This window comes from Doryrhamphus excisus, linkage group LG3, assembly GCF_037039965.1.
Source record: "Doryrhamphus excisus strain RoL-2023G ecotype Guam linkage group LG3, RoL_Dexc_Guam_v1.1, whole genome shotgun sequence".
NCBI classification, from domain to species: domain Eukaryota; kingdom Metazoa; phylum Chordata; class Actinopteri; order Syngnathiformes; family Syngnathidae; genus Doryrhamphus; species Doryrhamphus excisus.
In genome coordinates this window covers 16,538,733-16,822,277 of record NC_136359.1, presented here as the reverse complement: position 1 = coordinate 16,822,277, position 283,545 = coordinate 16,538,733, and the positions used below count along the sequence as shown (strand labels likewise).

The following is a 283,545-nucleotide window of genomic DNA, read 5'->3' as shown; positions in this document are numbered from 1 at the left end:
CACTGAGGGTGCGTGATTCCTCATGAGATCTGTACTATTTTATCTGTCCCTTTGTGCTTTGTGTGCCATTTGGAGCCTTGAGAATATTTTCAGCTTTTTTTTTGTTTTTTTTTTTCAAACTGATGCGTTCTATTTTTGCCTTTTCTCTATTGCCTAATTGAACTTTGATGCTTTGTGACTACAGCCACAATGAAGACGCTGCTATTTTCCTTTCGGGTGTGTCAGTTACTAATGATAATGGAGAAGAATCCTGTCAATCACTCCATTACAAAGCTGTGACTTAATGCTTCTGTGCTGCGGTCAAAGAGGAGGATTACATTATTTTTAGAGCCTTTAACTTACCTCTTTCAGTGTAAAAGGTCACCATCGAGCTTAATGGACCATTGAGTATTATCAGGATTACAAAGAACTCTTTTGCTGCCATCCTGGGCTTAAATTTTAAGCCTCATAGGCCAAGTTTAATTTGTCTGTCTGTGATTGGTTTGTCCGGCTTCTACAATGCCAAGTGGACTTGCATTTGGATTTGCCCTCAGGCTTTGGACAGCTGCAACTGGTGTTTAAGACTGGAATTAGAGCTGGACCCCAACGGAGTGTATAACATTTATGCAGAGCTTTTGTGGGTCCAAAACTTGTAAAATAAAACAATATTCTGATGAGAACCGTTCATCTGTTGTGTACTATAAAGCTGGCAGAGAACAATGAGTCATCCCAGCCAAGGGGCCAAAATCAACTGAAAAATGCAAACATTGTTCCATTGTACAAATGGATGAAATGAAATAACCTGCTCAGGGTCATGAAGCCTGGCTACAACGTGGATGGATCACTAGTTAGGCAGAGAGAACACCTGTGGAGAATTTCCGGTCTCCAATTAATATACCATACATATTTTTGAATCGGAGTTACCACAGAGAAACCATTGAAGCATAAGGAAAACATGCAAACGCCACACAGAAAACACTGACCCGACTTTCAAATCCTGTACCTTTTTGCAGTAAAATTGAAATGCCAGCCACATGAAGCTCTCATCGACTGTTCACTGCACGGATCCTGTGTTAGATATCTAATTAATAAAGATGGACAATAATAGAGAAAAGGCTGCACGCTGTTTGAGTGGTTAACTTGCAGGCCACACAACTAGGAAAACTTGGTTCGATACGCCGCTGGGGCATCTCGTTATGGAGTTTGCATGTTCTCCCTGTGCGTGCGCGTACTGGGTACTCCGGTTTCCTCCCACATTCCAAAAACATGCTAAGTTAATTGGCGACAAATTGTCCATAGGTATGAATGTGAGTGTGAATGGTTGTTTGTCTGTATGTGCCCTGTGATTGGCTGGCGACCAGTCCAGGGTGTTTGAAGACAGCTGGGATAGGCTCCAGCATACGTGCGACCATAGTGAAGATAAGCGGTATAGAAAATGAATGAATAATAGAGAAAAATACACACATACAGTACTTCCTGACCAAGGGTCAAACCAACTGATTGGCTGATGTTAATCTCACTATAAAGATCTATTTTCATTACTCTGGAAGCCTTCATCTAATTAAAAAATTGCAGTGAGACATCTGGGACACGTAGAAAGAGACATTTTCTTCAAAAGCTGTTTTCCTCCATAGCTTTAGAAGACCCAATCATATCATATGAAGTGACCCACTAAATATGCAGCATCTACTAAAAAAAAACAATCCAAGTTTCAGTTTGCTTGTTTAACTTGTTGTTATAGGCTCATTGTGAGCACACCTCTTTTAAGTGGCCTCTGTAGGTTTGGCTCCACAGCTGCTTGGAGGAGTTAATAGAATGTTTTTTTAGCAGTTTTGATGTGATATGATGATGCAGAAAATGTGTCAGAAACTCTTGGGACTCTATAGATCTACATTTTGTGATGTAGACATTCCGCTCCACTTTTGAGTCCTTGTGGAAAATATGTAAATATGTGCTATTTTACTGTCGAACTGGGCTATTTTCTTTTCACTTCTTTCTAGAGCAGAAATGGCAGATTCTGACAGTTCAAATAAAGTGTCACAATCACAAATTTCCATGGGATTTGTATTGTATGCACACACACAGACACACTACAGTGCAGCACGGTGGGTCAAACTGCAGTTTAGACCGATCCTTGTGGCGTTTGCATGTTGTCCCAGGGCTTGTGTATGTTTTCTCTGGGTACCGCTGTTATGTGCCACAATCCAACAACATGCATGTTAGTTTACTCTGTGGAGACTCTCTTTGGTTGTGAATAGACACTACACTAGACAACACATTTCATAAACAGAGAAGTGCTAAGGTTACGCATTTTGCATCAGTGTGATAGTTATTATAAGTTTAAGTGCTTTGGTCTTTGTTGTACAATTTTCACATAATCATGTTTCCATTGGGCAGTTTGTTTATAAATAAACGTGCTGACGTCAGAACGTATCTTGTGCCTCAGTGCTATCACCAGTAATAATGAGCTCAAAAAAAGTTATGTCTTGCCGGGAGTACAGAAATAGAAAAGTGCAATTAAATGTGTTTTTTTTAATCACAATTAACACAATAAACTTCTGGTCGTAGTTGTTTGTCTTACTCAAAGTCAGCTGGGAAAGATTCCAACTCACTCTCGACCCTGATCAGGAGTGGTGGGAAATGAATGAATGAATGAATACCTTGGACGTATGCATGCAGTACTGTGTACACTGAGCATTTGCAATACAGTGCAGGGCACAGTATTTATATCATATCATTTTTCCTCAACCAGGCATGTTGTATAAACAAACTGATGATCTACAGTATAAATATTAAAAGCAAATCCGACCACTTAAAATATTACCCATTTATCTCTCAGCAATAAATTAATTAGTGGTACTTTGATAAAGAGGTAAACTATGAATGTGTTTGCGAGACAAGATGATGGCAATAGCCTACTGATGAATAACATGCAACTAATCATGACAGACTTTGAAGCGGAGGTGATTGGGACAAACGTTTCATTAATCTTTGCTTTGGGATTTAGATTAAATAAATAAATGGAAACCTGTCAAAGCTCCTGTCACATTATAGAAAATCTTGCAAAAATCACTGACTGATGTGTTTCCTTTTGAGTGGCAACCAGTAATTAAGCGTATCAGGCTTCAAGCCAAACACTAACGCAGGCACATACTGAGATCAACCATTTGTTTAATTAAAATGGCTGGCATGAAACCGGGAAGCCAAACTGTAGCACAAACTGTACCTTTGTGATGTTTGCCAAAAAGAATTAAGTACTTTGGCATTGTGATTCTGTTGTTGTGGGAGGCAGCCATGTTCCCACTCGCCGTTTCAGGGGTCATGGAGTCGGAAGAGCAGCCATCTGCGCTCAGTGAGCCACTTGAGTCTGTTGTGCACACGCTCAGTATCCAGCTGTTTGCTTGCCTTTCATTTTGACATATTCTTTTTGTTGCTTGTTGGACCGCTAATAGCAAACAGTTAAGATTTACTTTGCTTTGTGTGGACAGTAAATTTGCCCCATTTTTGGGGCTGAATTGCTTAAAAAAAAGTCATATCCAAATTAAAGTTAAAACTGTTGTTTGTGTCACAGGATCTTACAAGACTAAAACGTTAAAAGATTAAAAGACTCAGGGTTTACCCAAGGATTTTCTGAAGCTGTGGTGGTGGGCTGCACAAGACTGCCGCCGCTGCGTCGTACCACTGCTGCATCTGCAATTTAGTTATTTTTTATTATGACAAATAATTTTTGACCGGAGGTACAGTGGACGAGTGGTTTGCATGTTGGCCACAGAGTCAGGAGATCAGGAAGATCTGGGTTCGAATCTCCGCTTGGCATCTCTGTGTGGAGTTTGCATGTTCCGTGCTTGCGTGGGTTTTTTCCGGGTACTCCGGTTTCCTCCCACATTCCAAAAACATGCTAGGTTAATTGGCAACTCCAAATTGTCCATAGGTATGAATGTGAGTGTGAATGGTTGTTTGTCTATATGTGCGCTGCGATTGGCTGACGACCAGCCCGAAGTCAGCCGGGATAGGCTCCAGCATACCCCCACGACTTGCTGTTATGACCAAAGCCCACCCCTTAACTTGCATATTGGTGTTTCCACAGTTAGTAATTGTAAGACTGGATGGCAATGGCCTAACCCTGAAAACTCTGCCATCTGAGTGTTAAGCCCATGACTGTAAACAAGAACATGACCCTCCCTGCATAGATTGTCTGCAGTGGAGGAATGTGATCTTCGGTTTGATTTGATTTGATAAATCGTGCTAATGCGCACTGGCAGGACAAACACAGCAGGAGAACGGAAATACAGTCCCCAGGGTGAGGTGAGGGTCAGGGCTGCTGGAGCTGCACTGTTAACTCTTCGGCTGCTCCGCGTGGCTTTTTAAGATATCCTACATGACAGGAACATTATTAAACTATATACTACAGATATATACTATACTCATGTTGGCATCTGCACAGCTGATGACTCTCATTTGAAGAGATTGCCATCATACCAGTGATGTACCACTCATGAATTCAACAGAGTAGCACAGTAAATAAACAGCAGTAACGGAGGATATAATAGAAAAAATAGATATTTAAGAAGAAAAGGGGAATCCTTGTGACAATTGTCTCTATTATGCTAATTTTTCCTCCCTTTGTAGTGAGTTGTGGACTCCTATAGAGCAGCTCCACACGATACCCAACTCACAAAGCTTTATAGTTCTTCCAGAATCTGCACCTATTCAGCTGTATTTCTTTGGATTTTGTGGTTCCCGTGAAAACGGTCTCTTTTAATGTATTCCACCTACGGCACGCCTCCAGGCACGCCCACTTCACTGTGGTTGGTCACACTAGCGAGGACTTAAAATGAGTTCCTGTTTGTGCCGCTAGCTCCTAGTATAGGAGGATTTATCTTTTTAAAATGTCGGCTTTTAACACAGCCATATGTGTTGGATCCCGAATCTGATCCAGAAGGAGAGACTGGACAATCAGTTTCTCAAGAAAATAATTTACTTTATCTCTCTATGGTAACTAATTTTAGCATTAGGTTTTCTACCGCATCGGTAACCGAATCTGGCCACTAATTGTGGTGTGAAACAGCTATTAGCAACCTCGCTCCCTGTATGCAAGCTCTTTAGCTTCATGACTTACACAAAATAAACAGTTAGGTTCAGCAGCAGTTTGTCGGATAGTCCAGCTACATACTGGCCCATGTTCATGAAACAGTCGAGTATGAAATGGCGATTACAGATTAAAATTCATTTCGTTTGCTGGTAGGGAATCAGGAAGTCCAACCACTTGTGCCTGATGGTGGCGTCTTTAGGAATTGTAAACAAATGTGGCTTTGCTAGCAATTAAACAGAGGAGCAGTGCTTGGGAGAAGGCGGAGGAAGCAGAGCTTGGGGGAGGGCAGAACACTTTTCTGCATACTGACACGCCCATATAAGGAAGTCTGTCCCTCTGTGACATCACAAAGGGGCAGTGTTATGTCACATTTTGAAACTGAGCGTTTTGAGCCATCCCAAGCTTCTTTCAGGGCTCACTTCCAAATGCACAAACCTCATTATCTGAAACTTTGCCATTGTTTAACACGAGAATACAACATTCTAACTACATTTATAGGTCAGAAAAGTGGAAAAGCATAAGAGGTCTCCTTTGATTTACACTGTGTGGAATAAGCTTTTACACAGGTGCCGTGCAGACTTTATTATGGCCCTGTTACTACCTCTGGAACTGAAAGATTTGCTGGTTGACTTCGTCCTACTATTCCTCGTCAGTGCTGATCACACAGAACAGCATCACAGCACAATGCTGGCTTAGGCCGACCAGTCAGTGTGTCGTTTCAGTATGTCTAGCTCCACAACAGCAGGGTGGTAAAAAATGACATGATGGTGATCATTTACTTTGACCAGCTTTTGAAAATGGGCATGAAAACCAAAGCAAATTTAACCAAGCTCTTTGTTTCTTGATGGAAAGATTATTGTTACTGTACTCCAATTAATGTATAACTTTTACAAGCTCTACTGATTGGGTCCTTGAAAAGGTGCAATAATAAATTTCTATGTTATCTTTATGGTTTATATTAGTGGATATTACACATTGAGAGGCACAAATGGACTCCTGCTGAACTCTATTTACTATAAAGATATGCCACAGCAGTTTCTTGATACTCACACTGCAAGCCCTGTTTTAAAATGGGGAGGTATTTATTTAATCTGGAGTGCACCGGGGATTTTAAGGTCTTGCCTCATCCACAACTATTCTTTTTTGGCAGTGAAGATTTGGGGAGTAGGAAATTGACTACATCTGTAGAACAAGCATGTAACTATCAGATAGATCAAAAAGTGACACACAATTAATCTTATCAAGGGACAATACAGCTGAAATTAAACCTCCATATAATTTTGATTAGTCAATATAGCTTGGAAAGCAGTTTTGTTTTCTGCTGTCTTCTGAAAATTTGTCAACACATTGTCTAAAGAGGTAGCAACACAAGCGAGCATGGACTTCACCCAGAGCTGCTCAGGTGGTCATTGATATCCTTTTCCACTACTCCTTGATTTCGCTTGAAGATGCCCCACTGGTGCTTAATTTGGTTCAGGTCTGAAGACACACTTGGCCACTCCATCACCTTCAGCTTCCTCAACAGGGCATCTGTCATTTTAGAGGTGTGTTTGGGCTCATTATCATGTTGGAAAACTGCCATGTGGCCTAGATACCAATGGATGGGGTCATTCTCTACTTCACAATGTGAACGTATAGTGACCATATTTCCACTACCGATGTTGTGCCAATATTGTCTGCACTTTGTAAACGCCGGCTTCTGAGCTCCATGGCACCAGCAGTACCTCTGACCAAGTGTGGGCGACAATGAGTGCTCCTCCTCGGACAGGCGAGTTGGAGGCAGTGCCCTCACATCCGGCTTCTCCACAGCTTCTCCAGCGGTGCCTACGTTATCTCTCTGAGTTCATACATGGTATTTCAGGGGGTTCCAAACAGTAGTTCTTAACCACTTTTCAAGTAGCTCTCCAAAGGGTTAATTTGTTAATTATCAACTCCTATACTGACTAAATTAGACTATATTTTATTTTATTTTATTTTATTTTATTTTATTTTATTTTATTTTATTTTATTTTTGGCAGACCATTTTAGAAATCTAAGGAAATTCAGCTGGAATAGGTGCAGATTCTTGAAGATCTAGAACGCTTTCTGTGTGAGTTGGATGTGTCGGAGAAGATTAATAAAAAAAAATACAGTGAATGTATTGTTAAACAGTAGAAGTTCAACTAAAATCACTGTTTTGCTTCCGTTGTCGTCTTTTTTTTAGTGCTAGGGGGTTTGCGACCCAAATGGTTCAGGCAGTAGGAAGAACCATTTTGTTGCGGTTTTTGGACTCTCCTTTCACTGCAGTTCATGTTGAGCAAGAAAAAACATTTATTTTAGTATGAACCTTATGTATGTATGTGTTAAGTACAGAAATAGACCCCGTAATTGAGACTGCGCTGTATAATCCGGTGTGCCTTATGGTGCGGAAAATATGGTATGCTTGTCCTTAATAATATGTTGTTTTTTGTGTTGAAAGAAATACATTTTGAAAATACATGTTCCCAACGTAACATAATAGCAATGGTAAATTTAATTACCTCGCAGATGAAAAAGGGTTGGGCACCCCTGCTTTAGATAGATAGCTATGTAGATTATCCGGTGGTGGAAATAAGGCAATATATGCACCTGATAAATATTTCACTTTTCCATTTAAACTGTGGTGACGGCTAAATGAAATGTTCACCTTGGGCTATTGTCTCTGCAAAGCACTTCCCCTTATTCCACGTATTTATTTTGTTTCATCATTACTTTGTCTTAGATGAGATTGTACTTTATTTATCCCACAAGAAGGACGTTTTAGATGTCTATTGCGTCGCTCTGTTAAATCCTCAGGAGTCAAAATCTTAGATTCCCATCACTTTTTCTTTGAGATGCTCTCAGTCACAAGTGATATTGTGTTCCTGTGAACACCCCAGGAGGTGTTGATCTACAGATCTGTCTTGCTCAAGTCTACTCCTGGTCAATGAGTCCCAAGACGGATAGGAATAATATTTATGGTTTGACTTGTGGAGCCTTTTGCCTGCAGCACAGGCCGAGCGAGCTGTCATCCCGCTCACCATCGATGAACTTTGATGTTAGCTCTCCTAAATCCTTTCTGATTAAATATTTGCTGGCTCATTTATTATGAATGTGACTAAATGGTCAGTCAGTCCGTGGGTTCATGTCCGCTCTGCTGCAGCAATTGATATGATTTGGAAAAAAGACCTCTATGGAACGTCATGTCTGTTTAAATTTCTTCTCTCTGTGAGTTGTTGTTGTCAGAAGTCCCGTCTAAATTTTATTTGCTGATTTTCTCGATTATGTGTAAACGTGTGACATGCTCATATATGCATCTAATAGCATATACAGTACACTTGAAATGTACCTCTATGTACAGCTGTTAAAAATAGAGGCGTACATGCACAAGCAGCTAATTCCATGATTGATCATGTCCTTGATGGTCCACCACTTTCGCCGTCATTGACAAAGTCTAGAAATTAGTAGGATACATCAAAGTGTGTCACACTATTCCTGGAGGATACAGTCGTTTTACTTTAAGGAGCACCAGCAGCAGTTCACATTTTACCTTTGCAATTCAGATCACATATAAGCATGTTCCAGTGTTGTCTAATTAGGAAATAATCGCGAGGTATTAGTTAAATTGTGTTGTCCCGAGCTAACATGCCACCTGCACATACAGTACACAATGTAAACACATACACTTATTTAGCAACATCCAGTACTGTGTATAAATCTGAGGTCAATTGTTTTAATGAACATTTTCATTTTCACAGTTGGCCGAACTTCGAAAAAGTATTTTGTAGATGTATGGCAAATGGACCAAAGAATATGCTACATTTTAGTGAGGATCTCAAAATCAGATCCATTGATTAATTGAAAAGATAATCCACCGATTAACTCATTGACTGACAGCCATTTTCAGACAAGAGCGCTCCATACTGCCTGAGTTTTGGGGCATTTTTGGTGAACTTTCCAGACCCACAAAATATTGAGTTTTAGGACTACATAAACATTGATTATGTAAAGACGCTTATTTCATCAGAAAAAAGTTTGGTTTTAGCTTTATAAACAGTAATCAGCAAAAAAGGAAAAAGAAAATCAGCTTTTTTTTGCAGAGAAGCAAATTCAAGCAGAACATTTTTGTTTAAGTGAACAGTTAAGTTAACTGAACAGTTGTTTACTTTTATGAAACAACAAAAGCAACACAAGAAAAAGTAATTTGATCTAATCTGTGACTAAAATAAATTTAGTCACAGATTTAGAGCATAACACAAAATAAACATCTATTTAAAGATGTTTGCTGTGTTTGAAGTATTTCCAGATGTGTACATATGTGTAAACTATAGACGTGCGTGTGTGCGCACAACAACGGCGTCACCTACGTCACCCAGTATCCTTTGCGATCGCGACAGAGCCACGGCCAGACAAACTGTGTGCCAGTGTAAGCTGTCTTGTCTTGTCTTTGCTGCATTTGTCGCCATTTCCCTCTGTCAGAACGCGATTCACCAACATCTGTCTTCCAAGCTGCTGCTTGGAGGAAAATAGAACTGTTGACTGTTGCCCCCCACTGGGACAGAAATACATTGCCTACAAGTCTGAAATTAAAACACAAGATGCATCAGATTTTGATCTGTCGATGTCAATAGATGTCTTTGGCAGTCAATTAGTTAATTAGTTATTAAAATAATCATTAACTTCCCCCTCACCACTATGTAAGTGATATTTCCATAGAGGTGCAGAATGTGACAATGATTTACCACATGAAGAAATGCAGACAAGTGTTACCATTTTCAATACAAAACATATTGCTCCCAACCTCCGCACTACATAGTCATGATGGCAACCATTGAGGTTGTCTCTTTAGTGTGAATATGCAAGCATTAACAATATGAATTGAGACAAAAGCATCAGTCTCATCTCATCTAAAGTCTCTCAACATTTTTCATAGTTCATTTGGTTTTGTGGCCTTGAAGAGCAAAGTGAGTCTCCAGTTCTGATTCTTTAGTCCGGAGCTTCCTTTTTTAGTGATGAGCTCCTACAACATCGTGGAACATAAGAAAGTTCTGGACCAGTTGGATGCTATATATTTTCAGGTACTATTTCCGGCTCCGTTATGAAGAAGTGTACTTTTCTATTTCCACCTGCTAACTGTAGGGCATCACATTCGGCTATGATTACATTTTTCTATGACAAATAAATTATCCCGTTTCAAACAATGGCTCACTGTTTCGCTAGTTGGTCTTGTACTATGAATCATCTTGAAATATGAATCATTTGCACTCAGTGGGCAAAATAATGTTAGCGGGCTGAAGAACTGCCATGGTTACAAAAAGAGTGTAGGAGTAGTAGCAGTTTGCAAGCTGTGTATACAGCTGTGTACAATCAGAATTCATCTGATCATTGTATTTAAATTTTTTTTTGGGGGGGGTCACTAGCTCTAAAGCTGTCTATGTAGGAAAGGATTCATAATCAAAGGAGGCTATACTCTATTTATTCATTTAATGGCTCAGCAAGATCAGATCAATACTCCTCATGTCTGCTAAATAAACTATATTTCAAGCCAGCTGCAAGAAAAAAGTTTGCTGCAATCGCTTTTAGTACACTACAATGTGTTTCTCTTTAGGATTAAACAATACAGCACAATGATTAATGAGAGGTGGAGGACAGCGCTCACCATGTTTTCAGTCCTTGTAAGCTATGCTGGATAGAAACTGGATAAAACTAGTTTTATTATATTGCATGAAAGAGAAAATAGATGACATTTATTCTTTTGCTTTAAAATGTGGTTGGCTATTTCAGTGATATAGCAGTTTGTGAAAATGTTGCTATTTTGTGGAAATGGTGTGGCATCCCACATTATTCAGTGTTGCAGTGGGCAAGCAAATTCATGTTTTTTGGGTCATATTCTAGGTTAGTCTTTTTTAAGACCAGGGTAAGGGTTAGGATATAGTGTGTGCTAGTCCAGTGTGATGATTAGGGTACATTTACAAACTACACTAATGGTCAAGATAAATCTGACCTAATATCCATTTTGTGCGGTTACTATCCCAAGGAAAGAGGCAACATAAACACTTTGACCTTGTCATAAAAATGAGTACACATCTCAGATTTCAGCAACCATTTTTAGAACAGTACAGTCAGTTAGTTACAAACACAAATGTGGTAAGTGAATTTCCATGAAGTAGGTTTCTCTATTTTCATTTATTCATTTTATACCGCTTATTCTCACTAGGGTTGCAGGCATGCTGGAGCCTATCCCAGCTGTTTTCAGGTGAGAAGCGGGGTACACCCTGGACTGGTCGCCAGCCAATCACAGGGCACATATAGACAAACAACCATTTACACTCACATTCATACCTATGGACAATTTGGAGTCACCAATTAACCTAGCATGTTTTTGGAATGTGGGAGGTTTCCGGAGTACCCGGAGAAGAACATGCAAACTCCACACAGAGATGCCCAAGGGTGGAATCTAACACAATTCCCTGTGAAGTGTTTGAACAAAAATGAAAACAATAAACCCACATGGTAATGGGATTAGGTACAATCTGAGCTTGTTCAAATAAGGGTTAGGGGCTAATACTCCATTCAAACCATAGAAAGTAATCGTATATTCTAGCCTAGTCCAGTATGTGTCCCGGGACATTTAACAGCCTCAGGCACACAGACCTTAATCAGGCACTGACAGTACATTTTTTTGCTATTTCATTTGTTTCATGTGAACAAATGAGACTCTAATGGACATTTTATATCGTGCTGCCCTGACCTCACTAAAGTGATTTAGCGATGTATTGACCCGCAACACCCATCATTTTTTAAGTTCAACATTTAGTGTTTGGCATTTTGGAAATTAATTTGACCTAGGAAAAGAGATTTGGTAAAAGTGAGCCCAATTAACATGCAGACATCAGTAATGAAATCCCTTTTAGGTGTGTCAAAGTCATTCTTAAGGACACACATGGAAAGTTTACACATCGTTTAGGAGTCAAACAGGGTGAGGGGTGTCTTTGTGCAGAATGTGATCTGTTTCTCCTTGAGGGATTCAGACTGTGGACCAGCAGAGGGTAGCTGTACATGGGGGGGTGGTGGTCTGATTTCAATAAGGTCTCAGGTGACAAGCATTCTGCAGTTTTGTCCTGGTGGCAGACAAGAGTCACAAAGTTGCATGTCCCCTTGAATAGTTTGGAAAATTCTCAGAGGGGCGTCTTGTTTGCACCTGCCAATTATTACCACACAGATTTGTCCCGAAATAAAGGACTTCTTTGTAGGAGACTACAAGATTTAACCCCAAATGCATGAAACCCTGAGAAGTAGGTATACAGTGGCGCCAATATGAAATTGATAATTTAAAATTGAATGTCACGTTTACCTTTACTCAAGACTCTTGTTGCCAACGACTGATGAGTAGCAGCAGGGGGGAGCCACGGGGATGCTACCGCAGTATTTTTGCTACGCCTTCTTTTTAAAATTTTCTCACCTTATTCTTCAAAGTGCTGGCAGTCGTGTTATTCAAAATGCACAGACATTAACAGTGTGCTCACGTAACTTTGTTTACATATACTGAAGCATTCACACACATGCACAAGACACTTTATGACACATGACACATGATGCAACCACACGTCAGTATGCTACAATTTGCAGCTTCCTTTGTTTTCATGGGGGTTATTTTGCAGTAAAAACAGAACGTGTCTGAAAGCCTATTTACTTAACACTACGCAGTGCATTTGACCGCCTCATCACATGAACAGTCACATTAACAGCGCAGGGAGCACAGTGCTTGATAGCTCCTGCCTAGACAGGGAGAAAGGGGAACATACCTGTCAACACTCCCGTTTTTCCTCTATTCTGTATTCTGCACGGCACCATTGCAGATGACATTGGAGATTTTTGGGACGTTGGTGACATTGGGGCGTGGCTTATGACAATGCCCAGCGAGCCACATGTTTCTGTTAATAGCTTGACGAATTACCCTACCTGTACCTGTACTTTTTTTTGGGGGGGGGGTTAACACTTTTTTAACTGTTTTTTTTTTTAATTTTCCCAGGAAATTCCTCATATTTTCAAATGCAAATATGAACAGAGAAGGAGAAGGAAACAAAGTTACACACATACTGTAAGATTAAGATTAAGATATGCCTTTATTCGTCCCTCAGTGGGGAAATTTGTATTGCACAGCAGCAAGAGTACAGAGTCAGTTAAGCAGTACGAAATACACAGTATAGAAAACTAAACAATATAAACAACCGAAATATTAACAATTTCCCCAGAGTTATATACAATACAGTATTTAGATAATATGAAACGAGATGAGATATATGACCAGTCTATACACTGAGATCTTGTTAGAGAGTTAATATGAGGCATTATGGAAATACACATAGAACTTAGTATATTGAAATACTTCACATAGAACTTAGTATATCTATAGCGTTCGCAATAGCGAACCACTATTCATTCTTCACAGATACTGCGTCCAATGAGTAGATCCTTTTTTTGGGCACTTGATTCCACGGAATAATATATGGGCAAAGTAAATAGTTTGTTTGGCATCAAAAAACATTATTTTGAGCTATACTTATGGCAATAAATGATAAAACAATGTGCCAAGGAACAGGTCTGTGTCTGTGACCTTAATCAGAGTTTATAAGCACTTATCAAAAAGCATATAAGAAATCTCAATATATAATTCATGCTATTTATAAATAATTAAAGATGAAAAGGATGAAAGTGAAATAAATGTCTCATGCTAGCATTTGTAAAGTACATAGTAAATATAACATAGTATGCCACAATAATTTGACACATTTTATTGATAATATTGTTATACAGTAAATGTGACACATGGCACATTATGCATACTATTAATTTTACATGAGTATCTATCTTATGCACAGTGGGGTCCTTATACACTGTAAATCATGATTGGAATGAAGGATGACCTATAGCATTTTAATGTTGTAATAAAATGCAGAATAGGAACGATACGGGTGACAACAACGTATTAATTAGGGTTCTATTCCATTTAGGTTTTCAGGAGACAACTTCCTACCACATTAAATGGCGCAGTTTGTTGTTAACACATTGTATGACTTTATTTTATTTGTTTTTAATTTTGTGTATTGTTTCAATATTGTTAATTTTGTCATACAAAATTGTAGGAATTGTTCTAAGGTAAATTCATCTACATACTGTCCAAGAATATCCAAGTATGCAACAAAAGTGCAGTATAAGGATATATTCAATACATGTTTTTTAGGATTTTCTTCCTTTTTTGTGTGTTCTCTCATGTGTCCTGTAATAAAGGGACTGGATAGTTATATATGGAAGTGTCTACATTTAGAACATTTAATATTACTGTAACCAATACAAAAACATTTGTAATTCCGCTTTACTACAGACCACTCATTGTGTGCACTGAAATCCTACTGTGTCCCACAAAAAATACTGCATAGTCTTTCCACATTTCATATGACCATGAGTTCTTAAAGGCTAAACGACCTGCATTTAAATCGCTTCTCTCGCCCCCTCAAGGTGCTCTAAGCTCTTTTACAATGCCGTCACATTCACAACATGATATTGGTGCATGTTGCCATACAAAGAACGTCAGCAGTTTATTTACACAAGGCCAAATAGGGGCTTTGTACTTTACTTAAGTGTATGTAGACATAACGAGAGAGGAACTGCCACCTCGGCTGGTGATTTATAATTTTTTTTATGTCTCAGATTTTGTGTTGGCTGCATGGTGGACGGGTGGTTAGCACGCAGGCCACACAGCTAGGAGACCTAGCTGGTCTTAGGGTTCGATTCCCCACTCAGGCATCCCTGTAGTGAGTTTGCATGGTCTCCCTGTGCATGCGTGGGTTTTTTCCTCCCACATTCCAAATTGTCCATAGGTATGAATGTGAGTGTGAATGGTTGTCTATATGTGCTCTGTGATTGGCTGGCCACCAGTCCAGGGTATACCCCGCTCTCTCCCGAAGACAGATGGGATAGGCTCCAGCATACCCGTGACCCTCATGGGGATGGATGGATAGATTTTGTGCTCATTTGTTTTCTCCCATTAATCATCTTAAACACAGTTTTCCTTTTGCTAAAGTTGTGCATAAAGTATGTATCTTTCATAACCTGTACACAACAACAATTTATGTTCGCACATACTCTAAAGGGCTTATAATATTACTGAACTAAATTATGGCAGTTCTGTGTTCTTACAAGACTTCACTCATGAAGCAGTGATTTTACTTTTGCTGATGTTTTGTTGCTCTGAATACTTTTCAGCCTCTGAACATTATCATCGCCTCATCATCTTGACTGAGAATGTTTGTAATTTCTGTGCATTCCTCCTCCCAAAAGACATTAGTGAAAGTGCCAAAGGGTAGAGTTTTGTTTTTGTTTTTTCCCTTCCGGCTTAACCCAGTTTATTAAAGACAAAGTAACTTGTACAAGTTGAGCTCCTTGAAGTGAAGCTTTCCGCCTTTTTGGAAAATAACACAGCTCTCACAGCGTTTTAATTGTTTTCATTCCTATTTTTATTGTGTTATATGACATTGTTTTTAACTGCTTGGCAGATGTCAATTGGTGAAAGAGCAAGGAACAACATGTCCACTCATTTCTCCATTTTTGTGTTCTTTCTGCAGATGGTTAGTCATGCCATAACTCTCTTGGATCCCCATAAAGAGCTGACCACTCAAAAGGTGAAAGGATTTCAGCTTGGCCACTAAATAAAACCCTCTTCCTGCTGCACAGCGTGGGAGAAAGTGCCACGGCGGTGCTATGGCATCTCTGTAGGCTGATAACCGGCGTGAAAGCAGTTTTAAGTGATCATCTTTCACTCCTTTCATACTGGCTGCACAGAACAAGCACGCTTGGCTTGTGCTGTCAACAGGAAAGGAGCAGACACTAGCATGGACACTCACAGGTGGATGTAAGGCTTTTTCCTCAGGAGACACACAGGAGAAGTCATGCAATTGTCTGGATGACCTTCATACCAGATTAACACATCAAGACTGTCTTTATTTTAATGAGAGCTTTTTGTCAGTAGGAAGCAGAAAGAGCTGCTGCTGATTTGTCTGCTGCATGAGTGTTCATCACTGGGCCCCTGTGCTCCAGTGAGCCAGCATGGCTAAACCTCTGCTGAAGATACAGCGTTATTTCCGCAGGAAACCTATCCGCTTCTTTACCCTCATCCTGCTCTACCTGACTGCTGGAAGCCTGGTCCTCCTGCACTCTGGCTTTGTTGGAGACAGCGGCCCCGGAGGGCGAGGAGGGCATGACACTGTGGTCGCCTCAGACATGGGCAGCCAGACTGTGTCATCAGATAGTCGAGGGCTTGGCATCATGCGTGTATTTAAGGAGGCTCACAGGTCTGGACGAGGCTATGCTCCCCTGTGGAAAAAAAAGACCAGTATGTCCATAGAGGGCAAAGATGGAGACTACTCCAACAACTGGAACCGTGCACTGAAAGCACGCAATGCAAAGGACATGGACGACGAAAGAGGTGGGCTATACGTAAACGTACTGTCATGTTGTCATACACTTTTTAGTTTGCCGTTTTTTTCCACATCTCACACTCCAACTTTATGTGAAGAAATCACACCTACGTACGCGGCGAGTTTTACACCAGAGGACATAAATCATATTTGTTCACTCACTAGCCGAATTTTAATTGAGGCAATCATTGCAACGTGCTAATTATTACGTGGAAATTGTTGTAATAATTGAATCATTTCAATAACAACCCCTTGTTGTTTTTATAAGTTACTAATTAAAATTCTCTAGTAATGATTCAGCATTTTTTTTAATTTTGATTTATATAGGGCTGCACGGCGGTCGAGTGGTTAGCGCACAGGCCTCACAGCTAGGAGACCAGGGTTCAATTCCACCCTCGGCCATCTCTGTGTGGAGTTTGCATGTTCTCCCCGTGCATGCGTGGGTTTTCTCCGGGTACTCCGGTTTCCTCCCACATTCCAAAAACATGCTAGGTTAATTGGCCACTCCAAATTGTCCATAAGTATGAATGTGAGTGTGAATGGTTGTTTGTCTATATGTGCCCTGTGATTGGCTGGTGACCAGTCCAGGGTGCACCCCGCCTCTCGCCCGAAGACAGCTGGGATAGGCTCCAGCACCCCCGCGACCCTCGTGAGGAAAAAGGGGTAGAGAATGAATGAATGAATGATTTATATAGAAAGGGACAATACATATGAATCAACATTTGATCTGTAAATATGTGAGATTGTAGCCTGTGGCTAATTTACATCTTCGGTCCTGGGGTAGGCTGATATTAAAATGAAAAAGAAACCCATAAAAAAACAGTACATAAAATACCGATATTAAAATGTTCATGCCAAAGGTGCTGTTGTGGATTCCACGCTGCCTCAAGTTCATTTTATACACCACACGGATACATACAACCATTAATAACATCCATATTCCACCCTTTTACACCAATGCCTATAAATTATGGTTACAGTTTTGACCGTCCAGCAGCCATTTTTCAGGGCCTCATTAAATGATGCTTGTGTTACAAGTTTTTTGTTATATTCACAAGACTCGTGTTCCTGGTTTAACTTGCTTGATAGGAAAAAGGGTTACCCAGTCACACTTTTACTGAATGGTACCAAACTAGAGCCAGGCAGGGGTGTCCAAACATTTTCCACCGAGGTCTGTATACTAAAAATCAAAGAATATGGGGGGCAAAGCTTTGTTTTATTATTAGTTATTATTATCAACATTTCCTGTGATTGGCTGGCGACCAGTCCAGGGTGTACCCCGCCTCTCGCCCGAAGACAGATGGGATAGGCTCCAGCACCCCCCGCGACCCTCGTGAGGAAAAAGCGGTAGAAAATGAATGAATGAATTATCAACATTTCAGGTTCTTCGCTTTATATTTTGCCTTTTTTTGCTATATTTTGAGAGGAGATGTTGCTTGGTTATTAAGGATGTTGTAATCAAGAAATGAATCAGCTATTCAATTTATTACATTTTCCGAATTGATTAGAATATATTTTGGTAACATTCTGCAATGGTTTTTATGGATGTTTTTTTATATTCCTTAAACAATTCCAGTTGCAACCACCTGGAGCTTTGCCACTTACCAAGACTCAGTAATATGATATTGATCAAAGTCACCTCTAATTGCGTACTGCTCAATGATAATGATTGACAATTTGTAAAGATATCGGATGATGATTAAGTCCTTGTCTGAGAAAGAACCTCTTGAGAGTTCTGCGCCGTCGCGTGTCAGATGTGCTGCACGTTGCCACACTGAAAGCTGAAGAATCACAACATCTAAATAACTAAATAGCAAGATTCACTGCCTCTTCATAAACTCTGTAACAACAAATTCCCCTAACAATTGTTGTTGGTTTTTATATTGTGCATTAAACACCTGCATTATCTTGCAGCATTCACAGCCTTATAAAGTCTCATATTAGGACAGTAAGTGTCTGTCCAGGGTCAATAACTGCCATTTAATAATGTCAATATACTGCCAAAACCTGTTAGTATGTAATTTAAATTAACGATAGTGTAAATTAGCTCTGGCAGTACGGTGGCGCATGTGATTCGGATGTCTGCCTCACAGCCTGGGGTCGAAATTTGGCTCAGACCTGTCTATGTGGAATTTGCATGATCCCCATGCTTATATGTGTCCTTTGACTGACTGGGGACAGGATTATTTGTAGAAAAGAATGAGTTAATTAACTAATTGTATGGTTTAATTTATGTCTTTTTCCATCCCTCATGTCATGTCGCTGTAAAAAAATTAGTAAAGGATAAAAAACCAGATCAGTACAAAGATTTAATATAATCAAAATTTGCTCTATGATCACGCAACCAATTCTTATTAACTGCACAAGCCGCATCTTGTGTAATAATAATACATAAATGTTTGTATTATTGACCTGCATTTAACGGGCACACCACACAGCTAGGAGACCCGCGTTCGATTCCCCTTACGGACATCTCTGTGTGGAGTTTGCATGTTCTCCCCGTGCATTTTCTCCGGGTACTCCGGTTTCCTCACACATTCCAAAAACATACATGCAATTGTTTGTCTATAGGTGTATCCCGCGTCTCGCCTAAAGACAGACAGAATAGGCTACAGCATGCCTTGTTAGGTTTGAAGGTTTGAAGCATGATAGTTTTAAAGGGAATACACTTGACCCTTGCCATTTTGCAGTCCAAATTTTGTGGCTTCACTCTATCACAGCTTTTTTTAAAAATGACCCATTATATTATTGTTGTTTCATCATGGTTGACTACGGCCTACAAAAAATATGAAATGTAATTAAATTGAAAATATTGAAGATATTATATTGAACAAATTAAGCATTTTCATTCATGAAATAGTAATTGCATGAACATACAAGTATCAGACATTCTTAAGAATCGTTCAAAGTTGTGATATGTAGTATTGTACACTGGTCACTAGTTGTCAGTAATGTTACATTGATGAAGTACCCTGTCCAGAAAAAACAACATGGAACTCTCCCAATGCCAACGTGTAAGTCTATGTTACATCTTATTAATGCCTAAATGTCTAATATGCCTTGTGTTATTATGTCAACTATATTGGCAATACGGGTGTATAAATAATAAAGGTGACTATGGGGTGTCACTTCATGTTTAGAGGGATCTAATGATGTTAAAAACCATATTTAGAAGCTCATAAGCAGGTTTCTGTGATTGGCTGGCGACAAGTCCAGGGTGTACCCCGCCTCTTGCCCAAAGACAGATGGGATAGGCTCCAGCATGCCCGCGACCCTCGTGAGGTTTTCTACAAAAATATTCAATTTATTAAGAAGGAATCCTACTTGTCAAATTAATGGTCGGGTCTGCAACCAATTAAACGTGATAAGCGAGGGATCACTCTACAATGGAACAAAATATAAAAATTCCCCATGAGGTGCAGTGGTGTTGACACAAAGTAGCATCAAAGCAGACTGTTAGATTACAAATATGGATCATTTGCATGCTAAAATGCTGCACGAGAGAAGCAATCTGAGCTCATTTATTTTGTTTTGTTACTGTGCAAATGTACTAAAATTGCACATGAGAGGTGACAACATTTTTAATAGAGCACCTCAATTCCCTTCCATCACTGCTGTCAAAGAGTGGAAGACACACCAAAGCACTGCGGTGTCGCCATTAGCATTCAGCAATGTGACTAACCTTTCTAGCTGAAAGTCATTTTCTGTAGGACAATAAGAAAATGGCTGTATTTTCTATTGTATAATGTGCACGCTCATTTTATCACTTAAAGTCACTCCAGGCTCCCCTTAACTTGCACTGAGAGGAAGATAACACACACTCCACACACACTCTTTGTGTTTCCATTTATTCATTCATGGCATCCTAAAATAGATCTCAAAAAGCATGTATTTCCCCCCTGCTCCATTGTGACTGTGTGGGATTCAGGTTTGCACCCATTAACAGTGCTGGCAGCAATAGCGTTATTATGATTGAATAACATGGCAGGATTCAAATAGATATATGATAGTGTTCTAAATGTGGGGGCTGCTTTGCTGAGGAGAGAGTTGCATGAGACCTTTTGTGAGGCTGGAGAAGGATCAGTCTGCTGGAGGACATAAAAATGTTATTTCACTACAAAAGCTGTGTTCAATTTTGTAAGCAACCACTCGGACTATATATCATTATTTAATATGTCAGCAGGGAAGGTGTTTTTCTCCCCAGGATGGCCTTGGAAACCAACATGTTTACACGATACATTCGAGCTTCGGGTTATCTGATCACACCAAGGTCTTTTCGATCTGCCTCCCCCCTGTCCTTTTCCCCCCCAAATTTCAAACCTCATAAGAGTGCTGCAGAATGTGATGATTGACTACTTAGCAACTTGAATGCGTTGGCTTGCTCTCATCGTTTTACATCCGCACCCTCTCATTACTCCGTAACCATCTTCACAATCCTGTTATGCAGGAGTTAAGAGACTTTTAGCCTCCTCTCACTCTGACTGCACTCATTCTCGCTGGCTCGGAATCTCATTTGGAGCGAATATTGCAGCTCTTCTTGTCGCCGCAGCACACATGAACACATTTGCACTGCACGGTGCAATCGCACAGGATGTAGTGCGGAAACGGTAGGATGACAGTGGGAGAAGGAAGAACGAATAGCTGTGGCGTGGATCTGCTAGAGTCACGTCATTGTGGAGCACTATTCACTAGCATGGAGCGCTCGCATTTTAAAACCATAATAACACAGCATACTCAACCGAGATCATTTGTTTTTTTATCCATTGTTTAATCTGCATTGACTTATTTTTTCCCATCTGAACAGTAGTTACTAGGAAGATTAGAGCCCAGTCAAATGCGGACCTTTAAACCACAACAATTAAAGTAATGCAGGGAGAAAGACGATGGCCGTCCCATTTAGCTCTTAGCACAGGCTCAGAGAGGTAATGACACAGCACAGATGGCATTAGGATTGTTTGGTAAAGGTTCAGCTGAGCTCTGTTGCTCAGACTAACTGTATGTCATTAAAGAGGAAGCTAGCGCTTCACTGAAGCCCAACATGCCCCCGCTTCCACGTACACAAAAATGCAAAGCTGAAGGCCACTACAGTTGCCGGCCACTAGAAGGGGATATGCGTCTTCATAAATAAATAAAGATTCTGCCCCAGTTTGAACTCCTCATGCACTCTCTTACAATGCATGAAGTCGGACCAAAGTGACTTTTTTGTTTAACTTTAGTCATTTAGTGTAATGCCAGGAATACCATGTATAATGAATGCATATATACTGCTTTGGTTTTTACTGCACCTTTAACTAACTCATTCTCATTTCTTTTTCATTTTCAACAGCAAAATATATCGGCTGCTACGTTGATGACACACACAAGAGGGCCCTAAAAGGAGTTTCGTTTTTGGACTACAAAAAAATGACTGTATTTCGTTGCCAAGACAATTGTGCAGAGAGGTATGAGTAACAACAAACACTTATCTATTCTTGGCCCTCATGTCAGGCTGATTAAAAAGGTTCTCCCTCATTACTGGAGGTGTTGGATTCGGAACACCTCCCAATGAAAAAACATACGGACATTGATGTACCTTTGCCTCGTGCCATTATGCTGCTTTGAACTGCTGAAGCTCATGGAGCAGGCTGGCACTTTATTGTTCTGTAAAGCCAAAATGGCACACATTCTATTAGAATAAACAGGCAACAAGGTGGAAGTGTGGAAAGCATGTCTGCCTCTGTATGAGGAGCTTGCATGTTTGGTTGGGTTTTTCAGAGTTTGGCCACCGGTTTAGGGTATACACAACCGGGATAGACTTCAGCTGACCTGTAGAACAAATTAATATTTCTCAGTAGCCAAAATTGTAGCTACACATGTACATCAATCTAATGCAAGGCAGCCTTTATAAAGGTCTGCCTTGCCTTTGATTCCCTGCTTGGGCATCTCTGTGTGTATGTTCTAAGGAGTACTCCGGCTTCCTCCCACATTCCAAAAACATGCATATTAGGTTCATTGACGACTCTATATGTTTGTCTCTATGTGCCCTGTGATTGGCTGGCGACCAGTCCAGGGTGTACCCTGCCTCTCGCCCAAAAAGCTGGGATAGGCTTCAGCATGCCAACGATCCTTGTGAGGATAAGGGGTATAGAAAATTGATTAAAAGGGATAGATGATTCCTCTTTTATGAATGGAAGAGTTTCTTAGTTAGATCATAGAAAACCGTCTAAATATGTTTTTTAACATTGCTCTCTTTGTCATGAAGTAACATCTTTAGTAGTCACCTTTGTACTACATATAGTAGACATTCATTCATTCATTTTCTACCACTTTTCCTCACGAGGGTCGCTGGCTGTGCTGGAGCCTATCCCAGTTGTCTTTGGGCGAGAGGTGGGGTACACCCTGGACTGGTCGCCAGCCAATCACAGACACAGGCACATAGAGACAAACATATAGAGTCGTCAATGAACCTAATATGCATGTTTTTGGAATGTGGGAGGAAGCCAGAGACAAACAACCATTCACACTCACATTCATACCTATGGACAATTTGGAGTCGCCAATTAACCTAGCATGTTTTTGGAATGTGGGAGGAAACCGGAGTATCCGGAGAAAACCCACGCATGCAACGCCACACAGAGATGGCCGAGGGTGGGATTGAACCCTGGTCTCCTAGCTGTGAGGTCTGCGCACTAACCACTCGACCGCCATGCAGCCTATAGTAGACATAATAAGAGTAAATAAGCCATATGAGACATAAATAAGACACATGCTTCAGTGCCTTTAATTTGAAAGCCAGAAGTGAGCTGTGTGTGTTGAGAATGTGTCTTGGGGCACGAATAAATGTGCCTCTTGTCTTTTTAACACATTGTTAGCAAGTATTGTTTAACTAAAAATGAAAGCAGTAATACACAACACGATGTAAACACTCATTCAGCCAGAGTTGCACACACACAGCCACACTAGTATGCTCTGCTAAACTAAGATAATCCCGCCAGCTTCCATTTGCGCTCCGGAAGAGAGGACTTTCCACATTTTTTTCACCACCGTTTTGACATGTTTAGTTCGGGAGAGGGCGGGTTAGTGTTTGTGAGGAGATTCTGACACAACCAATGCTTCTCGTTTTGATGATATAATTTCATTCACATTATTTAACTTTCCACAATATTCAATGTTTAACAGTAAATGCTGTGATTCCATTAACGCGTAGCCACACTTTAAAGCAGTTAATTTCTAGAAAAACCACTGTAGGAACACAGGTGTGGATTAACCTAGTAAAGTGGACCATAAGTGTTTAAGCACTTGCTTTCAAACCTTCCATCCTTCTCTCTTACTTGTGCTGCAGCGGGTTTTTGTTTATGAGAGACCCGGGAGCAAATGTGCACAAAGCTCCATGAAGAAATGGTTTTCTGACTTTTGGTGTAGATGAAATTGACTAGCCAAGCCAGAACCTCACCCTCCATCACCTTTGTGATGATTTAGTCGGCCGTCTGTGGGCTAGAACTTAACACATCTCTCTGAACTGGAAAAATACCTGCGGCCAGGTTTCATAAAGGTGTGGAAAGCTATTGCAGAAGAGCAGAGACTATTAAATGTTGGCCAATGGGCCATATTTACCTTGGTATAGTGTATTTGTGTTACACTTTACAGCCAAGTCATAAATTGTCTTTCATATTGCAGTAGATGTTATGATTCACTTGTATAATCTGCATAAACGTCCACTATTAGAGGAGCCTGCCTTTTCCCTCCAGTCGTTCCAATCAGTTTAATCAGTGCTCATTGTTTCCCTTTGAGCTCTGCTCCTCTCCTCCATTCCTCCCCTCACTTCCCGTCTTCTTTTCTCCCCCACCGTCTTTCTCTCGCGCCTTTTCCTCCCGGAGGAATAGCAGGGACGGCTCTATCGAATGCACTGAATTACACCCATCACTGATTCGCCGAGTGGAGAATAGGTGCAGAGAGATGCTTGTTTTCAGCTCCTTTCTCCTCACGCTTGCTTCCTGCAGCCGGTCGGCCCACCTGCTATTGCCAGAGCGGTGGCTTAATAACAGAAGACAAACAAATGAGGGCAGTGGCATATAGCATCCTACAGAGGTTTAGGTTTGATTGGCAGCCCTAGGGGGGTGTCGGGGGGTGGGGCTTGTCCTGTGTGAGGGGTTTCTAATTGCATCCGAAAGGCCTCTTGGGAGTCAAGTCCTTCATAAGGCAACAGAGGGAGGTCCACAGGAGGAAAGCTTTTTAAAGACTACTGCAATCATTTATAATTGGCAGCGCCTCAAAACCTCTTAGCATGTATAACGTCTTTCATCTTTGGGATGAGAGAGTGATGTGGTTCCAAAGTAATGTGTGGATGAGTTCTTATTTGTACTTCAACACCCTCTGTGCATCATTTATTTGTTTTTTATTGACTACAGTTGCTCTCAATATGAGTCTACATTAGCCTGGGAAGGATTAAGACATAATGAATGCTCAGGTCATTAACTCTTGCCTCTTATACTTTCCTAATGATGTTAATCCTTCTTCCCTCTCTTTGTGCAGAGGTTACATGTACGCAGGTTTGGAGTTCGGAGCCGAATGCTACTGCGGTCACAAGATACAGGCGGCCAATACTTCAGAGAGTGAATGCAACATGGAGTGTAAAGGAGAGAAGAGCAACATGTGCGGGGGAGCCAACCGGCTATCCATCTATAGGCTGGAGCTGAGCCAGGAGTCGGCACGGCGCTGTGAGAAAATCGCCTTTACTTCATTGGAACCACATGCTCGTAGGGCTATAGCAACTATCAAGACAGACAGAAATTATTATTTTCAATACTTTTTTTCATAATTATCCGGCAACATGCATCTGCTTCACCGGATCCACCTGGGATGCAATAAAATTCTGGCCATAAAAAATAAGATTTTTCCACAATTCTAGCCTAAATAACTGAAACAATATTACTCAAGCCCCAAGAAAGACCTAACAGTAATTCACAGTAACCACCAGGATGTAATTTAGCCCACATTTGACTGTTTGAAGGGGAAATATTTGTTTTATTGGATGCTAATGTCACATTGGGGAGCTGGCTGCCCTGTCGTGTTTACTCCTTTCCTGGGAGAGATGTGCAACCTGCCTCCCCCAGCACACCGTGGTCTGCATCCCAAACACTTGCTGCCTGCTGTTTTACAAACGAGGTGACGGCAGGAAAGGCTGATTATCGGAAATAGGAATGGAATCTTGAAAGTGTGGGAGGTGGTTGGCTTTATAATTTTTAAAAACTGTAGTTTCATTGTTGGATTCTATAATTCGGGAGATTTCACGTAGTTAGAGCTGCAGGAGGAGGTCAGAGGAGACTAAAAATCACTGACGTGCGGTCAGGAGAGGCAGGTGAGGGAGAGCCTGGTGAAAAATGTAAAAATGAATAATGATAGCAGAATAAGTATACATATATGTCTATATAACTGTATTATAAATGACAAATTATTAATATTATAAATTAATTCATAATTTTTTTATACCGCTTATCCTCACATGGGTTGCGGGCATGCTGGAGCCTATCCCAGCTGTCTTTCGGGCGAGAGGCGGGGTACACCCTGGACTGGTCGCCAGCCAATCACAGGGCACATATAGACAAACAACCATTCACACTCACATTCATACCTATGGACAATTTGGAGTCGCCAATTAACCTAGCATGTTTTTTGGAATATGGGAGAAAGCCGGAATACCCGGAGAAAACCCACACATGCACATGTTGAACATGCAAACTCCACACAGAGATAGCTGGGAATCGAACCGAATCCTAGCTGTGTGGCCTGCGCGCTAACCACTCGGGTGCCCTGCAGGCATATAACTCATATACAAATAACAGATTAGACCACAAATGTTTCCATTTTCCAACAAAAACTAATAAAAGGGGCTGAGAAGTATTTTTAAAACAAAAGTGAATTATCCTCTTCTTTTTCTTGTTATCCACTTAATGAGCAACCTGGATTAACATTTTTAAAAACTCCAAGGGAATCAGTGCCTAACCAACCATGAACCTCATCGCACATCGCTGCTTATAATGCCAAATGTAATGCAGTATGATGTTAAATAATACTTTCTCTGTGACATGTTCCTGCTGTTTCCATACAATCCATTATACATAGTGATGACGACTACTTGGCTCACACATGTAAGGCTGTTTGTTTACTGTTTTCAATTCTGCTTTTTCTTGCTGCTTTGTCAGCTACATGTTGACACGTCTGACCCGTCATGTGAGACACAGTTGGGGGAAAAAAATCAAGAGGAAATAATAATATGTCGAGGAGGCTGCTTAGCAAAACATTATACTGACATGATTTTTGTATTTCCATAGTAAAAGTTGATAAATTGTGCTCATTCCATACAGCACATGCAGCCTATATTTTCTTAGATTTCTTTCGCTTTGTTCAGACAATCTGTTCACAAGGCAGCGCTATGACAATTCGTCATCCACGTATTTACATTATTGGTCTATTATTCATCCCCCAAGACCGTGTTTATGTGACATCTTTGCATGGAGCGCATATATGCACATTGTGCAAATCAACAGTGCACGGAAAATCCATTTTGGTAGGATTTCAAAAGTGTATAAAGACTGTAATGGGTGACAGAAAGGAGATATACTATAGGGGTGAAAAGCAGAAACATGGACATGGCATTAAAAATGTAGCTTCAGTGAAATAAAAAGGTTAAAGATAAATAAAACATTAGATGGAGTCACATGGCTGTAGCTCAAAAATATGAATTTAAATCCTTATAAGACTGATTACTGAAGACAGTGTCTTTAGTTTATTCCTGCTGTGGTGCAGAAAGCGTCTGCCCTTCACTGTCAAAGCTTACAATTATTTGGTCTTCTAACTTGAATATTAATGTTGAAAAATCTATTTCAATTATATGAGATGATATGAACAGCCTGCATGTCAGCAAAAGTGTTCAGCTTTCAACTTTGGATCATTTTCTCATGCTTCCGTTTTTTGTTTTTTTTTAATACTTAAGAGGCACTACAGGACATGTCTGCGGTAGCTGAAAGTAAGTGAAGTAGCAACATCCAGCAAATGAGATTAAATTTACAGTAGAAAAAGAGAAGCAGCTTGGCTCCGCTGTTGTTGATTTCAGGTCTAACTATCAGAACAGAATGATGTTGTGGGGTTAAGGGCCATCAACACACTATGGGAATGGGAGTAGTAATGGAGAGAAACGGGTCAGGGCCTCAATAGACTGCAGGCAGCATCCCTGTGGGCTCTGTTCATCAGGGGTCAGTGGATGGAGGTCACAAGTGGAGGCTGCGCTCAGGCAGCGTAAAACTGAAAGATATATTGTTTTCCGCCTATTGGTGAACACCATTCTGCGTTTTCTGTCGTTTTCAGATGGCAGCGCCATTTTCAAGGGGTGTTTCCACAGGCCAGACAATGTCACTTTGGCTCTCCCTTTTAGCGTCTCCATCCAAAACATGTCTGTTGACAAATGTGTCGACATGTGCACGGAGAAGGTGAGGTGGATTTGTTGCTATCTGTTGTGCATGACAGCCCGCCTTCAGTGTTTAATGGCCGCCATATTTCAGGAGAAATCGCTGGCCGTCCTGGCTCGAGATCGATGCCACTGCGGCTTCCCGACCCCCTACTTCTCCCTTCATGAGCCGGAGGACGAGGGCATGTGTCTCTACCGCTGCCTCGGAGAGGAGTTTGAAAGCTGCGGCAATGACGATTACTTTGTGGTGTATCAAACCCAGGTTCAAGGTAAATTGTGTAGAAAGTGAGACAGCCGTTTCCTGTGTTTTCACTAAATAACAGACATGCAAGTGAGCAGTGGTGCATTAAGGGTGAACAAGTCAAACTGCTGAGTGAACTACTCCACTTAATGCATGCATCCTCATGTACGAGAAGCTGGCTAGTGCTATAAGCACAAGCGTGTTGCTGTACTGCCATTTTTAAAAATTATTATTAAGTCTCAAAAGCATTTTTTGTTTCCTGTTGTTTAGAGATAAACAGAGTTTAGAGTCACACAAAACTAAAACTATGCAGATTTTTTCAGTGAAGATCATCATGTAGATTCAAGGACTCTTTATTACTTAGTGAAAAATGCATGACTCTTAATGGCAAAATTCAGGCAAATGTAGGAGGTGGATGAACAATTTGGCACCGATCCAAATTTGTAATGTCTGTACTCCGCTCTTGAGTGCCTCGTTTGTGATGTTTTCATATCTAAATGTGAAGGAGATTCATTTCGTGTTATTCCCACACAGCAGTTGGCCTCAAGTGTCAGCCTGTATTCACCGTTGTGGGCGATGTTTCCTCAGGGCAAAAGCCAGCAGTGGCTTGGCTCAGCAAAAATAAATGGCCTGGAAAAAAAACACACACACACACAGAGTCACACACAGTACAATTAAGCTGCAGTGTGTTGACAACTTCATATTCAGTTTCACAGAATGTTTTGTGTACTTAAGTGTCAATTGTGTATTTGCATGTCAGGATTTTCCACTGGCTTAAAAAAAGGAGAAGCTGCCAAGTTGCCTACCACAACAATACAAAACGTGTTTTGACCTTTCCTCTTCCTCTTTCTGTAATCATTTCAGTGCCACAACATTCCGACATTGTGTTATTTCTTCAAATCTTTTTCTTCCAATGGTAGAATGGAAAATAACAAAGCTGCATCTACTGTGAAACATACTGAATGGCAACTATATCCCATATAAGACTTGCTTTTGTTTTTACAAAGACAATAATGCTCAGTTTTGTTGACCGATATTGTTTTGACAATATTTTTATTATAGCGATTGCCGTTTGCCGTGGTGTTGAACTGCACTCCATCATACTGAGAGAAGTTTCCAATATTTCAGCTACACGAGAAGTGCAAAATCCTCTTAGTATGATGCAGTACATTTTTCCACCACATTAATGAACATATAAACAATCTTATCATATTGTACAGTTCATAGCAGAGGCACAATCAATATCAGTCTGTCAGCGTGTCGTTCAAAACCTACAGTGGTGTGAAAAAGTGTTTGATTTTTGCATGTTTGTCACACTCAAATGTTTCAGATCATGAAAACAAATTTGAAAATTAGTCAATGACAATGCATTGGAACACAAAATGCAATTTTTCAATGAAACAAAGAAAAAAAAGTACAAACTTATATGGCCCTGTGTGAGAAAGAGATTGCCCCCAAACCAAATAACTGGTCAGGCCATTATTAGTAGCAACAACTTCAATCAAGTATTTGCGATAACTTGCAATGAGTCACATTCAGCGCAGTGGAAGAATTTTGGCCCACTCATCTTTGCAGAATTGTTGTAATTCAGCCACACTGGAGAGTTTTCCAGCATTAATCACCTTTTTAAGGTCATGCCACAGCATCACAATAGGATTCCGCTCAGGACTTTGACTAGGACTGAGACATTTTTAGTTTTTCTTCAGTCAAGGTGGACTTGCTGGTGTGTTTTGGATGAATGCCCTGCTGCAGAACCCAACTTAATTTCAGCTTGAGGTCACAAACAGGCCGCATGGTGGACGAGTGGTTAGCATTTTTGATTGTCCGCTTGGCATCTCTGTGTGGAGTTTGCATGTTCTCCCCGTGCATGCATTGGTTTTCTCCAGGTACTCCGGATTCCTCCCACATTCCAAAAACATGCTAGGTTAATTGGCGACTCCAAATTGTCCATAGGTATGAATGTGAGTGTGAATGGTTGTTTGTCTATATGTGCCCTGTGATTGGCTGGCGACCATCCAGGGTGTACGCCGCTTCTCGCCTGAAGACAGCTGAGATAGGCTCCAGCATACCCCTGCGACCTTAGTGAGGATAAGCGGTATAGAAAATGTATGGATGGATGGACATTCTCCTTCAGGTTTTTTTGGTAGACATGCAGAATTCATAGTTTAATTTATCACAGCAAGTATTCCAGGTCCGAAACAGAAAAACAGCCCCAGACCAGCACACTGTCACCACCATATTTTACTGTTGGTGAAAATTGTTCACAATATTTTACTAAAATTCATCATTACTTTCTCTTGTGGTGAATTTGGTTGACCGGCCACACCTGCGAAGCTTCACCAGTGTTCCACGTTTTTGCCATTTGTGGATAATGGCTCCCAAAGCTTTATAACCTTTTCCAGACTGATAGAGCTCAATTAATCTCAGTTATGTTTTAATGGAGGGACAATCCGTTTTTACAAAGGGCAGATTTGTTTTTGTTCTCGCCTAATAATAAAAAGTTTAATTTAAAAAAATGCATTTTGCTTTCAGTTGTGTTGTCATTGACGAATATTTAAATTAGTTTGATGATCAGAAGCATTTAAGTTTGACAAACATGCAAAACACAAAAGGGGGCAACCACTTTTTCATATCAATGTATATAATAATGTTGAATAAGAAATAAATAATAACAGAATCTCTGTCTTATTGCATTCAGACAACCGCTGCATGGACAGACACTTCCTCCCTGCTCGTGCCAGTCAGCTGGTCGCCCTCGCCAGTTTCCCCGGAGCCGGTAACACCTGGGCTCGTCACCTCATAGAGCTCGCCACCGGTTTCTATACCGGCAGCTATTACTTTGACGGCTCACTCTACAATAAAGGTAGGTTGCCTTTATATGACAATATAAATCGCATTTTTACTTGCCTCGGTGGCCCTGTGGAAAAAATGTATTCCCTGTGTGCCCTCGTGTTTTGCCAGGATTTAAAGGAGAGCGAGACCACTGGCGGAGCGGGAGGACCATCTGCATCAAGACACATGAGAGCGGCAAGAAGGAGATCGAAGCTTTTGACTCCAGCATCCTCATGATCCGAAACCCCTACAAGGCTCTTATGGCGGAATTTAATCGCAAATATGGTGGCCACATTGGATTTGCCTCCCAGGCCCACTGGAAAGGAAAAGGTGAGTCTCAGAAGATGGTGCTAATGTATTTCACATGTTAAGAGCTGCCATGTTGTTGAAATATTCAAGAAAAGAGAAATACTTTGAGGTGGAAAGGCACAAAGTAGAGAGGCTGGAATGGGTAAATGACAACCTCAAATAGAACAACTTACAACTGCAAGAAAAAAGTCATAAAAAAATTACCATTTTAAACATGAACAACATGGACTGGAGCATCAGATCTCTTGGATCCAGAAGGAAATCTCATTTTGATTAAACATGTGCAGCCTTTGAGCTGTGGGAATCATACATAAGCACAACAAATGACACAATGAGATTTGACAGATATCACAGCAAACGTAGGATTTTTCCAATGTAAGACTTTTTTATAGCAAAGAACAATATTTGCTATAGTTCAGTGGTTCCCAAACTTTCACACATTTGACCTCCTGCTACAGGGCTGGGCCATATTTTGATATTTTTTTAAATATTCATACAGTATTTGCTTTAAGCACGATATCAAAATCAACCCTATTGTTGATATCGATACAGACTGGATTTGAGGTGTAAAAAGGAGGAAGGAGGGGTGGAGCGGAAGCCTGGAGGCTTCGTTGAAGCTAACAGGCTAGCGTGTCTATAGTGGAAGAAGTCGGCAAGCAATAAGCAGTAACTCAGTAATATGGAGGTACTTCAAATCCAGACCATTAAAAAAATCATTTTCACCACCTGAAAAACTTGGCGCAAACTCCAATATGAGGAATGTGTGCATCGTCTTGCCTTCCTCATGAAAGGAAAAGCGACCTCATCACATTGCTAATATATGGTCCTCATTGCAACACTGAAAAAAACTGCTTAAAATGCCTCCTGAAAACGATGGACTCGCCATGTCCAGCCAGGTTTTGAAGTCACAATTATTTTGCATAAGCTCTTCCACAAATGTACAAGGAAGTTACAGACAGGCAGCTGATAAGCCTGATGCAGAAGACTGCTTGTGTCTTCTAAAATGTTTACTTAAAAATACTACTGTTTAGTATATTTGAGTTGCTGACATTTTAAAATGTCCTCTTAAACCGGGCGCTCCTTCATTATTATTTTCCTATTGGCCCAGGAGCATAAATGTTTGTTTTAAAATATATATTTGACCATTTCTATATATATTTAGAAAACAATGGCCCACTTTATTGAAGTAGCTATTTTTGGTACGATTATTTTTTTTTATTTGCATCTTGTATGAAGCATTTAAAAAAAAAAAAAAAGAAATCCTCATGTTAAGTATTTATTTTAACAAAACAACTTAACACACAACATTGGCTTTTATTTTGTCGAAACTCATTTTGTGGAAAAAAAAAATCTAGCGACATATATCATATATCAATATTCAACTTAAATATATCAAGATATGAGTTTTTGGTCCCTACCGCCCAGCTCTAACTTCTGCACACTTAAAAAACATAATCCTCATTAGGTTAATTAACTTGAAATATTGAACATATTTAATTTGAATGGACTTTTGACATTTGAGCTTCACTTTTTTGTCCACTCAGGATGGCAGGATGGGTTTAGGTATTGCATTTTCATTTCATGAATCATTATGCCCCCAATATTTGGCTTTTGGGTGAAATTTCAGGATGAACCTTAAATGTACTACAGCATAACTTTTTACAGGTCATTATCATTCATGGGAAAAAAATAATAATAATAATAATTTATGGTCAGTCAGGAACATGACCGACAACTAAATGCTCATCTGAATCAATAGCAAGTACCTTCTTATACTTTATGAGTTGGGGTTATTTTCCACTTTCATGATTGGCCTTTGTCCTGCACACTTCATGGCCACCATGCAAATATTTTAGTTGCTACAAGCAATGAAATTATTGAAGAGGAGCATTTGACTGAAATAAAGTGTGCCAGAGAGGTTTGTGCATCCCTCACAGTATGCTTGTACATTGAGGTCATGCATCCATAAATAGGGATGGAACCTCCTCCTGCATCTGACAGGTAGCAATGTATTGTTGACTGGAAGAGGTAGTCCATTATATTGTATTTTTGCATTTGCATGGGCAATTGTTCAGTGACATGGAACAATGAGGAAATTGAGGAAGCGACTGCTGAAGTGAGGATTGATGCACTTGTGACCTTTTTAACCCGATGTGGCAATGTTTTTAAATATCAGGGTGAATTATTAATGCGGAGCTGGCTGCAGTGACGACATCTGTTTTGAGAAATGGGAAATGAAACAGGGCCTTCGTCACACTGCTTGATGGCATGATGAGTCGTGTCACCGATTACAACCAGCTCCTTCCTCAGGCGTCAGTGCCAAACTCGATTAGAGAATGCGTGTGCATCGGTCTAAACTTGCACACAATCATGATAATTAGATGTGTTTGTCAACCGCTGTGAGCTGTTTTTTTTTTTTTTTTGGGCCTGTCAAAAATAGTGCGTTAACAGCGGTACTTGATTTATTTAAATATTTTTGCATAATTAACCATTACACAGACGGAGGCACACACAGAGTCTGACGCTATTTTATAACTTGATTCTGACAATTCTCCAATTCCAACACCATATAAGTGTTTCCAACTCATCAACACGTCACTTGTCAGATCATCCTGGGAACAACACTTCCTCATTGTCACCAGATGACAGCGAGATGCATTCACGGACACTCCAAACATCATAACAATGTCATTATTATGCGTGTATGTGTGATCTAAATAAAGAGAAATACAAACACAAACAATAAGTGGATATTCTTATCACTCACTTTGTAACTCTTAATGCAGAAGTGAAATTTGCTACATTTAGGCATGCTTGAAAATCCCAGAAAATCAAAACTTGTTACTTCAGCTTAAATGACATCTCAAAGACACCAGCTCATTTAAGATGAATTAATGTTTAAAGTGTATTTTATGGGAATTGCCATTATACTGAAACAAAAATAGCATATTTTTCATTAGAATTTTTCCTTCTGTAAAACACTTGTATTTGGCTTTTCTGTGCGTTCTAAAGAGAGAAAAACTAAGCTAACCTGTGAGAGCTACCAATGCACATAATGGGGCACACTTATTTCGACTATCCAGAAATCTCCAAAAATGTTCTATTTACATAACTGACCTTTATATAAACCAAGCTACAGTGAAGAACTATTTTTCTGGGGTAGTGACATAGCACCTCATAAGGTAACCGGCCCATGCGATAGAAAACCAATCTATACTGATGGGAAACACAATCCAATATAATACAATACAATAAAATGCAATACAATCTGTATTTGAGTTCATTAATTTCAGGAGTAGGGTACGTATGGCTCGCGAGCCAGATGTGGCTCTTAGCATTTGTTAACACGTTTTTTTTCACGCTGACATTTTAAAGTTCTCATGCATTTTAATCCATCCATCCATTTTCCAGCAGGGTGCGGGTGGCCAGAGCAAATGCCATCTGTCCTTCCGATATTTTCCTTGTAAGACACCCAACTCGATTATTACTGGATAATGTGGTAGCCTACCCAGGTCATTAAGAGGTCAAAGAAGCATACTTTCTTCCTTTAATCAAATAGTCAACTAGCTAATTCCTGCTGAGCAAACCCTTGATGAAAAGAAGAAAGGATGAGGAGTACGCATGGTGCATTAATGGTAAGAAGTAGATTCATTCATTCATTCATTCATTTTCTACCGCTTACCCTCACAAAGGTCGCGGCCATGCTGGAGCCTATCACAGCGGACTTTGGGCGAGAGGCGGGGTACACCCTGGACTGGTCACCAGCCAATCACAGGGACAAACAAACAACCAGACAGACAAACAACCATTCACACTCACATCCATACCTATGGACAATTTGGAGTCAGCAATTAACCTAGCATGTTTTTGGAATGTGGGAGGAAACTGGAAAACCCACACATGCACGGTGAACATGCAAACTCCTAGTACAACATTATTACAAAAAATATTCTGAGACTTATACTTATGTTGCTTTCATGGCTCTCTTAGCCAAAAAGGTTCCCGACCCCTGATTTAGTTACATAGTTCATATTGCCATTTTACTATGTTTCTTTTGAACCACGATGTAGCGAGGGATGACTGTAGTCCTTTACGAAAGGAAAAAAGAGTAGCTTCCAAGAAGCAAACTGGTTCCAGTCAAAAAAGTACAAATAAAGCACAAGGCAGGCTAGGGAAATCAGACTACTGCTTACTGGAATAAAGACGGAATGTAAAATGCAGTCAGGTAGTAGCTACAAAACGCCCAGCAAATGTGAAAACATGAAATGACAATGATTGGCAACTAGCAGGAGGACACAGAACGTAATAACATGAATAATGCACCAAACTCAGGTGTAGTCTGGACACAAAGTAAAAGTGACACATACAGAGTAAAATAAGACATGGAAGTACTAAATAAGTGACCCAAAGAGGAAGTCATAGCAAAGACAAAGATGAACCAGCAAGACCTAATACTTAATATGAATATCAGTTCATTTATCAGAGTTCATTTGAATCTTTTTTTATGTTTTTTATTGCCTCAATTGGCTTTATATTAGAATATATTTCTCTATGTAAACTGGGTATTTGGTTTCTCATTCATTAGTTGGTGGAACCTTTTAATTGAATCAATTCTCTTTTTAATTACGTTAACTTGATGACTAAATATAGCTTGAGTATCAAGTCTTTGTTTCTTTTGTATGATAGAAGACTTATGGACTCCGTAACCCCTTGAGGCCAGATGATGTTCCCCTCACAGTCCTTTATATATTTCATGCATATTCCCATTCCCCCAGTACATCAATTTAGGTATGTCTTTGTAACTATGGCAACTGGTTTTGTCTGGTCCGCGAATCTTCTCTCTGAAAAAATCGATTTTCCAGGGGCTGGTGAGTTGCCTACCCAGCAGTTATATCTCTTTGTGAAAACATCAGCACATTTGGTCTGCCATTTCCGATGAACATTCCCCCCTTGTGTTGGTGGGGAAATGATGCGATGACATCAGTAAGTGAAAGGCCTTTCGACAGCTGCCACTTTGGATACGGGGGAGAAGCTGCAAGCTCGAGACTTAGCATGACAGCGTGCACGGGGAGTTGCATGTATCATTTGATGCACTCACCTCTCCGGATGATGCTGCTGACACAGATGCCTTCTACTGGGGTCACTTGGAGTCAGTTTGGGGGCAAGCGTCATTTCTCTGAAATGTCACTGTAACTTCATAAAGCACTGTCAGTTATTTTACACATGAATGCTTTGCACAGTTGCTGTATATGGCATTAGAGGTCAAACGTCCACAAATAATAGAAACACTTCAGATCCTGACTTGAAATGCATCCACAAGTGTGAGCACAGCAGAATGCATTTCTTTTGGTTTTATCTTATCTTACACTTTTTTTCTTTAAGGCTGTGGAGAAATGTAAACTGTGTGGCAGAGATGCACTTCCTCTATTTTTTTTTTTCATACGCTACAATTGATGGTACGATAAGGTCTCCTGTGATATTAATGGTGTCTGTCACCACACATTCAACAGGCTTTCTAAAGCCACTTTGAATATTTTTTTCAGTGTGTATTTGCAGCAGTGAGGAACTTATGAACTTCTTATTTACATATTATTTATTACTGTAATGTAATGTAAATGTTACTTATTTACATACGTGAGAGGCTTATACAACACAATACATAAAACATAGGACAAGTGACAGAGGACAGGGAGGTTTGTCACTATAGTGATGAATAATAGTATGTTTATTTCTACATCATATGAGCTTCCAAACCCGCAAAAAATCTGAATATTTTAAAGAAATCACCATTTATCTTTGAGTTTGCGCAGAAAAAAGGATCACATCGAAACAATCAAAATACAGTACTTTCAAAACGATATGCCAATCTTCAATACCTGGGTGGGAACCCCTTTTGCCTTAATCATTGCCTCCATGTGCCGTGGGATTGAGGCAATCAGCCTGTGGAATTGGCTGGGAGTCATGGAAGCCCTGATTTCCTTGATGCTTGCCACCAGCTCTTCTTTGTTTTGGGGGTCTGGTACTTCTCATACCCCATAAATTCTCAATGGGGTTTAGATCCGGCGAGTTGGCTCGGCAGTCAAGAACTGTGATGGCACAAGCGTCAAACCAGGTTTTGGTGCGTCTGGTGGTATGGGCAAGGGCCAGGTCCTGCATCTCCATGCAGATTCTCAGCAGAAGGAATCATGAAGCTCTTTCAAACATTCTGGTAGACTGTTACACTGATTTAAGAAAGGAGAATTGTCCATAGGTATGAATGTGAGTGTGAATGGTTGTTTGTCTATATGTGCCCTGTGATTGGCTGGCAACCAGTCCAGGGTGTACCCCGCCTCTTGCCTGACGACAGCTGGGATAGGCTCCAGCATACCCTAGCAAACCCTAGTGAGGATATGCAATAAGAATAACAAAAACAAAAATGATAACCAAACGACCCCAAATCTTGTATCTCATGTTATGGAGGCATTTTGGTATATAATCTATAAATGGGGTCGATATTTCTGTGAAGGTTGATATAGACTTATGTTTGTGAGGTATTATTTTTGATCTATTTTTAAATGGATCCAGTGGGTGATATATGCATATATAATATGCATGCTTTTTCATTTTTCCAATTTTGAAAAAAAAAAATGTTTAGCAAAAGTTATAAAGAGATTAAGAGGTTGATTATGATATTTGTGAGTAAGCTCTACTTGTGTGGTATCGCCTAGAAAACACAGTGATGGATTTAATGGGATCCCACAGCCCAAGATGATTGATAGGTTATCAATTACCGAGAACCAAACGGAATGTACCAGTTTGCAGACCTGTGTGGCATGCAAATAATTATCTGTGCTACCCAAAGTACATTGTGAACAGACAGGTGTCTGTGTCTGATAACTCCCTTTTGTGCAATCCACTTTGTTAGATGAAATCTGAGTTTTATTTTGTATTGGTTTTAAATTTGTATTTATTGTCATGGAATAAATATCTCTGCATATGTCTGTCCAGACAGAAGTATGGGTTGGGAGATATACGTGGATCGTTTTCCCATTTAGTGAATGGTATCTGATGTTTTGATGTTGTAATTGTTTGGAGGTTAAAAGAATGTTAAGGGCAAGACCATCAGTACAGAGGGTCCCATTATAACATTCTCCAGCAGCTGATGCCTTCCCTCAATTTAAACATGGTGTTGATTATTCATTTTAAAAGATTAAAAAGAAAACCTGCAGAGGTTCTAGAAGGTCCAACTCAAACTGAAACGTAACCAAATACATAAGAAAAAAAACACATTTTTGGGGGTTTTATCTTTTTTTTCAAACTTTTTCCAACACATCATTGTATGCTTCAACATTTGTGGGTCCAGTATGGGGTAAGACCCCTTGTGGGGTAGGTTCTCTTTTGCACCAGCATGTGTCTTGGTGCACAAAGCCAGGTCCCTTGAGGCACGTTTGGATGAATCAGGTGTGGATGACTCAACCCCATCAAACCTTCAACGTTCACCTTTGGGGTGAACCAGAACAGAGATTGTGAGCCAGCCATCGCAAATGCTCTGCAGGGTGAATGGCCCAAAATGTCACGGATACAAACCAAAATCTTGTACAAAGTTTTCCCAGCTGTTATACCCACAAAGAAAGGAAAGACCAACGTCATATATCATTGTTTATATTTGACTTTTATCGTATAACCTGTACCACATGAGGTTTCTTGGGACCACCAGGAACAGACAGACTTTGTGAAGCCCGTTTTTTTGAACAACTAATTGTTTATTGGTTGCTAATTTATTTGTATCCTTTAGTCAAAGTCATAGTTTAGTTTATTTTGAACATGCCTATACAATAAGGCAGTGGTTCCCAAACTTTTTACATACCATTCAGACATTTGACCTGAAGTCATGTACCCATGTACGCCTTAAAAAACATAAACCTTTTCATGTTAATACATTTGAAATAGGTATGAATGTGAGTGTGAATGGTTGTTGGTCTATATGTGCCCTGTGATTGGCTGGCAACCAGTCCAGGGTGTACCCCGCCTCTCGCCTGAAGACAGCTGGGATAGGCTCCAGCACCCCCCACGACTCTTGTGAGGATAAGCGGTAGTAAATGAATGAGTGAATGAATGAATGTGAGTGTGAATGGTTGTTTGTCTATATGTGCCCTGTGATTGGCTGGCGACCAGTCCAGGGTGTACCCCGCCTCTCGTGAGGATAAGCGGTATAGAAAATGGGTGAATGAATATTGAACATAGTTCATTGGTTCATTCATTTTGTAGTAATTTCAGGTGAAAAATGTGCATGGTGATGTTGGGATAAAGTTGACATGAGCACTGATAAATAGATAAATTATCATCCCACATACGTACGTATCCTGTATTCCACTCTGATATTGGCATTCTTCCCATTCAAACTTGGAACAACTTTCTCCACAGCTCTTTCTCCTTCATGCTGCAGGCGCCTCTCACTGTAAGGCGTTCAGGCGCACTAGTAATTTTGAGTGTTGGGCACTAATTGCTTTTCCTTTTTATTCACCCCTATGACAATTGACGTAAGCGTACCCGCTTTGGGAACCACTGTAATAAGAAATATAACATGATTCCACATTTTTACTGCTAAATGTCAGGTTTTAGTGGTTTGATGCACTTCAACAATACACTTCAAAAATAGGAAAACAGGAAACGAAATGTTAATTTAGGCTTGTGTGATCTTAAAGAGATCAGACAAGAGGCTTAAAAGTGGACCATTAGAAGCACGTTTCCTTACTTCAAAAGCGCATTTTATTTTTCCATCCCTTGATGAGAGAATTAAATACGAATAAGATGCATTTTATTTGCATTCACTTTCCATACATAATCATAGTCTGAGATGTGATTTCCCTGACGTACCTCAAGAACAAGTGGCACACTTTCTTTCCTGATGCATGTTAATTATTTATCAGATAAAAGAATGAATTTTGAACAAAGAAGGTATTTGGAGAATTGAACATTTGGCAGCTTACCATCAGATGTTAGATTGGTGGAGGTCATCGACATTGTCTTAAACATGATTCTTATTTATAGACAATGTCTGTCTGCTTCCTTTTCCTGCAGAGTGGCCCGAGTTTGTGAAGAACTATGCTCCGTGGTGGGCATCCCACACTTTGGATTGGCTCCATTACGGGAAGAACGTCCATGTGGTCCACTTTGAGGTTCTGAAGAGAGACTTGTTCTCCCAGCTGAAGTGCATGGTCCAGTTCTTGGGATTGAAGGTTTCCGAGGAGCGTCTGCTCTGCGTGGAAGGCCAGAAGGACGGCAACTTCAAGAGGTCAGGGCTTCGCAAACTGGAATATGACCCATACACTCCTGAAATGCGAGCAAACATCAATGAACTCATCAGAACAGTTGACGCTGCCTTGAAGAAAAGGAACATGTCTGGCGTTCCAGATGAATACATGCCAAGATGATATATGTCATATTTTCTGCAGCACATTTGGCAAGATTCCTCCTTAGACGTATTTTATTAGTTTTTCTTTTTCATGAAGACACTTTTTCTTCAATTGATGTGTTGGACAAGAAAATAATAGCACTTGTCCTCTTCTGTGCACATGTGCTGTGTCGGCATGTGCACACGCCTTAACATGAAGAGGCTCCGATAGCAAGCTGTGAGCGCAGTGAAAACAATTTAATACGCTTTGGTATGTTGAGCTTATTTTGTACAACAAGAAGAAGAAATAAGATGAAAACATTTTTTGCTGCTCCTTTAGTTTTGAAACATTTGTAGGTGAAGTTCTCAAAAGAAAGCCCCTTATCAGAGGGATTCATGCAATATGCAGGCTATAACTACCTGATAATGATACTGTGTTTTTCCTTTTTTGGGGTAACTTACTTTTTGCAGCAGGAATTCTCTTTTTGATGATAAAGTTCTCAGTTCCTCGGGCACTGAGTCAAAGAGAGATGATGATTTATCTTGAGAGCATTTATTTATCTCTGGTGTGCAGCACACACACGTGGCCCGGGCCAGTCTGCTTGTGAATAATGTTCTCTTGACACTGGATTCAAACCCAAAAAGCACTTGACAGTGCAACACTTGGCCCAAAGATTTCTGAAGAATCCCTCTCTGTGGGCTTTAGGTCAGATTAGTTCTTTTATCTTCAGTTTTCTTAGCACTCAATCTTTTTTTTATTGCTTTGTTGTGATAAGGGCAATTAAATAGTTAAAGAAGTGATATAATAATTGAAAAAAAAACACAGACTGCAAAAATTCTACTCATAACATCAGTACGTCTCTCTGCCACATGCTTCCAACAAAACAAGCATGTACAGAAAAACAATAACTAGCTAAACAAATAACAATGCAGAGAGCCAAGAGACAATAACTGACTTCCATTTTCAGGATATTTGCTTTATATCTATATTTTTATAATGTGTGTTGGCACATCCAAATATTTGTAATACAAGAAACAAATGGTAGACACTGTTTCTATTTTTGACAGATGCTTTAAACTTTATTGGCTCTTGTTGTCATTGACAAACAGGCACAAAGGTGTCGTATTTGAATGTATTGCCATGGAACGAATGTACTGTGATGAAGCCCAATAAATTAGTACATTGGATAATGTATTCGTTGTCTCCATGATTAATAATCAGGCAAATGTCAACACCGTGATGAGCGGTTTTGAAAGGCAACTTTTTCACCTATTGAGCAAGGGAACAAGCTTTGTTGTCATTGAAAAGTTACTGCGTGATGTCACAGAGGTTATGTCGTTCCTGCAGACGCTTTAGTGTCTGGGGTGTGTTTACTGCAACAAGCGATTAAAAGTAGAGGTCATGCTCCCTTTTTTCTTCTTTTCTTTCTGTCTCGTTTTCAGACAAATCCCTTGAATATTTCAGTTCAGTGTTATTCAACAGTACATCAAACTGACGTGTTTTGAAGTGCTGCTGACAAGAACAATAAAATAGTTTGATGATCAAATGGATTATGTAAATCAGCAGCATTAAAAGAGGATGGAAGTGGATGCGCTGCTGCTTGATAGAAATAAATAAAAGAGCATTTTTAAACCTACATTTCACAATTTGGGCAGGTTAGATTTAATAATGTTTCATAATACAGTCAAATCTTGGTTTGCATCATTAAGTCGTTACATTTTCTCCTTAAGAAATAATATAAATCAACTGGTCTGTTCCAGAAAGCCAAACATGTTAAAACAACCTATAATGTAACCACCTTCCTGTTTTGCCATGAGTTATCTCTTGAATTCAATAGTGTTTCTTACCTCAATAACCTAAAATGGGTACCTAAATAACCTAAAATAGTTAGAAGTTTCAGCATTTTGACATCTTCTTTATTAAAATGCTGGAACTTCTACCTATTGTGTTTGGTTTGTGTTTTTTTTTTAATACAAAAAAATTACCTTGCCTTTTGTAATTTCAATTTTCTTGAAATTGCCAACATTTTTCTCACCTGAAAAGTACAAGCTGCTGCACACACTCTTTAAGGAGACATTTTATTAGCGATATCAAATAACTACTACATTTTGTACAGCATTATCAATATGAATGTATTGCTAATGAGTCACTTTGACCAATATCATAAATGTACGTTTCAGTTTGTAAGTGCACTTTAAGGGGGGGTTACATCCCAACGTATGTGCTGGCACGAGAAAAGCACGTGGCCTGCATGCATTTTCAAACCCGCAGACAGCACTGACACAAAGCCTGTAGTAAGAAAATTGAGACGCTAATAATTTTCTGCATGCACGCAGCCAGGTTGCAACAGCAAGCCAGTGGAGGAGCGTGTGTGTGTCTCAGGTTTAAAAGTACATTGTGTACATTGGCCGTCCGACCACAGCAGTGTGGCTCCTCCTGCAGTGGGCAATATAATCCACCAGCTGTACACTGTGGGTTTTTTCCCACCTCCATGGAAGCACGGCGCCATATTAATGCGTTACATTAATGTGCCTTGCCATGGCGAGCGGCTTCTCCCGCTGTTCACTCAGGTTCTCCCGGTCACGATAGCCGTAGGTGCCGTAGGAAGCCAGTTTGAGCACACCAGCCATGGTGATGAGCAGCTGCTGCGGCAAAGTAAGAGGAATGACAGTTGGCAAGTTGGCAACCGGAATTGTTACAACCGTGACCCCTGTATTGAATGGTTTGAAAAAAACACACATATTGTTGTACTCCTAGTATCTACTATATATGTTTTTCTCCCATTATAATGAAAAGTTTCATTTAAACTGCTTTTGATTGGTGTTGGTGTTGATTTGTGCTGGTAGTGACTGATATTTACATTTGTTTGATGATCTGAAACATTTTAGTGTGACAAAAATGTAGAAAAATAAAACATCAGGAAGGAGACAAACACTTTTTCATACCACTGTATAGCCACAGCCCCCCCTCCCCCTCCCTTTTCAATCAGCAGTCAGGACACATTCACAGCCTCAGAGACTATAGGAAAGTAGACATTTCAAGCAGGAATGAACAGACACAGATATACAAACGCAGATATTTTCAAATATGCACATTTCCCCCACGTCGATGTAAAACAAAAATGTATCGGTTGTCTTATTTGGCCCGCAACCTAAAGTCGGCTTTGAGTTTTGGCGCCCTGTGCGATTGAATTTGACACGCCTGCTTTAAAGGATAACACAATGATCAATAACACTTTCATGAACTGTAAACACAAATGCATTCTCCTTTTCATTCTCCAATGTCAAATATCGGCCCTGTCAGCTTGTCAGATAGTGAGATTTTCTGTCACCCTGGTGTGTGTCCACCGCAGAGGGCACGTCTGTGTTTCCAGGTAATTCAAATATAAATCCATTTGCATTTAAATGAGTCTCGCTCAGCTTCAGATGTCATAGACAGAGAAGGCCCATGCAGGTGGATGGGTCAAGTAAGAACTTGATTTGTGTTCAATCCTTGTTTGCATCAGCAAGGAAACAAGACTGTCTTTCTAAAGCTGCTTTCTAAAGCCAGTTTATGATGTTAAACTATTGAGATTTGGAGAACCGTGGTCTTCTTAAGTTAAGAAGGAAACACGTACTGTATATGTAAAAGCACATGTGAGAGATAAGAGCACATTTTTGGAGCATAATTTATGATATGTTAGGCTTTACTTTTGGAATAGATTTACAGACTGTTCTATAGCATACATATGGACGCCCTGGCTGGGACACGATCAGATGTCAGTACGATTAAGTATGACCTTCTATCATATTATGTCAGCATTTGTCTGCCAGTGTTCCCACTTGACTTTGCAAAGAGTGACATTCACCAACTGGTCACTAACACCGACATTGGCCCTGTAGCGTAAAGGTTAAAATGATATATACTGTGTAGATGTACATAGAAAGAGAGCGAGAGATGAGCTTGACCGAGGAAGTTCAATCCAAGCCAGGAACAGGAAGTAAGGATGAGATAAAAGGTGACACATAGGTGAGATGAAAGAAAGAAGAGGACAGCAGGTGAACAGAAGGAGGATGCAGGAGGAATAAAGGATTTGTTTTTAAAAGTTTAGTAGGCTAGTGGATGGATGGATGGATGGATGGCCAGTGTGTATAGCACATGAAGGTGGGAAGAACTTCTTCGTCTATCTTAGACCTTAGTGCTTGTAATCCTTCAATATTGTAAAAGGTTAGTGCTAATACTCCTCCAAAATATCCTGCAAATCAAACCTTCTTCCAACCCAAAACCAGTCGACCCACTGACCTTTTTCGACAGCCATTTTATCCCAATCCCTCATTTTCCCTTCCCCACACTCCACCACAAACACACACACACACACATCCACACAAGTAAACACACAGAGTCAGACAGTTGACCTGAACTCATCTTAATGTTACCATAACCTAATAAGAAAACACTTTGTCTAAAAGAACACAACGTGAGTTAACCTGCTGAGTGAAATGAAAGGTATTCATCTATGGGGATTTTTCTATGTGGACCGAAAGTAAATGAACTATTTGTTTACTCACGATACATAATTCAACGAGCATTGATGTGACATTGCCCTACTTTAATTGGTGTTCGGAGCCTGATTGAATAAACAAACATCACCAGACTTATTAAACCACAGTGCTGTTTCTGATTTCTTGGAAAAGATGTTTGACCTTTGGTAATTATTTATAATGTTGTGTTGTTTGTATTTCTTCTCTAACAGCCAAGGTGTGCATGAGCGACACACACAGAAAAATAAGAAAGCTGTAAAATAATAAAGCATGTAACAATGCCCCCTTTTGTTATTGGTGAGTGGAGTACACACTGTTGTAAACAGGAAGAAGGTTCAGTGTCATGGAAACGGTAGTACTGAACGCAAAAAAAAAATCAATTTCTTTCTAACTTTCAGAATTTTTCTAACAATCTCCAAGCTGCAAACAAGTAGGCGAGTGTACTTTAAGCAAAACCTTTTTGACTTTGATTGAAGATTGAATTTTTGTTGGATTGGATTTTTTTGCAGCACCCATACACTGTTAGTGAAAAAGACTACATTAGCATCCATCTATTTTCTATCCCAGCTGTCTTCAGGCCAGAGGCGTTGTACACCTTGGACTGGTCGCCAGCCAATCACAGGGCACTGTGAGGGAGCGGCCAATCCTCCCTGACTGATCAGGTGTATGCCCCACCTACACACTGTCATGTTTCTATTGGTGTATATAGCTAGCTTTTGTTATTTACATATATTCTGGTTAGTACTTTGATTATATTTGGTTGCCATTTAAGTTGTTTGTTTAATTGCCACTTTAGTTAATTAGTTTTTTCATTTAGAAGTCATTGGCTTTGTTCCTAATTTCTCATCAGTTTCTCCTTTCTTTGAGGTGATTGGTCGGGGCACAAACATGGAGGCGCGCCCATGTGAGTGCAGGCCAGAGGCTGATCACCTTAATTGGCCTCTCCCAAGTGTCACCTGGAGGAGGGGGGGGGGGGATTAACTGGGTGGTAGTTCAGTAATCTAAGTTGTTATGTGCAATTGAGTGTTTAAATGTATACAGGAAGTGACACTTCAGTGTGGGACTCTTGAAGGACTTTTGTAATATAAAAGAAGGGTGTTATAAATGTAAATAGGGTACCTTTTAGATGTATTGCCTCAACCTCTCATTGGGAACTATGGTTGGCCCTTCACGGGTGAAAGGGGCTGGGGTGAATTGTTTGGGAGAGGCCTGTTGCGTGTGCTGGGGGAAATGCTGTTGCACGGTCTTGCGAAATAAACTTGAAGAGCTCTCAAGCCCATGTCTGGTGTACATTTCAGCTGCTATGGCTATCCCGGGCTAGTAGTAAGAGGCCATTTTTTTCCAACTGAAAATCTTACAGGCACATATAGACAAACAACCATTCATACTCACATTCATACCTATGGACAATTTGGAGTCACCAATTAACTTGTGGGAATGTGCGAGGAAACCCGGAGAAAACCCACACATGCACGGGGAGAACATGCAAACTCCATACCGAGATGCGATGTTACATAATGTTAAAGGTAAAATACTTACTTACTTACTTACTTACTTAAGAACTTTATTTATCCGTTAGGAACTTCACTTGTGCAGAGCATCAAAGCATGTGCAGTTCATGTACCAAACAATACGACATAAAACACATACAGTCAACAGATACAAACAATCAACCATCTATTTGCAGAAGAAATGCTGCCAGCACGATACCACACAAAACCAGTGATAAAGAAACAATGCTGAAAAATATGCATAAATAAATAATACTCAATAAACTTTAAAAAGTGAGTGTAAAAATGAGGGCGACATTAGAATTGTCCACTCATGTCACCGAAAACATCGAATTACGGACAATCTGACAATGTTGTGAATAGTCCTGATAGATAACCTGCCTGTTGCAATGAGTTGTTGTTTGTTGTTGGAATGAGATAATTATGCATCCATCAATCTTACTCCGCTTATGCAGATCCGGGTTGCAGGGGCAACAGTCACAGTAAGGAAGCCCAGACTTTCCCGTCCCCGGTTCCAGTTCGCCAATAGGCGTTCCCTGGTCAGCTGTGAGACATAAACCCTCCAGCGTGTCCTAGGTCTGATAACTAGATTGGTGTGAATGGTTGTCTATATGTGCCCTGTGATTGGCTGGCGACCAGTCCAGGGTGTACCCCGCCTCTCGCCTGAAGACAGTTGGGATAGGCTCCGCAACTCTCGTGAGGATAAGCATTAGAAAATGAATGAATGAATGAATGAATGAATAATAAATGTTCCCAACCATAGAGTAAGGTTCATACATTATTACAGTATTATATACCCTACCTGTATACAGTATAGCCTATGAAAAAAAGGTAGGTTTTGGACTTGAACTGCAAAGAACGACTACCCCCATGTCATTTTCTGGCAGAATCACTTCACACCACTTGTGCTCTACTTGTCAGGATATTGTAAGAGATGATTGTAGCCTCTATTCTGGCTCCGTGATGTAACCGTGCAATGCAGACCTTCTCTATTACGACATCAAAAAAAAACAGGTTCTCTTGCTCTTTTCATATAATTGTCCAAAATTGTCCCTGCTTGCGGGAAATAGGTAACTACAAAACTCATTCCCTAGGTCAAAAGAGCAAAGTAGTCTCATTCATCTTGTCTGCAACGGCGGTGTATTCTTTTGACCCCAAAACATGCTGCCTCCATTAAAAAATATGAGCAATCGCAACTCAAATTGGTAGTAGCCGAGGTGACTACAAAGTCCTCGGCAGTGTATTTGGACAAAATACAGGTCACAATGAAATAATAATGACATTTAATGTCACCTGTGCTTTTCATTTCACGCAGCAAATATTTACTGATAAGACTTAATTGCTTCATCTATCTTTGTGACTGAACCACTTATGGTACCTTAATTTTGAGAAATAGGAACACACACGAGCTGTTTTCCTTAGTTACATTTTTATTTTTGAAAATGGAGATTTAAAAAGGCAAAAATTAAATAGAATAATAAAATGCATGAATGATAGTGTACAGCTTTAATTTGTGAAAATGACAAAGGCATGTGTCCATTCAACAAGCTGCTTGCTGACTGGTTAGAACAGCTGGACGTGTTGTATTTCAACTACAGCGTGATGGATGAACGGTATTGTTCAAAGGGATCTATTCATCATATAATAATCTCCTGTCCAAAAGCAATTATAGCGTGTAGAGCAGTGGACTGAATGAAGATGTTCATTTCCCATTGTCATTAAGCGAGGCCTTCATGTGACAACTAAGTGTACCCTGTCTCAGAAAATACATCCACCCATTTATCCATCACATTTAACCACTAACCAGTAAATAAACACTGCCAAACAAACACAATTACAGATTGATGTTAGGGCGGCTGGAGGTTCAGTTTTGATTTGAAAATGGAAAAAATAATCAGAATCCTTTTTTTTGTATCTCTTCCCTTAAGCAAAGACTTGCTATTATGCTGGAATTATCTCAAATTGCATAGTAATGTGTTTATCTCTGTGGGTCAGTGGTTACAAATGAATGTGATAAATGAGTGCATGTACACATAAAGGAGATACGTATATTGTTAAAAATAGGGGTTAAATGTTTGCAATCAAAAATATATACAAAATCCCTTTTATATACATTGTCTCTTGTGTTGTTTAGATGCTGGCCATCATGTGATGAACTCACACACTTGTTGTTTTTTTTTTACATTTTCACACTGAACATGAACGTGACATATGTTTTGGGGTTTTCAGGAATGATGAATTTTTTATTGGCTCACGCAACTATGCGGAATATGTGCTCATGACTGCCATTGCCGCCAGTGTGAATTGTTTTGGATGTGAAATATGCGAGTAATTTGCATTTTCATTATTTATTTGTCACACGCCTGAAGTGTGGAGGCCTTTGCTGAGGTCATCCCCCGATGAAATACAGCATGAAGTTTACATCAGGTTCCAGGCTTGCACACACGTTTAAGCTGAAATTGCCTGCAGCTTACTTTCCATATAGTGATGCTGTGCAAATTACCTTCATGTCAGTTCAAAAAAACTGGGGTGAGAGAGAGATTTTTAGATGTGTGTTGATGCCCTGCCTACGTCTACAGAGCTGGACCTGGACAAATACCGACTGGTGGTGCGACCTTCATCTCCCATGGCGTTCTCCATCTTTGAAAGCAAGGAGGTCTTAAACCTCTGCTGGAAGTCATTGCCCATGAACACATAGAGCACCGGGTTGAGGAAACTGTTGGCCGCTGCCAGGCATGTTCCCACTTGTAGTCCAGTAGTTAAGATGCTATGGTTGTAGCTTTGGTGGTTTAGCTCCAGGAGGATAAAGACATGGTAGGGCAGCCAGCAGATGAAGAAAGTGGCAATGAGCGCTGTCATGACTTTGAAGGGTTTGGAGGATTTGGTCATTCTGTTTGTGCGGAGTTTGAAAATGATCACCAAGTAGCAGATACTGATGACGACAAAAGGCACTACAAAGCCAACCAGGAAGCGGCTCCCTACGATAATCCTGTGACTGTGTTGATGTAATGTGTAGTTGTTGTAGCAAACGCTTCGACCCATTAGATTTTGAACGTCACGGAAGACCGCAGAGGGAAGGCTCAGCGCTATGGCGAGAATCCATGCCAGGATCACAACAACAGATGCCTTTCGTACCGTGCGGTGATTCTGAGCCCAGACAGGAAATACAACAGACACACAGCGGTCGGCACTGATGATGACCAGGAGGAATATGCTGCTGAACATGTTGAGAAACAACACGGATGAAGCAAACTTGCACAGGAAGAGTCCAAAGATCCACCTCTCCATTGCCATGTTGGTGATGATGAAGGGCAGAAAGGTACAGAAGACAAAGTCGGAGATGGCCAGGCTCAGGTACCATGTTGTGTTGACTGTCTTTTTCATCTTGAAGCCAGAGATCCAGATGACCACAGCATTTCCGCAAAAGCCCAGCACAAAAATAAGCCCAGTGATCACCAGCAGAGACACGCAAAGGACGTCGCCAGTACATGTGGACTTGTGCTGAAAAACAGCCTCCTCATGGGGGACGAGGCTTTCCTCGTAGCTGTAGTTGCCATAATATTCATAAACCAAATCATCCATTTTGTCACAACAGTTCAAATTGGTTCTGTGGGAAAAGCAGGAAAAACATGAGAAATCAGTGCGGCATTTGATCCAATTTGACAGATAATGCAATATCAGTACAAACCTCCCACTGCTGTTGACTTGGTGGTGCTCAGAGACAAGAGTCAGCAGAGTTGAGCTGGTTCCTCCACTTTTTAAAATAATCAGCAATCAGCTGACCGGATGGTTTCTCAACACCACACCATCGTCAGTACTGCTTATTTGAGACGGGTGATATGAACTCGCAGAATACAGAAGTCCATTAAGAGAAGAAAGAAACACGGCTAGACCAAATCATGTGTCAAGAAAAGAGAAAACAGCGTTAAACTGCTGTGTTCTTTTTCTGTCTTGTGAACATGAAACACATAAAATATTCACATGTGCCAGTGTCAGAGTTTTGGGAGACGGCTCTGATGTTTAGGGAATTGGATGCTTCTCTGTTGTCTGCCAGAGGCCTCCTGTCAGCCACATGTGTTTGTTCAAAGCTGACAGAGGAAGACTGCACATGGGAGCGCAGTGTTCATAAAGCCATAAACCATCGGCTGGCCTGGAAATAGACTCGGCTTTTCATTTTACCGTTTATGTTCATATGGTTATTAGTCAAAGCTTTTCATATAAACCATAGCAAGCCCTTGGATTTAATAAGCAAGCTGTTTCACATGCATGTGACATCTTGGTTCCTTTAGGTGACATGAAAACCACAGAGGAACAAGCGAGTGAACAATTGTCTTTATCATCACCCTGTCATTATGTTGATTGGCAGGGCGTATTGAATAATCTGTGAGCAGTAAGGATGCTACTAATGTAAGCAGGCTCATCCTAAAGAAGCTAAAGAAGCTATTCTCTTTATTACAACTCTCACTTGCTGTGATTCAGATGCTTTTATTTCAGGGGGAAAGTGTTACTTGTTTCTTCAAGCCTTTTACTCACCCCCCCCCCCCCCCCCCCTTCTCCCGTTCATTTCTTGTGTCAGAATCATCACCTTGTAGATGCAATACTATATCACACTATGTCACATTAATGTATGTCTTTTGGGGTTTTGGGGAAAAAAAATCCTTTTAACTTAAACAGTTTTATTTCATGAGGGTCATGATGGAGCTGGAGCCTGTCCTAGCTGACTTTGGGAGACATGGTACAGGGTATGAAAGTCTTAAAGTGCTTGTGACACCAAAAAATTGTGAAAATGAAAAAATAACAAAATGAAAGTATCTCTCTCAGGTCTGGCTACATTTCTGGTAGCCTGGCTAATTTTCTTTTTGTCTGTGAACTTGCAGCCTTTTTACTTTTACAGCACTTTGAAGGAGGCCGATTATATTGTTTCCACTTTTCTGACCTATAAATGTTGTTAGAATGTTGTATTATAGTGTTAAACGATGACAAAGTTTCAGATAATGAGGCTTGCCCTGAAAGAAGTTTGGGATGGCTCAAAATGCTCGTTTTTTTTAATCACCGGCTCAGTTGCGCCTGGGTACAAGCAGTACAAGCTGAGTGGGACCAATCACAGTGGAGTGGGCATGCCCAGATGCAGGCTGTGGATGGAATAAATTAAAAAAGACTGTTTTGTAAATCCAAGGAAATACGTCCAGCTGGAATTGGTGCAGATTCTGGAAGATCTAGAAAGCTTTCAAGTGTAGCAGCTCTACAGGAGTCCACTCAATACAAAAGGACAAAAATGAGCATAATCCCCTTTAAATGTTTGTATTTTCCAGTTACATTGTGTTTGTGTGGCCGCACGGTGACTGAGTGGTTATTGTGTTGTGCACACAGTCAGTACGTAGATCGGGAAGATCTGGGTTCTCCCTGTGTGTGCGTGGATTTCCCCGGGGACTCTGATTTCCTCCCACATTCCAAAAACATGCTAGGTTAATTGGCGACTCCAAATTGTCCATAGGTATGAATGTGAGTGTGAATGGTTGTTTGTCTATATGTGCCCTGTGATTGGCTGGCGACCAGTCCAGGGTGTACCCCGCCTCTCACCCAAAGACAGCTGGGATAGGCTCCAGCATGCCAGCAACTCATGAGGACAAACGGTATAGAAAACGGATGGTTGGAAGATGGTGTTTGTGTGTTTTCCGTCTTCCTTGCTGCTAATCTTCGACAATGCATTCATAGGAAAGGACAAACGCAGTTTTCTAGTAGAAGAATTAAGTAAAGCAATTGCATAAGGTGTGAAAATACCTTTTCTATGCAAAAGAAAGTCTTCATAAAATGTTTATCACATTTGGACTGAGGATAAATTATGAATTTGAAAGCGCACACACAGAAACACACAAACACAGCAATAAAACTACACTTTGTGGAGGGTATGACTGTCAGCAATAAGACAAATAGTATCTATTAGCGTAGCTTTTTTGTCATTTATCTACATTAGAGCTTGTATTTTCAGACTGGTAATTTAAATTATTAAGCAGATGGGAGCTTGGGGTTTATGCGCAGGACTGAATGCATTTGGAAATTCTGTTTTCCCATCGATCATGTTATCCTGAAATGAAAGTCTTTGGCTGTTGATACGTCTCTTTCATTCATTCAAGCATCATGCGGGAGCAGCGGGCTCAGGGAAGGACTTGGGAACCAACTGTCACAACTCATTGCTATCCTCTTTGCTCGTCATATAACCTTTTCAAAATGGCAAAACTTTGTCATCGTTTTCATGCAGATGTCCTTAGTGCTACATCCTCATGTTTGGGAGAAGCCATGCATGTTGTGGATGGCTGAATCTGTCGCAACAATTATGACTCAGTACAACCACAGAGCCTCTGTGATTCAAGCAGAAATAAAATAATGTTAACCACCAGGCCACAACAGAAACAGTCTCCTACAGATCATGCTGGAACTTCAAGTACACACGATGGTGTGGAGTACATTTATTGGAAGGAAAAACAAAGCTGTTTTTCAGCTGTCACTTTCAAATGCTGGAGGAGTTGTCGTCATCAATTCATCAATGCCATGTGATGCTTTATCGGTCTCCTCGGAGACCAGGGTCTAATTTTGTAGGAACCACAAATGACTTCAATGCGATGTGACAGATTGTGACACAGCTTTTTACCACCAAATCATCTCATTATGATGAAATCAAAGGTCACTCTTCAACCCTCAGGGGTGTTGTGAAGGAGGGTTTATTCGCCAGAAAAAGGTGGTGCAGTGTTTGCCACCATACTGAGCAGTTTTCAGAAGAAACAGTACCTCTGCAACATACTGAGTAGGCAGAAAAAGCACTACATAAAAGCGAAGGACATAGTCATTATCGAAGCTGCCAATTTGCATTGAAGCACAAGTGGGATGTCAAACTTTTTTTCTTTCAAACTTCCAGAAAAAAATGCTCCTTTTTAGAGCATCCATTTTGGGGGTGCCTATTTCATCTGACTTTGGACGAGAGGCGGGGTACGCCAAAGTCAAATCAGTGCCATGTCTTCTTTATCTCCTGACTGTGTGGCCAACATGCTAACTAGGGATGTGCGAGTACAACATTATCTGTATCTGTTCACCCATCCAAATTATCTTTACAGTGGGTGGGGCATAACCAACGCAACACAAGCCGTGTTTAATGAATTGCACCGTGTATGTGAATGAGGCACTCGGATACTCGTTTATACTCGAGTATCAGGCTCACCCCTAATGCTAACCACTCTTCCACTGTGGCCCTCTTTTTAGAGCAGCTTGTCAAAATTGCTCAATTTTTTTGTTGATTGCAAGCATGAACTACATAATCAAAGGCCACATCATTAGGTACATCCACACCATCCAATGTGATTCAATACAATAACTGGATTACAGGGATGTGACAAAAATGGTGAGATGCAAGGGCCCGAATTGACAAACTGTGTTACAGATGTCAAATTGGTAATGTGCAACTGACATTTAACACCCTCATCGCCCAATTGTGATTATAAACATTGCACATTATGGCGGAAGTTGGGTGACCATATTTTGATGACCAAAAACCAAGACAGTTGGCCCTCAGGACACACGGAGATACTCAAAAACGCCTTATAATTTGAATACGTTTAATACAACAGATAGGCTTCTCAGAGGCTACTCAACATGTTTTATTATGCCTAAAATAATATCACTTTAATAAGTTTCAATGGTGCAAAAATAACTAGTGGAATGAATTAATGATAGAAATAACGTCTCGTCTGCATGGCAAAAAAATCATCCTGTAGGAAAATAATTGTTCTTTTTTCAAGTCTTACTGGGCAAATATGTAACTACTACTACTACTACTGGACAAAATATGGCATATTTTTCTCATTGCTATATCAACAAATCCAGCAGCCTTCTCAGGGTTTATGTCACATGCAGAGTGCCTCAAGGCTGGTCAATGAAACACAAATTTTCCTCACTTTCTAAAAAAAAAAAAAAATACAGTGGAACCTTGGTTAGTGTCATTACTTAATTCCAGGTCTGATTCTAACCAAAACGGATGCTAACTGAATAATTTTTGTCTTCTCACTCAAATACTTTAATGCACACACATCGTGGCAAAATTGTTGTGTAATTTTTGGATGTTAACCAAAAAACACGCTAACTGAGGTTATACAGAGAACCAGGACAGGGCATGAAAACAGGACATGTCCTGGAAAACAGGACATTTGGTCACCCTATGCTATACTGTATGTCCTGCAGAACTGCAGTCATGGTGGCTACATTTTGGATTTGTCAAGAAAGGAGACAATTTGGACTAGACTCTTATGAATATGGTGTTCTGCTAAAAGTACAGCGGCAGTATAACCAGCGTAACTTATTGTATGGCGTGTTTTTCATTTTGGATCATTTCTGTTTGGGGCGTTTGAATGTTCATTCATTCATTCATTTTCTACCGCTTTTTCCTCACGAGGGTTGCGGGGGTGCTGGAGCCTATCCCAGCTGTCTTTGGGCGAGAGGCGGGGTACACCCTGGACTGGTGGCCAGCCAATCACAGGGCGCATATAGACAAACAACCATTCACACTCACATTCATACCTATTAACCTAGCAATTAACCTAGCATGTTTTTGGAATGTGGGAGGAAACCGGAGTACCCGGAGAAAACCCACGCATGCACAGGGAGAACATGCAAACTGTACACAGAGATGGCCGAGGGTGGAATTGAACCCTGGTCTCCTAGCTATGAGGTCTGCGCGCTAACCACTCCACCGCTGTGCTGCCCCGTTTGAATGTTAGTCACTGTAATTTTTAAAAACTCATTAATTTAGACATGAAAATTGTTGACTTGTACAATGAAAATATATTGAAAGAACCTTTGGTTTTGAGTAGACTATACTGATAGAAGTATTGTGAACTGAATGTAGCTATAAAAGCATCCACTCTTGTAAATTATGTAAGAGTTTGTCATGGGAATTGTATTCCATGCGTCCTGAAAAACATTTATAAGGTCAGAGGTCACTGATGTTGGATGTGAGTAAAAGAACTGTTGGCTCATCATCTCTGTTCTAGTTCATCCCAAAGGTGTTTGTTTGAGGTCAGGGCTCAAGTCAAAACATGGCCGTGTTGCAATTAACTCATTTCAAAACCCCTTATCCTGTTCCGGGTCCCAGAGAAGCTCAAGAGTCAATTTGATTTGATTTTTGGGTGAGAGGCAGAGTACACCCTGGGCTGGTCAGCAGTCAATCACAGAGCACATAAAGACAAACAACCATTCACACTCATTCACACCTATGAGAAATTTATAGAGTCCAGGGAACATACTGACTGAGAAAGAAAGCTATAATACCCGGAGAACCCTCACATAAGCACATGAGTGAGCCACAATTCAAACAAAGCCCAACAATAATTGTCCTGCTGCTGTGAGGCAATGGTGCAAACTAATGTTTTACTATGCCCACACTTTGAAATAAATAGGGGTGTGATCTCACAAGATTAAAATCTAGACCATATGTGTCAATGGAGGACCGAAGTACTGCAGGTTTTCTCTCCAACCAGTTTCTCCAGCAGGTGATTTAGTTGATGAGCTCCTTCCCTCAAATTGAAGGTGGTGTTGATCATTAAAATCATCTACACCTGCAGTGTCTCGGCCCTCCATGGCATGAGTATGACACCCTAGTCTAGACTGTGAGCTATGGCATTGCTATTGTGACTTGTAATGCACATAATAATAATGTGGAATATGGAAGTGGCAATGTGAGAGGTGGGATTGGAAACACAAATTAATTGCTTTACACACACTATAAACCTTGCAACCCAAGCTGCATCCAGTGCTCCCTGTGTCACTCGTTCAGCTTCCAGTGTTAACTCAAAGACCAGTGACAGCAACAGCGATTCGCCCTCACAAGTGACACCAACAACCAGGAGCAATCAAGCACAGCGAGTGCACGCTAAGAAAGTGACATATTCACAGCAATAATAACATTCACTTGTGTTGTGTTGTGAGGAGCATGACATGTTTTACTGGCAGTCATAGCCACTGACAGCTATCAGCCACCTCCATGCACAATGCCCAGAGCTGAAAGTGTGACAGCGATTGTTGTTTCGCAAGCAATTTTGGTAAAAAAAAAAACAAAACAAAACATATTATTATTCTAAAATTCATATTGATGCTGCAATCCAATATGACTTTTTGGATTTATTGTTGCAAGATACAATAGATTGCACATTGGATAGTGTGTTATAACCAAGCCAAAGTCACAAAACCTGTCTTCAAATACTTGTCCTTGTCGGTTTATAACTTGGAAGTATGTGGTTACTGCTTCATCCAAAGCTTCAAATGCAGAAGCATTGTCGTCCAACACTGACAGTGTTGAATGTGCAGCCTTGTGCTGCGTAAATGCACCAAAAATCTTTGCTTTAAATGCATTTACTTCACTTATCATGTGAGCCACAGCCTTACCTTTACCGCATGGCTCACAATTCAAATGGTTCAGTTTCACAGTCGTATTGGTTAAAAACGCGAGGTCAAGTATCCAGTTTGCATTGAAGCTTTTGTGACAACTTTTGAAGCGTCTCTCCACATTGTGCCGCTTTGGTATTGCAACAGCCGCAAAGATGCATACGTTTTTTAAAGACATAAAGAAGAACTCTTTCTCTCAAAGTCAACTCTTAAATTCCAATGTCTGCCACTCAGCTCCCCTAAAGGCATTTACACAACATACTGTATATTATAACAATTTATGTCTTGAATGGCTTACTTAGTGTTATTATGTCTACTATATTGGGTAATGCAAGTCTAAAGGTGACTATAGGGGTGTTAGATTATGTATGTATGCTCTAATAATGTTACAAACCTTATTTATAACATTGTAAGCAGGTTTTCTAAGCTCTAACTATGAAAATATTATTTTATAAATAAATAAAAAAAATTCACTTGTCACAGTCGGGTTCTGGAAACAATTAACCATGATAAATGAGGGATTACTGTATAAAATTTCACGCCAGGTATGAATCTGCCTAATTATTATGCACATTTGAATCACATTAGCCCTCACCATTCCACCCTAAAAAAGTTGCCTGAGAATGATCCAATGCAATAAGCCTTCAATGTTATGTTGTTTGGAGTTGGAAGGGCATAGAATAATCACGATAATCATGCATGCAATAAGCTCCTAATATACCCTATAAAATAGCAATATTATTGAACATTTGGGATATGTATGTATGTTTGTGCATGAAGTGATGTGCGAGTGAGTAATTTTGTTTTATTTTATTTTTAGTGTAACGTGGTTTACCTCTTATTACACTTTCATGTATCACACTTTGGTTCCCACCAGGAAATCAGTGTGAAAGTATGAACAAATCAGAGCTTGAACAACATTGTGTCCAATCATTACGGTTCCAATATCATCAAAATGAGAACATTATTTCCAGAGATATTGGACATTTGTCCTAATAACTTTCAAAAAGCATGGCTGAGATCGGTCTAATGGATGAGGTGGACCTGGGCCAAATCGTTTAAATAGACACTGCAGGGACAACATGCGCATCTGCTCTAAAAAAATAATAATAATAGAGCGAGCGAGAAGCAATAAATATCAAATGTAGTGAAATGACGCCAACCAATCTGATGTTAAATGTCACTACGGTGTGTAGGAAACAAATGCAGCCCTGCTAAATGCCAGAAAATGATCCAGGAGTGTCTGAGAATGCAGACAGGGTTTGTGTGATGAGAGCATCTGGTGGAGTGGTTTGGTTGTGGCAAGGTTTTTGCGGCTGACTGGACCGCAGATCAATGTACAATAACAAAGTTATGTAAATATAAAACCACATGTCCAGGGGGATGCCGTGATTAAAAAAAAATAAAAAAATCGGTTACCACAGCATACTATAGTAGAATGTAAATTCTATTTGCACAGCTCGTTTGAGGCATGACCTTGTGCAAAGAAAAGCATACTTTTGATCTGTCAGTTTTGTGAGTAGGTGGAGTGGGCTGGAGGACGACCAGCGAAAGTGCAGATAGGAAGGGATATGAGCAGGAACAACTTATAACCTCCACCAAGGAGGAAATAGTTGACTTGTTTGTGGGTACTTTAGCAGGATTATGAAAGAATGTGATTGATTTTTGGCTATCGGTCTAGGAGGAAACAATTACATGTCGGCACAGGTTTACGTATGTAGGTTATGGTCTGTTATGTGTTTTGAATTTGTTAGCCAACCGTGAAATGGGAAAAGAATGAAAAGTCAATGGTTTTAATCATTTCATTATTTAGGTATTGTGATGAATAAATTGATCTTAGATAACATTTGGTCTTTTCCTGATGTAATGCTGGATATTTTGAGGGAAAAAAACGGACATAGAGAACATGTTGTTTTTTGGGAGGGTTGCTCTATCAACTGTATTTGCAGCCTTTAAAATGACTTGAGTGGGAGTCATTATTGATGTGCTGTTTGCATAATGCACACACAATTTTAGCTTCACTGACAACTTGTTGATGTTACTGACAATAAACAGAATTGTGGAAAAAGTGTTTGCCCCCTAAACCGGCAATGAGTCTCTCTCAGCACGATGGAGGAATTATGGCTCACTCATCTTTGTAAAATTGTTGTAATTCGGCAACATTATGCAAATTTTTAGACCCTTTGTATTGAGTTGTGGACTCCTGTAGAGCAGCTATACACAATAACAGAAAACTTTCTAGATCTTCCAGAATCTACACCTATTCCGCCTGTGTTTCCTTGGATTTGTGCTTCCCGCCAGAATGGTCTGTTTTAATTTATTCTGTACACGCCCACTCCGCTGTGATTGGTCACGCTCCCAAATCCTCCAAAGTACTTCCTGACTACTGCGTACCCCATGTTCTAATTTTGTGGGTAAAGCCTTTGGACAGCGAATTGACCAGTGTTTAGGAGCTAATGGCAGCCCGTCCATTTCACTGTTGACTATGACATATTATTAGTCGAAAAACATTGAAAGACAAACGTATATGTAGTATTCTGGCTGCTAGGCATCCGTAATGTTCCATTATTGAGACATGCAATTAAATTACTGTGACACTGCATGAATACATCCATAGCCTGCTTGGCATGATTCCCATTCCATGTGGAAGTGGTAAATTTGGGGCTTCTTTGTCCTTCTTCCCCACTGTGTTATAAATGCTTTCTCAAGTGTAGAATACAGTCAATAAATTGGAAGCTAACTGGTTAGCTCTCTAGCTTGCTGATGATTGTGTCTTGTGTCCTGCGGTGATACTGTATCCTGCGCATTACAGTTGAGCATGTTTTTTCTTCAGGTACGCCGGTTTTCTCTCACATTCCAAAAAAATGCTAGGTTAATTGGTGACACCAAATTGTCCATAGGTATGCATGTGAGTGTGAATGGTTGTTTGTCTATATCGGCCCTGTAATTGGCTGGCGACCTGTTTAGGGTGTACCCCGCCTCTTGCCCAAAGACAGCTGGGGTAGGCTCCAGCATACCCGCAACCCTATTGAGAGTAAGCAGCATACAAAATGGATGGATTTTTTCTTGTGGAGGTGACTGTTGTAAAAAAAAGTTTTGAGTGCACCTCAACTGTAAATGTTTGACTCCCCTGTCAGGTTTTTATTTAGCAGGATCGTACATTTGAAAGCATGACTGAACCAAAAGGCTGCAGGTTTTAACTTTTTTCGAGTTGGTTTTCAAAGGTTGCTTAAAAGGTATGTTTTTTTTTAACGCAACAACATAAAATGAGAAACCCACAGAGCTCAAAACATACCGAGTGTCGAGTAAACAGGAAATATGTTACCCTCATGCGCGCTTGTCTCGATTAGCATGATGAAGAGGCAATTTCAGAATACCTCGGTGCATGTAAATCCTGAGCCATGTGCAGCTCTGTGGCAAATGAGGAAATATTTACTTGTATTCGACGTGCCTACTTGACCCACTTAGATACATTTCAACAAATTCACTTTCACTGCGGAGACCTGCTGGTGCCCTGCAGATTAGATTTCCTAATGAAGATTGAGGTTATAAATAACCAACATAACCGGGCCTTTCTCTGGGAAATGCTGTGCAGTCCCTCAGAGGAAATGTCGATTCCTTTATGTTTGAGAAGATGCTCCACAGTGCCACGAAGAACTCTGTGCTGCTTCCTGTTTTTCTTGAAAACACATACAAATGAAGGCTTTAGTGAGTAAGGCATTTGTGTGTGTGGTTGCTGTTTAGAGATTCTCATTGATCCTTGATCCTTCCTTCCTCTTCACTTTCATGAAGAGCTTTAAGTCCAGTGTGTCCCCGCTGAATGTGTTTTCCTCACCAGACAAAATCTGTTCAATTATCTTCCAAGCCCTGCTGAAGTGCCCTTGAGACAGGCCGTGGTTTGAAGTCGAACAATTGGATTTGTAAAGAACTTTACATGTTGAAAATGCTCTTACAATTTTCCACCTGCTAGTATCTGCTGAGTGGGATGCGGCAGGATGACGATGAGTTGTTTGAAGTTTAATTCGCTTTCCTCCGGCACGGAAAACAATCTGTGAAGCTAGATTAATTTCAGCAGAAAGAAAATGCAACAAGCTGAATTTGCAATTTGTTTTCAGCTGGAAATGTCTGATCAGTAAGACTTTGGTCATTTATCTGAAGTTTTTTTCCTCCGATGAAGCAGCTTTGATCTACAGAGACAAATGCTTCTCGGCTTTTTCAATTTTTGATAGTTTGATGAATATACATATAAATTATTTAAGCTGCACAGTGTGGATGTGGTTAGCACGCAGGCCATACAGCTAGGAGACCTGGGTTCGATTCCCCTCGCGGGCATCTCTGTGCTGAGTTTGCATGTTCTCCTGTGCGTGTGTGGGTTTTCTCCGGGTACTCCAGTTTTCTCCCAGCATGTTGGGTTAATTAGATTAATTTATTCCAAATTGTCCATAGGTATGAATGTGAGTGTGAATGGTTGTTTGTCTATATGTGCCCTGTGATTGGCTGGCAACTGGCCCATAGGCTCCAGCATGCCCGCGACCATCATGAGGATAAGCGGTAGAAAACGAATGAAGTAACAAGCAAATTAAGTATAACATGACAACTACTGTGTGTACTTTAACAAAGTTTCATTTGATCTGTTTTGTGAAAAATGAAGCTTAAACACTATCTATTCTCTTTTAGAGGCATTAAGCCAATAAAACGTCCCTTCCACTGAACAGTGATTCTCTTGTTCACCGAATCTTTAAACGGAACATTTGATGTGGAAACAAATTGACAATGTTTTGTCTGGGCGGTCGGCCACTCTAAAACTTGCTCTTCCATCCCGCTCCCATAGAAGTGACAGTCTGCTTGACCCGCCAATCCTTCACACATTGTGCTCATTTACAGGCTGTGACACCGTTAAACTGTCCATGTCGATTATATGGGCATCTGAGAGTGATGTTGCCGTAAAACATTGGCTTTGTCCTCTGAGAAGACCTTTCGATGCTGAGTGTCTGCTTCAGACGTTTTCAGGAAATGAAAGTAGGTATTTTTTTGTACTTCCATGGCACATTTTCAGGAAATGAAAGTAAGTACTTTTTTTTTTTTTTTACTTCCACGGCACAGTGACTGTGTGAATGTTGGTTCTGTGGCAACTCTGTGGTCATGCTATACAGTCACAATATTACTAATCCAGTTACTCAGCTCCATTGGGTGTGCATCGCTCACAAATAGCACAAATCATCCATGTGCTGACTTTACACTTCAAACAAAGTCTCCTCCAGCTTCCAGTCAGCGCACCGAATAACTGCATAACTGATTTCAAAATGTGTCCTCATTTCCGAAACTTCCCCCCAAGGAAAAAGCATCTCCAGGCCAATCAGCGAGTGTGTTTTTCAAGCTTTTAAAGCTGCCATCAACTGGCGGCTAGTAACACGTATGATTACGACTGCAATCAGGAGGACTCCAAAGTCCTACGCCGTATTGGCGTATTCCACTCCTGTCAGCTGGTGTGCCGCTTGAATCACATTTTTTAAGCAACTTGATCATCATCACTGTATTTATGTCATCTGCTTGAAACCCATTTTATAGATTATAGTGTTGCAGAGAGGTGCCAGTCAACAGAAATAATCTGCTTACCGAAAATCCACCTCGACAATACTGATTAAAATGGACCGAGGTTTTAAAATGGCACGCTCAACTGCGGAACAAAGTAGCAGCAAGCCATCAGGATGTGCTGTGACGTCTTGTCTCTTTACTCCTCAATCTCACTAACGAACCACAAAGTATTGTTTTGAAAAGTCATACGGGTGATTGACAGCCGAGTTAACAATTATCCACCTTCTTGAAAGACCAGACAAATACCAAAATGTATTTGCATGCGCATGTCGTGGTGCTCATGTCTGACTGTCTAATTAGAGCCTTTCATCAACAAGCAAGTAGAAAAGTCGATGCTTGATCCCTTCTGACTGCGCAAATATTGATTTCCTCTGAGTGTGACGTGAGTGAAATCCTGCTAATTTGCCATAGAACTATTAGCCAGACAAGGATTATTGGCATCAAACTGTTGGTCACGTGTCTGTAACCGAATTGATTAGGAGATGATTTCCTTGATTTTAATGTGCAAAATTGGTTTGCCTCATGTAATTGCTCTGATGTGTTTTAGAAACATTTCTCCTGGGCATCTCAATGTACAGTGAAGACTATATTTCTGTTTGTAAAACCCAGGTTACATTTTTTGCTGAAAAATTGTTGAGTGTCATTCAATGCCAACATTTTTTAATAGAAAATGTAGTTGCATGTGGTGACTCCAAATTGTCCATAGGTATGAATGTGAGTGTGAATGTGAATATGTGCCCTGTGATTGGCTGGCGACCAGTCAGGGTGTACCCCGCCTCTCGCCCAAAGACATACATGTGACCCCTGTGAGGATAAGCGGTAGAAAATGAATGAATAAATGTAGTTTCAGAAAATTTTGTTTGACTTTTTATCACAGTAATAAAGGGCTGACTCTGATGTTGCTTTTCTAACTTCACCTACATCTGTGGAAAAACTGCAAAGCAACAAAAACATATAACATACACCAGCAACTTTGGCCGAAAAAGGGTTTGGAGAGGGTTAGGAGTGGGGAAAAAGGACAAAGTCATAAGCCAAAAACTTACCACTTCCACACGGAATGGAGTGGTTAGCATGTTGGCCGCACATTCAGGAGATCGGGAGTTTGAGTCTCCGCTTGGGCATCTCTGTGTGGAGTTTGCATGTTCTCCCCGTGCATGCATGGGTTTTCTCCTCCCACATTCCAAAAACATGCTAGGTTAATTGGCGACTCCAAATTGTCCATAGGTATGAATGTGAGTGTGAATGGTTGTTTGTCTATATGTGCCCTGTGATTGGCTGGCGACCAGTCCAGAGTGTACCCCGCCTCTTGCCCGAAATCAAAACCTGTGACCCTAATGCAGTATAGAAAATGGATGGGTGGATGCTGAATACGTACATGCAGTCTTAAAGGAAAACTGCAGTTTTTGGGGAAATGCTTCACCACAAACTCTCTGCCTCAAGCCACCACCAAAAGGTAACGCTACATATTGGAGCTGCCGCTACTGCTGCTGTGTTTTTGAGTTTGGAAAAGTTAACGCTATATGTATAGGCATTCTTTTCTATGTTGCTATATGAAGTCATTGTGCCCAGGAAGATAGCTCCTGAAAAAGATGACTCAAAATGACCAAAATACTGTCATCATTATCATAAATGAACTTGTTGAATGAGCCCCATAAAACTTTGTTGGAGGTGTTTGGATGTGTTTTGACACCTAAATCCAACATTCTGATCATAAACCAAAGCCAAACCTGACAAAACAACAGAAAATGAAACCCAGAGAAAAAGGTACCATCAACCATGTTTGTTATCGGTATAAGTGGCTTCCTGGCCCAAAAACAAAAAGCCAATCCACTGGAAATGTTGCATTTTAGGCCATTTGTGTGTCCATCCACGCCCCCTAATGTGGTTGAAAAAGGACAGCGACAGCACCCTAAAAAAACACAATTTTGTGATAACTGTGGAATATCTCCATCCTGTTTTTTTTTTTACTGTTAAGAATACATTAGCTAAATATATTCTTCTAAAAGGAATTTTGTATTACCCAGTATAGCTCAGCCCCCATGATAATAAGGTGTCTAAGATCAAAAAGGAGAAAATAATAATTATCATAACATTGAAGTAGAAGACAAACAAGCTACAATCTTGTTTGTTTGTCCTTCCATGACATATTGGGATGAATACTGATACAAAAGACACACTCTCAGGAGATTAGTACTGGCTGCCTGCCAGCATTAATATGCTATCATGGACTAACGTGACTCCATTTGAAACTTGGAGTATTCGCAGACATAAATTCATCCAAGAAGATGTGGAAGGTGGTTGACAGACACGGATCAGCTTCTAAGACTGCTGCTTTAGGTTGGAATTGTCTCTTCACACAATGGCAACCTCCACGATTAGGGGTACAATATATAGATGCTCATGGAGACAAATGGGATATTTCTGAATTTGGAGGAGCTCATGGAGGTCAATATGACATGAACCATACTGCTTGTAGAGATCATCTGAAGCAGGAGAAAGAAAGAAAAGAAAGAAGACATTTGAGAAAAGATTAGACCTTGAAAAGCTGCTTGTTGCCTTCAGTAAGCTGACCCTTCTAACCCTTTTTAAAAGGAGAACTTAAAAGCAGCGCTGAGGCCACATGGGGCCACTCTGTACTGCTGGGTACACTGCAAACACACAATACTGCAGTTTTGGGAGGAGGGGGGGGGGGGTAATTTTTTTACATCAGAAATTGTAAAGCATTTTTTCTCATATTACTTTTCAAGAAGAAACATCCATTATGATTCCATCATTTTGCTTGCTTCATCTGGAATGACATAATGAGATTCAATTCAAGGACTATACATCAATATTGTGCGTTTGTGGGAAGGGGAGGGGTGTCATGAATGTAATGTTTGAGAAGAAAATAGCTGGTTACCTAGACAGTACAAGTGAATATTAGTTTTCATGCACAAGAATCAGGTTGTGGATAACAATGAACAAATACATAAATATACAAAAATATAAATAAAATAAAAACACGTTTTTGTTTCTTCACTTTATTTGCCTTTTATTTAACCTACAAAAGTGTCAGATCATTTTGCCTGACGCTGTACAATAGTAAATTATATAATAGCATAATACAGTTAAATATGTCAAAAACATTACGTAAAGTGGACCTAGGCCTGCACTCCCCTCAACTCTGTTTCGTTCTGTTTACGGTGTTAGCAATAGCTCCCATTTATTCGGGTCTAACGAGAAACAGGCAGAAGTGGTTGGAGTTGCTTGATTCCCGGCCAGCAAGGGAAAAATATTTTCATATTCTATCAACAGCATTTCACACGGAAATGTTTTGTGAACATGGGTCAATATGAAGCTGGACTCTTCACCAAACTGTTGCTGAAGCCTGAAGCCTTTCCAACATTACTTGGTCACATCAAATGAACAATTAACCTGAAACTTTTGTTTTCATTTTCAATACAGAATAATAAATAATAATAACAATAATAACCGCATTTTATCCATGTAAAATGAATACTGGCAGGACTAGTGAAAAAGTGACTTTGATATGGCGTCAGTACAATGTCAACATCAGTCAGCATAAAAACCATAATCATTCATTCATTTTCTACCGCTTTTCCTCACGAGGGTCGCGGGGAATGCTGGAGCCTATCCCAGCTGTCTTCGTGCGACACACTGGACTGGTCGCCAGCCAATCAAAGGTCACATATAGACAAACAACCATTCACACTCACATTCATACCTATGGACAATTTAGAGTCGCCAATTAACCTAGCATGTTTTTGGAATGTGGGAGGAAACCAGAGTAAACCATAATCAGTTTGCTGATTAATAATTTTGCTGAGTTTTGGCACTCTGTGGGTACACAGTGAATAGCTCAATGTGAGGGTTTGTGGCGCATGATTCTGGATCCCAATATGCAGGGGCGAAACGAGTGAGAGAAGAACAGTATTTATTGCTTCCTTTTAGGTCCAAAATCAAAAAACGATGATGTACCGGAAAACAAATAGCATCGCGAAGAAACTTCAGTATAGAGTTGTGGTCAGAGGTTTACAAACACTGATCATGGGCCCTGTTCATGTATTTGAACCGTTGTTTTTCCAGGACTATTATTTATTAAGTACTTGGGGTCAACAGTCCAGAACAATGGAGTGAAGAAGCGTGTGCAGGCAGGATGGAATGGAAGGAAAAAAGTATCAGGCGTGATGTGTGATAGAAGAGTTTCAGCTAAAATGGAAGGAAAGGTATACAAAAATGTGGTGAGACCAGCCATGTTGTTTGGTCTGGAGACAGTGCCACTGAGGAAAAGACAGGAAGCAGAACTGGAGGTAGCAGAAATGAGGATGCTGAGGTTCTCATTGGGAGTGACCAGGATGGATAGGATCAGGAACGAGTACATCAGAGGGACATTACATGTTAGAGGCCTTGGAGATAAAGTACTTTATCGGCCAGACTGAGATGGTTGGGACATGTCCAGAGGAGAGATAGTGAATATATTGGTAGAAGGATGCTGTCTTTAGAGCTGCCAGGTAGGAGGCGTAGAGGAAGACCAAAGAGGAGGTTTATGGATGTAGTGAAGGAGGACATGAGGGTAGTTGGTGTTAGAGCGACAGATGCAGAAGACAGGGTTGGATGGAGGAGATTGATTTGCTGTGGCGACACCTGAAGGGAGAAGCCCAAAGAGAAAGAAGACGAGGAAGTTTTTCCAGGACTATCCTGAAAATCCTACCCATACCTGTGCAAAATGCTGACACATCCAAATACAATGGTACCTTGGTTTTCGTTACTGATTCATTCAGAAAGGTCAGATGCAAACTGAAATATGCAAAAAATGAAGGCTTATTTCCTATAGGAAATAATGTATATCTATTTCATCCATTCCAGACACCTAAATATAAACAAAAAACTTTTTTTTATTAAAACCACAAGATTCAACAATCCAAATAAAAGTTTATGTGCAATTTTGTGCAATAACTGAGCCAGTGTACGAGAACTTGGGCAAAACTCTTGGTGTTTCTTTTTCCAGCAATCAGGAAACAGGCAAAGAGACACACAGGATGGATTTGTTCAAATTCCAACATGAACTGCAGATTGGTCAACACATACTGCAATTCATCAAGTTCATCAGTTCATTAACTTAATAATGAAATATTTTTCTGCAGTGTTTTGGTCAGTAGGTTTACAGCCTTAAGCTGTGTGATTGCCGTAATTCAATGAGGTACAATCTAAGCTCTGTGCAGATTCAGTGAATCCGCGGAGAGGACTTGTAACAAGTGCAAGTTTCTGCGTTTGCAGTCTGTGACAGGTGACGTCACCAACATATTGGGTGTGGCAAAAAGAGAGAACGAAAAAGATGCTTTATTCAAGTGCTGCATGTAATCTTTACCCTCCTGGTACTTACCAGAAGAGACGATCATACTTTCCAAGAGGTTTCCATAACACATGGCCATATTAACATCTGCCTGTAAAGGAGTGCAGGTCTGTGGAAAACATTAATGAAGCTCTAGCACATACAGTTTATCATGGCGCAGAATGGCACAACTTGCAATTACAACCCTGATGGGAAAGAAAGCTGCCACAGGCTATTTGTTTTTGTTTTTATAGGTTGAAGTGAAGCCTCCAGATGGAACCCTGGCATAATTACCATATGGGCCCACAATATTTGATCAGATGTTGTTGGCAGTTGATGCCTCTGAAGCACAAAGTAGCAAAGCAGCGGCCGTGTTAGGAATCATGTCAGGGCCACACGTCGGAGCTCGTCAACTGTGACGCTGTGATTAGAATCTCATGCCAGAAACTCCTCGTCCTGATGTTCGAAACTTGGCTGGCGCTCGTGTTGCCGATGAGAATTAGGATGAAGCGTGGAGGTGTGCGAGTAGTCAGATTAACTCATGCATGGATTGATCTTGAAGCGGAAAGAGGACAGAAAGGAAAGCACAGCGAGACAGGCACCACGTTCCATTTACTGTGTATGCATTTCCAAATACAATAATGACTGTCACTGTTAAGCAGAATACAAGCTGTACTTGCCTTGTTTTTAACCCTGCCTCAAGGTGCTGGACTTTGATTTTGGTACATCCTCTGCTTCTTACCAAGCAAAGCAAACAAACAGTCATCTCTTGGTAGGTGAGGAAACTAATGAGACACGAGTGTTGCTGTATCATTGCTGTGTTGGAATTGCTTCATTTGACAGAGCTGGCTTGCCTTGCACGCCTACTCCACTGGAAGACAGCAAGATAATAAGTGAAACAGCAAGTAGTGTCTGAGGGAGGATTCTGTTAATGGCGAGGCCCCTCTGTGGAGACCTAATTATCTCTGTCTACTTTTTTCTTCCAGATCATTTGCTCACCTGTTGGCCATGCTGAGGCCCTCGGGCAGGTAACCATTCGGCAGCACCTGACAGAGCACATGAAACCCACCCAGAGGGAGCATCCCTTTAATGTGAGTTATGCTACAGCTGACAAACAAGCAAACACATCAAGAAAAGAGCAGCAACAACTTCTGCCTCTTTTTGGTTGTGTCGCATATTAAATATTTCCTTGAGACGAGCGTGCACAAATCCTTTTCTTTGTTCAAACATTCACAATGGGTGAAATGACTCCCTTTGGGGGGGCTGCCATGATGAGAGCGAGGCGGCGGACAGAAAGCAGCATAAAGTGAATTAATCATGTGCAGTTTTCTCCAGACCGTAGGCGAGAAGTCATGAGGGAAAAAAAAAGCCTCCATACAATCTCCCTCCCAGCACAACCTTCCAGTAAAATTAATTATCCATAATCCTCTTTTGTTTCTGTATTGCTGCCTTTTACTGACTTAGAGGGAGATGAATGTTGAGAAGGACAACTGAGGTGTGCCTCTTAGCGCCAATGAAGCTCCGAGGCAAGTCACATGACCAAGAAAATACTTGTATTAAATAGGGTGACTAAACTGTTTTCCATAGGTCATGTCCTGTTTTCTCATCCACATAATGTAAATATCATGAAAAGAACTTTTTCATGGTTTAACATACTAGAGATAGAAATGTTTTTTGTTTGTAAAGGAATTTGGGCGCGCGTGCTGGAGCCTATCCCAGCTCTCTTTGGGCGAGAGGCGGGGTACACCCTGGCCTGGTCGCCAGCCCATCACAGAACACATATAAACAAAGAACCATTCACACTCACATTCATACCTATGGACAGTTTGGAGTCGCCAATTAACCTAGCATGTTTTTGGAATGTGGGAGGAAACCGGAGTAAACCCACGCATGCACGGGGAGAACATGCAAACTCCACACAGAGAATCAAACCCAGGTTTCCGATCTCCTGACTGTGTAGCCTACATACTAACCACTCGGTTAGCATGCACATTTTCTGTGCATTGTAGCAAGAGAAAATTACTTAAAGCAAACTGATGTAATACTTGCAGTATCTCGCTGTATTCTGATGATTTGATTTCACATTATTTCACGCCCAGGAGCTTACACTACTTCCATCAACAATGGCAGCACAGATACAGCAACAAAACTTATACACGCTTTTTGGGATGGGATTTGCGCTCCTGTCCTCAGGTAAAAAATGCTGACAAAAAATAATGTTTTTGTTGAAATATTTAATATTCCTACCTCATATCATTTCAGATATCTACAAATCAGAAATTATGCTAAACGCATATCACCACAAATTCCTTCGCAAAGCTCCATTAACAGTGAACATGGCGTCACTAGACCCAACAGGGAACAAGGACAATTTCCACACTCTTGGCTGGATATCCAATGTACCCCCCCCCCTCTCTCTCTCTCTTTGTACAATTGTTTTTTGTTTACACTACATTGCTCAACTGTAATCCGGAAGCTACAGTTTTAAAAATGAGTTAACAACTAGTTAGCCTCCAATTTAAGTGAGGAAGAAGGAAAGAGAAGCCAAAAATGTACCACTTCCACATGGAATGTGAGGAGAACTTATTTTCATTCTATCATGTCAGACATGCCATGGCTGCCTCCATGCAGTGTGACATAATCCAATGCCAAGTCTCAATATTGGTACATTACTGACACCGAGTGGCCAGAATACTTTTTCAGTTCAAGAACCGTTATATTAAGATGTGCAGCGAAGCTTCTTTTTGTACAAAGCTGTCCTCCGTGAAGTGGTGGTCATCCACAATCATCAATAGATGGTATCGTGTCCATGTGGGGGAGGTTTTCATTCATGACATCATAAAAACCCTGGAATTCCAAAGCCGGTTCTCTCAAGGGTGGAGCAAGGAAGAAAAGGAGATAATGGATTTTTCTCATATTTGGTGGTCATTAAAAGTCAGTTTAGCCTTGACCTTTACAAGCTGTGTTTTGCAGTGCTGACGTCACATTCCCTGTAATTTAACCTGTTCCCTGTAATCAATCTCCTGTGATATGGAAATTGTGTCATACAACGAGGTCTCCACATCCATTCGTTTACGCCCTGTCACCTCCCCAGGCTGTGGCAGCAGCTCAACCAGCTTGACTCTGGGAATATGCAAGCATTAAAATTTAAAAAATAAATGCCAATTTGCTTACAGAGCACAGATATGGTGCCCTTGGGCAAAGTGATGAAGCCGCCATCATTTTGACTTTTTTGGTCTTGTTGCCTTTTGGATTCCATTACTTGTGTACACATGTTTTAAAATAATGAAATAGAGATATTGATATGGTAATAGTTAAACGTGCATACAAGTTTGAAGTACATCTTGTCTTTACAGTTTTACAATTCAACTTGTCCAAAAAGGACTAGGAAGAATACAATACTACCCCTTCTCCTTGTCACATCCATTACTAATAATTTATTCACTCTCTGTCTGTCTCAAATAATAACGAGAGAAGTCATAGAAGTCATTGAAACATTCTTCTGTGATAGGTAAAGAAGAATGTATAATGATACCTTAAGGATGAAAGAACGAAAAGTAAATTTCGTCATCCCACAGCAATTTGTGGTTTGAATTTCAGTGTTTTTCAGAAATATATGAATAAATTATGCTGTTTTGTGTTTGAATACGGCCTACTACTTAAAACTAGGGCTGTCAAAGTTAACGCCTTGTGACGCGGAAGTTTCCTTTAACGGCGGCAATTTTTTTGACTCGCAATTAATGTGCACTCCTCCTGTTTGACCCTCGGCCCACACCGTAGTTTGACTGAAGCACGGTAACTTTGTAGCCACAAGCTGGAACAAAAACAGCATATATACGTATATGTATATAAAAACTTATTTCTATCTGCGATTAAATGTGATTAATTGTGAGTTAACCCTGTCCAATGCAATTAATCGTGATCAAATATTTTAATCAATTGACAGCCCTAGTTAAAACATATGGTGGTGAAGCACATTTGACGTATATTTTGCCTACTAAGCTAAAATACTTATAAAGTATAAGGCATACAGAAGATGCATTCAAAGAGGCTGTGAATGATATGTGGTATTCTACAATGGTCACTAGGTGTCAGTAATGTTGCTGTAATGTTTGGTGAGACAAACAAAAAGACTTGATCTCCAGAACAACAGGCTTTTATTGCAGGTTTGACTTAACCCACGCCAATATTTAATTTATAAATACAGAATCTTATTTGGGGGAAATTCACTTATCACAGTCAGGTCTGGAACCAATTGACCATGATAAACAAGGGATTATTGTCGTAAGAACAGGTGTACATTGTACATTATAATTCATGTATTTGGAATAAATAGGTATAATGAAGAGATAAATATGTCATAGATGCTCGGTAATGTCTCTTTAAGTAGTACGATTCAGGACAATGCAAGGAGAGACAGTAGCTAGATAGAGCGATAGATCGATGGTATGGGTTAAGAGTGTAGATTTAATTTGCTGCTCTTCCTCTGCTTCAAGACAGATGTGGCTGGTGGTTAAGCGAGGAACAAAGAAGGCGAAAGATAAGAGTGGGACCTGTAAAATTGTGCTGTAATCTATAGGTGATCTTGTATAAACAGGGGGCGTCCCTGGACAGGCGGCGGGGGGTAAATCACACCCTCATCTGCACTGCTACCACCCAAGACAAAATAAGATGTCTTGACCTCCCAAATGGTGTGGTAAGAGCTGCTGTCAGTCTGCCAACGACTGTGTATCTTGACATTTTGGAGCAAATCCTCCCTTTAAGATAGATATTTGGGCTGCTGACTGTCAGGGACATTTGTTGCTCCCAAAGGAGAGCTCCTTCACTCAATGTTGTTACAGCCTCCTCATCGGTGCCATCCACACCAGGGTGGAAAGAGAGGCTGCATCCTCTCTCCTCTCTGACTGCCTAACTAGATCCTCTATCTCTGACACCCTGCTCTGTCACCCAGAACAAAGCCCCCACACCTACACCCCCCCTTTTTGACAGAGAGGCAGGCAGACGGATGCCCCGTAGAGACTGCAAGGAGCGAGGAGAGCAAGATGGTTGGAGAGGAGGTGAGGCGTTTGAGCCAGAGGGATTTATTCTCTGTCCTGGCAGGTCGCTTTTTTTTTTTTCAGGTGGGCTGATGGATTTTCTACCTCTCCAAGCAATGTAGCAGCCAGATGAGGTGTTGTATTAATAGTCAGTGACAGGTCATCTCTGGGGCGTGCTTCAAGTTAACATGTCAGTTTCTGTGAAGTTCATACTGAAGCCTGTTCATTTATTTAAAAAATCTACAAAAGATGAAGTAAAAGTGTAGCGTGCACCAACATCATTTGTCAACACTGATGCTGGAGATATAAAGTGTAGTGGAGAAAAGCATGAAGGATAAGAGGAGTGTGGATTTTCCATTCGGATAATAATAATCCCTAAGTGACATGAGGCGTTTAATTGCATCAGTACAGCGAGAAAACGGCATTAGCACTCATCAATGATTTCAAATGCAGACATGCGCTTTTATTTGTTTCCACAGCTGAGGGGTACACGACAACATATGCTAGCTGGGCAAAGAACAAGTCAACAACATGACCCAAGGGGATGCTCATTTTTACGCCATCGTTTCTTCAGCGTGATTTGCTCATTCTGCCACATTTATCCATGCTTTGCCACTAAACACAAAGGAGTCTACATCCTGATATGACGATATGGATATCTAAGAAGTCGCTTCTTCTGCAGCAGAATGCAAAGAGCTGAGTAAATTTGCTGTCTTTAGCCTCCACTTATTATATTAAACATCAGTTTAAGGAAACATTATCTTAATTAATTTCCTCCCCGCTGCTGTTTTGGGAAAGGCAAAGCGGCAGGAAAGAGCACATAAAAGGCTGACTTTGAAGTAAAGAAGAACCCACATCATAGAGATGACTTCTTCCAAAACCTTCAGGGGGCAAGCCAGTTAACTCTTTCAAAGCATCATGAATCAAATAGAGCTGGTGAGTGGACATCGGTAGAACTTGGCAACTCTTGCGGCAAACCTCCAGCAACTGTTTTGTAAAATGATAATACGCTTGTCTTTCGGAGAGATCACTGGAACATGACAAGTGACTTAACAAAATCGACACTTCCTGAGCCGCCGCAGATTGGCGTTGATACAGAGCTGCCATGTGGGGGATGCCTTGTAATCGTGGCCAACACACAAAGACGCAGGCGAGCACAAAACCTGCAGCTTTGAGCTTTGGAAAGACAAATATGCACATCAGAATCATCTGACAAAAGAGAGAGAGGTTCTATTTTGGTGGAAGTGTACTTGTACTCCTTTTTGTCTGCAGCCGACTTTTAAATTTAGTTAGCAAGGCAAAAATGGTTTGAGATAGGAGATATTTTTGGCCAGTTTGTACCTTGTTAACACATTTTCTGCATAATCTTAGTGTGATCTAAAAGAGCAACACTTCATCAAAATGGAGCAAGATGCCTCCATGGATTCCCTGGATACCAGACCTAGATCCTTTTCTGTGAGTTTGATGTGGCTGAAGACTTCATACTTCAGCAATGGCTGCTTCCTGCGTGGAATGGAGAAATGGTTCTTTTTCATTACTTTTCTCAATGTTTTTTTTTCTTTTTAGAAAACTAGCAACATCTGATATCTATTTTCCAAGTGTTAATAGATGTATGTAGTCTTTCTCTTCTTCAAGGTTTCAGGATCACACGGCATCTTTGCAAGCACGGTGCAAAAATCCTGAACTATGTCTACATTTCAAATAGTTTGCTCTCTACTAATAAGATGAATAACATTCAATTCTCTTAATAAAATGCTTTGTGACATGCTTCAGTATATGTATCACCCTCTCTAAGAGCCCTGTTAAGAGCAGACAGTTTTAGAGTCTTTTTAGAGTCTTTTCCAATGCACATGAGCCTCTGTTTAGGACTACTGAGTATGCTGTATATATGGTTATTTATTTCCTGAGGAAATAGAGTAATGAATCCATCGGGATGTTACTGAAAGGTTAGTTCTGATATTTGTACAGTGGTATGAAAAAGTTTGGGCAAATGATCAAGGTTTTCCTTTATAAATCACTGCTTGTTGGGATCAGCACTTTCAGTTAAATATATCATATAGCAGACAAACACAGTGATGGATGAGAAGTGAAGTTAAGTTTATAGGATTTACAGAAAGTGTGCAATTATGATTTAAACACAAGTAGGAATGGATGAATTGAAGTAGGCAAGTGCATACATTTGGGCACCCTTGTTTTATTTATCTGAATACCTCTAACACCAAATTTGTTTGGTAAGCTCATTGACCTTTGACCTGCATACACAAGTGAAGCCAATCAGGAGAAAGGGTATTTAAAGGTGGCCAATTCCAAGTTGCATCTTCTCCGAAAGGTAGCACCTCAGTAGCCTCAAAACAACTGACAACTGCCAAATGACCTGAGAGCAAAGATTGTTCAACATCATGGTTTAGGGGAAGGATACAAAAAGCTAGCTCAGAGATTTCAGCTGTCAGGTTCCGCTGTGAGGAACATAGTTAGGCAATGGAAGACCACAGGCACAGTCCTAGTTAAGGCCCAGAGTGGCATGCCAAGAAAGGGCAAAGGTTGGTGAGAACAGTCAAACTCAACCTACAGATGAGCTCCTAAGATCTACAACATAATCTTGGTGCAAATCTTGACAATGATCAGGGGTGCCCAAACTTTTTCAGACCACTGTATGTTGGTACCATACCTATCAACATTTGCAGTTGAAAGAGGGATATTTTAATAATAATGTTCCTGTGAAAACACCTGACTGCCCACTGCCACTGCTTCACCTTTGTGTGGATACTGTCACCATTGTCATCTACAGTACCAAAGAGGAGTTTCTTTTTTTTTTTTAATGAAAGGGGGAAATCGGGATGCCAAATCAGGGGTATTCCTCAGGGAAAACAGAGGAGTTGACAGGTATGGTTGGCATGTAGGTAAAGTTCATACTTTTTTGTGTTTATCCACTGATTATCAGAAGTTTATCATTTCAAAAATGAACTCTGATGTCTTCTATGGCATGAAGTGACAATGTGTATCCAACAACACTGCAGCTCTGGCTTTCATATGATAGTTGGTGCCTGTAGTTTGGTTATCTCGTGCAAGAAAATGGCAAATCTTTGTCCAGGTAGCCACCAGGTAATGAGTTGGTGAGGTGGTATTATTTAAATTAGGGAAAAAATGAACGGTTTGCATAATTACCCATCAAAATATCAAAAATTTGATTGTGTAATTTCACACTTGATGATTAAGTACTCCATATCAATAGCTGTATATCAATTTCCACTCCCCTTTAACAAACTTGAACATGAAAAAAAATGACTGTACAGTAACACAATACTCTGCCATTGTCTGAATGCACATGAACATAGTAAATAATACAGAGCAGAGCTAACACGCTCACGCAACAGGTTATTCTCCAGAGTGAAGCCGCAGTGCAGCGGGACTCTCAGGTGTGAGAGACAGACAGAGAGAGAGACATTCATCAACATTCATATGTTTCTTACACATTGGGGGCCACAGTTTGCTCCTGCAGAGTGTCAAGCTGTGTGTGTGATAGTATCAGCTATTTAGAGCTGATAACTCACGATGGCCATCTGCTGAAGATATGTCAATGCTGGCGTTAAGCCAGGAATCAATCTACACTACATTACCACAGGGGCTTTACAGCTGCTGGCCATTGCAAGTAGGCTATTTATCTTTATTTAGACATCACATATTAAAGTATCAAATCCCTTAATAAAAGTCATAAAATCTCATAAAACTGAGTGCAGAGGATATGAAGGATAGCTGGAAATAGAATTAGCATGAGACCATCTTGATATTGAATCACACCAGCTCCATATCCCTCACCAGCCGAGACAATATTACAATAATAAGTACTTTTACCATAATGTAATAGTGATTACTCCATATTTCTGTAGGGATTCAGTACTGATGTGATACAATAATAAATACTGAGTATGACAGTATGACACTGTAAGACAGGTATACGATCAATTGGTTATTGTTGTACCTACCAGTTGCTCATGCAAGAGCTGTTTCTGATACTTTGTTTTCATAAAGCAAGATCTATCTTTTTGTGCCTGTGAGGTCAATATAAGTACATTACTATATTATTGTATGAGTACCCTGGATTTATTACAGCATAATCAGATGAGGACCCAGGAGTAATTACTGCATTATATGTGGGTACTCCGAGTGGTTATTGCATTATGTCTAAGGAGTGAGGACTCATTATCACATTAAGTGTTCTTCTGTATATCCCTACTCCATAACTTCATAGCATTTTTGTAAAGCTATCATCACTTTATGCATGTTTGTTGAGGAAACTTATGTCCCTTGCATGCAGACCCACAGTTTGACAACAAACTGCCACAGTCGGTGAATCAATCACGTTTAGACATTTATACAACATGTAATTTAGTGGAATTGGCAACAACAAAAGCGGTAGAAAATGAATAAATGAATGAATGAACCTTGTATTGAAAGTGAAACATTAAGTAAAGCGAGACACTGCTGCCCTCTTGTGGTAATCAGTAAACTCAGTAGACGCCATTAGGCTTGATTTTTGATTTAGTGAGAACGAAATATCTATTGAAATGTGTAGTTATTGTAATATATTGTAAGATGTTTTTAATGAAAACAAATTGAAGGGAAAATTGTGGTTTATATTGACCGATTTATGAAAATTTACATGTGTTGTGGGATGACGTACTGATTTAAAATGGAACACAGGAAATGTCGTCATAGCTCATCATCCAATCAGAAACGATTACGAACTTCCTTTGTATTGCTGCAATTTCAGCCAATCACCGTGGTTGTTCTATATGAGACTGACGAATGATTTTCCTTCATGTTCACGGGTCCAGGCGAAGAAAGCCGATGATGTGTATGTTTTGAAGCTCAGCGACAACTGTTTATCCAAGTTGTATTGTTTTTTGTCATAGGTGGATATGCTAAAAAAAAAAATAATAGCAAGTTAACTTAGGAAATGTATGGTGTTGTTCAGTCGCTTGTGACGACAACTTGACCAGTTCACGATGTTCTCCTCTCAGTCAGCCGCTTCCCTGATGTCCTTGCTGGGGTACAGGTAGACGGGGTGTCGTGGATATAGAATGGCGGAATTAACCCCCTATGGTCATGGCGGCTGTGACGGCGTGGCGATACACTAGCGACCGTCTCCTTGGAGGATGGGGCCCGCTGCTGTGTGTCTTCCTGGGATCCCTGGTGGCCCTGCTGACGCCAATGGTTGGAGTGGAAGAGCATTGCGTGGGCTCCTTGAATGTCATCGCACAGCTCCACTGCCAGCTGTGGGGAAGATCCAATGAGCCCCCAGATGCGCAGTCCACCAGCCTCACTGTCCCCTTCACGGACCTCGGCTTGCTACCTCTCAGGCCTAAGCCCAGCAAAGGTACTGACGATTCAATAATAGTAATTATTTAGTCTGTACTTGTCATAGGAGTCTTTTTTAATCATTACCTAAAGTTTGCCAATTTTGTCACATATTTACAAAACTAAGGCAAGGTTATTCAACTGAATTATTCTAGGGAGCACAAGGGGACACTTTACCCTCATGTCAATTCAAGGCTTTACCACACCATCACCTTTTAACCCAACCTAATAGTGAATGTGGGCATCAAGTACTCCAGTCAAACAGACTTGTCAAAGATCCTCAATATTTAGTTTTTAAGGGTGTACTGCAAAAAAACACAAGGCTGAAATCCTTACCATTCTTTTTATGACGGCAGCCCCTTAAAAAAAAAGATGGACTGTAAAAATGTTGCTTCCTCAAGTTTTGAACTGGTGTAAGGGGTTGGCCTGTGGGCTGCCAGTTGAATAGTCCTGCTCTAAGGGGTTCACTGGTCACTTTATTAGGTACACTTCACAATCTTTCTTAATTAAACAGTCTGCTCTTCTAAATATGATCATGCTCAGCTGTTCATCGAGTTGTTTTCTCTTTTTTTGCCTTCTTTCCCATGTAATACCTATTTGTGTCATGTTTGGATGCAGAGATGGTTCTTGAGGCCAGAGCAGCGCTGCAGCAGGCTCAGGAGATGAAGAAACAGGGCAAGAGGGAGAAAGCCCACAAGCTGCTGGTGCATGCACTTAGTCTGAATCCAGAATTCGTGGATGCCCTGACGGAGCTGGGGACTATTTTGGAGGAGAAGGATGTGGTGCAGGCAGACCACTTGTACACCAAAGCTTTGGCCATCTCACCTTGCAATGAAAGGGCACTGATAAGCCGTGACCGCACCCTCCCTTTGGTGGAGGAAATAGACCAGCGTCACTTCGGCATCATTGACAGTAAGGTGCGCAGACTCATGTCCATTCCTAAAGGAAACTCTGCACTACGTAGAGTGATGGAGGAAACGTATTACCACCACATTTACCACACAGTGGCCATTGAAGGTAGCACGCTCACTTTATCGGAGATCCGTCACATCATTGAAACACGCTATGCTGTCCCCGGCAAGAGCCTGCAGGAGCAGAATGAGGCAATCGGTGTGGATGCAGCAATGAAGTACATCAACACCACATTGTTGTCCAGAACAGGCGCCATCAGTGTCAGTGATATCCTGGAGATCCACCGCCGAGTGCTGGGCTACGTGGACCCTGTGGAAGGAGGACGGCTGCGTACTAACCAAGTTTTTGTAGGCCATCACATCCCGCCGCACCCCCAGGACCTACAGCGTCACATGCAGGAGCTGGTTCTGTGGCTCAACTCAGACGAGGCCTTGCAGCTGCACCCTGTTGAGTACGCTGCTCTGGCTCATTACAAGTTGGTATACGTGCACCCATTTGTGGACGGCAACGGACGCACATCACGCCTCTTGATGAACCTCGTCCTCATGCAGGCGCGATATCCGCCCATTACCATTCGCAAAGAGCAAAGGGCCGAGTACTACGCTGCTCTAGACACGGCAAACGAGGGAGATGTGCGTCCTTTCATTCGCTTCATTGCCAAATGCACAGAGATGACACTGGACACTTTGTTGATCTCCACTACTGAGCACGCTGTGGGTTTGCCGGGGGCTGGGCAGGAATATGCATGCCCAGACTGCAAACAAACCATCCCAGTTCACAACTGAATTAGTGATGGGAGGGCAAGTGGAAGACTGCGTTTTTTTTTATAGATCATGTCCAGCCATTATCTGTAACCTGCTGAACATTTTATTATATTAAGTCTGAATTTGCACACGGGGGTGTTTAATTTCACAAGTGGGAAGCTCTGGAGTAAATGTCTCATCAAGCTTCCATGATCTGGTAGTTTCAGATCTTTTGAGATGACTGTGATTTTCATATTGCTGTAAAGCACTGTCATCATATTTATTTTAATAAAAGTGTTATATTAACATTCAGTATGTCTCAAGATAATATATGAACTCACAAATAATTAATACCACACTGGTTAATTAGATGTTTTTATTACTTGATAACTTTAGCATAGAACTAAAGGATCCTGATGATTTTCATCCGTCACAGCACAATATGGAACTGTAAGGTGACAACAAAGCATTTTTTGATTCTTTATGAACTTCAACCGGAACGACAAAAATGTTTATGCACATTACATTATTAAATGTATCGCTTGGTTTTCATTTTAATTAGGCCACTGCGGTGAGAACAATTTATATAGCTTGTATTCCATGTGTTTCAAACTATGGGGGTCATATGATGTTGACCATGTTGACTTCAACTGAGCAACATGAATCATGGGGGGAAAATGCATAGTTTCCACGTAAACTACATATGTATATAGTGACTTTTAATTTCACTTAGTAATATAGAGTGCTGGTTTTGCTTTAACTATATGGAGTGATATACTGTACATTTTGTGTGAAATTATATTGGTAAACAAACATCTGATACAAAATAGTACATTTTGGGTTACCGAATTAACATGACTCTATCATCAAATTATTAGTGAGATATGAAGGAAAATTTTAATAGAGTGAAACCTCCAAAGTATAACCAACATTTTCTGTAAAATACCTTGACAGCCCTAAAACCATCATGTCAACTCACTAAAACACGAAAGTGTGATGACCACAGAACAGGAAAGGGAGATCAGTATAATAAAGCAATATAATGAAGTTTCATACACATTGTTGAACAGCATAACTATACTGAACATCCTGCCACCATGAGGATTCCAGCAGCACTTACACAATGCTACTAATTAAAAGTGTACTGCTTCCACTTGTTAGGAATGTTCAAATATGACAAATAGTGTCCATACACAAAGTTTATAGTGGCGATAGTGTATGTTATTTTCTATGGGGAAACACTGATTTGAAATTAGACCTGGGAAGTTTGTTCAACTTTGGAGGTTCTAATGACCATGGAAACGTAGTAAAATACAGTACTTTACTTAAAATCCATGTAGTCTTAAAAAAACATTTTATCATTTAATAGCATCCTGTTAACAGCCAGCTGATTATTATAGAGGAATAAAAACTCTCACCATACAGCTAAATGTGAACTTTAACACAATACAGTAATTAGAAACACAACAGACCCAATCATTGAATTCATGACATATGCACATTTCCTTCTCAAATCAATGAAGTTTGGAGTTAACCAATGTGACTTTTTGATTTGAATATAGCATGTTTTGATGTGGCAGTGCGGTGAGCTGTGTTGTTGGATACTGTGAGATACATGACAAATTGAGTCCCCTCAAACCTATATAGTTACACAAAAACAATGTTAAGGACATTAGCAATGTTGATCTTGATGATCGTGTTTAGCAGAATTCTACAAAAAAAATAAAAATCCTTATTTTTCTGTCAAATCCACATCACATAGAAATAAAAATTCTGAAGTTTGTCAGATGGCGCCTATAATTTTCCAAGCAATATTTACACATATGTATTATACACTTTGTTTTAATAAAACAGCCTGCCAGAAACATTTAAACACAGCCAGAGACATAAAAAGTAAAAATGACAAGGACCAAAGATGATCTTGTTTGAAAGGGATGACCATCTTTCTACTTATTCAAGAGCATCCTGGCAAAGTCTGAATTCGATAAAGAATTTGATAGAGCATCTCCAGCACCTCGCTGGGATGTAGTCCCGTTCTCAACTTTGCTTGTTGGACCACTTTGGCGATGCAGGGATCGAGGGAGCAATGACAATTGCGTGCGTCCTCTGCCTCTCCTGGGAAAAGAATTCAAAAGGTTTCAGGAAGTCCTGAGCAAGAGGCCAATCAGTGAACTTACCCTCCATGGACCTGGCGAGGCATCAGGTTCGCTGCGGGCTGACTGGGACCAGGCTTGTTTGTGTATCTGCGTGGAGGGTTGCTTATAGCAACTGAGATTTTGTTACCATCCACACACAAGCCATCCATTTTTAAGACTGCCTGTGAAGCCTGGGCTTCATCAGCAAACTCAACATATGCCAAACCCTGCAGAAGCACAGAAAGAAAGAGATGGTGGATCCATTTTAGCTGTGTCATCATTTCTATGGTCACCACTTTGTACTTCATGTCCCACCTTGGGTTTTCCTGAGCGATACGTGACCAGACGAACATCTTTAATGGTGCCGTGGCTCCTGCTTATTTCTTCCAGTTGCTCCTTGGTGCAGGAAAATGGTAGCCCAGAGATAAAGATTTTGTGTTTCTCCATAGATGTGTTGTACTTGAACACCTACAGAGAGGTTAACATAGGTTAGTTAAGACAGATCACTAGTATTGCACACTATGAATCCATCATATGTACCTTAAAGTCTGGGTTCTTGTTCTTGTCTACACATGGTGACACAAACATAGGCCTGCCGTCCACCTCACTTCTGTCCAATTTGAGGGCTTCCGGGACGGACACGGGACTTTCAAACTGTACATAACCATAGCCCTTGAAGCTCCCTTTGTTGCTAGACACAAGGCGAACCTGTTTAATGGGTCCACAGGGCTCAAAGAGTGTCCTAAGTTTGGCCTCGGGCTCCTCCAAGGTATATGTCAGGTTGCTGATGAACACACTGTTGTTGTCATCCCGGAGCTCAGACTTATCATCGCTTTGCTTCTGTGCACTGGCCTGCTGGGATTTGTTGCTTCCAGGTGCAGAACCTTTATAGCCAGGAGGCACATTCTTCCCAAAGAGTCCAGTTTCAGTCTCCATGTACTCCTCTGTGCTGCGCTCACCATTTCCTCTGTGTCGCTTCGGCGCTTGTTCTATCAATGACACAGATTAAGATGCGATGTATTTCCTTACAAGTACAGTAAACTTACAATGACAGGTGTTCTTTCTAATATAAAACAGCAATATAGTACAGCATCATAACCTTCCTAAAATAATGGCCCATGAGAGGTCCTATAGTTGGACAGGACCCCTATAGTATAATTACCTAATGTCAACAGTATGACCTAAGCAGATGGGAAAGTATGGTTTGCCATTTGCTGAAAAACCTTAAAATATGGAGAGTGACAACACTGTGTGGAGAGACATTTCCATGTATATCCCAAAATCCCCTTTCAGCATGACGAGCATTCTTCCAAAATAAGAAGAGACCATAAGAAAGTAGTGTTTCCTAGCCCAGAACTTGCACATAAATGCAATTAAAAATCTGTGGAGTGACCCGAAGAGGCTGTGCAGAAGAGATGCCCGCCCATCTGACATACTTGCAAGGAAGAGTGAGCACATATGCCGTGTCATTATCATAAGACTACACCATCCCAAAAGAGTGAATGCCATCATTAAAGCAGAAGTTGCTTCTACGTATTAGTTTTAAGCTATAGGCAACTTCAGTTCATCTATATTTTAGCTCTTGAAAGAAAAGTGCACTTTTTTGGAATTTTGCCCATCATCCACAATCCTTATGAGACATAAGATAAGAGACAGCTCATTACTGCATGTAATGTGACACATGTGTGCCACCTACAAAGCTATTAAAACACCTACACAAATCTCAACAATGTTTTATATACGTGCTGGAACCATGTAGTAACATGATAACATGTAAGACATAGTATTTTGCCGTACGTTGGTCCTTTTAAGTATTACCGGAACGTCCTTCCTGGCCAGACTTGCTTTCACATAGCTACATAGAAATGAACTCGCCACCGACTTGTGGTGTGGCAAGGTGTCAATACGGCAATGACGTAGTTTGATCGCCATAACAATGTTAATAATGTCGGGCAAAATTCCCAAAAATATTTCAGATTTATTTATTGTTTAATCAAAGGTAAAGGTAAAGGTTTGGGTCGCATCATTTTTGGGGGAAGTTGTCATATTGTTTAGGACTTCATCAGAGATGTGTTCACTTTGTATATGCATTGTATGTTGCATATATTTAGCTATGCATACTGAATTTACCTGTGTGATCATTCCATTCATTTTGCTCAACATCTGCTTTCCTCTTCTCCCCAAACCGACCCCCCTTTTGAACTTTCTTCTGAGCCTTTTTGTCTGTCTTGGCCTTCCGCCTCTGCTCAGCTCGGTCTTCCTCTTGTTGAGCGTGGATGGCTTCTTTTTCTGCCACCTGACGGATGGTCATGACAGTGAAAAGCAGCAATAAGATAAAAACGCTCCAACATATGATATTTTGTGATCCAAACCTTTGCTCGTTGCTCATTAAGCCTGTTGAGTCGAGTCTCTGTTTTCTGAACTGCCACATCCCAGTCATCCAAAGAACCTGAATATGCAAATGCAGAAAAGTCATTGTGATCTGCTCAACTGTCTAACCAGTCTAAACCATACAGTATGGGGAGGAGCTCACCTTCCACTCTCTCAAAAGTGAGCAGGACTTCACACACGTGTTCTGGGTAGTCTGAGGTGCATTGAACCGCTCTGTGAAGAGCTTTTCGACAGTGGACAGAATCACCATAAGCTCTGAAGAGAAAGTAAAGTCATCAGGCACTAAGGTTTGTTGTGTTTGACTTGATTGGTGAAAAGCGCCTGACGGACCTTTCAAGGTTATAGTACTCCAGCCACATGTTGGCATATTTGGCATTCCCTTTTGTCATGATGGTGTCCCACAGCTCTCTGGCTTTCTGTATGTTCTTACAATGCAAGGCCTGGAGGAAAACAGGGACTTTATTTGTACAAACCAGACTGACACACAGCTACAACAACCCACACTAACACACAATACAACAAATAATGAATGCAAAAAAGCTAATTTAAAGAATATGGTTCAACACAACAGGGGTTCATCTCTTAAACATAGTTGCCAAAGTGACACTTACCTCAATCCTTGCCCAAATCTGCATAAGGTTACAGGAAGGGTCTCCACTTTCTCCAAATCCTGCAGAGTCATGACACCATGAGTTAGACTGGGATTTAATTTGAATTAACCAATACAACATTCTAGGGCTGCCACGAGACACCCAACTCATTAGACGAGACACAAGATTGGGTCCACTAGTTTGAGACGAGACAAGATTGACAGAGCGACCGAGTGGTTGGCATTCTAACAAAACAGCTTTTCTCCAAACAAGTGTCATTTTAATCTCTCAAGCTCTCATGACACCCCTACAACATTATGCATGAGAATCCACCTACTTTCTTCAACATCTTGTTTCATGTAGTCCAGACAGCGAGTAAAGGCTCCTCGTAGCTCCTCCAACTCTTTACTTGACTCTGTGACATCAGCAGAGAAACAATGGCTGAATTCAATGGTTTCCAAACGCAAAGACAAATGCTGGATTCATCTGGTGCAGCTCTCACCTTGGCTGAAATCCACACGTCTCCTCAGGTAGTCGAGGTAAGCCTGCCAGATCTCCACATAATCCGTAGCTTGAATGAAACCAGCATTCAGCGCCTTTTCAAACACATCTGTGGGAAAGAGGGTCTCATTCAGCAACTTGACAGACTGGTAAAATGAGCTGAAGCTAGTCAAAGAGTTTACCTGAGACAGTTTGATGGGTGCCCCCGTGCCTTTCTACAGCCAGTAGGTAGCTCTTCCACAGACCCATAGTCCACGGGCAGTTTCTGACGGCACGATCATGAGTGGACAGAACCAAGTCTTTGATTTTCAGCTGACGGTCCTGGAGAGGCCAAAGAAAAATATGTGTATGTCTTTACAGAGACAGTAAAACAAACATTTGTCAGCGTGTTCATTTTTCTGATGAGTAATAATAGCCAATTAATCAACAGGGTTACATTTTTAACCCTGGCCAATACTTACAAGATACGTGGTGAATTTTGTCCACATGTCTGGTACCAGACAGTTCTCTGCCAGCGCTCGCTCAAAGGTTATCTGAATCCGGGCTGGGTCACCCGCCTTCATTTCAAAGTCAATGTAGGTCTGATACTCGGCCAGTTTAGGTGTCTCTGCCACCAGCTGCAACAAGACAACATTAGAAACACTAAGGACAGCATTCAAATGATCCAAAAGGTATTGTGTCAGTCAATCAAGGGTAAATTCTCATTGAAGATTTCTTACCAGTGACTCTTCAAAAGGCTTGCACTTCTCCTTCTGCTGCAAAGCATTTTTGTATTGGCTCAACACTGTCTCAGGTGGCCCGTGGTCAGCCCATTCCTCGTACTCAGCATATGTTGCCTCCATATCTAGAGAAAAGACCATTATTAATACAGTGAAGAAAATAAGTATTTGAACACCCTGCTATTTTGCTATTTCTCCCACTTAGAAATCATGGAGGGGTCTGAAATTTTCATCGTAGGTGCATGTCCACTGTGAGAGAGATAAACTAAAAAGAAAAATCCAGAAATCACAATGCATGATTTTTTAACAATTTATTTGTGTGATACAGCTGCAAATAAGTATTTGAACACCTGAGAAAATGAATGTTAATATTTGGTACAGTAGCCTTTGTTTGCTATTACAGAGGTCAAACGTTTCCTGTAGTTTTTCACCAGGTTTGCACACACTGCAGGAGGGATCTTGGCCCACTCCTCCACACAGATCTTCTCTAGATCAGTCAGGTTTCTGGGCTGTCGCTGAGAAACACGGAGTTTGAGCTCCCTCCAAAGATTTTCGATTGGGTTCAGGTCTGGAGACTGGCTGGGCCATGCTAGAACCTTGATATGCTTCTTACGGAGCCACTCCTTGGTTTTCCTGGCTGTGTGCTTCGGGTCGTTGTCGTGTTGGAAGACCCAGCCACGACCCATCTTCAATGCTCTGACAGAGGGAAGGAGGTTGTTCCCCAAAATCTCACAATACACGGCCCCAGTCATCCTCTCTTTAATGCAGTGCACTCGTCCTGTCCCATGTGCAGAAAAACAGAAAAACCCCCAAAGCATGATGCTACCACCCCCATGCTTCACAGTAGGGATGGTGTTCTTCGGATTGTACTCTTCATTCTTCTTCCTCCAAACACGCTTATTGGAATTATGACCAAAAAGTTCTATTTTGGTCTCATCTGACCATAAAACTTTCTCCCATGACTCCTCTGTATCATCCAAATGGTCATATGCAAACTTAAGACGGGCCTTGACATGTGCTGGTTTAAGCAGGGGAACCTTTCGTGCCATGCATGATTTCACATCATGACGTCTTAGTGTATTACCTACAGTAACCTTGGAAACGGTGGTCCCAGCTCTTTTCAGGTCATTGACCAAGTCCTGTCGTGTAGTTCTGGGCTGATTCCTCACCTTTCTTAGAATCATTGAGACCCCACGAGGTGATATCTTGCATGGGGCTCCACTCCGATTGAGATTGACCGTCATGTTTAGCTTCTTCCATTTTCTAATGATAGCTCCAACAGTGGACCTTTTTTCACCAAGCTGCTTGGTAATTGCTCCGTAGCCCTTTCCAGCCTTGTGGAGGTGTACAATTTTGTCTCTGGTGTCTTTGGACAGCTCTTTGGTCTTCGCCATGTTACAAGTTAAAGTCTTACTGATTGTATGGGGTGGACAGGTGTCTTTATGCAGCTAACGACCTCAAACAGGTGCATCTGATTCAGGATGATACATGGAGTGCAGGTGGACTTCTAATGGGCAGACTAACAGGTCTTTCAGGGTCAGAATTCTAGATGATACACAGGTGTTCAAATACTTATTTGCAGCTGTATCACACAAATAAATTGTTTAAAAATCATGCATTGTGATTTCTGGATTTTTCTTTTTAGTTTATCTCTCTCACAGTGGACATGCACCTACGATGAAAATTTCAGACCCCTCCATGATTTCTAAGTGGGAGAAATAGCAAAATAGCAGGGTGTTCAAATACTTATTTTCTTCACTGTATAACGGTACCTATAGAAGACATTTATAATATTAAAATGATCAAATAGAGATAAATTCCAAATTACGTCACTGTTATAATTTCAAAAAGTTTCCAATATTGTTTTAAAATCTAATCAACACAATATGTGTGACAAGCAAACCCATTTCTTATGAGCAGTTGCAGAGAACACAAAACGGAATGCTGCTCATTGTACACCAAACCATCTGGAGTGAAAAGAGGGTATCCTTACCCATTAAAGGGATGGCCAGCTGGCGGCGGAACAGTGTATGGATGCGCTGGAGCTGCTTGTTCAGCAGCTCTTGCTCATCATGGTTGGGAATCCTGCCAGGAGGGGGCTGAAGGAAAAAACAATAGGGAGATGAAATAAAGTCATCCAAATGAAAGTGAGTGAAGTGCTAACGCAAACATATCTAGAAAGACCAGTGTAGCTGGAAACTCAAACAGCATACTATAAGTGACTACTCTATCATGCAAATGAAGCAAATATGAATATTATTTGGGGGAATTGCAGCTGTTAACATGGTGTCCAATGAAGAGATTACAGACCTGTACTGTGGCCAGAATAGCATTCTCAAACTCTCTGTACGCCTCCCACACAGTCTGTCCCTTGGTCATGTGAAGCCCGACAGCCGTGATAGCTCTCTCAAAGATGGATCTCACTCTTTCAATGCCGCCTGGTGATCCCATACCACCAATGGAATACTGGGCATATTCAAGCCAGATATCTGGGCCTGGGTGTAAAAACAAGATGCTGAATGTTGGGACTTTGTCCCAGCTAGATGTCAAATACTGTAACAGGTTTGCCACGACACACTCACAGATGTAGTCTTTTACAGCCCTCTCAAAGAGTTCATTGACTTTTTCTCGGTTTGGTTCATCTTCATTCAGGCGAATCTCATCTTTGAGCCAATCTAGCCAGATCTCTGTGGGATTCAATAGAAGAGTTCAGGCAATCAATTTTTGTGAACCAGGGCCCGTAGTGGATATACACCAACCTTCTGTGAGAGGAAAAAGCTCGCTCATCTTCTGCCTTGCCTTCCGCAGACGAACAAGCTCTCCCTCCTGCTTCAGTAGTTTGATGAGATCTACGTGGCAGTTGTAGTCAAAAGCATTGATTGACAGCTACAAAAAAGAGAGCAATCAACAATACAATTACAATTAAACACACAACTGTTGTATTTTTTTTACAAGAAAACTAATGCTGATGAAACAGCATATGAATATGAATAGTGAGATATTTGTAGTCCCATTCATCTTTCTTTAGTGTCTTTTCAGTCATGAAAACTGTATTTAGAGTCATGCCCTATTCAGAAAAAGTTACTGATATTCACCTTTTCGGTGAAATTTCAAGATGAACCCAAAATGCATTACAAACCTACAATTTACAACCTTTCAAGTCTCTCTGTATCTATGTGCAACGTGCTGATGACACTTTCCTCTGATAGGATCTTGTATGCAGCCTCGCAATTGTCAGGTGATGTTAACCAATTGTTAGTGACGTCTTTTTCTCATGATGTGAAAGTGTGTACAGCATGATGAAGACTGATTGTTTACCAATTATAATTCAGCCAGGAAATGTATTGGTTGATTCATGGATCACGAACCCATTATGAATTTGTTGTTCAGCTCCTGGAAAGGTTAGAATGAGGCATGCGCTGATTGATGTGGATTGATGTGATCTTGTGGGTGAAGCACATTAAATAGGTTTAATTTAATTTGACATTAGAAGAACACTTGACAGAGTATGGTAAGTTTTCAAGGCTCACAGTGCAGCATCAGTTAAACGGCAGCTAATACAGCCAAAAAGCTGGGCAACACTTAGGTTAGGTTTAGCAAATAACCCCCAAAATAATTGAATCTTTTTCAGGGGTGGAGGACACCAGGTTACGCTGACTGCTCTCTCACTTGGAGCCCCACTGCCTGCTACAATTCATTCCCCGAGTATTAGTATTACTCTAAAACAGGTATCAAATTCAACGTTTCAGTCTAGATAGCCCCTCAGATCAATGAAAAATGTGTTTTATTTTTCTCAAGCTGCTGCACCACTCTTGAAGCCTGTCTCACACATTTGAACCCCCTGGGTCTAGAACATCATGCTAAATTCTTAATTACCACTTGATGACAGGATAATGGAATTGTACTACGAGTTTGTGTGCGTGAAATGTGAGTGCATGTCTTGCAGTAAATGTATTCATATACAGAATTGTTGTTTGCACTCTGTAAAATGTAGGCATTTGATGATAGAAGAGAATGGTACTCTTTCACTGAGCTATGTAGTTCCCTTTCTTGTAGTAGCTCTGACGTCACACTGTACCGACAAAGCACACCCGCGTGCCCCGTCACTATTCGTTAGCATCACGTCACGACAACTTCGCAGATTTAAGTAATTTAACTAACTACAACCAGCAATTCGTCTATAGTAACTTATGTTACATCCGTTGGTATTGTAGTACCAGTTCGTAAAGCTGCTGTGTAATTGTCAGTGAGTGTTTAGCACCCATTCATTTTTGTTAGCTTCTCTGCTAATGTTAGTTGACTTGAGTGATTGAGAATTACCTGCTCTTCAAGTCGTTGTATTTCGGCTTCATTTTCCTTTTCGTCTTCTGACGTATCGCCCTCTTCGTCGTCTGAATTTTCCACTCCCATACCTTCCTCGTCGTCGCTCTCCGAGTCCATTTCTCGCTCTTCCATCCCCGCATCGTCCTCCTCCATGTCTTGCAAATGCGTATGCTCTGCGTTGCTTGACGCTGCCATGTTGGAAAGGCTCTCTGCCTGGTAACAACCCTAAACAACCCCAATCCAACGCTGTGATGCCAATTATTGGCCGCTAGTGGGCGCTCACAACACTTGCTCCTAACCTCCGTATTTGTCAACAAACCGATTGGAGTCATATTTATTCGGGCATTTTCGTCAATTGTCGAGTTCTGAAGATGGCGATGGCCCTACGAAAGTCGTCGTCGTTGTTGGTTAACAGAAGGTTGTTGCCGAATACTATTTGTTCATATCACAGAAAGGTAACTAAATCATCTTGCGACACGTTTGGTAATTGTGGTAATGTAGCATTAGCATTTGTTGAGTTGTCTGCGTGTTCACTGTGTTAGCGTGCTGCTGGTTTAGTTAGCGTGTTCTTAGAACATAGCTAGCTAAATAAACGTCAATGTGGTTGTGTTTATCTCTTGCAAAGGTTGTGGACCACTACGAAAACCCAAGAAATGTGGGCTCATTAGATAAAAACGCTAAAAATGTAGGAACTGGATTGGTGGGTGCGCCAGCCTGTGGGGACGTTATGAAACTTCAGGTAAGTAAAAAAAATAACCTTTTACTAATAAATTTGTTGTTTATTTAGCAGATTATGACCTCTATTCTGTCGTTTATTTTCAGATAGAAGTGGATGAGAACGGTAAGATTGTGGACGCCAAATTCAAGACATTTGGCTGCGGATCAGCCATTGCTTCTAGCTCTTTGGCAACCGAGTGGGTGAAGGGAAAGTCGGTGAGTCGAAAAGGAATCAAACAATGAGTGTTTTTGCTCCTTTAGATTTTATTGACGTTACACTGGTTTTTTTTTTCTTGAAGATTGATGAAGCTTTGAGGATCAAGAACACAGACATTGCCAAAGAGCTCTCACTTCCCCCAGTCAAACTTCACTGTTCCAGTAAGAAAGATGTCAAGTTTTAGGCTGTATCAGTTCACGCACTTCCATACTTGTATTAAGCATTTTGAGTCCATAAGAGACTTGCAAAAGAATTACAGCAAAATGCAGTGTGCCACGAGTTCTCAGATTTTGTAGTCAACACACCCCAAATGGTGAATTTGCAGCATAGCATTGCACAAGAGGAGGAACTCCAGTGGTTGCAATTCATAATTAAAAAGAGGAGGAAAACTGATATATATTGCATAATTTATCATCATAAGTAAGTAGGTTACATAGTATAAATATTGAAGTGCGTGAATATGTTGCCCAAGCATCATGTTGTCTGTCATTTGTTCTTTGGCCAAGCCACTGTGACAATAAGTGTTTTAAGTTTACACATCTGTCATGTTTCAGTGCTGGCAGAAGACGCCATCAAAGCAGCCCTGTCTGACTACAAAATAAAGCAACAAGACAGGGAGAAGAATGCCAAACTCAGCAGTTAATTCGTCACTATTAATCATCTATAATAGGCCGGTGGTACCTCAGGAATGTGTCATGATGGGAAAACTGGGAGTCATCAATTGACAATTAGTTCTTTTTTGGCAATAATCATGTAAGAAAACCCATATTTGCATTTGTGATTTTATCATCAGTCCCATACTGAAAAACTGAATAAACCTATATGAATACTGTTTGTCCTCTGGATGTTTTTTTTTCTGGAGTACACAATAGTATAGTATTCAGTATTCATGCCAGTGTTCATTTTGGTGCCAAGGTGTTTATTTGGCTGCAGGGCAATTGAGGTAAATGTTATTAAATCTAATATACTGTATACAGTGAAGAAAATAAGTATTTGAACACCCTGCTATTTTGCTATTTCTCCCACTTAGAAATCATGGAGGGGTCTGAAATTTTCATCGTAGGTGCATGTCCACTGTGAGAGAGATAAACTAAAAAGAAAAATCCAGAAATCACAATGCATGATTTTTTAACAATTTATTTGTGTGATACAGCTGCAAATAAGTATTTGAACACCTGTGTATCATCTAGAATTCTGACCCTGAAAGACCTGTTAGTCTGCCCATTAGAAGTCCACCTGCACTCCATGTATCATCCTGAATCAGATGCACCTGTTTGAGGTCGTTAGCTGCATAAAGACACCTGTCCACCCCATACAATCAGTAAGACTTTAACTTGTAACATGGCGAAGACCAAAGAGCTGTCCAAAGACACCAGAGACAAAATTGTACACCTCCACAAGGCTGGAAAGGGCTACGGAGCAATTACCAAGCAGCTTGGTGAAAAAAGGTCCACTGTTGGAGCTATCATTAGAAAATGGAAGAAGCTAAACATGACGGTCAATCTCAATCGGAGTGGAGCCCCATGCAAGATATCACCTCGTGGGGTCTCAATGATTCTAAGAAAGGTGAGGAATCAGCCCAGAACTACACGACAGGACTTGGTCAATGACCTGAAAAGAGCTGGGACCACCGTTTCCAAGGTTACTGTAGGTAATACACTAAGACGTCATGATGTGAAATCATGCATGGCACGAAAGGTTCCCCTGCTTAAACCAGCACATGTCAAGGCCCGTCTTAAGTTTGCATATGACCATTTGGATGATACAGAGGAGTCATGGGAGAAAGTTTTATGGTCAGATGAGACCAAAATAGAACTTTTTGGTCATAATTCCAATAAGCGTGTTTGGAGGAAGAAGAATGAAGAGTACAATCCGAAGAACACCATCCCTACTGTGAAGCATGGGGGTGGTAGCATCATGCTTTGGGGGTGTTTTTCTGCACATGGGACAGGACGAGTGCACTGCATTAAAGAGAGGATGACTGGGGCCGTGTATTGTGAGATTTTGGGGAACAACCTCCTTCCCTCTGTCAGAGCATTGAAGATGGGTCGTGGCTGGGTCTTCCAACACGACAACGACCCGAAGCACACAGCCAGGAAAACCAAGGAGTGGCTCCGTAAGAAGCATATCAAGGTTCTAGCATGGCCCAGCCAGTCTCCAGACCTGAACCCAATCGAAAATCTTTGGAGGGAGCTCAAACTCCGTGTTTCTCAGCGACAGCCCAGAAACCTGACTGATCTAGAGAAGATCTGTGTGGAGGAGTGGGCCAAGATCCCTCCTGCAGTGTGTGCAAACCTGGTGAAAAACTACAGGAAACGTTTGACCTCTGTAATAGCAAACAAAGGCTACTGTACCAAATATTAACATTCATTTTCTCAGGTGTTCAAATACTTATTAGCAGCTGTATCACACAAATAAATTGTTAAAAAATCATGCATTGTGATTTCTGGATTTTTCTTTTTAGTTTATCTCTCTCACAGTGGACATGCACCTACGATGAAAATTTCAGACCCCTCCATGATTTCTAAGTGGGAGAAATAGCAAAATAGCAGGGTGTTCAAATACTTATTTTCTTCACTGTACTAGCATGTATGTAAATACATGTACATACCGAGCATTCAATCCCACCTTCGGCCATCTCTGTGTGGAGTTTGCATGTTCTCCCCATGCATTAATGGGTTTTCTCAGGGTACTCCGGTTTCCTCCCACATTCCAAAAACATGCTAGGTTAATTGGTGACTCCAAATTGTCCATAGGTATGAATGTGAGTGTGAATGGTTGTTTGTCTGTATGTGCCCTGTGATTGGCTGGCGACCAGTCCAGGGTGTACTCCGCCTCTCACCCGAAGACAGCCAGGATAGGCTCCAGCACCCCCGCGGCCCTCGTGGAGATTAGCGGTAGAAAATGAATGAATGTCTTTAAGGAAACAATATCAAGGTAAAACTCATATACTCAATATTATTTGATGAATAATTTAACACTACAACTCTATATGTTATCCTATCATCGGCCTGCCCAAGGTCCATCATTTCAGGTTTCACATAGCAAACTAGAGGGCAATATTACGTCCCACACCATTAGGTACACCGGGTGCACAGTGTATTGCTCAATGGCATGCATTGCAGTCATACACCACTGCAAACTGCAGGCACAACAATAAACATCATGTAACAGAAAAAAGGCAAGTAAAGGCAAGATTTTTGATGCAGCTGTTTTATCATGAGGTTGTACAGGTGTACATATTTAAATGTCTGGTGGCCGAGTGTGTGATTTTGTGGTCTCCAGGTTAATAAAACAACAGAAATGCCATAATCCACAGATTTATTATACAAGAGAGAAGAAAAGAAGAAAACCATTGGAAAACGCACCGCTAGAAATGAAGACAATTTGGTAAAACTCTATTAATACTGAACTTTTCACAGTTAGACTACTTTGAGGATTTATTACATCAGACAACCACCACAAATAATGTATATTGACAAATACATAAGCACCACTAAAGCTAAACCTCTGACTTTGCCAATATGCGAAGGATCTTTGAGAATAAACAACTTATTAAACATCCATCAAACTTTGATAATGTATTGTATACATAAAGAAGCTAATACAAATACAGTCCTCTAAAAATATACATAACTGTATTTCTCATTATCGAGGATTAAGGTTTTTAATTTAGTTGCATAGAACATATGGTTAAATTGTTTAACATTTTCTGTTATTTGGCAAGTTAAATGTCAAGATTGTGGAAAGAAGATATATGCAAAAGACATAAATACATATTAAAGTGTCAATAAAGAAAGTGTTTTTTTTTAATGTACGCAAGTAAAAGATGCAAAAATACAAAAAGATGCGACTTGTAGCACCAAATAATTCACTCTAAAGCAAAAGTGTCTTATGTCTTCAGATTGGATGTCTTATACAGCAGGACATTATGAGGGGATTCCTCTGTCTTGGCAGGCATATCTTTACATTGAAACATTAGTATGGGATTTATATTAGATAAATATTTAATATTGACCAAAGTGTATAGATAATGTATATATATTCATTATGTTTTACCCTTTAGCTTCACATGATGACAGCTGTTTTTTCTCAACAAAACTGCTTTTTGAAATTTAATTTAAATAAATGTATTTATTTTAAACTGCATTCATGCACCAGACACAACATTAGGTACACCGGCACCTGACCAACTGCAATAAGTATATGCAATATACAGCTTTTGCAAAGATGTATTCATTACTTTAATAAAAGCAGGAATCGATAGTACGTTTTGTATTGTAGAGGTAGTGGACATACCTCTCAGTAGCATCCCCACATCTTCAATAATAGATGAAAACTGAGCATTTTCATCTTTGAGAGGCCTTACTCAGTGTACCTATTGTTGTGTCTTGTAAGTGTATTCATTCAATGCACGATGGAGCAACCAAGTAGTCCAATTCCTATTTGATGTGTTTGAATGCAAGTATAGGTGTGAACATGGTCTAGTGGTGGCCCTTCTTCAGATGGCAGGTGCACACAGGCTGACTGGAGGTGGTCTGCACCTCCTCCCTGTACCTCTGCTCTTTGTGTTTGGGCTCCTCTCTCCATTTCTCCACCTTCTCCACCTCCTCCACCTCCCTGACCTTCCTCACCTCCTGGCGGGGTGATGACTTGACCTCTCTTCCTTTCTCTCCCACCAGAGCCTTGGAGGGCATGCGCAGGTTCTTTGGCGATGCCCTGCTTTGTATCTGAACCCTCTTGACATGGTCCACGGCGTACGGCCTCTCCTGGGAATCGTTCAGACTCTTATGTCCACCGCTTTTATCCGCTGCGTATTTCCGAGGAGGATGAGAAGTGGGCTTGTGAGCTTCCAGCTTGCGCTTCTGACCCATGGCAGAGGCACAGCAGATGATAAAAACCATAACAATGAGAAGAGAGGTCACAACAACAATGATAAGGAGATTCTGCTGCAGGAAGTCCACCACTTTAGTCAGAACAAAGTCCTTCAGGCGGATCATGGTGGTGGTTATGGTGTTGGTGAGGGAGGGTGCCTTAGTAGCGGCACTGACTTCAACAGGAGCACGGGTGGAGAAGGACTTAGGGAAGAGGAGCTCCAGCCCGTCATCACCGCTACCATCCATGGATATGTTGTAGAACATTGGAGTGGACTGAGCCACATTCCACCACAGTGACAGCAGCGTCACACAGGTCATATGCACAGCCAAGCGGGATGTCATCTTTACAGCAAAACCCTGCAACATCAAAACAATGCACAAAGATTAAAAAGCCGCACCCTTTGCCCCTGAAAGCATCAAACATTTCAGCCAACAACCCTGTTCAGATCCATTGGGTTAGGAGGGGCTGTCCTGTCTAAGGCAAATGAGCCACTACTCACTCCACCCCCTTCTTGAAGCAGCTTCAGCAGGAAACTTGCAGCCCAAGTCTTATTTCTACACCGGAGGATCAACTCTGAAGTCAAGATATTGCGGACTTCAACCTTTAAATGGTGCTCCTCTGTGGTCTGGAGCCCCAAATGAACTACTAACAATCCAAGATTGAACAAAGCAAAACTTGTTCTCAATCAGCAATCCCTCCTCACTCTTTATTGCTCTCTGGTTCTACCATATCTTACTTATTGTGTGGAAATATTGGCTAATAACTATAAAAGCAATCTTCACTCGCTAAATGTACTGCAAAAAAGGTCAGTAAGGATAATTCACAATGCCGCCTACAGAGAACATACTAACTCCTTATTTCTAAAATCACAAATACTTAAAAAAAACAACCTAAAACTGTATTATGGAAAGCAGGAAGTGAACAAATGTAACAGTTACTGATTGTAAAAGTACCAGATGGAGGGGTAGGATTTAATAAGCTTTGCTTCTTCCTACTCCTTTTGGACATGAGGAACTGTGAACTGATTATGGGATGCACTCAATTGTAATCTGATGCATGTTCAAATGAAATAAAACCATTACCATTACCATAGATAAAAATTAATGGGACGGCATGGCTCAGGTGGTACAGTGGTTATCTCCCAACCTAAAATACTGAACCCCCATTGCTAGTAAATGTGCTAACAGTGCTTTGGAGGTAGAAAATGACAATCTATGCAAATGGCTATTAGACCAGGGGTCCTCAATCACAGCAAGCAGGGGCCATGGACAATGGGTGGGGCCCAAAAAAAAAACAAGAATCAGTTGTGACACGGGAAAGTTGTAACACCACCAATTCTTATCGTTTCAGTGTTTGCCCACTTCCTTGTTGATCTCACATGGCAGCTACCAAGGCTGAGTTCATTGACCAACACCAAACTTTGCTTAGAACTTGTACAGTATCATATAAAATCATATGACTTAAGTAAGTAAATTAAATTGTAGTTTCTCAGGCAAAATGTGGTGCATTTTCCCCTTGCTTATGTGTCACTACTGTGCTATTACATATACTTTCAACCTCTGTTTTTGGCTTATTTTGCCTTATTTTACCTCAGTAGTGGTAGTAACAAAGGAACACCACGCATTTGTCATTAATACACAAGGTCTACTATTGTTGCAGGGGTATATGTGCCAAGTCCCTCAGGCAAAAATTCACATGGAATTTCAGAAAGCATGAATTTCTTTTCTTGAGCCTCACTGATGAAATTTTTTTTTTATTTAATTAGCAACAATGCAAAAACCTGGAGGTATTTTTTACGTGTGCAAAGGGAGGAATTGATGAAAGGTAGCAATTTCTTCGCCATTAAAAAAATGCTTTTTGTCTTGAGGTGGTTAAAAAGGAGAGGTTGTCAAAAGGGTGAGAGGACTCCTGGGATTGAACTTGTTTGGACTGGAAAAGGTGTGTGTTTAAGTTCAAGAAGATCAATTTGCGGATTAATAAAGGTTTGGTCTTCATCCATTGACACACAGCATCACCGCCACTGCTTACAGATTGAAATATTAAAATATCAACAAGAGATGATGAATAATGTAACAGTTTTTCCTGCCTGCACCAAGCATCAAGAAGCTTTACCTTATGCTACTTCCTAGGTCAAGAATGAACCTTCATGCATATGGTGCTGCATTGTATTTCAAATCCTCATGTATCACCTCAAGCGTATTCTATGACATCCTGGTGGGTCTAGAACCTAAAAACTACATGTAACTTCAGGTTTCCATTTCTCATTTTACAACAGCAAATCTATTTTAGCAAAGCAGCAGAGCCATTACTTATTTGGGGTGGAGACAGTCAGTTTGGTGCTGCGGGCCTTATAATTTGTAGAGCAGGGAGAAGCCACCCATCCACCACACCAAAGCCAGCAGGAAGTTCTTGTCCAGATTGTGCACAGAGGCGTGGGACGTCAGTGGCTATGGCCTCTATATTTACACTGGGCACCAGCTGCTGTGGGCTGGTGCACACAGAGAAATATGTTGACTTACTAAAACAACCTTGCAGCAAAATAATGGTAGCTAAGTAGTCCTAGCTACCAAACTCATCATGGAGTTCAGCAAAAAAAAATGCAGAAAAATTCATATTTCACTCAAGACTTTTAAGGTAATGCCATAATGCGAAGATTTTACAAAGATTTTAGGCTAAGGTAAAGGCTCCTCCTATTGTCAAAATACAGTGTAAGTAGGACTCTCTCTGTGTGGTCACACATAGGCACACTACACCAGATGGTTAGATTGGGTGTTCAGCTACAGGACTGCCTGTTCAATCCCCATAATTACAGCCATAATTACATTTACTGCATTCTGCTGCTGGGTGCACAACGTCTCTGAGTGAAAGACATGGCGACTGCAGTCATCTTCATCTGAAATACATGGGCATCATATGAGAACATCATTGGGGTCCATTTTCTATGCTGCTTGTCCTCACGTGGGTCGTGGGGTGCGCTGGAGCCTATCCCAGTTGACACCCTGGACTGGTCGCCAGCCAATCACAGGGCTCATATAGACAAACAGCAATTCTTATATTTGTATTTATACCTATGCACAATTTAGAACCTCCAGTTAACCTAACATTAATTTTTTTCGGAATGTGGGAGGATATACCCGGAAAAATCTTACACACCCTGGACTGGTCACCAGCCAATGACAGGGCACATATAGACAAACAACCATTCACACTCACATTGATACCTATGGACAATTTGGAGTTGCCAATTAACCTAGCATGCTTTTGGAATGTGGGAGGAAACCGGAGTACCCGTAAAAAAACATGCATGCACGGGAAGAACATGCAAATTCCACACAGAGATGACCAAACAGAGATTTGAACCTAGGTCTTCCTGATCTCCCGACTGTGTGGGCAATATGCTAACCAGTAGGCCCAATTTGGGGGTCATTCTTTACAAATATATACAAAAAAAACCCTACAGATCATCAAAAGTTGCTTCAAAAAAAAGAGTAAACTGAAAAAAATACTACACTGAAAAAAGAAAGAACACCAACTTTACAACCTGTACTATCTTCTATAAAATACGCGTAATTACAGATAAAGATATATGTAGTAATATGTATCCTTGTAGTAAAGTACCGTGAATACCTGGACTTACCTGGTAGTAACAATACATAATAAATAGTTCAGTCACATGTTAATGTTATGCTGTTAAGAAACAATACACATGTAAAGATATGAACCCATTCCATTCTGATAATGTTTGTATACTTACCAATGATGCTGGTGTGTCTTGCAAGCAGGACCACAGGGAGTCGAGGACAGAGAGGTGAAAAAAGGCGACTAGAGGAGAGGAGGAGCGTTTCCGAGCATTCCGGTCCCTGTTATACTGAAAGATTTTTTTAAACTGCTTACTGCTAAGTTATGTCCATCCCTCTGTGTTTCAACTTCTCCTCCCTCTTTCTCTTCTTGACTTCATGACATGTTTGAGACTTCTTACATTGTACTTTTTTCAGATTATGAGAGGGCAGAGAATGGAGAAACTAACCTCAAATAGAAAGTTTGGGCTAAAGTGTAATTAAATATTGTGTGTGCTGACTGCTTTACATGGATGAAGTAGCTAATATAGTAGATGAGCTGATGAAACCTTCAAAACACAGTGGCTACGTTGCATTTGGTAGATCGGACCCATGTTGCAGATTATTTCTGTTCATGGTGGGGCGAGTCTCAACTCTTTTGGCCTCTCTAATTACATGCCCTTGATTACAGCCTGTCTCTGAAGCGCATACAAGACCAGTACAGGGAGAAAGGCAGCCTCTTATCCTAAAACACGTGTAGAGCGCCAGCGTTTAAACTGTACTAAATTCAAAGCATCTATTAAAAATGACTTCTACCAAAATGTCTTAATTACACCATATGGTATGAGCAAAATTAGGTTGCAATTAAGCACAACTCAACCATAATTTAGAAAATTATTTGCTGCATGGCCACGCGGAACCTTGCATAAAGTGCTGTGTTTATATACCATGTAGTAAGTACCATTAAACGTTCAGGTTCTAATATCAGGGTTGGAATCGACCTAATTGTTTTGAATGACATAATTGAAGACCTTGAAGGCTTTTTCGTTTTTGGTATTTTAGGTCATTGTTAGGGTGTCACAAGCTCTTGAGAGATTAAAACATGACAACATCTTGAATTCTGAAAAAAAATTATATATTTATGGAATTATAATGAATTCATTAATCACACAATAAATAAAAATGAATTTGATAATTTTGCTGGCCTCAATATTATGTTATATGCATGAGTGTCTGCTTTCTTCTTCTGCCGCCTACAAACAAACTCTGTCACTCAGGTGACGCTCTAAAGAACAACGGCATGAACAGACTGAGACCTGTTAGTTATACAGTCCTTGTCTCAGTGGGCGGAGCTGCTAGCATAAAAATTAAATTAGTAGCCCACGCAATATATTGTTATATGCAGTGGTGTGAAAAAGTGTTTGGCCCCCTTCCTGATGTCCTACTTTTTTTGTCACACTTCAGATCAAACCAATTTCAATCTCCATCAATGACAAATGTCAACATGTTTTTATATGAAACCTTTACTTACTAATGGACAAAAAGAATCCAATTAATTAACTGAGATTAAAAGGTTCTAAAGCTTTGGGACTCCAGCGAGCCACAGTGAGAGCTAGTATCAAAAAATGGCAAAAAAACATGTAAATGGGCCAACCAAAATTTCCCCTTGTGCACACAGACGACTCACAAAAGTTGCCACATCACCTACAGAACTGCAGTCCTCATTTGCCTCAGTGTTCCTAAATCTACCATAAGAACAAGGCAGAGTTCCAAGACGATCACTGCTGGACAAATAGAACGTTAACACTGGTCTCAATTTTGAGCCCTGTAGACATGAACACCCCCATAGTCGTCTTAACACTCATTAATATAATAGCCGTAAGAGTAAATAAGCCATATAGGGGAAATTGTTGTGTGGGTTATGACTGCTAACAGTAGCGCAACCTGCAACCAACAACCGGCAATAAATTGTCTGTTTTTTTTCCTACGGTGAGACAGTAGATTCTGAGTTTAGCTGAAATTGTCACCAAATATTGTAGGCTGATAAATCTGTTTTCAGCCAGTAGGGGAGGCTGTGACTGCATTACACTCATCTAAGAGGGGAGGCTCACTTTGCCACACTTTGAAAACCCCTGCTTTAAATCAAGAATCAATCAAATGAAGCCCATTTTAAAAAGTCTTTATTTTTGTAAATCAATGTTTGATACTTGAAGCAAGAATAATGAACAATACACGTTGAGCACACCGCAACACGTGGCTTCAACCTGGTTTTTGTTTTTGTTTGATTTGCTTTGATTTTCATATACGCCCTCCAGTATAACAGAGGCTTCTGCTGTTGCAATATGGCGAAATGCAGGGGGCACAGACAATGAGAAACATTTAAAACCCACCCCCTTTACAACACCCTTTTCGGCACAGCCACAAAGAAAATAAAAGGAAGAGACAGAACACGCTAATGTTATGTACACAGCTTTCACTCATTTTCTCAACCTTAATAACAAACATTTATTTTTCCAACCTACGTTGTCCCTTTGGATTGCTAGTCACTACTTTTCAAAATTTAGCTTGGGTGCTTACAGTGCAAACAGGACACTACAGTTCTGTTGTGCTCCATTCCCACCAGTATTGTTGGCTTCTTGGTTTGACTTAATCATCATTTAACAAAACAAAAAAAAAAACAACACTGGAAACTGCAGTCCTGTTGTTTCAACGATCAATACTGCTGATTGTTGTGGGATGTTTTAGTCATACGTATTTCAAAACCCAAGTCTGACGACTTTGCACGTTTTTGCTCCCATAAGTGGTTTCAAATCTTCCATTTACTATGTGACTTGAACTACACATGCTCACACATCAGTCCTCTACAAAACTTGCTTCATCACGCCTATGGCACTTTCAGGGCTTTACAGTGGTAAAAAAAAAAAAAAAAAAAAACATTAAAGGCAAATGAGACAAAATTTTTTACCCGTCTCCACTTCCCACTGGGAAGCAGATGGAAAATAAAAAGATATTTGGCTTTAAAAAGCGCACATGAGAAAATCTGTGTGTCAATAATTGTCCTGAATGGGCATTTGAGAGGCAGGGGGGAGCCAGACATAAGCACAGCTGGAACAAGAAATTGGCTAAAATGAACAGTGGGGGGAAAAAGTAGAATAACCAACCCTCACGAAACAAAGACAGAATGGAATGGCCACAGTGACAAGAAACCAAAAGGGCCAAAAACATGAGGCACGATCTTGTGTGTTTAGACATAACCTGAGGGATTGATTATCAAATGGTTTTCTCTTGTGTCCCGATTATCTTGAAAACATGTCAGATTGTTGAAAATAGTCCATAGAAGGAAACAATAACTACATTATGACTGGCTGCAGTTGTGGATTCTGACTAGAACTTGGTGAATGAACCTCTTCCAAAAACAAAGCTGACTTCAGTCGATTTGAGAGATCCACTAAGTTGGTTCTTTCTGTGGCCCACACAAACACATCACAATGAAAACCATCCAACACACAAAGGAATGAACGTGCTCATCGCATGAGGGAGTAAGAATGACAGGAAAAGGGGGTGGGGGGGTAGATAGCAGATGTCGTCAGTGTAGAATTTGTGCAGCCTCAAATGGCAAGATAGAATCATCATTTGAGTGGGGATTAGGAGAAGAGTGCAGTTTGGCCACATTACAATTTTGGAACCTGCCAAGCAGACACTAGAATCCAAAATACATTGGAAATGCTCATATTGGAATTTGTTGGCCCCCACACTCTCAAAAAACAAAACAAAAAAAACACTGGACAGACATTTTACACAAGTTAGTTAAAATAAAAACTGCCATGGAATAAAGGGGAAATAGTCCTTGGTCATCAAAAAAAGATTTTCTGCTAAAGATTCCACACCCTTCTTATTCCAACTGTGTTATGCAGTGTTTGGGGTGAGCTAAGAAAGGTTAATCTGGAATGTTGCTAGGGATCCTTGGTAGGCAGGCCTTAGACGAAACACTGTCATTGAGATAGGCAGTGACTGGTCCCCCTTTCCTCCCAGCCAATAGAAAGTGGTGAATTGTAGCAGGTCGGGCAAAGAGTCCCTAAATTGCAATTTTGGACATTTGCTCTTCAATTTTGACCAGTCGCTTCTCCTGACTGCTGATCAGGTCTTTGAGGGATTTCATTTCTTTCAAGATCTCTTCCAGCTTGGCTTCAGATTTCTGTGAGAAGAATAAGAGGAAGCAATTGTTATTACGCGATAACATTAAGAAAGCAATTTAACAAAACATTGACATGTATGTTTGGAGCTACATGAAGCTCACTACCAACCGCTACAAATCCAGGTGAGGATACTGGATAGATCATTTGATATTGGTTCATGTTTAAAAAAAAAAAAAAAAAATTACTTAGCAATTCCACTGAGGGCCACATACTGAAAACTAAGTATGCAGGGATGACTTTGATTTTGTAAACCAACACGTACTGTAGATTACAGCTTGATCGATATATCGGATATCGGGCCGATTATGGCATATGACAGATTAGTCAATATCGGTGAAAATATACCTGTTATTATACGACGATATATACGATACAGGACCACAACCCTCTCCCAGTGTGTGTCAGCGTGTTGTCTGCTTAGAATTTGTTTTTGGCAACTGTTTGCAAATACTCAGTGGCTGCAGATAGAACTTTTCACTAGCTAGTAAATATGACTCTGTATTGCATTTTCCACACTATAAGGCACACTAAAAGCCTGTAATTTTCTTTATATATATATATATATATATAAACAAATCTTGTGCACTGACGTCCAAAGTCTGTAAAAATATTGTGCTACTTTGGCTAACGCTCCACTTGATTGAGTGTTGGACCATCCCGCTGACACAAGGATGTAATACTACGCTGGCAGTGATGAATCAATCAGAACAATATGAAATATGTACAGTACGTAAGGTGGCAGCGATAAGGGAACAGTATATGTATATATATTTAATCAAGAAAAAACATCTCAGCTCATGTCAGTCAAAAGCTTATTAGTACGAACTTCAGTCTTGATTTGAGAGGGCAAACAAACCCCAAATTCTACTCAGAGGCTTGAATGAAGAATCCCAGCACGTTAAAGGACTTAACTTCAATATACATTTATATCCCGGAGTAAACTTGGTTGGGAGGGAGGTGTACAACCTTGCAACCATCAGTTGTCACAGGGTAGACAAAGAGAGAACCCAAACCTTCCTGGAGGCAGCTGTACAAACTACTTTGATGCTCTTTAAATGCAATCCCTCTTCAAAAGGTTAATGTCTTGTGCACAGCACAATGCATGCAATGCAATGCAATAATACTTACAATCGATGGGTTTGTGGAAGCTGGGCTTGAGTTCTCTGCGTTCTTGGTCACCTTGGTGTCCAAAATATTCTTTTTGACAACTTTGAACTCTCGGTTCTTGAGTGGAACATAGCCGTTTTTGAGGGAGATTTTGATGGGGTCTCCATTCTTGCCCTCAAACCACTCCTCAGCCTCCAGGGCTGGGTCAGGCCCGGCTGTATCAGGGTACAAGTCATCTTGAAACAGGTCAGACTGGCAAAAAAAAAGCAGAGTCAGTGTTTTAACTTATGTCACAGCATTCAGAGGATTAGGATGTTTTAATGGCAGACTGCAAAGTGTAACAATGAACACTCACCTTTCTTGGTACAGTCATGACAATAGGCTCACACTTCCTTTCAAGCAGTTTATAGTACCTGTCAATGACAAAGTAAACACTGTTACCCATATAAAGGCATATCTTATCTTATAGTTCAATGAACTACATAAAAGAGGCATGGACAGTTAACAGATTGTGCCTCCTAGTGGTAAAGCTAGTAATTACAATACGAGTTGAGTACTAAAAAACTAAATATTAAAACTCTCAATATACGAGTGCCAGGAAAAACAAACAAAAAAACTCCTTACCTTGCAATCTCACACTTGTTGACATCAAGGCCCCTCTTTGGCATGCAGCCCATGCCCCTCTGAGACTCCTTGGTGACAAACGTGTTAAGGTAGTGAATATACGGAGCCTCGTCCGTGATTTCAAAGTAGCGGATGCTGCAGTCCCCCTGTTAAAAAAAATGGAGAAGTTGCTGAGATGCCTGGTTTTGGTCTGAGAGGTTGCTTGAGTGTTCAGATCATACCTTTCCACAAAGGTAAACAACACTGGTGTCTGGGTCATAGAAGGGCAAGAGTACCCCATTGCTGGTGTCCAGCTCGTTGACAGCTATAGGTTCTTCCATGTTTTTCTGAAAACAGAAAGATGCATTGTAGGTTCTGTAGGATACATGTGAAAACACAAAATGCATGAATGTTGATTGTGGTAAACTAAGATTTGACTGACTTCAATTACTGACCTGTAGGCGGCAAATGTGTTAAAAGTTTGAAATTACTATCCAAGATGTCATTACATTACCTATATGCAATTGAGTAGATATATTAATACTCAGTTTGATGCTAACATGTCTGGAATGGGGTCATTTACACATTTACAAACCAATTAAAGTGCATTTTTTATTTAACAAATATATATCCATCCATTTATTTTCTATACTGCTTATCCTCCCTCGGGTCGCGGGCATGCTGGAGCCTATCCCAGCTGTCTTCTGGCGAGAGGCGGAGTACACCCTGGACTGGTCACCAGCCAATCACAGGGCACAGATAGACAAACAACCATTCACACATTCTACTGATGGCAGCCAAGTAGTGCACTACATTTGCCTAAATTAATTCAAAATGTAATCAGTTTCACAAAAGCTGCCCTATTGTGCAGTTATTTTGTGCCAAGTGCGAGTACAAACTTTAAGGTTGGCCAAGGTTATTTCACCTTAAGATAAGGGTCTGTCTTATAGTCAAGTCAATAGGGTTATGATAATGTAAACGAAAAAGCTTTTTTTAAACGGCCTTGTGCCTATGCGTTTCGTTCTTGATTATACGGGTGCACATTTTGTCTAGCATAGTGTCAGGTAACAACTGCAACACAGTCAGCAGAGGCCTTAAAACTACACTGTGCATCATACCGTACCGTATCCCAGAGGGCGAGTTGTCTCTCACTCATACGACTGAAACCGGTGGTGAGCACTTTTCCATCTGCCAGGAAGATGGCCCTCATGGGACGAGCACCATCGTGGGCCTTTTCCTTCTCCTGTAAGAATAGTTTGTCATTTCCAAGTATTTTTTTGTCTACTTTTTACAGCCATTTCTCCTCCTTTTTTCTTACAGCAACAATAGTTTCTGTGCGTGGGTCAATAACACGGACAGACTTGTCCTTGCAGGAAGTGCAGATGAGGCTTCCGTTGCGGTTCCAGCAAACGTTGTAAATAACATCAGGATGCATGTTGTCTTCTAGGGTGATCATGGCCTGGCCTGTGCCCACGTTCCAGATCATGATCACGTTGTCACAACCTAACAACAGGAACAAGTGTAATTGGGCAACAATGTAGCAAACAGTCTTACTTTACTTTCACTCATGATGATTTCACTCTGGGATCGATTTTGCAGGGCACATACATATTCAACAAAACGTCAAGTGACAATCTAGTATGCTTGATATGATGAAAACTGGACAAATTCCCACCTGCACTGAGAAGAACGTTGCGTGCTGTCGGGTGCCACGTGATTATGCCAACTCGCTTGGAGTGTCCCTCCAGTACCACAGCAGGCTCAGATAAGGGCGTGACGAGGCCATTCTCAGGAATCTGCCACACCTGTAAAGATTAAGAAAACTTCAAATGAACCAGAGCAGGGCAAACCTGATAATTAGTAGTGTATATTTGATCAAACCTAATATTTGCAATTATATAATATATATCTCAACATTGTGAGATATATATATATATATATATATATATATATCTGTTAGCTAGTGGCACTACTATATAAAGGATGTTGATAAATTGATTACAAAAAGAGCCTGAGGGGGGCAGTAGCAACTAAGAACACAATGGCACCTGGCTATAAAATCAATGGTAGAACTATTGTATGATGGGCCAAGTATTTGCACTCAACAACCTCAAAGAAATATGTCCCGTCATTCATGAAATGGATTGTATCTACAGACTTGTCAGTGGATCCTTCAAAGCAGGTAGTGGTTTAGTGGGTGTCTTATGGTGGCCTACGTGCACTGACTGACAGTTATTTTGGAGAAGAATTGGAGAACCACTCCCGCCCCCAATTATCGTGTCTACCTTATACTCTTAGATGCAATGGTCAAACAGGGTACTATCTTATTAAAAGTACTTACAGGTAACAATGGTGCCTCTGCAAGCTTTAACCGCTAACTGAGATTTAACTTCCTGTCAACAGAAATTCTCGCCACCAGGTACAGGCATTGCTGGTGACAAATTTTAAACATGTTGTACACTAGACCTAGCTTCCTCAGCCCAAATAAGGTCATATGGGAAAAAAGAACAAATACAGTCCTAAAAAAAAGCTGGTGACCTCAGATGAAACTAAGTAATTCCCCCACTGTTATTTCTATAACACATATTTGAGTCTAATCTAATCCAGAGGGTGAGGTCCACGCCCATCCACGAGTTAAAACAGGCCAGTCTTTCGCAATAAAAGCATGGAGTTTGTCATTTGTTGGTAAAAGAATGTATGTTGCGGTTTCTTGTAAGGTAAAGTTGCTTTTCAAAAAGTTGTGCATTATTGGATGGAAGCATCTACTGCCCATGCATTAATTTAACGGTATGGTGGAGCACTACAGTGTTGGAACAAATAGTGTAGTGAAAAAACATCAGAATTTCTTTCCCCCATGTGCAGCATTGATACAGGTACACCTAGTAAGCACTAATTATTCTAAAATCTTCAGAAGCCTTTATCCTTAACCTATCGAGAACATATGAAGCACCTTCCCTGCCGTCTGCTTCACAAACATGAACCAACTTTTTCCTGCAGCAGAAATAATAGGACAACACAATCAATATACAAAATAAAATAAACTGTCCGTTTCTTAATTTTGTTCTGTGTGGGTGTTGCCTATTGTGTGAACACGTTTACGCATTCACACTTCCAATTTATCAGCTTTTGAGCTGAGGAATTGACAAAATGTTTGTGACCTTGTGACATTCTTTTGACAGTTACAACACAGTTGTGATTCGTAATAAGAAACAAAGAAGCTTTTTTTTCCTGAAAGTTGTAACTATTATTTCAATCCTATTCTCACATGCCAGTTCATATTGTACAAGAAATCACAGAATGTCACTGTATCCACAACTAACATGTTTTACAAGCTTTAATTGTAAAAGGTGAATGAAAGCTTTACCATCACTGTGCAGTCCTCAGAGCCGCTGGCAATGACATGATCATTGTGGGGGCACCAGTCAATGTCTAACACTGGGCCAGTATGTCCGCACACCGTGGGGTAGGCTTTGTCGATACGTCCTGTCTGCAAAGACACACAAAGGAGTGATCCAGTCAGTCTTCTTCTGGTTTGTCCTAGGTGAACGTGCGAGTATGTTGCTTCCCTGTCTTCACTCAGAACCTGCATGCTGAAGACTCTGATCAGCAACAACACATGTATTATTTGATGTCATACATGGCATATGTGATGTAGTATAACAATGTAGCATCCTGCACTGTATCAAGCTGGAGGGCAGGTGAAATAATGAGGTGCAGGAAGCCAAAGGAGGAGAAGGTTTGTAAGCCATCAGTGATGTTTCATGTGTTACCACATACCTGCGGGCTGCCCTGCAGCTCTATCCTGGTCATAATTCTTTAGTAGTTCATAACTATTATATTTGTGTTTTTACAAAGTCTATGGTGGAGGTCTTTTGTGTCGACAAAATTGAGAAAGCGTATTTGAAAAGGCTTAGCGACATGGCAGTGGTGATCGTCATGGCACACCCACTGGATGGATGACAGTAGAGACATGCACCAGTCCACATGATGTCCCAGTGACAGACACAAGACATCTTTGTTGATGGAACACCTACAGGTACTACCCGAAAAATTAAAAAATAAATTATTTTTGGAATTTAAGATAAGATGAAACCAATTAATTTCATTTTTAATCCTATAAACATCTCATCTATCACCGTGTTCGTCGGCTATATGATATATTTAACTGTAATTGCTGCCAATCCCAACAACCAGTGATTTCTAAAGAAAAATCTTAAATTATCAGGGGTGCTCAAACAGTTTCATACCACTGTACATACACACACACACACACAATTAGCTCTTAACTCTCAAATCACCTGACTTGACACAATTGGACTGCGACACATACTCCAACTGCTGGAGCTTGGATCAAAGTCCAGAGTATGCAAGAGTATGCTTCGCCCCCTCCAAATTCTCAAGTCTGTGAACCAGAATGCAGAGCTGCTTAAAAAAAACCCTACATAATTTCAGTTTTCCCTCCCACAAAAACGGCCATTTAAAAAATACCCAATAAAAAGAAAAGAGTCCTCTTCCCGTACTCGTTCAGGGTTAACACAGCGCCTCATCCGGTTTCGCAGCAACATGACAAACGTGTTTGAAAAACAATGGTTTCATGTAATACTCCATAGGAAGCTGAACAGCTAATCAACAAGACTTGTTTCCACATGCTCAGGAAACCAATGCCTCCTTTGGCCGAGAACTACAAGTGACACCATCACCCCACACCAAAAGGCACATAACAGGATCAAGAGGCCATCAAGAGGGAGGAGTGACTACACTATAGCATAACAAAGCTTTGACATTGTATTGTGCATGGTTTGTGGTGGTAATGCACATCGGTGTTTCCTCTACCATTATATTATAATAATTATTATATGATATAAAATCCTTCAAGGGGGCAAGGCAAGCCCATGCTTTAAAAACAAGCAGTGCATTTTAAAATGAATGGTAATGGTTTTATTTCATATGAACATGCATCAGATTACAATTGAGTGCATCACAATCAGTTCACAGTTCCACATGTCCAAAAGGAGTAGGAAGAAGCAAAGCTTATTAAATCCTACCCTTCCATCTGGTACTTTTACAATCAGTAACTGTTACATTTGTTCACTTCCTACATAAATTTATGAAGAACAAAAACTGGTACTTTTCCAAAACAATGCAGTGATGAGATGAAAATAGATTTTTAATTGAAAATTTTAATAGCTTTTTTTTTATAAAAAAAAAAGATTGTATAGGTTTAATTGTTATGCCAGGTTGTGGCAGGACCAAGCTGTGATGCAGTATTCACGCGAGTGTAAAATCATCTTTGCGGCATTCAACGTCAGAAGAGGTCTTACCTGTTTTGAACACTCAGATGGACTGTCTTTATGATTTGTTTGACATTTGTTTTGATTTCTTTTTTTGTGTTAATGCAGAGTCAAAAATCAAGCCTAATATGCGTATACAGAATATCCCAAGATGACTTCAGAGCACCTCTGTGCACCTACCTTTGTGAAACAATGACCAAGCGTTTGTGTGGACAGCGATATTTCCAGAAGCTAAATATAGGCAGCTTGGAAACCGAGAAGGGAACGATTTTTTGTCTTCTTTTTCCCCCTGGATTAAGGAGACCTTACAGCACAACAACAGTTGAAGTCACTGTCAGGTGTTAAATTTCACACACTGGTCCTGACATTGCAATTATGCCTTCACACAGGCAGCATGGCTTCAATACAATAAGATATTATAATTTATTAACGTCATGTCCCACCAAACACATGCAGGCAATCACTTGCTTCCCTACCTTTTTTGCGCTCATTCACCAGCAAAACTCAGCCAGGATGCATTCATGGTCTTACAGAAAGTAAGATATTTTTAACTCTTTCAAAAAAAAAAATCATTTTCCCCACTTGGGTGTGAAAAAAAATACTCAAGCATTGTGAGAAGAGCAGAGCCACAGTTTGCATTTTTCAAATTTCACACTTTGGGCCCTGGCACCTCCGGTAGCCCTTGACTAATGAGAGCAGTTGAGCACCAAGGGTGTCAACTGTCAAATATGAGATGCTTTGAGGGGCTGGTGTTGTAACTGATACAGAATTCCAGGGTCTGTAGACAATTCCAGTTATACCATCATACATGCAGTGGAACCTCTGCTTTCACCATTAATCATTTTTTTTTAAAAAAAGGCAGACAAAAACATTTTCCACAGAAAATTAAGTGAAAATCAGTAGCTGACAAACTAAATCAATCACAGAACATCCAAATGCTGACATAAAAAAGGGAAGAAAAGCAAATGTTGTAGATAGACATAAAAAATAAATAATAATAAAAATATCCAAAACCTTACTACAGGCATTTACACCCTCTACAGAGAATCTCCATCTAGAAAACAACCAGTTGCACAGCAACCAGTTAGATTGTACACAAAAAGAGTGAAAATAATGAACAGCATTCCCTCAAGGCAGGACAGGACATTCTTTTCATTGACACAAAAAGCCTCCACACTTCCTTCCCTTGCAGCCCAACGTATGATTCACACATGGCTCTTCAATTGATGCTGTCCAGTTTGGTGAAATGGAAAATTCCACTTTTACAAGTCTGTGTATTGGACACAAACAGCTGAGATTGTATGAACAGTCACGTCATTCTCTTTAAAAGAACTTTACTGCCCTTGTAATGATGGTAGAGGAAAGCAGAGCACCACCCACTAATAAACAAAAAAATAGACTGGAGTGGAGCAGTAAATTAAAAACAAGCTTGCATGACAAGTGGAACGTGACAAGTCCAATGAAAACATTTGTGATCGTCTGCCTGGTTGTCTGTTTTAACTGCACTCTATTTACATGATTTTTCTTAGCAGGAAACAATTATAATATCAAAGACTGTTGCACTTGTATAAGACTAATGCATACAATTTTTGTGGTGACATCAATGACTGCTGAAGCTGACCGACTTTAACCCAATTCACTCATCTCAGCTGCTACATATCTACATATTCCGGCCTATCCCAGAATTCACATATGGTCTGACACAGCATGGAGCAGCCAATAGGAAGCAGAGAGGAAATGGTCCTGGAAGGCCGTAGGCAGGGAGCAGATTTGTCCATATATGGTAAAATCTGCAGTCAGCAGGAATGAGTGGCAGAAGGCAGGAGAAACTGAGCAGTAAATTGATCTTCATCAGCTGATTCAGGCATGGGGAGAGCCCTTGCCCTTGAAATGTGCGCACACGCACACACACTATTTTTACTGTAATTCTGCAGAAAGGGGTACCAACAGTGTGGCATTGCAAGTAAAAAAAATGTTTTCCACCCAATGTGCATATTAAAAAGAGAGTTTATCGCCTGCTCTGTGTCAGTTTATAAACTTGCAAGAAAATATCACATTTTTGTATATTTTACGACAGGAAGATTTATGACAGATAGTTGACTGAAAAAAATGCTCCAAATTATTTTTTTCCAGTTTGAGTGAGTAAGATTAAAGAGTACATTAATGTCAAAATGTTTAGAATTTTGTTTAACATGTGCTTCAGTGCAATTCATCACCATCACTAGTTTCCGTGCAGACACACACTGTCATGAAAAACACTTTATGATGGTGAGGCTTATTATGCATTTTTTTTGCCGCACAGCGTACCATATTTGTTTTGGGCTGACCATGACGTATACTGACATATTACACAGAGGTAGTGAATGGATCATAAGTCCAACTGTGGTTTTCAAAGCATTGTTAATTAGAACCAGAGTAATACACTTCACCTTCTGCGAAAACATGATGTAAAATAGTTCCCCAAAGTATATTGATTAGAAAAAATAGATCAGTAGAAAACTGACATTTAAAGGGGACCTATTGTGCTAATTTTTCTGCCATTTATATTGAGTTGTGGACTCCTATAGAGTAGCTACACACAATAACCAGCAGACAATGCTTTATAGTTCCTCCAGAATCTGCACCTATTCAGCTGTATTTTTTTAATTTTGTGGTTCCCGCTCCCTGTATACAAGCGCTTCTGCTCCATGACTTACACAAAATAGAAAAGTTGTTAAAAATTGTTACTACTTGCTCAGTCCATACGAAAGTCTTTAACATTTGAAAGTCTTCGGCTAGTCAAATATGATTGCTACATTAGTACAGTACAGAATCAGCATTTAAGAAGGAACCTAGTTTTAAATTAGGTTATATACGTCGGTGCTGTGTCATATATAAGTAAAAATGAAAAAAGGGAACCAAGATCCTCAACAGCCCTGGATTGACAGAAGGCTTTTATGGAACTAAAGATGCAGATGGCTTACACAAAAACGGGGCAGAAATCAATGCCTGGCAAGGATTAAGGTTCAAAATGCACTGATATAGTATTGCATTCCACCCTTTACACACAGTCAGAATGTGAGCAGAATCATCAGGAACGTTTCACTTGCTTAGCTGCATTCACTCCAACTTCCTTCATATGGAAATCAGGGAATAAATTACCAGACATCCTGCTAAGTGAGACAAAGGGAGAGATTGAAGGCATGAGGGATGGGAATGACATGTGTTCAGCTGGACATCTGATGTCCTCTGCATACACCCCTGTATTCTGTTAAGAGCAACAATATACATGGCTACTATGTGTCACAGAGGCCCCTCCTGCAGCCAACTTACTAGCCATACAAAAAAAAAAATTGCAGACTCACAGTAAATATTTTTATCACGGAAAATTTTCCATTCATAATTTAGTGACGTTTAAAAACACCATTGCACCATTAAAAGCCTTACATCACACCTCTGCCTCCCCCAGTGCTGAATTGCAGTCGTAACAAAGGGTCATGCTCTAAGAAAGCAGAAAACAAAGGCCTTGAGCAGCTGTCCCCTCAGGCAGATTGGGTTAGCCAGACGGATGCACCCTCACATTAAGGACGGGAATAGTGTGGGATGTGCATCCCTGAAAAGAAATGCAAATATATAAAAGTCTACAACTGACCAGATGTTCTGCTGAAATTGTACACAGTAAAACAGTTGCCTTTGTGTACTTGTCACAAAAATAAAACAGCATAAGGATTCCCTAAAGATCATAATGGTCCAATTTGTTTTGCGATAAAACATGTGCTGGAAGGAAGTCGAACACTGCAATAACGCAGCGAATCCTTTGCTGTATGCAAAGACCAGACATGTCCCTCTTTTCAGACTCTTTGCCAGCTGTGGCAATGAGTCATTCTGTCTTTTCATCGAAATTAAAAGTACATATATAAGATGGTCAATTCAAATTCCCATTGTGTCTGTCTGATTAGCTCATTTCGAATGTTCAATACAAACCAGTAAAACAGGTCTAGTGGGGAATAAAACGTTCCATGATTTCTCTGCCTGCCAGCTTGTTGCAGGGTGGGCCGAGAGGAAAATCAAGCGCACCTTTTCCCCTCAACTTGAGGAAATTGATCAGTCTGTTATGCACACAGAAATTTCTCACAAATATTCAATTTAATAGTGAAATCAGACTTTGTTCAGCTTACAAACCCTTACTGTAATACTGGGAGAAGGAATGTTTAGGTCAGCTGATTGTAACAGAAAGCAGCAGGAGTGTGAAACCGGTTGAACTGACCCTTCTGTACCAGATCCACATTGAATGAGGTGTTGAAAGGTGTAAATTCAGTGTTGACAGGACTGACGAGTCCAGCTCCAATGTCAAGGCATTCTCAGCCCCCCACAGAACGTTTATCATGTCATTTATTGTTCATACAGTGCTGGTGTTTAGGTTGTGCCAATCCGGCATTTTTTCACGCTTCCTATAGTGTATACATTTTGAACCACAATCCCCATCTCTCTCCACTCTAGAGTCAACAACACGACAGAGGTTGCATTGATGCAATGTAAATGTATTATTTTATTGAGGATTTTAACACTGTCAAACAGTCTCCAGAACATGTTCACACCACTAATAGATTTGACACCATTTAGAGCTGTCTTACTCTACGTAAATTATGCTACATAGTTATAGTTCATATCTATGAACTATAACTATGACATTTTTGTGTTTCACCATTAGAGATATCATCATTATCGCAAGCCAATTCTACTACATACTACGGTATTTCCCAAAGTAAAAGTTTCTGATAATGCAGTGAAGCCAGGAAGCATCAAAAGTCCTGCCATTGCCAAGTATGTTGTAAATACATGAATACAAGCTAGTCTTAAGATTTATTGTATTCATCAAACACCTTTCGGTCCATACATAACATCGGTAACAGAATATTATAGAACAGAAAATAGTAATATATATTAATAATATAATAATAAATTCAAGCAGAACTCAAACAAACCTTTTTTAAATAGTTTGAAATGAAATTTTAAATACTGCATTAGTTACCAATAATATTCTTACCTTGTGAAGAGGGAGAACAAGGAAAGCTCCACCGCCGCTGGCTTCAATAATTATGGCAACAAACTTGGGGTTAACTGCACAAAAGCCACTATCCCATGTGACTCTTGACACCCGGATATCATCGTAGCACTGATCATTTTTCACCGCCTGGCCAAAGACGTGACGGAATTTGCTCTGCCGTACAACTCGCTTCATATCTGTGAGGGAGAAGACAGTGTTAGTTTGCAAATAAGCATGTGTTTAAATAGATTTAATTTTCAAATGCACAAACACACACACACACACACACCAAAACCTATAATATACAATATGTATAAAAAAAGCTTTTGGATAACAAATGACGAAACCTAGTTACAAAGATGCATACCCAGCGCAAAATGGTAAGCCATAAATCAAATGTCAATAAATGTGGTCCAGCACAGGGAAAACCTGCTTGACATGATAAAACAAGGCATTTTAAAAGGCTACTAATCTTGATTACTAACAGGCCACTTCCAATAAAGTAAGGTTTTCTAATGACCAAACCAATTTTGGTATAATCTGTGGTCTTGGGTTTGGCTGACATTACATCTTGCTTCATATTTTTGGCATAGCAAATTTAAACAGCTGGTAAGTCAGAATTTCCCGCATTGCCAAAGAATAGGATCTAAGACTTGTTTTTCCACTGTTTGTCAAAGTAAGTCACATAAGGGAGAGATAGAGGTAATGAGGGTGGGAAAATCAACGTATGGTCACAACACAAGCAAAAAGTTCCTCCTGAAGGGATAGGGGAGTGTCCTAACATTCCAAATTTTACAGTCACAAGAGCTGTATATTTGAAATGTGAACAGAAGATGGTAACCCGCATGTAAAACCCTACAAGGAACAGCACAGCAAAAGGCAGATTTATTCAAGAAATCGGTGACACATGGTCTAAAGCGCAAAGTATGTCCAATATCTGCACCATGTATACAAAAGCTACTTTAAAATTCAACAACTGTGTGGCCAAAAAACAAATGCAGTGATGCCCTTAATTTGAGTCTGTGTTAAAAAATGCTCTTCAACAAAGCACACACGCTGTTTTACAAGAGGAGCTTCATTAATTGTGTCACTTCCCCACCAGAATAGTGTGACTTGCCTAAACAGAACAATCAGACAACTCTGCTTTCTAGTAACACTGTTTGGAGATGTGCATCTCACTGAGAGACCTTTCGTATCTTTTGTTCATATCAGATGAGTGCAGAGCAATGTATCGTGTCTTATTGCCTCCTGAACCAGGAGTTGACCCTGATGGGCAAAGACAGCAGAACCCCGGAGCCTGAGGAAATGGCCACAGAGCACCATGACACCAGCAGGCTTCTGTGCATTCTCAGTCTCAGTGCAGTCTGCTTTGAACACTGATGTTTTTTTAAACTCCAAAATATTATAACTTTCCTGTGCTTCATTGATGCACAGAACTTATGGCCAAGGCAAAATTGGGAGACACAATGATGGTATGAAAAAAAGTGATATATTTGCAAAAAAAAAAACCTTGTTGCAAAAAAAAAAAAAAAAAAAAGTTAAGTTTACACATATAACACATATAATTTTCTGCAGGCATAGCCACAAATGGCACATCCTTTTATATCGAGAGAACTTTAATGTCATGTTCAGTTATGTTCACAGACCAATTAAAACAAGTGTTACCCCATTCTGTCAGCAGATATTAGCACTTATTGGAAATATTAGTCCAGCCTATTATCCTTTTTTTTTTTTTTATTGATGTTTTCGGAGGTCTGCTGTCTTAATGTCAATGGTCATGTGGCCAAATTTAAGTACAGCGCATATCTGCAGCCAACCCTGACAGTTGGCCAAAACAAAATGGATAGAGATGGAGATAAGCATTACGTTTTAAAATAATATGTGACATATTAAATCTATCATGATAAGACTACTTTCCCCACATCATCACCCTTGAGCATGCGCACACAAACACGTCACCTCATTGGCTGTCTTTTGTCGCCAAAGCTGCACAGAACGCCACCTAAATCCTTTCCTGTATTCAAGGCCACAGACTACCATTGTGATCAGATTCCCGCTACATTCCAGTGCCTTTTTGCAACAATGAGATAAGATGTTTGGAGGTGGTGTGTGGAGGAAGGGGGGTGTCCTCCACTCCTTGTCAACCCGAGAATGCCCATGTGGTCAACTGTGCATGCTGCTCTCAAGTAGAAGTGGAACACAATGCATCACACATCAGTGTTTCAAGGAATGCTATTGTATACTTTTATACTTTGGAAAGGAAATGAGATCTGCAGACACAAGACCAAAGTGGCTCAAAGTTCAACTCCGTGCTCAACAACACTCAAGGGTAAACAAAACAAAACAAGGGTAAAATGTAAATGAACTTTCACTGCGGTATAAAGGTCATGTACACATGAACACACAGAACAACCACAAAAAAATAAGACTAAATATACAAAATGATTAGATTAAGGCAAATAAAAGTGTTGCAAAATTAAACAACCACAACCACTTCATCACTTTCTCATCGTAGGCGCCTTAGCACTAATGCCTAAACCTTCTTATCAGACTTAAAAGGTTAAGGCTTAGGAAAAACCACTTTAAATTTAAATCCTAACCAAATACCCAAACCAGGAAAACCAAGACAGGAGGATTGCATGTACTGTAGGATGACAAACCAATCAAGCGTATACCTACTTTTGATTGGACAAGTACCTGACCTATTAAAATGAATGAACGCATGAATTAGAGGAATTAGAGAACCATTGCAAAAACAAATACAGTAATACTATTCAACCCTTACTATAAATTCTAGATCTCCCAAGATTGGGGGAAAAAGAAAAAAAAACTTTGTGGGCAATAAGCTTGGGACACATGCATTCATCCTCTATGACGCTTATCCTCACTAGGGTCACGGTTAGTGTTACCACATAAATGCAAATGAATTTGAAAATGTTGCCTCATGCCCTGCCTGTCTTCCTCATCTCCCACCTCCAAATAAGTTAACTTTGCACTGTTGCCAGCACCTTGCAGTGTTGATTCAACAAGGGCATGAACAGAGCAAGCCCTTTTGTCAGTCAGCCTTTCTCCTTGTGGATATTGCCATGTTTTATTTTTCCATTGTACTTTTCTTAAAAATAAAGTTAAAATCTCATCTCTACCAAAACAGACTGGATGACAAACTAGTTGTCACCAAACTCTTTGCATCTATCAACGCCTGGACACGTTGGTTCTATAGCGGAATGAATGACGAGTGTGAACCCTCCTCTCCGCCATTCTATTTGTCCCAGTGGGTGCATGTGAGGCTGCTAGCAAGTGTGTACACATACAGCAAAGTTTGTGTCATGAAACAAGAAAGCCAAGGCGCATATGAATGAAGGCATGAAAGCTGTGGTTTCTAAGCTAAATGCAACAGCACGACTGTGGCAATATTTTGGTTTTAAACAGAATGCATGGTATCCCTTGAAAAGAGAACATTGCAAAGTTGCTAAGAGCACTGCCAACATTTAAATTGCACTTTATTGACAAAGCACATCTCAACTCTGTGTGCTCATTTCTCATTGAATACAGGTGCCATGTTTGAATAGAGCATGTATAAAAATACTAAGAGGTGAAGCAAATATTCTTTTGTGAGCTACCTATTGGAGACCCCTGTGATACTGTGTTCTGTATCACAGTATAATTAGAATAGAATTTATTTGCAAACAGCTGCTGAAAACAAATGCTGCAGCAAAAGTTAAAGGGGACCTATTATGCTCATTTTTGACCCTTTATATTGAATTGTGGTCTCCTACAGAGCAGCTACACACAACCTGCACAAAAAACTTTTAGTGCACTTTGACAAGCAAATTTGAACTTATGACAAGCTTTGGCGACAACAAAAATAGCTTATAGAACTTTTTTTTGGCAGTACATTGCTATAGCTATCGATTACGATAACTTTTGGTTATGATCAAGAAAACCATGCAAGTTGCTCCTGTGCATAGCATCTCTAAAATTAAACTTATATGAGCATCATCATCATATCTGCCAAACAAATGCAACTTTAGTTGTACCAGGTATTAAAATGCATCAATAAACTGGAAAAAGCAAGGCTGGCCTAATAATTTTTTCCATGATTGTGTACAATTTTGTGAATGGGAAGTTGAAAAATGCTTATATTAGATATAAAACAGCATGGGCAAATCTCTTGCTTCAAAATGCTTGCCAACTACACTTTGAAGATTTTATTTTTCCAGGTACAAAACTAAATGTAAGTGTAATCTAAATATAGATCAGGTTTTGTCAAAGCTTTCGCATCAAAGTGTTTCCAGTTTGCATGAAAAATACACATGAACATATTGTGTTATAAAGCCAACAAATGCAGCATTTGAAATGCTTTAGTAATTTTTATTGTTTGCAAAATAATGGAATAAGCAACTTTAGGCAATAATTTACATCAATATAAGTGTTCTTTCCTACATTTGAAAGTAATTAGGTTATGAGTTAAATTACTTGTTGATTATGTTTTCTTTATAGATTTTTAAAAATAAGGTTCATGTAGATTGTATTTTTAGGGGACAGAAAAAAATATTGCCATAACATCGTTATCGCAAAACTAGACATCAATATTGTACTATTTTCCAATATTGTGCAGTCTTACATGCAATATCAAATGACAACTGAATACATTACATTTTCAAAACAATTTGAATGAAGACATAAACTTGTGAATATACGAGTGCCTGGATGTCCTGTATGGAAATATGAAGTGGAACAGGATGCTGTGTATATCTGCATATATCCATTTTTTACTTTAAAACACTGTGTAATAGTCTTAGATAATAGTGGACATGTGAATTAACAGTTTCACCTGAGTTTATCTGACAGAGATGTAACAAATACGACCTTAAAGTGCATACGCTCCCTAAAACGTGTGCATTAAAAAACTAGAATGTTCTCCTTGACGGGCCCTGGCAGCGTGTGACTAAAGTGTAGTGTTATATTGTTTGACAAAGTCACAGCTCTCCATAGTGTACAAAAAAAGCTTTCTTTTTGCATTTCGTCTCCAAAGCAAACTGAGTGAGAGCAGCAGAGCGAGCCAGAACGTGTGTGAGGGGGAGGGGAGCAAGCAGCACAGAGACAGACAGGACACCAAAAAAAGTTATCTGCTACATTTTATATTCTGCAATGTATGTATATAAATTCATAAAATATAGGACTTAATCGGGCTGGGCGATATGGACCAAAAGTCATATCCAGATACATTTAGGTTGACTATCAATATATATCCCCATATTTGTTTTTCCACTGAGTTTAGACAAAAGTCAAAGCCAAATATGCATGCAGATTTTTATTAAAATGTAAACATTACATTCATGAAATGTTAAATGCTTTGAGAAATTAAAAGTTCATTACACACTGTACTCATTATGCCATTGCATTCATGAAAACTGGTCTCAAAATAGGCCTTACGGTGGAGAATGGTTAGTCCGCAGGCAACACAGCTGAGACACCAGGGTTAGATTTGGGTATTGGCATCCCTGTGTGGAGTTTGCATGTTCTCCACGTGGGTTTTCTGCGGGTATTCCGGTTTCTTCCCACATTCCATTAATTGGCGATTCCAAATTGTCCATAGGTATGAATGTGAGTGTGAATGGTTGTTTGTTTATATATGCCCTGGCAGGGTGTACCCCCGCTTCGGCCTCTCGCCGGAAGTCAGCTGGGATAGGATCCAGCATAGTGAGGATAAGCGGTATGGAAAATGAACGGTCTCAAAATGATGTTGACAAGAACATCGTTCATCAACAATAGTTTGTAGGCCAATTATCAATCAAGAAAATATGTTATCCTGACAAGCTCATCTTCTCATTTCATAAATGACACCCCAACACCTTCACACCACAGTCACTCTGAAAACAAAAGCTCAGTCAATTCTCACTGTAAAGCAATTTCACAAATCCTATTTGGCTATTATCAAGGGGAAAAAATGAAATATTTTAATCCCGTTTTTCATCTGCATGGTAAAAATACGTAGAGTTCACCCACAGACCCTCCCTTGCTTGTTAGATCCCCTTGCAGTCCCTGCCCTCTCATGCTCAGTTCCTCTTCCTGACCCACTTCCTTACTCAGAGAAGCCATGGAAATGCAGGCTTCACACTTTTAAAAAACCTTGTACTGCAGCACAACCACTAAAGATTGCTGTGTTTGGAAAGATTCACAAGCCTAAACACATCTGTAAAGTGTCAACCTTAAGGACAGTGAGTCAGCATTCATCTCTCAACAGTCTTGCTAAAGGGAAATTGGAACAAGACATGCATGCTAGCTAGTAGCTTCACTAACAGAGGGTCTACGTATTGCAAACCATGCTGCCCTCTTGACACAGAGTGAGCTATTTTGGTTATACGCTAGAGGGTTTTCTTCACTTGCAAGGTAACTCCATTGAATCCGTATTTTTTAAGATGGGCTTGATCTCCAATTAAGTGCAAGCAACATCAATGAGTTGACAGTTTCTTCCTGCAAAACGAAAGCAACTAGAACTCACTCATCACCAATTCCATTAACACAAAAACATGACTATGAAATCTGTGCTTTGAGTACACTGATCATTTGCCGTCTGTCCCCTTAGTTCACCGATGCTCCAATTCACAACTGATGATCTTGTTTGAATAGATTAATTATAGAAGATTTTAAAACGAGTCATCTTTGGCAAAGGAGTAAGTGGCGATCAAAAAAAAGAACCCATGTTTTTGAATAAATCGGGGCGTTTGCGGCAGGAAATGTTGCAAGATGTCTGTTACCGAGTGAAGCTTGGCATACAAGTGATTTCTCGCCAAACCATGTCCACGTGTTGTGAAGATAGGAGCTCATGAGGTCGCATTGATTTAAAAGATACGCTGCCCGGAGATGTAATTCACCAAACCATTGCGTTCAAATGAGGTCAGTTGCTCGTAATACGTTTTGGTTACACACAAAGCTAGTATAGGTGGCGTGTTAAATGTGGTGCAGGGTGCCAGGGGCCAGGGCGCGGCTGGTCTGCTTTGCACCTCCTGCCCGGATGGATCCAAGGCAGATAAGTTATATTGCCGTACGAAGGACTACTACCCCACCCCGCTTAATAACCCACACCAGCATTTCACGTCGAGCTACAACCTAGACACGGAAACGGTCCATTTCTAACATTTCGACAATTGTTTCCTTCTCAGTGACGAATATGTTCATTGTAATCGCCGGCTAATGTTAGCACATATTAGCCCAAGTCAATTTAGCTAGCGCCTGCACTTTAATGTCAGGACAGCCAAACGAAGAACACAGCAGAAATAAACGACTAACGGACACAAGAGCCTTTTAAACACAAACACGCAACTTACCTTCAGGGGAGCAAAGAACTATATCCTCCGAAATGAGTAATGTAAAACAGCTTATCCCAAATGATTCCGCCCTGTTCCGACGCCGCCGCTTTGCTCATACAAGTTACTCCTGTACGCTTTCCCTCATCACCAGCTACACCCTCCTCGGGATTTGGCGATGGCTGTATGGAGCTACGAATTTGATTGACAACCAAACAACCCAATCCGCATCAGTTTTTAGATAAGGCGACTTTTTTTTGGCTATGAGCGCTTTCATTCCTTCCTTCTTCCTTATTTTTCCCGTACGGCATTATTTACTATATTTCTTTATCGATCAGTCTTCTAATGATTCTTCACAAATTGTCATACAAACATTAAAAATCTATTTGGACAGTGTGCAATGAAATTATTTGCATACATTTTGACGTGATATTTATTCTATCAACTGAATTATGTATTGTTTAGAGTGTATTCATTGATTAGATCCGTAATAACTAATATGTATGATTTATGACAGGAAATGTTTCACTCTGATGAACACGATGTACCACTAGTGTATTTGACAACCACGGGATGGCGTTGTTGTACAGTCATGCAGGAGAACAGATGTAATCTATCATTAATTGATTTTTCTCACTTAACTTCAGTGTCTGTAGTAAAAATGTCTGCTAAAACCAGAAAAGCAGAGGTCATTTACCTGTTATCCAATTATGTTCCACTCATTTCCCACTTATTATAAAATAGTAACAAAGTAAAGCCCTTACCTTTTCTCACAGATGGCTTCCTCTCAAGGGCTTTGTCAGGGGATTTCTGAGGTGAGTCGAACGCTGCCTTCATCTGTGCTACCTTTATAGATTGGCTGTGCTCATCTGCTTTGACCTCAGTGGGCTTAGACCAATCCTGATGCTGGAGCTTCTCATGCAGTTGTATGTTTTCCTTAATGAGATCGGATACAGGCCTCGACCTGAGCGTGTTGGGGGACTTTTCTCTCATTAAAACACCGTCATCCCTTCTTTCACTGACAACTTTATCAGGTTGCTCTGGTGTTTCGTTGGCGGCTGTCATGAGAAGCTCCTGCCTTATGCCGGATGTGTTATGGAGGCTTTGTTCTGTCTTTGAACTGGAATCTACATTGCTAGATTCCGTGAACTGTCCATTTTTTATGTGTGGATACTCAAAGGATGGTGCAGCTTCTTTTACAAGCTCACCGCTCATGTCACATGACATTCTCTCATGTGAAACAGTGGTTTGCAAATTGTTAGCAGGAAGATTTTTAGAGATGCCCATATTTAGTATTGTCTCTATTTCCTTGTTGCCTTGTTGTCTTTTGGCCCCACTGTCAGCAGGTTGTCCCACATCAAAGTCAGCCTGTGTTGTTTTGATTGAAGAAGACAGAAATCTGTTGGTGCTGCATTCATGTGTATTCAATTCATCAGTTGTGATTGCTTTTTTCTTTATCTCAGATTGATCTACTTCCACCTCTTCTATTTTTTCTAGAGGTGGACATGCCTCCTTTCGGTTTTTCCTCAAGAGCTTCTCCAAAATAGAACTGGCCTCTGAGGATGCGTCTGGATTTGATAGAGATGTGCCTTGATTTTCGTCTATCTGTAGAAGAGCTCTGACCGAACTTTGTTTATCAGCGCCAGCCACTTTTTGTTTTGCTGGGGAGATGTCATTCGAAGTTTGGTCTGCTCTCCATTGAGAAGCATCACTTATGCTCATCAGAGGCTCCTTCTGCAGCGTGTTTTGGGACTGAGTGTTGATTGGATCTTTCCACTCACTCAAGTGGGTCACCGTTCCTCCACAGAACACAATACCGCCACTCTCAGCCACGGTGGTCTTATTCTGAGCTGCTTGGTGTAAAAAGTCACTTCCTGCTTTCTGGAGGTCATCAAAGGTTGCCAGTTGAGCTCCAGAGCGTCTTAACACCACACTTGCAGAATCTTGGCCCATGTTGCCAAAAGCGTTTCCATGCTCCGGTTTGGCACTGTGGCTATATCTTTCACTTTTGTTTTGGTTCTCCTCAGCATGGTTTTCCATCTTAATCTTCGAGGATGCTTCAAGTTTCTCCTCTGTCCTACCTTTTTGGTATTTTCCTGGTAAATCCAATAGGATGGTCCTGCCTCCTTCCTCTATCAGATTTTCTGCCACCTTTCCCTGTTCCAGATTGCTTGCAGAGAACTGTCTCGCCCTCAAATTTGTGTGCTTCTCACTAGATGATGTTATTGGCACCTCATTGTGGCTGTTGTCCACATCTGGACAATTTTCCCCTGTGTTCCCAGCTTCATCTTTAAATGTGCTTCCAGCCTCTATGACATCATCCGCAAGGCTGTTTGCATCCTCCAATCCGTCAACAACAATCTGTTCTCCACCTTCTAATTTATCCAGGTTCTGTCCCATACTGGTCTGCAGAGAAAGACATGGTGTTATCGTCACAAAAAATGACACCAAAACTCAAATAATTCAACTCAAATTGATAAAGTTTTCATCGCCTTTGTCTCATAATCTATAATAGTGCTATATTTCAATGAGAATGCCACTTCAAAAGTCCCAAAAGCCGAACAATATCAAACATTGCACTTCTTGAATATGACTGAATTTTGCCATCAAAGTGTGTGCTTTATTCCCTGACAAATGACAAATAATATTGAAAAAAATGCCAAGTCATCCTTCTTAGTAACAAGTTCATTAATTCATTTTCTATGGCCTGTCTTGTCCAAGTTCACGGTTGAGCTGGAGCCTATCCCATCTTAGAGCGGGGTACATCCTGGATTGGTCAGTCACAGACAATCAAACCCTTCACACACACATTCACACCTATGGACAATTTAGAGTCGCCAATTAACCTAACATGTATGATTTGGGCTGTGGCAGGAAATCCATGCAAGCACAGGAATAACATGCCAAGACGTCAGAGTTGAGATTCAAACCCAGATCCCCCCGGCTGTGAGGCAGACATGCTAACCAAACCTCCACTGTGTGTGCCACAAACAAACTTAAATGGCAAATAAACCTCATTACCAGAGAAAATAATACACATAACACTGAGACAATTAAACTGCAGTGAAAATAATTCTGGAATCGCAATCATGGTCTGCACAATTTTAAACGGTTTAAGTGTGGAATCACACAGCAACCAATTCATAGTCACACAGGAGTAATTTTTGTGGAAGCTGTGAATCAGAGCATCTTATTACAATAAATGCTTTTGTGTTGTTTCTGGTGGGTATTCATGCACTTGCAGTGTCAACACTTGTGCACATTTTTAAGACAAATTACAGTCACAAGATATGCAGTGCACTCAGGTCAGAGCACATTTAGCTTGTTTACCATCAGTGTCGAACGAGACATGTCTAGATTGTGTACAGAAATTGTCTTGCATTTAAAAAGAGCTTACCATAAATAGTAAAGCATCTGCACATAGGTTATATAGATACAATCACAGGGACCCCTGGCCAATTAAACCATATAATGTACAGCAGGGCTCTCAAACTCAATTTACTTGGGGGCCACTGGAGCTAGTGTCTGATAATAATAATAATAAAACGGCAAATAATAAAAACTTAAGAAACCACATATAGTTGGTGGGTAAAACAAATTTTTTCAGATGAAAATTAACAAAGCATTATCAGAGCCCTGTAGACATGACAAAACACGACTATAGTCACATTTATACTTTTTTTATTTACAACATATTGTGCAACTGCAGGGTCTTGAGAAAAATGCTAACTCGCAAACTAGAGAGCTAGCGACCTAAACGGTAGCCTTCAAGTTATTTCCTTTAAACTTAAATAGCCAAAAACTTACCACTTCCACACGGATAGGGAGGATAACTATTAACAGTTATTTAACCCTTAACATGAACATTAATCAAACGTAATAATTTTTTCTGGGTACATGATACCATACAGCATCCATATCAAACTTGCGCGGGCCGCACTAACATTGAACTTTCATATCAAGGCAGGGGCCTCAAACTAGTGTCCTGCGGGCCACATTTGGCCCGCGGGCCGCGTGTTTGAGACCCCTGATGTACAGTACATATACAGCCTGCAACCCTAGTGAGCTGATTGCAATACACGTCGCAAACATAGAGTTGCCCAAAATGTCGGACTAAAATGAAGATTTATGAGTGTACTTCCATGAGGCGCCACGTACCATGCTTATCCATGACATGTTTGGCTAGTGTAGAGTGCAGTGATAAGCACTCAAGCATGGCACACTTCCTCTGGGACAATTGGAATAGATGGACCAGGGTACGACACAATTTCATGCACACGTGCACAAAGTAGCCCTCCTTTGCACTTCTTAATGATATCAGACCCAATTGATAGTAGAAATTGGGGCTATTTTAGACTAAGGATTTTCATAGACAAATCTGATTCATTAGATTTTATCCATAATCGATGAATAGATGGATATTGTGTAAGAAGCCTGAGCATTCTGGAACAAAAAGGTCAAGTGGTAGACTTTACGCCTGCGCTAAGATGGAGGATCCGATTGGCTGTCTGTCAAGACACAGCGCGGACTTTGACCCTTACCGGTGCCGACTGCAGCGCAATAACCATCAGACACAATTCAAAGACCTTGTCTCCTTCAACGCCACAAAACTGCTCGTTTAGACTTTGCCAGGGAGCCTCAAACATGGGAAACAGTTTTATTCTCTGATGAGAAACAATGAAACCCTGATGGTCCACATGGATTCCAATGTTACTGGCATGACAAGGAGATGCCACCTGAGATGTTTTCTACCCCGCACAGTGGAGGGGCGTCCATCATGATCTGGGGTGATTTTTCATTCAGTGGAACACTGGAGCTTCAGGTGGTGCAGAGTCGTCAAACAGCAGCTGGCTACATGCAGATGTTGCAATGGGCATCCCTCATGACCCTCATGAGTGTGGTCACAGCTGTGTTTTTCCAACAGGACAACGATGCAGTTTGCTGCATCTCTTTTGGACCATCCTGCATGTTGCCCTGATTTAAATCCCATAGAGAACATTTGGGAATGGATGGCAAGGGAATTTTTATAAATATGGCCATCCGTTCCAGACAGTGGATGCCCTTGGTGAATCCATCTTCACCACTTGGAGCAATGTTCCCAATAGCCACCTGGAAATACTCGTATCAAGCATGCCCAAACAATTTTTGAAGTGATTAACAAGAACGGTGAAGCTACTCATTACTCATTAGAGTCCTACTGAGAAACGCTTTTGTTCTGGTTTGGACAGTTTTTCAAATTTTTTTAGAAATAGTCTTAAACTTTTGATCAGCTGATAGACTATTTCAGTTTAATTGTTGTTTTGTGCGTGTTGTGTGTTGGATCCCGAATCCGATCTGGACATAGTTTCTCAAAAAAACTTTAGCTACAGCATCAGTAATGTGTAATATGTTTTGAGGGACTACCAGTGTGTAAAAAAACTTGGGTAGATTGTGGTGGGAAAAGGCTATTAGCAACCCTGCTTCCTCTATGCTACACAGACAAGCGCTTTTGCTCCATGACTTACACAAAATAAACACAGTTAGGACACTGATAAATTGTTCTCTCTTCTGACTCTTCTACCGACCAAGTAACGTTGGAAAGGCATAGGGCTTCAGCTAATTTGCCGGCTTGTCCAGCTGCATACTGGCCCATGTTCACAAAACATTCCAGTGTGAAATGCTGTTGACAGATTAAAATGCATTTCTTCTGCTGGTAGGGAATCAGGAACTCCAACCACTTGTGCCTGATGGTGGCATCTTTAGGAATTGGAAACAAATGTGGCTTTCCCATACAAGGTAGAGCTAGCAAGTAAACAGAGGAGAGAGAGTTTATATATAAGGAAGTCCACCTCTCTGTGATGCCACTAAGGGGCAGCTTTACCACACTTTTTGAAACCGAGTGTTTTGAGCCATCTTCTGTCAGGGCTCACTTCCAAATGTGCAAACCTCATTATCTGAAACTCGTTCAATATGAGAATACAACATTCCAACTAGGTCAGAAAAGGGAAAATAAGCATAATAGGTCCCGTTTAAGATTTTTTTGTGCTATTGTTTTCAGTAATACAAAAACAATAAAGAGACAGGACTGTGTTTTGGTGATTTTTAAACCTTCCCCTTCAATGTGGTATTAAATTAATATGCAGACTTCAACCATAGCCATCGTGAGTGGACTAAAAATGTGAATCTCAAAATCAAGCCATTCATACAGAAGGATGCCAACATCAGACTGGAAGATATGTAGTATGATTACTATCAGTGCTCATGTGAAACTAATCAAAATGTGACCATGCAAAATTGACATTTTTGATCTGGAATTACTATAAAATGAATGAGTTAATTATGTTGAATCTTTCAAATTAATTAAGGTAACAAGGTTTATGTATTTCAAGTATGCAGGAGTCGGACATGCATGGCTTCTGGACAAATCTCTGAATGGGTATGCCTCTGTGAGAAGTTAGGAAACCACTGGTCTGTACTATATGTGGCTTCTGATTGCCTAGTCCAGGTTGTATCTCTCTCCCAAAGTCAGCTGGGATAGGCTTCAGCTTATCTGTGGACAAGAAGCGGTATCACAAATGTATGGACAAAACAAAAGAGTCTGACCTAAGTCTCGTTTCCTCTCCAAATCATCTCCTTTCCTCAGTGTGACAACATATGACTGCTGCTGCCTTATCATCTGACAAGCCCGCACGTTGCCTGGACACATGGCTCTGCAAACTAATACTATCAGGCCTCCATTGCCAAATGAGAGCAGCAGAAGCAACACTTCATGCAAAGTGTGAAGATATAAAGCAACGACGCTCCTTAAAGTTCATTAATTTACTTGTCGTTCTTCACATCATGTGGCCTCATCAGCTCAAAGCCACCCATCCATCAACGTTGTTAAACCTCTTCCTTTCCTTGAGGCGCTCCACACCGCTCAACAAGCGACCAGTTATCCTGTCTGATCCTCCTTTCATGCCCGAGGCTGCTCACTTGATCACCATGTGCTCTGCTGCATCATCTTACTCGCTTAATTTAAACCAATACATTTGACAGTAGCTGGAAAGACGGCTATTTCTCGTCCCTGTATCGCCCCTACTTACTGGTTACTCTACCATAACTAATCTATGATTCTTCTTAATGTTACTCTGCAGTACAATGCAAAGGATCTATCTAATATGAATGTCCGATCATGTGCAGGTCGGTTGAGGCTGACACTTACCAGTTAGATGTAGCAGAAGGATTCCGTGTGCCTCTTCCTGTCTCAGGACTGACAGTGAGCGCTTTGTTGCTTGTTTAGAGATGGTCTGTCCTCCCTGAAACTCACAAGCAATGGGTGCCTTATATTACATCCATGTGATGTCACTTGCTCATTATGATAATACAAGGAGGTGAAACTTATACACTTGTTTTTACTAAGTTGAGAAGCCAAGGAAAAGTCACCATCCAAGTGTTTCTCGGTGGCAATTGTTGCCTGGGCTTGACTTGGCTTATCTTTTCCTGGTTCTTTTTATGATGTCCTTCAGTGCGTTCATTTAAGCCGTATCAAGCGTCATCATCTTTAGCTTTGTGCACCTTTTAAGTTTTTTGGCTTTCATCCACTTTTTCATGAAAAAATCCATAGTGAGAAGTCAATAATACACCAGTGGTATACTGGAATGATAGTGTGGGCCAAAAGCTGTGAATATGATTAAGGCTGGGCCAAAACTCATACCCGGATATACTTAGGTTGAATATTGAAATATGATATATATCACAAAGTGAGTTTAGACAAATGTAACAGAATTTATTATGTAATTGTAAATATGTAAGTATAATTACACACATTTTTATGTTCAAGTTGACATATTACCTGATGTGTTTGTATTGTCATGTTAATGCGGAACATTAATAACGTCACTGTGTACCCCCTACTGCTCTAATTAGTGTGACACCTCTTATTATATGTTTGGGCCACTCCTTTCTACTTCCTTTTTTGTTTGTGAGCTCAAGGTGGGCATTGTATTCAGTACACATTCTATCAGTACACAAAAGTGCAACCCTGAGTCTGTCGTCATTCAAACACCGTCATCAAACATGTCCAAGTTACACTTGGGGCCGTGAGTGAAATGGATGCCAGCCAAGCTGTGCAGGTATATGTTGGTAAACCTCACTCCCTCTGCTGTAAGAGTTGCACTGAACATTCGTCTGACAGTTTGGACTTTTGGCCGACTCAGCGCTCTTGAAGCCCATTCCGAACCTACTGTGTTCGAATTCTGGTGCGGACGGTGTGAAGCGGGTGGGTTACACAAACATGGGACCGCCTCAAACATGGGTACTACTCTAAACTGGATAAATTCCTATCTGGAGGACAGGAAATACTTTGTTGGAACAAGTAACTGTGCCTCAGACCAAATGGGTATGACTTTTGGGGTTGCCCAGGGGTCTATCCTGGGACCCCTATTCAATCTGTACATGCTTTCTTAAGACCAGCTAATATGCGGATACAATGCATCCCACCAAAACAGATGACACTAAACTCCACAATGCTCATCTTTGGCACTGTTCAAATCCAAGTTGAAAACACTTCTATTTGTGTGTGCATTTCATAACTCAAACTATTTTATCTGCATTCTTCATTTTCTGATTTATGTATTGATTTTAGCATTTTGAATTACCTTGTGTATGTGTGCATGTGCTCTATAAATAAACTTGCCTTGTCAATATCAATATGAACGATATGCTTAAAATAAATATAGATATAATAATAATATCTACATATCACCCAGCCCTAAATAGTTTTTAGTTTGTCTCAAAACAAATGTCATGAATGAGATGATGGACCTAATAGAGAGTGAATAAGAGCGTCAATGAGCCCAGAAAATATGCGAGTATGAGGTATGCCTGAGTTTATTCTGTTGGCTTTATTCTACTGTTTGCATACCAGAGTCATTGTACCGTGCATTGTTATGCTTCACAGAGAGTTTGGAAAAAGGTTCGTGTCTGGAATAGCTAATTTCAGTCACCCCAGTTGGTCCAGGAGTGCATGGGAAGTCATCCTCCTCATTTTTTTTAATTACGTATCTGTAGTGACTTCCCAAATAGGACACATACTTGGATAATAGAAGATAATAAAACAAAAGCAGTAGTGGAAGCCAGGAATTAGAAAACGATGAGGGGGACCCACAACCAGTAGCAAGATAATTGTGTCTGGCCTGCAGTCAAGCATAGCGTGGTAGCATTATGGTCTGAAGCTGAATAAGTGCTGCAGATACTGGGGAATGTGCCACTTGGTGGACGAGTAGTTAGCATAGGGGTGTCAAACATAAGGCCCGTGGGCCGAATCAGGCCTGCAGATGGGTTTAATCCAGCCCGCGAGACGATTTTATAAAGTATAAAAAAAAAGATGCATTTTTCGTTCTAATTACGACCACTGGATGGCGCTATAGTAATTGTTACTGCTATCATGGAGTGGAATCTGATTTCATTAATAATCTGCGCAGATCTTGTGAATTCCATGCCCAAGAGAATCAAGGCAGTGCTAGAAAACAGTGGTGCTCACACTAGATATTCACTTTTTGTTGCCAGCTATTAAGACAATAGTGGCTGCGTGTTGACTTATTTTCAGTGGATAGTAAATATATACTGCTATTCAAGCTGTACACTGACTACTTTTAATTATATCCAAGTTTAATTTGTAGAGTAGTATTTTGAAAACGAAACATGAAAACGTGAAGCTTGGGAGATCCATCCATTTTCTATGCTGCTAGGGCCATGGAGGTATGCTGGAGCCTATCCCAGCTGCAAAAGGCAGGGTACACCCTGGAAGTCAGCTGTGATAGGCTCCAGTACACCCCTACAACCCTATTGTGAGGGAAAGCGGCACAGAAAATGGATGGATGGAAACAATTTGTCCAAAGAACCAGATTTGGCGGTGGAGCTGGAGGAGGTGGCCAGGGACCGGGAAGTCTGGGTTTCCCTACTGAGACTGCTTCCCCCAGTGACCCGGACAAGCGGAGGAAAATTCACAACTTGTGTGAATGTGAATTTCTCTTTGGAGATTAATCAAGTAACTTTGCATGAGTGTGTGTGTTCATAGTGACCTTGACCTTTGGTTATTTCTTGAAATTGTGCCTGCATTTTGAGTGTTTTAAAAAGCTTGTCTGGAAACAATCTTACTATGAATGACAATGTGGAGATATATTATTCCGCTGTCACACACACACAATACTAAATAACATCTTTGCTCTTTCCACACATCACATGCTTTATTGTACACAGGCCTATTATTCACTAGAAAGACACGCACGGTCATACGGTGCAGAAGCAACAAGAGCGTGTAACGTAAGTCATTCATTGATGTCATGCAAACGGGGTGGGGAGGCTAAATGTTATATAACCTGGCTGTTCGGAATAAAGCTCTCCTGCCAAAGCACACAGATGACAACACGGTGATGTAATGATGTAACAAACACACACGTACATCATCAAAGTCAGTGCACTGGCCAGACATTTAATAAGGTTGATGGCACTTTTCCCATTTAGAAAGATCCTAAAGCCAACAGCTGTGGTGTTGGGGTGTTAGAGCATGTAAAGTAATCCTCCTTCCTTGGTTGTTCCTTACTTTCCTGAAGGCTGCAGTACGTGTTCAATTCTGATAGTACTTACAATGCTCACAGTTATATAAGTCACAGTACATCATGAAAAAAACATGTTTATTTCCATAACACATACAGTACAATAGTTAACATAAAAAGTGCAATATGCATTCAAATTACAGCAATGTACAGTACAAAAATTACTGCATATGTGAGTATTGAAAAAAAACATTACCAAAAAATATGATGTAACCTATTGTGATCATAGTTTAAAAAACTGGATATGAGCATAAAAGCCTAACAGCAATAAGCCCAACAACTCCCTAGAGTATTTTCCGTCTCTCCCAAATGTGCAAAACAAGGTGACAGCATTTAAATACATACATGATTGACATGAGGCTTACACTGTACAGTTTGAGACAGCCATAGCTTTGGTTTTTCACATTTAAATATGACTTTAATGTTGGCAATCCTCAAGGATGACCTCCTAGAAATTATATATAAAATGATGTGAAATCCTTGATGTGTTTATGATTTCAAGCCACACAGCATGACCACTCTCCCAAGATCACTGAAGGAATGAGGTTGATAACATTATTTTGGAAGATAGCTTGTTGTGTATCAATATACACAATAAAAAAAGCAGTGCAAAGGAACAACATAATCAGAAAGTATTCTGATGTTTGTTGAAAACAGTGAAAAGCCACTCTCCACTTTCCATTCCATTCACACACTCTAGCTCAAATGTAGTCACGTCTCAACTTCAGCGAACCTGATGCTCATCTGATAATTGGCTCTCCATGAATTCAACACGAAGGCCTATGGCATCTAAAACAAAATCAAGTATAGTAAACTACAATTATTATCAACACTTTCACAACTATGCTCTCTGACACAAAAATATCAGGTTTATCGATGCACGATACTACATTGTACCAGACTGGTTAAAAAATAAAAAAAGTGCTGACGGATGCCACACCATACCATATTTCAGTACATACAAGGTACTTGGGGCTGTGCATTAAAGGCTCTCCTCTCATCCTTTTGTCATTCTGCCCCAAACTTTGTGCCTCTGGTCTCAAACATAAGGCACTTGTTTATCCAAACCACTGATGGCTTTACTTGTCAGACACAGCAATATGACTCTAGTGTCAAATGCAGATTAACAATGTGGCAAAATAAGCGAATGCTTCATGTGACAGTTACCTATTTTTACCATCTTAAACTCAACTTTTCTTTCCTCTATCTGTACCTCTGTACAGATCTACAGGGTGAGAGATGAGGGTGAGCTGGAGTACCACCAAGCTCCACTGGGTTTGTCAGCTTCTGTGCTCCTCTGTTAGACCTCTCTCTGGAGTGTGCAGGTCCTTACAGGGCCGGCTTTGAACAGAGAAGGTGGAGGGCTCCCATTCCTGGCCTTGGTCTGGCTCTGGGGACAGTGATAGGAGCAGTAATGTTCCTGCATCTGAGGAGCAGGCGGAGCACAGGTCTTCGGAGGAGAGATTGAGGCTGCCCAACTTAGCTAGTGAGTTGGACCGTTTGAGTCGAGACGGCACGGTGAGGCCCGCCAGACGCATTCGTGTCTCAATCTCCTGCGCTCTCTGACGCACGAGGCCAGGCTTTCCTCTTACACTTCGGAGACTGTCACTGCTGGAGCTGCGTGTCAGAGTGGAGCCGTGAGGTGAGGTGGTGGGGGTGAGTATCCCTGACCCCACCACACCAAACAAGGCTTCATTGGTCAATGGAACCACCAGGGGCTCTAACCGTACTTGGCAAGGCGTAGACGATTTCATAAAATCCATAGTAAAGCCAACCTCTTCTTCCTCCTCTGAGTTACACGTCTTCTGCATTTGGCAAGCATGCAAAGGCTTCAGGGAGTGCAGGCTTTCCTGGGTCAAACCCGAAAGTCTCTCTAGTCTCTCTGTGTGGCGGCGCACTACACCTGACCTCTGCAGCTCCATAAGGGTCTCCTTTTGCTGGTAGCACGCCATTGCAGGTGTGTCTTTGTCTGACTCCATTGTCATGAGCTCAGGGAGAGCCTCTGAAGAACCTACAGATTTCCCTCTCTCAGTCTCTATGCTTGCATGCAACATATCACCGCAGTCACCGACTCCTCCAACATGAAGAGAGTCCGCTGGCTGCTGTGGTGCCATATGGCCAACTGTAGAACAAAGGGAAGCAAAGTTGGCACGGTCAGGTAGAGACAGAAGTCCAGCAGAACATTGAAGGTCTTCAGAAGAGATCTGTGATAGCAGAAATGGAGCACTTGGGAGATGAGGAGGACTGGGCTTAAGGCAAGGATTTGAAATGGAAGTTGGAGAAACATCCTTTAATAAAGACACGACGGCTTCAACAGGAGTGGCTTTTCCCTAAAAAAAAAAAAAAAAGTTTGGAATGTCAGTATGACATATGACAATACAAAGCCTAAATTCCAGTAAATGCAAACTTACATTGAAGTTCTCTTGTGAGCTCAAACAGTTGTTATTGTTGGAATTCTCATTCAGGGTGGCCAGGTCCATGCTGTTAACCTCTGCATCCCCTTCTACCTCCACATCTTGGCTTTCCTCTGCACCTCCATTCCCACCTCCTCCATCATCTGGCTGCATTAGTACCTCCATTTCTGCCTCCTCTTTTTGCACATCTTCCTCATCTTCTTCCTCTACAGTGCTAAATTCTAGCCGCAATCGCAGCTCCTCCAGGGGCTCTGGGCCACGGCTGCATGTCTGGGCTGCAGTGCCCTCTGTTGTAGACCCAAAAGGTAAAAGCCCCAGACCTTCATGGCCATCAAATGCTTCATCATCCAGCAGAGCATCTCGCTCAACATCCTCAATTTCGATAAAGACCTTGTCCATACCCAGGAGAGGAGGCCCACGCACAGGTGTTGAGGGCTCGCTGTCTAGGGCAGAGTCAGAAAGCCGGCGGAAATAATAATTGTTGTAGGCAGGGTCGATTTCCAGTGCCACTTTTCGGCAAGGGGAGGGGCACATTGCACCTTTATCAGGCAGCGCATCTTCACAGCAGGGAGACATCCCTGGCTCTGGGGTGAGGTGGTTTGCCTCTTCATCCCCGCAGCATTGGGCTAAGCTCTGCTGGCCTTCTGCCATCTCACAGTCTGCGTCCGGATGCCATAGCTTGTTATGCCGCTGTTTGCTGAATATATAGACAAAAATAAACGTTCAAATCTGAGTTCAGAAGTTCAGAACACTACAGGCACATGTCAAGAAACGCACTATACCTTGCATCAAGGATGCCCTCGTACTCTGCCAGCTGTCGCATGAAACTCGGATTAGGTCGTGTGATGCTCCTCTTTTCCTTGACAAAGTTGTATGCCTTCTCTAGTGACCAGCTATACTCTTTCATAGCATAAGCAATGACTGTGGAAGCAGATCGGCTGACACCCATCTTACAGTGCACTAGACACTTGGAGTGGTTTTTTCTGTAGGGGAGAAGATTCAAGTTACCATCAGTAAACGTGATCCACTTGACTGTATACATTCACCAATCAAATGGAAACATGAATAAGTACACATGGTCAAGACTCAGCATTATGGTCGATTTCATTCATTGATGATTCGTTGATTCATTGAAATGTACTAAAAAACAATTTATTAAAATAAAATTAAGATGAAGTTAAGAACAGGGTCTCTGCAGGTTTCAGCAAATCAAATTTAAGACTTTTTTAAAAGGACATAATGAATACAATCAAGACCCGTTTCTCATTTATACTGGCAAAAAAGTACAAAAGACATGGGACAAGGGAAAAAAGTGCAGCTTTCCGTAAAAAATTAAGACTGATATTTCTGCTTTCATGACATTTACAAGATTTTATACTTTTGAGGACCCCACGGATGCCCTGTAAAATAAATAAAGAAATCGACCAACAACATGAACAGGGAAACTGTTGGAAATAGCCAATATTTGTAAAATTGACAAATGTGTAGAGCAAGTTTTTGTACACCGCACACGACAGTCTCTCTTGTGAAAACAACATGTCTGAGTGAAGTGATTACAGTACATTGTAAATGGGCAAGCTGTTTTCTGTTCCACCGGGACTTACTTTGCTTTAACTATGAAGTTGTACGTGTCATTCCAATGAGCCAGCAGGTCAGTGGCCTCTTCATCATACACACGTATGTTGTGATAACTGAATGTGCCTGGAAAGAAGTTGTCTATCTCCCTGGTAACATTGAGGATATAGCCCACCCTGCGGAAAGCGAGATAAAGGTAATTCCCCAACATTCTTTCTTGCTCAGATCACAAAGTATGTTTTGCCCGTGTGGACTTTCACAGCCCCTCTACAACATCAAATAAATCACCCTGTGTCTTGCAGTTCTTCCAAATTGGAGGCATTCCATTCAGAGCCCTACAAAGAAAGAAGAAACATACTGGTGAGGCTCAGCATATTGTTATGCTTTTAGATGGTTTGGCGATTCAGCACCAACTGCCCTACCAGATAGACGTGGTCAAAGATGAGTGTTGCTTTGTCCATCTGGCCCAAAATCAATAGCATCTCGTTGTCGATGAACTCTTTGAACTCCTTCAGGTTGCAGCTCATGTGCTGCTCCAACTCGGTGCGAATCTGGGAAAACACATTATCAAAAGAGCAACACAGTGTTCATCTTGTGAAGAGTCCCAGGGGAGTTTTTATCACAGCTTCACTACATAAATGTTTGTGTAGATTCATTTGTAGCTGCTCGAATAATAAGGAATGTGATACTCTGTAGTCAATTTGAAAAGTGTATGATAACGTTTACTTGCCTAACAAGGTCTGTAATTATTGGCCCACCTCAAGACATGATAACACTTGTAAGAGGAAAAGTACGACTCAGCAAACAGTAAAGTGAGCAGACAATATTTGTCAAAATAAGACTATTTTAAAATATCCAGTAATGTAGTCATAAAGAAGGACGAAACGGATAGAAGTAGTTCTAATAAATTAAAACACATTTTAATTCTATGAAAGTCAGTTACCTGTTTGCATGTGACATTCTCAAGATCCTGGCATGTCATGATGCTGCGGAGTTTGGCTTTAATAAGGCACTCTGTCCTTTCCCTCTCTGAAGGCCTGTGGAATTACATTTCATGTAAGGAGGAGGTAATTAATAAAATAACATGATGAACATTTTCTATTTGTTTAAAAGTGAGAAAAATTCACTGTTTGGTTACAAACAATAATTTGTGATACAAAAACATGAGAATTCAACATTCTAACTACATTTATAGGTCAGAAAAGTGGAAAAAGCACAATAAGCCCCCTTTAAGCCATATAATGAAATACACTTGTCTCGAATTGTAAAGCATATTTATTTATTGGAAATGTTCTATGGGGTGTCAGCCTCTGCACACATTGCTACAAAATGTTCACCAAACTGTAATACTGTGCTTGTGATTAAGGAAGATGTAGACACCCATGCAAGTCCAAACTCCATATGGAATATGTTTAATACAACATTTATAGGTCAGAAACGTGGAAAAAGCATAATAGGTCCCCTTTAACAATATCTTTCATTTCTTTGTGATATCGCATCGAGACCACTGTATCGAACAGTTCAATACGGATACTTATATTGTGGCACCCCTAGGGAATCGCCCTGCCACACCATCATCGTCCTAATTTTATCATGACTCACTTGTCGACAAACATGGTAGGAGAGTCTGGACGTGTGGACTCCAAGTCCTTCATGGTGTTCCATTCATTGATGCAGCTCTGTTCTGAAGCAATGCAGCTTTCATAGTATCCCATCCAAATGAGAGCCATACCCCCAGGGAAGTAGTTGTATCTGCGGGACACCTCACATGCCTTGTGCAGAACCTGGAGCGCGGACCTGGTTTACAGTGGTCGAAAAAATTGAAAAGGTCACCGACAGTCAAACAACTCAGCCATACTGGTTAAACTGTCAGAGAAATGTATTATGCACACAGCACAGCATGCACATCTCAGGACCAGCAGGGGGCAGACTGCACTAGCCCCAGTCTCAAGCTGCCACATCAGCCACAGAGTGGCCCAAAGTGTTGTCACATGCAATGAGGAGATTTGTTGTGCTGTTTCATGGAACATATACTGCTGACGATCGCCACTTTGGCACCGCAGATTACTCACCACATAGCCTGCACTGACACAGGTTTGAAGACATGAGTCCGCCCTGCCGTGTTGACAGTAAAGCCCCTGAGGTGCAAACAAAACAGATGATCACTCTCCAAGATGGAGCGTCATGCAGTATAGGGCACAATTACTGGCACATGAACAAATATATAATCTGTGGACTCTATGCTCATGCTCTACACTCACACAGAGGGGAAACGTACCCATCTCCATCCAGATGTATTTTAGTGTCACTCCACAGAGGCAGCACCATGCCAATCGAACAGCTTTTGCTAACAGAACAAAGAGATTATTATTTTATTTTTGTTACTTTAGCAAAAATAAATAGATCAATAGAAAAGAAAAAGATGACTGTGAACAAACAGCAATTGGAGGGAAACAAGCTCTAAGTAAAAACAAAAAACCCCACGCTTTATAAGTGTTATTCAATATGGCACGTTCTACAGTGATCATCTCACCAGTCTTTGTTAGTAAAGTCGATTCCCAGTAGGATGTTCTCCTCTGTGTCCTGCCGTCCACTGGTGTATAAAACTACCATGTATCGCACACGATCTAACCACGCACTCTCCAGCCGCACCGCCTACTCGGGGACACACAATGTGCATTCATTTCAAAGTGATGTTGAAGTTAAATTTATGCCAGGGAGGTGAAAGCTCACCCCCTTTATTTTTAGAGCTGACACATCAAATTGCATGCAATATCAGTTTATAAAGTTGCCAGTTATTTGTCATTGAGTAATGAATGATAGAATGAATTAACTTCCTGACACACACGGTGGAAAACATGTGGCCAGGCTCTCCTAAATGCGTTCAAACTTGCTCTCACAACTGGTAATTACAGTGAACAGGTAGAGTGTATTTAGCACACAATAAATAGCGTTCTAAAGACTAGACTGCGCTACATTAGTCACTGCCATGTGTGTTTTTTTTGTTTTTATGCCTGTTGATACACTCATGTTCCTCACCAGTTTGATCCGGTCCTCTGAACGAAGAATGTTTATCATCACCTGCAGGTGTTGAGGTAAGTCCCCTGTTAAGTAAGATCAGAAATAAGTTCTCTTACAGGAACAGAGTAACATGAGCTGCAATGACCACAATAAGCAAACCATTTGTTTAATCGTTCCATGTCAGTGGCAGCTGGTATGTGAAACAGGGTGTACAGGACTAACGGCAATGAGAGGCAGTTGTTGTGGAAAGCTAGCTTTGTTGTTTGTATGTTACAACCAGTAACCAAACCATGACAGCCAAGACAGATTTAATTACAGCCTTTACCGTCAAACAATGGCCATGGCAGTTTGGTGACGAAGAACGCAACTGGTCAGTTCTAGCATCAGGTCCCAAAAGAATCATGTAAAACAAGATATGCTGACAAACATAAATATGTTGCATCAATGATGTCAAGCAGCATTATTACAATGCATGAATCTTGTACAATGTTAAATGTGGTGCGTACATATATAAGTTGATATTTTCCTTGATTTGTCAAGACGCTGTTACATACTATACTGAAAATCTGGAAATTCTTTCCAAGTTCTGTGCCAATATTGATGAAATATGACAAACACAACTATACAGACAATATGTTTTTGATTATGATCTGGTGTAGCCTTTTGAAGCACGTTTTATATGAATTCAAGTGGATCAGACAGTTGTGCGTGAAAGGGAATTCATGGCCTTAGTTCACATGGCTTGAGGGCAGCTAAGTTGGCATGGGGCCTGTACAATAACAGCTTTGACCAGTCACAGTCCAACACATAAGCAGAAAAATCAAAAGAACTATGTATCATGTGTCTGCTGTTTATGTGAACGGTTCAGACAAGCTGAATGAGCACTTTGACTGAGAATTTGGACTTTCATGCAACAAAACCAACTCCAAAAGTAAGTACTACGATAAGCATCCATTAGAAGGAATTTTCCCATTCCCTTCAAGATGAATAACCTTTATACTTTTCCAAACATTTGCAGCATTCAGAGTCTGTCTTTCCCAGCAAGCCATTGTGACTGCCAAGTCCCACATTGTTTGCACAGCCATATATTTTAGTGTATATCTGACAAGGTACAATGGACAAACCTGCACCTACAGCAGTGGCGGCCCTCCAAAATTCATTTTTGACAGAAAGATTTAGCCCTTTCTTTTTTTAGAAAAAATTATATTCACATTACATTCACATTATATTCATGGGACTGAACAGATTGTTCAGTTCAAAACTGATTACCATTATTAACTAACATCTCATAGACAGGGCCAATTCATAGGACAAACAAACAATAAAAGCCAATTAATTTCAACACAACTCGTCTCTTCTGTGCTACTGTGCACAGGATGGAGGGATCTGCTTGATTCACTAAATGGCGGAAACATGCTTATTAGTTAGCCATCCTCTTTTCTCGTCTCCTCAGTTACAAAACATTTGCTGCAGTGTTGGGGATTGAAGAGTCCACTTCCTCATTAGACAAAACTGTACAGCTTGATCAGTCTAACAAACAGATTGCTGAGATCAGGAACCCTGTTTAGGGATACAAATTGGATACACAGCCGAGTTATTGCGATCTTGTGGTTCTCACCTGCATGTTTGTGGTGAGGATGCACTTTTTGGCCCTGCTGAGAGCTCCCTTGCTGTAGGAAGAGTGCAGCACCCTTCACCATGAAGAAGCTCTCACTCAGGCTGTAAAATAGAAAAAAGAAATCAATTATGATCATGAAATGTTACAGATCAAAAACCTTACATAACTTTTCAGATATGATGCTATACACCAGACTTTCCCAAACTTTGGCTTTGCCTTGCCTATTGCTGTACAGAGCTGTACGCTATTTTATTGAAAGAGTTTTTTAATGTATATTTTTTTAAGACTATACCAATCTAAGAGCATCCCATGATAGTTTGGGCCTCATAGGAGTGATTGCCAACCACTGAGTTGTGTAAAAAACATCTCCAATCTCCAAAAACAATGATTTCACTAAAATGTATTTACTATTTAGAAAATAAACCATTTATACAAATAATGGGCCGCATGGGTTAGCATGTCGGTCAGCCTCATTATCCCCTGTAAAAGTATTTTTTTGTGTGTCACAGTTCCACGCATCAATACAGAATGAGGGATGGAGTCGACCTGGCAATTTTCTGCCTTTGGAGGTAGCAGAGTAACGAGAGTATGAGAGCCATAAGAGAGGCGGGACAACATTGTGTGTGTGTAAGTGCCTGTGGGAAGTGCCAGGAGAGGGGTATGAGGTTTAGCCATGGCCCTCATTCTTCCCACCTTAATAATAATAATAATAATAGTAATGGAATAGATTTACAGTGTGCAGCGCCTTTTTACAAGGTACCCAAAGCACGGCACAGTGAACCCATTCATTCAGTCCTCAGACACACACTGGTGGTAATAACGACTGACTGCCGGAAAAATGGCTGCCTTATTGCCTCTCTGACATTCATTCACAGTGTTGTTTAATTTATCATTATTATTATTGTGTGCAGTGCTGCCCACAACAAGATGGATGAAGAGCCTTGCCCAATGACACAACAACACTCTCTGGGATGGAGGAACCTCCAACTTTTGTCTTCTGAACAACTTGCTCTACCTCCCGAGCCACTGTAACACACGACGCCGTTGTGTTGAAAGTAGGACAGCGACGATTATTTTAATAATTCGGATAACTCGATTACAAAAAATTTTGAATTTTTTTCCTGTCTCAAGGAATCGCTTACATCACTAATGCGCATACATCACCAATGTTAAATCAAGTAACAGAAATAAGAATGAATTATGTAATGATATTTATTGCCATATTGAGCTAAAGTGTGAATTATTCAAAACTTGTTTACCTGTAAATTTTGACAGGATGAAACATTGATGTATTGATTTGTGCTTAACAGAAATATTGACATAAAAAGATTCATATATCGCCCAGCAAAGTTCCACTGTACAATGTTACCACATATAACATCCACTAGTACTCCACAGTAGAATGCCCAGCACGTCCCTTTATAATTTTTCATTTAATTTCCAAACATGCAGAAGAGCAGGTCCGCACCAAGCAGACCATTTTACAAGAACGACGCATTTTCTTTTCATAATAAATTTCCTCTGCCCTCGACACCGCACAGGAAAAAAAGTTTCACAGAAACAAGGCAAGTGGGTGGACAAGAGTCCAAGGAGAGCTTCTGTCCCATTGTGGTGGATTTACCTTGATGTGTTAGATTTACAAGTGTTGGGAAGACTGTTGGGCAATAATGGAAAAATATTAAGCTAAAGCAGCAATAACCAGAGCAGAAAGGGGACCAAACAGATGCTCCATGCTGTGTATGGTGAATAAATTCCTGCTGCTCATTCTTCCTATGTCAACACAATGGTCACAAAAGACTGTGAGAAAAAAAATATTCTCATACATTGTCATTGTACATTGTAAATTCTCTTTGCGGAGGAGCAGTCATCACATCGATGCACGATAACACTTAAACCACGACAGAAATGTTTTGCACGTGGTTGAATATTTAGTCCTTTTAAAGTTGATAATGACGTTTAAATGTGTGTTTAAGAAAGCGGAATCCTACTGTGTTCAGTGTTTACATTTCAATAAATGTTTGTTTAAACTTGAGACCTGTAATATTTGTTATCATTGTCATTTTTTCATGTAAATTGAGGGAGCAAAAGCAGTATCTGCCACCGGCTAAGGGTGATGGAAAAAAATCGGTATCGGCATTGGCCCGAAAAAAAAAACATATTAGTCCTAGTATGTATGCTTTCTTGACTGCTCCATTTGCTGCAATCTAACCTATTTGCTCATACAGTATGCTGGTTTGTGAAAAATCGGATTTTTCCTTCCAATCTTATTCATTCAATCTTATTCTTAAAACCTCTCAAGTAAGATGGTGGCCTAGTCCATTTATACTGTTTGTACCTATCAAGCTTTGCCTGTGCTTTTAAACTCTTTTTTACATACTAACCAGTCCACAAAAACCTGAACAATATTACAACATCATGTAGTTATACTCTGTTAGACAGTGACAGAGGTGTCAAGGTAATTTAATCATTAATGTTTCTGTTTCGGCCTACAGAGCAGAACACAGGCAGTACAAATGATGAAGAGATTTAACCATTGAATTAAAACGAAGCAGAGACAGAAATATTCATATAAAAAAAGATCTCATGACTGAGCCTATCTTGCATATTTGTTGGTGTGACAAATGAGTCAGTGATGGTCACTGGCAGTTTAGGATCATTAAATTCACTCACATACGCTGTATCTCTGTCTGGGTCAAAACACCATCCTTCACAAAATAAGGTAGCATCTTCATCACAGCCCCCTGAATGGGCTCTACTACCAGATGCATCCTGTTGACTCCACAAGCCACTTGCTCTTTGTCAGCCTTCAGAAAAAAATGTCCATAGGAAGAACTCTCGGTCCAGGTCTTGACCTGGTCTATTGAGTGACAGACTGACAGTCTAGACTCACCGTGCTGCTCACAGCTGAACTCTTGAAAGATTCCACCCCTTCTGTTGCTCCCTCCCTCCTCTGAGCGTGTGTGTGTGTGTGCACGCATGTTTCTGAAGCTAACATTAAACATCATTTCTATCCCCCAGTAGGGGCATGACAGACACACACTGTCATCCACATGTATGATGAACAAGTTGGCTCAGTGCCACTGACACCTGCATCATGTTTATGTTGGCCTCCCAACATTCCCTTCGGGTTGTCGTCATTATCAAGTTCAGGCCCAAACAGCAAGCTAACAAACACTCCCACTTGGCAGTGATGTAGCTGTCAATCAACAAACTGCTAGCAATGCATTGTGCAAGATCAGAACAATCTGGTCTTGAAAAGAAATACCGTCAAATATAAGGCATCCTTAATATGCCATCATCCTACAAAACATGAAACATACTACTTAGATACAAGAGTATCTCAGCAATGGGTGCAATCTTGAGGCAAGACAGGACTTGAATCATAGAGTAGATAGGTCACTGTATGTGTTGCTTCGAGTCATTGCAGAAATGTTTACTACTCAGCGACACATTCTCTCAACTTGCTGGCATGAATGTTCTGCCTAAGCTATTTCCCCCTATCCAAGACATTTTACAGACCTTACAATGAAGAAGAAACTATCATACAAATGATTACGACCAGGTACAGAGCTAAATTAACAGATTATCCAATTAAGACAACTATTTTGGTATTCGCTCATTTTTTATTTAAAATTTAAATATCCTACAGCTGGGATGGGCTCCAGCACCCCCCCCACCCACTTGAGGATAAGCAGTAGAAAATGAATGAATGAATGTAAATATCCTGATTTCAACCTCTCAAATGTGAATATTTATTTTTTAAATGTTGTCCATGAGAGCAGACCTATTATTTTTTGTTTTAGGGAAAACAAGATATTCAATCACATCAACTTTGCCTCTTTTCTGATACAGTATGTTGGGGATCAAACCACTAACTGTTGATTCATATTGATTCGGTCCGTCTAGGGCAGGGGTCGGCAACCTTTACTGCCAAAAGAGCCATTTCCTCCACTACAGAAAATATAGTTTATAAAGTTTCAAAAGTTTTAATCTTTCTTCTTTTTACCTGGTACAACAATAGAATGCAACAAACAGACATGTAGTGTGCATGTGTAACGAATGCCAACTAGGATGTGATAGTAAATTGGTGAAACCTCACTAGCTGACACCTTAAGAAATTTGCAGCACAGTGAAGTGACAGCCTGTTCCTTTTGGCCCGCTGGCTAACGTTGCTGGACTTAAGGGGACATATTATGCTTTTTTCACTTTCCTGGCCTATAAATGTAGTTAGAATCTTGTATTCTTGTGTTAAACGATGCCAAACTTTCAGATAATGAGGTTTATGCATTTGGAAGTGAGCTATGAAAGAAGTTTGGGATGGCTCAAAACGATCGGTTTCAAAAGGTGTGAAAAAACTGCCCCTTTGTGATGTCACAGAGAGGCGGACTTCCTTGTATGGGCATGGCTGTAAGCCAGATAAACTCTTCACGCTCCATCAACAGCATTTCACAGGGGACTGTTTTTGTGAACATGAATGTGAAATATCCAACAAGAACGGTAATGCGGCTCCGGAGCTGTGCATTTCTGACCCCTGGTCTAACACCAAACTGATTACTCGATTAATCCAAACAACAAGCTTCAGATTAAATGATGAAGAAAATAGTTGCAGCCCTAATCAGGAGCCTGAGAACTAAACTAAATTTTCATTGTCAGATTGGCAACAATTTTGGAGTACGATATTAACAAATCATTGCGGAGTGCAAATCTCTTCAATACACAATCTTTGTGCCATTGTGCAACAGTAAACTCCCTTTTAAACTGCCCTGTGTAGGATTAGGATTTCATTTTGCTTTTTGAACCCAGAAAGTCACATTATGACAATTTGTAAGAACTAATCTCTTATCAAAATAGAATACAAAATATAGAATAAATGCATTATAAATGCATCAGACTGTTCCTGCCGGATAGTTAGATGCAAATGTAACATGGCGTGTGTCAAAGTAACACACTCTATGTCACCCTTTCAATTACATTTTATGACTGCATATTAGACACAACGCCAAACCTGCTCTCTCCACGAAGCGAACTTCCTCTGTCCGTTTGTGTTTAAATGTACGGTACTCCTCATCTTTCATTTTGCCGTCTTCTTCAGCAAAAGTACCACAACCAATTGTAATTGTGTATTGGCACCTTACCGGAAACTACCGGAAGGACAGCCAATGCTGATAGAAAATGGACACAAGTGCGATTAGAATACATGATGATGATGATTTATAATTTGAATTATTTTTTAACAGTGATTTCTGTAACATTTTACTTGAAATTAAAATTTAAAAATGTAATGTGTTAAACGTGTGAGAGCCAGATGCAGACATCAAGAGCCACATATGGCTTGCTAGACATAGGTTCCCGACCCCTGTTATCGGGCCTAACCGACTACTCAATCAAAACAACAAGCTTCTGATTAATTGTCTAAAGTACATAATAGTGAGATACAGCCTTACTTATCTTAAACGAATCTTACCTTTGATTCATCCGCCGTTCATCTTCACTCCCAAAATCCTGCAATAGAAAATATTATATTTTTACAAACTCATCTGTTTTGTTATCTTTGTTATTAGATGTAATCATTAATTACCGATTGATCTGGAACTGCAGAAAACACTACAGGTAATTTATTAAACTACAACCACAAATATTTATGGTGTGCTACTGAAGTACAGCAAAAACCAAAATACACTCACTGGACATCTTGTTAGATTTGCCACTGTATTGATGCAACACTTGGACTGCATCAAAGATTCTTTCGCTAAATACTGATATTAATCATAAATCTTCAATTATAACATATTAGCTTTGTCATCCTATGCTTTTGAACTCGCGTTTAGGGTGAGACGAACGTAAACGTGGACTACTAAACATTGGCATCTGTTACATTTCTGTTTATGCTCTCTTTTCCTGCAGTAGTACTCCAGCACTGCACCCACCCCTCATGAGTAGATGACATCATAGCTGCAGCAGCTTTAACTATTCCGTGTCACTCACCATCTGTGGCCTGCACCAACCACTTCAGCACCTTGTCAAATAGTAAAACTAGGTCATATAAAAGCAGGGCCTGCTTGCTAAAACTATGGCTACTACTGCATAAGAGCAGTAACCTAAATGCTTAATGTCAGGAATTTAAGGTTTAGTCCACATGATTTTGTGTGGTTTTAAGAACACTGTGGCCAAAATACTGTTATGTTGTCTTTTTGAGGTGATTGAGTATACACTCACCATCACTTTCACATTCTAATAAAATATCAACAATTGTGTTTGTTTGTATTGGTGTAGAACTGCACTTCATCATACCGATAGCTGTTACTAATATTACGCCTCTCATGTAGCTTGATCAGATGGTCAAAATATCACACCTTGGTATGATGCAGTCCAGTTTTAAACTACAGTACACGTTAGTGTGCTGTTTGCTAAGGTTAGTTGTTAGCGCCCCCATCCGGTAGTGAGGACGAGGGCATCAACTGTATTTCTACATAGAAAAAGGGAAGTTGCTGTCATTCTGAGGTTAACATAAATGTCAAGTTCACCACACGACCCTATAAATGACACAATAAAACCATAATGGTACAATTTGGGAAGACTTCCCCCGGAAAGGGTTAATAACTTCCCTACTGGGCCAGCTGTCTAATATTCAAATAGAAATATGGCCAATCAATGGAATAAAGGCACAACTTGTTCTAACACCAAATGTGAAACGGTGGATCAAAGGCAAATTATATGGGGAAAATGCAGCATAATTACCGGCTAGTTGACACTCCTGATTTAAATAAAATTAAAACATAATGTTCACTGCTAGCCAGTCTCGTCGCAAAATGGCTAACGCTGGCTATTTCGCTCTTAAGTCCACCGCAGAACAAAGCTCTTTAATTCACACCAATCACATAAGTGAAATTAAAAAGAACCTTTACTTATAAATGGCATTTTAAGAAAGCATTTACCCGCTAGCATATATTGTGATTAGCAGTGTTGGGTCATAGCGCGTGCTAGCCACTCTCGGCTAACGGGCATCTAACGGTAGCTAGTGTTAGGTTCGAACACATCGGCCTTCTGTCTCTAGCAACTCTCCTTCACAAACACACGGACACACCGTAGCATTCATATTTATGTGTCCACCCAGGCATGAACTAACCTCGCCCGCTGCCGTCGTCGCTGTGCTGGCGGTGGACGCGGCGCTAGGGGTCGGGGACCGCTGCAGAGTAACCAACGCCATGGCTGGAAGATGTGGATTCACCGGCGGCCACAGTGGCCTGGTGAGCTGCTAGCTGCCAAGCTAACGATTCACGTATGGATGGAGGGAGACTCACTCACTCGGCCACACACGAATGGCTGTGCAGGAAGTGGTGCATTCAGGGACCACTTCACTTTGCATTGATTGGGAAAGATAGACAAATTGTCCCATGACGTTAGTACCGAACCACAAGAAAACTGCAATGCCTGTCAAAGAATTGGATTTGACTGTCGAACTTTTGTCTATGTTAGGCAACTTTGACTGTCACAAGAGTGATTTTGTTATCCAAATATTTGCTTACTAAAGAAAGAATAGTAATGAGCAGTGCAGTTTAAATTGTCTTTTATGAAAATAAAACCTTTGGCTTAAATGTTTGAAAGGTGCAATAGTTAAACTATTTGGAAGAAATGGGCAGGGGGGAACCCATCCATCCAGCTGTTTTCTATGCCACTTATCCTCAATAGGGTCACAGTTATGCTGGAGCCTACCCCAGGTGACTTAGGGTGACAGGCAGGGTAAAATCTGAGTTTTAAAAAAAATCACATAAGGAAATCTTGCTACATTGTCTGACATCGTTCCATACGCTTCATAGTGTTGGAAATTAAATGTTTCCTCACTCTAACAAGGCCACTTAAGCTAATTTCATTTCCCCTTTTTGCTGTCTTTACTCTCCTATTATGAGAAGGAAAAAATACTCACAACTAGTATTAGATTTTCCAAACTGTATTAAAATTATATTGAACAGAATAGAATTGGATTAACAATAAATGAGACAGAATAGAATAGCAGCTTCCGGGGGCCCCCAATGGCCAAGTCTCTTTCTTTGTCCTTCTGAGCTCCCGATGAAGTTCGCTCCCGGCCCCTTAAGTCATCTCAGACGATCCAAGATGTCTCCAGCATCCTGTGATGACAGTTGTGTGGCAGCATCCACAGGTGATATCTTGTTCCTTCTGCTGATGAGATGTTTGTTTCTATGTACACAGCATATCTTGTCCCAAGGCCCGACCTTGCATGTGTTCCAATCTGGTTGGTGGTACCTCCATGTTTTTGCTGAAATGAGCTTCCTGTACTATTGCATGATCTTTGACTCACTTAAACAGGTCTTCCTTTGTATTCAATTACTGGTTAATACTGCATTATTTCTTATAGGCTACTTGTAATTACTCAATTGATAGTTGACTTGGTAAAATAGTCATTTCATTATTTGCTATTTCGCTAAGTTTCACTGAGATCCCGAGATACTTGAAGTCCGCCACCTGGGGCAGGACCTCATTCGCAACCTGGAGGGAGCATTCCACCCTTTTCCGACTGAAAACTATGGCCCCAGCACCTTGGAGGTGCTGAGTCTCACCTCGTTCCAACAACCCCAGTAAAAGCTAAAGGTCACAGCTCAAAGAGGCCATCAGGGGCACATCGTCTGCAAATAAAAAATATGAGATCCAAAGTCCCACCAAAGTGGACTCCCTCAATGCATTGGCTGCGGCTAGAAATTCTGTCCATAAAAAAATCTGAACAGAATCAGTGACAAAGTTCATCGGAAACAAGCCTGTTTAGCTTTGGGAGTTTTCTGGTATTCGGGGACTTAAGAGTGAAAGCACACATTGCCCTGAAGTTTCTGATCTCACTGTGCAGCAGTGAGCGCTGCTGAGAAGACCATGCCATCATTGCACTGTAAACTTCCACGGCTTTGTGGAGCTCTATGCATCTATGAATCACGTGTGCACGAGGCCACTGTGGTGGATCTTAGCTTGTTTTACAAAGCAGGATCTATCGTAAATGTATCTTAAGCTCCATCAAGTTACTACTCAGAGATAATGTTAATTAAAAAAAAATAAAAAATAAAATAAAAAATTAATTAAAATAAAATAATATTAGTGTTGATCATCTTCTAACAAGTGTGAATATAAGAAAATTCCACTGGGGAACAAGTCAATCATCTCAACACTTCTGTAATTGATAAGAATTTTAAACATTTGAAATAGTTTGATACTATAATAAACTCACATCTTTGTGATGGAAAGTGTCACTTTCAGCTTCATCTACTGCATTCTTCTCCTCGTTTGACACTGACAGTAGCAACGATGCTGTACTCGTGTCTACGTTTGACTATATGAAAAAAGGTTGATGCCTTCGGTAGTTCTGATGTTCTCCGCTCGCCCTTCGCCTCTTCTCCGCACCACTAGCTCCGCATGTTAACAAATTCGTTAGCTTGGGTCTTCCGGACATGAGCTGCAACATGGAATAGTCCATTACACAAGAAGGGAGGGGCAGCGGTCGAAACACTTATAAAATATTACGCATTTTGATGTTGCACGTGAATTAAGGCTAAATAAGTAGTATGTATATTTAAATTGAAGTGGGGAAAAAACAATAAAAAAACAATAATCAGTATGACACGTTTGGAGGCTTTTAAAAATCTCTAGGTGCCTGTGTTACCCTAATGGTAGCTCCGCCCCTGCTCATTTGGAAGTATAAAATAAAACGAACCAATGGCGACAAAACTGTCAACATTGTTGAATTCATACTGTACCTCATTCGATTGTGGAGGTGCCAATCAAAGTTGTTGTCCTGTAGATTCATAGATAGCGAGATATTCCCTTGCATGTCACCTCTGGACTGCTTGTTCTGCTGGTGGCTTCGCTCACAGTGTCGATCGACTTCCATTCTGGCGGTACAGTACCATGTTTTAAAAACCATTACTCTATTATTGTGGAGTAAGTTTGTGTATTTATTGTAGTATTATAGTTATTATTTGTTTGTGACACTGGCAGAAGAGGAGGTTTAGCACTGAAAAAAGCTCCTGCAAGTCGCTACGTTACAAGTGCAGTTCTCCAAACTTTTAAACTTAGTTTCTAGTGTCGTTTTCGAAACTTCCAGTGGTCAGGTAGTACAGTCGCCGTCGTCTGCCCTGTAATCATGATCAACAAATTAAAAAAACGAATGCAGTCTGTTCCATCTGCTTGACTTCCCAATTTCCAAACATTTTGTTTGAAACAAAAACATGCAAGGGAGTTATTTTGTCCCATGCTCAAACTGTTGCCATTGTAAAATATTTCTATATGACCATTAACTTTATATTTAAAATACCATTTTAACATTCTTAACTGCCATACAATATTTCATCGTACAATATTACGATGAAATTCAAGGAAAACTGCACTATTTAAAAAAAAAAAAATGCCCATCATCCACACTTTATGTGAGACATATGTGAACACACGTCTTTCTCTTTTTTTGTGCATTCTAAAGCTATAAAAACAGCTAAAAAAGATACACCTAAGAATGCATATATTGGGAAACACTTATTCCGCCTATAAATCCTTCTGAAAAAAAAAGAAAAATCTGCAACAATGCTAAATGCAATCTTTAGAATGCACAGAAAAGAGAAAGAAAAAAAATTAAGTGAAAATTTCCTTTAAGTGTAGTAAAACTAATCACCCTTAGTAAAGCGGTTCGCTGTGCAAATTATACAGTACATGTAAACGTGCTGTGTCATTACAGAAATGCGTGTGGCTATAATAGGCGCTGGAGTCATTGGTCTGTCCACTGCTCAGAGTATATACGAGCAGTACAACTCCATCATCAGTCCACTGACCATTGAGGTGTATGCAGACTGCTTCACCCCTCTGACCACTAGTGATGGAGCGGCAGGCTTGTGGCAGCCATACTTGTATGACAATAACAATCTCAAGGAGAGGTATTCTCTATCATTCAAATGAACCTCTCTTGTTCACAACATGCTCTTTTTCAATGTTGCATCCTGCTCCACTTTTAGGGAATGGAATAAACAGACCTTTGACTATTTGGTCAGTTGCCTCAGTTCACCTGAGTGTGTGAAAATGGGTGTTTTCCTCCAGTCTGGTTACAACCTCTGCACAGAACCCAGTCCTGTGAGTAAAGATTTGCTGTTGACACACGCAGTGTATACTTGAAAGATAAGGTTTAATCTATTTGGGGATTTGTTTACAGTGTATAGTGCTTTTTTGTGCAGGAGCCGTCCTTCAAAGATATAGTCCTGGGCTTCAGATGTCTCACAGAGCGTGAGCTGCAGATGTTTCCTGGCTACAGGTAGAGTTGTGGTTGCAAATGTAGACATGATTCAATTATCCAATCCAGTCCTTATATTCTGTAATACCGTTTTTAAATGTCCTACCTTTCTTTTTAGTTCCGGGTGGTTCAACACTAGTGTCATGGTGGAGGGTAAGACATACCTTCCCTGGTTGATGGACTGGTGAGTAAATAACTTGCACTAACAGGTCAACAGTAATGGGCAATTTATCATTGATTAGTTCCTTTTGAATGAGTTTTATAAAAGAGATTGCAAGCCTTCCTCTGATTGACTGGTGACCAGTCCAGGATCCTTCCCTTTCACCGCTAAGTCAACCAAGATAGGATCCAGATCATTCGTGACCCTAATGAGGACAAGCAATATAGAAAACAAATGGATGGATGCACAGATAGTATTATCTGTGCTTTGTATAAAACCTAATGACTGGAACCCGACAAAGGTCAACTTTAGTTTGTTGCAGCTTGTAATTTGATAGACCATTAAACCATGAAAGGAGAACACACAGAAGACTACTACCCATAAGTGTCAATAGAATGTAACAAGGCAGATCAGATAAGAGACTAAGATAAATAAGTGAAGAATTGAGGGCAAATGCTCTTTAAGGTGAGCCTGTTTAATCAATAATATTTTTAATGTTGTAGTTACCTTTGCATAGTCAATAATCCAACCTGCCATACAGTATATCCACATCAATTCAAGCATACAGAGTAGCCAGAATAAAAAGTTAATGATTTGCCCAAGTGTTGAAAGTGGTGGTTTAATGATGTATTTCTGTTTCATTATCGTCTTCAGGTTACAAGAACGGGGTGTGAAATTTTTTCACAGGAAAATTAGCTCATTTACTGAGGTAGGCATTTTGTATGTCACAAAAGTCTCATATTTTCATGGGACAACATTAAAGAAGTAACACTTTTGATACAATATGAAAAAACTGGACATATTGGGACCCATTAGCCATTTTTCCTTCCCGTGTTACACGGTATTAGGTGTATTAAATTTGTTGTCCAAACGCGCAAACCTCATTATCTGTAACATTGTCATCGTTTAACACGAAAATACAACATTCTAACTACAGTTATAGGTCAGAAAAGTGGAACAAGCATAATAGGTCCCCTTTAAGACAGCGTGGGAAAATAATGTTATCCACACTAACTATTGACGCGTTGGGCACAATTCAGATGTTTTCATGAGGGGTGTACTTTGAGGGACTAGTACATTCACACTATTATATAGGCTGTACAGTGACTTTCTATTGTGTCAAAGCCTTGTTTCTTTAATGATGTCCCTGGAAAAGTTATTATAAAATGTTTGCAGAATTGTGAGGTGTGTCACTTTATTTACACATCGTTACAAACAATCCGTCATCTAGCATTTCTTATCTTCCTATTCAGCTGTCTAAAAGTGGAGCAGATGTGATAATAAACTGCACTGGTGTAAGAGCTGGAGAGCTCCAGCCTGACCCTGAGCTCAAGCCAGCCCGTGGACAAATAATAAAGGTGAGATGAATCATCCTATTTTTATCTGGGCGAAGTGCAAATAGTTGTTAGGTGTTTATATTCCTGTTTTTCAGGTGGATGCCCCATGGTTGAAGCATTGGGTTTTGACCCACCATTCATCAGGGGTTTACAACTCACCGTACATCATTCCAGGGTAATGCCAGTGAGACTTGACACTAATTGAACAATTGATGTAGTTTTAAGCACGTGAATTAAGGCTAAAACAGTAATATGTACAATTGTTAATTTTTAATGAGATGTTTTGGGGCCCCTTTACCTAATTGTAAGTCTTAATTAGTGTCTTCTAGTCGCAGTTTTAGTTGTATCTATTAAAAGATGCATGTCTCTGTTTTATACCATCATCACATATACTTGGACATGTGTTACACCCTGTACATTGTTTTCATCATGCTGTGTGTGCAGGAGTCGTCTTGTGACAGTCGGTGGGTTGTTCCAGGTGGGCAACTGGAGTGAACACAATAACATCACTGATCACGACAACATTTGGGAACAGGCTTGCCAGCTTGAGCCTAGTCTCAAGGTAAGATACAGTAACATAACATTCATTCATTCATTCATTTTCTACCGCTTTTTCCTCACGAGGGTCGCGGGGGTGCTGGAGCCTATCCCAGCTGTCTTGGGGCGAGAGGCGGGGTACCCTGGACTGGTGGCCAGCCAATCACAGGGCACATTCATACCTATGGACAATTTGGAGTCACCAATTAACCTAGCATGTTTTTGGAATGTGGGAGGAAACCGGAGTACCCGGAGAAAACCCACGCGTGGTGAATTCTCAGTTAAAGTTGTATGTACAAAAAACACAAAACAGTTGTTAGAAATTTAGTGGAAAAGATAATCAGGATTGTAATTATAACACAGTATCTAATGTAATCTAATTCAATTAGGTGTTGATTGTTGTTGAATTCCAGAAGGTCTGACTCGAACCGAAACAGATGCTAAATGAAGTTTTTCCCATAATAAATGTAAATCCTTGTACCTGTTAACAGCACAAATTTTTTTATAGTTTTGCAAATATAGTTTTATGTGCATAATTCAACAATTCAACCTGCATGTAGTAGGCGTAAATGGCGAATTAAGGAGATAAATGAACATTTAAAGGGGACCTATAATGCTAATTTTTTGGCCCTTTCTATTGAGTTATTGAGTAAAATAATCTCCGCTTGGGCATCTCTTTGAGAAGTTTGCATGTTCTCCCTTGTGTGCGTAGGTTTTCTTGTATGTTAAGTTAATTGGCAACTCTAAATTGAAAAAAAAATAGGTATGAATGTGAGTGTGAATGGTTGTTTATTGTTTATGGTTGTATATTTGCCCTGTGATTGGCTGGCGACCAGTCCAGGGTGTACCCCGCCTCTCGCCCAAAGTCAGCGGGGATAGGCTCCAGCATATCCCTGTGACCCCATTGAGGATAAGCTGCCTAGAAAATAGATGGATGGCAAGCTATTAAGCATGCTAACAAGGATCTTTCTCATCACAAATAAACAAGCATCACTGTTGGACTCATGCAGTGTATTAACTTATTTAGCAATTTAGTCACCTAATTTATGTTTGTTCACCTAATTGACCTAAATCAGTTTAATTTAGTCCCTAATTGTAATTGCATTAAGATGAGTTCATGGGTATTTTCTTTTTTTTCTGCATTTTAATCCCATTTTCTAATGGGTGTAGTTATACAGTATCTCCAATTAACCTAACCGGAGAAAACCCACACACAGGGAGAACATGCAAACTCCATGCAGAGATGTCCAAGAGGAGAATAGTGAACCGTGCGGCCTATTTTAGACCACCTTGTTACTTCAGTATCTTGTTCAATTTAATGCCTGGTACACTAAAGGTACAGTTGTTTGGACAAATGTGAAAAATAGTGCATGAGAGTTAAATTTTTTTGGAAGTACAATGTTATAGTTATTCATGTAAGAATATACATTTTAGAAAAATCAAGAAAACCATGAAAGTTGTTAGATATGATCTCTTAAAATAAACTCTTATGAGCTATTTATGTTATTGTTAATGATGTGTTATGGATATGATATGTTATATCATTATATCAGGCATTAAAGTCAACAAATAAAGTGAAGAAACAAGGGTGGTCTAATAATTTTTCCATTACTGTAGATATATGTACATATGTATGTATGTGTGTCATGCAGTTTGATCTTGCAGCCTGTAAATGTAATTTTTCTGCATTGTTTTGTGACCTCAGCATGCCAAAAAAATGTATGACTGGACTGGCCTCAGGCCATTCCGAAACACAGTCAGACTGGAAAGAGAGACAATACTGTGTGGTCCCACTGCAATACAGGTGACTCTCCAACAGCTCATATTGATACTGTACTATTATTTCTCAGTATCTGAGTTTACTGTGCTTCTACTGAAGGTGATTCACAACTACGGCCACGGAGGTTTTGGACTAACCATTCACAGAGGCTGTGCCCAGGAAGCAGCCAGACTTTTCGGTCAGATCTTGGGCCAAAAAGGGTTTGGACCAAAAGCTCGCCTGTGAATTTGCATTTGCGATTCAGCTGGAATCAAGTCACTGATTTTTTTCAGTGCCTTATGAGGCATGCACTCATATGAACTCCTCTAAGTTCATACAGAATAACAAAAACTAAGAAAACCCACAAAAACACGGTTATCATTCAAATCTGAAGGAAACTATGAATGATTTTTAAATGTATTCATATATAACAGCATAAATCACTGCTCTTTGTCAATGATCTTTTTACTGCAATATTGTACATTTACATCCAGTGTATTGACAAGAATCAGTGCACACGGACACCTAATGCAGCATTTTGTTTTTACACTGATAGAATCAATACTATAAGATGGGCATCTGCTAATTAGTTTTCTTTCCAAAGGGACTGGGAAAAATACAGCGGTGTCCGCATCACTTTGAATCAACGAAAAGCATGACAAATGAAAAGGTTTGATGCATTATTTACTTACTGTACGTACAAACAAAGATTCTGCATGTAAAGTAAACAGTAACCCAATTTGATCCTAACACATTGTTTTAAATATTGTAATCAAGTAACATTTAGTATTCAAAAATATACACAAAATACCTCTTTTTACTTGAATTCTGCATCATTTAAGGTTTTCATTTTCCAAAATGTAACACAGTGGCCATTGTCAAAAGATAATTGTGTAAAATGATCGTTAGTGCTCCTGGAATTATGTATTTTGCCCAGTTTCCTTTGAAAACCACAAGTAGAATGACAAATCTTACATATATCCTTGGTCCTTGGCCACCATCCTTGTTGATATTCTAATGTATTTGATATGACTTGGCCATTATCTCCAATCTGCAATCATCACAAAACACATTTAAATAAGCGAGATTGTACCTAAATAGGCTCAATACAAATTAAATGTATAAAGCAGATGTTTTGCAAGTAAATAATTAAAGTATTTAAGGCTTTCTCAGTTGAAGTATCGGTAGCTATTGTATGACTTCTGATCCCTACACCATAACTTTTTGTCCTTTTTATTAGCACAAAGCAAATTCTTCAGAGTCTTACTTGTCCTCCACCATTTGTTCTCAATCCCACATGACATGTCCTCCAGCCATCCTGTTGTTGGTATATAATGGTGAGATGGTGACAGCAGTGGTGGTTGAAGACTATTAAGTGCAGTGACATGACTGTCTGTCTCTGTAGCAGCTTTAGTGCCTAAACCGTAGACACACAGAATGGAACCGAAGACGCAGGCAAAAAGCTTGTCCGGCTTTTTGTCATTCATTGCAATATACTACTGTCATTATTACTCAGTCCTGTGAGCAAGAGCTAGAGTGAGGGATTTGCCCTGATCTTTGTGAGGAGTCCCGGCCCGTCATTTCCTGGCCCCACTGACGGTGGCTGGACTCCTGCAGGCCTCGGCCCGTTGTCTCAATTGGCAGTGCACAAGAAGCGATGGCGGCGAACAGGCAGCAGCAGCAATACACCGACAGAGCCAAATACACAGACGACTCCAACAATACCTGCAGGATAATGTTAGCAGGAAAATTCTCAGTTTGAATATCACATTGTCATAAAAAGAACACCATTTGACAGTCGTTACCTGTGCAACAAAAGGTGTGATGAGGGCACCAACTCTGGCCATCCCACTGCTTGTTCCCAATCCTAAAGCTCTGGTTGCAGTTGGATACACCTGTAGAGTATCAGAATGTTCTTTAGTGTGATATAGGTTTGATTTGAATAAGTCTATTCCTATGAATGGAAGCTAAGCTTTGTGTGTGTGTAAATAACCTCTGGGGTGTACACGTAGGCAGCTTGGAATCCTCCTGAAATGAAAGCTCTAGCGATGAATATCAGCACCGTCATGGAAGCTCTGGAACAAAATAGGAAGCAACAATGGTGGATATATGACTTGACACAATTGTTTTTATGCAGATTGCTATCTTTATCGCAAATTTGTAATTTTACCTCCCCACACAACCATAGAGAGGAATGATGCACAGAGAGAAGACAAGGAAACACAAGGCCATAGTCTTCCTTCTTCCTAAGCGATCGATCGCCCACAATATCACCAATAATCCTGTGGAACATAACCACAGAACCTTAGTCACATAAACTTAATACACTTAATATAGAATAAAAATGTTTCAGAATAAACATTTACTATCTTTCAATCTATGAAGCATAGTCAAACAAAACAATCATTAAAATGCTATATAATTGTAAATATTTCAATTTATTACCTGGGAATTCTGATAAGGTTGTCCATAACAGGTCTTTATAGTCATCACTGTTCAGATATTTACACTCCAAGCTGCATCGCAACTCAATCTTATTACCTTTGGACACTAGGGAGAAATATAGAACACATTTCAAACATTTCTTAATATTGGCTGTACTAATGTATTCATGGCTATACTCATACTGTCATAACTAGCCAATAATCTCATATTCATTACATATGGACAAAAACCTGAATAAGTCAAAGGCTAATTGCATAATTAAGAGGCTTAGTGTATACCCAGTATTTTTATTTTTTTACATCCATACATCCATCTTCTGTACTGCTTATCCTCACAAGGGTCACAAGCATGCTGGAGCCTATCCCAGCTGCCTTTGGGCGAGAGGTGGGGTACACCCTGGATTGGTCGCCAGCCAATCACAGGGCACATATAGACAAACAACCATTCACACTCACATTTGGAGTCGCCAATTAACCTAGCATGTTTTTGGAATGTGGGAGGAAACCGGAGTACCCGGAGAAAGCCCACGCATGCACAGGGAGAACATGCAAACTCCACACAGAGATAGCCGAACAGGGAATCGAACCCACACAGCTAGGAGATTCAATTCCTAGCTATGTGGGTTGGCCACTCGGCCATTTTTACATACAGTACAGTTTAATTAAAATATATCTGCCAATCCAACTGATGGCAGCTGGAAAATGTAAATCTGGAAAATGTAAACCTGCCGTACTGTGTAATATCTAGTACTTAATGGTGGCACTCAAGTCCTTTAAAATTTTAGCATGCAAGCACTTTATGGCTCCCTAATCTCATGGTATAGTCAAGTGTACATGGTTCTTTGTCTGTTGTATCTGTTCTTTATGTCTTCTCTTCTTTTATATCAAATGTTATCGTTCTTGTACTTAATATCGACCTCCCCTCAGGGACAATGTTGACAAAATGTTGATCAATATGCATATTAAACAAATAAATCAACTAATTTTACTAGAAGACTGCTTTGGACTGCTTCACATTTGTAAATGTTAAAATCATCATCTAAACAATGTTGTATTTCATCAACAAAACAACAGATGAACTTACTTCCACATGCACCTCCTTCCTGAAAAAGCTCTGTAGTGAGCAACACCAGACCGTAGTACGAGAAGGCGTTTGCAAACCTTAGGAGACACAAAAACCTCAATGTAACGTTGTCTATGGAGTGTTAGAAATATGAGTTAAATAAATGGCATAATCAGTTCCACTTTTTACCAAATAAACCACAGCAGGACTGTAGTCCAGCGAATGTGTGATGAGAACAAGTCTCGGATCTTCCCACGATCCTCCTAATGAAAAGAAAAGACGTCAAGAGAGAACTGATCTCCAGGTTGTAACATAAATGGTATCTAACCAGTGACTGATTTACTTGTTTGGCAGCAATAAGTTTTCCCAATGGCATGGGCACGCCATTCTCCTTGGCGATCCTTTTCAAAGTAGCCAGAGCTTTATCTTGATTCCCCGTCAGCACGTCATACCGAGCACTCTCAGGTAGCCACTGTCATCCAAGTGAAGAACCTCATCAGCTGACAGTGCTGCTTAATGATTGAAAACCTTGAAGTACTCACAAAACATAGGATGGCAAAGATGAACAGAGGGATGGTAGAGAGGCCGAGCAACCAACGCCAGCCTAGAGAGGGCATTACTAGGATCGCTAGAAGCACTTCAAACACTGTGCCCAGTGCCCAAAATATCTGTGAGGAAACAGGAAGTGAACACTGCGTGAAAGGGTTGTAGAGGTGATGTACTGGTCAACTTGATTGAGACAAATGACAGATGTAAGAGTACAAACCTCAATTAACAATATACATGTTGCTCTGGACTTCATGGGTAGAAATTCAGCATAAAGTGTCACTCTAATGAACAGAGAGGACAAGCCTAATTTGATTTGGAATTTTGATGATTGTGGAGACATGGATGAGTGTTACTCACGACTGTGGGGCGCCACCGATGCCAAAGCCTACCAGGGCACGTAGGACGAGGATCCAGCCATAGATGGGTGCAAAAGCACTCATCAGACCGTAGAACATCGTCCACAACACGCTCATTGTCAGACCCTATTTGTTAAAACATCATGACAATGGTAAATACAAATATTTAAATAAAAAATGTACTTTTTAGCATTCAAGAAAGGTTTGAAAATTGCAATTTAGGTACTATTTACAGTCAATACTAAACAATGCTAAACAGCAACTATAGACTGATATTTTACCTCAACTAACTCAGACAATATGAGGTTGGCGTTCTCAAAAATCTATTGGGTTTTTGTTTGGACAATTGGACTAACTTACAAATTTTTGGTGGACTGATGCTAATTGATACATCGTCATAGTGCTTCTGCATCTGTTTTGAGACATTGGATGAGATGGAGCCTATCCTAACTGACTTTTGGCTAGCGGTAGGGTACACCCTGGTCTGGTCACCAATCAATTACAGGGCACATAAAGACAAACAAACATTCACATTTTGAATATCCAATTAACCTGACATGCATTCACTTGGAATGTGGGACAAAAATGTAAACTCCACACATACATGAACAGGGCTTCAAACCCTTGAGCTCCCAATTGTCAGGTTGACATGACTACATGGCCAAAAAACACCAATCAACAATATCCTACATGTTAATTTTACAGGAAATGTACTTACTGTCTTTCTTCCATATTTGTCAGATATGTTTCCCCACAGGGAGGAGCTGATCATCATTCCGATGAACACTGCCTGTGGCAATGAATGAAACATGTCAGAGAATGTACACAACAACCTTTGTGTGCAGCATTAGGTGTTACACCTAAAGGGGACCTATTAAGCTTTTTCCACTTTTCTGACCTATAAATGTAGTTAGAATGTTGTATTCTCATGTTAAACAATGCCAAAGTTTCAGATAATGAGGTTTGCACATTCAGAAATGAGCCCTGAAAGAAGTTTGGGCTGGCTCTGAATGCTCGGTTTCTGTTTCTTCTAACACTGGCTTCACAGTGAGCATTGGGAGAAGTCACCTGCTATTTGGGTGTACAAGCTCGACAAGCTGAGTGGGACCAATCACAGCGCAGTGGGCATGGCCAGAGGCGGGCTGTGGGTGGTTTTGGAAAGCCAAGGAAATACAGCTGAAATAGGTGCAGATTTTGGAAGATCTAGAAAGCTATGCGTGTTATCTTGTGTTCTATAGGAGTTCACAACTCAATACAAAGGGTAAACGGGAAAATGACCATAATAGGTTCCCTTTACAGTATAAGAGCAAAAGTAATGAGACACACCTTTTAAACAAATAGTGCATTAATATTATTAATCATATTAAGCAAGCAGGAGCTTATTATCGGCCAGTTACAGTAGCTTCCCTAATTGGACATCTCCAACTTTGTGGGAACAGAATGGGAAAGGTCCTTTTTTCCAGACTGCAACTAATACACACAGTAAAAGGCATGGATGAATTCGGTGTGGCACAACCTGGGAGTACCGATTAACCCCATAAAGCACGTTTGTGATGAACGAGAACAAGAATTTGAGCCAGCAGGCCCAAGATCAATGCCCTGTGATTTCACAAAAGTTACTCTGGATAAAAGGGGAAACATTCTCACAGACACATATTAGAATCTCATATAGAGTGGAATTAATATAAGTGGAAGCTATTAAAACTGCAAAGAAGGAAGCCACATGCTGCTTGTAAAAGATAGATAAATTAGTGATTTTATTTTGCAGTTATGATGCAATGTCATACATCATAAATTACAATTAATTTCACTAGTTCTAAAATATGTATTTCATAATTTCATAATAATTTTGGTATTCATAGCTTAGAGTTCAACATCTTGTAAAATGTGAGAAATTGTCAAAAGGGTCACACTCAAGTCAGCAAATAAACTGCAACAACCTTTAATTGGTGTCTTCGCCTAAATTGAACTCCTGAAATCAAATAGCTATGAAAGGGTATTCTAATTTATTACAATGTACCTGTATAGACAGCTTGTTAGATACAGTGTCCAATAGAGCAATAGGCACATTCCAGACATGAAAGCATCATTACCGATGTAAGCAGTGCCACCTCCATGCTTGGTAGTCTCCATTCGCAATGCAGCTGTGGGGCTAAGATGCTTAAAATCATCATCTCCATTGCATCTGCCATCTGAACACAATGATCCAGTGTTGACTGATAAAAACATTTGTACAATATACAATTATAGAAAGAATGTGTTTGACAGACGTTCTCACCCACGACAGACCAGTGAGGATGGAGAGTTTCCACTGGAAGGTCCCAAAGCCGATGGCCTCCACAGCATCCTCAACCATGAATGTGTCTGAAAGAAACCAGTTCAATAACTTGTAAATTTCAGCCGAGAGCACTGCAAAGAGCATGTTCACTTTGGCAGTAAAGAGACAGGAAACCAATGATGTTCCATCATACGCTACCATCAGTTGGATTGGCAAACTCCCGGGGGACAGGAGCTCCATCTGCAAGTGCCACAGACTCCAGCTCCGTCTGCTCTGCCACACGTGCCTCTGCAAGCGGCTCTCGGTTGTCACCGTCATCTTCTGAGCGTGTGCTCTCGCCTGTGTGACGGAAGCGGACGACACTAGGAGAAAAGAACACAACATCAATTCTGCAAATCCCACAGGACTACAGTGAGCCATACAACTATCTCAAACTGATTTTGTGAAAAAGCTAAGTGAATTTCCAAAAGTGAACCTGATGTAATGCACTGGAGCATACAATGACGCAAGACCACCGAAAAATGTTGAGGGCTACTTAGGTAATGATTATGATAAAATATTGTCCACTGTGCAAACCCTGTAAAGCCCACATAACAGCTGCACAGGCTAAACACCCTCTAATAGCCATGCTTTCCACAGATGGAAGATGTAATTTCCGACCACACGAAGGTAATGAACGGTTTCTTAAGTATACTGAGACAACTCATGAGTGTCACAGATACCTTACCACTGCAATCACAATACACATCAGTTCTCAATGCTGTGGATGAGCTTTTGACATGGCTTCTTAAGGATGTTGATAAAGTAAACATAACCAGCAGTGTGCAGACCTTACATGAAAGTGGGCTAGAGTACAAACACACCTTATTTTGACTTTACCTTAGTTGATGAACGCAATGCCAGCCAGTTCTATGCAACATGTTTGTTAAAAATGTTTAGTTTTGACATACAAATGTGAAATAAAGTCACAGTTTGATTTGAATGACTGGTGGCAGGTTTAAGACCACTTAACATACTTGCATGTTTGTGCATTTTGTATTTGCCTTACATGAATATCCTCTAACTAATTATATTACATTTATGGGTGGCTATTCATGGTTGTTGCAAAAAACACAGCTGCCCTGCATGTGCAGTGTCAGTGTTACCCACAGGAGAGGTGTAACTACATCACTGTCTAATTTGCATAATTAGACATGATGCAGAAAGTTACAAATGTGGGCAAAATAATGAAAGTAAACAAATATATGGTAGACAGGGTGCATGAGGTGTGTGAATAAGCAGTTATGATGCCATCTACTGTATGATGCCATCTACTGTACGAAGTTGTAACAACACGCTCCTTTCACAGACAGTCCCATTATAATGTGTTTATGAGCAAGGGCAAACAGGTAGTGTAAAATGTATTTGTGGAGGTCCAAATGTGTTTGTGGTCAAATGATGCACAACAAATAAATAAATAAGTTATAAAGTACACATATAAAGACAAAGCTTTGTCTTATTTATTAGCATCAACATTTCAGCTTTTTATGTTTTTGCTGTTTTGGCCAAATATCACACTTTGGACACCCCTGATAAAGAGTATTATCTAATATTTGATGGACTGTTCATTGTGTGCTCTCATGAGGCTACCCAGACTCCTAACAAAACTGGAGTAAAAACCTACTAAGTATTGAGTAAATGACATTTAAGGTAGATAAGTCATGATCATGACATTCTGAGCCAAGCTGCCTCCTACGCACAATCGATACAGCAATAAAAATGATTTTGGCCATTTCATCCACCAATAACTCCACATTGTCTTACCATGTTGACATCGGTTTGACACCACATGACGTTGCTGCCTTGACACAATGCGAGCTAATTGTGTTAAAACACAAATCTATCAGAATGTGGCCGGGTGTGAGACACGGACCGAATACAAGCAAAAGCAACCGATTTGCACAAAGGCGATTTAACTCACGGCAACTGTCTCAGCTGGAACAGATCATCGTCCATTTTGGTGTTTATTTGCCGACGCTCCGTTTGGCCTCATCGCCGGTTACATGATAACGACGAGCAGCGATTTCAGCACTGAGGAGAGCGACCAGCTCACGGCCAATGACAAGCCACATACGGGACTCACCACACACACACACACACACAAATCACAGTGGATAACAGTTGTAATCGCTATAATTTAAATTGCAATTAATAATAATAAAGTAATATTACATTTAACAACACTCAATGAAATAAATACATGATGACAGACTAAAAACAACAAAATATATTTCATCTGAAAATTTTAACATTGAACATACAGGTACGGTCCTTATGTGGGTTCCACTAGAAACAATGCTACTGAGACAAGAGTTCCGCATTCACGACAGGATGTTGTGGTGCAGACCAGAAAGCTCGGATAAGCTTGTCAGAGAGTACCTTGGCACTGGACCCAGCGTCAGGTAAAGTCTTTTTCCTCTGGCAAACTCCAAATTAAGCTTCTTAACGTTAATGGTTCACCTGGTCAAAATAGAAGCGTGTCAAGACGACGACGGCGCCGCCGCCATGCAATGTCAATGCTCAGCTGGTACAAGACCTGTAGACAAACAAACGACCGGTTTAATGTCGCTCTTACTAATCATTTGCGATAAAATACTTAATTTGAATTATTACAAATCCGCCTTAATATGTCGGGTGGCTGTTCGTGAATTTCAGACATTACACCAAAAGAAGATTTATCTCAGTATTGCTGGTAAGTTATCTCGCATGCTAATGCTAGCATGACATATAAACAAGCATACGGTCCACGCTTGGTGTCTTTGAATCAGCGGTTGGGTTGAGTAGCAAGTAGCTACTGCTAGTCAAGTAGCAGCACAAGTGATATCGTTGGTAAAAGTGTCGTCAAAGTTGTTAAGTAAAATCGCTGACTGCCGACTGAACAACTATAATACCACGCTAGCTTTGAATGTGTGTTGGTTAATTAAAAAAAGAGATAGTTTATAGTTTATAGAAAGCTATAAACACGTGTTGGATTCTGTGGTTGTCTGCTACACAGGAAGCACTAATAAGTTCTATGAAATGGCTGCCGAAGGACCCTGCTCGACCCCTGTTTGGTTTCAAAATTGGGTTTCAAAAGTAACTTAATTATAGTACTATTGAATATTTGAATACAGATCAGCATTTATGAAGTAACATGCCAGATTTGGCTTTAGCTCACCTGTCACAGTGTAAGCAATAGAAAAAAAACAGTGCTGATTGTTATTGTCATCCATGACCCAAATGAGGACAAGTGGCATAGAAAATGGATTGATGTTACTGTCATGCTTTTTGTACTCTACGTGTCATTGACTAGTTTTGCCTTCATTAGAAACAAGATGATAAAAAACTGGGGTGTCATCGGTGGTATTGCTGCTGCCATTGCGGCGGGTGTATACGTTTTGTGGGGCCCAATCACAGAGCGAAAGAAGAGAAAGAAAGGTAACAGCAGATGGGCTGCGCAATGTTCGAATCCATTGTGAAGCAGTACATTAAGAGTGAGCTGTGCTGTTCTACAGGTATGGTTCCTGGTCTTCTGAACCTCGGCAATACTTGCTTCCTGAACTCTTTGCTTCAGGGTTTGGCTGCATGTCCATCCTTCATCCGATGGCTGGAGAAATTTTCAAGTTCACCAGCAATCCAGTCGTGCAAAGAAAACAAACTGTCCACAACACTTCTTCAGCTTCTCAAAGGTTTGGAAAATTGAGCCTTGTTGACCTTTCATAATTTTGATGTTAACTTCTGTGCTGACAGCACTGTCTAGTAATGAGCCTGGGGATGAAGATGTGCTGGATGCTGGATGCTTGCTGGACGTTCTCAGGCTCTATCGGTGGCACATCAGTTCATTTGAAGAGCAGGCTAGTACTGAGTGCATATTTGTGGCTCTTTTTTGTGTAAGGTTTATTCTAATTATGTCTCTTTTAGGATGCCCATGAACTCTTTCACGTCTTAACATCATCTCTTGAGGAGGAGCGGGACCGCCAGCCTAAAGTCACCCACTTTTTTGACATGCAGTCTCTTGAGGTAAGCAATCATTTTCCAACTTGAGTTGTTCGAAACAAATCAGTGCCAAATTTTAGTACTTTTAGGAAAGTAAAATATTAAAACACGGCAGCCTTGGACTCTGACAACAACACCATGACAACTACCATTCAATCATGGTCATTTTTGCCTATAGTATTTGTCTCTGAGTAGGGGGTCTCTGCACCCGCATCCTCACATCCCCTCTCTACATTGCGAGAGATTTCAATGATAATACTCTCTCATTTACCAACAAAAATCTCCACTATAGATTACGCTCATTTGTTCAATTACTTACAGTCTCTACTTTTTTAATTTGTGTTTATGTGCATACATCAGAATCTTCCTGAACAGGATGAGAGAAGTAGGACGTGCAGAAGTCGAGGTAAGACAGAAAATCTGACCAATTCTTGGAAGAAATACAAGAAAATCGTATTTTGCAGCACCTCTTCATCCAATACCAAGCCCATGGAAGTTTCAACATCCTTTTCATGGCCGTTTAACGAGCAACATGTTGTGCAAGCGATGTGAGCAACAAGTGAGTGTGTTTATTATACACAAAAGTGCAAACATAAATATTTTTTTCTCACTGTTGGTTAGTTGGCTGGCTTACACAAAAACAACAAAACCAATATCCACTAAACTTTTTTGCGGACACAACAAACAGAAATGTGTTGTGCATAAACCAGAAAGTAGCATACAAACACACTATATGGCTCCTCAGTTTCTTTTTCACTTCTTTTTCACATTTATTTTCTGATTAGGCCGTGTGGTACAGTTTTGTCATCGAGAATGTTTTATTTTCCAGAGTCCAGTACGATATGATTCCTTTGAAAGCCTATCACTGTCCATCCCTTTACCTCAATGGGTAAGCAGATTCCTTATTAAAAATGTAAATCAGATTTTTGATAGATTTTTCAGTTTTAATGTGAGGAGTTTTTGTGTAAAGGGTCGACCGATTTCTCTGGATCAGTGTCTACAGCATTTCATCTCCTCAGAAACCATCAAGGAAGTAGAGTGTGAAAACTGCACACAGGTATTTAATTTTTTTTTTTTTTACAAATTTGAGTCTCACTGTAATATGCTTCAAAAGACAGGTCTCATTTTTTTATGTTTCAGCTTCAACTTGGGACAGTATTCAGTGGACAGGTTGCAGAAAGTCAGCGGACCACGTTTGTAAAGCAGCTTAAATTGGGAAAGGTAATAGGAAATTTGCTTCATGTTACAGGTGGTCCTTTGTTTTAGACATAGGTGTCTAAAGTGTGGCTCAGGGCCATTTGCAGCACGCAGCTGTTTCTATTAGCCTGCGGCACAATCTAAGATTATGATTTAATAAGAAAAACTAAAAAAAGAAAATCAGCAATAATTTCACTAGAATAAAGTCAAAATGTTAAAGGGGAACTACACTTTCTGTCACAATCTAAACATACATTTCATTCCCCTTTCTGTGCATAACACGAGAAAATAAGTTAATTTGAGCTAGCTTCTAATGCTGCCATTGGGATACACCTATTTCGACTAAAGCCCTCTAAAAAAACTCTGACAACGTTGCATCATTTGATATCCATGCTGTGATCATGCATTAACATGTACATTGATGATAACATGTAATAGTTGCAGTATCGTGCGGTATTTTGATTATTTAAAACACTACCGAAACATCTTTCCACCTCTGCGCATTGATACTAACTAACTAGACACCTTGCTGACCGCTAGTCTCAGCGTCATTCACAGATGCAAGAGTGGATACCAAGCTCTCAATTTCGCTACAAAGACTCAACAAGATGCTCGTTTGCCTTTTTTTACCTGAGGACTGGAGCACATGTCTTTTGTTGGAACACACAGCCATCCCAAGGAGAGCGGGCATCATAAGTGTTGTCGCTGCTGTTGTTGTTGACAGAACTAGTGTGCAGAGAAAAGAAGTTTAGTGATTGAAGGTAATGTTTTTAATCATATCAAACATGTCACGTCAGTGTACATGTTAATGCATGATCGCAGCATGTATATCAAACAATGCAATGTTGTTAGCAAGTTTTTATACACTGTACTGTGTATATACCTGTATACATTTAGAACAGTAACATTTGTACAGAACGTGTGTATTCTTAAATATCTAACCGATGTGTTACTCCATCTGTCAGCTTCCCCAGTGCCTCTGTGTCCATCTGCAAAGACTCACATGGTCCAGTGAAGGGACCCCCATTAAAAGACAAGAGCATGTACAGTTTTCAGAGTATCTATCAATGGACCGCTACAAACACAATGCCTCTGCACAGATCATTAAGCAGACCAAACATCTGGCCAAGCACCAAAAAACTGAACAATCAGAAAAGGTTATGGGGAAGCCTGCTGCTAATGGCACCGGTAGGGTAAACATCAACATCATCCTGCTTGTTTCTATATACATTCTATACTTAGTTTGTTGCCATTTTGTTTTGCAGATGAAGAGCATCATAACAACAACAAACCCTTTACAAATGGAAACTGTTCATCTGTTTGTTTACACTCTACTAGTGGAACACAATTGGGCCTCATGTTTGACTTTCGGTAAGCTACCTGACTTCTCAGATGCACGACAGTGCATTTTATATAATATTTACACTGTACATTTTAGTCATGAGATGTCACTCACATTTGAACCACTAGACTACCGTGTATCCGTATGAGACATTAGCTTGACACAGAAGTTGCTTGTGCGTGTATGTTTTTGCAGTGTAGACAGCGACACTGTCTCCTCTGTGGGCACGCACCATTTTGCACTGTTTTTGTTTATATTTGCTGACCAAGCGCCTCAGCAAGCTGTCGGAATGAAGGTGCCATTGCCTGAGCACCTCCATCAGTGAGCCAGCATAGTAACTCCCGCCTCCACAAAGATGATGAATGAGATGAGCTCACTCTCTCCGTTCACTCCACTTATAGAATCATTGAACACAGAAGGATGCAGAGTGAACCCTCTTGTCATCCAACCTGTGTGTCAGAGAGATGAGAAAACACACTTGCATATATGCACAGGACTGTTGACGGGGGGCGACAAACAGATATCTTGTCCCGGGCCCAGGCATGAGGGGGCGGGCCCAGAACTGGTGTGTGTGTGTCGCTGTGCCTTCTACGGATGGCCTGCCTAACACTTCCTGAGCTACAACATTAAGCAAACATGTTCACACCTTCACATATATTTGTTTTCTTTCCATCAGTTCTACAGAGTATCTCTTCCAGCTCACAGCCGTGCTGGTTCATCACGGTGATATGCACTCTGGACATTTTGTAACGTACCGCCGCAGCCCCTCCCCACCACACAGTTCCACGCCCTACATCTCCCGGTGGCTCTGGGTGTCTGACGACTCAGTCCGCAAAGCCAGCCTCCACGAGGTTCTGTCGTCTAACGCTTACATGCTCTTCTATGAGAGAGTCCACAGGCAGAGCACCGCCTTGCATCCAGAGGAGTGAGAGCTCAGTATTTCACTGCCTTTCCAGTCATACTGTTAACAACTGGATAAGCCAGTTACTACATGGACGATGGTGCCGAAATTGTGAAGTCATTTGACAGCAATTTGTTACATAAATGGATCATATCAAGCACTGAAAGTCATGAGATGTTGCTGGCTTTTATACAGAACAATCCCCCAAAGAATACGGACTAGTTTGGAGTCTTACTCTGTATTTGACCGGCAAGTACAAGGTTCCTGGATAACATCTCTTCAGTAGGTTGTTTGTGTGTGAAGCATTTACTATTGACACTGTAAGAACTATTTGAATGCAAGCTGGTACAATTATTTTGTCAATGATGAGTACATAGAGAAGAATTACCGTAGATGATTATGAGACAACACAGTTTCTAAACATTTGCAGCAATCTATGTATACACATTTTGGAAATTATGCATAATATACATAGATACACAATCCTCTATAATTATTGAAATACGGGATTCAAGTTGTGCATACTGTAGCTGCACAAAGTGCCATTTTGTCTCAAGATTTTTACCACATGAAGCCCTGTGTGCTAATGTAAAAGTGACAATTGTTTTACTTCAGTATGGACCTTAATTGGCTTTGTTGGTGTCATGATTTTGCGTTAAATCATCAAAGATGGTTTATCTGCATTTACGTACTAGTAACTGCCATTTTCCTCCTTCCAAACCAGCTGAGAAGAAAGTAGGTGGCGCAGAAGCCTGTTAATGTTTGCAATTTGCACTATTGTACAGTACGTTCGGGTGATGTCATGTTTGTGTGCAATCTCTAAAGTGACCATTTTCTGATATTAAAAAGAATAAAGTCAATGTTTTATTTTTGGCAAGCTATATATTTGCAGGTGTGTGAGTAGTTTATAATAAACAGCTGAAATTGGTGCAGAGAGGTCAGTGGTTCACTTTTTGGTGGTGTGCAGTATGCTTCTAAATGTGAGGTTAATGCGAGGCAGGAGGATCCTCTTTCGAACAGGAAGGCTGTGATACCAAAATGTGTTTGTGGGGGAGTTCATTAGGAGCAGGCTTCCATGAGCCAGCACCATCTTAACGGGCTCAATGTGCCGACAGCGCTGTTTACCACGAGCATCCCTGTGGCGGAAGACGAACTCTCGTGCGGCCCCAAGAGACACTGAGGCTATGGGACAGAGAGGGTCCAGCTCCTTCTCGTCGTCCCGATGTTCACCCATGTGATCTTGCCCATCTTTGTATCTAGACAAGACGACAGCTGTTGGAGACTCAAGTCGTTGAATTCCACCTGTTAAATTTCTCACCTGTTGACCAGGACAAAATTGAATGTACGTCCTGTTGTTTTGGTGACAGCATTGCGGATATATTCCAGAGTGGGAGTCCAGGGACAGGCTAAACGTGTCACTCCAGAATATGTGTAGGTTAGTCCTGTATCTCCATAGGTGGCCTGCTTCCTTGGTATATTGTACACCTTCCCAAACACCTGCACCTTTGCTTCTTCCCCTGGAATGGACAGCAACATTCACTCCAACACACTCATACATCCTGTCAGACTTTTAGCAAAAATACATTACTTGTACCTATTGAATATACCACCTCCTCTTCCAGTTTTACAAAAAGATGGTCAGCTTCCTCCTTGGTGAAGAGCAAAGCGTAGTCACAGTCCAGACCTTCAGATTCGATTTTTTGCCAAGGAACTGGATCAGAGAACTCATCTTCCTCGGCATCCACCATTTGCTCCACTTCATCTAGTTTAACCTTCTTTCTTGGGCTTGTTTGGCCATTCGTACTGCATGATCGTTTACTCACAAACTTTTTCATTGCGTGAAAAAAAAATTGTTTTCTTTCCTGGACCTGTAGATGCAGAGAATGTTGACAAGATTGGGCGGTAGAGGATTTTACCCCCACTGGTTAGCACTGCACGCAATACAATCCTGAAAACTTGAAGGGGGGGAATTGCCCTGGTTTGTGTGTTTTTCAGTTATTGAAAATTTGCGCCATAAATTTGCCTCAGTTTTCCAACAATATGTCAAGCATTGTTGTGTTAATACACTATGTGAGTCCAACTGTGTACTTAATGTATTTTCTAAAGACAAAACATCCTTTTTACCATCCTATTAGCTTGCTACTACATTGAAACAGGACCCTGGAGTCAGCTGTGTCGCCTGTCTATGATGTCATCAGCGGTCGACTCAATAATGTTTACATGTTTTGATATTTTAAGTCATAGTTTTACATGCAAGAAACAATTCTGAATGCATATAAATGATTAATGAAAAGTATAATTTAACATTAAAAGGTACCTACCTTCATTTAAAACGTGGCTGTTCTCAAAGATGCAATGTAGCAGCAAAATGAACATGCAGCTTTCTATAGTTTTTCTTGATTCAATAGTGTTTCTCAACTTATTTGTCAAATGCTGGCACTTGCAACTTCATTTGACCTAATTTGGGGATATTGAGGTGAGAAATGCATTTAAAAAAAACTCATGGCAATTCAGTGATGCCATAAATTGACTCATGCAGTGTATTAACAACACAACAATACAATTCAAACAATTTTACTATGTCTATCAAGTGTTTCATTAACGCAAGAAATGCACACATTTCATTTTAGTGCAATAAAACTGCACAGTTGAGTTAAGAAACACCAGGAAACAGAAAAGGTCATGAACGCCTCACTGCTCATTTGCATAGCACTCATACGTCACTTGTCTGTTGGCGCGAAGTTGTTTTGGCGTGCAGGGGTCTGCTGTTACCTAATTTTCACATTGTTTACAGTGCTTTTTACAACTGGACATTTACCATAGAAGACACAAAATGATCGGACAGAAAACAATTAATTCATTCTTTTCACCAGTCTCCAAAAAGAGGGTTTGTAAAGATCGAAAAAATGAAGTGGGGGAGAATGCGAACGGCGGCTCGGTGAGTGTCATTAAGTTAAGTTAATATGTGTAGTGTGCTTTGCTAGCTAACATTCAGCAGGTTTATGTTAACATATAAAGTTATTTGTAGTTAACTAGCACCAGCCGTGCACCTGTTGGAACGTCCTTTAGTCGTTTCCTGCAAATATGAGCGACAACCAAGGTGCATTCAAAACCACGGGTCTGTTTAGGATTGTTAAAAACACAGCGTGACAATGCTTGCTATGCGCTGTCGACAGTTTAGTCAGCTAGTTTCACCCCCAGCAGCTCACTTCTCACCTGCTCTGCGTTGTGCACAATTTACTAAAATCATGCAGCGGAAGAGAAAGTCTTCGGAGGTCGAACAGGAGCCCAGCAGCCCGGCGTCGTCGCCGCTTTCTCAACAGCAGCTGGATACCATCGCCCGTAACAAGAAGGCAGCGCTGGAGAAACTCTCTTCCGGTCGCATTCCCCCTGGGATTGGAGAAAGCTGGAAAACTGCACTGGCTGCTGAGTTTGGAAAACCCTATTTCAAGCAGGTGGGTGGACAGTGCAGCACACTTAAAGTTTAATGGGACTGAGTTAATCAACAAGTAAGAGCAAACAGTTTTTTTCTCTTAAGTAAAAAAACAACAACAAAACAAAGCATAATGTAATGATAATGGTTTAATTTATGTGAACATGCATGCACGTTATATTGGAATATAATCACATAATACAATTCGCAGTCCCACGTAAAAACAGCAAAGCTTACTTCATCCTACCCCGGTTGCTGTCCGTTTCACAGCAATTGCAACACATTTCCTGTATTATACAGATGTAGTCTTTGCTACTTTAAAATACTTGGAAAAATGATAAGGCAATGTAAAAATGTGGTAAAATATTCGTCAAAGTTTTTGTCACTTGTAAATAGTTCATATAACAGTAATAAGATACACATTGTATATATACTGTATATATTAACAGTGTAAAATAGGCATAACAGAACATTATGTTGGGTAATGAGTTGGTTAAATAGTTGGATAATGAACTCACAAGAATGAACAATTAGAAGTGATTAGACAGAATTTTGTACACAGTGACTCAAGACTCTTCCTTGTGTTTCACAAACACTAACTACTACTAACTTGTAGTGTTTCTTGAATCCGCTCACATTAGTGCTTTGTTTGAGTTTGTTGCTCAATCAGTTCCATGATTTCATTCCCCTGAAATGTGGAAGTTTGTTTTTTTTAGCATTGTTCTCTCGTACAAGTGTATTATGTTTAGTTTTTCTTCTGAAGTCGTATTTCTCCTCTCTTGTTGAGAAGTATTGTACATCATTGTTTGGTAGCAGGTTATTGTTGTTTCTTTATTTAAAACATGTATTTTATTCAAACATAAATAAATAATATTGCAGAAAACACTCTTCAATCCAGGATGAAAGGGAGCAGAAGGACAACTTTAGTAGAGGTGCACTGTCCACAAGATGTTTGCTTTAAAAGAAAAATATATTTTCGTTCATCATCAATTTATATTTGCATGTATGTATCTTTTCTGCTATTACCAAGTGGTATTATTTTAGTTTTGCTTAGGTTCAAAGATAATCTCTTTTTTTATCCAACCATCATTTTACTGTAGTCATTTTCTCTGTGACTAGCCCTATTTCCATCTGCAAATAGTACTAGCTTTAGGTCTTTTGTAACGTCACAGAATGTATAATTTGAACAGTTTTGGTCCCGGTATTGACCCTAGGGGTATGCCGCAGTAAGAGCTTGATCGGGAAGTTTTTGAGAACTATTATGTGACATAATCCAAACATTTCAAACCAAAATACTGTCTGATTTTATTGTTTTCATTTTATATTTTTATTTTTCACATGTTTCTAAAATAGATTTTCAAAGAGCATTGTTGTCACACACACACAGAGGGAGAGAGCGGAAACACCAATCTGTTTTTTTCTTACATATTTGTAATTTCTGCAAGCTTTTTGCTGTCATTTTTATGGCTTGGTGTTTAGTGTTCACATTTGACCTCAAGTGAACTGAACCTCGAGAGACTTGCAAGCGGACCAAGCCCATCTCTCTAACGCTTTAGTCTATGTCCACTTATTTGCTGGACACCAGGTTTTGGATAGCTGCATACACTTAACCAAAGGATCGGCACCAGCAGAGCAAACAAACCAGACTTTGTTTCAACCGAACCGAATGTGACAAGTGTGAACGCATTGTAATTTTTTTTTCCTCCCACAGTTGATGCAGTTTGTGGATGAAGAGAGGAAACATCACACTGTTTACCCTCCTGCTGAGCAGGTTTTCACTTGGACACAGATGTGTGACATCCATGATGTGAGTCTCATTGTTGATTCACTGCCTACTTCCCATAATTACACATGAAATGTGTAATCCTTCATTTATCACCGTTGATTGGTTCCAGACCCAAACGCAATAAGTGAATTTCCGCTAAGGGGGATTCAATATTAATAAATGGCATATTTTTGTAGTTAGAGCATCGACAACATGTTTATCACTTTTTGAATATGGTTTTAACATTATTAGAGCTTTGTGGACATGAATTACCAGCAGAATTAATCTTTTGATGGTTGCTGAACGGAGGTCTCGTCAAGTCTTACCTTTGGTCCATGATTTGTTTCACTTTACTTTTTCCCTCCAGGTTAAAGTGGTGATCCTTGGTCAGGACCCGTATCATGGTCCAAACCAAGCCCATGGGTTGTGTTTCAGTGTCAAAAGACCCGTGCCGCCCCCTCCCAGGTAATCTGCGACAGCACATTGCATTTTCTTTGCCTGGCACCACTTTAAGACCAATGTGTGCCATCTATTTTTCCAGTTTGGAGAACATGTACAAAGAGCTGGTGAGTGACATAGAAGGCTTTCAGCACCCCAGGCATGGAGACCTGACTGGCTGGACCAAACAAGGTTGGTTTTGAAAGAAATCTAGTAGGTTGAACCACTTACTACCACATACCATAACCAAAGCGTCACCTGTCACCCAATAGGCGTGTTATTGCTCAATGCCGTGCTGACTGTACGAGCACACCAGGCCAACTCTCACAAGGACAGAGGATGGGAGACGTTCACTGACGCGGTGGTACAGTGGCTCAGCAACAACCAGGAGGGCCTGGTCTTCATGCTGTGGGGGGCCTACGCTCAGAAGAAGGGAGCCACCATTAATAGAGTGAGCACACATGCATTTAGTACTAGAGTGATGAGTTTGATTTAATAATGATGTTCCCTGACTTGATAGAAACGTCACCACATCCTGCAGGCCGTGCATCCCTCCCCTCTGTCGGCCCATCGAGGATTCTTTGGCTGCAAACATTTCTCAAAGGCCAATGATCTGCTGAAGAAATCTGGAAAGTCACCTGTTGACTGGAAGGCACTCTAAAGATATGCCCGCTTGATCTAGGATCATCTGTATTAACTACACCCCAAATAATCATCTATAAGCTTTTTCAAAGTTATCTTTACAAGTTACACTATCTATATACACCGTTATGCTATGTTGCAAAGTTACTTTATAGCCTTTTGTCATGGCTGCTGCAATGCCGGTTTTTTATTTCTTGTTTTTCTGTAGTTTCAGTGTTGTAAATATGTGCTATGTTGCCTTTCTTAAACATTAAACATTTCACTGATTTGTTTTCACTATTACATTTAAATGGCCTCCAACTTTTATGATATTACCACAGTGAAACATTTATTTTAGTAGTAGTTTTTACACAGTTGGAAAAAGAAATTGAACATCTCACCATTTGTTGAGAGTGTGCTAAATGCTAAAGTGGTATTTGTGCTATTTTACTTTTTGAGTCATTAAAGATTGTTCATAGGTCAATGTAACTTTAGGCAATCCTGAAGGAGCTATCATTTAATTCCTATATTCATGTGTCAAAAATACCCAACTTCTCCCCAAACCAGAAATGTTTTGCTTTTCGCTAAAGTTGAAAAAACTAGCCCAATATTTTGACTTCTAGGCTGGATTATTGATAAGGCTCTACTACCGGAATACTTCCGGAATATTGCTGCACGAGTTTTAACAAAGTGTCACGTGCATGTATTTACCCCGATAAAAAATGACAAATCAGACAAAGCAGAGCGTAAACCAAGATACTTGAGACCATGATTTTATATCTATATAATTTATACCGTTAATTTCTCCCAAATATTTTACTAGGAATAAAAACACATTTTATTTATGCTTTCTTGTTATTAACTACTGTATTTACGGTCAAAAATAGCGAGGCTACACTTCCGTCCGGGGAGATGACGTAATGACGCCAGCTGTGAAGCAAGGACGTCAACCGGAAAAGGTTGAGTTCTCGCAAATTCAGTTTAATGTTTAAGTTGCATGAAGTTGCAATGCCTGTCAATAGCGTGCCGCTCCGGGATGCGTCCATCCCGTATCGTTTTCTTCAGCAGTACCTATTTCTTCTCAAGAAATATCCCATTCTGACCAAATCTGTAACAAGGTGTGTCCTAGTGAACTTTGACATGTTTGCTTTGCTGCTACCGTTGAACTGTCAGTGTTCGGATCTCGACACTAATTTTAAGTCCGCTAACTTATCATACTGTGATGTCAGCTAAATATGTGTCTCTGTTTATTAACTTTAAGCTGCTGTTATACAGTATGTACACATTTAGTTGCAGTAATTAGTCAGTGTCAATAGTTCCAATTCAGCCAATCAGCTTGTACCTCACGAGGTTGTGTTTGTCCCTCCCATTTTCAGTGGCGTCCTCTCCACCATAGGAAATCTTCTTTCTCAGATTTTGGAGGCAAGAAAAAAGTCCAAAAATGATGCCGTTAAAGAGATTGACACTGCAGGAGCTGCACGCTATGCCATTTATGGGTGACATTTTTTTACTACACAATCTGTGATCACTTTTTGCATAATTCAATTGTAACATGACTTATATTGGAATGAATAATTAAAGGCCTTGTTGTGCTGTGTCGTTCCAGTTTGTTCATTACTGGACCAGTCAGCCATTACTTTTACCAGCTGATGGAGGTGTGGGTGCCCAGTACAGATCCATACTGTGTGATCAAACGCCTGCTGTTGGATCGTCTTGGTTTTGCCCCTGCCTTCCTGCTGCTTTTCTACTTGGTTATGAACATCCTGGAGGTGGGTACACATTACACTATATTACAAAATCAGGTCTAAATCAGATTCTAAAGACCTCTGTGCTACATAAAAAAAACTTACCATTGCATACAAAGTCATGAAAGCGATGTGCAAATAAAAAACAGTCTACCAGTCAGGAGATCTGTGTATGACGCAGGGGCGTCCAAACTATGGGATAAAGCATATTTGTTTGAATTTCAGACTTTTTTCCCCAGAATTACATAATATTTCCATGATAATATAGCATTTCCCCATTTTCAAAAAATCACATTTATTGTTTTGTTTCTCATATGACTGATATTTTTTTTATTGTTTTGTTTGTTTTGCATACTATCGCAACAATTTTTCTTTAATAATTCAATGTTATGCTACAAAAATGACAATGTTTTCTCATTATATTACATTTTCTTAGTATTTTGACTTTATTCTTGTAAAATTACTGCAGATTTTTCAATAATTTATATTGATATTTAATAAGGAATCAAAAATTAACTCAAAAAATAAACTCAGGCGAAAGGACCGGATGACTTCATGAAGAAGATTAGAAGAACTTATTGGACCGCTCTGAAGATGAATTGGAAAGTTTGGACACCTTTCCAGTTCATCAACGTCAACTTTGTGCCTGTTCAGGTATGTTTTTCCACACACATTCTGTCCACTGTTACACCCTGACACCATTATTGTTCCCAATTGTTAGTGTGCGTGTGTTTTTTACTTTCAGTTCCGAGTGCTATTTGCCAACATGATCGCCTTATTTTGGTACGCCTACCTCGCATCAGTGAGGAAATGAATCATCTCAGGATTGCAACTCAGGAAAATAACGAAGGCCAGCAAGTGGGACTAAATGGGATCATCTTTGTTAATGTGGACAATAATTTACAGTAATTTTAACACTGTGATTAAACATTTGGAATGCTTGACAGGGTTTATGACATCCATAAATATGCATTTCATAGTAAATATCACCATACATACCAAAACTTGTATTGTAAATCATACTAATACTGTATTAAAATATGCTGTAGGTATTAATTATAGACCGCCAAGTGCCTCTAGTGGAAGACATTGGAGTTGTAATGTCAGAAATAAATGCAACAGAAAATGGTTGTCTCAATTCACATATTTCCATACTTACACTTAGCCTTTCGAGTATGGAAAACTTTAAAAAGAAAAGTGCATGTACTGTAAGGATGTTGTGATTCTCACTGGAAAGAAAAAAAAAGTGAGGGAGTCTTGAGTTGTAAGTAAGTTACTATTGAAATAATTTCATAGTAGGCTTACATATGCTCATTGTGCTTCTGGTTGTTGAATTATCTACAATATCTATCTATTGTACAAGTTTATAAACTGTAATATTCTGCAGCACCACACTGTGGCTCCTGATGCTAAAGGTTGCCGACCCCTGCCCTATTTATATTTAATAAAACTTGTCATAATTCACAAGTTTTTGATCACAAATAGCTATTCAGACTAAAGCAAGTTAGTACATCACCTGAGAATGGGAATGGATGGGGAGTAAAAGTCTTGTGTTGACAAATTAATAAATACTATGTTGCTCAAGATGACCAACAGAGGGCGCCTTTTAAAAAGAAATACTGTACACTGATATACAATAAATATCCTGTGGAAAGGTACTATTGGTAGTACTGCACAGCATATAAAAGGTGAAATTGTGTCTGGTACTGTGCTAAAATGCTCATATCCTATTGTGATTGATCCTAAAGATTGAATTAAAGCGTTTGGATCCAAGTATTTAGCCTATATTTAATCACCCGCAGCGCATTATCATTATCAAATAATCAGTGTCATACAGTGCAATGACAAATGCTATTGACTTATCTGCATTTATTTCAATAGAAATATCATGTATTACAATACCAAATATCTTTACTTAAAACATTTTGTTTTAATATGCTAAGATTAAGGCTGCAGAGCTGGGTTTGAATCTCTGCTTGGGCTTCTCTGTGTGGAGTTTTTGCAAGTTTTCTCCAGATATTCCAGTTACTTCCAATGTTCAACACACAAAACATGCATGCTAGGTTAATTGGCGACTCCAAATTGTCCATAGGTATGAATGTGAGTGTGAATGGTTGTTTGTCTATATGTGCCGTGTGATTGGCTGGCCACCAGTCCAGGGTGTACCCCACCTCCTGCTCAAAGTCAGCATACCCCTGCGACCCTAATGAGGATAAGCGTTCCAGGGTCTACCCTACTCTCGCCCAAAGTGAGCTGGGATAGGCTTCAGCCCAGCAATGAGCCTGAACAGGTTAAGTTTTGAAATTGAATGAAAATCCAAGGCCAAGATTTCAGAATTCTGAGTTTTTCAACATGGCGGCCCGTTCTTCCCTCTGTGGTAATGGAATATTTCCTGTAGTGACAAAGAACAGACAATTCAAAAGAATTGAAATGGCTCTCTTTACTTTCATGTTGCAAAACAACATCACTGTACATGTCTCGCATACTCATGTATTTGAACATGTAACTAAAATGTTTTGTTTTACCTGGTGGTGCCATGTAATATTCCTCCACTGTGTTTTTGGAGAGCTGCAGAAGTTCTTCTGCATGGTTGCCTTCCATCACTACATCATCCCTCAGGTATAAAACCCTGAATGTGTAAAAAAGACAAACAAACATACATTTAACGGGACTCTTGTGTTTCATACGAGCAAGCTGTGGCACACCTGTCCTCCAGAACCGAATCCATTGGCTCCACTCCTGAAGTGTCGACAACATGAAGCTGATCAGCAAATCGAATGGCTTTCTCCAAACAGGCCAGTCCCTCTTTGGTACGAAAGTCAACTAAGGCCAGACGTTCAAGTTTGTCTACCAGGTCGGCTGGTACTCGTGTTGGCTGGAAAAGAAAATGTCATAACAGTGTGACTGTCAGTGTAGTTGTCAATCAAAACTGCAGAAACGATGCTGTTTCATTATTAACAGACATATATAATTGTGGGCTGCACGGCAGCCGAGTGGTTAGCACGCAGACCTCACAGCTAGGAGACAAGGGTTCAATTCCACCCTCTGCCATCTCTGTGTGGAGTTTGCATGTTCTCCCCGTGCATGCGTGGGTTTTCTCCGGGTACTCTGGTTTCCTCCCACATTCCAAAAACATGCTAGGTTAATTGGTGACTCCAAATTGTCCGTAGGTGTGAGTGTGAATGGTTGTTTGTCTATATGTGCCCTGTGATTGGTTGGCGACCAGTCCAGGGTGTAGCCTGCCTCTTGCCGGAAAACAGCTGGGATAGGCCCTCGTCAGGGTCGCGGGGGTAGAAAATGAATGAATGAATATATAATTGTACAAGCATACCGGAGGAAGCTGCTCCTCTGGGATTGCTTGCCATGTTGCAGCTGCTGGCACCTACAAATAAAAACAGAGCAAATTGTATTGTTTTTGTCTCAACGCTTTGTAGCTCCACGTTAACCGTGTTAATTACCTTCGAGTTGTGTGTTTGGGAGCTGAAAATACGAGTTGTATTGGCGACGTGAACGCACCGACCTGTCCTTCCACTATAGACATCTACTACCGACGAGTTCCCGTTGTTTGATAAAGGGTAAGATGAAAGCACTATCGGTGTCACTCTACGGGAAGTGCGCCACAAAGCAACGCGAACCGTCGACATGTTTGGTTATCTACACACCTGAAATTGTCCCACCTTCTTTCAACGTGAAAGTTGTCCTCATTAAGTGACAACACAGGCTCCTTTGCCAAACGGCGCAATGCGGGCAGGGTTTAGCAACCCTTTTGGTACCACGCATGCGCAACACCCAGCAGAGATGATAGCGAAGCGAGATGGTTCTCTTACCACAATATGAATGAACGGCGCCATTTTCAGTACCGATCCTAAGGTCAACATGGTACAGTATCCCGCCTATAGAAAGGTAATGAATGAATAAACATGTAATAACAAAAGTAATACATCGTTCTAGAATACAAGTTAAAATATTGTCTTTAAATGTGGCTCTACCAGGTTAAAAAATAACACCAAATGTTTGTACTTGCATAACGTGGGTTGACATGTTTTTGTCTTCACGTCTTCCACAAACCACGTCTCTATTTAAAATCAACTCAAACAATGAGGGCAAACGATATCAGAATAAGGATTATAAATTTAAAGTTTGATAAATAGAAGTACATTACCATTAGGTAGAGCCCGGATAGCTCAGTCGGTAGAGCATCAGACTTTTAATCTGAGGGTCCAGGGTTCAAGTCCCTGTTCGGGCGACACGTTTTTCTTGCCAGTTGGAGCACAGCTTTACGAAAAAAGGACATTAACCTACTTATTGCCCACCTCCAAAATTACCCGAGTGTTGATAGTAGATCATCATTTTAAACCGTCGGGTGCTATGGACCAACCGGCGTCCAATATTTCCCAACTTTTTCACCCAATCAAATTTGCTTCTGTCAATTTTCTCCTAATATATCCAACATTTGGCCAATTTGGCCTACCTACTTTATTGACATATTTCAACATTTGACCGATCACGAACGATGACGACACTTGTAGCTCTTTTTATTCTCAGTAACCGTTACTGTGTTTTTACTAATAAAGTTGAATCTACACTTACAGCGCAGTAACAGTAACTGAATTTGTAAATTAAGGTGGGAAATATCAAATGAGTTGCTTCATTACTGCTATGTAGTATGTGTTCACACACGTTAATGACGATAAGCAGTAAAGAAACTGGATGGACACCAACATTCATCCATAGAGACTCACCACTTACCAGCCACACAAGTTCAACATCGACTTGGGCTGGAGTAAATGTTGTATTTCCATGCACAGTATGTTGCAGTGTCGACTTTTCAGACAGCTACAGATACAAATTGACGTAATCACCTGTGATATGTCAAATGTTGAAATATGCTAATAAAGCCGGAAGCAGCGAGACGCTCTCTCATTGGCCAACTGGTCCATAGCACCCGAATTTTGACATACTTTCACCACTCAGGTCCAGAGGACATTCAAGTCTGTTGTTTAAAGCGTTTTTTAAAGTTTTGATCTCACATAATGTGCAATATGGCTCTTCAGGTGCATTGTTTTTATTATAAATCCGAAATGAGTAATAATCCAGTTGTTGATCAAAATGAAGAGGATTCCATTGATGTTATAGTAACATATACCATTTAATATATACTGTATATGAGCTCTCAGAATATAGTTTTTCAATACACTTTAAGAATTTGGCACAAAATAAAAATACCAGTTTTTCAAAAAAAAGCAACATCTGAATGAAAACATAAATGAAACAAATTGGCAAATAAAAGGTGACAATAAATGAAAGTAGGTTTCCGGGTAGCATTCACAAAAAAACATCAATATCAATGCAATTCATTTGACCACATTCATAAAACAGCTTGAAAGTTGGCAACACCGTTTTCAACAAGTGGTTCAAAGCACATATAATAGTTTGATTTGTCAAAGTTTAAATCTGCCAAAACAATACAACAACTTTTCTTGTCATATTTTTGCAATGTTCAAAATATACTGTATCACAAGCAGGCATTCTATCTTAAGTGCAGCTTTCAGTTGTGTTGGTCGCGTAAAACCATCACTCTTTTTCTCTTCTTAATCTTTACAATGTAAACAAGCAAAATCATCTATATATTGTAGGCAACAAAACTCAGACAAACTATACAATGTTGTGATTAAACGACATTATGGAGCAATTCAAATAAATAAAGTGGTTCACTGAACAAAAACGGAAGAGAACAAGCACGCGACATGAGTCTTTAAATATTACACCATGACTTCACAAATAATTATGATGAACACAATTCACACACATACTTAACAAGGACATCCTATTTGGCAGAAAGGCAGCTCAAGAACACTGAAAACACTGTCAATATAAAATAGCTGACATGGTACTCAGCTCTACATCTCAGCTGTGTGTGTGTGTGTATGTGTAAAAACAAGCATTCATTCCTTCCTTCACATGAGCAGAGGAGAAAGGGGGAAGATAATATTTTTTAAAACATCATTTAATCATGTAAACCTTGACTGCTAAAACAATGAACAATATACAACTTCATAAATATGCTTAAAATTTGGATTCGAAATGTGAAACTACAGGATTCAGTGTATTCGGATTAAGATTGACACTTAAGTGTTTTCTGTAAAACACATAACATGTACTTGCAGATACTGACAATTACTGTATCAAGTGTAATATTCTCATAGATCTGTCAACAACACAAATAACATAGAGGATAGGGTCAACAAGGCTCCAAACAATGATTGTAAAGGCATTTTGTAGTATGTGTGTGTGTTGTGTTGCTACAGATGACTTGGAAGGAAATAGAAGCCGATATATACCCCTCCACTGCGATCACTTGTTCTCTATCAGCATCTGCACCTTGTACACAAGATCTCTCGCCAGGGTCAAAATCTGCTTGATGTTATGATGCTCGGCCATTTCTGAAAGAAGAAGACAATGTTGAGCAGTGCACTCGTGTCTAATACAGTATACAAACCTCCTACAGCACATCAGATCAAATCCTGCCATTTAATGTGTGGTTCAGTGTGGACAGATCCATTTACCCCATGCTGAAAAAAGACACCTACAAAGGCATCAAAGCTTGGCTTGTGATTCTTGTGTTTCACTACTTAACAATGTTGTGCAAAGAAGTATTAAGGCCATGCTGAAAAGAAAAACAAAAATTATGAAATATTATGAGAAAAACAATCTTAATTTCTTGAGAATAAAGCCTGCATTTACCTGAGTATGACCACTCATTTGCATATGGTCGTAAAACCTTTGGTTTGTCATCAATCAGAATGTTTAATAATGTTACCTGACTAATATTTAGAGTACTGCTAGAGACAGAAAGACAGCATTTGCTAGTGTGTTTAGGTTAGTGTAGGAATTCTGACATATTATGCTCATTTTTCCACCCTTTGTATTGAGTTGAGGTCTCCTATAGAGCAGCTACACACAATAACATACACAGAAAACTTTTTAGATTTTCCACAATCTACACCTATTCCAGCTGTATTTCTTTGTATTTCTTGCCAACACCTCTGTTTTAATTTATTCCACCCACGGCCCGCCTGCGGGCACGCCCAGTCCGCTGTGATTGGTCACACATAAGGAAGTCCGCCTTTCTTTGACATCACAAAGGGGCAGTTTTACCACGAGTGTTTTGAGCCATCCCAAACTTCTTTCAGGGCCCACTTCCGAATGCACGAACCTCATTATCTGAAACTTTGGTATCGTTTAACACGATAATACAACATTCTAACGACATTTATAGGTCAGAAAAGTGGAAAAGCATCATAGGTCCCCTTTAAACTTTTTTCTCATAACATTGCAAGAATTCCTTTTTAACATTTTTTTTCTTTTCAGTGTGGCTCTAATGGTCCTTTAAAAAAGCCCTAATGTCAGTCACCAGGAATAACATGCATGAAATCTAGTGTGAAGCACTGTAAGGGATGTTGGCAACAATACATTGTGTTTTACCGTTGAAGAATTTAATAATTTCTGTAAAGTCCATGTTGTTTTCCAGGATGATATCCCTGTAGATTTCCACAAGCGCCAAAGCAATGAAGAGAACGAAATGACTAGAAGAGGCAAACTTGGCTGCCCAGATGGTTTCCCAGACTGCAAAAACATCATCGTAGACCAGCTCTGCAAGAAAAAAAAGTCATAGAAGATCAATTATTTTTATGCAGCTTGTTCTCATTAAGGTTACAGTTGAGCTGGAGCCTATCCCAGCTGACAGGGGTACACCCTGGACCGGTCAGCCAATCACAGGACACATAGACAACCATTCACACATTCACACATTCACACCTATGGACTACTTAGTCGCCAGTTAACCTGACATGTATGTTTAAATAGGAATACCCGGAGAATTTTTTTTTCTTTGAAATATGAATGAATACAAAGACTAAAGACTGTCTTTCTCCTCTAATTGGCACAAACTGTCATTTCATTGACCTCTCTTGAAGTCTAGGAGAAACCAACGGTAGCAAAAGTAGAAGTGGGTGTAGTCTCCATTCTGGTGCATCAGCTCAAATAGCTCTGAATCCAGGATCTATGCAGAATACAGAACATGGAAAAGAAATTGGATTCTGCAGAAAATATGGATGAAGTTCGAGGCAAATGAATGAATTTCATTTGCAGCGACTATTACTTATGAATCACTTATGAATCAGGATGTGCCTGATGCTGCCTGACCTGGATCAGTGAGCGCATGTTGGCAAAATGAGTATCCATCGCTCCTCCGTGTGGAAAGTTCTGATTCATCCTCTTCATAAGCTCTGTGAAACAGCTAAAGGCCAGGGCCTCTGAGAAAGAGAGAAAACCAGATAAGAGGCAGGAGCCCAAAAGCAGAAGGCCTCGTGTGATGGCTCACCGTCATCCAAAATGACCAGAAGTGGTGCCAGTAGGTCACACATGCCTTGAACGTAGCCGATGTCAAGGTGCCTCCAGATGTAGCTGTAATTACAAAAATAAAGTACAAATATTACAAAAATAGTCAATTTCACAGGAATACATTAATATAATGACACTACGACCAGGATGACGGTATCCCAATTTCTGCATCTGAGTCGTAACAGATGTGCCTTTTACACAGAACACAGCCAAGACGCAAATTGCCACAACTCTTGAGTGTTTTCAGAACTACAGCATCCCATGGTTTACTAATAAAATACATAAAGTTATCAGTGCCAGCATCTGGTGTGACACAAAAATACTTGGACAATGACATGCTCTGCTCTGCCTCTAGAGAAAGCCTACGGTGCTGTCAATGTTGTACCTGCACATGATGTTACGTAGCTTCTCCAGGTTTGCAGGTGTAAAGTACCAATAGTTGCGGTCACAGCGCTGCACGTCCTTTTCAATGCGGTGCAGATTCAGCGTATACAAGTCTAAAAGCTCTTGCTGAAAGAACCAAAGCAATAAACATATCCTTGAAGTCACTGGTTAATTAGTCAACTTCAGATCTTTTACAAAATGGCGGCACATACAGAGAAACCCCCTTCAGCAGACTGTTGAGAGTTGGCTTCAGTGGTATCTGGACATCCGTCCAGGGACTCAAAGTGAGGGTACAGGCTCTCCATCTCTGGTTCTTCAGACAGTATGGACTCTGTGCCTTCCGGACTTGGCTTTTCCTGTCTCCCCTCCGGTCTCAGATCTGTATAAGGGGCAGAGTCGTCTGAGGAAGACAACGGCTCACAGTGAGCCTTCCTGCTCCAGGGCACAATGGACACTTTGGCTTTGGGAATCTCTTCCATCTCAATGGCTGAGGGAGAGTCATCTGACTCAGTCAGGACCTGAGCTTCTGCCTTCTGAGAGGCACAGTAGGCTTCCCTAGCTTTTGACACTCTGCTGTCTGCTATGAAAGACTTAACTTCTTTGATGCCGGTTTCTTCTGTCACCTCATTAGGTGATTTCTCACCCAGGTAGGATTTGTCTTCAAGCTTGAAGCATTCAGTCTGACATGTTTCTGCGCTTTTCTTTTTGTCTTCCTTTTTCAGTCTTTGTTCTTGGGATTCTGTAGACACTTCCATGCTATTCTTATCAGGCACTTCTCTTTCTTGAATGTTGAGAGAGGCACCATCTTCACATTGGGCCTCATCTGACTTCTTCAACTCTTCCAGTACGTGTGGAACCTGAGTCTTGTTCTCATCAGGTTTCTCCAATCGCTCTATCAGCCCCGCATCCTGAGGAGGTTTGTCTAATGGTCTCTGAGCAGCTTCAGGTGCAACAGTGTCCTCTGTGCTGAGTGAGCCGTCCGACACACCGGAGGTGACTGAGAAGTTGCGGGACGAGGGATGTCCAGAGTCTGGAGAAGTCGTCCCATTCTGGAGCGTCCCATTGGACATCTTTGGCACCTGCTTGGCCCCGTCGCTCTTGGATTCTGTCTCAATCTGCTCCACCTCTTCTACAGATTCAAAGACCTGCAAAAACAAGCCGATGGGAAGAAGACTACTCCAGGGGAAGGTGTGGGAGGATGTGAAGAACTAGCAGGTAACATTCAGTGTTATTCTCCTCTTATGTTGTAGTGGATTTGGATGATGAGGTTGTTGCAGGTGCAGTGTGATATGAGTTTTATACCTGTGTGCTGCTGCTAGAGTCACTCTGTAGACGAGCCAGACTCTGCCTGTCTGAACTCTGGGAGGATCGGGACTGGGCGATAAAGGAAATAATACCAAATATGATGATATGAAATATCTGCAATCAGCATTAGTCTGACTGTATTTTTGCTCTTGAGCATTGGCCATATTAAAAAAGGAGAGTCACACAAGCACAATTTGTGCGTTCATTAAAACTTAATAACAAAATTGTGACCTGATCATAATAACACTAGCCCAACACTGAATATACTTTGTATATATTTATTTAACTTGGCATTATAATGTGCTTGACGTTTCTAATGCTGACTGTATGAGTTCCTTTGTCACCTCATTGCTGACAGTTGAGTCACGATGGACCATCTTTGAACTGGTACTGTCCATGCTCGCCCCAGAGGAGCACTTGGCTAAAGCTGCAGCGTGCTGCTCCTTCTCTCGCTGCCGAACGATCTCCTCACAGCTTCGCCATTCACGCATGGTCTTCTGGTAGCATACTCGCACCTGCTCATCCACCTGCAGCAAGATATGAATGCTCACTAGGGTGGACAAAGATGTAAGGGGGGGAAGTGACACACCTCCTTCCTCTCTGCTTCAACCATTCCAAACTGGTAATGCCCCAATAGGAATGGCCACACTTCCTTACGCAGTGAGGGATCCACACCACCGAAATAGACCAGACGAAGAAGCTCCTGCTCCTTATAAATCTGAAAACAAAAAAAAATATATATATCAGACCTGCCAACATGCTTTTTTTGTACATTTTGACCCTAGTAGGCTTTGCTGCGTTCCAGAAACGCATTTTTACTGGTCAGGTCTCTGAAACCTGGATAATACTCTTGTGTTGGCACCAGCAGACGCTACACCACTCCTCGATCTACAAACCCTCTTGGTCAGCTTGGCCTGGAGTGTGGCCTGTGGATAGTGACTTGCTTGGATTGGTGCGTCCTCGGTTCCGTCTCGCTCGGTTCCGGTGGGGTTGGGGTGTGTGCATGTGGGGTGCCCGTCCTTCTTGCTTTGCTGCACCAGTACACATACATATAGGATTTTGGGGGCGTGGTGGGGAGTAAAGGTCTGCCTCGCCGCAGCACTTCTGCTCATGCATGTCTCGGACTCATTCACCCCTACAGCTACAATAACACTCCTCTCTTGAACTACCACCATTCATTTGCAATGGAGGAAGCTAACAAGCTAAATACTTCAAGAGAGTAGTGGTTGCTCACGAAGCTGATGTGACGTCACACACTCGACTCAAAAAGCTATAAAAGCAAGTGTTTCATAGTCAGCCACAATGTGACAAAACATATTATTAATTTTCTTCCCATTATTAATATTTTAATATGATTTCACATTTTAATAAGTCGATTCCTGAGTCAAAAACATGTGTAAGATTCATGGAGCTGATGTACAGTCCTGATTTGGACATTGACAGAGCCATTAGCTACACTTCATGCACACTGCTGCGAAACTAATGATGTGAGCAACACAATTAGCACAATATGAATATGGATGAGTGGCAAGTGAGGTGGGGGGGGGGGGGGGGGGGGGGACGCTGCAAGGGGACATGTTTGTGTGCATGAAGTGCTTAATGTTAAGTTCATGCAATGCTTACTGTGCAGTCCTGAAGGAACATCTGCCACACATCTGCAGTGAGTCCTTTGTAGGCATCACATGGTACACTGGCTGACACAATAGTGTGATTGACAAGAGCCGAGAGGTGAGTGCGTACGGTGGACAGGTGACGGCAGTATGCCAACCCTAGTTGAAAACACAACAATAAAAAATTTAATTCTTCTTCGAAGGCTAGTGGAAATGACTTAGTGTACCCGGGGAATGACGTTGTGTACCAATGTACTTTGTAGACTGTTCATAATTCAAATATAATACAAAACATTCTGTATTCCAGAAGAGCTTTTTATGAGTCCTAGAAGGGATGCACAGAGCGTTATGAATACAATAATCATCTTTTAAAACATCCTGTGCCTCACATTTAGAAACATGTCTACAATTCATTTCTTTTCTTGCACATTTATATGCTAACCTCACACCCCAAGTAAGCTAAATACACACAAATGCAATGTTACTCATGTATTTCTATTCAGAGAAGCATAAATTCTAAGAGATTGTATCCACAATGATTGACGGGGGCCAGACTCCCTTAGACCACCCCAAAGATTCTCAAGATTCTGAGATTCTCTGTGGTGCCTGAACAACTCTTTCACTTTGAGCCACATTAATCCTGCAACTGGCATGTTCAACTCTGTCCATGCCATCAGGGAAGACAAATATTTTGGGGGCACGCAACATTGCTAAATTTAGAGTTGCCCTACAGTAAGTAAATCAAGCCCAGATTAAAAAACTGCTTGGACTCATCACAAGATATGGCCTTTTCCCATTGCATCTTAATATGAGTTTCCCAACTAACAACAGTAATAACAATAAAAAAAAAATAAATGTATTGTCTGGTGAGTCATAATAATCCCTACAGTAATTGTCTAAGGTTTTTACCTTTTTTATACACAGTATTTGGGAATTTTCTTTTTGGCCAAGCAGCAAGGAGTGCTTCATTTTGACAAATCCTTTTGGCAGGAAATGCACGTTTTGTTATTATTAAAGAATGATGGTCCAATATGTCCCCTAAACCCAGGGGCTTGTGCACTGTTAATTGACTGGAACTGCCAGAAAACAGAATGTTAGGATTTAGCATTACAAGTTAAAAGGAGTATATTTGTTAGTCCACTGTAAACAGTAAATAGTGTGCAGGTGTTCACATACAGCCGTAAAATGCCCGTGAGATGATCTGATACTTCATGTTGTCACACAGCAGCTTTAGAGGAGTCCTGTAGGAATTAAGAAAACAGCATCACAGTTCTTATCCTGTATATAGATTTAGAAATTGCATATTTAGTACATGCAGTTGTTAGCAATTCAATGCCCCCAATGGGTATTCATTTATTTTAACCACAGCTATCATATAGGGCAAACAAGCACAATAACCTGACTGTTTCCATTACCATTTTATCTGCTTATTATCTTATTGTCCCCACACATTGTCATGCCACTGGGGTAAATGTCACACATTTTCCTGTCCACCCCAGCAGCCACTTTTGTTGTCTTTGCATGGACAAATGTAGCCAGCCAGTGATCGTGTCTCTGCAAGCCTTAATTGGTTTATAAGCAAAGCCAAAGCTTATCTGTAGCTTTCACATGATTATCTCTCACTCACTCACCTCTCGTGGTTGCACCCTTTAGGTGCGGAGCCATCGGAGAGGCTACCATGGGAGCAAGACGAGCATGAGGACTTCCTGAGACTGGGATGCCACATTGCAGAGCCCTGATCCATCAAGTCTGGTGGAGTCACTGCAATAGCCCGCACATCATTACCGTCACAATCAACACAAAATTGCTTCCTGTGCATGGATATTAGCAGGAGATGATTGAAGCGTTTCAGCTAAGATACAATTATGCTGTTCAGTACAGGAAGACCGTGAGATTCTTAACGGTCTACACCAGTGGTGTCCAAAGTGCGATCCAGGGGCCATTTGCGGCCCACAGCTTGTTTATTATTGGCCCGTGGTATATGGAATAAATAAAATTAAATACTAACAAACGGTAAAAATTGGATGAACGTTGGCTTTGAATATATGTAGATTGAGTTTTCATTTTATAAAATAGAAATATATAAATGTGGCCCCTGATTTCCTTTAAATTTTTCTGTGGTAAAAGTTTGGGCACCCCTGGTTTACACTGTTTGCAATCTGGATGTGCACATCTTTAAAGACTGGAAACCAACTTGAAATACAGCATGAAGGCAGCAAGAGCAATAGAAATCCAGCAAGTAAATGCCATTCCCTGCTAAAGACCTATATTCAATCCATCAGTTGTCAATACACAAGCTAATCGAAGGCGACATTGTCGTAATGCATCTAAGAAGGTGTCTACACAAGGTAACAGGATTGTCAGAGTGAGGCGGTGGGGGTTTAATACCGGGACACATTATTGAGCATGGCCAGAGGCATAAGGCATTTCAGGAGGATATTGGATGGTGGGAATGGAAGTCAATCAAAGTGACAAGACAAGACAAATTGTGATAGTGTTACGGCATTCTGGAAATGAGACAGGTTCCTCCAGATACCTGCATGAACTCTTGTGGACACAATGAGACTTTGGCTTAAAAGGAGACCGTCCACGCAACATACGTATGTCCAAAGTTTTCCCTCTCTAGCATGAAAAATCACAATGAAAAATACAATTTCTGTTTTAAAAACACAACCATCTCACCAAAATCTGATAGGCTATTTGGAAAGAGGATGCGGAAGACATAGTCGGTGGCCTCGTCCTCTTCTTTATCTGAGACGGAGTCTGTAGACCCTGACCCCTGAGGAAGCCTCTTCCGCAACTTTGGAAAGACTTTGCCCTGCAGTAACAAATAACATTAAATTAGAGACACAAGAGTCGTACAACAACACAAACCTCCTCCAAGGAAAAAGCATTTGTTAACTTGGTAATCAATAATGGAGGCCTACAATATATAGTCATTACAATTAAAGGAGTTTTCATCCTGAAGCAACATTTCTTCTGCATCAAGGGAGCAAAACGTAATAAGGGCTTACATAAACACAAAAAATCTAACCTAATAAGCACTCTTGTGTAATGTAGTATGGGATTTTCTTAATGTTATGTTTAAATAACTGCTCCATATCCAGATGAACCTTTGACATTACAGCTTCAGTCCCTACATGCATACACAGCACATTTCTAAGCTTAACAGGGATATTTGAACTGTTCATAATTTGTATATGATGCCATTATTTGCCATAAAATCTAATGGGATCATCCAGGAAGGAAGAGCATTTATTAGGAAAATCAGGACTAATTCATGTTAAGTTATGAGAAATGCAACCTCTTGGCAGTTTACACAAAGGCAGAAGAATAAATCATTCATCTATATGAATGTAAGATGACGAGTGTTTCCAGCATACGCAAGCTTATTAATAGTCGCTGAGCAGGCGTGGGCGGTTTCCATTATTCCGTTTGCCTGCAGACAAAACACTCCACGCAATCAAGAATGTGTGGCGGTGCAGTGAGAACATTAAGCCACAGATTTAGCCTTTGAAAGGCTATCTATTATTGATTTATTGATGTGCTGCAAATGATTGAGTACTTAAGGGTGTTTTGTCTGTGACATGGGATAACACAAGCCATTTGAATGCATCAGGAGGAATGACCTCAGGCGCTGACCTTTCCTCTCTGAGACCAGAGCGGCGGATCCAGCTGGCCGTGAGGAAGCAAACCATTCTCCAGACAGGACAGGAACTGGAGCAGGTGGCCTCCTTTAGGGAAGCGAAGGGGAGGTCTCTGGATGCCATCTTGACTGACCAGCACCACTGTGCCCCCACTATCGACTGCAAGAGACATATGGGATTTAATTAAATGTTACCGATATACTTCAATGGCAGGAAATTGGAAATTTAGCCTGGACCCACCTTGTTGATGGCAGTGCAAGTACACTATCTCTTCAAGAGGGATTGTCATGGCATAGTCCCAGTACACACTGCGTAAACAGAGTCATTAAGAGACTTAGCAGCAAAAGAAGTTTGTATTTAAATGCAAAAAAAGTCAAGCTTGTGCAAAGACATAAGCAGGCACAAAGCTTCTTCTTCTTCTTCTTTCTCTTTGGGCTTTTCCCTTCAGAGGTCGCCACAGAAAACCAATCTCCTCCATCCAACCAGGTCTTCTGCATCTGTCTCTCTCACACCAACTACCCTCATGTCCTCCTTCACTGCATCCATAAACCTCCTCTTTGGTCTTCCTCTACGCCTCCTACCTGGTAGCTCTAAAGACAGCATCCTTCTACCAATATATTCACTATCTCTCCTCTGGACATGTCCCAACCATCTCAGTCTGGCCTCTCTGACTTTATGTCCAAGGCCTCTAACATGTAATGTCCCTCTAATGTACTCGTTCCTGATCCTATCCATCCTGGTCACTTCCAATGAGAACCTCAGCGTCCTCATCTCTGCTACCTCCAGTTCTGCTTCCTGTCTTTTCCTCAGTGGCACTGTCTCTAGACCAAACGACATGGCTTGTCTCACCACAGTTTTGGATACCTTTCCTTTCATTTTAGCTGAAACTCTTCTATCACACATCAGGCCTGATACTTTTCTCCACCTGTTCCATCCTGCCTGCACACGCTTCTTCACCTCCTTTTCACAATCTCCATCGTTCAAAAGGTACAGTGCAATAAAGTAGCTTAGTGGTTAAAAAAAAAAAAAAGAAAAACAGGTATGTACACACACACACACACACACACACACATATATATATATAACATTGTTGCTAGATGGATCGACAGCATCTCTGTCAATAAACCACCTGCAGGCTGCCTGTCTGCTGAAAATAAGCCTAATCAGATGAGCTATGTTTACTCTGCATACAGAGCCCTTTCGTTCAGTTCAGTTCAATTTATTTGTCTCCCTTGGGAGAAATTTGGTTTACAGGCAGGATACAGCTAGCCACACACACTGCATTATTCAGATACACCCAAGTGTGCACGTTTTACACTTACAGCAGAATCTGCATTCTACACCATATCAACATCGTCACCTTCGTTCGTAGTCCAAGTCCCCTACGGAACCATTCATGAGCTGGTTGGGTGTCCACTTAAGTGTCATGAGGTCAGCTGTCTGATGCAGAGAGAGGTAACCTGGGATAGCCTCCATGTCATCCCTCTAAAAACATTTGAGGGGAAAAAGTAAATCTGCAATGATTTACTAGAGTGGTTATATTGATAAAATAGCACACAGACTGTTGGTTAAAGCACTCATCTAATTAGATCTTTCAGAATATTAATTCCAAAGTTTTTATTATTAGAAGGATAAGCAGTAGAAAATGAATGAATGAATGAAAGTTGCGCAGGGGTCGGCCACCCGCAGCTCTTCAGCCTCCTTTTGGTGGCTGCCCTAGCAGCGGGGAATAGCTGACTCTCCCCAAGGCTCTGATAGTAAACGTTGCCGACCCCTGCTACTATATCGTATAGTATAACATACCGTATTTTCCGAACTATAAGTCGCTCCGGAGTATAAGTCACACAAGGCCAAAAATGCATAATTAGGTAGAAAAAAACATACAGAAGTACAAGTCGCATCTTTTGTGGGTAAGCTATTTGACCAAAACAGACATTACGTCATCCTGCAAGGCAAGTTCCAATATTAATAAAAGAATAGCCAACAGGCTGAATAGGTGTGAGATATGCTAACACAATGGTTATTCAGCTACACAAAAAATAAAAAAATAAACATGAACATGAACAGACTGGACAGTTACTATAGTTTTAAGTATAGTAACTGTTTTGTTTTCTTCATCATCGTTCTCAGTTGTCTTTGTAAGCTAACGTCTACTCTAAATATTGAATTGTTAAGAAGTAGGAGATATTGGTGCAAAAGTCTAGAGTGCCCTCTTGTGGCTGAAATTATAGATATTTTTTCATTTATAAGTCGCTCTGGAGTATAAGTCTCAGCAACAGCCAACCTATGAAAAAAAGTGCATAGGTTTATAGTCCGGAAAAAAACGGTAGTTTAGATTAGATTAGATATACTTTTATTCTACTGGCAAAACTTTATGAGGAAAATCTTACCGGCTGAACCAGCACATTGTTTTTGCCAAACAGCAGCGTCGCCCTGTTGTTTTGATGAAGTGACTCCACGTACTCGCGTGCTGATGGCGACGGAGAGGGACGCTCATCCATGCTGCTGCTGGAGTGGCGCTTCTGGATCTGTGACGTTCACATTTCTCAATATTAGGCTAAATATAAGTAATTCAATGAGGAGAGAGATAGCACTGCTTAAAGCACAAATACACTCTTTTCACATACTAATATATATATATATATATATAAATACTGTATTAGTATACTGCATGTTATGCTTCACACCTACTGTGCACTGAATTGTACACAATAATTGAAATCTGACGCACACTTACACACAATGCAGGCCTTTTAGTTGGAGAGTCCTGCCTGCAGTGACCACTGTGGATGCGATGCCTCTGCACTAACTCGTCAGCTGAGGGATCAGTCCAGAAGTGGTCGGCTGTCTTCATCTTTGTGTACTCCAATGCACAAGGTCCGACTGTCATGGTGGAGAGACACAGTTTTAAATAACAACAACGTGCATCTAGCTGTAAAATGATGTGCATCATTTCTTGAGGGATTTTAAATACATTCTTCATTATGTACCCTGGCAAAGCCTGATAAGATTCAATACAAAAGCTGTATGTAAATGGTGGATTAACAAAGACAATTATGTTCAGTTTTACACTGTGAGAGTCAAACTAGGCTGCACTTATCTTTTGTTGGCTGTATTTATGAAAGAAAAAAAATTGAAAAGAGATTGGAAATAGATTAGGTCAATGTGGGCACTAAAGGTATTAAGTCGGATTAATATTGAAATCAAGGTCCCTGCTGAGATGTGATTCACACAAGCACTTTCCAGCTTCTCTAACAGTCAAGGTATGATTAACACCACAGGGAAGGGTGAATACAAAAGCTTTCAGCTTGAAGGCCAGGCCGCCCCTTAGAACACCAGTAACCCAAACTCTCATGTACACATCAAATACATCCATGTTTGTTAGAAAATCCCAGTGTATTAAGTACTCAAACTTATAAAGTCACAAATTACCCAACAAAGAAGCAAGGATAGGTCCGTCTACAGGGTCCATTAGAACTGCCTCTTTCTCGTAATATTTACTAGAAGACAGATAAGGCAAAGAAGGCGGTTGAAGAGGACAGAGATAAATGGCATGACATTTCCCTCTTTGTAAAGCACCTGCTGTTTTCTACCAGGTAGAGGACAATCTTGTCCAGCACCTTCTCGAACAGAGCTGTCCGGATCCAGAGGTTCTTGATGGCCTTTGGAGTAAGGCTGGGGAGACGAGGCATTTTGCGCAGGCTGTCTTGGCTTTGTAAACTTTGGCTTCGTCTGCAAGAACACATCACAAGTAACCAAGCGTAACATGATCACATTAATGAACAGCAAACTGTTACTGTATGTTCTGAACATCTCTCACTTAGTCTCAATAATTTGCTCCAGCTCTTGGGCCTTCTTGCACAGCTCCTCAGCCGGGGCATAGCTCTTGCCCACCTTCATGAACAAGGCGGCAATCTTGTTGCTTCGAAGAAAGCCGGCCGCTCGACGTTTCAGCCCATGCAAAACACAAGCCTCCACCGCAGCTGTTTGGACACCGCAACACAGATTGTTAAAAAGTACACACAAGTGGGTATGTTCCTATTACAATAAGTCTCTAATTTTTGTCACAAGGCTACAGAAGACCTTCATATTAATGCTAAATGTTTTGATTCAAAATACCACTAAACACAGATGCATCGTCTTTGCAACAGGTTTAATGCCCTATATAAATTAACAGAACGGATTAACTTGTTATGTAAATCAAGGTGTTTCAATTACTTTTATTTTATTGCATGAACTAAATAAAATGCATACATACACAAAGGCTTTCCACTGTGCAAGTGGCATTTGGACCTAAAAGGTTACTGTTAGCATTGCTACCAGGGTATATGTAAATGTATAATTTATACTGCAGTTTTATTAGAATATATTTAACATTAGTTAAGTAAAAATTTGACACCTGAAAAATAACATAAATTGTAAGCAATGTCAATATTTCCAAGCACTTGAAGGAAATGTGAAATTCGTCTTGCAGCCACATATTAATCTTTACAGTTTATCCAACATCTTGATGTAGCCAGTCTATATCGATGACATGATAACATACTTCACAATCACTAGACTAAGCAAAAAAGCAGGCTCTGCTAGCAGGCTGACGTGGCATCGCCTGGAGCTGTGTTGACATTTGAGTTCTCTTCAGGACTAATCCTATGGCTCTGTTCACATGGGGTCACATGGAAGGCCATGGTTACCATGACAACCCCTGTTGATAGAGCGATGGCGCTTTAGAGAGGCAAAAGCGAGCAGAGGCTGGGAGGTGGGTGTGGGGGGCTGGGGGGGGGCAGAGACTCATCAGCATCACAATCCGTGTTTCCATCATTCTGACTGCTTCAAACACAGCTTCTCATCTCCTGCATCCTGCCGTTCTGTAAATCTGCACCAGTGGTTCTCTCTGTCACCGCTGCAACCACAGTGGCTCCAAGCAAGGTTTAACTTTAATGTCGCCAATGAAAGTGTCACTTTCATACAAATTATTCCTTCATAAACTACTCTGCATCAACCTTGAGCTCATCTCTTCGTTGTCTCTTTGTGCTGCTTGTTACCTAGCATCAACACAGCAAGACAAAGTGCAACCTCTTGTGATGATATATAATCGTTTATTTACTGTATTAAACAAAACCATATATTTTGTCAAGTATAACTTCTGACAGATACACAGTTCAGTTTCTGAGCCAAAAGTGGAACCACTGAGTGTATCGACAATACCACCCTAAGTAATTTAATCTGGGGCCATTTAACACCAGTCACATCATTTAGTTTCATGCCACGCTCCATTCATTGCGTCTCGATGGTTCTGCCTTCCTGCAGTGGTGCATCAAAGTAGCCACGATGGTGGAAGCTAATTGCTCCCGAGGGAGCTGGCTGAGCTCCTCTCCCATTCTCCAGTTGTTCAAATGTAGTCTACACAGACCACAACCCAAAGAGGGTAGTAACAAGATCCAACGTGAGATGGCAAAAGGATGAGGAAGAGGAAGGTGGCTGACAACAAAGCAGCATGAAGAGTGGTTTTTGCCAGCTGCATGGGTTCCATTAAGAATAGATAAATGACATCGAGGAAAGACTGACCAGTTTGGCTTTTAAGATATCCAGTGGATAATGCTCATACTGGGGAGGGATAATGTTCATACTCAGGGCAAAGAAACCTGATGACACTATTAAACACAAAACCAAAAACTGTTTCATTAAATATACAACACACTAAAGGGTTGTGTAAAAAGAGATGGCCTCAAGATAAACTGTAATAAGAGATGTGAAGAGAGCAGCCTGATGATTAGGATGTCCAATACCAATTTATGAGGTTCATTTCCTCTCAGGATGTATATTCTCTCAGTGGATATATTATTGTGCATCCTTGTCTTTCATATCACTTTGCAGCAAAACTGGCTCTCTTTCGTGCCATTTTCTCTCATTTCCTTGCAGATCTCCAGTGCATTTTCACCTCCTAAAATGTGTTCATTGGTGTGAAATAAGGATTAGATTGAATTAAATGTCACAGTGACCACAGCTAAGTCCTAACTGTTCTGACACCTGTTGGGGAATAGGCAATTATAACTTTCATATATCCCCATTGGTGGCAAATTACAGTGAACCATTACAGCCATCTACAATATGTCTGTTATTTGCAAGCATGTGATTATATTTTTACACCGATGGAGAGTTGACAGGTCATTTAGTTTTTATTCACTTTCAGTTGAATACTGTTGAAAATCAAAAAATAAGCCTCTTATGTATTATTTATGTGAAATCTGGTCCTGCTTTCTTTTAAATGCAACATAGGCCAAAATAATTGTGTTGAAGGTTCCCAATTACTTTCTGTCATGCCACCGCTGGGAGACAAACATTTTTGCACCCCAACCACAAGTTTAAATATTATTGACAAACTGATACTGTCTGTTTATTTATCTGTACTGTACAAACTGAACTTGAAACTGAAACCAGCAAATTAGGCACAGTATGTTTTTGTTTTCATTTTAATGCTAATATTTATTCTTCTAATAATTATGAATTCTAATTAAATTGTATTATAATTCCTACTTATTATTACTAATAATGTTTGTAGGGCTGCAGGTGTATGACTCAGGAACAGATTGCACTCAATTTACATTTCCTATTGGGAAAAATGGACTTGAAAAACAAAAGTCAAGCTGAAATGGATGGTGACTGGGGATCTACAGTCTATTCCAGCTGACTTGACAGACGGCACACACCCTGGACACTTATCTAGTCAACTGTAGGGCACTTAGAAGCTCCACTGTAGTAAACATATCAGTTTGTGCAGTCTGAGCTTCAAATGACTCACTGTGAACTCCACAAATAAATCTTGTTTGGTCTGAACCCCACAGCTTGTACATAGGCTGTGTGGTTCTCACACACAATAATAACACCATGTTTCACTGGCACCATTTGGTGGAAAAAAACAACAACTTGAAATGACTACTAAAAAGTGTATTATTGCTGCTGATCCAGAATTTCCTTCAATTTAGCCTCCAATTTATTTACTGTATTCTAAACCTAAGAAAGGGTTTAAAACAGAACGACAAGAAGGACAAAGAAGCCAAAAACATACCACTTCCACACTGAATAGATAACTGAGTAGATAACTTATTTCAGTCTATCATGCCAGACAATTGTGATCTAATGTAAAGTGTCAATAATGTAACATTACTGATGCTTAGTGGCCAGAATACTACATATACATTTGTCCATTATAATAATATGCCATAGTAAACAAAAAAGGCATTATTTATTAATTTTTAAAAAACGTGATAGAGTGAAGGAGTGATAATTGAACCGCAATACTGTGGAGGCGACTGTATAGTCCGAAAGCTGGAAAGCTCTATAGTCGAAAGCTCTTGAGATCATACAATTGGGAATTTGACCAAAATGTTAATGAAACATTCATTCATTTATTTTCTACCACTATCCTCGCAAGGGTCGCCGGGGGTGCTGGACCCTATCCCAGCTGTCTTTGGGCAAGAGGCGGGGTACACCCTGGACTGGTCGCCAGCCAATCACAGGGCACATATAGACAAACAACCATTCACACTCACATTCATACCTATGGACAATTTGGAGTCACCAATTAACCTAGCATGTTTTTGGAATGTGGGAGGAAAGGAGTACCCGGAGAAAACCCACGCATGCACGGGACAGAACATGCAAACTCCACACAGAGATGGCAGAGGGTGGAATTGAACTCGGGTCTTGGGTCCAGGAAACATACACCACTTAAAAAGGTGCTATTTGATCCAAATACTTTTTTTCCTACAAAAAAAACACACCACCACCTCATGTTATCAATATGCTTCAGGGAACTGATTGTACAAAACAAATGTCTATATTCTTCACAATTCCGAGTTAAATAGAATGAGATTTGTTGTTGAGCCTGAAAATGGGGAGTGGGATTAATCACTCACTGCTCATGCACACACACACGCATGTCCACTGTATGCACGCACATATGCAAACACAGTCTGATCCTGAGAAAAAACGAACAAGAAAAAGCAGGCAATGTAACATAACTTGATCGGGGTTCGGCAAACTGCGGGTTTTGAATTTATTTACATATGTACAGGGAGAGGGCATATTAACAAATATTTCTGTTAATATGCCAGAATTAGCCAAAAAGGCTATCATCTGTAGTCCTCAGTCCTAAAGTATATTACATTTAAAGGGGACCAATTATGCTTCTTTTATTTTTCTGATCCATAAATGTATTTTCATGTTAAACCACGCCAAAGTGTAAGATACATTTGGAAGTGAGCCGTGAAAGACGTTTCGAATGGATCTGCCCGCTGCAGTTATTTCTAACACCGCGTTCTAATGACATCACTGCAATCCAGACTTCCTTATATGGGCTGCAGATTGCCTGCACTCAATAAACGCAAACCTGTGTATTCAGAGGTCCTCGGGAGCGCTTGGGAGTATGACCAATCACAGCGGAGTGGGCGTATCTAAAGGAGGGCAGGGGCTGGAGTAAACTAAACAGACCGTTTGGGTGGGAAGCAGGAAGTCCATGGAAATACTGCAGAAAGAGGCGCAGAATCTGGAAGATCTAGAAACCTTTCTGTGCGGGTTATCATGTGTAGCTGCTCTGTAAAATTAGCATAATAGGTCCCCTTTAATAACAGGAACAAAACGGGCCAACAATAACAACATCATACCAACACGCAAACACATTGATTATGACCTTTAAAAAAAACAGTGATTAACTTATTTTTGCACTTGTATGAAGTTATTTAAGTTTTATGATGGCGACAGTTAGAGCATGGAACAGGTGATCCTATGGAAAGATTTTAAAGAGGTAAATGGAAGGACCTCTCCATAGCAGGCTAAATAAACATGGGTGTGATACAGCTGTATGTTTGCTAACTCACCACAAAAGGAAACAATATGGCTGCTGTCTTCATGAACAAATTTCCTGGTGACGGCTTCCTCCATAATCTGCTTCACCTGTCAATGACAAGGCAGATGCTGGATGACTCACTCATTACTATGCCACAGCTGCACACACGCTCTCTGAGGGGCTTGATGAGCCAGTGATAAATACATTTTTGAGTAATTACAGGGGTGTGAAAAAAAGACCAAAAAAACCCCCCAAGAAAACAGAAAAGACAAGGTAGAATAATGAGACACTTTGGGGAGAAGCGTGGTTGACAAGTTAAAAGGGAGTGGGATGAGTGCTAAGTTGCTGTATGAGGCACTAACTCTCACCCAAAGGATTTGGACAAGGAATCAAAGTGGTATGTACACAGTCCATGTGTTTGGAAGTAAAATAGGGTTGAAAAGTGTCCACGTCAAACTCTTTTCTACCTTTGGGGGAGCAATTGATTGGGTTAGATCAAAGCCTGACGACATGTTTTCAGGCCAAGTTAAGAAAAAGAAAACAAGGTGAGATACGCATGCTCACGAGGTAAAGCTCATAATTGGTCGTCATGGTGATGTACCGTGTCCCCGCTGTCCTGACAACAGCTAAGGAACACTAGTTAAGAAGACCTAATAAATCAATCACCATGACGACATGTCCCTACGCGAGCACTGTTCTTCAGTTGTAATGCGGAATATGAACCAGGGCACAGGGCTGCATAGACAGCTGTAATCATGCAATGTCTAATTCACTTCCTACACTAACAAATATTCTCTCTCTTCCTGCAGTCCCATTTTTTTTACAATCCACATCTATCTCAGTGATCCACTGGTTTGGCTACAAGACTCACCATTACCCCTCAATGGCAAGCACAGATCAAAACTGCGAAACTTTTTCATCCATTTTCTGTACCGTTTAATCTCACAAGGGTCCCGGGCATGCTGGAGCCTATCCCAGCTGTCTTCTGGCGAGAGGCGGGGTACACCACACTGGTCGCCAGCCAATCACAGGGCACATATAGACAAATAACTATCCACTCACATTCATACCTATGGAAAATTTGGAGTCGCCAATTAATCTAACATGTATGTTTTTGTAATGTGGGAGGAAATCGGAGTACCCGGAGAAAACCCATGCACGCAAAGGGAGAACATGCAAACTCCACACAGAGATGCCCGAGTAGGGAATCGAATCCGGGTCTCCTAGCTGTGTGGACTGCGTGCTAAACCACTCGAACAAAATCTTACAAAAAATTATTTCATAGTATTTCCACAAGTCCAAGATATACGTGGCCATCTTGCCCAAAGACAGCTGGGAAAGGCTCCAGGACACCCGTGGCCCGAGTGAGGACAAGCAGTGTAGAAAATGGATGCATGGACAAAGTTTACATTTAAAACTGTTTGCAGCAATTACGCTGTCTTAGGAACAATTAATTTTGTACAGGTTGGAAAACTGTGGCCCAGGTTTTCTATGCGCAGGAGCTTTTGTTAAGTGCTAGTCGTGTAATAAATAATTAAACAGTCCCAAATAACAGGAAATTTCAAGGGTTGACCATTTTTTAATCAAAACACACTACTCGCTACTACCCTTGACACTACACATAATTTACAGCTAAAATATCAATATAAAAATGTGCAAAATGTAAACATTAGGGTGCAAAATGCAAAACATTTTAATATAAAGATTGAATGTTGCAGGTTTGTGGTTTGTGGGAAGCTTGTAGCAAGGGGAGAATCATCCATCTCAGGGACAGACCTTTTTTCCGGCCTAAAATACGACAATTTTGAAAACTTGATATTTATTTATTTATCTGTACAAACCGAGTTGCTGGCACCATTCAAGCATGAAAAAAGACACTAATATGTCTGCCAATCTTGAAGAAAGTATAGCGAGTATAGCCCCCCTGCTACTCAGTCACCCAAACATTATAGAAGCATTATAATATGTAATAAAGATTGTATTTTCTGCCCCATTTGCTAAAAGAATGTTTGGGACATAAAAGCAGCCGTACCCTTTATTTTGGATTAAAAAAAATATCTACAAAAAGGAAAAACAAAAACAAGCGAAAGGGAATAAATGTATTTCGGTTAAAGACATCCATCAGTATATAATCAGTTGCCATTATGCACATTTGGCTTCTTTGCATGAGCAGCATCGGTATCTACCGCATCAACAAAAATGATTCATGCTACAATACCCATAAACACACATCCATGATTAATTCATCAGCCCGGTGATGTAGACTCATTGAATTTTGGCAGCTGTATTTTCTCATCTGTTTTATCTGGGACACGGATCATGTCTCAGAAGTATTCATATGGAAAAGTGTCCAAACACAGACAGCCTGCAGGTTGCTATGGAGACGACACATGTTGCACAGTACATAAGTTTACTACCTCTGAGAGGAACTCAAATGAAAGCAGTCCTTCAAATAATAACCTCAGTGTAGCTCTGTTGTGTAAATGACATTTGAGATGTCATTTTGGCATCACTCAGTATTTATGGAGACAATTTAAGAGTGCTAAAACTAAAGTAAAATGCCACCTTAACTTATCTATTTCTATTTACAGTCAAATTCTCAGATAAACCAATGTGGCAGCTTGATGAATACATGTTGCAGCAGTGTGATAAATAAGGCTTCTCAACTCAGTGCACCCTGAAAGCATCAGTCAAAGTGATAAAGGACCTGCAGGCTATTCCAATTCACTTGTGCAATAGCACAGACAAGAAAAAAGGAGAACCATCCATTAACATCCAACCTTCCATTATTAATCACTGAGGTGGCTGTTACAGGCGTGTTAAGCCTCTACTCAAGGGGTGGGCCAATTACAGTGGTACCCCTGTTTTCATATGAAAATATGTATGTTTTATACAAAGCCTTGGTTATCATACGGCAAAACAGACTAGCCCATTTGCCTGTGTATCATTCCGTGGAAATCAGTGCCCAAACAGAGCATCCATGCATTGTTGACTCAGTTCAGTCTCTGTGACAAATGGACTGTGGACACTATTATAGACCAGGGGTGCCCATTACGTCAATCGCGAGCCACCGGTAGATCACCAAGGCAGTTGGGGTCGATCGCGTAAATGTCACTTTGTTGACATCAATCAGCTGACATTAAACTCCTCTCCTGATTCGCTCGTGCTCGCCCCTTGGTGAAAGCCGGCATCATCGCTGAACAGCCACCTGACAGCGAGGGTGACTCCAACAATGATGAGAGGGAACCCGGCATGTTTGATACAGAAGATGTTTGTATCAAACATGATTCAGAAGATCGATTTGTTGGAGAAGATTAATGAAAAAATATGGTGAATGTATTGTTAAATAGTAGAATAAAGTTCAACTAAACTTACGGTTTTGCTTTTGTTGCCTTTTGTGCTCGGGAGTTCGTACATTCAGTAATTCACCTCGGAACTATTAAAGTTGAGGGTGTTGCCACCCAAATGGTTCAAGCAGTAGGAAGAACCATTTTGTTGCGTTTTTTGGACTCTCTCCTCTTGCTGCAGTTAAGACTGTGAATTCATGTTGAATTAGAAAATAAAGTTTGCTCCTGCATTCAAAACTCCACCAAAAATTATTCGGCCCTTCAAGCGTATGTTTTAGCATGTACTTTATATATGCATTACGTACAGATATAGACCCTATAATTGAGACTGCGACAAACAGCAAACCAAGAGCAAAATAGCAGGTAAACCCATATACATTTGCTCATTAACTGCTCATTCCTATTGCAAACAACTACTGATTGTACAGCTGCATGACAATATATAAATAACTATTTCCTAAAGAAAAAACATCATACTACAATGAGGCACTGAACATAAGTCCACCACAAAGCCCAAGCAAGCACATACCAAACTGAAAATAGCTGACAATGCAATCTCTGCGCAACATCAATCTTGACTTGGCCTTATTTTACAGAATCTATGAGGCTGCTTTCCATTTTAATTCAAAAGAGAAGCATCCATCATTGTCATTCACACAGTGCATCTTTAATCATAGAAGGCATTACCTAAACTGCCGCAGTAGCGGCAGCTTGTAATTCAGTTTGATTATAAGTGATATATAACCTAATATAAGCGGAATACCTTCTTTGGCATTCTCCCACTACAACCGTATCACACATCATACCAAACCAATATTTATTTCACCTAAATCAGTATAACAATCTTCATTGGTATCTACGACAATGATAAGGTTTGATGATATTTGCTATTTCTATGATGTCTGAAGCTACTCCTTATCAAGCAGGCAGTCTTTAAACTGACGACACAAAGCAGTAGACAGTACAGTGAGACTGGAGACTGGTATGTTTATTAATCATTTTCTCCCAGCCTCTCTCCTTTTGGCAACAAACGTGTGTTTGTGTCCGTGCACAGAAAATAACAGGCTGCAGCACAATCAGTGGAACACATAGTGAGACGGAGTGGTTTTATTTGAAAGCTGCGGCGCTCTCATTCAAACCAATTTTTGTGCCAGAAGTTGATTCTGCTGCCTCAGACACGCCATGCTCTCTGGATAATGGTACACGTTATTGGACAGTGCATTTGAGTGAACTGAAAGTATATAACCAGGCGGATGAGAAAAACATGTGACAATCGGGGACACCCACATGTGCTATCAGCTGCGGCTCATAAGGTACACCTCCATAATTTTATTCAATCAAAAAATGTTATTATTCATGTAGTAGTCCCAATCCAAGTGAAACCAAGACAGGAAAATCACCCCTGACTACAACAATTTAATAAATTGTTTCATTTTTTTTTAATTACAAGATAAGGACGTCAATGCTGGAATCTCCATGGTAACAAGGTGATTAAGAGCTTAAGCGAGAAGCTCCTTAGAAGAACAAACACAGGGAAACTCCAACCTCTGCTAAAGCCATAATGACATTTAGTCATTTAGTCAGCCTTCATTACAAATCATTTCCCATTTACAATTCCGTGAATGGGTTTGATGATATGGTGATTAAGTTAATGTTATCTATTTTTGGCCATTAAGAATTTTCAAAAATCATGGCTAAATTATGTAAAATACAAATATAAGGCAATCAAAAGATGCATTCAGAGACGTTGTGAAGATATGCAGTATTCTACAGTGGCTACACACAAGCCCCGGACATGAACGAAACATCATGTCATGATAAGTCAGACAAAATAAAACAAATGCTTCCAGCTCCAATAATGCCGATGACACTCAAGTGCCAAGATGGTATTGATTTAGTTAGATGCCATTCTAGTTTTCATACTTACTCTTCTGAGAGAAACAAAAATCAATTTGGATGCTGTTTTACAATTCCAAGGAGCTGTCTGACCAATTTAATGCATCTCTTGGCATCCTGAAATAGCATTTGTTTCAGCTAATTTTATAGTGTGCTGCATTACTTTGTGTCCATGTTGGTTTACTGGTACTATAATTGTTTTTAATAAACCTGTTTACATGTCACTAATGATTTCTATTGACTTTTAAGACAATACCTGCATTTCATTGCAGTTTCAGATGTATAGATTTTTATTTAACTGCATGTTACTGCAAATTGCTGGCAGCTACAAAGAGTTTGATGCGCAGTATACTAAAAAGAGTAAAAAACAGTACGATTCTTGTCACTCATGATGTCATGCAAGACTTCAGCAGATCTCATGAGATTTCAGCTGAGTGAAATCTAAAATGATTTTGATTTTTTCTTCAGCCTTTAATTATGATGCCATGCTGGTAGAGGAAAACTAACGATGAGCAAAGAAGTGGAAGTGAAACCTATTGCTGCCCAGTATGATATCGCTAGAGCTGGTATTTTTATTTTATTTTAGTTTATAAATACTGTCCACACCAAAGTCTTGTATGTACGTTAAAAAGTCACAATGCATTGGATTGTATACGCCATTGATTGTATACATTTCCATTGAACTCTACTTATGTTTTACTATTCACTATACTAAATATTTGTGGCAGAGGACAGGAAAAATATGTGAATAAAAGGCTAATTAAAATACAATTATGTATGGTTTGTTTTGAGTATGTTTTTGTGTGTTACTGCAGTGACCTGACATGATGATGATGATGAGGGATACTGGAAGGACAAAGCTGAACAAATCAACAGAGTGACTTCCATATTTGTTTCCACTGTACATCATTACCACACACCCATGCACGCACGTACACACGCACGTATGCCCCACTGAAACAACCAAATGTCTTGGTTGACAAAAGATTGCAGTTTCCTTTGGTGTAAACTCAACAAACACCCGCACACTCCACCCCCTTCGTACTGCCATTAGTGTCATACTAATAAGACTGTAATAATAATCATTATTATTGCCCCAGTTAAAATCTTAATGGAAAAAGATTGTACTTTGTAAGATTTGAAGGAGCATTCAACACGACATTTAACAATCGTCGTGGTGACAACAGAAGAAACAAAAATACAGTCAAAAGTGTCGAGCCAGGTTCTGAAGGCACATAACTTGGCTTAAAAATGAAATTGTTTTGTACTAAGCTGAAAACACCCACCTCTTTCTTGACGGTACGCAGCAGCTTCTGGCGTGTCTCAGCTTCTAACGAGACAAAACAAACATATGACATTTTACCGTAAAGCCAAATTTCAGTAGTATTTCTGAGCTCAACGGTGAGGTAAATGTGTTAATAATTGAGATGTTCGTGTCTCCCACCTGCCATGATTGTTGCCATGGATCCAGTGGTCCTTCCGCGCGCAGCACCTCCCATCAAACAAGACCTGCGACTTTCAGAAGTGGCTCACGACTCCGCCTCCTCCCTCTGAAGACACGCCTCTTAAAAAGACAGGCACCATTCCATACCGTAGAAAACGGATATACACGTAACATGAATGCAATAATACATACACATCAAACCATAACATCCGTCCATCTATTTTCCATGCCGCTTATCCTCACTAGGGTCGCGTGTATGCTGGAGCCTATCCCAGCTGTCTTTGGGCTAAAGGCGAGGTACACCCTGAACTGGTCGCCAGCCAATCGCAGGGCACATATGGATAAACAATAATTCGCACTCACATTAATATCTATGGACAAATTGAAGTCGCCAGTTAATCTGAAAGGCATGTTTTTGTTTTTTTGACCCCTGGGATAGATGATCCAAAAAAGCGGATTTGTCATTTTCCAGGTTCCCCAAAAACAGACATATTGTAGATTGCTTTTGTAAACAAACAAGGCATTGTCACAAGGGGACCAATTTTGCAAAATTTCCGACCCTTTGTATTGCGTTGTGGACTCCTATAGAGCAGCTGTACACAATAACCTGCACAGAAAAGTTTCTAGATCTTCCTAAATCTGCACCTATTCCAGCTGTATTTCCTTGGCTTTCCTAAAAGTTTTTTTTAATTTATTCCACCCACAGCCCACTTCCAGGCACGCCCACTCCACTGTGATGGCCACACTCCATGAGAACAGGGTGAAATCTTCACAGTGCAGGAAGGCAGGTCTCCAGCCTGTATTCGGGAGTGCCCATATAAGGAAGTCTTTCACGCTGTGACGTCACAGTGACCCGATGTTGGAAAAGCTCCCTGAAACCAAGTGTTCAAAGCTATCCCAAACTTCTTTCAGGGCTCACTTCCAAATGTGCAAGCCTCATTATCTGAAACTTGGGCATTGTTTAACATGAGAATTCAACATTCGAACAACATTTATAGGTCAGAAAGTGGAAAGAGTATAGTAGGTAACATTTAGTCCCATTAGTAGGTCCCCACACAATATATCTTGGATTTGTGGGCGATTTAGATTGATTTCGCTGATTTAGATTATTGTCTGTCAAATGTATTAACAATGCAATTACATACAGGCATATACTCATTGTTTTCAGTAAATAACATCCATCCATTTCTATCAAAGTGTATACACGGCGTATAACTTCATTTTATACTCAGTTCGGAGCTAGAGAATACGTTGCACTCGCTTGTTTGCTTAGCTCCGCCCACCTCGCTGGCACCTGATCATGGCGGACTTTCAGCTCCATGCCATGATTCACGCTGTTCCCTTCGTTTGCGGCAGAATCCGCAACCCTGTTCTTAACTCTACAATCCTTGGTACTAGCACAAGATAGCTGGGGGAAAACTCAAACAGGAAAGAAACAGAAACGAAGTCCATTGCATTGTCATTCCGCCATCTTGTGGACAAGATACCAATATGCAGGTATAAATTAGATAATAGCGCTGATTACAGCAATGTTTAACCATATACACTATTGCTTTGTATGGAAAACAAGGCTGCAATCATTATGAAGCAATGTGACTGAAAAAAAACATACTATTTGAAGATTAAAAATAAAATAATAGAATATGTCAAAATGTTAATTACATTTTAATTTACATTTTTATTGTCAAATTATTGTAATTAATCTTAATACCTTAAAATTAAACAATACCATATTTAACTATTTAAAAAACACATGCATTTGATTGCAATCAACAGGTGTGTAAAATAGCATGTACAAAGTAGAAGTTACTCATATCAACCACATGATGGCGACTGTATAACCCCCTGTATAACCACTTACAAAACAAAGACAAAGTGTCTGACTGTGTCTTAATAATTTCCAGCATCACATAGAAACCACAACCATCAGTCGCAACATGTTGACCAAAAAGAGAGAAACTATCTGCTGGAAGATGTGATCAGTGTACCAGACGATGGAGTCTGGCTCTGCCGAAGGGAATGAGCTGTCAAATGGATCAGTTGGCGAAAGAATGCAGTGATTATGCAGCATGACAGACAGACTGAGGAGCCGGACCCCCCACTCCAAAGCTGCATTCATGGTCTCAAAAGCGACACCAACTAAACCCAAAGGTGAATGTGAATGTCAAGATGGACACTTGGCACACTCAACCATGCCATGACCTGTATTCCTGAACAACGGGCAAGGCAGCAGATTTACCAAAATGATCCATTGTCAAAGAATGATTCACAAGAATGATTTTCGTGCACCACACGGTAAAGAGGATCTATTATGCTTATTTTCGTCCCTTTGTATTGAGTTGTGGTCTCCTATAGAGCAGCTACATACAATAACCCGCACAGAAAACTTTCAGAATCTGCACATATTCCAGTTGTATTTCCTTTGATTTGTGCTTCTTCCCAAAACGATTTGTTTTAATTTGTTCCACCCACGGCCTGCCTCCGGGCATGCCCACTCCACTGTGATTGGTCACATGCCCAAAGTGCTCCACAAGTACAAACCATTTAAGGATGTCGCCCCCTCTGTGACATCACATAGAGGCAGTTTTACCACACCTTTTCAAACCGAGTGTTTTGAGCCATCCCAAACTTCTTTCAGGGCTTACTTCCAAATGCACAAACCTTATTATATGAAACTTTGGCATCGTTTAACACGAGATTACAACATTATAACGACATTTATAGGTCAGAAAAGTGGAAAAAGCATAATAGGTCCCATTTCAAGGAAAGTATCTACTTCTTGCAGTGTGATTTCTATTCTTCCAGCTGTAGCAAAATGATTATCTCAGGATTCCCTTGCAGGGATGACTCACACCTGACATTGCCATTGAGGTAATAGCATGTCTTGTTAAATGTCAAAGCAGCAAACATCACACCAGAGATCTTTCCCAGCTGATTTATACAATATACTTATAGATTTGTTTTTATTCATCATCCCACAAAGTTCATCCGACAGCAACACTATGACAATACAATTTGAAAACTCTTAAGTATGATGCACGGCACCACACTGGTGATGGCCTTCAAATCTGTAAGTTTGAAATACAACAATGTCGTGTAATCTCCGTGTGTTTGCCCGTTGGCACAGTCTGCAGCCATGGCCGACATGCACATGACCGTGTGTGATTGGAGTCGACGTGTTCTAACAGGCGATGGAGGCTCCTGTCAGTCTGATATTCTCCTACTGCTGCGTGCCGATGCACATTGACAGGATGCTATGCTGGAGAAGGCCAGAACTATCTGGGCTCTGTCTTGTTGCTTGTAAGCCCCCAGGAGACACACACCTCGGCTGAGTAGTCACAGTTTGCACCCCCTCTGTGTGATTGGATGAGTTTGAGGTGGGGAGGACATGAGAAATCCCCATCAAGCACGTTTGCGAGGATGTCCAACTCTTATAAGAAGAGTGGAAGCTCTCAGCATAGCTCCAAAGGCAGAATCTAATTAATTTTTTTCACTTTCACCTGAAAAGTCACATGTGTTCATATCTTATCCCTATCAAGCCGAAACCTGGTCGCTAGTTAGCTTTTAGGTGACACATTAATGAAGGCACTATGTGTCTCAGTGTCATATCCATTTCACAGAGTAACTTCATTTGATGCACTCTGCACTCACAGAATATCCTGTTTGCAGCCTTTTCAACTTGCCCGACGCTAAAAGCGATGGATTTGATTACAGAGACATTTTATCAGATTTCATTAATGACATTGTTTTCTATTCTATTCCCATAGAAACCATATTAACACTTGATCAGTCTGTTAAGTTTAAAGCTTTTTGTAGGATAAAACCTGTTGAAATAGACTTGCTTGCAAAGACAATTACTAGTGTTTATGGCAAGTTTTTCCAGTGTTGATTGACAGTAAAAGAAAGCGATTGATGCAGTGCATTCTTTTGTCTTTTATGGCAGCAGTAACTCAGTTCATAAGGACCTCAGCTTGAAATCAGAGGGTTTGGTTGAAGTCCTGCTGAAAACTCAGCTCAGGGGCCCAATTACTGTTTGTGTACGGTGTGCACCACAATATATACGGCAGACTACAAAATGAATTTGCCCATGAGGGATTATAATTAGTATAATAATTTGTTTTGCCAAATTTATTTATTTAAAATAAGATCTAGCCTTTCTGGGGTCCATTATGCTTCATTATATTACAACAATAAACAACATAAATCAGACTTTAAGACATAAGTGCATAACAAGAAATTACAAAACATAATAGCTCTATATAATACTTGTCGGTGCATGGAGCATGGGTTTCATTCCTGCCAGGGTTGTGTAAGGAAGGACATCCTAAGACGAAACCATTCATGCGACTGACATGCTGCGGCGACCCCTGACTGGGTAAAGCTGAAAGTGAAAAACAAAACAATACATAATAGATTTAATACCATGAGGCCATAACAGTGGTGTCGTCCGACACCATTGCAAATAATAATCAACAATGTTAAATGAATACCTCTCTAACAGCATATATATTACACTAATATGCCTAATACACTAATATAACATAGATAGATTAGCATTGATCTACATTTGAATGGTTTTAGCATCTTGCATGCACAAAATGTATCAAAGTTGCTCTAGTGTCCTTCAGTTTTTCTGTAGTTTTTCTGTTGTTTTTCTGAAGGCAAGCAACTAAATTTCAATGCCTCAGAACAGCAGCAGAAAATATACACACATATGTTAAACAGAGGTCCGAATCTAATACAAAAAGACATAAACTAACTTTATGCTTTACCAGAAAGAGACCAAAGATCGTCTCTGACATCTCTGTAGCAGTAATCCAGGTGTCAATGCAGGCCCCGCCCCTTGGTCTCCTTCACCATTACAGGAGAATCACCCCCCAACCCCCACCCACCCACCTGCCAGCCACCCCACCCCTCATGGAGCTGCTTCTCTGTACGACTTTTCACAGTCGGGTGGCCCAACAGAACTCAGCGGTCATGGCCGGTAGTCTGACCCACCACGGCTCCCCGAACCTCGGCTACACCCCCAACAACGCGGTCCCGGTGCCTATTATGACGCAGACGGACTCAAGAGACAAATGGAGCAAAAAGATGGACTTTCTCCTGTCTGTTGTGGGCTTTGCTGTGGACCTTGGCAATGTTTGGAGGTTTCCGTACATATGTTACCAAAATGGTGGCGGTAAGATTGCTTTTAAAAGTTTACAATCGTTCAATTGTATTACGTAGTTCATCCCTGTCGTTTTGTCTTGGAAAGGCGAATCCAGACAGAAAGTGCTGTCTGTGGTGCTGAAATGAAGTTTATCGTCACAATTAAGTATTTATACTTTTCACAGAAAAGACACACTTTTCCAAAGTCGAGGAAACAAAGCTGATTGGCACCAAAACAATCAGCGGATGAAAAATACAAAACTAATAAAATTAAATGCTTAACAAGATTAATAAATGCTTTAGACCTGTTAAAATGGATTAGATTGTAGCAGAGGCAGTGCAATCAACTTTAGATTTTTGGTTTAATTTAATTCCCGTAACTAACCCTAAAACATAAATAACACTTTTATAAGATGATGCAATTATAAAAGGGAAATTGTAAGCTTGAAAAAAATGGCAATTTGTAGTTTTAATTTAGATTCAAGCTTCTTGAATGTCACCACTTTGCCTGCATGCAACATTGCAAAACTATGAAGTATTCATCCTGAATAAACCATGTTTTTTTTTTAAATGTGTGTGTGTGTGCAGGAGCTTTCCTTATTCCTTATATTCTGATGGCCATCTTCGGAGGAGTGCCACTCTTTTACATGGAGTTGGCACTAGGGCAGTTCCACAGAACTGGAGCCATATCCATATGGAAACACATCTGCCCCATTTTCAAAGGTAAGCCATACAGTATACATATAGTGGCGCACCTCTAACATAAAATTACATCTAATAGAATGTCTATATCAACTAATCAGCATTTGTACACACAACAAAAATATAGCAGTGTTATTTTTGCTGCCAATTTTCACGAGATCTAAAAGTTTTTATGTGTACACTCACAAATCGATCTTAATCTGTGTTAGTGAGCACTTCTTTGTTGAAATAATCCAGTCACCTCCCAGGTGTGATGTAGCAAGATGCTGATTAGACATTTGACAGCATGATTATTGAACAATTGTGCCTTAGGCTGCCACATAAATAAGAGACTTGAAAATGTGCATTTCTACTTTTTGTGGCGCGTAGTGATTACTCCAAATACTGAGTGAAGGGCACCCGTGCAATAATCATGCTGTCTTATCAGCATCTTCATATGCTACACCTGAGAGGTAGAGGGAATATCTTGGCAACAGGTGCTCACCAACACAGAGATTTTATTTGTGATTTTTTGCATATTATACGTAGAAAAAAAGCTCGAGATGTTTGAGCTATATTTTTGATGTCTTTGAAATGAATACACATATTGGTAAACATATAGTAATTGTTATTAGCAAATGTGCCTTGGAACATCTTTGTGTGGGGTTTGCTTGTCTTCATTCTTCATTTGTGTACACCAACTTTCTCCAAACGTCCACAAATTATTTGATGACCTCCCTCATGGTGTAAAGGTTTTACACATTTTTGACACAGCTTTGATATAGCATTGATAGTTGTACCAAATGTTAGTTATTGTATTCATTCATTCATTCATTCATTTATTTTCTACCGCTGGAGGGGGTGCTGGAGCCTATCCCAGCTTTCTTCGGGTGAGAGGCGGGTACACCCTGGACTGCTCGCCAGCCAATCACAGGGCACATATAGACAAACAACCATTCACACTCACATTCATAGTACCTATGGACAATTTGGAGTCACCAATTAACCTAGCATGTTTTTGGAATGTGGGAGAAAACTCACGCATGCACATGCAAACTCCACACAGAGATGGCCGAGTGTGGGGTCAGTTATTGTATACTCCTCAAATAGCAAAATGAGATTCCAACAAAGAATGATTTGCATCAGTGTCTACAATATAGTCTCTTGTTGTTGTTTCAGGTATAGGATATGCCATTTGCATCATAGCCCTGTATGTTTCCTTCTACTACAACACCATCATCGCCTGGGCCCTCTTCTACTTCTACTCCTCCTTCTCCACCATCTTGCCATGGACAAACTGCGACAATGCATGGAACACCGCTAACTGTACCAACTACTTCGGCATTGACAACGTCACATGGACCGATTCATCCAGATCTCCAGCAGAGGAATTTTACACGTAAGTGCATGTAAGTGTGAGTAAAAGAAGCAGCTTATCAGAAAGTGTCTGCTTTGAGTTGAGGCTTGCGAGGTGAATGCCTGGTGATGGCGGTATATGTTTTTTCTCCTAATAGGAGGAATGTCCTCGAGATCCATAAGTCATCGGGTCTGACAAACGTGGGAGGTGTTCGTTGGCAGCTGATGCTCTGCCTTTTTCTTATTTTCACCATAGTTTACTTCAGTCTCTGGAAGGGGGTGAAGACCTCTGGGAAGGTGACCTATCAGCGTACACTATTACTCCTTTTTCTCAGAGAACACAGGACAATTATTTCTCTCTTTTGCGTCCAGGTTGTATGGGTGACTGCCACTCTGCCGTACATTGTTCTTTTCATTCTGTTAATCCGTGGTGCCACTCTGCCGGGGGCTTGGAGAGGGGTAGAGTTTTACCTCAAACCTCAGTGGGAGAAGCTACTGGAGACCAGTGTGAGTAGTTTGCTTCTCTGAATAGAACAATGCAAACATAGTTATGAAATACAAAGCCTTTCAGATACATTGGTGTGAAAAACTGTTCCTAATTTCTTATTTTTGTCACATAGTTTATCACACTTAAATGTTTCAGACACACAACAAATTTAAATAATCGTCAGAAACACAAAATGCTGTTTTTAAATGAAAGTTTTTGGCCCTGTGTGAAAAAGTGATTGCCCTCCTGTTAAAACATAACTGAGATTAATTGAAATCTATAAGTCTGGAAAAAGTTATCAAGCCATTTTAAAGATTTGGGACTCCAGCAAACCACACTGAGAGCCATTATCCACAAATGATGAAAACATGGAACACTGATGTACCTTCCTAGAAGTGGCTGTCTGGCCGGCCAATTATTCACACAGAGGCGACTCATTCAATAGGTCACAAAAGACCCCACAACAACATTAAAAAAACTTTCAAACAAGAACACTGAACGACGATGAGCACCTTGGTGCCTTTCTGTTTTTTTTATAACATCTAAATATGTGCTTTCGAGTAATATGCAGAAAAGGGGATGAATAATTTGGTCTATATTTATAAAGTCTCAAACACGGGATCTCTTAAGAAACTGACAGTAAAAATCTCTTATCCTTCTCCCTCTGGCTTGGTCAGGTGGTTTGCAAAAAATCAGTATAAGTGCTTCGGCTGGAGGCGAATATGGATGAGATGAAATGAGATGCATAAATAAGCTACAGTGTGGGATAATAAGATGCATAATTGGTTTAGATTTTCTGCCCATTAACAAAGGCCTCCCTTTTCGCCGCCCTCTCCTTTTAACACACTCCTCTTCAGATCTCGCTGTGTACAGCTGGGTGGCATCAAGGCAGCTACAGTACAAAGCTGACATAACAACGCTCCACAGCCTCCTCACACACACAAATCTCACATACAGTGATGAGTTATTAGGAATTTGACCTTGAAGACATTCATTTTGTTACAGTTAAATATTACAGTGGGATAGGGACATGCAGATAGACAACAAAGGTTCATGGTTGTTCTGCACTATATTTTAAGGTGTGGGTGGATGCTGCTTCTCAGATCTTCTTCTCCCTTGGTCCTGGCTTTGGAGTGCTCCTGGCCCTCTCCAGTTATAATCCTTTTACTAACAACTGCTATCGGTAAGAACTGCTACTTCTGGTCAATTATCAAATTACTAAATTATTTTTTCTTTCATCATACAATCATCCCTCACTACCATGTGATTCACTCTATCATGATTTTTCAAAAATAGATTCAGTAAATATACAAAATGAATCATGTTTTGTGGGTGAATGTAGCCTATGATTAGTAAAAAATAGGCATTTAGTAAATCTTATGTATTTGTTTAAATTAAGCATTAAGCAAATTAAGCATTTTCAAGTATAAAAATGTCAAAATTAACTAAAATGCAACTATAAGGCATTCAAAGATGTTATAGATACTGGATGTAGTATTATTAGGAGCCGGATTTGATCGCCGGAACAATAGCCTTTTATTGCAACTTTAAATTATCTCCCAACATACCGAATAAAAACACTGGCGATTGTTGTGGCTGTAACTCACAGCGAGCTGAAACTGAACTCTGAACCACCAATGTCACTTCCTGTTTACCACTCACTCTGCTCCCCTAGAGAACACATTTTTAGCGACACTCACGAGCAGTGTTAAATGGCTTATTTACTCTTATTATTTCCACTATATTGAGCAATATGAGTGTATTGTGACTATAGGGGCGCAAGTTCATGTCTAGATCAAATATTAAACTGTATGAAGTTTGTAAACAGGTTTTCTATGCTCTAACTAGGAAATATATTTCATATATTTCATTTCTAAATAAGGAATCCTATTTGTAACCAATTAACCAATATAAATGAGGGATTACTGTACAGTCATTCATAGAGAAATGATTCTGATAAATATGTGCAGGGTCTACATTGGACACTCATCATCTTAACCTATGAAATAACTTAAACACACACAGACAGCAGATGGATGGAAATAGTTGAACTGTTTGTGCTGACAAAATTAGTGTTGTTCTGAATCTGTAATGAGACACCACCCAATGTATGGTTCAAACTGGGGAAAGTGATGATTCGTGATGATGATTTCAGCTGACTGCTGTGATATAGTATAGTATAGTACATCATTACACTGACCACATTATGCAGTGACAAACATGTACATTTTTTTCTACCTCCTTAGAGACGCCATTGTGACTAGTTTGGTGAACTGTTTGACCAGCTTTGTGTCAGGGTTTGTGATCTTCACAGTGCTGGGCTACATGGCAGAGATGAGGCAAGTGAAGGTGGAGGATGTGGCCAGAGATAAAGGTGATCAAAAGACACATATCATCATCCATATTCAGACTGAGCTCCAGCCTTATTGGTGTTGTCATGCTCTCAGGACCCAGTTTACTTTTCATCACATACCCCGAGGCCATCGCCAACATGATGGGTTCCACATTTTTTGCTATTATTTTTTTTGTGATGATGATCACTCTGGGACTGGACAGCACGGTATGAACTGCATTCAGAAAAAATAGACAATGATTTGCTAGACTAGAACAAGCAATACAGTGCAACCTCCAAAGATGAACTACCTAAATTTACTACAACAAAACTTGAGTTTAAACCGTCATCATGCGTGACATCAACATACATCAACCAACATACCAACAAAGCAAGCGCAAGATGAGTAGTTTTACTTTATTTTATGTTTATTACACATTAATTACGTGCATCACAGCTAGGAATGTTAAAATGCTACTTAAAACATTGCCTGCACTGTTAAAGGTTTTACTATGCTGACAGTGTGAGGCTGACACATAAGATTAACCTTGCATTATTTCCTATGGGAAGAATAGTTTTAAAATTAGACCAACTTGAAAGTCAATCAGCATCATACATTTAACTTTGGAGGTTCCACTACATATTTATTCTCTATACATAAGGCGTTACAATAGAACAATTGCATACAGATGAAAAATGCACATATTGTGATAGATAACGGAAATAATGTGACACCCTACAATTACTCTCCATTTGTTTCAGTTTGGTGGGCTGGAGGCGATCATCACGGCGGTGTTAGATGAATATCCTGATCATTTCTCTCAAAGACGTGAACTTTTTGTCCTTTGCTTGGTAGTGGTCTGCTTTCTGGGCTCTTTGAGTACTCTTACTAATGTAGGTTTTTGATCACCTTTCATTTGTCAACATAATTATTTCTAAGCATGTGTGATGTGAATTGTACTAGTCGCTGCTTGGACAGAATGACTAATGATGGATGAATGGCAGGGTGGTGCATATGTGGTGAAGCTGCTGGAGGAGTTTGGGGTCGGAATCTCCATCATTGCCGTGGGATTCCTTGAGGCCATTGCCGTTTCCTGGTTCTACGGTAAACACATCTATCAGTACTTTTACTGTTATTGCTGTATTGAGAATTGACTGCACTGGTACACATGGCAGGATTTTGAGCTCAGTTCATGTGGTTCATGTGAGTGTGGCTGGTTTGTTTGTGACTTGTGATTGGCTGGCAACCAGTTCAATGTGTAGTCTGCTGGTCAAATGGGAAAGGCTCTAGCCTGATCAGGGTATAAAAATAATGGATGGAAATCACTGGACTCTTATTACTATTTCAAACAAATACTTTATCATAATCTTTCATCTCTTGTGTTTTTTTTTTAGGTATCAACAGATTCAGCAATGATGTTCAAGCCATGCTGGGCAAAGCCCCAGGACGGTTTTGGAAGGTGTGCTGGGTTGCCATCAGTCCAGCCTTTCTCGCAGTAAGAAGTCATAACTATATCTTTATTTTTAGTATTAATATGCAAAAATGTAAATATGCATAAAAAAGTTCTATAAATCAGAATTGTCCTTACATATTCTCTTAATGGCATCTGTGTCTTAATGAATTTTCTGTATTACAACACAAAACACAGAACATAATAACCTTGTTATGTTTGCCCTCCATTCCCAGTATATCATAGTGAGCTCGCTCCTGAAAGCACCACCCCTCACCTTGTTTGATTACAAGTACCCAGACTGGAGCATCACAGTAGGATACACCATTGGCTTTTCATCCTTCATGTGGATCCCCATCTATATGGTTTATAAGCTGGTGTGGACACCGGGTTCTCTCAAACAGGTCTGTGGATACACAAAGGAATTTTTTTTTTTACGTGCATGGAAGATGGAATATTTATTGCTCTTTTCAATGGAATAACCTCCTACTTGACAGAGGCTGGCAGTGTGTCTGCGACCAGAGAGAACCATTCCAGATATCCACGCCAACAGTCTCAACATGGCCAACGTACCATAAAACAGCACACGGGAAAACACACTGACGTCACCACTGTATCTGTTACGTTTTTATCTGTGACATAATGACTGTTTGCAGCTCACGTGGTCTGCTGTCTTTCGACTCATCAAGTTTGACTTCATCTGTTGCCAATTCTTTATTAAAAGTTCCCCCCATGTTAATGTTAGCCCCTTAGGTATCTTTAATAAGATTTTAATACAAGTTTTTTTATTTATTTGTTATCATGTTAAGGTGATGTGGCTATAAAGTTAAGATACAATACCTTTATTACCTTTATTAATCCTAAGGGCGATTTGGTGGAGCTGTAGTGATAAAATGACTGTGCAACTAGATTGTTTAAAACATAGACTTTGCCTGATTGCTTCAGTTAACTTCAAATAGCCTATTTTGCCTTAATCTGCCTATATATATATATGTGTATATATGTGTGTGTGTGTTTACAAAAATATGTAAAGGTTGTATTGATATTGTGCCTCTCCAAACAGTGTTTTCATTTTATACCTGAAGACACTCAAACGTTGGTCAGATGTGTGAATTTATCTCATTAACAAGCGCTTTACATCAACTTTTTATCCAGTGAGTAGTGTGATGAGAAAAGTGACAATTGCTGTGCGATTTAACCTTTCTGTATTTGTAAATGTCTAAGTTAATTATAGTATAAATTATAACTTGCGTCTGTGCTGCTTTTTGGTCCTGTGATATATTCATTATACAACTACCAAGCCATTAAAGAAACACTATTTTGACAAGTGACTGTATTACCATAATTACCCAAATATGAGACGCCATTTCTACCTTGGAGCCATGTTGTATTTTGCGACTAAAGACTTATTCATGCAAACCAATAGGTGGAGTCAAACAACTACTAAAGAGCTTTTCTTCCTGTCACTCACACACACACTAGTGACCTGGGGTGATGTGACAATGAATTACAGTTAAGTAGCCAAATATTCTGTCCTAAAAATAACAAGCTCATTTGTAACACTGCAAAACTTGCACACTTTTTGTCTCCAATGGCAGACTGGTCGTCATGAGATGCACAATAATGCACTGTTAAAGGCGACCCATTATGCTTTTTCAACTTTTCTGACATATAAATGTTGTATTCTCATGTTAAACGTGTGCCAACGTTTCAGATAATGAGGTTTGGGCATTTGGAAGTGAGCCCTGAAAGAAGTTTGGGTTGGCTCAAAACGCTCTGTTTCAAAACAAAGGGGTTGACATCCTTATGTATATGGTTCATAGTTAGGAAGCACTTTGGGTGTGTGACCAATCACAACAGAGTGAGCATGCCCAGAGTCGAGCCGTGGGTGGAATAAATTAAAACAGACTGTTTTGGCAAGAAGCACAAATGTAAGGAAATACAGCTGGAATAGGTGCAGATTCTGGAAAATCTAAAAAGTTTTCTATGTGGGTTATTGTGTGTAGCTGCTCTATAGAAGACCACAACTCAATACAAAAGATCGAAAAATGAGCATAAGGTCTCCTTTAAATATTATTATTACATCTTCAGATTAAGTCTAATAGTACAGTGGACTGTCTAACAGCACTAACAGCATTTTTTGTGGTGACAAAACCAGGCCCTATTACTTCAAGGATCGGTAGGAACGTACTCCTGAGTATAAAATAGTTTGGACAATGTCATCCAACCAGTGAGCTTCTAGCCAATGTTGATCAAAGCGCCTTTGTGTCAGTGCCTCTATTGAAGTATACAACAGCAAACACATAAAAGAGACGTTGCTCAAAAGGCTGCTGCTCTTCTTTCGAGCATGAGCAGATTGACGCTGTCTGTGGAAGAGAAATGGACTCGTAAGATCACATTTACACATAACGCACCGTGGTGTAGTGGTTAGCGTTCTGGACTTTGGAGCATGTTGCTACCAAAGAAATAATCAATGACCACACACTTTTAAAAAATTCAAATAGTATTTTTACAAATAAGCAGTTGTATTCCATCCCCACCAATGAAGTTTGTGTGAAAGCTAGTGTGAACGATAAGAATGCATCTATTGCGTGTCTGTTATTTTCCATGAGTCATATCTACGTGTTGAGAAACTCTGATTGCGTTAGCGAGTAGCAACACAGTCAGGAGAGCTGGGTTTGAACCTCTGTTTGGGGTTTTTTATGTTTGTTCGAAGCTTGGGTTTTCTATGGTCTTTCTGTCTTCTGCCCACAGTCCAAAAATATGCATGTTAGGCTAACTGGAGGCTCTAAATTGGCCATAAGTGTGAATGGTACTACATGTATGCTGCTGACCAGTTCATGATATACCTCGTCTCGCCAAGTCAGTTGTGATTGGCTCCAATGTGGGCCTCATGAGAAAACAATGTAAGAATTGTACAGTATTGTGAAAATGTCTAAATTTAGGAGATTATAGGATGGCACAAATGAATTTTGACCAAACCATATACAACGGTGGCATATGGACCCAGGGAGGAGGCATTTACCATGTGGTGAATATCTGGATAATCGGGCTCAAGGAAGGATGTACTGGAACTGTTTGTTTATAAGTCATATTGTTCTGTATATTATTACCCTGCAATAACTCCAGTCTTTTTAAGTTGTTTATTCTTATGTATCTTTTATTTTTTACTTTTTTGTCTCTACATTTTTAAATATGATCAAAATATATTTAAGCAAACCAATTTTTGAGTTTTCATTCATTCATTTTCCATACCTCTTATCCTCACTAGGGTCGTGGGGGTATGCTGGAGCCTATCCCAGCCGGCTGTTGGGTGAGAGGCGGCGTACACCTTGGACTGGTCGCCAGCCAATCACAGGGCACATATAGACAAACAACCATTGTGACTATTAATGTAATTTAATATATATTGCCTGGTACTAACTGAATTGGCATTGAAGTACATGAATTAACCAAAACCAACCAGGTGATTTTATATGCCGTAGTACAGAGGTGTGCAACAGGTGGTGTGCGGCTCTTTTATCTTTCTGCTGTGGCTCCAGCTGGTTTATGCTTCTGTATAATCACCGAGGTGTCTCTTCTAACGGCGTCATGTTCTGTATGAGTTGACTGTACTCAGTTGACTGTTCAATTCTCTGCCGATGTGAATCAACTCTGTGAGAAATCATGATGCTAGTAAACAATTTTACTTCCTTTGTCGCTAATGAAGAATAGCAACGACCGCGACATGGAGAGTAGTACTGGAACTGCAACAAATTCATGTGTTACTACACTTTTATTGCAAATGTTGATCCAAAATCTGTGGCGAAAGCTTACAAAAAAAGAGTAATCGCCACGTGGCAGCAGGTGGAGCTCGTCACTACATTAGGAAGACAGAAAAAGAACGGAACAAGAACGGAACAAACCCATTTGGTTTTGGCTCCAAATGGGTTTTAATTTGGTGCAAACCAGCACAAATGGCTCCTGTGATGAAAGGTTGTCGACCCCCAGCGAATACCAAAACATAGCAGTTTGATTTTAGGTCCTTCTCTCATAAAGCTTCTCTGTAGTAAAATCAGGAGCAATACATTTTAATAAATAGTGTGCATAAACTAGTTCTATACAGGATGAAGGTAAAGGCCATATACATCATTCATGCTGAGTAATTATATAAGGATATAACCTCAAGGAGCTTGACCTTTCCATCTATTCTCCATTGCTCTTTGACATTTCAGAGAAGAAAAACGTGATGGGGGCTTTACACTTGCGTAATGGTTCCCAGTAAGAAGAGAGAAAGATTGTATACTATTTGTATACGTCTACAGCCAACACACCTGCCAAGACCTGTAAACATCCTGGATGGTGTACAGTGATCCAGCTTTAAATGGTCGATCAACAAATAGATTTTATATATCAGTAAGGCTGTTAATTAACTCTGATTTGATTGATACTATCGGAAATGTATTGATAACAATTAAGCCTGTCACGATAACAAATTGTACTGCATGATAACCATCTTATTCAGCTTCTTTCTACTCCTTTTTTGGACATGTGGGACTGTGATTTGTACTATGAGGTGTATGCTAATGTAACTTTTATTCATGTTCAAGTAAATTAAACCATAAGCAGTTCATTACCATGGATGAGCACTGAAAAATATCTCTAGTATCGACACGATACCGGTTCCACTCTGGTGTCGATGTTAGGATCGATCCACCCGCCTCTAACTGTCGCTGCCTTTTCTCCATCTCCCACCGCTGCGATGCTAGCTCTTGTCCCACAGGTTTTATTACTAATGTCTGCAATGGTGTTACTGCATGGTCAAGACGATAACTCAGCGGTAGCAGAAAGACCTTACGAGGTCTTACAGAAGCAAAATCTGGGTAAGAAAGGAACAAATATTGCACAGGGGGAGGGATGGTGAGCTCTAAACGTTTCCCGCTGTGTGACCACACCGTTTCTTTCTTTTTTTGATACTGACACTGATAGATGGACACACGCAAAACGTGCAGTTACGGACCCTGTAAATGAAGGATTTGTGTGTGTTTGTGTGCAGTCACGTTTGGGAGTGTCGTCGGTGTCCTGCTGCTGCTGATGCTCATCATGGCTGTGTGCGTCTACAAGCCTCTATCCAGGCGGTGATCGTGTGCTCAGTCACGGAGACAAAGACTGAAAAAAGGAAACAGAAAAATAAGATGGGAGGTCATCTAACCTATAGGCCAATGGGTCTTGGGGGTGTCCTCCTAATGGCTGGAGACACTGGACCCTGACATCTCCAGCAACAATCATGTATTGAGTTCAGACCTTGTATATAATTGGATGTAATGCAGCTTATTGACATCACAATGTAAATAGATGATCTTGATATAAATAAATTACGTATGTCTGAGTTTCTTAAAATCCATTCTAGCCATATCAAAAAACGTATAGCCAAGTTAGAAGTTTTACACCACTGCAAACTATAAGCACAATAATAAACACGTTTCAGTTAATTACAAATTATTATTAAGCATTATTATCCTTGTAAAGGCAGAATTTTGGATTGCAGTGCTAATGAAGTGTCTGTATGTCTGCATTCTTGTAATCCAATCCACTTTATTTATTTAGCACATTTTATAAACAGAGTTTCCAAAGTGAATAAATTGTAAAATTTTTGTTATTATTGGAAAATTGTAATAATAAATTGTAAATTAAATTCAGGATGTCACCATCATAGTCTGTATGGAATTAAAGTGCTTTAATTTCAGGAAAAACTGCAGCTCAAATGGGGTGTTACAAACAGTACATCTCAGATAAATGAACCAAAGTTGGCCTTTTCAAAAATCCCAGTATTCACCAGTTTGGCAAAAAGAAAAAAAATATGGTTCTAACAAGTGGTTTTTCATCAGGGATCACTAAGATTTGCAGAGTCGGCAGTAAGTTAAATAACTACAGTGGTTATTTAGCTTGCCTCCTGATAACAATTAATTAAAAATGTCACAAACTTTTAAGTGGCACAGGCTAAACTTTCTTCCAAGCGACAAAGTGTTGGCACATGCTGAATCAATCTGTCAGGAGGTTTACAGTTGTTTGTGGCTACAGGCGGCTAACAATAAATGCAGATTGCCTTTAGGAATATAAACTGACTGCAACACTTCACACAGGATTGCATCCCTACACAGTACTCACTCGAATGGTAGGAGAGGTGGGCATCATAATGATAAAAATCCCATTAAAACGAAAATCTGAATATGAAATTGTTGCAGTGATATTCATTCTGTACCAGCATGTTCTTAGCACTCTGAAAAGCATAAGAAGCCTGCATATACTTGGAAGTGATATGTGTGAAATTGCCAGTACTTCAAAACCCATTTCCAAGAGAGAGCTGTGTAAAACTGGACCCCTGAGATTTGTTATTCCATGGAAATGGCTTCTTGTATCAAAACCATCGTGGCCCTCAGCAAAGTGGGAAGAGTATTACCCTCCCCAGCCATCAGATCAATGACTTAAGGTTAGACATGCCAAGGACAGAGAACATTAAATACAGTGCTCTGGCACTTAAGAGTTAAACTGGAGTGCCAACTTATGTGGAGTCACCTGAAGTAGTCTTGTTTTGATTACATTCTTGTGAGCTGCCTTAAGACCAAGAGATGATGTGGGCTGCTGTTAAAGGTACTAAAAAACCCCAACACCTCAGAGTAAATGGATCAAGTTGGAAGACAGAAAACTAGTATGTAGTTGCCGCTTACTGAAAAACACCCATTAAAAGGTTTAGTAAGAATGAATTATTTAAAGGGAAACATCTGCTGTTGCATAGATGAGTGGATGTTGAAACTGAGGTGAGGTGTTTGCTTCTGGACCGTATTCCAATTCCCTCTTTATCCTTCTACTTCTCAGTAAGTGACAGCTGCAAAATCTTCTCGAGCTCCTCTTCCTCCTGCCTCCGAAGCCGCTCCTCTTGCTCCTGAGCTCTCACTGAGAGCTCCATGGCCAGGTGGAGGTCAGAGTCAGGGCTAGAGGTGGAGAAGGTGCTTGTGGGGCTGGAGGTGTCACCGTAATCCACCAGCACCCCCTCAGGGATACTCCTGGAATAACAAACATGGGATGTCTTGTGAAAGGATGGACGGTCTGCATCTAAGTCAGACATGCATGTAGACAACCACAATGTAACCCACTGGGCATCTAATTCTATCATACATTGCTAGCTCCATCTTGTGGACAAGTTGGTAATTTTCTCTTGTGTTAATGGGGACAAAAAAACTGTCAAACTACCATGAAGAGGTTTAGTCATAACATTGTGAATGGGCTACCTGTCACTCTGGCTGTTGGCCATAACATCAGTGAGTTCGCTGTGTGCGTCTTCCCATATCCCCTCCTGCAACAACACATACATGGCAATCACTTCCAACACAATGGAAAGGGGAAGTGAAGATGCAAACAAGGAATGACAGTCAATGCCGCACCTGGCTTGGGACTCTGTGGGAATCCAGGAGACTTTGATGAATAGCGTACTGTAAAAACTCCTCGTCATTGTTGGGCACAGGAGCGTGGCGGCTGCCCCCTCGGCGATGGTAGTTGTCGGGTACCACAAACACCGACGGACACACCTGGAATGTTGGCGGTACTGGATGCAAACGAGAGCCACAGTTGAGAAAAGACATACGTTTTGGAAGATTCTACTGTTGTATTACCGCTGGCTTCTTTGTCATCTCCTGTGGGTGACGGTGTGGCTGCTGGTGTTATGTTGGCTTCTTCTTCTGTACTGCATTTATTAACGTTACCAAAAGTAATCCTGGCATTCAGCACATGAAATAGTGGAATCTCTGCACAAGAGAAATCCAACTACATTTAGAGGTTTTGGAATAAAACACAAAATCCCAGAGAAGTGTGCTTTCATATTCTCAAAGCAATCACCAATTTTGATAGGGAATCCTGGAGGGAATTTCAGTGTGACAAAGTCTCGTAGCCGTGCAAAATGCGAACTGGTCCGAGCCATGAGGTCAATAATTGGGGTCACCTGCTCCACTAGGGAGAGGGGATGTTCTTCGCTCATCCATAATGTACCTTTAAACCTGTGCAAGACCAGAGAAGAAGCATAATTGTTACATTGACCCACCCAACAAAGGGTCAGGTATGATGCTTCTTAATGATTTTTAACTAACTTTTGTGTTCGGATGCTCAGCTCAATTGGTCGACCAATGTCTCTGTTCCCCAAGTCAAAATTGGAATTGAAATATTCCTCTGGAGTGATGGCTGTGGGATTGGTCGCAGTTGCATATTCAAGTGTCAGGTCCTGTAAAGCAAATATACATCTCAATTGCGTATATATGCTCACTGGTCACAATATGAAGTACACCTGCACCATCTCATAAGACACAATACAAGACTTGTACCCTAATTGTGTGTTGAGAAAAATAACTATACCTGCAAGGACTGAGGAACAATCCATTGCATTTAGGTAAGGATTATGGTACCCGACAAGGATTTTTTTTGTAATTTCAATCACTGGTGTTGGAAACAATCCAGCCTCCAAGTACTGCATATTTTTGCCCCATTGACTCTTCAAAACTCGCCTCTACAATTTAACTCAGATTAAATTCCATCACTAGACACTCGCTCAAGGATGCTCTTCCATTGGTTAACACTGGCTGTGAAACATTGAATTTTGCATCTATTTGCCCAAGTGCGACCGGACATCCCTTATTACCTTGAAAACAAAAAATAGTCTGTGTAATGTGAAGTCAATTGACAACAGCTTGTCACAGTCAGCCATCTTTCTTTAGACATTCTGCCTGGCTCCACTGTCTCTCTGGCGGCAGCGAGCTACCAAGCTATAGTTATTTTAACTGGAAAATATATTACTACTCAACAATTACTTTCCAATGTGTTAGTATTACTCTAAAACAGGCAGCTAAAGTAAACACCTGCAAAAAGTTACAGAATTTTCTTTCTATTGGAGGACTTTCCATTAGTTCTTTCTCTGAGAGTAATTTTACCTTCTTTTTTAATATATATATGTATATAACTGTTGATAACACTCTTGTATTTCATTGACTTATTAGTGTGTGCCTGAGTATCTAATGTTATTGCTTATGAGTATTCAAGGTGTGGATGCATTGTTTACCCCTTGTGCACTTATGTGCTGTTCCACTGTCCCAAGTAGTGACTCCAGGATGTTCCTTTCACCTTTCAAAATGAAGTCCATACTCATTATGCGTCATATATTACCATGTCATGCTGGAGTTAATATATGCATATTTTAAAGATGGAAATACATTTTTTCCTCCACCTACTTTTTATCCTGGCTTTTTCCTCATCTGTAAGATGTTCAGTCCTTGTCCTGATGACAACATTCACATTGTTTACACTGAAAACCTGAAAAATTAGCTGCAGTCAGTAAACAGAAATAAAACATATATATTTGTTAGTTTTCAATGACAGAAAAAACAAGGATGGGAACCTTTGCTTCAAATCCGTTGACTACTTCAGTTTTGTCGGTCCTCCAGCCCCAAATCCCAGACTTGTTCCTGTCAATAGAAACCACAAATAAATAAACACATTATACTAAAATGAAAAGTGCATTATTACATCCTGCAGTAAGACCAAACTTTACTATAAAGCTCTAATGTATTGAGCTTTTTTTTAAGTTTTTAAAAAGTTAAGACACTTGCCTTTCAAAAGCAATGTCTCTGGTATCCAAGTAGGTATTGACAATTGGAGTTGTCAACCTTTTGGCCACTTCCTGTTCAGCTGGCTGCATTGACTCCAGTGTGACATCCTCCATCTCTTGGGATATGATGAAACGCTCAGTGTCCACCACTTGATCATCATGGTTCACCTCCATCAATTCTGCACATGAATCTGTCAAGGAGTTTGTTAGCAACATTCTCTAAATGTAATAAAGCTGTTGTCTTCATTTTGTTATAAACACACACCATCTCCTCTGAAAATGTAGCTTCTTCTTCCCCTGATCCATGTCATATTCTCAAAGCCTAGAAGAGTAGAGTCCACGCGCAAGTGTGCGCCACTTTTCCAAATGCGGCACACGTCACTTGGACAAACCCGGGAAAGAAGGGGTACTGTGAAGCAACAGTGCATGAGTAAACAAATGTAAATAAAATGTGTTATCACAAGATAAACACTGACAGTCATTCTAATTCAAAAGGCAACTATGTAGCTGGTCCAGTATGACCTGAAAAGCATCTGACTGAGCCTTTTGTGTATATGTGCATACACAGTCGTGTGAAAATGTGTTTGCCTCCCTTCTGCTTATTTGTGAATATTAAATAAATGACAACACAACTCATGAGAAAATGCAATTTTCAAAACGTATTATAATTAAAGGGGACCTGTTATGCCCATTTTCAGTCCTTTGTATTGAGTTATGGACTCCTATAGAGCAGCTGCACGCGATAAACCGCACAGAAACCTTTCAAGATCTTCACGAATCCGCACCTATTTCAGCTGTAGTTCCAAAACAGTCTGTTTTAATTTATTCCACAGACACCCTGCCTCATGGCACACCCACTCCACAGTGATTGTTCACACTCAGCTTGTACAGCTAACGTGTTTTCACACAGCCCATGTAGGTTTGTACTTTTTTCTCCCTTAATAATAAAAGGTTTCATGTAAAAACTGCATTTTGTGTTTAGCTGTGTTGTACATATTCACATATGTTTGATGATCTGAAGCATTAAATGTGACAAACATGCAAAAAATACTCAGAACTCAGCGAAGGCACAAACCCTTTCACACCACTGCATTTAAATGTAGCACATTAAAAGAAACGTTTTCCAATTCTTACAATCGCGCACACTCGCAAACTATATTGCTACATACTGTATATCAGCACACATGTGAAACAAACTTACTCCAACTGGTGAATTCCCACTTCATTTCCATATAAAAGTCTGGAGACTGGAAATAAAAGAGAACAAACAAACCTCCATTGTCAAACTGGATATTGTAGAAGAAAATGCGGAAATATATATCAATTTAAACCTCTCTGATCTTTGACAAAAGCTCAGGTACTCCTTCCAAAGCGGTGGAGGCTTTAAGGTAGTCTCTCCGTTGAAGGACTAACTGAACCATCTCTGGGTCTCCCGTGCTGACAGCTTCTTGCAGAACTAGATAGATGAGATACATAAGGAGTGCTACAATCTGCAAAAAACTGCTAAATACACCTGTGACACACAGCACAGGGAAGCATGTAGCTACTTATCTCTAACCTGTCCAAGTCTTGGCATTTTCTTTTGTAACTTGAGCTCCATGTCTGAGGAGGACTCTTACTGACTCCATGTGTCCCAGCGAGACAGCCAAATGTAGAGGTGTCCGGCCTCTTGGATCCACAGATTCAATATCAATCTGAGGATATCGGGAAGAAATGCATTTCCAGGTAATATTGTGGCATGTGAATATGGTAACAATGCGTAGTAAACAATAAGGTTTGGAAATATCACCCAAGCATGTGTTAACATTTTTGAATAGTGCAGACATTTATTCACATAACTTATGTCATCATGTACAGTACATATATACATGAACATGCACATTACATGAACATTTACTATAAACACACACGCAATCATCAGTTAATCATGATATCATATCGCCCTAATTTTGAAGCTCTTAAGAGGTCTCTACTTCACTGATAAACGTGCTTGGATGGAAAGAATGACTACTATAAAGAAATAAATATTCTCCACTACAATGCACGCTTAAAATAGCATTAGTACTTATCCTGTTTACATCTATAATCAAACAAATAAAGGTCTTATGGAGCAAAATGCCCAAAATATTTGGAACACGTCCGAGTATGATGCGCTGCCCTACACCATTGCCAACTACGACGACAATAACAACAACGTGTTACAAGAAAATACACATCTCTAACAGTGTCAAATCATGAAAATGTTAACGTTCCTAACGTGTGACAGCATCTGTCAAACGTGGCGGCCTACTTTTACATCCTAGCTGCCTCCTAGCATCGCTGTGCTAACAACCATTACCGTACTTGTACTTGTACTTGCTGCTAAATGTCTATTTTACCAACCTGTGGCCGTATAATCTGTTGTTCCAGCGTTCTGTAGTCATTCTCCCAAACTGCGGAGTGCAGTGGGAACTCCATTCGGATGTCTTCGCTAACGTTAGCGATGGACATCTTCCCTTTATTTGAAGCCTTAGACCAGCAACGATAACCAGCTTCTTCTAGGTACAGCCACCGTGATAGCTATGTCCTCATCCAGCCAAATTTCACTATCAATATCGGTCATGTCGTCGACATTTCATGAAACAAAACAACAGAGTCTAAGCAGTTAGAGTCAGACAGGACTTCTACCCCAGTCTTCCCCAAAATAAAAGTTTGAACAAGGAAGTGGTTGGAGCAGTCCATGACAATTACAGGAGGGTCCGAGCTAGAAAAAATATAGATATATATACTACAGCGACAGGTTTAAATGTGATACGTTAAAACGCGTATATATATGTTTTACAATTATTTGCTTTCGTATAGGCGTATATTCGATATTAAATAATGCTGAAAGTTTTCCCCCCAAATGAAAATAGACAATTCTAGATTGGGCGCATCCATTCAAAAGATTACAATGGGGGTGTAAAAAACAATTACATTTTTGTCTCATTAAAAAACAACAACTCTGAATGTCAAATATTTTTTGAATAACGTACTGTAAAATACATATTAGATACGTATTAGTTGGTTTAATATATATATGCGAAAACATATGAGGAAAGTGTCGCAGCGTTATTACATCCAAACATTGATGGCCGTCTGCCTGATTACAATTTAGGGGCATGACAAAAATAGGATATATGGCAATCCACTTTTGCAATCATATATATATATATATATATATATTACCATTAACAGCCATGTTTACAGTTTGTAGTTGTGCAATACATCCTATTATGTATTGTCTATTATTTTGCTTGTGATGCCCGTGTCTATGTCTGACTTTATGCTGGTAAAATGGTAAATCATCATGTCATGTGAGTGCTGTATACCCGGGTAGCATTGTAGCGTCATTCTGTTTACACCCGAAGAAGCGGAATTCTTGCCCTCAGTTTATCAACGCAAGGCTGTTGTCTGACAAAAAATTGCTTTAAAGCCAAGTAAATGCATACACGTTTGGAGTTTGTATGCATTCAAGACTTAGTATTTCACTCTATAGTATAAAAATAGATAAATCATAAGGATTCTTATATTTAGACGGGAGAAAGGTTTCCTGCAAGACACAGCTCAGGGTTCATGACTCACGTGTAACAGACGCAGCAGACACACTAGTGTTGCTGCTGTCTGTCTACCACAGACCGCAGAGCGTCGCATTAAACGGGCGTAGTAGTGTCCGCTAGCCAAGTGCTAAGTCAGCTAACTTTCATATAACCAACATTCTAGCATAGTTATACGTAATGGCGTTATAATGTTTTGTTTTCTAAGACAGCATAGGGCGTAAGGTCTCGGCGTTTCGGACTGCCTTTAATTGGCTAGCTTTTAGCTAAAGCGGAAGGCATCTCCAGGGAGTCATCAATGTCCAACGTGTCGGCCAAGATACTGAGCTAATTTCTACAGGCATTTCTTCCACTTTTAAGAATGTCCAAACGAATGAGAAACACGGAGTTGTGTGCAGACTGCTGTGTTCCAGGTAAGCAAATACAACCAATCAGTCACTGTGCAACTAAATCACTTTAACTCGTATCCGTTCTTGACATATTGACGTGTGGTTTCTTCACACCCCACGTTTCTGGTTCTAATCGGATTATCAGTGCACGCCTCACACACACACTACTGTCTACTTTACTATTACAGTGACTGTACTGTCAAGTTTAGTTTTGTAGACATGTATCGTAGCTCCCATGGGGAGGATGCGCTCCAGAAAAGCGACAGCTTCCGGTCAGTCCTTTACAATGATCAAACCGTTGTGACAGATCTTTACACCAAACGATCTGTCTGTGTGTTCTTGGTATTTTAAACAATCAAAAGCTGTACGTGAGTGGAATATTTCCACAGAACCACACAAATGTATTTTTTTGCATTGTAATTGCCCCATCCTCCTGCCTGCCAGCCATATAATTAATTTTCTATAAAGCTTGCCCTCATTAAGGTGAGCTGGACTTTCGGCAAGAGGTTACAACCCATGCAAACACAGGGAGAAGCTGCAAACTCCACACATGAGATGTTCCATCGGATATTCCAACCTAGCTGTCCAGACTGAGACGGCATTCTTAGCCCTGGGCCACAATGTGGACGCCTATAGGTCTTGTTTTTGTAAACATTAGCCATTATATTTGGCAAATTTCCTTCATGTTTTTTGTGGAAAAAAAAACATGTACAACCAAAAGTCAAAATGTATCAGAACAAGTGAAATTTGCATGGTTGTGGGTGAAATCCCCTTTGTTTAGTTATGACGTGATATTTTTCAGCGAGCACAGGAAGCCAAACAGGATGCAAAGTGAATTGACTGACTGCTTTCAATACGGAAGTCTTATTGAGGGGGATATCCTGTAAAAATATACGTTAAAACGGCTACAGAGGAAACCATCATTAATTGATGAAGAGAATACACCACCAGAAACACTTCCAGTTGTCTCTCATCTCTGATGTTTAAAGGCCATCACAGCAGCTGGCCTCACTTGCCCCTCCCTGTTCCTATGACCAGTTGTTGTGTGTGTGAATATTTTTAGATTTTCAAGATCTGCTATTAAATTTAGCAGCACTCATTCAGGAAAGGGTGAAAGAGGCCTGTCAGTACAGAGGTCACAAAGGGCAAGAGTTTGGGGGGAGACTCTTAAAGCCACGACGCAGGCGCCATGAATGCAACTTGTAACTCCTGCAGCTGTTCCCACTACACTTCAGCTGCTGTCTTCTCCCAGCATCAGCCAATCATAAGGTTTCACAATGTATTGGCTATTAAGGAGGGACGTATGAATTAACAGTATTTTTACTGTCAGAAGAAGCAAGACTTTCGAATTAGATGACACTGAAGTATGCTCGTCACCGTAATGTTAGAGTCGTAAGTTTTGCAACCTCAGTCTACATTTCCTGCTCGCATCGCAGCAATTTAATTGATGTGCTTCAGAAATTGCCTTTCTTTTTACATCACAACAAACTCTGCTGAAATGCAGAGTCCAAAAGTTCATTTCCTTGTTTGAATGCTTATGTCATGTTGTACCTGCTCTTGTTGACTAATTATTTCAGCCCGGAAGGTTTTGTTCACTAGCGTGGGTTTGTCTTGTTGATTGTTGTTAGTTTTTGTCCCGTCCACAATTTTTTCAACCTTCATTTTTATGATTGATGTACAAAAATATAGTAATGGCTAAGGTCTCCATCTTATTTTATCTGTGTAACAAAATAATATGATGCTGTATTGCTATCAAATCCAATACGCCTTCACTTTAATTTGCCATCTGTACATAGTTCAATTTTATCTGCACCTGATTCATTTGGCAGCAATGCATATTTAACTAGGGTTGGAGTGATTATTTTTGTTGTCCAGTAATCTGAAGCTTGTGGTTTTAATTAATCGAGTAATCAGTAAAGCATAACAGACCAAATCAATATGAGCCAAATACAAACAGTTAGTAGTTTGGTCCGGAAAAATGAAATCAGAATTCAAGTTTTAAATTTTTAGGTCGCTTTTAAGATCCTGGATTGTAGCTGTCACATTAATTTTGAAATGTTGTTATCTTGATGAAGGTCTGCAACCTCTGGCTGCCGTAATGCTAACAGGTAGCATTGTAATAAAGAGACACTGTCTTGTGTATGCCTGTGGTCGTATGCGTGATTTGTTTTTACCTGAAAAAGATGGCTTTAAAAGCTGGTCTTGACTTTAAGATGTATCTTTGTCTTACATCTAACACTAACAATTACAGGCCACTGTAAGTGTTGTGTTCCCTTCCTCACAGAACCCCGCTGGGCCTCAGTGAACAGAGGAGTGTTAATTTGTGATGAGTGCTGCAGTGTTCATCGAAGTCTGGGCAGGCACAGCTCCCAAGTCCGCCACCTGACACACACGCCATGGCCTCCAACACAGCTACAAGTAACATCTTTGTTCCTCACACATCATTTTTTTAGACAAACCTAATATAATGCTTATTTGTGAACTACTAAAAATCCAATAAAGTTATACACAAGATATATTGTGTATGTTTCTTCATTTCACCTAGATGGTTCAGATGTTGTACAGCAACGGTGCAAATTCAATTTGGGAGCACTCACTTCTGGATCCAGCATCAGTGATGAGTGGAAAACGTAAAGCCAGCCCCCAGGATAAACTGCAGTGAGTTCCTGTTTTCAAAGTGTTTTTTAGGATGGCATTTGGAAAACCGACTTGTATACACACATTGTGTCCAGAGTGGCAGCCCAAGCATCAAGTATTAAATGAATTAATTTTGTTCATATTGTGTGCTCCTTAAAGCCCCAACAAATCTGAATTTATTAAAGCCAAATACCAAATGCTGGCATTTGTCCACCGCATGCCTTGTCGGGAGGATGACAGCTCAACAGCCAAGGATTTAAGTAAGGTGAGTTGAAATGTTGCTTACAAGGCACATTCTACATCAGTTAATTTCAAATCTTACAGTTTTTCTCTCTCTTCTAGCAACTTCACTCAAGTGTACGCACTGGGAATCTTGAGACCTGTTTGAGGTTGCTATCTCTGGGAGCTCAAGCAAACTTTTTTCACCCGGTAAGGTCTACCTCATTTCCCTTTGAGCCCCATGTTTTAGTATAACATGTTTTCCTTCCTCAAGGAAAAAGGAAACACTCCCTTGCATGTGGCAGCAAAGGCGGGACAAGTCTCTCAGGCTGAGCTGTTAACAGTTTATGGGGCCGATCCCGGCGCTCCTGACAGCAACGGCAAAACTCCCATTGATTTTGCAAGGTTAGTCATTTGATTACCCCTTCTGTATACCAGCCACCTGTACGGGTAACTATAAGGGTCTGGTCCATTGTGAGTTGGGTGGCAGCTGAGGGCGGGTGCCTGGGCAATCTGGTCTTTGTTGGCCAAATTTGGTTCTTGGGACATTGGACATCTCTTGTTGTGGGGAAGGAGCCTGGGCTTGTACTAGAGTTTGAGACATTGCAACATTGCAAGGTAGATTTAATTCAACCCACAGTTTGGGCTCTACAACTAAACTCCTGGAGAGGGGCTGCATCTTGTTCTACTGTGGGGTTGCTGCAAGGGAGAGGTGACTCGGTGGCATGGGCGTTTTAATAGCTTCTTGACTTGGTGCCTGTGTGTTGGTGTCATCCCCTGTCAATGAGAGGGTTACTTCCTCAAATGGCAGTTCAAATTACCGAGCCTTCTTGGGGGCCATCAGAGGCATGCTGAAAAGCTGCTGGAGACTTCCATGCCATGTAGACAATAACAGTGTGACCTGGAGGGTGGTGATTGGGCAGAACACCTCCTCGATCTAAACCTGTGTGTTATGTTGCTGGACTTCTTTGCGAACCACAGTTTGTCCATAACAAACATCACAATGAAAATAAAGATATCCATAAGTATACCTGCAGCAGGCCATCCTTGACCGCAGATCGATGATTGACTTTGTAGTTGCATCATCAGACCCACCGCATGTTTTGATCACACAAGTGAATAGAGGGCCTGAGCTGTTGACTGATCACCATGTGGTGATGAGCTGGATTAGATGGAGGTAAGGATGCTGGGCAGACCTAGCAGACCCAAGTGTAAAGTGTGGGTGTGCTGAGGACATTGGCAGTTTCTTGTTCGGCGCGTCTTCAACTCTCACCTCACTCCCAGCAGAGCTTTGACTGCATTCTGGGGGAGGATGAGGATATGGAGTCTGAATGACTCATATTCTGTGCCTCCTTTGGGGAGGTATCCAATCTGAGTTGTGGTTGCTCGGTCTTTGAGGCAAACTGCAAATCTAGTCTGGGTGCCTCCTGGACTCCTCCCTGGTTGGGTAGGAGGTCCTGGGGCAAACCTAGGACACGCTGGAGGGATTATGTCTCGCAGCTTGCCTGGCAATGTCTCGGTGTCCCACCGAACTGGGAAGTCTGGACTTCTGTACTAAGAATGCTGCCCCGGAGATGGGGCAGCATAAAAGGAGATGGATGGATGGATTATGCTCAGTCAAGTGCTGCTGGTTCTCCACTTTTATAAGGGCTTACTAGTGTTTTAATGTATTCACCTTAGGGAGGCGGGCCATCACGACTTGGCAGATAGACTGGTGGAGATTCAGTATGAACTGACGGATCGGCTGGCATTCTACTTGTGTGGGAGAAAACCAGGTGAATTGCAAAGATGCAAATAATATGCATGTACTTGAGTTAAAAAGTAGATAATAGTGTTGCTATATTTTTGTGATATATAACATGGACTTTACAAGTGAATTAACTAACTACTGCATGAATTGGAACAAAAAATATTTTTGTTTTGTTTTTTTTTGCTTTTTTCTCCAGGAAATAATATTCATGTTCGTTCAAGGGTGAAACCATCAATGGCATTAGATGATGTCATTGTCTAATTTGCATAATTGGCCATAACACGTGCATGTAATGGACACTGTAAGCGTATATGTCAACATTTGTATTTGACAATAAGGGACTTTTTCTGAGTAATGACATTGGCAATGACCTTGGAATGGCATTACTGAGCATAACATAAAGAAAACCTGAAGCAGAAGTGACATAAATGTGCATAATCAGAGATAATTCTTAACAGGTACTGCCAGATTGATACTGAATCTTTAGTTAGGATGAGACCTGAGTATTTTTTCTTCTTCCTCTCAGATCATAAAAACGGGCAGCACTTCATTGTTCCACAAATGGCTGACAGGTAAGTCAGTAAGTCTCAGTATGGACGAGGGTTTTTCATCTTTTTTTGTAAAGTGAGGTAGTTGCAGTCACAACTAGCTGTGTCTTTGCGTTGTGGTGGCTTGTTGGGACTTGCTGAAACACAGAGGAAGCAGCTGTTACTTCTTTAGTATCTACAAATAAGTGACATTTAAATCCTTGCAAAGCTATTATTGTCACAGAATACACTCAATTCATTAAAATGATGTTTGCTCTTGTGTTTTGCACTCTATTGATGGCTAAGAAATGTGTAAGTATTGATCAAATGGCATGTACTATAGATGAATGCTTCATCTGACATTTTGGCAGCATGTTAATGGAAATCACTGTCTAACTGTAGCAGTTTAGATTTATCCGAGCTGGCCAAAGCAGCAAAGAAGAAGCTGCAGTCTGTAAGTGATGGTGCAGTAGATACAATTATGTTTCCACTGTGTCTGTCCCATCATTAATGTCCACCTTCCTTTCTCTTCTGCAGCTGAGTAATCATTTATTTGAGGAGCTGGCCATGGACGTGTATGATGAGGTGGACAGGCGAGAGACAGATGCAGGTAAACAATCGTGCAGTCACTGTTAGAACAGGACCTTAGAATGATTGTGTATTAAATATATTGTACTTCATTTGTATAAAAGTTAAAAATAAAGTGATCCCTTATCTATCATTGTTTGGAAAACTTGGCCGCAGTTATGCCTCTTTAGTGAATTAGCATGAAAGTTTTCTTTTTCTGTCTGGTATACTAATTTGTGTTTCTATGCACACTCATAGACAAAATAAAACTACTGAGTTAATTTCTTGTTTCTCACATGCTATTGAAGTGTGGTTAGCCACACAGAATCACAGCGCCCTTGTGACTGAGACAACAGTGGTGCCTTTCCTTCCCGTCAATCCAGAATATTCATCTACACGAAATCAGGCACGTTAGCATCTCAGAACACTATATTGTCCACTTGACTTTTACATCTCCAAATGAGTCAACTCTTTTTTTTTTCCCACCTCCATTTCTCAGGGACGCCAGAAACTTGCCCGATTCAATGCACATGAATTTGCAACTCTTGTGATTGACATACTAAGCGATGCCAAGCGTAGGCAACAGGGGAATTCAGCGGCCAGCCCTAAAGGTGAGAACATAAAGACACGTTTTCACATTTTCTGCCCTACTATATTTTTTGGGAGGTAAAAAAAGGGAGATTAGCAGAGAATTGTCAGTTAACCAGAAAAAGGAAGAATACAAAATGTGTTGTGTAATTAAAAGCCACATGACACGCAATTCTGAACAACTCCCATTACCTCAGCCACTGGTGGGATGTCAACTTTTATATTTCCAAACTATCGTCATCCTACATCTAAGCCAGATCGGGGTTTCCTGTTCCAAACCATTCCTACATGTGCTGAATGTATTTGAATATATGTAATATAATGCTTGTGATTGCAGACAATGTGGACCTTATACTGAAGAATCTACCTGCCAGGCCAAGTAGTGATAGCCAGGATAATGACCAGCCCGATTATGATAGTGTGGCGTCTGATGAGGATACAGACCAAGAGCTCCCTTCAAGTAAAGGTGATAGGACTAAGGTAATGTGGTCCTGCATTCTCAAATAATTGAAACCCTGAACATCACAGCCAAATGCACCATTCCAACAATTACCACATGCTGTATTTTCAACAGAGCCTGGACTCAGACCTCTCTGATGGACCGATCACCATGCAGGAGTACCTGGAGGTAAAGAACGCCCTCTCGGCCTCAGAGGCCAAGATCCAGCATCTCCTGAAAGCGAACAGCAACCTGAGTGATGAGTTGCGGCTGATGCAGAAAAAGGTATCCGCCGGGCTCCAACAATAAGATCACTAACAACATCAATGGCCGGGACTGAGTCAGAGAAGTGGATTGGCGGTGGGGGTCACAGCGGCTCAGCCTGTCCCTTGTAATTAGGGTGTGGCTACGTGAACAGGAAGACTGCTGTGACACCCTGCAGGTCCACCCTCTGTTGTTGGCCAGCATGCTCACTTGTACTCACCAGAAGGGGAAATTACTCCGGTTCATTTCACAATTCTTTTTTTTATTTAATATTACCCCTCCTGTCACATGAAACTAACAAGCATGTTTTTACAAAAAAAAAAGCATGTTTTTTTGCTTTTATTTTGATCCCAAAGATAGTTCATAAGTTCAATTGTATGTGTGTGTGCCTTGCTTCATCACATAAACTGTGTGCTCATAGTAATATTTTTGGATGTTTTGTACATATGGATGCATTGTTTGACAAATGGTTCACGGCAATGTATTGTAGTATAAACTAGTATTTGCCTACCTACATGTAGCTCAGTTATTCAGTAGGAGTGTTTTTAAAATGAAACACTTTTTCCCATATTTCACTTTTATGAAGAGTAGTTTGTCTATAAGGTTATTTTTGTTAACGTTGTGTGTTGGGAAAAATAGGCAGATCACTTTTAGTAGGGGATTGTGATTTGTACAGTTAACTTGAAATTGATGATGTGATCCAGCATTTCCTAAGCAACCAAATCACACAAAGGACATAGTCTGGTGGTGATGTAAAAACGGTCCTCAAATAATATGATGAATATAGTTTCTTGATAAACATTGTTCAAAGGCAACATCAATTTAAATCCAATCAAGTGTGAATGCAGAGATGCACCCCAATCAAAACAGTGCAACAAACTTGACTTCTTTCTTTAGCGTATTTTCAATGCTGTTAACTCTTGAGTCTGTTCTGTAGCTACATCTTTGACTCCACTTTCACCTGTCACCTAGCTATGCAAACAGTCCTTTGCTTGCTTACCGCTGGCTTGTTAATTTAAGCTTGGAAGACACCCCCCCCCCACTGTGCTCCTATGACTTGAAGTGGTTGAAATCTTGCTTTGCCGAGAAGCTCCTCTTAGTGTGTTGCTGACCGTCTCTTCCAGCTGCAATCTCTGCAAAGTGAGAACACCTCTCTTAGGCGGCAGGTCACAGCCAATATCTATCAGACTCCCAGCACGTCAGACTTCCCTGACCCCTCCAGTCCCTCAGCCCTGAAACGCCGCCAGTCTGCTCGGGCCAGTCGGCCCATGTCTATGTACGAGACTGGCTCGGGTCTGAAGCCTTACCTCCCTAAAGGGGAAAGTCCTTACCCAGAAGAGGCTATTCCCACCCTGCAACCCTTCTCGCCTCATGTAAGTAAGATGTGTTCCCTGCATTCTTTCGCCTTTCCCCCCCACGTGGGTCCATTTCCACCACTTCATGTCTTCACCCTGTCTGCATCTCTGCCTCTCTTTACCACCTCCCATTTGGTTCTTCTTTCTTGTCAATGTGGACTTCTTTAAAATCACATTAATTACATCAACTCACACATCATCTTGTTCAGTTTTGTTTGCATTTGCAAGGTCATTATCTATACACATCTGTTGTTTACTGGTGTGCTGCTTGTTAGTTTCGGACATTCATTAGTTGTTACTTGCTTGCAGATGCTGTTATACGTTATATTATTTGCTGTTTTGTATTGTTTTTATGTTGATGAAGCATTAAAACAACCATACAAAGTCTGTGTTTTTGTACTGCATGACAAACTCATGAGCTCATCTTCTTTTCCTTTCTATTTTCTTCAAATTAAGATGCTGGTGTGGTCAGATTTTAAGATATTTTGCTACCCAGCATGGACAGTTTAAGAAAAGCAAGCCAATTTTAGGTTTTATGAACCATTATTTCCATTATTCTATTAACCATATGTATTTTTTAATGCCCCCCCGTCCCCGTAAACAAGTCTAGTACACTTTTTAATAACGAAACATTTTTGTCTCCTGAAATTGTGATTTGAACTATGTCTTTAGAAGGAAAGGGCCGCTTATGTGACCACCTCTTCATCCCTCCCCTCATTTCCGTCCACCTTGTCCTGGTCCAAGGATGAAAGTAATCTAAAGGTTAAGTACTACCTCATGTGGACCTCACCTTGCAGGATGCAGCAAGTCCACTGGGTGCTTTTATCACTTTCTTCCTCCCTCACACTTTATCGATCTCTGCTCCCTGGCTGACCTTCTGCATGAGCTGCCCTCACCATCAAACAACTCGCTCTCATCAGTGTCATCCTTACTGGCCGTCTTAACAAATAGTCAAAGTGAAAGCACTTTTGTGTCCATGTAAGTAGAATTGCACATCAAAAACAATGTCAGGAGGAATGATGTCTGTTTTTACATATTTATCCCCCAATAACAAAAACAACAATGACTAAACCAACCGTTCTAGTGAGATTGTCACAGGGATACTTCATCTTTCACATTTGTAATGTTTCCAAGCTGTCATTTTAGCATTTTGTCTGTGTAGCATTCAGTTGAGCTCAAGTGCACCAAATCGCACTAGAGTTCACTTGTAAGACCTACTGTATCTCTCAAGTGGTCTTAAACCACTTGCTTGGTGCACACCAAGGTTTGGATTACCACATTGGACCAGAGCAAATTCACCAGTTACTTTAAAGTGAACAAAACATGACAAGCGTGTATGTACCCCAATGACGTAATAAGGTGCAACGTGCAATGTGCTTACTGTTTGTATACTAATTAGCCCAACTTTAGTGCTGGTTGCAATGCATAACTAGAATGTTGTGATAAATGATTCACTTTTTTATTAAGTCATTTTATCCTTTTTTTAAAAAGGTATTGAAGTACCTATTATGTCAGTAAAGGTAGAATTCCATTATATTGTGCTGTTGATGTAGATGTGATCACATTTTCTTCAAGTTCTATCACTTGTTACTGTTGTTGTTTCTGACAATGCAACGCTACACTTCCCACTTCTTCTAGTAACAAACTGGCCATCTACTGTAGGTATGGTCTGGAATATTTATTTTATTTTAAGCGCATTGTGAGCATGGGAAAATGTAGGTCTGAGGTTGAGACCTGTTGAGAAACATATATGTATTTCAAAACAAAAAATAAGAACATGAGTGTTTTGCACTGTTTTGTGACATTTCCAGCAAAAACATACCCATTCAACAATACAGTAGATTCACACTTTTTATTGGTGATATATTCTGGGACCATTGGTGAATGGTGCAAACCTGTGATCAACTGAGACGCACGTAAAAATGTACCGTAATTTCTGGTTTATAGGCCGCTTCTTTTTTGTAAACTCTTTTGTAAACCGTGCGGCTAAACTATGACCATGTTCAAATGTTGTGACATCTCCTGTAACAACGAGCTTATCAACCCATTGAAAATTGCAAGAGTTCATTACTCAGTCAACAGTACAACAGTCTGACTCACAGTGCCATCTTATATACAGGGCTAAAATCATCACACATCAACTTAACACTCAAAAGGTATACCTAAGAAATACGCAATGTTTTTTTTATATGTTAACTCTGTTGTGTGTGTGTGTGTGTGAGAGAGAGGACAAATGTGGGATAATTGAATTTCCTTCCTTGAGCTCCTTGATGCAAGCCAGTCTATCATTTGAAGTTTGTAAAAATGTACCTATGTCCTATAATAATCCTTATGTTCATTGTCTTACTGAATGTGGAAACAACAAGACTCCCAGTCAGTCCTAGTATGTTGTTTTGATTAAGAGTATTTTATGAAGTCATGTGACCTTTCTCCTCATGATCTCTCCTAAGGGTCCGCTGCTCACGAGTTATAAGAACAAACCTTTTGTTCCATGATTCTAATGTCAACTCATGTGATCATGGCTGTCTCACGAGGAGTGTTTCAGTCTTATTTATCCTGGCAATGTGTAAACTTAAGCGCTTAAAGATGAAGCTTTGCCTCCCCCCCAACTTCCCAAAAACACTTTTCAGTTTTTGCATTAGTTTTCCATCTTTGGCAGTGTATGTAACCACTTCATGCTGACTCGTCTAAACAATCTCACTGTACTAACGATGACCGTGCTGTAAAAGTGTATACTCTTGCTTCACAGCTTTATTGGCTCGTTTCAAAATCTCCGGCATCGCTTTTACTTGTTTACCTGACAGCTGGCAACAATAGAAAGAGTCAATGACATTTTGTTTTCTTCCTTCGGGAGGCCATTGTTGTTGTAGCACTTAACTCGTGCCTTCACCACAGATGTTTCTGCTTTATATTCCCAATGACGTGCGCCATCAATCGCTTCCTCCGCAGGCCTCCAAGTTGGAGAAGCAAAGCAGCATGCCAGAAAGTGACTACGACAATACATTCAATGACTCTGAGCTGGACGAGACAGGGTAAGAATACAATGACATCATCAACAGAGGTGTTTGCTCATTGCAGCGAGGTTTGCTCTGCAGTGCGTCCAGACGAGGGCGGCTGAGAAGCAGTGGCTGGCTGGGGGAGGGAGGCTCTATTCCTGAGCTGGATGACACCGAGGTGGAGTTGGACCCCACGCTTCCCAGCACCGAGGACGTCATCCGCAAAACCGAACAGATCACCAAGAACATTCAGGAGCTTCTGCGAGCTGCTCAGGAGAACAAACATGAAAGGTCAGAAGGATCAGACTAAACAAATACGTTTGCATTTTTCTGTTTCACAACCTCCGGCATCCATCATTATTGGGTTCTGTTCAGTTCTGTTGACTTTTCTGGCATCTTCCTCTCCTCCTCCATATCCTCGGGCCCTCACGCCTGTCAGCAGACCGTATGAGCGTGAAGGTGTGCGCCGCCTCAGGCACAGTCTGGGATGTTTCAGCACTCTGATGCCCTGGGCTGAGAAGCCCTCCACCTCCCTTCATCCACTCAGCCTCCGCTCCCCTGACCCTCCCTCCTGGTACTCTGGCCTCTGTCCCTGTCTCCCAGGCATTGTTTGATCTTCCTCTGCTTCCAGGCTTTTTTCCCCCCATTCCTTACCAACTCGTGAATCATAACCACTAATAATATTTCTCATTGTGAACCACTACATGGATCTCATTTATTTGTGGTTAGGTTTCCATCGGCATGGGTACCTCTTTGTGTATTGAGCATTTATTATAACTAGAAATACTGAATTTTGAGTTCAAAGGATTTTATTGACACAATGAATGGACAGACTACTAAATGAAGGAGAACAATTTTACATCGACGAGGGACATACAATGTAGGATGAAGATTCTGACTTACAAACAGCACTTATATATACCTGGTTTGAAACAGGTGTACATCAACCTGACTAAAATCCTATTATTTATGATACAGCTGCTATTGACGGGCTGTCAATGTTCACTGTTGTCCAGTCTAGCGAAGTGATTGATCCTATTCATGATGTATTGTATAAAACTATGGCAGGAACAATATCAAATGAAAAGTACTAAATGAATACAGAGCCACCGTCTCGCTTGGTGGACTTTTCAGAGACGTTGTGTACCACATTAGCACTCAAAGTCATCAAATCTTACCTTTATGCATTCCCACATAGTATCAGCATTTGGGAGCAAATATGAGGGGAAAGAAAAAAGGGGAAAATACATCGGAGAACGGTAGATGGCGTGTTCAAACATAGTAGGACAAATTTCCACTCGCATTATTCATTGAAAAACTGGAGGATTTCTAACTAATAGTTACAGTGTTGTAATCAAATAATATTTACTGTAATATAATTATTAATATATTTATTTTTAATGACTGTTTTTAAACAGAAATTAAATTACATTGAGTTTTCAATTTTGATTAAATATTTTATGACTATTGCCCTGCGTTTTAAGTATTTACATTTGCACATTTCATGAAGGAAAGGTGCATTATGGGAAATATTTAATATTTAATAAGTAAATAAGTGAGTAAACATTTAGAATTTAAAACCAGTATCAAATGAACAACTCTTATTTTAAGCTAACACAAACAAAATATGTTTGTGTCAGTGTGAGAGGTCTCACTCGCCACATTTTGTATTCGCTGAACCTTTCGTGAGTGAGTTTAAGAGCTAATATTACTACTAATAAAGAAAAATAGTAATACAAAAATATGCTTGCTGACTGTATATACTTTATTCCCCAAATAATGACCCATATTGCCAAAATTGATATCCCTTTACATAAAATTTGATGTGGTTATTGTTGTAGTTGCACATCGACTCGTTTACCACAAATGATTAATTTATGATTAATGATTAATTCTAAGTTAACAATCAACAAAAAATCTGATTAATCACGATAAAATATTTTAATCAATTGACAGCCCTAAAAATAACTCCATCTTTTCTGATGGGAGTAAATCTGGTCCAAATTTGGATCAAATGTGGTGTTTTTGCACAGTTTCAATCGATGTGATGTCAAATGGAGATTTTGCAGTATTTGCAGTTGTGCATTTGGCAGGGGGCACGGCAAAAACATTTCTGTCCCTTCTAAACTGTGTGCTGGAAATGTTGAGTTGCATGGTTTTACAAGGTACAATTATGTAGCATGTTGTTCCGAGTTTGTCATTAACAATAATTTACATTAGGTGTGGAATTTAGAGAAATAAGATGAAATTGTTGACCTAATTAATCATTTTTGTCTCTTCACAGCTTCATACCCTGCTCAGAAAGAATACATGCGGCTGTAACAGAAATGGCTGCTCTCTTTCCCAAGGTAAGGACAAATTTAAATCTGATGGTGACTGATGAAAATAGAGGAAAACTGATCTGACTCATCATTGCAGAAATCTAATTTGCATATGTTTACCCATTTGTCACCTTCCTCTGCAGAAGCCACGGTCTGAGACGGTAAGAAGCTCTCTCCGCTTGTTGACGTCCAGTGCGTGCAGACTTCAGAGCGAGTGCAGGAAGGCGGTGCCTCCGGAAGGATTCCCAGGACCGGACATGCAGCTTGTCACCCAGCAGGTCATCCAATGTGCTTATGACATTGCCAAGGCAGCCAAGCAGCTTGTCACCATCACCACTAAGGAGAACACCAACTGACGGTTCTAACTGGGCTACAAAACCACATACATCTCACTCCCTTGCGTCTATATTTTTTTTAAATTGTTTTTTTCATAATGGTGGTATATGCATGCATTCATTTTTTTAAATTATAATTATGTTTGACAATTAGGGACAGATGGAAGGAAACTCTGCAGCCTTACCATCTAATATTGTACTTGTAACAGCACAATTTCCCTCAAGGTAAAATCATTTCCACTAACTAAACACACTACTAGGAAATCCATTCAGTGCCACTTTACTTCATGTGATGTTGAAAGCCATAAAAACCCATGAATTATGCTATTGCTAATACGCTTGCAGCCAAATAAGCTTCCCTTAATATCATTTTGTGCATTCAGATTCAAATTTACACACACCTTCAAATGTTTGTGGAATATAAAAGTTCATTTACATGACTTGCCCTCTGTTGTACCCCATCAGCAGTGCATTTGTCGCAGCCCATTTGTTTAGCCTGTCAATGCATGTGACACTCAACAAGACAACGTTGTTGCATTTAAGTGTCTACTCTGCTCTCTGTGATGCAGTCTTGTGTGCCGCTACAGCATTGGTATTGTTAGCAAATAGAGCAAAGAGCCATGTGTATGTCCACGTGTTTGGTGCTCTGGTCTGTTTTGTGTCAATGTACAACATTATGGGATAGCGCAGTGGATGTCTGCTGTTTCCTGATTTTGCAGCACAACTAAATGACACAGGATGGAGTGAAGGGGTGTACTGTACTGTATATGATGCAGCTTGTGTAGTTGCCATTTGAAAAAAAAATATTTTCTAAATAAACTTAATTTATAAGTAAGAAAAAGGCTCTTTCATTGGCATAAAAATTTGATTTATTAAAAACAGTTGGACAAATTGAATATTAAAAGAAACTTAACACTTCTGGGCTCATTTAAGCACACACAGGCTTCTTTATACCACGAGGCAATAAAGGGGTACAGGTTTTCATGGCAGTTACTCATGTCCATGCTACTCGAGGTCGCCTGTGAATCTGAAATGGAGATAAAAAGTATAACAATTGAAATATATATTACAACAGCCTGTCCTCTGATTGATGATGGTTCACCTTTTGCTGGCTTCCTCTATTGGGCATCCACTGCTTCTCTTGCCACAGACCCTCCTCCTGGACAAGATGGGCGTCCCTGTTTTCCTTCTCTTCTTCCTCTATCCTGCACTTCTCTTGAAGCTGCTGCTCCACCTACAGGACGTGAAAGCAAACTGCATTACAGTTTGGAGTTCGCATGTTCTCCACGTGCGTTGGTTTCTCCGGGTACTCCAGTTTCCTCCCGCATTCCAAAACATGCATGTTAGGTTAGGCATGTTAATTAGCGACTCCAAATGGTCCATAGCTATGAATGTGAGTGTGAATGGTTGTTTGTCTATATGTGCCCTGTGTACCCCGCCTCTCGTTCAAAGTCAGCTGGGATAGGCTCCAGCATACCCACGTGACCCTAGTGAGGATAAGTAGTATAGAAAATGGATGGATGGATATTCAAGTACCCAGTACGGCGATCTCCGTATCCCACTTTGGGAACCTTGGGTGCAAATTAACACTAGTATTGCAGACATTCAAAGCATGACCATGAACCTCTTTTGTCCACGCTGCTGTACGGCTTTCCTGTTGTTCCATCTCCTGGCGTCTCAACTCCTTTTGCTTCTCAAGCTCCCGGATCAGCTCATCTCTTCTCTTCAATGACTCTATCTGAGCCTTACGGTTGTTTTGCATCTTCAGCCCTAGCTGCTTCCGTCTCTCTGCTAGCACCTTTTACAAGAAAAAATATACAAATATTCACCTTTTTCACTTGGGTAATTCAATGCGATGCTTGTGAAATGTGACGTAATACGACAGAAGTGCACCTCATGCATGAGCAATTCTCTGGCTTTTCTCTCCCTCTCCCATGTGGCTTCTCGTTTCTCCCAAACAAGTTGAGCTTCCTCTCTAAAGGGGGAGACACATAGTTCTTTTAGAGCAGAGGTGTCCAAAATGTTTAAACTGAGGGCCAAATGCACCTCAGCTTTGTGACGCTCTTTTTTTTCCCTTAATTTTTACAGTTTTAATTTTCAAATATATAAATAACTTTATTCTTTTTGTTTGTTTCTCATAAAATTGACTTTTAAAAGTAATGTTTTTTTCTTTACTATTTAAACTTTATGCTACTAAAGCAATGCTGTTTTTCCCCTCACAAAATTATCAGCTGCACCTTGAATACCCCTGTTTTTGATGAAGAGCTTGCTCTCACCTGTATAGGAGATCAAACTCGGCCTCCCGCTCCCTCTCCAACTGAAGCTGCTCTTCGATGACACGCTTCATCCAGGCAGCATCAGCAAAGACCCGCTCTCTCCTTGCCGCCTCCAACTCCTCGTGTTGCTCTCCTTTCAGCAAAGCTGCAAGTAGCTTATGGTCAGCCTCCTGGAGGGTACAAGAACACAGATTTAAGAAAAGTTTTTATCTCTAAATCTTTCTTACACATACAGTGCATCCGGAAAGTATTCACAGCGCTTCACTTTTTCTACATTTTGTCATGTTACAGCCTCATTCCAAATTGTATTAAATTAATCTCTTACCTCAAAATTCTACACAAAATACTCCATTATGACAATGTGAAAAAGTTTTTTTTTTTTACTTTTTTTGAATTTATTAAAAATAGAAAACAAAAAAATCACATTTACATAAGTATTCACAGCCTTTGCCATGAAGCTCAAAATTGAGCTTAGGTGCATCTTTTTTCCACTGATCATCCTTGAGATCTTTCTACAGCTTAATTGGAGTCCACCTGCAGTAAATTCAGTTGATTGGACATGATTTGGAAATATAATAACTGTCTATATAAGGTCCCACAGTTGACTGTGCATGTCAGAGCACAAACACCAAGCATGAAGTCAAAAGAACTGTCTGTAGACCTGCGAGACAGGATTGTCTTGAGGCACAAATCTGGGGAAGGATACAGAAAAAATTTATGCTGCTTTGAAGGTCCCAATGAGCACAGTGGCCTCCATTATTCCTAAATGGAAGACGTTTGGAACCACCAGGACTCTTCCTAGAGCTGGCCGGCCTTCTAAACTGAGCGATTGGGGAAGAAGGGCCTTAGTCAGGGAGGTGACCAAGGCCCCGATGGTCACTCTGTCAGAGCTCCAGCGTATTCAAGGCTGTGAATACTTATGTAAATGGGATTTTTTGTTTTCTATTTTTAATAAATTCAAAAAAAGTAAAAAAAAAACTTTTTCACATTGTCATAATGGAGTATTTTGTGTAGAATTTTGAGGTAAGAGATTAATTTAATACAATTTGGAATGAGGCTGTAACATGACAAAATGTAGAAAAAGTGAAGCGCTGTGAATACTTTCCGGATGCACTGTAGGCCTGTTAAAAAACCCAAAGTCGATATCACTCCTGCATCTGTCTGGGCGCATTGGTTCTACAGTGGAATAAATGGAGAGAGTGAAACCCCCCCCCCGAGGGCCAGCGAGCCAGCCTACAGTGACATCAGCACTTTTCTATCAACTAAGTGGTTAGGCAGAACAAAACTGTTCAGAAGCTAAGTTACGCCAACCATGGCTGACTGAGGAGGAGGAATTGACGTCTCTGGTGAGTAGATGTATTTTATTGAAAAGATTTTATATTTTTGCCACATTATGAGATAAATATCGATTGTGAACTGCTTCAGATGATGTTGTAGTGTAGTTGTTTGTCATAGGTTAGGGTTAGTTGAAGTTACGCTGTAATGTATGTCAGCTGTATCGGTGATGTTCTTCCAAGATAGTGGGACTTCATGTATATTACTCTCACCTCAATCTAGGGGCGAGTCTGTCTCTCTACATGAGTGACTATGGTTTGAAACCCTGAGATGTATTTACTGTCATTATTTTTTTTTGGTTTTTGATACTGGCTTTCACTGTCTGCCGAAAAAAAGTCTCGGCAGCCCACTGAAGTCCCAGGTCCCAAATGCTCCACCCGCCACTAGTAATAATATCGAATTAGAGAAAAACACTTTAGTAACGCTTCGTAAATACTTTAAGGACTGACTTTGACATTGGTCTTCGTAGTTCACCAAAGATAAGTGGACTCACCAGTTCTTCCTGCACTTGCTGGGATCTCCTCCTAAGTTGAGACCGATACTGCCGGATGAGAAAATGCCTACATGAAAACAAATTCAAAGATCTTAGTGTTCATCCAATCAGTGCACCTTCTAAAGTGGTTTCCTTACCGCATTTCTGCTTTCTTTCGCCTTTCCTCTATTTTTCTCCTCTCTGCCTCAATCTTATCCAGGTCCCACTGCTGGACCAGCAAAGTCTCTTCCTCTTTCCTTAGACAAGTTGCCTTGGAGAAAGAACATGAATATAACTGTGGTGGGTTTCTTTTTCTTTCTTAATATTACCACTTTTGTCATGAATCTGATTACCTCCTCTTCCTTCAGTCTCAGTTCTTCCATGTTTTTGCGAATGTCTTCTGCTCGCTGACTCTCCTGGGCTTTCCTGTTTTCCTCTTCCTGTTCTATTCTCTCCAGAGATTGTCCTCCTTGGGTCCTTTCGTATTCGTCTAGCATATCCTCTTGAGCCACCACTTCTTGCTGTACATTTGTAGAGATGACAACTTTAACCGTGCACTACAGCATAGACTTGAGAATGTTGAGACATTGACATGAATATTGAGTGAATGACACAGAACAAGTGCTGGTAAAATGGGTTTTTCCAGTATTAACAAGGTAAAACAAACAAAGCCACGACATGTTAGGTACTACAGGATAATTGTGACACAAGCACATCACAAAAACAGTAGTCAAGCTCTAGTAAATGTTATGCTTTCCTACCAGGTTCTGCTCAGAAATATGCTCATCTTCAGGTAAGGCAACCTCAACCTATCAAAAGAAGCAGAAACTTGAGCTACCAGGGATTTGTTGCAAATTCATAAAATAAACACTTATCACAGCAAGAAGCACTAGCATTGTCCAATGCATCATACTCCAGCTGTTCATTAATGATGAATAATAATAATAAATGATGGGGCTAGTCTAGGTACCTGCTGCGATTCCGGACTGTTGCTCTTCCAGTGCTCCTTTAGCAGCTTTTGTGCCAGCTAAGAGTACAACAAACATGGCAACGTTAATAAGCATATTACACAGGCAGCAAGTATTTAAGTACTACCTACCTTTTTTCTCCTCTCCATTTTTGATATGGATTGCACTTTTTCCATGTTTTCCAGCTCTGTCAGCTCAGCCTGTTGTTGTTTGTGTTCCTCTTCCAGCATGAGCCTAAGTCGTATCCTGCGCTCCTCCAGATTGTTTATTTTGTCCTCCTCCAGCCTTTCCCTACAATATGCCGACATACTGACAGAGCAGAGACACAAGTCTTGTCATCAATGTTGAAAGACATTTTTTATTACAATAATTTTGAGTTTGTAGATAAAAACATACTGTGCCTGAAGAAGTCATTAAACTTGTTTTGTGCTGGCACACTGTGTTATTTTGCACTACCTCAATATGAAATTGCATCGTCCAACACGGCAATAATTATGGGTGGTTGGAGGTGAAGGGGATTTAGGAACATTTTAGGGGGTTCAAACCACCCTAAAAAAAGACCTAATGATGTCTGTACCATGGGCTAATAATTTACAGCAATAAGCATGCTGTAAATGGGCCCCGGGCCGGAATATAGACACCAATGGCCCATAGACTGAGAATTGTTTGAAATACTTCTACATATACAATGACGTGTTCTAGTTGATGTTGTATTACGTGTGTTTACCTCTGCGCGAATGAATGACGTGAGGTCCAATGGGAGTGCAACTGATTGCGGACACCCTGATCCCTATAGTACTTTACGTAGAGGTCCAGCTGCTCCTGTTGGCGGAATTTTTGCTCCCTCCTCCAGGCAAGCTTGGCACCCAACGTCTGTTTGCGGTAGGGTATATAGGTGGAGAGGGTCGGCAAAGCCATGGTCCTGCAAATGCAGTCATTAAACAGCTATTCCAAGAGCATACACCTCAAATCCATATGACGTAGATGTGTGTTGTCAAAACCATACACTTGCCAACAGTTGCCAACACAATCAACAAAGGACATAGAAAATGCATTTGCCCAAATGCTTAGCTGTAATATGCTGGGTGGTTACGTGATATTCTTCTGTTGTTGTTTAACGTAGTCACAGTTTCTAATTAAGAAAGCGGCAGCATGAAAAAAATAGCATTGTTGTACCTGAATATTTTCTGCTTTCAGTCGATTTTCTCTGTCACTACGCAACATGTACCGGAAACTCAATCTGTGCTGCGCATGCGCGAGAAGAACGTCACTTCCTTTAGCATTTTTTTTACGACAGCGCTTCTGTGACGTCACGTGTTGTTGTAGTTATCCATTTTTAAATGTATGAAAGTAAATGGTCAATAACAATACTTCTTATATGTAATATATTGAGAGGGGGTACATATTGTTTGCTGCCTTAAAATAGATTAAAATAGTCCGACCGGCTCTGGGCTCGTTCTGCACATGCGTTGAACCTATTGCATTTCCGGTGTCGTGCCAAAGTAGGCGTCCCAGATAAAAATTGTATCCCCTTCCGCGGGAGAGCACACGACTGCAGGGGGCGGAGCTGATGGTTTCCTTGCTTAGATATTGTCTTATTATATGGTTGATTACGATCATGCTTTCATTGTCAAATATAGGAATAGTAATACGAGACAGTTCTTTTGATTCTGCACATTACGTGTCGCCCAAGGTAATGGCGTTCACTGCACCGTATGACAATGTCGTTTATTATCCTTCTCTTTTTTTATTATGAAGTATAGTTTGGCGATGAGCCTACCAACTAAACCTAGGCTAAATACTCAGTGTACTCGATTCAAATGTGCTTTAATTAGGACCACTGACCTCCAGGACACTTGTAATCCAACAACTAGTTTGCCAACTCCAGTCACAAATCACCAACAAACTTAACAGTACGGCTATAGTTTCGTTTTGGTCAGGGTTCTTTTTTTATTAGCTGTAAGTGTCGACCAACAATGAAAATTTGTCATCTGTCCGCCTTGATGTTTCCACAGTTTTGCTGTCTCAAAAGTGGTGGTTTCAATGACAAAGTCTGGTTTCACCTTTTTTAATGAACCTTACCATTTACTATATTGTTTTTATTTATCAGAACAACAATACCAAAATGACGCGGCCGCACGGTGGACGATTCTCCGCTCTGGCATCTCTGTGTGGAGTTTGCATGTTCTCCCTGTGTATGCGTGGGTTTTCTCCAAGTACTCCGGTTTCCTCCCACATTCCATGAATTGGTGACTCCAAATTGTCCATAGGTATGAATGTGAGTGTGAATGGTTGTTTGTCTATATGTGCCCTGTGATTGGCTGGCCACCAGTCCAGGGTGTACCCCGCCTCTGGCCTGAAGACAGCTGGGATAGGCTCCAGCATACCTGTGACCCTTGTGAGGATAAGCGGCATAGAAAACGGATGGATGAACTATACTGAAATGTTAATAAAAGGGGTTAAATGAGGGCGTTGCAAAACATCACTTGTGTACATGTTGTTACTGTATAAAGTGCCTAAAATAACATACAGTATGTGCTATAGCTGCTTCATTATATGCATATTTTATTGAAAATTAAAATTTAGTACAAAACACAACAACCATCATATTCCAAAGAAAAACAATAGTCGTTGAGGACATTTGGTTACTGACCAGTAAACACCACAATGACACATCACTTCAAAACAGCAGTAGTAAGCATTATAGTAAACAATATAAAATAAATGATGTACATCAAGAATATGTGATTTGGGCTCTCTCAAAGTGTATTAATCATTAGAGCAGTAGGCAGTAGAATTTGTAATGTTGTTTTAACAATAGAGCTTGAGTATTGTGTTATCAGTCATCACGTGAGTCTGTGCATGTGTGTGTGTCTGCTTGACTGTGTGTCACCCAGTCTGGTGGAGGTCATCACAAGTCTAACAGTCTGTCACCATCACCTCGGAGTGAAGTCAGAGACGTTTGAAGACAAGAAGAAGCCATGGCTCTCCTACTGGAGCACCAGTTCAGGCCACTGCCAGCTGACAGACAAGTAGAAACCAGACCGTTTTTAGAAACAGTGTCATACCTTCCTCCATTTTTTGGTGAGTAATACCGCCTTGGAAACTTGCTAATGTTGTCTAGACTGTGCACACAATTAGTCAATTTATTTTATTGTATGTATTTATTGTGTATAACATTAGATAAGAGTGATATTATTATACATTAGTAATATTAAATATGTTTATGATGTAATTATTTTCCCTTTCAAGTGCTTCTGACTATTTGGTGATGTCTTATATGGAGTTTTCCACCATTAGGAATTGCTTGTTTGAGATTTGTCTCGTGTATACATATAAAATCCTTTCTAAATAGGCTTGTTTTAATCAAATCCTCAACATTTTACATCACATTCTCTTCATCAGACTTCCTTCTGATTGTTTTATCATGCATAATTTAATTGACCGCCCTGGATTTGAAGGAAATTGATTAGTACGGTGTCATGTTCCGCTTGCCCATTCACCAGTGCCAGGGCATCCTTGTGCCACTTCATTCTGTATTAATATGTCAAAGGTTCTCTATGGAAATTGCTACGTGAAACCTTTTGGAGGAACCAAATCTGTTGTCCATATTAAACGCTTTTCTCCTTGTCCCATTGTTTTTCCTGCCCTGGAAATTGCTCGGCCACGACCCGTTAAAGGCCCACTCAGCCGTTAAATGACTGGATGTGACTGGCAATTTGTGGGACTTTTTCTTTTGTTTTGTACCCCATTGTGTTCTTGTCATGTTCCTTTGCCACACGTCCACCATTAGTGTGGAGTGAGTAGAAAATAAGTAAAATGCTCTCAGTGCTTAAAAAACAAGATGTAATGTGCTGTCATGAGCAGGAAAGAGTTGACAGGGCCTGAAAGCCGTCCATGGGTCAAACTGAAGTCACGTGGGGTCCTCATATCTCACTCTACTGACATAGAATACACCACCAGTCTAGCCGCCTAATTAAGGCACACCTCATGATAATACCGTGAGTCAGGCAATATATTTTATTAATTGATCATTGTTTAATAATACATTTATTTTTATTTATTTATGTATTTATTTTTTATGTTTCTTTGTTTCATTTGTGGGGCTGCACGGTTTTCTCCGGGTACTCCGGGTTTGTTTCAACATTCCAAAAATATGTTAGGTTAATTGGTGACTCCAAATTGTCCATAGGTATGAATGTGAGTGTGAATGGTTGTTTGTCTATATGTGCCCTGTGATTGGCTGGCGACCAGTCCAGGGTGTACCCCGCCTCTTGTCCGAAGACAGCTGGGATAGGCTCCAGCATGTCCGTGATCCTTGTGAGGAAAAGCGGTAGAAAATGAATGAATGAATGTTTAATAATACATTTATTTTTATTTATGTATTTATTTTTTATGTTTCTTTGTTTCATTTGTGGGGCTGCACGGTTTTCTCCGGGTACTCTGGTTTCTTCCAACATTCCAAAAACATGCTAGGTTAATTGGTGACTCCAAATTGTCCATAGGTATGAATGTGAGTGTGAATGGTTGTTTGTCTATATGTGCCCTGTGATTGGCTGGCGACCAGTCTAGGGAGTACCCCACCTCTTGTCCGAAGACAGCTGGGATAGGTTCCAGCATGCCCGCAATCCTTGTGAGGAATAGCGGTATAGAAAATTGATGGATGGATATATGTAAATAGTTTTTTTTAATAATATTAAAAAAACATACAATATATAAAAATACCATAGTGGCCTAACCGAGTTTTCTGTATGTATGTGGCTCTTGGTGGATTTATGGTATGGGCAAGTTTATATGATGCTCCTTAATGTAACTTGTGAAGCATGTTAAAAAAAAAATGAAACCATGACCTATCTATTTATCGATCATAAAAGTTCTCTAAAGTTATGGATCAAACATGTGTCCCCAGACTGCCTTGGTCCGACTATCTTTGCCCCCATCAAAGCTGACATTTTAGGGAATATTACAGTAAGTGCTGCTGTATGTGTTTCTCATATAGGACCATTATATATACACTTTTTAAGTTGGGTAATATGTTAACACTGATTTTGTTTAGAAAATCAAGGCAGTCTATGACACCAACCCAGGACGCTACAGGACCCTTCAGCAAATATTGGAGGTGGAGAAAGAGATGCATGGTTCACAGTGGCCCAAAGTTGGAGCCACATTGGCGCTCATGTGGCTGAAAAGGTCATACAAGTTTTATTTTGATTGTGACATGTTTGTGTCTGTTGATTGAAGTCTGTGCCCATCTTCATTTCGCATGTGCCAAGGGGTCTACGCTTCATCCAAGTGTTCCTTCAAAGCCTGCTCGATGGTGAAAAGGACGAAAACAACCCAAACCTCATTAGAGTCAATGTGACCAAAGCATATGAACTGACATTGAAGCGATACCATAGTTGGTGGGTTCAACAGCTTTTCAGGGTGAGTCTGCGCACCTTTTTCCACATTTCATCAAAAAATCTGACTGTCAGTGGTGCACCGATCAGCTCTCCTTTTTTCTTTAGCACATAAAACATCAGAAAACATGCTAGCATTAATGCAAACTGCAACCACAATAATAAATATATTGTTAAATCAACATATTTTGGCCTACCTAATGTTGAGTATATGACACATTCTCCAAACCTTCATTTATTCATTCATTCATTTTCTACCGCTTATCCTCACGAGGGTCGCGGGCATGCTGGAGCCTATCCCAGCTGTCTTCAGGTGAGTGGCGGGGCACACCCTGGACTGGTCGCCAGCCAATCACAGGGCACATATAGACAAACAACCATTCACACTCACATTCATACCTATGGACAATTTGGAGTCACCAATTAACCTAGCATGTTTTTGGAATGTGGGAAGAAACCGGAGTACCCGGGAGAAAACCCATGCATGCACAAGGAGAACATGCAAACTCCACACAGAGATGCCTGATGGTGGATTTCATACTACTAATGAATAAAAAGAATAATTATTTGGTTATATATGCACCAACTCCAGATACTTATTATATACAGTGTATTATATACAGTGTGTACAAATATACCCTGCATAAAATGGCTATAATTTCTAAATATTTAATGGCATATTTATGTGCAACCTATTAAATTAAAGGTGAAATTCAAGTTACTTTGAATAAGATGGCGGTGTTTGCTTTTAGGCAGCTCTGTTTGCCGCTCCATACAAGTCGGACTTCCTGAAGGCACTCTCAAAAGGCCGGGAAGTGAAGGAAGAAGAATGTTTGGAGAAAGTCAAAAAATTCCTGGTCAACTTCTCCGCCACCGTTGATGTTATATATGAGCTGTATAACAAAATGAACGCCGATCTTGACTACCGAGTGTGATTGTAAGACAGGCCTTTGCCCTCCAGTTGCACTATGCATGGTCTGAAGGAGGTTCTGTCTTTACAAATATATTGTCTGTGTACTTTTGTGTCTTTGGTCATCTGCTGACTCTCACTTTAGATCACTTTATTTTATAAAAAAAAACAAGCTGTTGGCTAAAAATGGACACCCCATGGACTGTCGTGTGCTCAGGTGTACTTCAATGCTATTGAAAATGTTAATTTTGTACTCCTCCAAAAGCATCTTCTACATTCAGATCTCAATAAATCTCTACATTAAAGTATAGTTTTAAAACCTCATACTCAAATACCTTGTGCAGATGTTTTTCTGCTGAATGAGTGGACATTAGGTGTGTGCTACAATATTTACTATTTTTTTCCTGTTTCAAAATATTGGAACTAATAAATTATGAAAAAAATCCACAATTAAATTATAGCAAATCAATGAGAACATCTCAGTTCATCTCACAGATTCCAGTCATCCCCTGTTATCAGAGGCGTGCCTCAAGGCTCTATCCTAGGACCCATCCTCTTTATCATTTACCTTCTCCATCTCTGCAATATCTTCTGTAAATCTAACATCCATTTCTATTCCTTTGCGGATGACACCCAGCGCTACCTCTCGAGCAAACGAAATGAAAAAAACCAAATTCCATCCGCTCTTCCTTCTCCCTCACCACCTCAGATTTTCTTAAACTCGACTGTGATAAAACATAAGTCCTTCTCAATCAGAAGTTCTAAGTCTACATTATTCAAAGTAGACTGTCTCAGCATCGACAACGCCATGGTCGCCACCTCCCCTCTGGTTAAGAGTCTGGGTGTCATCCTCGATAGCTTGCTGTCATTCCATTCCCATATCAATAACATTACCCAGTCTACTTCCATTTTACTGCAACTCTCTCCTCATCTTCAATTGGTCCAGAGCTCAGCCGCCTCAGCTGCCTGCATCATCACCCCCATCTTGCAGCACCCCCACTGGCTTCCTGTCACAACCAGAATTGAATTCAAAATCCTGGCCATCAGTGAACTATTCAAAACATTTTTTGTCTTAATTTAAATTTTTATGGACTACAGCTCAAGAAAACCCCAAGATACATGGGTTATAATATCTGGAGGAAGACTAGAGAGGCACAGGACAGAAATATGAATATTTGATGAAATATTCAAATTTTTTGACACATTGATTTTCATGAGTTAAATGCTATAAATATTGAATGAAATATTTTTTGAATGATATTACGGAATAAAATTAACTTTTAAACATTTGACATGGCTCTGTACATTAATCTCTACAATTTATTTAAATGCAACTAAGTGAACACTATTATTGAAGGCTCTGTTCAGAGGCGTCATCAAGCGGCCATTGATGGTACTGCACCTCCAACTTCCCTAGTCATCTTAACTTTGGGGCCAAGAAGTGCTTGGAACTTCACTCCGCCCTAAACCACTGAAATGAAGCACTGAAAGAAGCATACCTTGTTCTCCCGGACTTTTCCATCGTTGGGGCTGTTTTTAGCTAAAACACAACTGTCAACTTAAGTCTGAGGCAGTCTAGAATTCAACTTTGAGGGGGTGAAAAACTGCGGATAATCATGAAGAAGACGACAAAAAAATAAAATAGAAGGTAAAGTACTCCTTTTGTTCATGCTTTTTTTTATTTAAAAAAAAACACACACAAGAGCCTTCTATTATTACCGTTATTAACAGTATCACTTTAAAATATTTTTGTAGTCAACTCAAATTTCGCTATGGTTATTATTTATCCTGTTAATGGTTTGCGATATTAAACCAGTTTAAATCAATATCTAGTGTTTTTAGTGTCAAACAGCAATGCCGTGGTGTTTCTGAGATGCTGTCATGTCACATCAACAGAACAGGAAATAGTAGTTTGAATGTAGTATTAAATGTATTAAATGTGGGAGCTGTGGCTAAGGTGCCCCCACATATTTACTTATTTAGACAGCTGGAGTCAACTGTGTTGTTTATTACTTCATTTATTTTCGAACATTTATGAAGATCATCACCTCTTGTGTGTGTGTGTGTTCACTATGAAATGTGAAGTGAAGTGCAACGGCATGATAATCCAGTGTGTGTTTGTGTGTGAGTCATGGCGCTCCATCAGCTAGTTATCCCCCCCTTTCCGTCCCTCTGGTGTTTGTCTTGCTCCTTTTCAGGGTTTAGATTAGATTACAATGACAGGAGACAATGCAGTATTTGAGGGGATGCTTTGAAGGATGACATGTTGTATATACGCCCCTGGTGACCATATCAGCTACATGTGTGTTTATGTTCCCACATAGGCTGGGAAATGAGAGATTATTCTGTGTTACAGTAAATGTGGCATGATTTTGCGTGCGGGTCCCTCTGACCAATAACAGAGTAGACTTAACAGTCATGTTATTTCTTTTGGCATCGTCTTTGCTATGTTTTCCACATTTCCAAACATCATACAACAGCGCTTTTTATGTTGCTCAGACATTTCTGAAACTTTAATAATTGACCTTGCAGTAACGCCTATTTGTTATTTTTAGGCTGCCCACATGCTTCACCATCATTTCCACTCCACCTGAAGAGGAATTTGGCACTCCGTCGTGATAGGGATGAATGAGGTACGGAAGCCTTGAATGCCAACCTTTAAAAAAGATAAATGGACATACAGTATTTAGGTCTGTTTGCTGTGTCTCGCTTTAGTTCTCCTTTGCCATTGTGACATTGAGGAAGAATGGAGTGCCACCATTGTTACTTTGCAAACAACCAGGAAAAAGACAGTTTACATAATATCTGACATGTCACATGAGAAAAGCAAATAAATATCAATTTGAGAGAACAGTTAAAATGAAAATTAGGAAACTTGACTTTTTGATGACCTCAGATGATTTACAATGTTGGACAATGTAGTTTACAGCCACCTTGACAAGCTAATTGCTGATACTCTATCCATTAGCTTCACATCACGTATGTGTTCATTCCACCACAGGAGATATAATAATAATATAATATAATAATATCAGCATATCGTCAAAAAAGCCAATATCGGACATCCCTAATTAATATCTTACATTTTTGAAAAACCAGTGGTGAATGATGACTGTATTTCACATCATGCTCAGCGACTCAGTATTATTGTGTTGATTCCAGGGCCGCTCTGCAACAACCCTCCTGAGAAGGTGCCACCTCGCCCTGTCCAAGGCTGACACCGTCAGAGAAACCCTCTCCGTCGACCCTGCCGATGGTGTTGGTGCTCAGCTTGAGAATGAAGCGGCCTTCCCCTTGTCTGAATTTTCAGACATATTTGACAGTGCAGAGGGTTCCCCGTCTACTCAAGATACTGGTCAGGATGCAGTCCAGGGGCTGGTGGCTCAACCTGGCCAGCCTGTGGACGGCAGACAAAACCTGCGGATGAAGTTTCAAGGTGCTTTCAAGAAGGGCATTTCCAACCCCATGGATCTCCTGGAATCCACCATATATGAATCAAATGTGGTTCCAGGTCCAAAGAAAGCCCCCATGGACTCGCTCTTTGACTATGGAACCTACAGGAGCACAAGCAACCAGAAACGGCGAAGGAAGAAGCTGCCCAGAGGGTGAGAAGGCATCTTCATTCATTCATTTTCTACCGCTTTTCCTCACAAGGGTCACAGGGGTGCTGGAGCCTATCCCAGCTGTCTTCGGGCGTGAGGCGGGGTACACCCTGGACTGGTCGCCAGCCAATCACAGGGCACATATAGACAAACAACCATTCACACTCACATTCATACCTATGGACAATTTGGAGTCGCCAATTAACCTAGCAGGTTTTTTGGAATGTGGGAGGAAACCGAAGTACCCGGAGAAATGCACGGGGAGAACATGCAAACTCCACACACTAGCTGTGAGGTCTGCGCGCTAACCACTAGACCACTGTGCCGCCCGAGAAGGCATCTTGATGACATTAATTGACACTAAGAAACACAACACTTCATCGAGAACTTATCCACTCAACTATTAAGTAAAATGTTGATTTATGAGTGAAATTTCTTGCCATTGGGACAAGGCTTGTAAAAATAACGTCATAGAAAACTCCTAGAAGTGGCACTCTGTGGACAGAGGTGAGGCTCACACACACTGTGGGCTTCTTTCACTCAACTAACAGAGAAGATGTTGTTGGTTGCTCCTGCTGCCGTTGAGGTAATATTTAGGCTGCCTCCACCCAGCACACGCCTTGCTCACAGACATCTAGACTATCTCGGCAAAAGTATTAGTACACCCAGCCAGTACATCTACAGAAAGTAAAAGTAGAATAAAATATGGAGTCGGTCTTCCCCCTTTGTAGGTATAACAGTTTCCACTCTTCTGGTAACACTCTTGCCCACAGAACTCATCTAATCAATGGGCTGTGCGTGCGGGTGCAATCATGCTGGAGCAGAAAAGGGCCTTCCCTAAACTGTTCCTGGAAGCATAGAACCATTGAGATTGAGTGGTCTTATCTTAATTAGACTTTTTTCCCATATAGTGTATTTACTAAAGGACTGTGTGTGCAAAATGTTTCTATTAGTGGCTGCATTCTATTAGGGGTTTTTGTAATTAAAGAAAAAATAGCCTGCATGTTAGCTTTGTGTTATCGGGGACAATGCATATTTTTAGCATGAATTAACTTGTTCCTCCATTTTGCATTTTTGTTGTTTTTATTAATTTTTCTTCAAAAAATTCAACCTTATTGTCATACATGTATTTTCTTTTAAAGGGGACATATTAGTTCATTTTCAGTTCTTTGCATTGAGGATCTAGATCTTCCAGAATCTGCACCTATTCCAGCTGTATTTCTTTCAATTTCCAAAACAATCTCTCCCCAGTGCTCCTGAGGACTTCCGGACTACTGCCGAACCCCATTCTGTCTGTTTAGGAGTTGATAATAAATGAATAAACACATTGGGAAACTACTTGAGAAGTGGTTAGGAGCTACTTGTAGCTCATGAGCGACTGGCTGGAGATCCCCGACTTACAGTGTAGGAACTCAAAGATTGGTAACGTAGGTCCGCATTTAGTGAGCGCAGGAAATCTTGCCACAACATCAGTAGTGGAAATCTGTTTTTTTGTAGGACTACCAGTGTTTAAAAAAATGGGGTAGACCATTGACTGTGGTGGAAAAAAGCTATGAGTAACTCCAGACATCTGTGAGGTTGTAATTTGCACCCCGCTGTCTGTATGCACACTCTATAATGCTACAAAGACAACCATTTATTCATTCATTCATTCATTTTCTACCGCTTTTTCCTCACGAGGGTCGCGGGGGTGCTGGAGCCTATCCCAGCTGTCTTGGGGCGAGAGGCGGGGTACACCCTGGACTGGTCGCCAGCCAATCACAGGGCACATATAGACAAACAACCATTCACACTCACATTCATACCTATGGACAATTTGGAGTCACCAATTAACCTAGCATGTTTTTGGAATGTGGGAGGAAACCGGAGTACCCGGAGAAAACCCATGCATGCATGGGGAGAACATGCAAACTCCACACAGAGATGGCCGAGTGTGGAATTGAACCCTGGTCTCCGAGCTGTGAGTTCTGCACGCTAACCACTCGACTGCCGTGCCGCCCGACAACCATTTACTTACACAAAATAAACACACATATAAATTGTTACTTATAGCTTGCGCTTCTGTGTCCTCTGTGACCGACTTATGTTGGAAAGCCATCGGACTTCGGCAACAGTTTGTTTGGTGGAAAGTCCAGCTTCGCCCATGCTCACAAAACAGTCAAATATTTTTCTCTTTCTGGCCTGGAATCATCAATTCCAACCACTTCTGCCTGTTGCTTGGCTCTTTCTTTAGCTGAAACAAACATGGAGGAAGCTAGTGCTCCTTGATAACACTGTTTGTGTTGTTTTTATTTGTTGCATCTTACATTTAACACATGACACTTAGTGTTTATGTGTTTTCATAGTAAAACAGAGACATCCGGTGAGGATGGTCCAAGTGAGGACCCACCTAAGGTTATGAAAGTATTCAACCGCTCTCTTCTCTTCGACTGTGTGTCACGTGGGGACCCCGAGGCAATGGAGGGTCTCTTGGAGTACTTGCAAAATAACGACAAGAGGCTGACAGATGAGGAGTTCCGAGGTAAGGCTGTGAGGAAGGTGTGGAAGTACAGGATTTAAGTGTGTGACTAGGTCTTTTGCTCTGAAACAGAACCCATTGTTATCTCCACCTTGTTGACTTTTGACTTTCGTTGTCCGCCCTTCCTCTGTGCTCTTTGCTGTGTTTGACCCAGATAGAGGTGAACGGGAAAAGGTGATGATGTCATAGACTTTGTCCTACCAAAGGGCTGGCCCAAGAAAAGCTTCCCGTGTGTGCTTAGGCATCTTTTTTAGGATTATAACAAGGAGTTGAGAAAAATCACAGCAAACTGTTGCCTCTTTGAGGCCGCTAAACAGTATTTAGGATAAAATAGACAAAAAAAAGGCTTTAGACATAGATATTGTACATACATGCTGTATGCACAATATAATAAGATTTAATCCAAGAGGCTTATTGCAAGATAGATAGAAACAATGTGATATATTGGGCTACAAAAAGGGGTGTTTTTAATATTTTGTCCCTTGTTTGTAGCTAATGAAGGTCAGAGATAGAGTGCAGGTAGAGTATAATGTTGGAGAACAATATGCAATACAAAGTGGCCCTTGAGCATTCTGTAAATGAAAATGTAGAACAGATATATTACACCAACGTCTTCTACATGTATTAGTTGTAGCTAAAGCCTTTCTCTGTGTTTTTATGTCATTTTCCCACCAGAGCCATCCACTGGTAAAACATGTCTCCCTAAAGCCCTGTTGAACCTCTACAGTGGTCAGAATGACACCATCCCATTGCTGGTTGACATAGCAGAGAAGACTGGGAACCTCAGAGAATTTATCAACACACCTTTCAGGGATGTCTACTATAGAGGTATGCATATTCAGTCATCTCTTCTATCTCCTTGTTTCAGAAAGGTATTCATTCATAAATTGTTCTGTTTCATGGTTGGATATGGCCTATTAGTAAAAGAATATGCATATTTAAGAAAATGTTGCATATTTTGTGGCATAAAATAAGCATGTTTCATTTTAGAAATTAAATAATCTAAAACACATACAAATACAAAGCATTGATAAGGTAGATTCAAATTGTGAATGTAGTATTCTTCACTGGTCACACACACCAGGCTTGATTGCAAAACAACAGGCTTTTATTGCAGGTACAACAAGGAAAGTAGGTTAAAGGGGAACTGGACTTTTTTGTAATTTTGCCCATCATTTACCAACCCTATGTGAAACATATTTATTTCCCTTTTTTGTGCATTCTAGCGTGAGAAAACAAGTTAATTTCAGCTAGCTATGCCGTCATTGGGATACAGCTATTTCGACTATGAGCCCTCTAAAAAAAACTCCAACAATGTTGCTTTTCATTCTTGCCTGGATAGGCAACATCTTAAACAGTTAAGGGGACACTTGATGTCACAGATATAACTCCACTTTATAAGACACCTGCCCTTAAGTTCTCCTAGTGAGACAAACCTATTTTTCTTTCTCATACTTTTTGAATATTTCAAATATGCCTTTGCACATAAATTAACATGTTTGTTTGTCAGGCCAGACGGCACTCCACATCGCCATCGAACGGCGCTGTAAGCAGTATGTGGAACTGCTGGTGGAGAAAGGAGCTGATGTTCATGCACAGGCCAGAGGACGCTTCTTCCAGCCTAGAGATGAGGGTGGCTACTTTTACTTTGGTAATAACCTTCGTCTAAGTGATCATACACTCTTTTTTGCACATTCTCTGCATTCATCACGGCTGGTCAGTACAGAATAGTACCTACTTGGTAAATGTTCTTGGCAGAGTACCACCGTTTCCCTTTTTTTTTTTTAAACTGGCAAAGACACTGCCTCCCACTTCTACCTAAGACTCCACCTTCCACAGCAGCTTCTTGAATGCTTCTTGGCATTACTTAACTAACACATGAACAGTGTGTCATGTGTTTGGTGTGTGTGTGTGTGTGTCAGAAGAAAGATGTCTGTGTTCTGCAGTGGAAAGTAAACATCCTGTGTTCCTGTGTTGGGCGGGAAGGACCTCACCTACAGTGAAACTAAACACTGCCCTCTGTTGGTAGATATGGTGGATGCATTGTATCGCATTCTACAAATATCCAGTGCAAAAGCTGTATCAGAGGAATAATGTAGTTAATTTATGCAATAATAAGTCTATTATTGTGGTTGTAATGTGGCATCACTGTGATATTGGTGATATTGAGCATAGTTATCTTTGTAAACACATTTTTTGGTCATTAAGTAAATTAAACTATTGTGAATAAACAATAGGCAAACTAAAAGAATGAATAATCAGTATTAGATATGGAGAAGGGGGAGGGTTAAGCTCTGATTTGTACTACTCCTTTACGGCCATGTTGACATGTGCAACTGTAACTTCATGAATAAATAAACCATACCCTACCAAATAAACTAAAAGCCAAACTAAAATGAATACAAGTACATTAAAATAAGGGAAATGTTATTTAAACTGGTGACAATAAAATGTATTTCAATATTTACCACCAGCACTAAAGTGACATTAGCATTTTTTTGCAAGGTCCACTCAATGTAAACACTTTGTTTATATTTGATTATTGACGTGCATTTTCCTCCTCAGCCATCACACACTAGATGATTTCTATTTGCTGGTAACACACTTGTCATTCCCAAATCCCAAAATGTTCACGCGCAGTGTGAGTAATTTGCCGCGGAGCTTTGCAGCGAGGTGAACAGGAACCTGGCAGGGCTGATGGCTAATGGGATTTCCACTCACGCTAACACTCTGCATGCACCCGTGCAAATCCATGAAGAGGAACGTTTCTATGTGAGGTGACAAAGTAATCTGTCACCCATAGCAACAGCTCATTTTCTGCAGCTGCTTTTGGCACTCTTGGCGCCAATACGTCCCCTCCCTCCAACAGCTGCTAATTGTGCTGTTTTCATAGCAGGGATTTAAGTCCAATCTTTGATCCATGTTTAGTATGCTTTGTAAAAACAAACAGAAGCCTAATTAACCCTCCTGTTGATTAGCACGTGTTAATTTTCAACTGTTCCCTCGGCCTCCCGCAGGTGAGCTGCCTCTGTCGCTGGCCGCATGTACCAACCAGCCTAACATTGTACACTACCTGATCGAGAATCCCCACAAGAAAATCGACCTGCGGCGGCAAGATTCCCGTGGTAACACAGTTCTCCACGCCCTGGTTCACATCGCCGACAACACCAAGGACAACACTCGTTTCCTCACGAAGATGTATGACTTGCTTCTAATCAAGAGTGCCAAACTATACCCAGACTGCAGCCTGGAGAGTGTGCTCAACAACGATGGCATGTCACCGCTTATGATGGCCGCCAAGCTGGGCAAGATAGGGGTAAGGATGATGGAAAAAGGGCCCCGTTAGTACTAGAATGAGGCTTAGCTTAGGCTACAAAACAACTCATTTGGATGAGCACCAATCACGACGCATTCAGAGACACGCAGTATGTGACAATCCTGGTTCCACCTTATAGCCAGGTCTGCATCAACATTTAAAAAAAGTATGCAAGGGCCACTTTTTGCATTTACATTTTTTAGGAACCTATTATGCTCATTTTTGTAACCTTAAATTGAGTTGTGGACTTCTATAGAGCAGCTACACACAATAACCCGCACAGAAAACTTTCTAGATCTTCCAGATTCTGCACCTTTCCATGGACTTCCTGCTTCCGACCCAAACAGTTTAATTTACTCCACCTCTTACTTTCCTCTTTCCACTCAGCCATGATTGGTCACACTCCCAAGTGCTCCAGAGGACTTCCGGATATGTTTTGACTAATAATACGTCATATCCAACTAAACCAGGGGTCTCAAACTCAATTTACCTGGGGGCCACTGGAGCTAGGGTCTGGGCAAGGCTGGGCCGCATCAGGTTTTCAAAAAAAAAAAAACGCACATATTACAAACAGAAAAATATACAAACTTTTTCAGTGCTTTGGTTCCGATTTTCTACAATAAAAGCGCTGATAAAACATTCCACTTTTCTCAAATATCTTACTTTTAATTTTTCTGCACAAAATAAGATTAAAAATAAATAAACAAATCAAGAATAAAGAAAATCAATCAATCAGTAATAAATAAATATAATAATAATAATAAAACGGCAAATAATGAAAACTTAAGAAACCACATATAGTTGGTGGGTAGACAAATTATTTTTTTCAGATTAAAATTAACAAAGCATTATTAGAGCCCTGTAGACATGACAAAACACAACAATAGTCACATTTATACTTTTTTAATTTACAACATATGGCGCAACTGCAGGGTCTTGAGACGGTAGCCTTCAAGTTATTTCCTAAAACTTACCACTTCCACACGGATAGGGAGGATAACTATTAACAGTTATTTAACCTTTAACATGAACATTAATCAAACATAATAATTTTTTCTGGGTACATGATACCATACAGCATCCATATCAAACTTGCGCGGGCCACACTAACATTAAACTTTCATATCAAGGCGTGGGCCTCAAACTAGTGTCCTGCAGGCCACATTTGGCCCGCGGGCCGCGTGTTTGAGACTCCTGAACTAAACCAACATGATTTATTCGTAGATATATTTTTTTTAAACCATGATAGAGTGAAGCCGTGAAATTTGAATGTGGTAAAGTACAACTGTATGGTGAATTGTGACAAAATGAAGGAATTCAAAAACATACTACTATACAATTATTTCATCTATAAGAGGAACGAAAAATTATCCTTCAGTGCTTAGTGCGTGTTGTCACATTATGTCGTGATATTGTTCATTTGACAGGTTTTTCAACACATCATTCGTCGTGAAATCAAGGACGAGGACGTCCGTCATCTGTCACGTAAATTTAAGGACTGGGCTTACGGACCGGTGTACTCCTCCCTCTATGATCTGTCTTCATTGGACACATGTGGAGAGGAGCCATCAGTACTGGAGATCCTCGTTTACAACAGTCGCAATGAGGTAAAAACAACCCCCGAGCATCCACCAATAGCCAAAATAAATACAGTTTCTTCCAAGTCTATTAAAAACTTCATGTTCGGGGTCCTCTTATCAGACCCGCCATGAGATGCTGGCAGTGGAGCCTATCAATGAACTGCTGAGGGCCAAGTGGCAGAAATTTGCAGCTGTGACGTTTTACATCAGCGTCGTTTCCTACCTCCTCACTATGATCACCTTCACCCTGGTGGCTTATCACCACCCCACACAGGGATCGGTGGGTAGCAAAAAAAACCAACAATGAGAAGCACTGAGGTAGAAATAAACAAGAGATAATATGTTTTTTACACTCTAAGATAGCTACAGTATAAATTTAACAATGTGTTTATTGTTGTTGGTGTAGAACGTGTTTAGAAATATAATGCAGTAAATAATAAAACAGTGTTCCCCTCCAGTGTTGATTTTCTCATTCATTCTAATTGATGGAAGAATAAATAGAGCTAAATCGTGTCAGTTACTATATTATTATTATTATTTTATTATTAAATACATGTAGTTGTAGTTTTTTTAGGTTGTATTTTCACATTCCTTTGAATTTAACTAAATATACCTGACTGCCTCGCAGCCCCCATACCCATACACAACATCTACTGACTACTTGAGGATGGTGGGAGAAGTCATCACCTTAGCATCCGGAATCTTCTTCCTCCTAACGAACGTGAGTCCACATTAAATGTTTGATGGCTGGTTGCTCACTTGAGTTTGTTGTTGCGTTTATGGAAATGCGTCCGCAACTTGTCATAGATTAAGGACCTCTTCTTGAAGAAGTGCCCTGGGGTGAAGTCGTTATTTATTGATGGATCCTTTCAACTGTTGTAGTAAGTCTCACACTGCCTCCGACACCCACATCTTTCCTCACATCCTATTCTGCATCGTCTTAATTGAACCGTCTAGTTGAACTCCTCCCTACCATGTTTACATCGCTAATTAAATCCACAGCTTAAACAATGGGTACTTAATGTCAAACAGGCTTGTGAATTTGCATGAATGTAATGTAATGTTTATACTGTGTCTGTTCCAGTTTCATTTACTCTATACTGATCATAGTCACCGCTGCTCTCTACCTGTCTGGCATTGAGGCCTATGTGTCTGTTATGGTATTTGCTCTGGTCCTGGGCTGGATGAACACGCTTTATTTCACCAGAGGCCTCAAGCTCACCGGCACCTACAGCATCATGATACAGAAGGTGTGGTGCACGAATAGAGCTACAAAGCGTTGATGAAGCCTCAATTGCAACTAAAATATGTTTGGTTTTGCTTCCCAGATTTTATTTAAAGACCTTTTCAGATTTCTGCTGGTGTACGTTCTCTTCATGATTGGATATGCATCGGGTAAGCTGCCTGTTGTCTAACCTAACAGCTTATTTTAAATACATTCATCTTTATCTATTTTCCACCAGTGCGGAACAAAGATTACAGTTTTATTCTGAAAATGTTGCAGCAGTATTTGCCCCAAAATAGCATCACCTGCTCTAACACTGACAAAAATGTATAAAGTATAGTTCACCACTGATTCAGCATTCATGCCCACGCATATTTGCATATTTATTTTCTCTGCTTTAAGTAGATCTAAATAGATGTTTTGGTAACTTAAATAGAAAGTGGTTTGATGGCACTATCTACAGGAGTAAACAAATGCTACAGCTATGAATCCAGCAGAGGTGTCTCATAATATTTTTCAGTGCTTTGACAAGACATGATGTTGTGTTACTGCACATTTGACATTTTGTAAGTACTACACGGCTGTAATTACATGGCTGTAATTGTTTCTTAGTGTGTACAACTCATTTATTCAAAGGGTATACAAAGGGTTTAGAATTAAACAGGCATTTGTAAGGCTTTTTATGGATGCGTCCTTAAGTTGCCTTTTTTTGGCATTCATTGGGGCCACCGAGATGCCTTTTTAAGTTGAACTATAGATGCATTGGTGTAGAACTCTACTGCATCAAATATGTTGGTTTAGCTCAGTGCTTCACAATTATTTTCAACTCGTAAATATTTTCTAACCTTCCATCAGCCTTGGTATCCCTCCTCACGGTGTGCCCGCCAGCCGGCACGGACTGTGAAGGAGGCTGCCCGACGTACCCCAAATGCAGGGACCCCGACACCTTCAGTACCTTTTTATTGGACCTCTTCAAGCTGACCATCGGGATGGGAGAACTGGACATGATCCACAGTGCTCAATATCCTGCAGTTTTCCTCATTCTGTTAGTGACTTACATCATCCTCACCTTTGTGCTGCTGCTCAACATGTTGATTGCCTTGATGGGGGAGACGGTGGGCCAGGTGTCTAAAGAGAGCAAGAAAATTTGGAAGCTGCAGGTGAGTTTTATTTAAATTCTTATTATTCTATTATTATTTGGATTCTTTATTTTGATACTTCCATTTTAGAAGGAGAATCAGGTATCAATAGTGCGATAGAGTACTGGATCTTATATGTTACTGCTCCTGCTCCAACTACTATTAATAATAAATACATAATGTCTGTTTGAAGTGGGCAACAACCATCTTGGACATTGAACGCTCATTTCCAGTTTGCATTCGAAAGTCCTTTCGAGTTGGCGAGATGGTGACTGTGGGCAAGAATTGGGATGGAACACCTGACCGACGCTGGTGCTTCAGGTATTTTTTTTTACACTAAAATGAATGTCCTGCTGTGTCAGGATATACGCTAACTACAGATCTCATAGAACAGTGGTTCATTTCCAAGATTAAACACTCTGTGAAGCATATTCGAAATACAGTAAACGAAACCATGACCGTGACTATACAGTTGAAAGTATAATCACATGTTTGAAAAGGGTGGATGAGGTGAACTGGTGCCACTGGAATCAAAACCTGGCAATCATCAATGAGGATCCAGGCAAGAGCGAGACCAGTCTGACCAACGGGCTTCAACAGAGTGTCAGAGGCTTGAGGAGAGGTGAGATTCCCACTGCAGACACATTCCACATGACAGTGACACTAATACAGATGCAAGAAAAATCCACTCTCTCTTTCCAGACCGCTGGTCCACTGTTGTTCCGCGAGTGGTGGAGTTAAGTCGGGGTCCGCGCCCTCGTGATCTGGTGATAGAGTTGGAGCCCCTGACGTCCAGGCACTGATGGCCACGGTGGAGTAAAGCTGTGATTCTTGTAACGAGACAGCAGAGGGTCGTTTTGCATGGAGGCGATCACTCTGCTGGGGACCATTAGATCAATAAGTGCACTCATTTGCACACATCACATGTGCCTTTTATTCACAGGACATTATTGTAAATACTACTTCCTGACAGCCTGGGGGGGTTGTACAGAGCAATCACAATGACAAGACATGTGCAACATGTCAAAGAATCTTCAATTTCTAGATAAAATACTACAATATTAATGCATCAATAACAGTTTTTATAAAACATATAAAATATTCTGTACCTCTGCATTTTACTCAGGGATTATTCCACACATCATTGAGTCATAGCTTGTACAGAATGCTAATTACTGCATTAGCAGTGCAAACATTGTTGAAAATCTATAAATACATAATCATAACAGGAGGAAAATATAGCAATAAATATTTATAGACTTAGCCAGGCTTGAGCTAAGGATTGTTTGTTTCTCTATATGATGTGATCATAAAGTTTGTATAAGTATATTCCTATATGACATTAATAGAATTGTTTTTAAATGTAACCATAGTGTCACGTCTCAGGCCGGCCAGCATATAGAAGGAAAACAATGCACTGTGCTCATTCCATATCTGCACAACAAAGACACAGTTGTGGCAAACATGGGCCCGATGAGCAAGGTTACTGTTGTCAAGCAAATGGAGACAATAGCCTTCCATGTAAGGGCTTGCCTTTGAATTGCCACAGTTATTGTTTGTCACAGCTGTGGGGTATTTGCATAATGGACGCTGAGGCCTATTATGTGCATCTCTCCATTTGCTGTGGTGTTTTCACTGCAGTTGGCTGCGTGCCCCGAACAGCGTCTTGTTTACAATATGTGCCACCCACCTTTATGTATACATTGCATGTATGTACATATTTGTGTTGTTGTGCTACAAGAGCAGTTGAAGGACCATGTGCAGTTCATTTGCACTGAATGAAGCGTTACTGTTGAAGGTCACAGGTCACATTTCACAACGTTTACATTTCTGTAATAGAAAGACTTGTTTTGTCTCATGTTGTTGCCACGAACAATAAACACGATGTTTGTGACTGAAGAAGCAAGCCCTTGAATTAAAATAGTATTCTCATATGTTCAGTAAATAAAGGTAATGATGAACAACAAATGAACAATTCTGAATTAAAAAAAAAATGGATATATTGTTGTTTGAGGTGTCCGGCTGTGGCCTGCTGGTGGCAGCAGAGGTCCATCCTTCATTGCTTTCTGGCGTGAGGCCTTCCTAGATGAAATGACAGGGACTGTTGGTGCACTTTTGAATTCATGTATAAATATGACATTTTTAGTGCAAACTCTCATTACCATAATGGCTTATAATTGGTAAAAATCTGCACACCTTTTAAATAGTTTTCTGTGAAAGCATGGTTGACCTAACTGTAACACCTGGCCGGTAATTACAGGCTTTCGCCTTCCTAATGAAGGCACAAGATGGAAACCATTTATGCAGCGCGTCATTGCCTTTCACCTTTAATGGTTACACCTCACCTTCTTTTTTAATGCTCCACAAAGGTGATTCTCACTCAAGATAACTGGGGTCTCACCTGGCCCGCCCTTAGCCCCCGCCCTCTCCTCTCATCTCCCTCTGAGGCTGGCAGTGCTGAAGGACACGCAAGGAATCTCTCGCCACCTCAGAGAAGAGGCTAATCCTCTTTGCCCCAACTTTAACTGGGCCACTAATCCTGCAGGTTTATCTGAGCAGCAAGCACCTAGCGCTGCTGACAACTTGGCCTGCCCTCCTCTCTGCAGCCCCCTTAAGTAGGCCAGGCCTCTGTCCTGCAAGTATCACTGTCAGCAACTCTGGAGACGCACATTGCACAGGAAGTGCGAGCTGTTAACAAAATGTGTGCACCGGGCTGCCACCAATGTGTCTCGACAAACTAGGTGAGAGTCACGTGGTATCAGAAAGTTGACAGCCCAGATAGTATTTAAAACCGCAAGCTTAGCAACTGGCGACACGTAATGGTTTGCCACTGTCCTGCTAGTTAAGCTTTAAGGTGTTCAGGCTGACAAGTCGCTAGCAGATTCTAGACCGGGACTTAGCCAAGTCATTTCTGCACAGCACAAATGAATCTCTAAGCTAAAAGACAACTCCCTGAGCAGCTCTCTGACCCTCCGGATGGTTTAATTTGCTCTATGCTGAAATAATTGCATGAAACACTTCTCATGATCCCCAGTGAAATATTTCACCAAGGTGCGGTATTTCTAAATTGAATGAGCAATCACTGGGAGCACTGGGAGCCGAGGTGCTGCAGACATATTGCTTGTGTAGCCTGTGAGATGACCTTTCAGTACATCAGAGATGAAATTAGGTTGCTGAACCCAAAATGATTCAGGGTGTCTAAAGGCGAGGGCATGGTGCCGTGGTGGCATGGCAGCGTCAGCCTGCTGCCGGGCCTCCATCGGCATCTCTCATGACTTATTGTGAAATTGCCAGGGAGTCAATGCGGCATGCAGGTGAATGAGTTTTGCTAATAAGTGAAGCATTTCTGCTCCACGGAGCTCTTTTTCTGTTTGAGTGAGCGTGCATGAAATCAGTGTGCAGTCTCCCAGTAACGCACGCTCTGGTGGAGGCGGCGGCCTCATCAGTCTACAGCTTATCTGATGTTTTTAGGTGGGTGGAAAGCATGTGAGTGAGGAGACAAAAGAGGAAGAAAACATTAATATTAATACTTCTTGAATGTACTTGTGTTGTTTAACATTTAGATTGACTGCTTTAAACAGGAAGTATTGTAGAAGTGGCCCGGCAACTACCGCACAACATTGTTACCATAAATATCAGACAAGCATACTTTTTAAAGCGTTTAAGAAGTTCATTGTTTTTTTACCTTTATAAAAACTACATGCATATCTGAAAAAATAGTTTATAACAGTATATAGCAACTGAAATATTCCAAATAACTCAAAGTAGTAATAAACATATGGGTAAATTAAGACCAGATTTTAGAATTGTTATCTTAATAAAGGCAAATATCCTTTCTTACATGTCTTGCATTAGCGTAGGAAAAGGAAAACTGCACTTTTTGGAATTTTTTACCATCATCCATACTCCTTATGTGAGATATAAACATATGTCTTTCTCTAATTAATGCATGTAATGGGACACACATATTCTGCCTAAAAAGCCAGCGATCAAAACACCACCAAAACCTTCAAGAAGGTTTCATGGTTTTATATACATGCTGTAACTATGTAGTAACAGGTACATTCGTGATACAGTATGTACATGTAATGATTACCGGAAGTTCCTTCCTGGGCGCATGGATTTCACATAGCAACACTTAGGGTTAACTTTTCAAAACTCAAAAACACAGCAGAAGTTATAGCGACCGCAATAGGCAAGTGTGTGGTGAAGTCGTTAGTAGGCTAGTAGCTAGCTGGTGTGGTGTTGCAAGGTGTCACAACGTCAGTAATGTAGTTCTTTGGCATAAGAACTTAATAACAACAACCTTGGCTAATATGCAGATCACATTATGCAACTAGAGCATTGTAGGCGGTTTGTAGCACATACTGAAAAATTAACAAATGAGGAGGGCCACTCGAATATTTTTTCATTTCCACAAACACAAAATCACTTCAACTCAAAATATGACCATGTTATGAATTATTTTATATCTGAAATTGTCATCATTTAGCCCCACCAAATTAAATACAGTAGAAGTTAATGTTGTGATTTGTGACAAATGAGGTTTCCTTCCCTTTGTTGAAAGGCACCATCTTGACCCCTTTGGTCAGCTGCATGCAAGAAGACTTAACTTTACTTGGCCTCCATGCTAAGAACAGTGTCACTAAATCCTCATCCGAGCTCAAACAAACCCTTGAGCATTGCTTCGTTAAGAGGAGTCAGTTGAGCAAACAACAACTTTGCAGGATGCCATTGCCGCCACAGGGCCCCTAAAGGTGAAAGGGGTCACATGAGGAGGATTGTGGAGGCCAGCATATGGTAAAGATGTTTGTCCTAAGTCTAATATGCTTACCTTCATTACTGTAAAGACAGCAAAAGAAAGCGTGAGGAGTCAACTTAAGTAGAGCGACAGAAGGGGGGGGCCCACATACTGTAGATGTCATTTGCTTTATGTGAAATATAAATAGATAAACACTAGAAATGACTCTATACATAAGAGAGGGGGAGAAAATGAAATGAAAAGCAAATACATGAAGTAAAGACCATTTCTCTGGGTTGGGGTGGCAGTCTGAGCAAATCCAAAACGACGCTTGTGGGGAGATTAGGAGGAAATTGCCCAACTGCTGAAGGAAAGAAGGTAAGCAATCACCAGAATGCTTGGCTGTTTAAAAAGTTGACCCCCCCCCCCTCAGCTTTGTTTCATATTCACACCTCTTACTTTCAAACATAACATATATCATTCCCAAAAAAAGAATGGTATGCTTTACATGTTTTCATCCTGAGGAGACAATTCTTTTTTCCCTCACAAACATAAATACATCACTGCAGGGAGAACAATAAGAGATGCTTTATAGATTTCCCATTTCCATATATATTATATTCTCAAGGTTGCTGCACCCTCAGCCATGGTCATTGTTGGTGCATTCCAGATCCTTCAAGAAAAAAACCCCAGCCCTGTTTGCCCAAGGGAAAATTCTACACAAACAATAAAAGAAACAGGAGGAAATAACAAAATCCCCAGACTTTTATGTTTGCGTTGGATACAAAAATCTACATAAGAATATTTGGAGGCAATAAGCTTCTTCAGCTGAACCTATACGGGTGTGATGCCGGAGATATAGAAGTCACTAAGTCCCTGCTGTATGGGCTTTATATATGGATGTGCTCATCTATGACTGTACACTGTGCAGCACTTGAAAAAGTAAAATCATATTGGAGGTGGTGCACATCCTTTCCCACACAAGCATATGAATTATTGATTAAAGTATTTTCTTGCATGGTGGGAGCCCATAAGTGGACTTTCCTATGACTTTATCTGCTCCTGCCAGTAATAGATGTTGAGAGGAAGGAGCCCCAGGGGCGCAAGGGCAGCCAAGGGACATGAGTGACCAAAGAACCCCCCCCCCACAATATGTTTAGGTTAGAGAAGCAGCGCCAAGACTCTACAGTGCGAGCAGCTGCCTTTGTTTTCCCCAACGCTCGCTCCCTTCTGGCCCTCTCTGTGTTGAACTGGCCCCTACTTCCCCTCCCAGGTGTATAAAATGCAGCAGGACCTTTGCACCGCTAAAAGACTTTGCAGGATTTACTAAAGGATCTTTACAAACCGCATAAGTGAATTTCCCTCCACTTTGCCCTCAGCCATGTGGTGAGTGCCCTTGAAAACATGCAAGCGCTTGATAGACTTATAGGCCTAAATGTCCTCATTCACATGGCGTTCATATCTGTCCTTTCCTGGGCAGAGTAATTGGCTTCCAGTATTTAAAAATGAATTGATTCACTGGAATATGATATATTGAGGCACTATAGGCTTTTTTAGGAGCTTGAATTTGAATTGGAGACCACCGAGCCGCCCAAAGAGGGGTATCTGACAGCAGCATCATGCTGGAACATGACAATTATCCCGATTAATGATGCTTTGAGGCTTCTCTGACCCCAAAATCTTTTCCTGTATCTCTGAGCCCCCCCCGGCCTCCACCTCACCCCGCCCCACCAGGCTTTCAAAGTGGGCCTCTGAGCCTGGGCGCCATGGTGTGCTGCTATGAGGCCCTCCGAGACACGGTGGAGGCTGGGCTTTAGCCGCCACCCCTTGTCACTTCCCACCGACCCTGCTGTCCTCCCCTTCAACGCCGGGCAGTCATAACCTTCAGTTTGTTTAAGTACTGCTGAACCCTGTTGGCCTTGGACAGGGGGGGGAGGGCGGGCTTGGATAATGACATACCATATGCCACTCTGCTCTGCAGCTGACTGAGCCATGCATGGATCAGCTCAGGCACAAATCTATTTGAAATTTAATTCTATTATCCTCATATGGCCAAAGCGTGTATTGTTCAAATGGGGCCTGCGTTGCAGCAACGCTCGTTAATGGGCCTAAAGGACAATGGTGGAGCAGACCAGTTGGAGTCTGGGCAAGAACAAATAGACCAAAGTAAAGCCTAACTACGGTGGAAACCCCAAAGTGGAACACCACAAAAATGCTACACTTTGCAGTTCAACACTAAATGTCTGAATAAATATGCCTCAGCAGTCTAACAAAACATGAGTCCAACAACACTTGTTGCTTTTTCTTGATCTTTTTCTGATGACGCCACAAAAGGGTACCTGTGACGATAACCATAGTACCTGTTTGTCTGCTCTGGCAATCTGAACAATACAATTAAAAAAACATAAAAATATGTACATACAGAACATACATTGATTCATTTTACCTCGCAGATACTGTGTTCAACATAAGATTTATTTCATTTTCGTAATATATCCTGACAAAACAACCACTAACGGGTCATTATGTTACCTGCCTGAAAGCTTTGTTCAAAGAGTGAGTGGTTACATTTAGAGACCACCCACAAATAGCAAATTAAAATGTCTTTGTTTTGATATTGACACCTGAATTATTCCCCATCCAAACCCTCCTGCTACCCTCTTCCAATGTTGGATCGATATTTACAATAAAAGTGACTCAGTGTCTTTCTTCAATTGCCATTGTCTTTATTGGCAATGAAGGAAGCTAACAAGCTAAATGCTTCAGGACATGTAAATTTCAGCCCTAAATATGGCTCTTGCTACACACATTTTAAAGATTTTTTAGATACTTTTTATAGATACTTACCACTAATGACGGACACTGTAAGATGATCAAATGAGAGTCTTGGTTAGAACTGCCGCCATCTGTCTATAAAGTTGCTAGCGGTTGTATGAGCTAGGCTACTCCACAAGCTGATGGGTCATCTAGCTAGCTGTCAGAGAAGGGATTTAGCTAAACTGTGCATAGATAATTTCAGTACCAATTTACGATAATACTGTACTGTATATTACCTTATAATAGCTTGTGTTCTCCTCCTTGCAAGTTTTGAGGCCATATTGAAAGAAAGTTGACAGCCCAAGTTGAATATCTCCTCCGTGAATCATTACTTTATTACGGTGGAGGGGTTTGCTTGCTGGAATGATGCTAGTAGCTATGTTGTCCTGCGCTATATGAACCTGGTAGGTTTCAGAACAACCTTTTGACAAAAAACTGAAGGAGAAAACACACCTCGCTTGGACATGGGACACTGGGTCCACACCCTAGAGCCAGGCCTCCACATAGTGAGCTCCCTCACATAGACCTACCACCAGTGGGGCAAGCCTAAGAGTCTGATGTATTGTGTTTTAAATGGTGGCAAAATCTTAGAGGAAGTAAAAGTCTGAGGACATGAATGCGGACAGGTCCATCACCAGAGCTGAGATATCTGAGGTGGTCAAAAAAAGAGTGGATGAGTTTCATCACGTATTTATAATGTTTGAAACAACTGTACTTTAATACAAATGCTTATGAATTACCAAATCTTCTCTGTTAATGACGATCCTCCTCTGTGCTCCTTACAGGAAATCCATTCCTTTGAAAAGGGTTTGATTTCAAGCCTCTGTGCGACTGAATACTCTCCACTGGAACCGTCACCCAATACTCCCATTAGCTGAGAGGACGGTTGCCCCAGACCTCCACTGGTGGGAAAGGCCAGACACCACAATCTCCGCTGCCTCAAGTGTCGGCTCTTGACTTCAACATCATGTGACAGGGTTTAATGCTTGGATGCAGAAGCCACATGGAGGGGATTTAGGGATGGGATGTATCTGTAAATCTGTCAAAATATTTCTACAAGTCAGAAAATATGGCGGAATCAGACCACGGCTGGGGTATTAAGCTTTGAAACAACATGAGTTTTTTTTTTTTCATTGGAATGTTAAGGAGGCTTACTGTGCAAAAT

The 283,545-nt window shown here is 40.5% G+C and overlaps 22 protein-coding genes and 1 non-coding gene across 41 annotated transcripts in view; 12 read left to right on the top strand and 11 right to left on the bottom strand.

Moving 5' to 3' along the window:
* The window catches only part of wscd2 (WSC domain containing 2), a 79,868-nt gene extending 37,748 nt beyond the window's left edge, over positions 1-42,120 (top strand). For both annotated transcript variants that reach the window (XM_058070036.2, XM_058070035.2), the window contains exons 2-9: positions 15,694-16,553; positions 21,872-21,986; positions 25,057-25,241; positions 27,889-28,010; positions 28,083-28,257; positions 30,928-31,092; positions 31,191-31,391; positions 40,431-42,120. In XM_058070036.2, the coding sequence (XP_057926019.1) occupies positions 16,175-16,553; positions 21,872-21,986; positions 25,057-25,241; positions 27,889-28,010; positions 28,083-28,257; positions 30,928-31,092; positions 31,191-31,391; positions 40,431-40,783 (1,695 nt within the window). In that variant the 5' untranslated portion in view covers positions 15,694-16,174 and the 3' untranslated portion in view covers positions 40,784-42,120. The remainder of the gene's footprint in view (positions 1-15,693; positions 16,554-21,871; positions 21,987-25,056; positions 25,242-27,888; positions 28,011-28,082; positions 28,258-30,927; positions 31,093-31,190; positions 31,392-40,430) is intronic.
* Positions 42,121-47,567: 5,447 nt separating this feature from the next.
* cmklr1 (chemokine-like receptor 1) lies at positions 47,568-50,572 on the bottom strand. Its single transcript, XM_058070530.2, has 2 exons — positions 50,464-50,572; positions 47,568-50,382 (listed from the first exon to the last, which is right to left on the bottom strand). Exon 2 carries the CDS (start codon positions 50,355-50,357, stop codon positions 49,320-49,322), a length of 1,038 nt encoding a protein of 345 aa, XP_057926513.1. The 5' UTR covers positions 50,358-50,382; positions 50,464-50,572; the 3' UTR covers positions 47,568-49,319.
* Positions 50,573-77,961: 27,389 nt separating this feature from the next.
* Positions 77,962-80,491, top strand: ficd (FIC domain protein adenylyltransferase). The gene is made up of 2 exons (XM_058071194.2): positions 77,962-78,543; positions 79,143-80,491. The coding sequence occupies exons 1-2, from the start codon at positions 78,267-78,269 to the stop codon at positions 80,219-80,221; spliced, it is 1,356 nt and encodes a 451-aa protein (XP_057927177.2). The 5' UTR covers positions 77,962-78,266; the 3' UTR covers positions 80,222-80,491.
* A 59-nt stretch (positions 80,492-80,550) lies between these two features.
* On the bottom strand, positions 80,551-91,066 carry sart3 (spliceosome associated factor 3, U4/U6 recycling protein). Its single transcript, XM_058071193.2, has 19 exons — positions 90,836-91,066; positions 89,275-89,401; positions 89,098-89,202; positions 88,826-89,010; positions 88,509-88,614; positions 86,516-86,640; positions 86,258-86,413; positions 85,979-86,117; positions 85,798-85,905; positions 85,633-85,710; positions 85,317-85,375; positions 85,036-85,145; positions 84,848-84,960; positions 84,687-84,763; positions 84,445-84,610; positions 82,855-83,303; positions 82,630-82,782; positions 82,357-82,541; positions 80,551-82,294 (listed from the first exon to the last, which is right to left on the bottom strand). The coding sequence occupies exons 1-19, from the start codon at positions 91,031-91,033 to the stop codon at positions 82,126-82,128; spliced, it is 2,808 nt and encodes a 935-aa protein (XP_057927176.2). The 5' UTR covers positions 91,034-91,066; the 3' UTR covers positions 80,551-82,125.
* iscua (iron-sulfur cluster assembly enzyme a) lies at positions 90,634-92,606 on the top strand. Its single transcript, XM_058071196.2, has 5 exons — positions 90,634-91,293; positions 91,464-91,577; positions 91,661-91,771; positions 91,855-91,933; positions 92,327-92,606. Exons 1-5 carry the CDS (start codon positions 91,210-91,212, stop codon positions 92,413-92,415), a joined length of 477 nt encoding a protein of 158 aa, XP_057927179.2. The 5' UTR covers positions 90,634-91,209; the 3' UTR covers positions 92,416-92,606.
* Positions 92,607-95,870: 3,264 nt separating this feature from the next.
* tmem119a (transmembrane protein 119a) lies at positions 95,871-96,991 on the bottom strand. Its single transcript, XM_078789273.1, has one exon. It carries the CDS (start codon positions 96,989-96,991, stop codon positions 96,257-96,259), a length of 735 nt encoding a protein of 244 aa, XP_078645399.1. The 3' UTR covers positions 95,871-96,256.
* Positions 96,992-102,371: 5,380 nt separating this feature from the next.
* Positions 102,372-131,161, bottom strand: coro1ca (coronin, actin binding protein, 1Ca). 2 transcript variants are annotated; one of them, XM_058070901.2, is made up of 12 exons: positions 130,924-131,161; positions 124,505-126,146; positions 116,431-116,627; positions 109,478-109,600; positions 107,789-107,918; positions 107,432-107,616; positions 107,237-107,356; positions 106,356-106,460; positions 106,135-106,280; positions 105,866-105,923; positions 105,532-105,762; positions 102,372-104,402 (listed from the first exon to the last, which is right to left on the bottom strand). In XM_058070901.2, exons 2-12 carry the CDS (start codon positions 126,138-126,140, stop codon positions 104,283-104,285), a joined length of 3,051 nt encoding a protein of 1,016 aa, XP_057926884.2. In that variant the 5' UTR covers positions 126,141-126,146; positions 130,924-131,161; the 3' UTR covers positions 102,372-104,282. The 2 variants fall into 2 exon arrangements, with proteins under 2 accessions (XP_057926884.2, XP_057926885.2); XM_058070902.2 differs by lacking the exons at positions 124,505-126,146; positions 130,924-131,161 and adding an exon at positions 123,762-123,927.
* A 2,865-nt stretch (positions 131,162-134,026) lies between these two features.
* Positions 134,027-152,424, bottom strand: ssh1a (slingshot protein phosphatase 1a). Of its 4 annotated transcripts, XM_078789769.1 has the most exons (16): positions 152,175-152,424; positions 150,072-150,298; positions 148,410-148,447; positions 142,946-143,046; positions 141,346-141,410; positions 140,840-140,961; positions 140,585-140,653; positions 140,379-140,444; positions 139,909-140,103; positions 139,250-139,343; positions 138,729-138,857; positions 138,595-138,641; positions 138,336-138,482; positions 137,514-137,714; positions 136,729-137,428; positions 134,028-136,647 (listed from the first exon to the last, which is right to left on the bottom strand). In XM_078789769.1, the coding sequence occupies exons 2-16, from the start codon at positions 150,150-150,152 to the stop codon at positions 135,598-135,600; spliced, it is 3,105 nt and encodes a 1,034-aa protein (XP_078645895.1). In that variant the 5' UTR covers positions 150,153-150,298; positions 152,175-152,424; the 3' UTR covers positions 134,028-135,597. The 4 variants fall into 4 exon arrangements, with proteins under 4 accessions (XP_057925910.2, XP_078645895.1, XP_078645894.1 ...); XM_058069927.2 differs by lacking the exons at positions 150,072-150,298; positions 152,175-152,424 and adding an exon at positions 148,630-148,763 and having other exon boundaries at positions 134,027-136,647; XM_078789768.1 differs by lacking the exon at positions 152,175-152,424 and having other exon boundaries at positions 150,072-150,391.
* On the top strand, positions 149,942-158,320 carry LOC131127740 (D-amino-acid oxidase-like). 2 transcript variants are annotated; one of them, XM_078789772.1, is made up of 11 exons: positions 149,942-150,192; positions 153,672-153,867; positions 153,946-154,060; positions 154,162-154,238; positions 154,336-154,401; positions 155,032-155,086; positions 155,631-155,735; positions 155,810-155,889; positions 156,159-156,276; positions 157,957-158,055; positions 158,131-158,320. In XM_078789772.1, exons 1-11 carry the CDS (start codon positions 150,162-150,164, stop codon positions 158,254-158,256), a joined length of 1,068 nt encoding a protein of 355 aa, XP_078645898.1. In that variant the 5' UTR covers positions 149,942-150,161; the 3' UTR covers positions 158,257-158,320. The 2 variants fall into 2 exon arrangements, with proteins under 2 accessions (XP_078645898.1, XP_057925917.2); XM_058069934.2 differs by lacking the exon at positions 149,942-150,192 and adding an exon at positions 152,643-152,841.
* Positions 158,321-158,457: 137 nt separating this feature from the next.
* On the bottom strand, positions 158,458-171,389 carry svopa (SV2 related protein a). Of its 2 annotated transcripts, XM_078789770.1 has the most exons (18): positions 170,854-171,389; positions 170,542-170,637; positions 166,661-167,275; positions 164,899-165,062; positions 164,701-164,786; positions 164,516-164,614; positions 163,141-163,212; positions 162,424-162,548; positions 162,284-162,347; positions 162,060-162,185; positions 161,861-161,989; positions 161,707-161,780; positions 161,539-161,615; positions 160,456-160,560; positions 160,181-160,292; positions 160,004-160,085; positions 159,816-159,905; positions 158,458-159,735 (listed from the first exon to the last, which is right to left on the bottom strand). In XM_078789770.1, exons 3-18 carry the CDS (start codon positions 166,693-166,695, stop codon positions 159,523-159,525), a joined length of 1,653 nt encoding a protein of 550 aa, XP_078645896.1. In that variant the 5' UTR covers positions 166,696-167,275; positions 170,542-170,637; positions 170,854-171,389; the 3' UTR covers positions 158,458-159,522. The 2 variants fall into 2 exon arrangements, with proteins under 2 accessions (XP_078645896.1, XP_078645897.1); XM_078789771.1 differs by lacking the exons at positions 166,661-167,275; positions 170,542-170,637; positions 170,854-171,389 and adding an exon at positions 166,504-166,592.
* usp30 (ubiquitin specific peptidase 30) lies at positions 167,008-173,104 on the top strand. 2 transcript variants are annotated; one of them, XM_058069930.2, is made up of 13 exons: positions 167,008-167,141; positions 168,047-168,156; positions 168,234-168,407; positions 168,469-168,572; positions 168,640-168,738; positions 169,075-169,120; positions 169,179-169,273; positions 169,544-169,603; positions 169,685-169,771; positions 169,855-169,935; positions 170,877-171,099; positions 171,177-171,282; positions 171,930-173,104. In XM_058069930.2, exons 1-13 carry the CDS (start codon positions 167,014-167,016, stop codon positions 172,180-172,182), a joined length of 1,566 nt encoding a protein of 521 aa, XP_057925913.2. In that variant the 5' UTR covers positions 167,008-167,013; the 3' UTR covers positions 172,183-173,104. The 2 variants fall into 2 exon arrangements, with proteins under 2 accessions (XP_057925913.2, XP_057925915.2); XM_058069932.2 differs by lacking the exon at positions 167,008-167,141 and adding an exon at positions 167,222-167,431 and having other exon boundaries at positions 171,930-173,103.
* On the bottom strand, positions 173,006-175,529 carry alkbh2 (alkB homolog 2, alpha-ketoglutarate dependent dioxygenase). Its single transcript, XM_058069937.2, has 4 exons — positions 175,371-175,529; positions 173,749-174,022; positions 173,473-173,671; positions 173,006-173,410 (listed from the first exon to the last, which is right to left on the bottom strand). Exons 2-4 carry the CDS (start codon positions 173,987-173,989, stop codon positions 173,101-173,103), a joined length of 750 nt encoding a protein of 249 aa, XP_057925920.2. The 5' UTR covers positions 173,990-174,022; positions 175,371-175,529; the 3' UTR covers positions 173,006-173,100.
* Positions 174,832-178,724, top strand: unga (uracil DNA glycosylase a). Of its 2 annotated transcripts, none has more exons than XM_058069936.2 (7): positions 174,832-175,045; positions 175,356-175,609; positions 177,299-177,394; positions 177,720-177,817; positions 177,894-177,982; positions 178,063-178,241; positions 178,311-178,724. In XM_058069936.2, exons 1-7 carry the CDS (start codon positions 174,988-174,990, stop codon positions 178,449-178,451), a joined length of 915 nt encoding a protein of 304 aa, XP_057925919.2. In that variant the 5' UTR covers positions 174,832-174,987; the 3' UTR covers positions 178,452-178,724. The 2 variants fall into 2 exon arrangements, with proteins under 2 accessions (XP_057925919.2, XP_057925918.2); XM_058069935.2 differs by having other exon boundaries at positions 174,833-175,092; positions 175,409-175,609; positions 178,311-178,720.
* Positions 178,725-179,373: 649 nt separating this feature from the next.
* On the top strand, positions 179,374-181,987 carry pxmp2 (peroxisomal membrane protein 2). The gene is made up of 5 exons (XM_058070504.2): positions 179,374-179,529; positions 179,788-179,907; positions 180,018-180,180; positions 180,691-180,810; positions 180,902-181,987. The coding sequence occupies exons 1-5, from the start codon at positions 179,396-179,398 to the stop codon at positions 180,968-180,970; spliced, it is 606 nt and encodes a 201-aa protein (XP_057926487.2). The 5' UTR covers positions 179,374-179,395; the 3' UTR covers positions 180,971-181,987.
* gatc (glutamyl-tRNA amidotransferase subunit C) lies at positions 180,687-184,012 on the bottom strand. 3 transcript variants are annotated; one of them, XM_058070501.2, is made up of 6 exons: positions 183,819-183,939; positions 183,615-183,697; positions 183,488-183,538; positions 182,862-183,031; positions 182,682-182,785; positions 180,687-182,548 (listed from the first exon to the last, which is right to left on the bottom strand). In XM_058070501.2, the coding sequence occupies exons 1-6, from the start codon at positions 183,934-183,936 to the stop codon at positions 182,487-182,489; spliced, it is 588 nt and encodes a 195-aa protein (XP_057926484.2). In that variant the 5' UTR covers positions 183,937-183,939; the 3' UTR covers positions 180,687-182,486. The 3 variants fall into 3 exon arrangements, with proteins under 3 accessions (XP_057926484.2, XP_078645891.1, XP_057926485.2); XM_078789765.1 differs by lacking the exons at positions 183,615-183,697; positions 183,819-183,939 and adding an exon at positions 183,984-184,012; XM_058070502.2 differs by having other exon boundaries at positions 183,615-183,932.
* A 317-nt stretch (positions 184,013-184,329) lies between these two features.
* trnak-uuu (transfer RNA lysine (anticodon UUU)) lies at positions 184,330-184,402 on the top strand. Its single transcript has one exon. It is a non-coding gene; the product is annotated as a tRNA-Lys (tRNA).
* An 895-nt stretch (positions 184,403-185,297) lies between these two features.
* sgsm1a (small G protein signaling modulator 1a) lies at positions 185,298-211,134 on the bottom strand. Of its 3 annotated transcripts, XM_058071169.2 has the most exons (25): positions 211,038-211,134; positions 210,880-210,923; positions 204,382-204,457; positions 199,326-199,488; positions 199,085-199,237; positions 198,938-199,005; positions 198,243-198,388; positions 197,896-198,033; positions 196,866-196,990; positions 195,746-195,813; positions 195,501-195,664; positions 194,541-194,676; positions 193,490-193,619; positions 193,035-193,099; positions 191,872-192,017; positions 190,838-190,966; positions 190,593-190,775; positions 190,246-190,317; positions 189,156-190,088; positions 188,945-189,069; positions 188,540-188,622; positions 188,362-188,471; positions 188,122-188,218; positions 187,642-187,809; positions 185,298-186,599 (listed from the first exon to the last, which is right to left on the bottom strand). In XM_058071169.2, exons 1-25 carry the CDS (start codon positions 211,090-211,092, stop codon positions 186,511-186,513), a joined length of 3,666 nt encoding a protein of 1,221 aa, XP_057927152.2. In that variant the 5' UTR covers positions 211,093-211,134; the 3' UTR covers positions 185,298-186,510. The 3 variants fall into 3 exon arrangements, with proteins under 3 accessions (XP_057927152.2, XP_057927153.2, XP_078645892.1); XM_058071170.2 differs by lacking the exon at positions 190,246-190,317; XM_078789766.1 differs by lacking the exon at positions 204,382-204,457 and having other exon boundaries at positions 211,038-211,097.
* Positions 211,135-215,996: 4,862 nt separating this feature from the next.
* On the top strand, positions 215,997-223,771 carry slc6a4b (solute carrier family 6 member 4b). Its single transcript, XM_058070454.2, has 13 exons — positions 215,997-216,216; positions 216,774-216,908; positions 218,046-218,265; positions 218,381-218,519; positions 218,595-218,729; positions 219,789-219,892; positions 220,956-221,083; positions 221,157-221,269; positions 221,804-221,935; positions 222,047-222,146; positions 222,437-222,537; positions 222,729-222,896; positions 222,990-223,771. The coding sequence occupies exons 1-13, from the start codon at positions 216,015-216,017 to the stop codon at positions 223,068-223,070; spliced, it is 1,758 nt and encodes a 585-aa protein (XP_057926437.1). The 5' UTR covers positions 215,997-216,014; the 3' UTR covers positions 223,071-223,771.
* Positions 223,772-228,184: 4,413 nt separating this feature from the next.
* On the bottom strand, positions 228,185-234,826 carry ankrd13a (ankyrin repeat domain 13A). Its single transcript, XM_058071691.2, has 15 exons — positions 234,503-234,826; positions 233,679-233,814; positions 233,452-233,576; positions 233,322-233,367; positions 232,386-232,529; positions 232,122-232,311; positions 231,911-231,977; positions 231,744-231,825; positions 231,575-231,636; positions 230,613-230,743; positions 230,365-230,522; positions 230,142-230,273; positions 229,914-230,074; positions 229,761-229,825; positions 228,185-229,535 (listed from the first exon to the last, which is right to left on the bottom strand). The coding sequence occupies exons 1-15, from the start codon at positions 234,608-234,610 to the stop codon at positions 229,337-229,339; spliced, it is 1,806 nt and encodes a 601-aa protein (XP_057927674.2). The 5' UTR covers positions 234,611-234,826; the 3' UTR covers positions 228,185-229,336.
* An 891-nt stretch (positions 234,827-235,717) lies between these two features.
* On the top strand, positions 235,718-250,916 carry git2a (G protein-coupled receptor kinase interacting ArfGAP 2a). Of its 5 annotated transcripts, XM_058071029.2 has the most exons (21): positions 235,718-236,108; positions 238,369-238,502; positions 238,630-238,742; positions 238,881-238,986; positions 239,064-239,150; positions 239,215-239,345; positions 240,621-240,715; positions 241,217-241,262; positions 241,620-241,671; positions 241,755-241,827; positions 242,093-242,190; positions 242,284-242,395; positions 242,710-242,852; positions 242,947-243,096; positions 244,200-244,448; positions 245,103-245,192; positions 247,380-247,462; positions 247,526-247,717; positions 247,869-248,000; positions 249,711-249,774; positions 249,891-250,916. In XM_058071029.2, the coding sequence occupies exons 1-21, from the start codon at positions 236,057-236,059 to the stop codon at positions 250,101-250,103; spliced, it is 2,415 nt and encodes an 804-aa protein (XP_057927012.2). In that variant the 5' UTR covers positions 235,718-236,056; the 3' UTR covers positions 250,104-250,916. The 5 variants fall into 5 exon arrangements, with proteins under 5 accessions (XP_057927012.2, XP_078645890.1, XP_057927013.2 ...); XM_078789764.1 differs by lacking the exon at positions 245,103-245,192 and having other exon boundaries at positions 235,720-236,108; positions 247,866-248,000; positions 249,891-250,915; XM_058071030.2 differs by lacking the exon at positions 247,869-248,000 and having other exon boundaries at positions 235,722-236,108; positions 249,891-250,914.
* Positions 250,917-250,933: 17 nt separating this feature from the next.
* tchp (trichoplein, keratin filament binding) lies at positions 250,934-256,393 on the bottom strand. Its single transcript, XM_058071031.2, has 13 exons — positions 256,310-256,393; positions 255,861-256,055; positions 255,265-255,442; positions 255,136-255,192; positions 254,927-254,974; positions 254,519-254,686; positions 254,324-254,436; positions 254,187-254,253; positions 252,359-252,528; positions 251,976-252,057; positions 251,707-251,880; positions 251,185-251,316; positions 250,934-251,109 (listed from the first exon to the last, which is right to left on the bottom strand). Exons 2-13 carry the CDS (start codon positions 256,049-256,051, stop codon positions 251,077-251,079), a joined length of 1,413 nt encoding a protein of 470 aa, XP_057927014.2. The 5' UTR covers positions 256,052-256,055; positions 256,310-256,393; the 3' UTR covers positions 250,934-251,076.
* A 242-nt stretch (positions 256,394-256,635) lies between these two features.
* Positions 256,636-262,640, top strand: gltpa (glycolipid transfer protein a). Its single transcript, XM_058069542.2, has 6 exons — positions 256,636-256,826; positions 258,031-258,217; positions 260,043-260,101; positions 260,190-260,323; positions 260,407-260,557; positions 261,285-262,640. Exons 2-6 carry the CDS (start codon positions 258,115-258,117, stop codon positions 261,465-261,467), a joined length of 630 nt encoding a protein of 209 aa, XP_057925525.2. The 5' UTR covers positions 256,636-256,826; positions 258,031-258,114; the 3' UTR covers positions 261,468-262,640.
* Positions 262,641-262,897: 257 nt separating this feature from the next.
* trpv4 (transient receptor potential cation channel, subfamily V, member 4) lies at positions 262,898-276,796 on the top strand. Of its 2 annotated transcripts, XM_058069536.2 has the most exons (18): positions 262,898-263,090; positions 263,998-264,075; positions 264,605-264,878; positions 264,954-265,047; positions 267,390-267,565; positions 268,238-268,390; positions 269,073-269,213; positions 270,580-270,878; positions 272,306-272,485; positions 272,580-272,738; positions 273,087-273,179; positions 273,266-273,339; positions 273,543-273,708; positions 273,787-273,853; positions 274,539-274,843; positions 275,016-275,143; positions 275,323-275,444; positions 275,525-276,796. In XM_058069536.2, the coding sequence occupies exons 2-18, from the start codon at positions 264,067-264,069 to the stop codon at positions 275,623-275,625; spliced, it is 2,541 nt and encodes an 846-aa protein (XP_057925519.2). In that variant the 5' UTR covers positions 262,898-263,090; positions 263,998-264,066; the 3' UTR covers positions 275,626-276,796. The 2 variants fall into 2 exon arrangements, with proteins under 2 accessions (XP_057925519.2, XP_057925518.2); XM_058069535.2 differs by having other exon boundaries at positions 264,605-265,047.
* The last annotated feature ends 6,749 nt before the right edge of the window (positions 276,797-283,545 follow it).

Coding starts and splice junctions, on each gene's coding strand:
- cmklr1 (XM_058070530.2), bottom strand. CDS start 50,357: ATGGATGATTTGGTTTATGAATATTATGGCAACTACAGCTACGAGGAA.
- ficd (XM_058071194.2), top strand. CDS start 78,267: ATGGTCATGGCGGCTGTGACGGCGTGGCGATACACTAGCGACCGTCTC. Junction 78,544..79,142: donor CAGGCCTAAGCCCAGCAAAG/GTACTGACGATT, acceptor GTTTGGATGCAG/AGATGGTTCTTGAGGCCAGA.
- sart3 (XM_058071193.2), bottom strand. CDS start 91,033: ATGGCAGCGTCAAGCAACGCAGAGCATACGCATTTGCAAGACATGGAG. Junction 88,615..88,825: donor CTATTCTGGCCACAGTACAG/GTCTGTAATCTC, acceptor TTTTTCCTTCAG/CCCCCTCCTGGCAGGATTCC. Junction 84,961..85,035: donor GAGTACTATAACCTTGAAAG/GTCCGTCAGGCG, acceptor CTTTCTCTTCAG/AGCTTATGGTGATTCTGTCC.
- iscua (XM_058071196.2), top strand. CDS start 91,210: ATGGCGATGGCCCTACGAAAGTCGTCGTCGTTGTTGGTTAACAGAAGG. Junction 91,294..91,463: donor TTTGTTCATATCACAGAAAG/GTAACTAAATCA, acceptor TCTCTTGCAAAG/GTTGTGGACCACTACGAAAA. Junction 91,772..91,854: donor AGTGGGTGAAGGGAAAGTCG/GTGAGTCGAAAA, acceptor TTTTTCTTGAAG/ATTGATGAAGCTTTGAGGAT.
- tmem119a (XM_078789273.1), bottom strand. CDS start 96,991: ATGACATCCCGCTTGGCTGTGCATATGACCTGTGTGACGCTGCTGTCA.
- coro1ca (XM_058070901.2), bottom strand. CDS start 126,140: ATGGGACAGAACCTGGATAAATTAGAAGGTGGAGAACAGATTGTTGTT. Junction 107,357..107,431: donor GCACAGAAACTATTGTTGCT/GTAAGAAAAAAG, acceptor CTATTCTTACAG/GAGAAGGAAAAGGCCCACGA. Junction 104,403..105,531: donor CTTCCACAAACCCATCGATT/GTAAGTATTATT, acceptor TTCTTCTCACAG/AAATCTGAAGCCAAGCTGGA.
- ssh1a (XM_078789769.1), bottom strand. CDS start 150,152: ATGGCGTTGGTTACTCTGCAGCGGTCCCCGACCCCTAGCGCCGCGTCC. Junction 143,047..148,409: donor GAACGGCGGATGAATCAAAG/GTAAGATTCGTT, acceptor TCTATTTTACAG/CCTGAGTGAGAGCTTCTTCA. Junction 139,344..139,908: donor CCTACCATGTTTGTCGACAA/GTGAGTCATGAT, acceptor GTAATTCCACAG/GCCTTCAGAGAGGGAAAGGA.
- LOC131127740 (XM_078789772.1), top strand. CDS start 150,162: ATGTGGATTCACCGGCGGCCACAGTGGCCTG. Junction 153,868..153,945: donor AATAACAATCTCAAGGAGAG/GTATTCTCTATC, acceptor CTCCACTTTTAG/GGAATGGAATAAACAGACCT. Junction 154,402..155,031: donor CTTCCCTGGTTGATGGACTG/GTGAGTAAATAA, acceptor TATCGTCTTCAG/GTTACAAGAACGGGGTGTGA.
- svopa (XM_078789770.1), bottom strand. CDS start 166,695: ATGGACGATGATCTGTTCCAGCTGAGACAGTTGCC. Junction 164,787..164,898: donor GTTTGCCAATCCAACTGATG/GTAGCGTATGAT, acceptor GGTTTCTTTCAG/ACACATTCATGGTTGAGGAT. Junction 161,781..161,860: donor AACTTATTGCTGCCAAACAA/GTAAATCAGTCA, acceptor TCTTTTCATTAG/GAGGATCGTGGGAAGATCCG.
- usp30 (XM_058069930.2), top strand. CDS start 167,014: ATGTGGGTTCCACTAGAAACAATGCTACTGAGACAAGAGTTCCGCATT. Junction 167,142..168,046: donor GGCACTGGACCCAGCGTCAG/GTAAAGTCTTTT, acceptor TGCCTTCATTAG/AAACAAGATGATAAAAAACT. Junction 168,408..168,468: donor ACTTCTTCAGCTTCTCAAAG/GTTTGGAAAATT, acceptor CTGTGCTGACAG/CACTGTCTAGTAATGAGCCT.
- alkbh2 (XM_058069937.2), bottom strand. CDS start 173,989: ATGAAAAAGTTTGTGAGTAAACGATCATGCAGTACGAATGGCCAAACA. Junction 173,672..173,748: donor GGAGGTGGTATATTCAATAG/GTACAAGTAATG, acceptor TGTCCATTCCAG/GGGAAGAAGCAAAGGTGCAG. Junction 173,411..173,472: donor AATTTTGTCCTGGTCAACAG/GTGAGAAATTTA, acceptor CGTCTTGTCTAG/ATACAAAGATGGGCAAGATC.
- unga (XM_058069936.2), top strand. CDS start 174,988: ATGATCGGACAGAAAACAATTAATTCATTCTTTTCACCAGTCTCCAAA. Junction 177,983..178,062: donor GACTGGCTGGACCAAACAAG/GTTGGTTTTGAA, acceptor GTCACCCAATAG/GCGTGTTATTGCTCAATGCC. Junction 178,242..178,310: donor AGGGAGCCACCATTAATAGA/GTGAGCACACAT, acceptor CTGACTTGATAG/AAACGTCACCACATCCTGCA.
- pxmp2 (XM_058070504.2), top strand. CDS start 179,396: ATGTTTAAGTTGCATGAAGTTGCAATGCCTGTCAATAGCGTGCCGCTC. Junction 179,908..180,017: donor GCACGCTATGCCATTTATGG/GTGACATTTTTT, acceptor GTGTCGTTCCAG/TTTGTTCATTACTGGACCAG. Junction 180,811..180,901: donor TCAACTTTGTGCCTGTTCAG/GTATGTTTTTCC, acceptor TTTTACTTTCAG/TTCCGAGTGCTATTTGCCAA.
- gatc (XM_058070501.2), bottom strand. CDS start 183,936: ATGCGTGGTACCAAAAGGGTTGCTAAACCCTGCCCGCATTGCGCCGTT. Junction 183,539..183,614: donor CCCAAACACACAACTCGAAG/GTAATTAACACG, acceptor TTTTATTTGTAG/GTGCCAGCAGCTGCAACATG. Junction 182,549..182,681: donor ATATTACATGGCACCACCAG/GTAAAACAAAAC, acceptor TTGTCACTACAG/GAAATATTCCATTACCACAG.
- sgsm1a (XM_058071169.2), bottom strand. CDS start 211,092: ATGGGAGGTGCTGCGCGCGGAAGGACCACTGGATCCATGGCAACAATC. Junction 195,814..196,865: donor GACTTGGACTACGAACGAAG/GTGACGATGTTG, acceptor CTGTTTACGCAG/TGTGTACTGGGACTATGCCA. Junction 192,018..193,034: donor CTCACGGGCATTTTACGGCT/GTATGTGAACAC, acceptor GTTTTCAACTAG/GGTTGGCATACTGCCGTCAC.
- slc6a4b (XM_058070454.2), top strand. CDS start 216,015: ATGGCCGGTAGTCTGACCCACCACGGCTCCCCGAACCTCGGCTACACC. Junction 218,520..218,594: donor GGGTGAAGACCTCTGGGAAG/GTGACCTATCAG, acceptor TTTTGCGTCCAG/GTTGTATGGGTGACTGCCAC. Junction 221,084..221,156: donor GGATGTGGCCAGAGATAAAG/GTGATCAAAAGA, acceptor TCATGCTCTCAG/GACCCAGTTTACTTTTCATC.
- ankrd13a (XM_058071691.2), bottom strand. CDS start 234,610: ATGTCCATCGCTAACGTTAGCGAAGACATCCGAATGGAGTTCCCACTG. Junction 231,826..231,910: donor TCAACGGATTTGAAGCAAAG/GTTCCCATCCTT, acceptor CTAATTTTTCAG/GTTTTCAGTGTAAACAATGT. Junction 229,536..229,760: donor GCCAACAGCCAGAGTGACAG/GTAGCCCATTCA, acceptor TTGTTATTCCAG/GAGTATCCCTGAGGGGGTGC.
- git2a (XM_058071029.2), top strand. CDS start 236,057: ATGTCCAAACGAATGAGAAACACGGAGTTGTGTGCAGACTGCTGTGTT. Junction 238,987..239,063: donor CAGCCAAGGATTTAAGTAAG/GTGAGTTGAAAT, acceptor TCTCTCTTCTAG/CAACTTCACTCAAGTGTACG. Junction 241,672..241,754: donor CAAAGAAGAAGCTGCAGTCT/GTAAGTGATGGT, acceptor TCTCTTCTGCAG/CTGAGTAATCATTTATTTGA.
- tchp (XM_058071031.2), bottom strand. CDS start 256,051: ATGGCTTTGCCGACCCTCTCCACCTATATACCCTACCGCAAACAGACG. Junction 251,317..251,706: donor CAGCAGCGTGGACAAAAGAG/GTTCATGGTCAT, acceptor CACGTCCTGTAG/GTGGAGCAGCAGCTTCAAGA. Junction 251,110..251,184: donor ATAGAGGAAGCCAGCAAAAG/GTGAACCATCAT, acceptor TCTCCATTTCAG/ATTCACAGGCGACCTCGAGT.
- gltpa (XM_058069542.2), top strand. CDS start 258,115: ATGGCTCTCCTACTGGAGCACCAGTTCAGGCCACTGCCAGCTGACAGA. Junction 258,218..260,042: donor ATACCTTCCTCCATTTTTTG/GTGAGTAATACC, acceptor ATGTGTCCCCAG/ACTGCCTTGGTCCGACTATC. Junction 260,324..260,406: donor GCGCTCATGTGGCTGAAAAG/GTCATACAAGTT, acceptor GCATGTGCCAAG/GGGTCTACGCTTCATCCAAG.
- trpv4 (XM_058069535.2), top strand. Junction 270,879..272,305: donor CCAAGCTGGGCAAGATAGGG/GTAAGGATGATG, acceptor TTCATTTGACAG/GTTTTTCAACACATCATTCG. Junction 273,340..273,542: donor GGATCCTTTCAACTGTTGTA/GTAAGTCTCACA, acceptor TGTCTGTTCCAG/TTTCATTTACTCTATACTGA.